Below are 238,913 nucleotides of genomic sequence, written 5' to 3'. Positions count from 1 at the left end.
AAGTCGATGGTCTTATCAGTGATGTTCAGACTGTCGGGGAAAGTTCGGCAAAGTCCTGTACTTCCTCATTACCCACATCATCCGCGCTCAAAATGGCTGATATCTTATCTCATCGTTGAGGCTAAAAAATCAGGACAAATTCAAGACATCACCGTGTGCCGTCTCCAATATTTGGACATTTAACCCCATATCACACACATCGCCATTCGGTGAATGTAATTTATTGCACATGTTCCAAATGTCCGATCAGTTTATAAGGCTAGCAAGAAGGGTGCCTGCTGTCATCCTCCATGTCGTGTGAGAAATCCGTTCCAGTGTATCATGCGAGATATTTTGAATGGCATTATTGTCATCTACTTGCTTAACTGGCTAACATGTTTGTCTATGGGTAGGGCTGCAAAGTTAATAGCATGCAAATATGCATTTCCCGTTTGTTTGAGAAAGTCTTCCTCTTTGAACAGCGACATTTCACACAGGCTTGCTGGCTGACTGTCTGGCTGGTAGACGCTGAATGAAATCTGAGCTTTCTGCATGACGGCAAACAAATGCATACAGTACCACCAGCGGAGCAGAACATGAGGGTATGAATAAGATACCGTTGTGTGTCAATGACTGCATGTCTCCTCTTATCTCAGCGGAAGTGCCATTTCCACACACTTGATAGCTCAGTCAACCATGGGAACCAAAAGAAAAGGGCAGTCAACTCAAGTCAAGTCACAAATGAAGAACACACCGGGTTCTTCATTTGTGAAAACATTGCAATGAATACATTTGCAATAAAGGCTAGGTCAGATCAAAGTGGGCAGATGAGCAAATGTGATTTTTTAAAAAAAGTAACATTTGAATCAATGAAAAGTGTAGGGTACCCGGAGCTGACACTTGCGGGACACCAAAAATAATCAGGTTCACTTTGTTTAGTTGCCTTTATTACCGTTATGTACATAGTAGAGGACAGTTCTGTCAAAATTTATGGCCAGGCAGAGATTCCTTTGCATTGACATTTTATTTTTTAGATAATTTAAAAATCAAAAGAAATGAATCGGCTTACTTTTCTGTTAGTGTACCAACTCGGTGTAAGAAGAGAGACAACGGAAGGTTGGCATGTCGAGTTGTTGTGTAACTGTCAAAATAAGGTACTATCACGTCTTCCCTATTCACTCAAGGCGCTACCATTCGAAGAAATGTTCTGTCAAAGCCTGTATACAGATGAGGCAGCTAGCCATATACACCGAAAAAAAACGTTTTTTAGTTAATTTGATGCAAAGATGAAGAGAAAAAGTCGAGAGCGAGATTGAAAGACTATATCTGTTTATTGTACGGTTACACTGACTTTCAAGCGCTTTGAATGCCACCGTTGACCTATCTACAGATCATGTTTTAAACCCCTTCGTAAGAGTCCCCTTATTGTCAAGCGTTAATCTCCTCACAAAATAAAAAGTACAGAAGAAACAATATAACAATACAGCGAAGCGGAAGGAAAGGAGGGGGGGGAAAAAAAAACATCAAATTACAAAACAAAGCCAGTCTATTATTTCATTCTTTCACACCACCGTTTTGCCGTCCACGCTATTGTACTAAAGAAGGGAAGGGTGGTGTTGGCCAGGAAACATATATCAATGATGCTGAAACCTACAACCCCGAGGTCACCACTCAAGGCCATTTATTATTCAAACTTGAATTCACCCACAGGGGGAGAATAAGCGCCTTTCGGACACACACACACACACACACACACACAACCAAGCGAGTCCCCAAAAGATAGATAAAAGAGAATGGGCTCCATCTCTCGTATACATACACACTCGCACTGAGATCTGAAAAGAGGAAAGCCATGAAAAATGGATGAGAGACGAAATCCACTTCACCTCCCCAGTGGTGGCTGGCAACCCCCTCCCCCCCCCCACACACACACAGGAAAAACTGTAGGTGCACAGCACACTTTGATAGATATTACTGCTATAGAATTACAGTTGCGAATTTTCTTTTGTATGTTTGAATTGAACATGTTTTTGGTGAGTGCTGTGAAACAGGCATTCACACTTGGGCTGTAATGTGTAAAAAAAAAAAAAAAAACGAAAAAAAACAGCAACATTATTTTACTGCGTTGTGAGATAGCAGCTCCATCGCTCAACAAATAGAAATTCAATCGAAGGCACAAGCACTTTTAGGAATCACCTGTTTCACTTTGTACATGCACCGTTTAGTCCTTCGTGAAAAAACAGTTACACAAGCTTACGGATTTTTTGGGGGTTTTTTTTGCTCAAATTGGTTTTGTGATGACAGATTGCTTCATAGTTAAACCCTTTAAGTGCTGTCGATTATGTGTCTGTTGGGATTGTTTGTGGTCGCGTTTGAACTGTTAGCGTTGAGCGAGCTCGCTGCTAATCGACGGTTGTGACAAACCTGCCTGGGGTAGCAGTTTACCACAAGCTGCATTTGTCTTGAATGCATCACTGCAAATTTGATTTTTTTATTTTTTATTGGGAAAAACAATTGCCGTGCAAGCCACATTTGAGGAGCGAGAGTTTGCACCTGCACAAGTAACTGCTCCAAAAAAGCCACAGTCTCGTTATACTTCAACGAAAGAGCTAAGTATGTACTGTACTTCCATTTTTGTTTGTTTGTTTGTTTGTTTACAGTATTGCCACTTCAGTAATGGCCGGACTGTCCGCTTCTAACAGCAAACTTGGCAAAAGTGAATGTCATTTTTGTGCTGTGTTTCTGTGTTTCCTTGACTCCCCGTTTGTTTGCAGGCTACTTCCTGGTTCACAGACAATGTTGGAAAGATGGGACGTGCTATTGGGCTTCTGCAGGGGTGGCTTAAATGTGAAGGTGACTCATTCGGTAAACAAACAAAACAAAACACACACACACACACACAAAAATCCTGTTTGTGGACATTGATTTAAATCCACCCCAACATACGTGGCTTCATTGGCCCGTGTGCCATCACTCTACAAAGCTAAACGGAAATCAGCGTTTTTGTCTTTCGATGTTTGCCGCTCACTGCGAATTGCTCAAAATGACTGCTCTGAAAATGGATTTCTCCAGATTGCTGCGTTGGAATGCTGGCTCAAAGATATTTCAGGCGGTCCTGGCACACGCCGTTTTGAGGTTATGAACAGTATGCAGCAAACTAGTTTACGCAGTGACATGAGAATATGTCATCATGCGGCAAAAGAAGGCACGCTCACTTACCACAGAATTGCTTTTTTCTTTTCATTGAATATTTTTTTTTCCTTTTCATGGTGTAAAAGTGTTTTTCTACAAATATTTACGATTATAACTATGCATTTTGGCATGCTGCGACTTATGGCCACTTTTAGAATCAGTATTGTAATAACAATAGCGTGGCTGTCATTGCCGTGAAGCCACCCTATCACCGACTTTACCGCACTATGTGTGAGCTATCGATGGACCAACCGGGATAAGATAAGATAAGAAACCCTTTATTAGTCTCGCAATGGAGAAATTCCCAATTCACAGCAGCAAAGTTATGAAAGGAAGACGTAGAACAACAAAATATGGGAGCTGCTGGAAAGGCAGCCACTCTCGCGGCGCCATTTTGAAGTCAAAATAACAAAAAAAAACACAACACAACACATAGGACACAGGCAGTCGTGCAATTTTCACCAATTTTCTGCATACACTTTGTTGTCTGAAGCAGTTCTAGATGAAAGAGGAGAGGATCAAAGTGTCCTTTCACCAGTGGATCAGAGGTGAAAATGTGCACACGTCTGCTACAAGCTAAGTTTTGAAAGCAAACACGAAGCTGTAGCATCCACTGACGAAAAGAGATTAGTTCACTTCTCCTGTCCCACGTAATCCGCTTCAAACTCCAAGCCGCGACTCCCGTTCCAAATCCGCATCGCCGCTCCGTGCTAACGCTCCTTTCTTCTCATCGTCGGCTCCTCAAGCCTTACATCCATCCAGCCGCAGACCGTTCAACAGCACCGATCTCTCCGCTGAACAAAGCGGGGCTGTGAAAAATGCTGCCCATTACAGGCGCAAGACACAAGCGCCCTGGGACTGTCCAACAACGACAGTCAAATGGCGCCAACAATCCTCCCAGTCAAAAACAGTGCTGGTATAGCCATGATACCTTTCAGGGTTAGCATTAGTGTACGTGCTGCCACCGCGGCATTGAAGGGACTCCCTTGAGTGCACTACAACAATCCCCCAATGCATGTTTCAAAACGGGCCTTTCAAAACCGGATGAATGGCCGTATAGCAAATAAATGAAAAGCGATCTGTCCATGACATGTTTCAGTGGGAGCCATGAAAGGCACACCCACATTGTTCCTTCCACACTCAAAGCCAGGTGTGACACAACTTAAGGCACTCCAGTGCACTTGTGGCTGTGTGTGAAACGTTCCAGTCAAAGCGGCTGCAGCAGGTCAGCCTATCGGCTGCCTCCTTCAAAGGCCTATCGGACCGTCTGGCAGCCAGCCAGTGGGGATGGGACACTGCTTTGGGGCAGGGATGGTCCGGGAAGGGGGGGGGGGGGGGGTCTCACATCACCTATGTAGCGTGTCAGTTTTTCAGTAAACTTTAACTGGGAATGACAAGTACAACAGTTCCCTGAGCCCTGACCAGCGGTGATGTCATTTTCAGTTTGACAGCAAGTGGCAAAGTGGCCGATTCCTGAGATAGCTCAAAACATGTATGCATACATTTTTCTGCATAATGGGTATTCCACAATATTGTTGCCATACTACTTTGGAGGGAAACGGAAAATTCAAAGGTATACGCATAGATTACTTTTTTTTTTTTTTTTAGGAATCTATATGCGAGCTCAATCCCATGCAAAATCCCTTGAGTTACCCCCCTTCTCAAATCACCGTTCGCCATCTGTCATCACTTCATGGGTCGCCTCACCTGTCCATGCTTTCAAGGCAATGCAAATGTCCTAAAATCAAAATATGGATAAAAGTATGGATACTATAAAACAAGAGGTTGATTTGAATGTGCTGCAAATTGCATCGTGACACAGATAGGGGGGATGTGAGCTAAATGTGTGTTGCTCCTTTAGGTCACATTCTCAGGCTTGAAAGCGGTTGAGTGCAAACGGTAGAGGGCGCTCTAAAACTGATGCAATCCAGGCTTGGTTTTGAGGGGAGGACCTCTGTAAATTGGGGCTGCTTCACTTTTGATAACAAGTCTTAAATAACAGAAACATTTTGAACGAGCCAAACAACACGTTTGTACCGGTAATTATTTCTCATCTTAATAATAATAATAATAATAACCAGGCATTCATAAAGATAGTTGGAATATTTTTTTCATATATATTTTAGGCATTATGCCAAAGCTGTATTTTGGTTGGGGGTGGAGTGGTCATTCTAGAAATTTATAATGAAAAAAAATGAGAAGAAACAAACAGCCATAGCAACATGTCTCCTGTAATGTCATCTCAAAGAAAATCATTTATTGTCAAACAACAATCATCAATGAAAGAAAGGCAGTTTAGCGGCTCTCAAATGGATTTTAGCCGCTCTCCAAGCTAACTCTTCAAGACTTAATAATTCAAACAGAAAAGCAATCTTAAAAAATAGATTGCGGGATCTTTTTTTTCAATTGAAAATTGTGCGATATCATTCAACACGAAACATTTTTTTAAATAAAACTGGGATATCTTGTAACATTCCAATTTTGTTACTTTTTTTTTTTTACTAACATTCAACATTTTGACTTTTTCATGTCATGCTTTTAATGGTGATGCTTTAGTGCAGTGCAACGTGCAGCAAACTGCTATTCGTCCCTGGTCAATTTTTGGGACACAGTTTGAATATCGACCCATGCCCACTGCCTTTTTCAGGTTCAAAATTGTCATTATATGCCACACTTCCTAATAGACGTATGTCAAAATGCCACTTTAGATATGGTCAAAATACCTGCAAAATATGTGCTCTTCAGAGATTTTATTTCTCATGATACTTTCTCAATGCGTGTACAGTATAAAGGAGTGGTAGCAGGCTGCCTGTTGCACATCCCTGATAGAGACCAAAAAAAAAAACATTTCACATTCACACATGCACTTAAGGACAAATGTTGGTCTTACATTGAACCTAATATGCATGTTTTTGAAATTTAGGAGGAAATCAGAGGCCTCGAAGAAAGATCCACACAAGCACGGGGAGAACATTCAAACTCCTCAGAGGCAGGCCAGAGCATGCAGGTGCTATAGATACCATCTAAAAAATAAAAAAAAGAAGCGAAGACATCTCTTTATTAGTGTATATAACATACTATGTGTGCATTGACAGTATGAAAGGGTTAAATTATTCCTCTTTTTTTTAGTTTATATATGACACCATGCACTTCTCAAACACTACTTAGATCCAACAATAAATACTCGAGATGAAACACTTGTTTTTGTGCTCAGGAGGCTTAATGGGAAGCTCTTAAAAATTCAAGTTTTTAGGGGGGGGGGGGGGGGGGGGAAGAGTAGGATTGGTGGGCGGTTGGTATGGTGGGGGCGATAGGTGGGGGTCTGCGGGGGGCGGTTATTCCCCACTAATGTCCGCCCACTAATCCGGTTGGCTGTCAGGCTCCCCCGTGGCCAAGCGCTGAGAGGTTGACGCAGCTGTCACTCAAAGCCGACGTCCTCTCCTCGGGCTCGTGGCTCTGACAGGCGTCTCAGTCAGTTCGCCTTGTGGAGACAGCTCAGACGGAGGGGAACCGAGACCACTCGTGTGAATGTTGTGCGTGGACCATCACCAGCGCGCTGAAGCCTACCCGCCCCGTGCACACGCGTGATCCGCCCGGCGCGGTGTGACCGAGTCACGCCTTTGTGTTTTTTTTTTTTGTTTGTTAGTTTTTTTTTTTTGAGCGGGCGGGCGGGGGGTTGATTTTTTTTCTTAATTTGTATTTTTTTTTAAGGGGCTTGTTTTTGTTATTGTTGTTGCATGTCAGGAGGGTCGGAGCTGCTGGTCGCGCCGGCTCTGCGGCTATTTGTCTGCGCTCTCCGAGCCCCCTCCCTCCTCCTATGGGACTCTAATTAATCGGAGGCATGTGGACTCGCACCAGGATTAGACATCGCTTCCTAATAGTGTGCCTGCTGTTGACGTTATGGGCCAAGGTAAGACGCTTCTCCGCTTCGTTTGGAACAATAAAAGATCCATTTTAGCCTCGACGCACGCACAGCGACGCACGGCACGCTTTTAATCACCCTTGTTCAAAAGTTGGTGTACGAGGGCCTGATTTGGAGATTCTTTGCATCACGTTTAATCGATAATTCAATTACGTAGACGTCATTAGCGGCGCCTCAAAATCACGCCGCCTCTACGGGACTCGCGTAGCAGGGATTAATGACTTGTTCGCCTTAACCCCTTCCCGACCTTTTATCGCCATCAATTAACGCCCGCGGTTGGTTTTGTTGATGTTCGGGGCCCAAGCGGCTTGTCAATTGCACCAATTGGCCGCTGCAGCAAACCAATTTGCACCACGAACCCCAAAACGCTCCCGCCCCACTTTTGATTTTTTTTTTTTTTTTTTTGCCATGCCTCATCATGGAGGATGCACAAGCGCCCCCCCCCCCACACACACACACACGCGCGCGTGATGACCACTTGCACAATATCAGGATAATGATCGGTGGTCATGATGTTGCAGCTGGGCGCATTTACAGTTAAATATTTACAATTTGGTTGAGGGAAAAAAAATCATTCGGTTATGCATTGTAATTGCACGTTTCATTTTGACATCGATGTCTATGTTTAGATGCAGAGCAAATCGGGAAAATTTTGATTTTTACGGGCCGGTCGAACCGCCTGATGTCCGCCCGCCCCCATCGCCGATTAACTTTCGTAGTGTGACGTCCGCCGTACTACCCCCCCCCCCCCCCCCAACGATTACAAGTAGGCGCGTGACGGACGTTCTTGTCTATTTTGTGGTTGGAATTTAAGGTGTTTTGTAAGTGCACTCAACCAAACGGAGGAGCGCGATGTTTTTTTTTTTTAAAACACATTTTAACTGTGATGTAACTCATCAACGCTGCATTCACGTTGCAGGCCCAAATGCCCCATTCCGATTTAATTCTGATTTCAGATTTTTCTAAAATATATTCTGTAAATCAAACGAACCACGCCCTCATGCTTGAATACAATTTAAAGATAGATGTTTGGTTTTTTTTCATTTATGTGCAGAATTGTGTCATTTGATCTCTGCAGTGTAAAGCTTCAAGCAGTTAAAATACAAATTTTCAGTGTGTGCAGTTGTGCATCACTGCAAACTACAAACACAATAAAGCAATTGCTCGCTCGACTGTGTCAATTCAAAGGCAGCATTATCGTCTGCCTTTTTGAGTGTTAGCTCTCATGTAATTGTGGGCATTTCTGAAACGTTGTTTCCAGGCGTCCCAGTCAACAGGCTATTTCGAGCTGCAGCTGATCTCGGTCGAGAATGTGAACGGCGAGTTGGCGAGCGGGGAGTGTTGCGACGGCTCCAGGAGCTCCCATGAGGATCTGCGCTGTGTGGAGGATGAGTGTGACACTTACTTCAAGGTGTGCCTCAAGGAGTATCAGGTGGACATCACCACTGGGGGGGCCTGCACCTTTGGAGCTGGATCTACGCAAGTTCTCGGTGGAAATATGTTGAACTTTCAGAGCGCAAAGAACAAAATCGACGACGCTGGCAAGATTGTCATCCCGTTCCAATTCGCATGGCCGGTAAGTCATCTATTTAGCTCCAGTTCAGCCTGCAGGTTAACATGTCTACTTCCTGTCTGGAAAGATGATTCACGATATGGAATGCTTCAAGTTCGTGTCCTTGAATTCGTACTGTCAGCGCGCCAGCATTCTTGCACACCGCTACAGCGGCAATTATGAAAGATGAAAGTTAATAGTTAACGTGTCATTGAAGAAAACTGGCTTTGCAGTGGCAAGCTTCGTGCTCGGAGCAAATGAATGTAGTTTTTCTCATCGACGCGATTCAAATTCTTTCGGCAGTCTTGCATACCATAAAGCCGGCTATGAGTTTTTTAATAATATCAGCGACCCCGCACATGATGAGGGGGAAGAAAAAATAAATAAATCACGTGTGCTTTTATCGCGTGGTGAACTTGAGAAGACACCGCACATAGCCATGTCTCATTTGAGTCTCCTCTCCAAAACTTGAGCTCTGTTGTAGTACCAAGACTAACCTGTGAGGGGCAGCTTTGTGCCACGAATTATCCAAACTGCGGAAAAATAAAACCCGAACAAAGTAGTAGTAGTATTTGTTATAGCGGGAGTTGTCGTATTAATCGCGGAAGAAGAAATAGTAGTAGCTTGGTTAGCCGTTACCTGCTAGCAATATTGCAGTTGCCAGTTCTCACGACATGAAGTAAGCGAGCGTTTGATGACTTTGGTTGGGAGGGGCAAAAAATGTTCAGGTGCAGCCGTATTGATATGCGTGTCAATCACTTTAGATGACTGTTGTGTTTTGCTTTTTTGGGGGGCGAGCATCAAAAGCGCTCTTCTAGCATGCGCGATTATTTTTGTGAAATGCCTTCCAAGAATCCTGTTGCGGGCACGGCGCTCGGTAATGTCGCCTGGGCTGTCGCATGCAGAGTGGCCCTGAGAGACTGTCTGAGGTTTGGCTTGATTCCAGTGTGCCACTAAGCACCTGCCAAGGCCAACCCGGGCTAATTGGACGGGGGCTGGCGCGTGCTTTAATGTGCAGACCCTGAAGAAGACGCTGGTGCGGCGAATGGCTGCGCTGATATTTTTACCCTTTCCTTTTGAGCTGGCTTGACTTGGTTTGTGTTGAACCGCTTTTATGATTCCTCTGCGCACAGCATAGCATTTCGCAAACAATTGGAGAATAGCCGGTGTCCTACATTGTGGTTGTCTCACACGGTGCCTTTCGAAGTCTGCGTCTTGAGCAACTTCCTGCTGGAGTCTGCTGCGGTCTTCTGTCCTCAAAGCTTTCATGGGCCTCGAGATGATAATATGCTGCGAGTGGGGCTTTGGTTTGGAGTTTCCCCCTCGTGCATCCCACCGCTTCCCCCCCTGCTGTGGGTGCCAGGTGGCCCCTCCAAGGCAATTAAGCGTGTCCCACTATTGAAGGTTGGTCGATGATGATTTGGGCGGGCGAATGAGGTGTGCGTGCTTTAATTATCCCAGTCTGACTTCCCCACTTTTTGTGGCTATCGGGGGACGATGAATGACGATCTATGAAGCTACGCGGGTAGATGTTAGGACTTTTCTTGATGTTTTAATGTCTTTTGTGTTAATAAATCTGCTTTGGTTGGAAAGTACAAGCTATTGGCACATTTGGTTCCTTGGGAATTCATTTATTATTCATATTTTGGACTTGGGACGTGTCAGTCTAAGATTTTTTTCGTGAAGATGAATCAATCAATTAGCTTACACAATTACTGGCAGAATATTGACGGGTTGATTGCAGTTTCCAAACCGAAAATGGCAACAAAACCTGTTTAAACATACTCTGGTGCCAAGTGGATATATTTTACAGTGAACAAACGATAAAACTCCAACGGTTGTTTTGATTTGAGGCAGCGCCTGACACCTCAAGTCAGAGGGGACGAGGTTTATTCTTGGTTTGATCTGTGAAGTGGTCCTGGCTGATAGCGCTGCACTGTTCCACTGGCAGATGTCACAACAAGCCCGGGAGGGTCGTTCTTGCGATGCGGCGTTGTCACTTTGCACGCCGTGGAAACAAAGATGCAGTGTACCATCGGCCGTGTCATCTGGCTAACAGCCCGTTTCACACATTGGACGGCCGGCTTCTCCTTGTGACATCATCAGGCTTTAAAAAAACAAAAAAACATTTCAAATGATGCCATCTTACAGATGCACTTATTTATTTAGAAATGCATTTTATTCTCCTGATTCTGCCAACCAATGGCGTGCCGCTTGTCTTTTGGTACCATCACAACCAGGAATAGATATACTTTACTCTAATTTTGAATGATGCGCGTGCCTTCAGCTGTGGAAGTAAATCCCCAAATGTTAAGGAAACGCCCCTATAGATAACACAATCATTTTCACTTGTGGAGGCAGCACTTCTTAAACTTCTATTAGTGTGAGGATTCTGCTATCTGGCACTCATCCAGTCAACACCTCGCCACACTCAAACACCCCCTTTCCCGCTCCCGCTGCGTCGACAACCTCACTAAGCAATCGACTATGTGCCGTTTATCAGGAGCTAATGTTAACTCGTGCCAATCTGCTCAGCCAACAAAACTCAATGCAGCTCTGCTTACCCTTTGGCTATTACATGACAGCATTTCAGACATTGTCGTCCGGCTGATGCTTTTAAGTGGCACCACTAGCTGCCAAGTTGGAGCCATGAAAAAAAAAAAAAACGTTTCCATTACAGGTTCCAAAACTGCCTGGCCTTGCACCGCCTCGGCCTTGCTTAGCCTGGCCTCTGCCTGGCCGCTGTTTGCTTCTCCTTTACAAACAGGCACCAATCAAATTGGGTGGGATTGGGCTTGGGTCAATTGTTCTGTGCAGTTTCCACTCGCTCACAATATGCGGGGTTCTGCCGTAAGATTTCGCGAGTGGCGAGTCTGGTCTCTGGTTTTGCGGCGTGCTGTATGATGTGGTGAAGTGGCAAATTACAGACTGTCAAATGCACAGAAGCTTTCACACGGACAAGAATTCGTTTCCGGGTTTGAGACGGCAGGAGACAGCTCGCCGCCGCCAAGACACCAAGACCTATGTTGTGTTTTACAGCAATGCTTTACCATATTTACAATTTAAAATGCGCCGATGGCACTGCGAAAATTTGCGGAGTACAACTGGTACATTGGAAAGCGCCTTAGGTGTGCGGGTGATTATTATGCAAGTTAGATGAATTACGACTTTGCAATTCAGCAAAATTCACAACTGCTTTCTTACAGTCACATTTTCACAAGTAGTTACGCAACCATTTGTATACGCAACTCAACGTAATTTTATTTTCACTACGTTGCTCTTTAAAGCTGTCAAAATAATTAAGTAGCCCCACCTTACAGAGTCTGGACGTGACATACCTGCTAACGTCAGCCTGCAGTAGGGCATCTCATCTTGCATTTCTGTGAAGAGCTTCTTGTTCCGTGTTGAGGTACCATCGCTTTGTTCCACTGTCGTGACCATCATGACGCTTTCACTAATAGCCGATTGGACTCGGATTCCGTCATGTTTTGGAACGTCTCCGGTTGTTCTCCAGTTCTTCCTTCTTTTATTGCCAGTAAAAAGACATGTGCTGAAGGCCCCCGAAGCTTGTGGTTTGGAATTTATTGGGGAAAAGCCATTTGTTTCAAACGTGTTTTCATATTTACTAGAGAGCAGAGGTTAATTTGTGACATTTGTTTCAGTTGTTTTATAATCATAACGCTAATTTTATTATTTGTTTTAAACTTAGTGTCTTCTGCCCCTTCGGCGCTGTTCAATCAGCCCAATTGGTGTGGCTTGTATTGATGATCGTTTGGGGGCATGCATGATTGAACCCTCTGAATTCTGCCTAGCAACAAGTGGTCCGCCAAATGTTTGGTATGACGGCCTGCTAAAATGGATTGCATCCATTTCCCATAACACTTGCACATGTTCTAGTCGAAAGTGAGATATGGAGCCTTTTGCTTGTGTGTTCCTTCATGCTTGTTTGAAGTCAATTTCAACCTAGGATGCCTTTGTGGTTTCGCCATCTCTCCCTCAGAAGTTGAGATTTTCCTTTGAACGTCAAATTTGTTGTAGGGGAGGAATTCATGTTCGTAAAACTTTCAATTTTTTTTTCTTTCACTGCGGCTGTCTGTGTTGATTTTGTGTTATAGGGCTGACAATGACGGGGTGGATTTTTTTGGCGGATTTCATGAACAACATATTGGACTTTTGCTTAGCAACTTTATTCAGTGCAGATGTATCTTCTTTTTTTTCCTTCACAACAAAAAAAGACAATGCTTGCATGAAATATTGTCACTGACAACATCAGAGGATTTTTTAAAGGGGCAGTTACCCATGACAGCAATTTTAGGGACATGTGCAAACCTGTTTTATGTGATTATTAAAATAAAATACACATAAAATTCACTCATTTTATTAAATAACATGCCATTGGAAAGTGGGAACAAAAGGAACTACATGAAAGCTTTTAGACATGGTATGGATTTTACGCTTTTGTGTAGATTGTCAATCAAGCAGCCGGTCGCTCGGCCAACGGGATGTTCATGCCGCATTTGGGCTGTCTGCATCCTCACTTTAAAGAACCTTCTGGATGTGGAGCTTACTTTTCATCTTGCTTTTTTTTTTTTTTTAACCTGGATGAAAATTTGGATTCACGAACGTGACCGTGTCAGAAGAGGAATCGGCCGACGTGTATTAAAACCATGTGCTAATCTGCACAGACCTGTGCGAGGCTGCCTTTACTGGAGACGACCCAAACTATTTGAATGGGTTTGGCTCCCTCCTCGAGCCACGTGTCCGTCAAATGCATGCGGCGTGCACTTTCAAGCAGATGCAGTCAAGTGCAGCCAGCCGTGCGTGTGGTTTTTAAAGTGGGATCTGTGGAAAACGCAGAGTAAACTTTTGACTACTTGCTGAAATTCGGCTGTCAATGTTAGACGCCTCTTAACTGTTTGTGATTCACACGCACACAAAGTATCTTCTGGCCTTTCACCTGATCAAATCTGCAGCCACCATGAAATGGTGGGTCCGATCGTTGGGCGTTTTAGTTTTTTTTTTTTTTTTACAACACGCTGTGTTGTTGTATTCCTCACTTTAGTGAGCTGGAAAGCTTCCTCTCGCAAGCATTATGCATCGCACCTCGTTGAACATTGCGCAGAAGTTGGACAAAAGCCGCAGTAGTGCTTTCAGTTTAACGCTTGGAGTACTGAAAGTCACCTCCGCTTTCTTCCGTGCTGGCCTATTAAGCGCATAGATGAACACGCCGACGGAGGCGGCGCGGAGGTGGCCGTGGTTCAACCACACCTGACGCAGCGCTTGTCAAAAGCTGTTGCTAGGAGACGGCTACATAGGCCTGCCGGTAAACAATTATCTTTGCTCGCTGTGGTGTCTGCAACACACTCCTCCCATCCTCCTTTTTGGTCCAAGGGCTATTGTGTGCAAAGTAACTCACCTTTTATTTAAGTTTCTTTTGATTTGATACGAGCACTGTCGAATGGAAGTGAATTAAACTCCCTTCACAATAAGCAGTAGTTATTGAACAACATATCCAAAAACACGCTCCAAGAGTGTATAATGCCACTCCCAGTTGAAGTTAAAAGTCAAACCAAACATCAAACAAATAGAATGACACGTTCGTATGCATTTTAAAACAACCACATAACTTCACTAAAGGAAACTCCGCTTAGCTTAATGCTAACAAAAACGGATCTTAGTGTTGATGGTGGCGGTTTTAGAACCTTTTAAGCAATGGAAAATTGATCACAAACGGTGGAACGACATATGTAGACGGATATTAGACAATGCATATTGGCCCTATTCTTTATCCTCTGCAATGCTTCGATCTGTTTCGTCACGTCCTTGCTACGCTCCATTGCTCTGGACCGGCCAAGTATTTCAAGTCCTCCACACTTTGCGTCTCTCTTTTCCCTGTCGCATTCATCCTCCCCCACGTGCCTCACTCACGCACATCGTCGTACGTCTAATGTTTGATTCTTCTACTCTTCCGAGGCATAAAACCTTACCTTTGCTCACAAATTCTCACTCCTGTCCCGAGTCTAGCATCTCTACTCTTTCCCTCAACTCCACTTTTACTCCTTGATAGTCATGACAACTCTGCACAGTTTGCACCATTCCTCGGGCATCTTCTTACCCTCAAAATTCTCATAAACACCCTGGTCAAAAACTCCATCGTTGATAGTGTAGGCTTGGAACATAAATTTGGCCTTTTGAGTTCAATGACTGTTGTGCGTATTCATATCAATTGTGACCAATGCATCCATCACCAGTCGAGGCTTTTCATTAAATGTCAGCATCTAATTATAAATCAATTCATGGAAGTGCCCCCCACCCCTGTGTCCGCATGCTCTAGAGCAGCTATTCCAAAATAAAATGGTTGTTAACTATCCAGAAGCATCGTCGTATGGAAATCCAACCTGCCCAGGTCGCTGCCCGACCGCCACTCGGGTTGCCTTTGTTTTGAATGTGTAAACCACCATTCAAAGTGGTTATGAGCTGTCATGGAAACTTGTACAACAGAAATAAACTTCCTAAGCTGGGTGGGTGGGGCTTACCCGCCAGGGCAAGTCTACAGTATGCTTTTTGTGAGGCTGCTGGCTGCCTTTTGTGGAGCTATTAAAGCAGCATTGTGGCGGCGCTGCAAGGGTCGTGACATGCGACGTTCTACAAGGTGTGCTGTGTGAGCTCCGGCTTCTTCTTCTCTGCATGTCAACGTTGCGCCAAACCCGCCGTCTGTAAATCGGTTTCCCCTACATTTCGTTGTCACCGTGACCAATTGGTTTACACATTCTCAATGCGTTTGCGCGGCCACTTGGTAACTGGTGTACAGGTGCCACGGGCTCCTTGTGGAGGTAATGAATGCGTGTCATTACATGGGCAGTTAACTCGTCACTGTACTGCTGAACCCGTTTGAAATGCTAATGGCTCTTGAATGGAAGTGGTGCGGCATTACGCTCAAGCCAACTGCCCCCCCACCACGTTACTATGCCTCATGAATTAGCTTGGTAATGTTTGCGAAGCATGCCCATCGCTGTGGCAACTCTTCAATGCCTTCAGGCAAATGAGCCACCTACGAGGGGGGGGGAGTCATGGTCCAATAGCCAGAAACGCACGCACAAAAGCTAATGTGACCATATTTTATTTACGACTCCACGTGCTACTCCAGAATCATGCAATCTTAATTTAAAAACGGTCGGCGTCGAGTAAACGCATCGAAAGGTACGGCGGTTTTTAGGTCTGTTTTACTTTGGAGAAAATTTCTTGTTTAAAAAAAATATGAAATAAAATACAGAACGTCAGCTAAGCGTTGGTCGTGTGCCGTTTGCTCTTCATGTTGCATCGTCCTTGATCCCGCTGGCTAATTAGCGCCAGAGTGTGTTGAATTGGAAGTGCATGGCTAATGACCCTGTTGGCATCATAGCAGCCTGCTCAATGGGCCGTGCGTATTAGCGTGCGTGCGTGCGTGTGCACGCGCACAGCCGGTGTACGCTCGCCAGCCAAATGCCTTGCCTTCACTCTAACCTCTCTTGGCACTCTTGCAAGCAACCTGTGACCGCAAATGCCATTCATTTTCTAGCATTATGTAAAGGAAGGGAATTCTTCAGTCATGCCTCTCCCATTTTGGGTTTTCTTTCGTGGCTTTTCGTCACTCATCTGATATAAAGCGTGCTCGCTTATGCTTGAAGTTATATGGAAATGGCTAATGAAGGCCACTCATTTGCTACGTTGATTCCCCAAAATGAGACCGGTAGAGTGAAGGCTGTCGTTTCCGTACCGATGTTGTCATTAGCGAGAGGCAGAAAGAGACCAAATATTAAATATCGTCATCTTAAGTATGACTAAATCTAGTTGCCATCAGTTAATCTTCATTGTATTCATTCATTCATCTTCCGAGCCGCTTGATCCTCACTAGGGTCGCGGGGGGTGCCGGAGCCTATCCCAGCTGTCTTCGGGCAGTAGGCGGGGGACACCCTGGATTGGTTGCCAGCCAATCGCAGGGCACACAGAGACGAACAACCATCCACGCTCACATTCACACCTAGGGACAATTTAGAGTGTTCAATCAGCCTGCTACGCATGTTTTTGGAATGTGGGAGGAAACCGGAGCACCCGGAGAAAACCCACGCAGGCCCGGGGAGAACATGCAAACTCTACACAGGGAGGCCGGAGCTGGAATCGAACCCGGTACCTCTGCACTGTGAAGCCGACGTGCTAACCAATTAATCTTAATTAACTTAATTCTAAAATAAAGATGCACCGCAGCCCATGACCATAACGTCACAAGACTGACACCTCCCCCGCCCCCACATTTATTTATTTTTTTGACACCACTGTTTCAATTATGCCAAAGAACTGCGGCGTTTTCTCTTCATTTGGAGCGAGCCGCAGAGAAGTGGCCAAGGGGTAGCGCAAAAAAAAAGAAACCCGCTGGTCTTTGGATCCAGCAGAGATGGGGATGGCGCCTCGCCCTCGCCGGGATGGTGGTGTAGACTCAGCCCTAGTAAAACTAAAAGCTGGGATTGACATCACAGATTAATGAAGATTACACACAGCGATTACTGGCCACGGGATGAATCGTGATGACCTCATGTCCCATCAGAAGGCAATAAATCAGGAGATGTCAGTGACGCCGCATGGACGAGCTGCAACGTTGCCCGTTGGAGTTACCTTGAAACCAAATATGACGGGTTCAGATTCTTATCTTTTTTTTTTTGGATCACCGAATGAGGACGTGTAAGGCAGGTACTGACATCCTGCGATCCTAAAAGCAAAAATCCCCAACGCAAAATTTCCCCGGGAGCCACAAACGAGTCAATCAAGTGGGCTGATCCTCATGGCAGACGCGCTCCCACTGACAACGAACTGTTGGCCGACTGGGATTTCGCATGGGATTAAACACCAGGCCTGGATCTCACATTCTTAGTATTCTTCGAATGCAAACACGCACATCGCCCCACATGCAGAGCGCTGACCCCTCTTTAGAAAAAGGAGTGCGCAGACCCCCACGCTTAGTGACCCCCAACCTGCCCCGGCCGGCTTCCACTTCCCACTGCTGCCCCCCCGGCCTCCGTTTCCCGGCACCTTTTTTATTCAAAGCGTAAAATGACTGTGCAGCAGTGAAGGCTCCCACCCACCGACTCATCCACGAGTCATCTGGCGAAGGAAATTTACACCTGCGACCCCCCCCCCCCCCCCCACCCCTGTCGACATCCAAGACCATTTAGAAAAACCAAGTGAATCGGGAAACAATGACCTTGCATACAGGACACCGAAACACCTATCCCCCCCACCCCCACCCCCCAAAATGCTCCTTCTTCACTTGAAAATTAGGATTTCTCCTCGTAAATCCTCTAATCCATTAGGAGTAGGGCGGGCGAGGGTTTTTGCAAGATTGAACTGACAGAAGCTTGTTGGTTCTCCCAGATTGAAGTATTTCACTTGAAGATTCGAACGGCGAAAACCAATCCTTGGAGGTGAATAACGTTAGTTTTGCAATCTGTTGGCCAGAGGATTAGCGTACGTGCAAGCAATTGCTCGCCTTTTTGACTCCATCCGACTAATCTCGCCCGGCTCGCTGGTGCAAATGCTGATTGCTAATTGTCCTCGAGCTGACCGTGTCTCCGCATGGACAATGGTTGAGATTGGGATGGGGTGGGGGTGGGGGGGGTGAGTTACGGTATTGGAACAAGGGTCTTTGTTCAGCAACGCCTCTCCTCCCCCACTCCGCCCCCCCCCCCTTTATCTGCCCATCATCTATCTTGTTCCGAGCATTTGGGCAGCTGTCACTTAATCCAGCTAATCACAGAGCGGGATGGTCTGTGGGAAACCAGACAAGTCACACGGAGCGTGTTGATTGTTTATCCGGGCATTTACGACATGAGGCGGGCTTGTAAAAAGAAGTGTCGCAGAAGGTGCGTCGGTGCAGATGGGACACCTGCTCGTCAGTCTTTGATCGAAGGGATTTCCCACCCGACGAGTCACGGATCGCGCAATTGGCCGCTCACGGTGCCTCTTGTACGCATTGGCATACGGGCGCACCCACCCGCATGCTCAGACGAGCCCGTTCTATTGAGGTTGGGGGAGGGGGCCGGCGGGGGGGGAGTAGGTGGAAAGGTCAGAAGCCGAGCTACATGTCGTGGGATGATCCACGTTCATGTCAAATAATCCATCGTCGAGGCCGCATCTGTTGTGCGTCTGCGCTCGCGTCGATTTCTGCACTCGTGTTCGTAGACATGCGGTACACCCGAAACCCCCGCCGCCTCTTCAATGCTGAAATCTGGCAAAGCTTCAATCCCCCCCCCCCCGAAGCAGGATCAAAAATCAAGGCGCCTCCAAACAGGCCCTCTCCACCTTCAACTGCCATATTCTCTTTTCTCCCGTCCACTCTAGCGTCTCCACAATAACACTCCCTCCCCTTCCTCCCGCCAGCGCCCATTGCCAGACAAGCCAACTTAATCCTGCAGCCCAGCAGCAACCGGCCTACCAGCTTGTTGGTCCCCCCCCCCCCCAACCCCCCCAGGATCAACAATAGACACACACACACTCTTGACAGGTTACCCACCACAATTTCTTTCCCGCTTCATTTGAGTGATGGCAAATTCTAACACCGGTATGATCCCCCCCGCCCCCAACCCACACCCCAACCGCCCCCTCCAAACTCTTCTTGGGTCGAATGTCCCATCAGTGACATTACAGTAGAGGTCACATTGTGGCTACTACAACTGTCTCCAATGGTGACGTAACGAATGCTATTTAGGTCAGCTGGTTGCCTAGCAGTGTGCCCTGCAGCACACCGGCTAGATTACGCTTATGGAGTGTGCATGTGCCCACGCGAGCACGGCACCATTGACAGCGGGCAGAATTTTCTGCATTTTGCTCCGTCACCGCAAACGTCATAGTTGCCTAGTAACTTTACCTCATGTCAACATAGTCCCGAGAGAAGGAAAATAAGCAACAAACTCGCTAGCCGAGGCGAATGCCCGCCTGCTAAATGTTCAATTAGACAGCTGACGCTTTACGCTGAGGTACATGACAACCCCCCCGCCCCCGCACCCCTCATGTTTTCTATTTGACTACATTAGCATGTCTGTTATATTTATTTCTTAATCGCAGCTTGTGCAGAAGAAACCTTTTTTAACACTCGCATGACCTCATTAGGCTTCCTCTCATTCAGCGCATCTTACGTGACATTACAAACACGCCGGGAGTGTTGATATTAAATCCATTGCATGATGTGTTAAGAGCAAAGCATAACTGAAAGCGGGTAATCCCATTAGCTGCTTATTTACTGTACCGAAGTGTCTGATGAGCAAGGACAAAGCCGGCCGGTATGAATTTGGCGCTCGTACTGTAGCTAATATTGGCAAAGTGACCTTCTGATTGGACCTCGTATTTGGTGAGAGGAAGTTTCCTCTTGGAAGCATGGGTGCTTACGCGTCTTTTCAACCCCTGCTTTTTGATGGCCTCGATGGGGAATGAAAGTCAACGGATCGGATAAATCGACTTGGGTTTTTGACTCTTGTTTTCACTTTGCAAGGGAGTTGATTTTATTTATTGATGTATTATTGTTGTTATTTTATTTTTTTGTCAGTCATGGAAATATACTCCAATGTCCGTACTGGCAATACATTGTACGGTTATTGGTAAGCTGAGCTTTTCTGGGGGGCAAAAAAAAAAAAAAGGAAGCTTCCTCTGTACACAATAGAAGACACGGGATATACGGTCTTGTATGTCGTCATGACACCATATGTATTGTTGCGAAATCTTTTCAAGATTGTGAGCGGATGCGAGTCATAAAAGTCAATTAATGCTTAACAATAACATGAGCCGTTTTGGAAAATGACTTCTATTTCTGGAACTCCAAAATCTCTTTTTTTGCTCTGTTATAAACATGATGGCAGGATCAACGAACTCTAATGCTGTCTTTTTTTTTTTTCTTTTCTTTCTTCAGCGAACATATACCTTACTCGTTGAGGCCTGGGATTGGGACAACACCACCCGCAACAGTAAGTGAACCCGATATCACGCTGCCAATGCCTCCATGATGAGTTGACAAGGTTTGGACGAGAGATCGGAAGGTGTTTTGGCAGGATAAGCTGGATTTTATTTAATTTTTTTAATTATTCCTGATTGCCTTTACCACATTTTTGTGTAGAAAATGGGATATATTATATTAGTCTCCGAAGACACCCTCTATACAATACAAGCAACTATGTCGGCCGTCAGTGCTTGAGCAGCTGTATCCTGTTTTCTTTCGGAAATGTCCGTTGTGGCCCGACTCCTGTACATCCCCTTTTTCCCGTCCTAGCAGTAGCCCGGTCAGGGAGGAATCTTTTGAGGACTATAAATGTTGCGTGCACCCTTGATCCTTTGTTCATTTTTTCACCAGTCTCAAATATCTTTGTGTGTGCATGTATGGATGCATTTCCATACCGCGCTGTCTGTCCTCTTTCGTCTGCCCGATTGGTAAAAAAAAAGGCCGTCGCATCCTGTTTAGTCCGTGACATCAAACGCACTTGCGGATGCAGACAATGGAGAAGAAATAGAAGTTGACATCATCGCTCCGATTAGCCGCTTTCCTTACTCCGGTTTCTTAAGAGGAGGTCGCCGGGAAATGCGTTCAGCGGAAGCGATTCTGGGGCCGTTTAAGCGACGATGTTGGGGAATCAAATATTCAATACGGTATTATTTTTGAACATTCGCGTATTGCACAGTAAATGGGAGCATGAAAACATTTCCGGGGTATTGGAAGTCCCGTCACGTCAGTGCTTTGAATATACATTTTTACATGTCGAGGAGCTTTTCAGTAATTTTTGCGGACGCTTACACATTTCCTCAAAGATGCAATTCTCGGTCTTGTCATGCTAAATGTTATAATCGAGCTTTGTCGCTTAGCTTGCGCCGTGGTGTGTGTGTGTGTGGCCTTGCGTCACTTGACGCGTGTCAGCTGACTGGAATGCTCGTGTCATGAGTTAAGAAGTCGAGATCTACGACCGCATATTCCTTCTTGATGTCTTTTTAAAGGGGGGGGGGGGCTCTGCTTGTGGTATCGACAAATCACCATAAACGTGTTCTTGTAGCTTTTGGAATGGAGGGCAAATTGTCAAATTCATAATAATGATGATGAGGAGGAGGTTATGTCACAACTTTTGTGAAAACTACCGTTTGGAGAAATTCATCAAAACCAAATGGGCCGCACGCTCGCTTTGGAATGACTCTCCGGTTGAACATTTTTTTTTGACATATTTCGCTCTAACTCCATTCTCAGTCCTTGTAATGAATCCCCCCCCCCCCCCCCCCCCCCCCCGCTTTACTTGCGTTTGGGTTCTAGTGCCACCTGCGGCATACTTAACTTTTTCCAAGACCGGTGTAGCCATTTTAGTCGAATGATCCAAAAGTCGCAAGCGTGGACATACTCTCCGTTCGTGAGACATCGGGGGAGAATCCTGGCCTGAGTCAGCATCCGCCTCCTGTCTTGTCCTACGTAAGGGCCCGCCACTATGTCAGTGAGATTCCACTCTTCCAGCATCACATCCTCCCTCCCGCTTGCCTCTCTTCCCCAAAGGCGCCCCCCGCCCCCCCCTCCACACACCCCCTGCGTCCTCAGGAAAGGCAGTCGGCTGTTTTCCTTGTGTTTATCGAGCAGGAAGTGGAGCGGACTGGGCGGCCGGGCCTGGGTGTTTAGACACCGAGGTAGCTGAGCCCGCTTGGGCCCGGGGGCCCATTGTTCTCTATCTGGCAACTGCCGGGTGTTCTATTTGTTATTGTTGCTTAATTCTGTCTGACATTGTGTCAGACCCCGGCAGAGGAAAGTGTGTGTGTGTGTGTGAGTGCTTGCTGACTTCAGAAATGACTCAAGTGCAGTCCAACCCGAGAGCTATGCAGGAAAGGAAATCACAGGCCCCCCCCCCCACTTCCACGGAGATTGTTGACCAACCGCAATCACACTCTGATGAATTATTTTCTTGTGGCGACTGTGCGCTATCACGAGACCCACCGTGAGACTAACTTGAACACGGTGAACTGATAGCATCTTCGGGGGGGGGGGGAAGCAATCATGCCCAATAGAATATTATAATTGCGCAAAGTTTAGAAAATCGGTTTAGTTCGTTGCACTGGTGGTCTCAAATGTATCTGGACATACTTCGCAAAAGCATAACTTAAAATTTTTTTTTTTGCACTTGACGAAGGTAAACTAGTTATTTTTATTTATTTTTTTCCTTCAACCTTCATTTCAGATGACGACGAGCACCTGATCGAGCGCAGCGCTCACACGGGCATGGCCAACCCCGGCGACCCCTGGAAGACCGTCCCCTACGACGGGCCCGTGGCTCGCATCGTCTACCGCATCCGTGTGCGCTGCGACGACAACTACTACGGCAACAAGTGCAATAAACTGTGCGTCCCTCGCAACGACTACTTTGGCCACTATCGCTGCGAGCAGTCCGGCGCTCAGGTTTGCCTGGATGGCTGGATGGGTCCCAACTGTAAGATAGGTGAGCTACCGGCCGGCGAGCGTGACAAAAGAACAGGGGGGGGGGGGGGGGGGACCTGTACCTCGTAGCAATGTTCCCCAGACCTGTTGTGACAGATTTCGTTCGTGTTGTTTAATCCCGGTTTGGCAAAGCTATCGTGAAAAAAAACTTGACAGCTATTAATCTAACCCGGCGGCTGTTGGACTTGCGATTAGCAGAGCGAATGTATTTCGGCCGAATTCACGTCCACGCACGCAACTTGGTTCCTCGAGACCAAAAGAAGCGCATTTTGACCGTTGATTTCGGCTTAAAGGGGGACGCACGAGTTACTTTGAAAAAAATATATAATTTTTATCCCAATACTCGATTGTTCCGATCGAATTTTCAGTAGGCGGCAGCCATTTTGTTTGCTGTACGAATTGGAGATGCCACAACAAAATGAATATCGATTTATTTGATTGATTGATTGATTTCCCACGTTAAAGAAAATAATGAAAAGTTGAGTTTTTCTGTAAACGTTTGTAGGATAGTTTCCAAAATGGTCAAGCAAACCATAAAGCGCTGCGTTATTCACAGCCGTATATTCGATCTGCGTTAGTAGGGGGCCTTCTTTGCCCGTTCTTCTTCAATTAAATAGTATGGAATTCATAAAGGATTTTACATACTTTGGCAATAATTTCCAGCGCCACCTTGAAATTCCCACTGCCTCGATGGCTTGGTTTGTTTTTTCAGCCAAGTTGTTGTTGTTGTTGTAGTACAGGCAGGCTATAAAATGTTGCCCCCCCCTTAACCTCTAACCCTGCCCAAGGAAACATTAATCATGTCCTGTTGCACTCGCTTCAGACGACCAACAAGCCTCTTTCTACCCACTTGCCCTTCGATATGATTCCCTTTCTGTACTCCGTGCTGTAAATTCACTTTTTTTTAAATAAAACATTCATCTTCTTTTTTTAACTTTGGTCGATTTTCTCTTTTTGCTCCCTCTCTTTAGCAATCTGCAAGCAAGGTTGTAATCTGCTTCATGGTGGTTGCTCCGTTCCAGGGGAATGCAGGTAAGACGAGAGGATTGACGTCAGCTCACGCTCGTCTTTGGATTTATTTTCATTTTGTGGTCGCTGAAACGTTACGCATCGTCTTGAACACGACATCGTGTACCAAACTTGTACCAAACCGGCCCGCTCTCGATTCCTCCTTTCGCTCTCCCCAAAGTTGCGTTGTCATCACCAAAACGGCAACCTGCACTGGCTAAGGTGACGCCAAACTAATCGCGAAGGGATCATTCCGAACGGTCACCCACAGCCATGCCTTCCTTTCTTGTTCCTTTTCTTCCTTTCAGGCGTCTCCATCTCAGTTTAGCTCATGCAATGCCTTGCCTGACGCGTTATATTTTTAGGCTGCCCAAATCCCACACAGAATACCAAGCATCTCATAGTGTTTTTTTTTTTTTTTTTCCCCTCCACCACTCGAGCCCAAGACGGGGGTTGTCAGTGTAAACGTGCCGGGAATCGCCACATCCTCTCTTCAGCTTGCAATGTGCTTTTCTTTTTAAGGGCAAGGGTCAGCAGACCTAAAAATACAAATTGAAAAGTTGTAGAACGCGACGGAGAGGGGGTTGGGGCGGGGGGGGGGGGGGTTGTTGGCATAATAACGAGCGCATGTATTTGGAACTTGGTGCCCCTCACGTCGTCCTATTAAATCAACACCTGCTTTGGTGTTATTCTTAGATGAAACGATTATTAAGAGGAGGCTTGACCTGACTGTCTCCTCACTCCAGTTAGCGGGCGGAAAAGAGGAGCGAGGCATCTTCTTCTCCTTGAAATGTCAGGTCCCAGCAGACGGGGGGGGGGAAAAGTGATACGAGTGGAGGAGCCGCAGTAAAGATTCTTCCTGCTCTGGCACGAATTTAATGAAGCCTCGGGTCACAGAAAGCGTGCAATCAATCCCTTGTGATCTCGCTTTTATTCTTTTGATTTCATCCATTTTGGAGGCTTTCCCCATTTGCTTTTTTTTTTTTTTTTTGCCAGAGGGCTTTGGTTGGTGCTCCATACGTGGCTGCGATAAATCGAATCTTTCTAACAAATGAGCTTGTTCTGACGGATTCGACAAAGGCTCGCCGTGCCCTAAGAATTCATTCATTCATTCATTCATCTTCCTAACCGCTTGATCCTCATTAGGGTCGCGGGGGGTACTGGGGCCTATCCCAGCTGTCTCCGGGCAGGAGGCGGGGGACACCCTGAATCGGTTGCCAGCCAATCGCAGGGCACACAGAAACGAACAACTATCCGCACTCGCACTCACACCGAGGGACAATTTAGTGTGTTCAATCAGCCTGCCATGCATGTTTTTTGGAATGTGGGAGGAAACCGGAGCACCCGGAGTAAACCCACGCAGGCCTGGGGAGAACATGCAAACTCCACACAGGGAGGCCGGAGCTGGAATCGAACCCGGTACATCTGCACTGTGAAGCCGACGTGCTAACCACTGGACCGACGGATCGACACCGCCTGTAAAAAGCTGGCCTATTTCTGCCTTTATTTCAACGTCGCTCCGGCACGGCACGGCGGACAAAGTCAAGTTTGCAACGTTCCACCTCCGGAGGAAATACCAAAGCCGTAAAACCCCGACGAAATTCCCCGCCGTTATGTTTGAAAACAATTGTTGCCGTCCGGGAAGTATTTAGACGGCGCGCCAGATCTCGTATCGCATGACAGTGAGACCTTAATTTAGGAGATTAATTTGTTCCACACTCAATCTGCTCGTATTTTATTTCACTATTCCCAATTGGAATCAGGCCCTTAATCCTTTGTAGCGCCCGAATGATAAAAAATAGCCTCGCGTGTTATAAAACGCAAATCGTAATAAATGGACTGTATATATCAAGTGTTGTGCGTGCGCCTTTTAGAGGCCTGGCCAAGTTAGTGACATCAGTAGTTTGAAGTCCAATTGACGCCAACTTGGGGGGGGGGGTGAACATCGAGGCAGACGTTTTTGCGTTTTGTCTCTTTGGCCCTTTCGATAAAAGGCTGCGAAAGTGCAACGGCGCTGTGACACTTTACGGGAGAGGAAGCGTGTGTGAAGCTCGCTTGCAAGTCAAAAGCAACAAATCTGCTTGTAACTTCCAAAAAAACTCATAAATTCGGGCAAAACACAACTCCGAGCGCATCTCCTCGGCAAAGTTATTGACACGTTGCCGTCAGACCCCCCCACCGAGCCATTAAAATAGAGTGGAGCAAAGCATGTCGCGTATTCTTAGACAACCCCCGCCGCCCCCCTCCTCCCCCAAGAGACGTTCAAAGACCTTGTTTCTCACATTGGCGGCGGTGCCGTCTGCAGGAGCAGCGGCCCAAAATAGAAAGCCAATTGACAAGACAGCTGGCTCGACGACACCGCAGCCTCGGAATAGCCCGGGTGTTGTCATGAAGCGGCAGGCGCGTGCGCGGCCTCTGTAAACACACGGCCGTCTCCAGACGCTCTCAGAAGCCGCCGCACACCGTCATCTTCGGGCTGCAGACCCCCTCTGACCCCCCCCCACCACCACCAGCAGAGTCCAAACAGGAGCCTGCTGGATGTATTCTTAACCCCTCCTGCCCCGGAATGTCACTTACCTCTAAGATTAGTCAGGATGGGTTGACTCGAGCAAGACATGATACAATAACGTTCATTCATTCATTCATCTTCCAAGCCGCTCGATCCTCACTAGGGGTCGCGGGGGGTGCTGGAGCCTATCCCAGCTGTCTCCGGGCAGTAGGCGGGGGACACCCTGAATCGGTTGCCAGCCAATCGCAGGGCACACAGAGACGAACAACCATTCGCACTCACACTCACACCTAGGGACAATTTAGAGCGTCCAATCAGCCTGCCATGCATATTTTTGGAATGTGGGAGGAAACTGGAGCACCCGGAGAAAACCCACGCAGAACATGCAAACTCCGCACAGGGAGGCCGGAGCTGGAATCGAACCCGGTACCTCTGCACTGTGAAGCCCACGTGCTAACCACTGGACTACCGGGCCGCCCTACAATAACGTTTACAAGTGTTTCAAATGCTGGTCTTTTGGGATCATTGATTCATTTTTTTTAATAGAATGAATTGAGGGGGGGTCCATTATTTGTGGTAATTTGCCGCGTCCCAAACCACAGAAGAATGAATGGATGTCTTGGTAACGACCAGCAGAGCACCGGTTTGATTCGCTCCCCAACTCGTTTACTGCCCGCATTGGCTGCACAATAAACGAGAAGTGAATATTGCGCTCTTGCTTGTGCCAAATAATGGCGCAATGTTGCCCAGACAGGTGAAGTGGAAGCATCATGTGCTGGCATCTCCCCACCACTCGGCGTAGCTTATAGAATCCACATTTTCACCCGACTGCTTTCAAGCACCGACATGTTCGTATTTCTCAACACAAATATTTTACGCCGGGGTTTTTTATTTTTGTTCTGGTTGACTCGCACATTTCAACAGGATGCGGGGTGTGATTTTTGTGTGTGTGTGTGTGTTGTACAAGGATTTAATTGTTAAATGTTCCGGAAATGATGGAATATCATCTTTTTCAAGTTGTGGTATTGAAATGTCAACTTTTATGTTGTGACGTCGTCTTATTTTCCGTGCAAAGGTGTAAATACGGCTGGCAGGGTCAGTTCTGCGATGAGTGCACCGTGTTCCCCGGCTGCGTCCACGGCACTTGCAACATCCCCTGGCAGTGCAGCTGCGAGAGGAACTGGGGTGGCCTGTTGTGCGATAAAGGTACGCCAAAGGGTTTTTTTTTTTTTTTTGTCGCCGCCTCTCACGCAAATTGGCACGCTGCCCTCCTGCAGGTACCCTCAAGCTATGTGTTCTCTTCAAGAAATAGTTTAGCAACACGACATATATTTGATCATCCTCTGATCTGCCGTTCGCTTTTAGTTTGCCTTCGAGACACGCTGGATCACTATTTAGCAGCGAGGAACTCGACTTGATGTGCGTCACGTTGCCTTTGTCGGGTCACGGATGTCTTTGGCCGGAAAACGGCAGCTGTATAGTTTTACTGCTAGTGTGATTTGAGCAGATAATTGATCCCCACGCATCCTCCTCGTCACTTGAGTGCACTTTGGAGGATGAGAGTAGGTCCGAAGATCCCCCCCCCAGCGGAGACAAATCGTCCCTGTTCATTTATTTAGCAGCTTTTGGTGTGTGTGACCTGCCCTTTAGGCTAAGACCGTTTCACAAGGATCAAATGGGTGAAGTCGACGGGGTTTGTGAGTAAGGAAAAAAAAAACAAAAAGCACAAAGGAACAAGCCGAGCTGAGGGTATAATTTCTCTGAAATAATTGCGTTGCCACGGCTGATGAATAATTAACAAGAGACGAGCACATCCTGTGAACACCGCAAGCCCCGACGTCGAGCACTTGAGGAAAACACTCAGTGCTTCCCGTCAAAATGACAGCCGGTGCTCTATACTGAGCGACGACTCCGACAAGCTTCCAGGGAACTCCTGCGGATGAATATTGGCAGCCAATTAGCAAAGTTGAGGATACACTGGAAACCGATAGCGCTTGTCATTTTTCTGGAGAAAAAAGTCTCTCTGTCTCTCAGCTCCAAATAAGCATCCGCATGTCCGTATCTCCGTGATGACATCCCGCGTTCCTCAATGTTTATCCTTGAGCCACCTTGAAATTGTCCGTTTGCTACGTTGACGTGTCTGATGGCGTCGTTGTGCACTCCAGATCTCAATTACTGCGGTCGGCACCAGCCGTGCGTCAACGGGGGCACGTGCATGAACACCGAGCCCGACGAGTACTACTGCGCGTGTCCACAAGGCTACTCGGGCAAGACGTGTCAGATCGGTGAGTGTTTACGTTCGGTAAGGACGGCCACTCCACTGAACCTTTTTCTTTGTCCAAGTGGAGTTATGGTCCGAGGAAAGTAGATGAAACGCTATTTTACTTTGAAAGACTTCGACTCCACTAACGCTTTTTCATTATTGGGTGTGCTGCCGTCAGCTGAGCACGCCTGTGTGTCCGGTCCTTGTGCAAACGGGGGTACATGCCATGAGGGTTCCTCGGGCTTCGAGTGCCAGTGTCCACCAGGGTGGGAAGGACCAACCTGTGCAAAATGTGAGTTTCCGCACGTCTGTGTGTGTGCGCGTGTTTGTACACACACACAACAAAGAATTAGACATTGCATATGTGGCGTCTGTGCAAATGATTCTTTCGCACTCTAAAATCGAAGAGTTGCCTTTGAATGCCGAGAAAAGCCATCACCATATTTGGAATTGCTTCTAAAATGCCGGTAATTTGATAGCTATTGAAGAGAAAATAATGGGCCCATCTTAGATGCACATGAATTTTTATTGATTAAAAAAAAAAAAATCCATTGATCTCATTTTTGTCACCGAATCGTGATTTAAATTAAACATCGCGTCGACCATTTCAACCGACGATAACCACAATAATTAATACCTCTCTGATAGCTTCTACCAAAACGGGAATACTCTGTTGTATGCATGCGCTCAGATTCGGACAACTGCGCTTCCAACCCGTGTGCCCGCGGTGGAACCTGCATCGACCGGGAAGATGGCTTTGAGTGCGTGTGCCCACCTGAGTGGGAGGGAAAGACGTGCCAGATTGGTGAGTATCATGCTTTTCCAGAAGGAGTGTATAAAAAAAAATAAATAAAATAAAAAAATAAATCCATATCCTCTTAAAATGCCTGAAGAATTATGACCCCCTCCCCAAAAGATAATAATATTGTCCATTTTCTGGGAAGATGGCAGCTGCCCTCTTTTTATTTTTATTTTTTCTCCAAGCAGACATGACAGGCGTAAGGCCAGGAAATTTACAACTGGTAAATAAAGTCGAGTGTGTGTGCGCGCTCGAGGGTGGGGGGGGGGGGGGGGGGGGGGGGGGGCAGGGGGGGGGAGGGGTGAAGGCCTGGAAAAATGATCCCGAGAGACCGTCTCAATTTACCAGCTTAGATCTCGGTTTACAAACGGCAATCGGCTTCCAGTCTTACCTGGGCGTTGAGTGTGCGTGCGTGCGTGCGAATGTGTTCGGGGGGGGGTAGGGTTTCACGGAAAAGACAGGTGTGCGTGCATGCGTGCGCGTGTGTGTGGGTTGCTTGAGTGCAGAAAGACCCCCTGTGGACTACACCCCCCCCCCCCCCCCCTTTCGATATTTGAGCAGCAGGGCTTTGTTGGAACACTTTAGATGTCCGTGGGGGTGGTGGCCGTTTGTTATGTGCATCTCATTTGAGCGCAAGGAACGTTTTTGGAAATGCATTCTCAACAAAGCCAAAGGGGGGGTTTTACTCCATTTCAACACGAAAAGCAACTTTGACAATCAACGGCTATCAAAATGTTTTTTTGTGGTTGCCACTTGTCTTGCTTCGGTCCCCATTTATGGACGCCGAGTCCTTTTACTTCCTGCTTTCACAGATGCTAATGAGTGTGCAAGAAAGCCGTGTGCGAACGCTAAATCTTGCAAAAATTTGATTGGTGGATATCACTGCAACTGTTTTCGCGGATGGTCCGGACAAAACTGTGACATCAGTCAGTATTTTCACTTCTTTGAAATGTTTGTCCCCTCCAGTCTCTCGAGCAGTAGTTCCTTCTTTGAGCTGCCGCTCCTAAAAGAAAGAAAAAAAAAATGTTTACATTTTTTAAAGCCTTCACTCACCTTCTGGACTCACAACATAGGTGTAGTTTAAGGCTTACTCATTCAGTCACATGCGGTAACTTGTTCCTTTCTTGTCTTGGCAATCAAGCGCTCGCTCGTGTGTGCCCTCACAAAACCAGTCGCATGCCCACTGTGGATTCAGTGCATGAACAGATCCTCGGCTTCACTCGTACCTTTTCGCAAACTCGGCCTCGCCTCGAAACATTCCGCGCGCCATTTTGCAACCTACGCTAATATCTGCTATTTTGCTTTTCAGACATGAGCAGCTGCCACGGTCAATGCCTGAATGGAGCGACGTGCAAGGTTTGTCACTTTCCATCTCAAAACGTCTCCAATGTGACGGAAAGCGCTTCGGATGACGCCGTCTTCTTCTTTTCGGTCTTCATTAGGACAGCCCACGCGGTTACCATTGCCAGTGCCCGCCGGGCTTTGTGGGCTCTCGCTGTGAAATCCAACGGAATAAATGTGACGGCAGACCCTGTCAGAATGGAGGCCAATGCCACGCCGTGTTAGGTGGCTTTGTGTGCCAGTGCCCGATGGACTTTGCGGGACAACTGTGCGAGGTAAGCCGCATCGCGCGGTAGATTTCGATTTGAGCCGCTCGCCCAACTTTCTGACAAATTCTATCTTTGCGCTAATTTAATAGGAAATTGCACAAGACGCGCTCTGGGATTTATGTCGCCCTTCAATTAGTTTGGATTTCTAAGCTCCTCTTCCCATCGGGAATAATTGAGTTAATTTGTGTCCGGGGTCACATAAGATTCGTTCTCAAAATGACTACTGCACATCGACGGTGACCAAAACAAGAGTCGTCTACAGTACGGCCACCTGTCCTGCTCGTACTGGCTATCGCATGATGTCTCTATCTGCTGGCCGTAATCGTTTTATATTTAGTGTGCGTTTTGAAGCCAATGTAGGTTAGCTGTGAGGAAACTGATTCTGTTCTGCTTCTCTTGGGGCCTGAATGGAGGACATTGCTGGTCAGGAGCCAATCCTGATTTAGCTTCTCCACTATATACACCAACCTTGCTGAATGAGGTGGCGCTGGGTTGCTGCCCGCTTACTACTAAACACCCGCCCGTGTCTGCCGCCGTGCTGCCTACATGCCCGCTTTAAAAAAAAAAATTAAAAAATGTGTTGCTTTTTTGAGCAGCACATTTACATACTTATTTCCATTACCAAGGCTCATAAAAATACGACTACCGTGACTTCATTTTTTTTTTTTTTTGCCTGAAAATGGTTTGCTCGTGGTACTAATTAGAAAACGTGACTAATCATAATTACGTGGCTCTCATAATAAGCATGCAACGATACCAATACCGGATCTGATGCAAAGAAATTTCCCTCCCCAATCTAAGTCAATGCTCCGAAAACCACTAAAATGTCTCCTGGCTTTGACCACACACACATCCAAATAGTAAAGAAAATTGGTACGTGCACATGACACTTGGGTTAAAATAAACTACGTGTGACCACAGACTTCACCCACTCTGCTGACCCGCTCAAACTCTCCTGCTCAGCACCTTAAATGGCAACGGGTGCAGCCCGGCGTTTATGCACAGTAGTGATGTTTACAAAAACTTGGAGGTTTTCCCTGCAACCTCTGTATTGGAGTGTGTTAGAAAAAAGAAAAAAAAAGCCAAACATGCCACCTTGGTCACGAGTAAGGTGGGCCTTTTGCTCATTTATCTTGACTTTCTTCCCCGGCCCTGTCAATGTATCGCCCAAATGTGTCCGCGAGCAACATCTTCATCGTCTCCTCTTCAAGCTTTTTTGGCGTAGACTAATTTAGCATGTCAGTGATGTTCAAAACAAAAGGGTGAATCTTCTCCATGAGATTAGGCAAAGTTTCGGAGGCTTACTCTGCAACGTTTATCTTGGTAAGGGGAGGCTGGCATAAGCAAAGCGAAGCAGCTCACCTGCCAAACAAATCAGTTTTGTCAGCTCTTGGGATTGATGCATGAAAATCTTGGCTTTATCTTGAAACCGTCTCGACCGTCTCTTTTTCAGATGCGGATCTCATCCCCTTCGGATGCCTGCGATCCAAACCCATGTGAGAACCAGGCCAAGTGCCACAGTATGGTCCAAGACTTCTACTGCGCATGTCCCGACGGCTTTGAGGGTAAAACCTGCGAGCGACCCAAGGTGGACTGCAAAAGCACCCCTTGTCAAGGTGACCATAAAACTCCTCCCCCTTTTACCATCTCCGATTGTATAAATGACAAATAGAGGAAGTTGCCGTACCGTTTCTGTTCTTTATTTGCTCGCAGTTATCGACAGCTGCACTGTTGCCATAGCGACCAACGACTCGGCAGAAGTGCGGCGCATCTCCTCTAACGTCTGCGGACCTCGAGGGCGCTGTGTGAGCGGGCTGGACGGCAACTTCACTTGCATCTGTGAACCGGGGTTCAGCGGCATCTACTGTCATGAAAGTATGTGCAGAGCCCTTCGCTAGAATGGCACTCGGATGCGATGTCTCTTGCCCGTGTCTGAATTTGCTTCGCTTTGAAATACGGTAAAACCTCTGACTCCTTTCCATGTTCCAGACATAAACGACTGCCTCAGAAGCCCATGTAGAAACGGGGGCACCTGCATTGACGGCATCAATACGTTTCAGTGCTTCTGTCCTGACGGCTGGGAGGGAGAACTCTGCGACCGCAGTAAGTTCCCAACATGCCCTCGGGTCGCATATTGCAGGTGCTAAATTTCATGTTCACTCGAACGGATTACGTGTGCTGTTGGTGGGCATGTCACAGGTGATATTCTAATATTTTACCGAGATCGTAGTGAACACGACAGTGCTCGTTGACTCATACTAACCGATTGCACTGTATCAGTTGTCACAGTGAAATGACGCTAATGTGATGACAATGCAGTTTTGTCATATGGCATGACTCCTTCTTGTGACTTGCATTCAATCGGCCGCTAGAATCTCAACCGCATTCATTCTCCGTTCCCAGAATTCGTACTTAATAGATAGTTTCCACTTTTTTTTTGCATGAGCAATGTGACAAAATGATCAAAGTTGTTCTCCGCGGCATTCCTCAGATGTCAACGAGTGCGGCCACAACCCGTGTAAGAATGGCGGCCGCTGCGTCGACCTGGTGAACGACTTCTACTGCGAGTGTGCCGACAACTGGAAGGGCAAGACCTGCCATTCGCGTGAGTAATGAGTTTTTCCGCACTTTTCGCTGGCCCCAAGTCCACCACGTCGGTCAGCTTTTCTATCCGTTTGCTGTTGAAGGATGTGTGACGTGAGTGTGTGTGTGTGTGTGTGTGTGTTTGTGGACAGGCGAAAGCCAATGTGACGCCACCACATGCAGTAATGGAGGCACGTGCTATGACCACGGGGACACCTTCCGCTGTGCCTGCCCACCCGGCTGGGGAGGAAACACATGCAACACAGGTGGGGACGCCTTTGGAACGTTTTGGCTTCCGTCGGGATGCTTGAAATTCGCAGTGGCTGTGACATGGACTCTGTGTACTTTTTACACTAAAATCCGAAGATTTTCCTCCTCCGCACGTAGAAAAAGCAAAACTGGAAACACTGTGGAGTGCGTTGGAAAGGGAAACCGTTTTGGATTCTTGTCGTACTTTGTATGTTGTCGCTAAAAGCCACCGGTTGTTTGCTGTGTTTATTTCAAGTTGACATCTCTTGCTAATTAACCCCACCTAACTAGTAGACGGAGCTTCTTTTCAATTTAGGTTGTGCACACATAGCCTGTTGGTGCGAGGCTTTTAGCAGTCAACACTGAAAAGGGTCAACATCGGTCGACAACATTTTGAAATAATCCTGTAACCCACATTTAGTGGATGGTCTGCCACGAAAGCACTCGTGGCACCAGATCTGTGGCGGAATAATGAACTGTACCGAGATTGTACTAAATCGTGAAGCTGTTTTAAACGACCGGTTGCAAATTGTCTTTGAGCGAACATCCAGCTGCGTTTTTAATGTTTTCCCTAAATCCAAGTTGCGACTTTATATTGTGTAGATGTGTACTGGAGACATGCTTTCAAGTGGTTTCAGAATGAAGGCTTATTAATTTAAGACATATTTAAGCACAGTGAATTATTCAGGGATCGTTAAAAAAAAAAAAAAGAAAGAAAGAAAAGGCCTCCACATTTTCCTTTTTCATAAACAATTTTTGACCCGAATCTTTTGACAGCCAAGAACAGCACATGCGCCTCAAGTCCTTGCTTGAATGGTGGAACCTGCGTGGGAGGAGTCGACACCTTTACTTGCATCTGCAAAGATGGCTGGGAAGGACCCACCTGCGGCCAAAGTAGGCATTTTTTTTTTTGTTTTTCCGCGATTTGTACTTTTTGTTAAATCACAATAAACCCTAAAATCTTTGAAGTCTCCCCGTCTTTGCCAATGTCATAAAAAAAAATCGTAATAAAGACAAATTAGCTGCCATGGATGTAACAATGCAACGCTCAAAGTCTTTTGTGCTCCTTCAACAGATATAAACGACTGCAACCCTCATCCATGGTATGTATCGTTTCCTGCCTCGCACACTCCTGTGGTGTCGTCAAAGCTACCCCGCCCATCCTCCCCTCCATTTATCCCAGCCTCCCTCCTCTCAGCACTTCACACAGGCTTCGCAAGGCTGTAAGGGGGGGTGCAGGGACTCCCTAAAAGGAGCGGAAGGTGTCCTCAAATCAAGCCTCAAAGGGCCATCTCACAAGCGGAGAGCTTTGGGAATTGAATAGGGACAGGGAGAGGTGGAGTAATACCAACTACCCCGTGGTGAATGCAGGTGGGGGGTGGGAAAGCAGTGGAGGAGGTGGTGCACATGTCCCTTTTCTTTCTGTGCGACCTGGAGGGGGTGTGGGGCCGGGGGGTGCTGGGCTGGGCTTTGAGGAGGAATGGAAGAGTGGCATGATGAGAGTAGAGGCAAGGGAGGGGACTGGACACGCCTATTAGCATCTGAAAGGTGGAAGCTTGTATTGATGAGTTGAATTGAGCTTTGTAACCCCCCCCCCAAACACCACGCGCGCACACACACACGCGCACACACGACTGATGTGCTTTGTTGCAAATGGAAAGGATGTGGATTTTGTACCCTCTCATCTAATCATCATTTATTGCCTGCCCTCCTTTCAGTTACAACGGAGGCATCTGCGTGGACGGAGTCAACTGGTTCAGATGCGAGTGCGCCCCCGGGTTTGCCGGGCCTGACTGCAGAATCAGTAAGCACCGACGTGCGGTTTATCTCATTAGAAAGCGCAGTCATCAGTGCAGTTCAAACAGAACTATTGTGGGCTCGCATCATCACCAAAATCCAAGCCCCGGATGGCGCCCTCTCGGCATGTCCTTTTGTTCCGAAATGCCTCCGGGGGTCAAAGGTCACCCCTCCTCTATATTCACACAGTCACACAAATGCCCACATAAGACAAATTAACCAGTGACCCTGAAATTCTTCTTCTATCCCCCTTTGTTATGGCCAGAAAGCGTCCCACCTTTTCTGTCCAGCTTGAATTTGAGATTTCTCACTCCGACTGTTTGTGTGGCGTCTCAAATGACAATGGGCCGAAGTTCTCTGTGACCGCGGGAAACGGGCAAGATGATGTTGTTTCGCACACACTTTTACGTTGAGTTTATTGTACCTCTGGCTAAAGTTTTCATTGCTTTGTGCTGAAAGTCAATTTGCTTTGCGGGGAGTATGAAAAAAAAAAATCGTTATATTTTGTGGCCTAATCTTTGGCTGCCATTCTTTGTTCCACAGATATCAACGAGTGCCAGTCTTCACCGTGTGCCTACGGCGCAACGTGTGTGGATGAGATCAACGGTTTTCGCTGCGTTTGTCCACTCGGTAGAACAGGAGTCCGATGTCAAGAATGTAAATACCCCCCCCCCCCCCCCCCCCATTTTTAACACATTTGCATCTATATTGACTTGGTATCCCTCATTCATGCATACGGGATGTTCATTGTGGCTATTTCATGTGTGTGTGTGTGTCAAGTCATAGGTATCGGGGCGTCATGCCACTACGCCGGGCTTCAGTTTCCTCACGGCAGCCGATGGGAGGAGGAGTGTAACAGCTGCTACTGTGGCAACGGCAAAGTGGACTGCACAAAGGTGACTTTTTTTTTTCAGAGCATATTCCGCATCTGTCAATCCACAAGTCAAGTTGGCACTTGTAAATCATGTCGGCAAGTCTTACTGGAAGTTAAGAAGCTCTATGCGGCGTGTCGGTTTTATTCTCATCCATATACAGCATGCAGGAGAACTGAGCAGAATGTCCTCCGCACCTTTTTGTCCCCCCCCAACCCCCCCGCAGGTTCAGTGTGGTCGACGGCCCTGCCGCCTGCCGGTCTCGGGCCAGGACGCCAGCAGTCAGTCCTGCCCTGCCGGACGTGAATGCGAAGCGCACGGATACCTGACGTGTTTTTCAGCTCCTTGTCATCAGTGGGGGGTTTGCTCCCAAGCGCTCACACAAACAAGCACCAAATGTCAGCCAAACAGCGGGCACCTGGACAACAACTGTGGCCGCATCACACTGGTTTTCGACAAAGACAAAGTCCCGCCGGTGAGTCGCATCTTCGCGGGCTCTTCATGATTTCTTGAGATGGAATTCCCCTTTTTTGTATTATTGCCCGTCACTGTGATTGGATTTTTGCTCTCAGGGAACAACGGTGGAGAACATCTGCTTTGAGCTGAGGTATCTTCCGGCCACCCGAACTTTGGCAAAGGACCACAACCTCCACCTGCTGTGCGACCTGTCTCACTCCAGTCAGGACGCCGTGGAAGTGGCCATAGTAAGTCAATGAATCCTAATCGCTGATAACCATGTAAGGTGTTTTTAAGTCTTCTCCGTCTTACTATGCTATATCTCTAAAATCAAAATTTCAGCACGCCTCCAGGACTGTGTCCTTTTCCTTGTTTATCTTCCCGAGCCAATGACCTTTAAAGGAGACGTATCGTGCTCCTTATTTCCGAATTTAAAACGGTTTTCAGGTGCCCCGAGGAACTTGTCTTGTGGGTCAGCGCTACCCAAAGATAAACAATTTCAATAGATTTAAAACGCACGGGAAGAAATAAAGTATGCGTAGCTTTTGTTGCTATGACAACAAAGAGAGGGGAGGAAAAAAAACCACACAACAGCATTTTCACTTGTGAAGGCAGCACTTCATTCACTTCACCGGTCAAAATGTCCATTCGATGCTTGCAAGAAAGAAATTCAAATTTCCTGACGTCGCTTTAATCACAGCAATGATATTCTACGCTCAGTATCTCAATTCAATTGTCCCTGCGTTTAGGCATAAAGGCCACTTTTAAGTCTACGGAGCTAAAAACGATGCCGCAAACAGGAGGTTATTAGTTGGAAACTGGAGGAGTGAAAAAGTATCCCGACTCCCCCAGCCTGTCTGGATTCAACAGCTGCGAACGAGTCACTGCGCTCACCAGATACACCAGCCCCCCCAAGCCTGCTCCTTTTTGGCTCAGTCCCGACCGCTACTGGGAGCTGTGTTGTCGACCTCCGCCCCGTAGACCGCAATGTTATCGCCCCACTGTTGTTTTTATTTCACCACGCTATGCACGTCTGCCTGACACCTCAATATGTTCTTATCACGACTAACAAAAGGTCTTGTCTGACTCGGTTGGTAGTCTTTCCAGCCCGAGGATCTCGCAGACAACAGCCTAATACAGGAGACGGCCAACGCCGTAGTGAGCGCCTTGTCCAAGAGAAACAGCAGCGGCATCATGTTGGCCGTCATTGACGTCAAAGTGGAAACGCAACGGGTCGCATCCCGTTCATTGGGTGAGTACCGACCACGAATGGCTTTAAAGGGCACCTTTATTTATCAAAACTTTTCCGTAAAAGGCGTTATTCAACCGTCACGTTTGACTCTGTCATTTCCCTTGGCTGAACCATCTGTCACCTGTCCGCGCCGACAGATTACCTGGTACCTCTGCTCTGCGTTCTCTTTGGTTTGCTCTGCCTCTTCTGCATCATCGTTTGCGTTTGGTGGACTCGCAAACGGAGAAAAGAGCGCGAAAGGAACGCGCGCTCGCCGGCCGTCGACGGCGTCAACAACCATTGGGACCCACTTCGGCGGGTGGCGGGACATCAGCAGCAGCAGCAGCAGCTGCTGAAGGAGAGCAACAGGGAGGCCGAGCAGGAGCGCAAAAAGCTCATGGGGCCCTCCTATCGGACGTGTGATGAAGAGGAGGAGGAGGGCGAGGAGGAGACGGAAGGCGAGCTCGAGCTGGAGGAAGAGCCGCGCGGAGCCGAGGCGGGGAAGCAGCCGGTTTATAAGTACTCAAAGAGCGCAGTGCACTCGAGTGGGGGGCTGATCTGCACCACGCACAGTTCAAGTTCGCCCCTAAAGGCGCCCCACCGGACCCCAGGCTACAGCCCCAAAGACAACCGCTGGAAAAATGTCAGCGCCGTCATGACTGGCCAGAAAGACGTCAGAGACCATTGTGTATAAGACATTTCAACAATAGACTCGCTAAGTGGAAGTGAGGAGCTGCGAGTCAGCCCCCCTGCCCCCTCCCCTCTTTTTTTTCTTTTTTTTTGGGGGGGGGGACTGACTACCTTTGGGAAGAAGAAGGCTTTTGTATTACAATAAGCCATTATTTGCTTTGTGATCATCGTATTTGTCACCGCCACCTGACATTGTGGACATGTCCCCCCCCCCGACCCCCCCATTAATGATCTGCCGTACTGAAAGCTTTTCAGGAGGTAATAGAAGCCTCCTGCAATTTCTGTTTGTAAAAACAATTTTACCATTTAAGAAACAAAGAATTTAGGGAAAGTAGAGGGGGGGGGCGGATCTGTATAATTTGCTTATTTTTACAGACTGTTACGTCTGCAGGCGTCCATGATGGGGTGGGGACCGATCTAAATTTCAAAGGCCCGGAAGGGTTTGATTGGGTTGTTGCCGTCGTAACGACGGAGGAAAATCCCTCCCTCGGTTTTACCCTCGTACCTGAGGCCATCACACGCCAGCCTTACCAAATCACTCGGCTTGTGGGAGGGAAGGAGGCGGGGGGGGGGGGGGGGGGGGCAGAAACCCCAGTGCCTACTATGTGGCCTTTGACTAACTTTGTCCTGTCTCTCAATTGTCTTGGCCCGAAAGCTCCGTTTTGAGGATTTCTTTTGCAGTATTTGAGTTGGTAGCAAGTGCCTTTCTGCGAGCCCGCTTCAGGCTCCCCAAGTCGCGCTGCCCAGTTTGACCTTCTTGTTTCTCAATCGCAAAATGTCGACGTGTGCATTGAACGAGTTCCCTTTCCACAGCAACGCCATTCAAGGTATTTTGATCCAAACAGAAATGATAACTCTGTACATATTGTGTAAATACAAAAAAAAAAAAAAGGAGTCGCTGTGTATATTTGAAATAAGTAACTTAAGACAAGTCACACATTTTTATTATTATTGTTATTATGGTTAATATTATTTTTATTATTATTTTTTTTTTTTTTTACAACGCCATTCCTTTTATTTATGCCAGTCAAAATCGGCAGGTTTTATGTCATTTCCAGAGTCACACCGTAAAGAACCTTTACAATGAGGTACCAGTGATGAAGGACTTTTTGAAGGGGTTAAAAATGGCTTGTTGCAGGGAACTTTGCTTTTGACGTGACCTTTTCGTCCTGATTTTTAGTTTGCTAACTTAAACCGGTTGATGCGTTGCTCATACGTGGCGAATAATGATGAATGTCAGGCCAAATCATTGCAGTTTGTCATCTCGGTATGTCCCAACCTGTGCTGTATTTTGCTTGGTCAAATGACTCGTGTTAATTTATTCCAGCTCGCGATTTAAGAGTGATTATTTTATTGTAATTTTTTTCTTTTTTTGGTTTTTGTTTTGTTCTGTCAGGATTTGGCCCAACATGGCAGCCTTAAAGTGGTTTACCGGCGCAACACGAACCATTTCTAAGCCCATCATAAACCCTTTTTTTTTGTTTTTTTGTTTCAGGTGCCTTAATGTATTGAGTGATGCATAATTTGTGTAATCTGTTGTCATCATTTTATGTTTTTCTTTTCACAAGTAACTCTTTGAAACATTGTGTGTTGTATTGTGGCGTGTTTTCTTCGCCTTTGTAAAGTGCTTTCCTGGTCTCACTTTTCTTTCATGGAGATTTCTGGCTAATATTGAAAAGAAGAATTGAAAAGGAAGAAAGAGGGGGTTAACAAAAAAAAAAACAATTCTATCCACGATGGCTCTTTTTAAGTGTCCTGAGTGTGGATAGCAGTAGGTCAAATGTGGACAAACCCGCATTATCTTCATGTTTTGGTTTCAAGGCTTTAATGAAGGGAACAATGTTTGCATATGCTATCTTGCAAGTGTGTTTGTTTCAGTTACCAACTCAGTCCAAAAATGGCTCATATAATGTAAGACCATCATGCTTTCTGTTATTGGGACACAGCAAAAATAAAGAATTAAAACGGCATCACTGCTGGTGTAAAAACTGTGTAAAAGCTTTTGTTTTTTTTAACATATATACACAGTACTTGGATTTTTTTTTCCTCCTATCATTTTGTACAAAGGTAAAGATTTTCATTCTTTCCATGTGCAGTTCTTAAAGCCATTTTATGATGACGCTTTTCTGCAGACTAAACAAATTTAGGCGGCATGGTGGACGGCCGGTTGGCACATCGGCCTCACAGTGCAGAGGCGCACGGTTCGATTCCGGGCTCATGGCTTTCCTGTGTGGAGTTTGCATGTTCTCCCTGTGCCCCCCCCCCCCCGTGGGTTTTCTCCAGGTACTCCGGTTTCCTCCCACATTCCAAAAACATGCGTGAAAGCTTGATGGAACACTCGAACTTATGATTGTGAGCACAAATGGTTGTTTGTTTATGTTTGCTTCGCCATCAGTTGGCATTCAGTTCAGGGTACCCCACCCCGATTGACCGAGTAATATTACAGTTCCCCGAAAGCAGGTTATCCACAGTTGCCACGGCAACACCCAAGTCACTCTTCCCATCGGTATCATCCGCATGATTTTGAAACAATGAGTGCATATTTCTGCCATTGAGTGTAAACTGAGATCATACGCTTGTAAGCATTCGCTTGTTATTTCCATTTCACGATGGCTCCGATCAGCAGAATTTGATCCACTTTGTGAAAGGCCATCAGACATGTTGGTTCACATAAAACCAGCCAAGTAGGCTGGAACCTCACTTGCGCATTCGGAAGAATAGATTTAATTCGTTCAGTACACTACATTATGCAAACTGGAATTAACTGGCTGTCTAGTTTAGATTGAGCACACCCTAAAATACTCCATCAATCAGCCCAAGGGCAGAATTGATCCCCAAGCAAGACCAGGCCGATTTCCTGATCATCGCAGATGGGTCGTTTCTGAACCCCCGTCGTAAATATCTGACCCCTGTGCTTTAAACGCACCTTCCAATTCTCTCCATTCACAAGAGAAGTTCTGCTTTCCATTTTATTTGATGCGAGATACGTTGAACAGCCCGTCTCTGTATTCCTCCTCGCCCACGTCCGTGTGGGCTGACTGGGCCGGATCAATCGATTCGAAATCGCTCAGCAGGCTCTCGAGCGCTCCGAGTACACCAATAGAACCTCATCTCCTGTTCTGGGCCCATCCGGCCTGCGCCAATGGGGAGGCTGAGGTGATCTTCCCGGTCACATGAAGATGTGAATGTTTCATGAGTAATATTATGATGCCGAGCAGGGGGGGGCGGGACACTTTTCCCTCCCACGCTAATGGGATCTTGCCTGGCCGTTCGGTAAGATCTAATCGATTTAGACAGAGGATGATGGTGATGGAAATGCAGAGTATGCATGTCGATGTTCAAAACCGTTTAATACATCATTCTGTTTTTATTAACGGTCCAAGGGATATAAAATCATATTTTCATATGTCCTGTCACAGTAAAACCTTCAGTTACTCGGCATCGGCACAAAAAAAACAAACAAACATAAAATCTTGTTAACTTGCCGTCCTTTCCTGAAACAAAGCAGTTCGAACTCTTGCGCATCCTGCGTGCATCGATACGCCACCACTCATCCCAGAGTGCATCGGTAAACTGAAACCAGACTTGAGAGGTAGCCAAGGACTCTGTGTACAGCGACTAAACACTTGTTTTTTTCAAAGCAGAAAACACAAGACATATGTGATTTTTTTTTTTCCGTCAAACAAGAAAAATGACCACGCGTATTGTTTTGCTTTTAATCGATATTGTAACGGCTGTAACCTCGTCTGGGTAGTCGTCACCGGATATTGCATTTGTGTACTGCCTCATGCCACGACCTGCAGTTTGGACATTTCAGGAAAACTTTGCATCCACTGAATCATTTTTGCTGTTGCGCTGCTGTTTGTTGTGACGTGCCGACTTTTAAATACATCGGCCACGGGAGTCATTTCATAGTCGCATGTCAGATTTTGTTGTACTGACAGCAAAAAGGGCAGAGGGCAAGTAAACTGTGAATTTGCAACCACTTTGTACCCTCAGCCTGCAAGTCCATGAACACACACACACACACACATTTTTGTGTATGTATGTATCTATATACAGTATATATATCTTATATATGAACTCCTGCTTTGCATGCTTTCTCCCCCAGACCAAATTCTCCCGATTTATCATTCAACTGACCAGACCAACGCACACGGATACGTGCATGACTCCACATGATGTTTGTTGCTATGTACGCTGCGGATGCCTGTTTGTGCTAGCTCAAATGTCAGTGTGCAGTGCAACCCAATCCTCTGTACGGTGATATGTGCAAGGTCAATTTGCGCCTCCTGCGCTTGACGAACGTTGCAGAGCGTAAAAAGTTGCTTCAGCGATCGGTACATGCTAATTTTCATTCATGAATGTCACATAAAAACATCAAATGTGATGTATTAAAATATCTGCGCTGTTAAAATCAGTTTCTGATGTTTGTTTGCTTTGCCGTCCCCACAAACTGGCTGATGATCATAGTCACTGTTTTACAATATGGCCGACATATTATTTCTGTCAAGCAAAATAGTTTTGAAGTTTATTTGAAGCTTGCACATTGTTGTCCTCCTCAGACTTTAATTCAATTCTTCATGAATGAAATGTTCATTTCTTCTCAGTAACTGTCCGCAGCGTCATTCCTGCTCCTACATACCTTTGCGTAAACATCTGTCAGGCCTACAAATTTGTAAAAAAACAGCCTCCCACACTCGCCTCACCCCTGTTTGAAAGGAAGCACTGACTCACTGCGTTCATTGTGAATTATGATATAAAAGAGGAATGATTTTGCAACATCACACATTCCTGTGTTGGTTGGGACATGTCACAGAAATATGTTGTGCTACGTGAGCAATTACAATATGGTTTGACTCCTAATCACCAAATAAGCCACGCTAATGCTTGCCGCAGCTTTACTGACCGGAAAGGTTGGGTGGGGGTGGGGGGGGGGGGGGCTGGCTGGCTATGTCCCCAGGAAGCACTTTTACCCTCAATTTAAGGTTAATGTGGTTACCGGAGCATACAAATGAATAATTGCTCAGTTTGCTATTTTAATTGCAGCACTTATTTGTGTTTAATAACATAGCAGTATGCCACATAATACAAAAAGCCAGTAAGCCTCGACGTCAAATCCTTTCTCTCTCGGCCCATCAAGTTCAAGCATTCCAGGTATAATATCCGGCCGGAGAAATCAGCCCGCGATACTTTAAAGTAGCATTTAGTAGGCCGTCTTGACAAGCTTCTTCAAAATTCACTCAAAACAAAAGGTCTATTTTTTGTGGCTCCACTTATTAAATAACAATCAGATGCTTGTCATACCGTCTCCAACATCCTACCAAATTACATCAATTACTGAATACGACATTGTGTCGACGTGTCTCCTGTCCGTTATTTCAAATAAGGTGGCGAGACAGAGCGGGGAAGGAAAGAAGACACCCAATAAATCGGTATCCCATTCGACCCTTTTATCAGTTGGCCCAATTTGACACTTGACAGGATTGACCTTCCAAAAGCGACGGGGTCAACTCCATCTGTGCTCTCTCAATTCAAATTGCAACAAATGAAGGGAGAGGGTAATGGAAAAACACCGCGATGGAGCACCATTAAGGTGATTGATAGCATTTGTCCACGTCGGCCATTTTGGGGTCAAATGTACGACCTTGAAAGGCGCATTCGAGACTGTTTTGTCTTTATTTCACACTGTCTATATCATATTAATATTTAGACTTGTTTTGTCTCCTGTAAGAGCTATAAATCAAAGTTGTGTGATGCACATGATGAAGAGTTTGAGTTTGGAAGATGGGGAAACTAATTTTTTTCAAGATGTTGGCCGGCAAAGTTAAACTTGACTCGAATGTCAAAACCGCTCTTTGGTAAATGTGCGTTTTCTATATTCAAGAGTGTGTCCCTTGATTAGAGATTTTGACAATAAGCCTACCTGCGGTTGATGTATGTCTGAAGTGGAGGCTGTGTTATAGGGCCTAGCATTAGCACGAAAGGCTCATGACATTGATGGCTGTGATTGGATGTGATGTTCTGCCTGGCAAAGAGCCAAATGGGACAGCCGACTTAACACAAAAATGGCTTTTTCATCCTACACTCATGTGACTATCCTGCCTCCCAGGCAAACCGTCGGTCTGCTTCATGGATTGAAGTGGGAGGGGCACTAAGACTCAAGGGTCAGTCCTTGAACCCCTTTTGTTCCTGTCTGTATAAGTTACCTTCATCAAGTCTATGCAGATGACACACAGCTATTTTTATCAATGTCCCCAAATGGCAGCAGTTCAATTAACGTGTTGTGTCACTTTCTGAAGTAAATTAGCGACCGGATGAAGCAGAGTTTCCCTTGGGCATTTAAAAGGAATTTAAATTGCCAGTAATTTTAAAAAGTGACTTCTTATTTCTTTACTTTGTTTTTAAATGACTTTGAATCTTTTGTTTGAAAATGTGGATCAATGTTGTCGAGGTACATTCTTTTAGTAACCACATATTATTTCTTTGCTTTGACTTGGAATGTTTTTAGGCGTTTGTTTGTCAATGTATTTAGGTGTTGCGCTTTTTTTTTTTTTGTATGTGTGAGGCTTTGTGTGTGAAATGTGCGATATAAATAAAACTGCCTTGCCCTCGCCTAAGCCAAGAGTTTGTCGCTGTTGACGTAGATAGCACAGTGGATCTGGATATATAAAGTGTAACTCAAGCCAATATGAGCTTATCAGCTCCTCACTTTATAATGGAGTGGAGGTGTAATAAAAGCAATGGATGTACTCGGCTGGATTCGCCTCGTGTTAATTTACGACTATTACAAGCCTATGAATCGCACCTTTGCTTCAATGTTTGCGCCTTTGCTTCAATGCTTCACATGGGTATTAATTACAAGACCAGTAAAGTCAATTGTAACCGTTGGCGTCTCGACTTTGTTAATTCCACCAGCACTGTGCTCCATTTCTAAGCGGCGTCTATCACTTGGAGCTCCACAAAGCTCTATCCCGGAGCATCGGCCGTTCAATCTAGAATCGCTTCCACTCAGGCGTATTACACACTGCTATAATTTCTCCATTGCGAGACTAATAAAGGTTTTCTTAATCTTAATCATAATCTTATTGTGCTCCGTTAATTCAATCACATTTTAGATTATGGGTGGCCATGAAACAACGGAAAGTAGACCGTTTTTGTTTCTGCGGTTCTGATCATCGCAGTCGGTCAAGTTTTCCAAAGCAATGACGCTGTCTCCTGTATCATGTCGTATTCCCCATTATTATATTTCAGGTGCACCTTGCCAAACCGTTTTCCATAAAACCACTCAATAAACAAAGAAAGGTTGATAAGATTAGATCCAACCCCCCTCCTAAACCCAACCGTCCAATTAAGTTCCTGTTCCCATCCGGACAGTGAAGTGCAGTGGCTGACGATTCCGAGTCAAAAACGACATTTAAGCAGGCGGCCTCGTCACACTGCAACCTCGTCTGACAGGGAAATTGGATCTGGACTTAAGAAGGGGGGGGGGGGTGTAATGTGGTTAAACGATAAAGGCACGGAGCTCAGGCTGACTGATGCCACGAGGCCGCTCATTATGGGGGGGATATCCATGCTTTTGTGTTTGCATGTGGGTCTCATGTGCGTCCGTGTTTGCGTGTCTCATTGCGGATAATACATTTAGGTCTGCGGCTATTCGGACAGTGACGGTTTGCCTTTTCAACCCAACGTAATGAAATTAAACAATTTCTACGTTAAAGGGCTCAACATGCTTCGATGGTCTATTAAATGATGGTATTTTATTTTCCTTCTCTGTACTTTTTCACCTCTGAGCGTTCTGATCACGGCTTATCATGGCTTCCTCGCTCCTAGCGATCGTATTCCAGATATTTTTGCAGATGTTGTGTACCACGACGAGCGTATGTGTTTGTGTTTCTCCGAAAACAATCTTAATAGCTTCTCGCCAAGGTCAGCGCCTTGACTGTGCTATGTGTGGAATGAGCAAAGTCTTTGCGGTGCTCTGCCTTCAGACGACTCCAGAGAGTCGCGCTCATTGTGTGGCAGTCGAAGGGGGAACAAAGACATTTCCACTGGAGGAACTTTAGGTTCCTGTTGATAAGAGGGCAGCATTCTGAGCGCGACCGTGTTTACATGCGAGTGTGCAGTGAGGGCCTACAGAGCAACGCGGGCTCGCACTTTCCAGACAACAAGTGATGACTGTACTGTATAAATAGTTACCCTTGGAGAAGCATCAAAGGGAAGGAGAAAATTCCAGCCCAAGATCAAGATTCCCAGTCCGAATTAAAATGATGTATGCGCGCTGTTTACTTTCAACATGTCCTTTAGGTTTTATCTACCGCATTATGCAATATATGTCGAACACATTTGTCACCTACAAACATTAAGATGCGTAATATTGTACAATACGTGAACATATTTAGCTGATGGCTTCAAACCAAGTTCTGCTTCAGAACTGGAACTTTCTTTGTATCCACTAATCAGGCCAGCCAGTATCTGGGAATGACTTTATATCGTCTCTCACGTCCTATTAAGGTGTCTGAACTCTGTTGTGACATTCCCACACTGCCCGCTGCCTTTCCTGCCAACTGATCAGCCGCTAAATGCAATAATACAGATAAGACAACACTGCATTTACACCGTCCATTCACTTTTCCTTTTATGTTCCTTTCTTCCCACGGCCAGCCGTGGGACTTTTCGAACTGTGCGGACAGGTTGGATTGTTGACTAAAACTGCACTATAGAGTATATACCAGGCATATCCAAAGTCCGGCCCGGGGGCCAAATCCGGCCCGCGGTCGAATTTCATCCGGCCCTCGGCCCCTGTCATAAAATCAGTGCCGTCTGGCCCGCAGGTTGGGCGCAATGGAACACGTGTTGCATTGACTGAGGTCTCGTAGACTGGTGAGTGATGTTTCATAGAGTACTGCTTCCCTCTAGTGGCTAAATGAGTAATAGCATTCACTAAATGAGTAATAGCATTTAGACACTAGAGGGCATCCCTTACGAGTTAACAAGACATCACTCCGTGTTTATATTGACTGATATGTCATATTTCAAATGATCCTTGCAGTTGTGGATATGTGTATTGCTTGTTCATTTCCCTGTTGTTCGAGTCAAAGGTTTTGTGACTATTGAAAAGTCAGGGTGATACATTTTATGTTTCAAATCAATCAATTTGCACTCAGGAGACTTCTGTTTAAGAAAAAGTCAAGTGAATAAGCAGTTGCATGTGATATACCTGTTTCAAATGAACCAAAAGAAATTCTTAAGATTGTTGAAATTAAAATAAAAATGGAAATGTGAAACAGACTGGCTTACTAAAATTTCTTGAACAATATTGTTGTTCAATGTAAAGAATGTCAGCCAAGGTCGGCCCCCCGACATTTTACCACATAAAATCTGGCCCCCTTGGCAAAAAGTTTGGACACCCCTGGTATATACAGTAATTTGCCCCCTTTACAAACAAAAAGGAAAGAGAGTTGAAGGATAGGATTTTGGGGAGGAATGAAATCTCATTTGCTCTGATGCGCTGTAATGACAAACGAGTTTTCACACTTCTTCAGCGCTTGCTCGAAAGTGTCACGGGCGCCGACTTTGCCGACTGCCTCACTTTAAAAGCAAAGTGTGAACGGAAACCAACACGACTTGGGTGACACCGAAGCCGCAGCTGACACCTGATAAAGGATTTAAACGCAGCATGGACACCAGCAGGCGCGGAGCCAAAGATAAATCCACGGCGGCGCATTCACAAGCATGTGTGGAAAGGGGAGAGACTCGTGTCTTCCAGTTTCAACGGGGCCTATCGGAGACTTCCTGTGCCGCTCATCTAGCTGGCTGCGTCGGTTTTACTCTCTGTGATGCATACAGTGACTACGTGAAAACCCCGTTAATTAGTTCTAGATCAACGCTGAGCATTCTTGTTTGCTTTTCCACTTTTTTTTTTTAGTCTGTGATGGCCAGATTGAACAAAAGTCCTGTTTGTTCATTTATTTGTGAGCAGACCACTTCCTCACTAAGATGGTGGATGAAGATTAGACTGTTTTGATATTGAGGGTTCTATTGTGACTGAAAAAGATTGAATAAAATCTTCAAAGAAAGAAAATAAATAGCGTAGCACTGGGGCGGCGAGGGGGGCGGGGGTTGGTCTTTGGTCGTGTGGTGTGTTTAATTACAAACAGGCTATTTCTGAGAGATTGAGAATCACGCAAGATGTTAATGTTAGATGATTTGGCGTTTGTGTTGTCTGGGGATGGGAATAGGTCCATTGGGACTTAAAAAAAGAGAATAGAAATTCCTTTGACAAAAGAGAAGACATTGTGGCTATCAGGCTATGTTCTGGTTATTGGAGATGGATCTAAGATTAGTTGCGGTTAGACAGATGGGACTAAGCCGTTTACGATCTCATGGTGGGCCTTTACAATTTTGGAGGGCCTTCTTCAGCCAATTTGGTGAAAATGTTTTATCCTGCTACCCCCGTTAAAAAAAAAAAAAAAAAAAAAAACACAGCAACATCATTGACTGAGGTAATATTCACAGGTTTTATACTGTACTCCTAAACTCAGTGGCTATTTTATCCCTTGCCTATTGATTTTTTTTCCCTCCTCACTCGGAATCAATCCGACTGCTGCACCGAATAACCCGAACATGTATAGGCAGATGGGGGACACGCTTTCTAGTACAAACGACAAAAAAGAGGGATGAAGTACAGGAAAATATGTTCATATAGAGTACAGACATGCGTTTTGGGTCGTGGGATTGAGACAATGCTTTGCCATTTATGTTGTAGTACCAAGATCGATCTGTGAGAGGCAGCATCACGCCACAGTATATCCATACCGTTGGATGAATGAATACCAAAGAACAAGAAAAAGTAACCTGTATTGTGATCTGTCAAGTAGAGTGCACATTTCTGCCACGGCTAAACGAGTCTAAAAATCAAGACATGTTTGCTTGCTAAATTGCGTGCATGTAGTGTTGCGCCATCAAGTGCATCTCATTGGCCTCGTTGCAGGTGGACTGTGATGACCAAAAGTGAAAACGAATGATTGCATCTGCACCTCGTTCTTCTTGGTACGTGCCACCCCTTCACGAGGTAAGGTCATTATGAAATTATGACGAGGTTTCCTAGACATGAAAAACAAAAAACATCTTAGAACTAAAATGGTAGTAACATTCCCGACCGTGATTTAAGATAAGTCGATTTCTGCAGAGAAAAAAATGTTTTAAGATAAGATAAGATAAGATAAGATATCTATTAATGATTTTCAATTATGCGACAGATTCCTCTTGTTTTGGCTTTGAATGTGGAAATGTGCTCTTTACAGGGGAGGATCTATTTTTGTGGGATCCAGGGCTGTGGACCACCCCAAAATGCTAAAAAAAATGGAAAAGAAGCCAGAGTACACAGAGAAAACTGCTCCACGCTTGATGACCTGTCTCGAGATTGAACTCTGACACAGTCCCGCTAAGCACCGAGTTACTCTCAATCAGGGTAAGTACAACTACACAATTAAAAAATAATCTCTTCCTCATTATCAGGGATCTGCTAATGTATCCTTACATCTTCAACATTCAAAAGCAGATTTAGTTCACTTGCATACATCTTATTCTATGCTACACTTGATAATGCTGCCCCCTACTGTTGGAATATAACCCTAACGTGTTCAGTGGTAGGGTCGCTGGTCAAGAAATTTGGACGGGGGTTTTGGGGAGAAAATGGGGAAGAAAAAAAATCAAAGTACAATGAAATGAGCTCTGTTCTCTAAATCTAACTGCGTGCTTGCGCAAGTATATGCTCAACGCTAACATAAAACACGCTCATTAGAGTGATTGCATATGACGTGGGCTGCAGGATGACTTAATGATTAGCATGTTCTATATACTTTATATATATTTTTTAAAGTACAGGGTTCAACATTCTAGGTTTTTATTCTGGCGCACAAAGGGAACTTTTTCTTTTTTTGGGATGCGCCGCTATAAATCAAGCCATTGAGAGTGCAACACAACGTCATTGATTGTGATGTCTTGGGCTCCAGGCACGCTAGCGACATGAGCATCACACATTCGTGACCTCTCCGGAGCAGAACCTTTTAGGGTACTATCGCGGTAACTGTCAAATGAAGCATGACCACAAGTTAACCGTTAACTAGCACTCATGTACGTTTGTTTGCGTTCTTGATTCATATACATCTGGTCAAAGGTGTGACCGAAAGAATTCTTCTAAATCTAAGCTATTTTGTTTTCCCGTTGAATGAACAATTCGATTAAGTTGTGCGCCTGCAGTTCAGACTCCGATGAGTATGAGCTCGCACATGCACAAAGTCGAAGTCACAGCGGGCTTGTCTTTCGGCCAAATGTGTCATCCCACTGAGCGCGAGTTGTAATCACAACAGGCAGGTGGTAAAAGCTGCAAGTCACACAGTTCGCACAGGAGGATTTATGGCCCAGCTGGTGTCAGGCTCACACTGCGAAGCAACGCGCACTCCCCCTCACTCAATGACGGCAAATAAAGTATAAAACATGCGGGAGCAGATATCAGCTTGCGCAAGATTATGGCTGTTGCCAAAGTTAAAAATTGGACGAATGGATGGAACAAATATCAGAATTATACAAAGGGCATACAGAAATAATAATTAACTGTCATTATTTCAATCAACCATTGACTGTCGGTGCTGGACAGACCCGGGGCGCTTGTGTTTTTTGCGCCTGTAACGGGCAGCATTTTTCACAACCCCGTTTTGATCAGCGGAGATGTAGGCGTTGGTGCGGCTGGATGGATGGCTGCTGAAGTTGAGGATGAGGAGAGAGGAGCGTTGGCGCAGAGCGCCGATGCGTATTTGGAACCGAGAGTCGCCGCTTGGAATTGAAATGGAGCTCAGCTCAAAGTCAACAGCTTCTTGTTGACTTTGAAACTTAGCTTGTAGCCGACGTGTGCACATTTTGAGCATGACGTCTCTGATCCACTGGTTAAAGGACACTTTGATTCTCTCCCCTTTCATCTCAAACTGCTTCAAACAACAAAGCGTGTGACGGAAAAGTGGTTAGGACTGCACGACTGTCCGTGTTTTGTTATTTTATGTGTTGTGTTTATTTATTTTAGTTTAGGTTACCCGGTAACTGTTTTGTTAAGCGCTTTGTTGCAGCTGCCGCTGTTTGTGAAAGCGCTATATAAATCGGCATGTATTGTATTGTATTGTGCGCCTTTATGGCGATTCATTAACTTTAAATTGAAAGCGTCTCACCTCCACTTATTGGAGCTAATGAGTGTGGAAACAAAACATGGCTGCTGTAAGTGATCCATGAAATAATGGTGGTGCACATGAGGACTAAAATGGAGGGAGACAAACGGCAGCAGATGGGAGAGCAATCGACTAGGAGGGAGGTGTGGGGGGGGGTCTCATTTTGGGAAAGGGGAGTGTGGTGGGTGATGGAGTGCTGTCCTTTCCATCAGTCTCATTAGTTAATCATATTGTCAGAGATCCCATTAGTGTCTTACAGTTCACTGAACTCCTCCCTTTGTATCAACATCTATTCAGGGCTTGTGTGTGTGTGTGTGTGTGTGTACACTAATTGTGCATGTTTTGTCATTGAAAATGTATAAGGATTGGCACAGTTTTATGTACAAATTCATTTTTATTTACTTGTTCAGCGTTAGGGTCTGGTCACTACTGCCCGAAGACAGCTGGAATCGACTCCATCACGCCTGCGACCCTTGTGAGGGTAAGTGGATCAGAAAATGGATGGATGGATCTTAAGCGTTACCAATTTCTTGCATGTGAATCATCATCAGTAATTTTGACTGGCAGCTTCCACAATATTGAATTTCATTTGCGCTACCGCAGTGGTTGTCAATCTTTTTGCACTGATTACCACTTCAAAATAAAACCTAGCTCTCCAAAATGACAAACATTAAAATACAGTCTCACATATGTATCAAAAACTGATTTTTCGTCCCAAAAAGTAAATTTTTCATATTGCCATCAGATAACCAATTAAAAATTATTTTGAAATATTACAAGTTAATAATTTTTGTCCCGGTAAAGCCAGGGCCTGGACAGAACGATTGATGGAGGGATGTTTGGGTGGATGGAGCTTTTTAACGTCAGAGGCGGCGGCAGGTTGGTGTAAGGGAGGAGGTCGACCACGAGAGGGCACTGTAACACTAGTTGTGCTTCTCCTGCTCACCACATTCTTTTTTTGTCTTTTTTTTCTCCTACCCGCAAAATGATTGAAACCTTTGCTGCTCATTTCAAGCACAGAAAAGAGTTTTTATGGCAGCGCACCACGGGACGTCAGGGGTGAACCGTCTTTAGGAATTATTTATTTTTTGGTCCGGTATTTATCACAAAGCCACAGTGTACTTAAGAAAATTAATAAATCATACTGCAACTTAAAATGTTCCGTTTATTTCCTCCTTTTGATGGAAGAGAATTTTGCTTATAAACGATTAAAAACATGCTTGTCCTCGTGAGCGATGAGGGCGAGCGGGAGGCGAATCCCAGCTAATTCATTTGCAAGGTACATTTAAAGTACTCACGCTCACAGCTACGGACTATTTTGCACCTTTGTAAAACTAACTTTCATGTTTTTGGATTACAGAAGACGAAAACCAACACATGCCTCCTCCACACAGGAAACGTTGAAGTCAAAAGTCAAACTGAACCTCACCAAACTAGGCCCATTGTGCTATATATAAAGCACTTGAAAATGAATAAAGATATGTCTAATCAATAATTCTCCTGTCGAGTCTGATTGAATACCAAATTGTAAATAAAAATGATAAAAGCATTCTAGGCACAAAACGATTCTCACAAGACTGAGAACAATAAAACAAAAAGTTTATAGCCGAGAAGCCCGCCTGGCTGTTTTCTTCTTGGGTCTTTGTAATTTATCTTGACGCGCATCATGTTGTGTGTTCGTTTATGACGCATAGTCTCGCGCTAATCTGCGTCTGAAACTCAACTGTGACCAGTGTACTTTAAATCTGCCAATTCGCGTCAAAACAAAACGTCGTAAACACGCCTCGGGTCTCCTCGCTGACTGCGTGATTCATTTGCAAACGCGCTCGGCCAAGCCATGAAATGGCTTTTAAGTTTGGTCAGGAAAAAACACAATCGCTCGATTTGATGAATTCCCCATGCAGAAAACCGACAGATTTTTTGTGGCTGCGGAACATTATACGTTATCTTTCTGCTTTGATTGCATTTCAACGGTTCTCTGTCCGTCTCGACGGGGCTCGAACTGTTCCAGATGGTTGCAAACATACCTTGACGACTTCTTTTCACCAAACAACGCCAAACTGACATTGCGTGGCGGCCTGCCTCGATCCGTCAATAGAGTCGTTGTTATTGCCGAGAAGGGGTAAAATATAAAAGTACAGTATTTGGCAGCAGTCTGCTACATCTGCACATCATCCTTGTCTTGCTCTTCTTGGGGGTCGACTTGTAAACTTCTACAAGCATTTAGGGAAGCAATACTTGATTTTCAATTCCACCCCATCCCAACACTTCTTCAAACTATGAAATATAAGTATTTTAAGCGCTCCTAACCGCCCAAACATAAGGATTCAAAACAAAAATGGAACAATCTTGTGAGGAATGTGTATGATGAGCTAATATTAGCCTCGCCTCTTGCTATTAGTCTTCTATTTCCTTGTCCTATGTGGAGTCTCTCACATTTCAAAAGATATCCAGAAATCAGTTTGTGTGTATAGTACTCCACTTTTGAGATAGTGGGCCTGACTTTTCAGTGGAGCCCCCCAACCCCCCCCCCCGTTCCCTCCACTCCCCTTGTATGTGAGCAGTTGGACTGGATGATGTAGGTTTGTCTAAGGTGATTCTAAACAAAGCCTACATTCATTCATCCTCACTAGGATCGCGGGGGGTGCTGGAGCCTATCCCAGCTGTCTCCGGGCAGTAGGCGGGGGACACCCTGAATCGGTTGCCAGCCAATCGCAGGGCACACAGAGACCAACAACCATTCGCACTCACACTCACACCTAGGGACAATTTAGAGTGTTCAATCAGCTGGCCACGCATGTTTTTGGAATGTGGGAGGAAACCGGAGCACCCGGAGAAAACCCACGCAGACCCGGGGAGAACATGCAAACTCCACACAGGGAGGCCGGAGCTGGAATCGAACCCGGTACCTCTGCACTGTGAAGCCCACGTGCTAACCACTGGACTACCGGGCCGCCAAAGCCTACATATAAACTACAAATATTATAAATTTTAAAAGTGGGTGGTGTCCACCCCTTGGAAGGACGCACGAAAACAATTTCCCCAAGGGGAAATTTTGGGATGAATGACAGATGCGGAGGAATGTGTGTTTTCTGTGGAATCGATGAATTTGATTTATTCTCATTGGCCCGATTGTAAGAATGCGCCATAAAACTCGAAACCCACTAAAATAACACTCTTGAACATGTGAATTAAATAGAGCTGCATAATATTTCTCAGAAATTAAATGTGGAATAATTGTGTGGGCTGTGCGGTTATATGCATTTTTTTTTTTAACAGTCTGGATGGTTTTAATTGCTGTTCAGTGGAGCTGCATTACTCCCACATCACAACGTGTACCAAACGAGTATGTGAGGCACGCCGCTCTGCGGCAGTAAATAATCTCTTTCGTCTTCTGCAGGAAACCAGCAGCAGAAATGACATGCAAATCTCTGCAGTTTCTCTCTCTCTCTCTCTCTCGACCTCTCCCACACACTCCATGTGAACCTTTCCCATCTATGTGATCCCAATGCTGGCCAATGATTAAAAGCTTGGGACACGAAAATTGGACACTGAGCTCTCCAACTCAAATTTCACAAACTGGACTTGTGACACCAGGGCGCACGTGCACATTTAATTTGTGTGCGTTTGTTCATCCATTCATTCATGCTCGTTCTCCGACCCGCTTATCTTTGCGGGGCCTGCTGGAGCCTCTCCCAACACGGCAGCCATGTTGGTGTGTTTACAGTGCTAATTCTAGCTTAGAATTAGCCTGGTGAGTGAAGGTTCGGTGTGATGGGTGAAGGGGATTTGTTAATTCATTCATTCATTCATCTTCCGTACCGCTTGATCCTCACTAGGGTCGCGGGGGGTGCTGGAGCCCATCCCAGCCGTCTCCGGGCAGTAGGCGGGGGACACCCTGAATCGGTTGCCAGCCAATCGCAGGGCACACATAGACGAACAACCATCCACGCTCACACTCACACTTAGGGACAATTCAGAGTGTTCAATCAGCCTGCCACGCATGTTTTTGGAATGTGGGAGGAAACCGGAGCACCCGGAGAAAACCCACGCAGGCCCGGGGAGAACATGCAAACTCCACACAGGGAGGCCGGAGCTGGAATCGAACCCGGTACCTCTGCACTGTGAAGCCCACGTGCTAACCACTGGACTCTACCGGGCCGCGGGATTTGTTAATTGAGGCTAAAAAAGTGCCCCCCCACCCCCCCCCCCCCCGTCTGGTATATGAACATCAGCTAACTTAAAATCCATCCTGAAACTCAAAGGGAGACAATGCGATGATTTTTTTTTCGAAATAGTGTCATCACCGTACACCAAGCCCTCTGATCTTCATCAGGACATGCGCTGCGAAATTAAAATACTTTTTATACTTTACAAAAGGTGATAAAAAAGCAGGGCAAAACGCTTTATCGCTAATCTGCTATCGACATCATGAGAGCACCTGCGACAAAGTAGACTCGCATGCCAACACCGCCAGATGTCTCGTGTAATTGCCCGCCTTGACTAATGAAGTTAACGTAATCTGACTGAGCGCACTCTCGCAATGACACGCTTCATTGTCTTTTCTGTCCTCTATAAAATAAATCTTACAATAGCGGTCGCGTAAATCTCGTGCAGAATAGAATGCTCATCCAAACAGGACGGGGGGGGGAAAAAAATATAAAGTCATTCCTGGCTTTTGGCCTCTGTAAAGAAATCAACAGAATCTGAAACCTTCCACAGTTTATGGATACATTGTTTTTTTAATGATGTGGAAAAGGGCACATTTAGAGAGCACAAAAAGAAAGAGAGAGGAAAAAAAATATAACAGATAGTCACGATCCAGCTGAATAAGTGTAGAGACATAAATCTCCGGATCACAGTCTGGTCTGGCCTTGACTCGTGTGATCAAAAGAATTCTTCCCTCTGTCTTTTTTTTTCTTCTTTCCTTTTTAGCTTCCGCAGACTTGTTAGTAAAAAGCTAACCGGGCTCATTCAAGCGTGTTCTTTTGATTGCACCGAACGATGCCACAATGTATTGTGATGTGAGTTGACTTTTTTTTTTTTTTAAATACAGTGCGCTCCATCAACCATATCTCAGTGTTAAAAAAACAAAAAAACATCTCCAGGTGCCATCATCGTACTGATAGCACCGCTACGCCATCAGGGAATGTGCGCTACTTCCCTTGCTCTTAGCTATGGCAACCTATGTTGGTTATGACAAGTATAAATACAATCCGCAATGTTGAAATGCGCCGCTTTGAACACCGTCATTCGACTTTTTCCTTTTTTTTTTTCTGTCAGCCTGCGCTATCTTTTACACGTGTCATCATTTTTTTACCGCCTTTGTTTCTTGGGCTTTTGGGCTCTGACCTTCCTGTAGAGAGCTCGTTCTGCAGGCACGCCGGCTTCCTCCCACATTCCAAAAATATGCTTGTCCGATTCACTGAAGACTCTAAAAAGGTCTGAATGTGAGCGTGAAGAAGGGTTTTGTTTGTTTGTATGTGCCCTGCGCTTGTTCTGTTTGGGGGGTTGCACAAACCGCCAAGAATAGATTGTTTGGAATGACCTTTCACGAGATCTAAAATTGTGTTTTTTGATAGGTTTAGTCCATGGGAGCAGCTGGAACTGTTCTCGAGTCGCTGGCTCAAGATAAGCCTCCAAGTCAACGATCGTGGCATCGAATAAGTTAAACGAACAGGGACAAGTTAGGTTGCAGTGTGCGAAATTTGAGATTTTGCGAGAGATCAGTTGCTGACTGACCCCCCTCTGATTTATGAGGGTTATTTTTCAAACTCTGCTCAGCGCAGGCATTCGGTGCTGTCAGAAAGTATTTGCCCTCTTCTCAATTTCTTTCTTTCCCGCTCCACTTGAATGTTTAAGAACAAATGTAGAGCATGTCCTCAGCACGAGACCATTTTCAAGTTTCTCTTGCGTACTTTGTTTTGCTCTCCCAATTGTTACCAGGCACATTTAAACCCAAGGCTGCTCCTTGGCCGGCAGAGGCCCCAATGAACTGTTTGACTCGCCATCCAGCCAGTGTAGCCAATATAAGCTGCACAGGTAAGTGGAAAGCAGGAAGAGTTTTTTTTTCATCTAGTTTAAATTTAGTTTTTTTTTGGGGGGGGGGGTCCTGAAAATGCTTTTTTTTTGAGGGGTTGTAATATTAGTTTTCACCGCAATATATTCAAGGATGGCAAGTGAAACGTTTTCCCACATTGTGAGAGTCCAGCGACCCAAAAAGCAAAGGCCGTGCCCCCCCCCGGGCGTCACCTCGTGTGCCAGATCGCCGAAATATGAGCAATAACTTCCCACTCTCACTTCTACAAAGCTGGCAGCATGTGATGCCGCCCTGTCCCATGCCTCAAAGGTCAGCGTGAACCTCTGACCTTGGCTTGACCTTGCCAGCCTTGGGGTCAAGCAGTTTTGATTCCTGCTTTTGACGCAAACCGTTTTTGGAAAACATCCCACTTTTCTTTGCTGATGGGACGGTGGAAAGACTCCGATGGAATTGGAAACGTAAGGGTGAGTCAACTCGTCAAGTGTTTACAAACCGAGTTTATGTTACACTTTCGGAATCGGCGCTGCCAAACAGTGGAGGACAATTCTTTGGGATGATGAATTTGAAAGGAGGGTATAACCATCTGTGTTCCTCTTACTGATGACTCCATCTCTCTCTATGGGCACGTAGGACTTCTCCTTTCTTTCTGCCAGCTGTTTCCGCCCGAAAAGAAAAACACCCCACTCCAAAAAATTGTGATTTAAATAACCATCCACAACAACACTGTCAATATGATTGCGTTATCATAGCAATCGCGCAAGACTCCAAACTTGCAACAGAAGAAATGTTGTTGCGCTTCCAGGCCGTATGCAGAAATGAATTACATTTAGAAATCAAATCACGGCAATATCACACTCTATTAAATACACGGTGGTGGTTGTTGTTGTTTTTTTTTTTTTTATCTGACAGGAAAAAAAAGGACAAGGTCACATTTATTGGACTAATTATTGAGTTAGTCAATCATTGATGGAAGCATCCCCCCATATTGCCCTCTTCACCATGTTTTAGACCAGCAATGATCAAAAAGCCATTTTCTGTTCCGCTGAATACCCAAGGCGGCCCGGTAGTCCAGTGGTTAGCATGTCGGCTTCACAGTGCAGAGGTACCGGGTTCGATTCCAGCTCCGGCCTCCCCGTGTGGAGTTTGCATGTTCTCCCCGGGCCTGCGTGGGTTTTCTCCGGGTGCTCCGGTTTCCTCCCACATTCCAAAAACATGCGTGGCAGGCTGATTGGACGCTCTAAATTGTCCCTAAGTGTGAGTGTGAGCGTGGATGGTTGTTCGTCTATGTGTGCCCTGCGATTGGCTGGCAACCGATTCAGGGTGTCCCCCGCCTACTGCCCGAAGACAGCTGGGATAGGCTCCAGCACCCCCCGCGACCCTAGTGAGGATCAAGCGGCTCGGAAGATGAATGAATGAATATAATATACACTTCAATTTAAAATGAAAGTAAATTTTCGGGCATGCGTGACAGTTTGTGCCGAACAAGTCTCCATGCAGAATTATTGCCTTTAATCATTTGACGGCGATTATTTTATAACGATGCAAAAGGAAGATACACAAGATGTACAATCGGCCTTATCACTGCTATAAAATGTTGCTTCCAGTGTACAGCGGTCAGCACATTATAGAAAGAGGGAGTCGGGGAATTTCTAAATAAAACAAAGTAAGAGCAGAGTTATTATTTGGAGGAAAAAAAATGTCTTTGGGTCAAAGAACAACTGCAGATACAAATTTGGTATCGCAAAGCCAGTTGTTAATATCCTAGCTTTGGCGGCGTGAAAAAAAAAAATCAGCCATCAAAACCAGTGAACCAGATGATGGATGTGAAAGCTGCAGCTGGAGTGACTTATAGCACATTTTGCACTTGGCAGCTTGTTGCGTGCGTGTGTTCGCGTTTGTGTGTGTGTGCGTGTGTGTGTGTGTGTCCGAACGTAAAGACGGGAGTCCATTACCTTCCCGCGTCAGATGAGCTTCTGAAGCCGCGACGGCTTGAGCAACCACAAAAAACGTAATCACCCAAATTGGCTTTTGAGAGGTAGAGAAATGAGTGCATCGTAATTTGGAAAGATTATCTTCGCAGGTGAGGTGCGAGGTGGTGGTCCGTGTTCGGGAGGGAAAATTACAAGGATGAAAATGACAATTTAGACACACATCCTGACTTGTGGCAGTGAGCAAGTGTCGAGAAGGGAACTGAAGCCGGAGAGAGTATTACTACAGTTCAGAAAGGATCCATTTTGTCGACATCTGAAATGATTCTTAATTTCCCTGCGTTTTTTTTCTCGTTTTCTTTCCATTAAAAAAAAAGTTTGCTGGTTGTATCAAAGCATGCCAAATAACAATCGGAGCTGTTCAATTCATAGATCGGCGCTAAGACGATGACTGCGTTAATCTGTTTTTTTAAATGCCACGTTGTTTTCTTGCAGTCTCTGGCTTTTGTTGGCAATTTCCCTTCCACGCACAGAGCTCAGGAGTTGAGCGGAAAGTAGCAGCGGCCGCACCTCCGCCAAGCTTGTTTGTTCATTCGGGCTGAGTCATCAGAAGGTGTGATTCCATCCCAAAATTGCATGTGAATGAACCGATGCTCATCGTTTGGCTGAAACCTCACTCAAAGAAATAAATCACGGGCGAATACAGCAGATCACAACAGCTCATAGAAAATCAAAAATACCACGCATGGTAGGGATGTCAAAGAAATCTGAGCGGACGCTGATGAATCGTTTTGTGGCCTTGCTCACGACAACTCAGCAGGACTCAAAAAGGGAAGGTGGATGAGGTTGCGTTGTATTTTTGTACATTTTTTTATTTTTATTTTTTGCATTGGAAAGAATCTCTGACAAACAGCGCTTTAATATCATTTAGACCACTTGGGACTTCTTGTATTCCTCCATTGTGCAATTCTGTTCAATCTGGGACTGCTCGCAAGTCCACTGCAGAGAATATATGCACAAACAACCACTTTAAATCGACCTAACATGTTTTTTTTTGTGTTTTTTTTTTGGAATGTGGGAGGAAACCGGCGCATCCGGGACAACCCACGCAAGCGCAGGGGACGACATGCAAACTGCACATAGGAACAACATACCTCAGAACTGTAAGTCGGCCGTGTTAACCACCACTCCACCATGCCCCCGGTTTTAAATCACCAATGATTCATAATCCTGTTTAGCATTTTAACGGTGGCTTTTCAGTCACTCTGCATGCACTCTGTGCACATCACTCATGATACCCGCCAGGAAGGATTACCATGTTGATGGCAACACACAGTACCTGGCAAGTCGACTTCATTTTCTTATTATGTAAATATCCAGCCTTCCATTTTCTGTCGCACTTGTCCCCACGAGGGTCATGGGTGAGCCGGAGCCCATCTCAGCTGATACGATTGAGAAAGAGGTCAATCCGAGTGCACGCGTATTGACAGACGGAGCACATTTACACACGCATGGAAAATTTGGGGTCTTCAGTTTACTCAACATGCATGTTGGAGGCTTGGGGAAAATATGCACCCAGGAGGCCAGAGCTGAGTTTAAAAATCATGAATTTCAGAACTGTGCAGCATTTCAAGCTGACCACGAGTTTGCCATATCAATTTGACTTTTTATTTAGTTTTTCTGCCAAAATTTTCAAAACCAGCGACACAGATTGGATTCTATGATTCAAATTTAGGAAGAAATACAGGCTGGAACTCCCAGCATGCCGTGCGGCATTGTGTAAATAGTTGCTAAGAATTACGTTTTCATTGTTAATGTCTGATGTTATTTCCCAGTAGTAGTAGTAACAGACTTGTGTTCATCCACCCCTTTTTATCAAATTATTGCTCACTCACTGTGGATTTATGTGCTCGCACTTGATTTACAGCTACGCCTGTATTTTTAACTAAAAATCTATGCATTCTCAAGTGGTGGTGTGGGGGGGGGGGCAGAGTGCGGTCATTATGAAAGTGGGGAGACGCGACCCAGATGTCAACCCTGTCATCTGCGCCCATATTCAAAACAAAGAATAAATATCATTTTGATAAGCAGTGCAAAGTGTATAAAGAAGACTCACTGCGTTTTTAGTAGCAGGGTTTTTAAATTTACTTTTAAAATCTCTGGACTGAAAAATAAATTAAATTACAGGGGTTTGCTTGGCAGTTTTGGGATTTTTTTCCCCCCCTTGATGACAAATTCGTCATGGCCTCTTGGCAAAAATGAGGAAGTCGCTTTATTTTGGAGGGATGAACCGGATCTTGCTTAACTGACTGTGGTGCTTTTGACCAGGTTCCAGTTGCCCCCCCTGGTTCGGAGCTGGTTCACCAGTTGCTCGTTTTGAACGCAATCTTTCAAGGAACACCGTGCAGTTGTCACTTTATCCCACACTTGAGTGTGACGAGATATCGCCAAGTGACTTGTCGTGGTGACGCAGAGCCACGACAACTTTGTGCGGCTGCGCATCTGGCATTTAAGGTGAGTGTTGTTGTTTTAGGATTATTATTATTAATGTACATTGTTGTTCTTGCCTCTACGGGCACCACGCGTGGAGGGAGGTTTCGCTTAAAGTCCCAAGAATCTACACTCGCTACATGTCAAACATTTTCTGCTGAAGCAACAAGTGGAAGGCCCCGATCTGCGTGCGTTGCTTTATCCGATGACACTTGAACGCCACTGAATTCACGAGTGGGTTAAACAGGTGACTGATAACAGTCGTGCAAGAGATCGCTAGTCTCGTTCTGACTTTACAGTAATGGTACTTTATTTTTTTATAACCTTAATAATACTGTACTCTGAGCGCAAGGAGTGCCTTTAGATTAACTTTTTTTTTTTAGCGCACACGTGGTTCTGCTCGAGTGTAATAACACCTTATGACGGCGTGTTGGGGTCATTAAATTTAAACAAGAGCATTTCAACAAGCGCTTTGCACCGCGTGTAAATAACAGTATCGCTATAACTCACTCGCTCGCATTTTTGGTTCTGAGTTGTGAACTGTAGCGATGCCGCTTTTCAATTCATTGATTCCCCGTTGTTGTTTTTGCAAAACAATGATTGACTGATGAATGCTGCTTTCTGCGAATGTGCCACTAAGTTTTGTTTTATGTAGATAGCGTTGTCATAGTCACTTAGTCCGCAGCGATGTTGTTTATGGCTATAGCTTGTAAATACAATTGTTTGATGGTTCGTTGCAACAGTTCTGCAAGATTAAAAGCATTCCTCTTAATTAGGGGCTGATACGAATGTAAATTCGACTTCTTAGCACTCTCGAAACTACTAGTTCGCTGCACTTGGATGATCCCAAATTGTATAGCATCGGCGGCGGCACTCTGGGAGTACAACAAATCACAGCTGCAATCAAATAGAAAGCGACCTTCTCTAATGAACAAACTCTGAAATGTGTATTGCTTGGAATAAAACATCTATTGTCATCATCATAGCACCCTCAGATTAAATACTTCACTGGCCTATAGCTTGCTGGACCAGTCAGGATTCTTTTTGTGAACATTACAGTTGGGAGATACGTGCACTTTGTCCAAACTGTGCCGTGACAAGTTTTGTTGTTTGGTTAGCACACACACGGTGTGTTCATTTCTTACCTTTGTAACCTTTGATCGAGATTTTGTTGCTAACCGAAAGCATATTTACGGCTGTGGGTTTTTAATGCAACAGATTTAAACTAAACTAAACTGGTGTCAGACTGTGGCCGTTAATACCCCCCCCCCCCCATCTGTTTTTCAAAAACAAACAATACCGAGTTGGACTAGGTAACAAATAAGGGTTGAATCCCAGTCATGCTCTGCTTTACTTTCTGTCTGGTTTGACAATGGGGGTAGCTATTTTCTTGATTAAAATTCCCGGCGATTGACTCCCACTGGCTGGCACGGACCACCTGCCACTCCTTACCAGAGGAAGGTGCAGCTTCTCGGTGCACAGCCGTTTCATATCCGCGATATTAAGGAGGCGGGGAGGTTTTATTTGGGAGGGATGGATGGGAAACGGCATCGGCCTTGAGCGTTTGTGTTCAAAGCGTGGATGTTTCTTTAATGGCTGGGAAAAGTTGTGTCATTTATAGTTGGACTTTACTTGGCGCTGAGCTTTTTGTGTGCAGGGTGGGAGTGTGCAGGTCTGTAAAATATTTGCAAATGTAATTAGTGGCGATCAAACTTGATTTATTATTTCATGGGGGGAAAAAAAACAAGTTTTGAATGAATCTCGTGGAGATGGGAGTGCATAGGTGGCGCTTTGCGTGGTGCGGCTTTCGCCGTTTTTGCTTTTTAACATTTACCATTACCCGCCGATAAACACTGTAGTACAAACAAAACACACACACACACACACAATGCATGTTTGACAAGAGGGGAGGCAGCTTTCAAGTCAAGGTCAAAGCTTCCAGCGAGGGCGGGTCAACCCTCCACATCTGCGTTTACCCCCAAATGGCAGTTTAAGACGCGCAGACCCTGCCGTATTTTTTGTTGTTGTTGTTTTTTTTTTATACATTTTTCTTTATTTTGCTGTTTTCCGAGTGTGACTCATCTGTTTTAGTAGTCACTTAGTTGGATACAGACTTAAGTTTATAGGAAACTTAATGGAAGAAGACAGTAAGCTTTTTGCGCACAGTAGAGTCAGTGCGAGTGAAAAGCCTCGGTGTTGAATTACGACGCCTCTTGAATCGTACCCAAACTAAACTAACCAAACTAGTGAGCAGCGAGTCGGCGTCGTTAAACTTCAAAGCGAGCGGGGCCTCCCCGTTGTCTTTTGGGTTGATTCCTGACTTTAGAAGTCTGGCAAGGCTTGATCAAACCCCCAATGTGACCGAGGTAAAATTGAACTCCCCCGACGGCGCAGTTGACCTTCTGTCTGTCCGTTGACCATCATCGGATCATTTCCCGAAACTCTGATCGGGCAATTTTGTCCGAGCGACTGAAAAACGCTGTCGTGAATCCTGAACAATAACTCGTGATGGCTGAGCATTCTTGCCTCAGTCTTGCGCGGTATGCCAACGTCGGCATACGCTCGCCAGCATTCACCCGAGCCGGCCAGCATTTATGATTTCACTCATGCACGGCAGGGGTTTAGTTGTCGCAACTTTGAATAAGTGTTCTTGACTACTAATCAGTGATCGCATCACAGGGTCGCTGTGTTCTGGGAACGTCGTCTTGTTTAATTCCAACGTCAATGTATAATAGATTCCGACCGTTCGCCAGATGACGCTACCGACATGGCGTGAAGTTGGACTGGATAAATCACTCACTCTTTTAGTGCATGGTTAACCCTCACTCGCGTCCGAACAAACGGACAATAAATAATAGCCATGCCAAAAAGGAGCCAAGAATGTTCTCCAACTGTGAGTGAAGATGAGACGGCTGGCACCCAGGAATGATTAACTCCGCTGGGTGCGCTGTATCAGATGTTGTAAAAGCAAAGCAACACATGTGTGTGTGTGTGTGTGTGTGTGTGTGTGTGTGTTGCCTATTGATCTAACGGGCGTCTGCAAAAAGTGCATTTGTTATCATATTTCCCGTTCTGGCTAACATTTCCTACACGTTGCAAATATGCAAAATAGTCGGCAAATGAGATTTAGAGCAGAAATGGCACAGCGGGGGCGGCCCGGTAAGTCCAGTGGTTAGCACGTCGGCTTCACAGTACAGAGGTACCGGGTTCGATTCCAGCTCCGGGTTCCCTGTGTGGAGTTTGCATGTTCTCCCCGGGCCTGCGTGGGTTTTCTCCGGGTGCTCCGGTTTCCTCCCACATTCCAAAAACATGCGTGGCAGGCTGATTGAACACTCTAAATTGTCCCTAGGTGTGAGTGTGAGCGTGGATGGTTGTTCGTCTATTTGTGCCCTGCGATTGGCTGGCAACCGATTCAGGGTGTCCCCCGCCTACTGCCCGAAGACAGCTGGGATAGGCTCCAGCACCCCCCGCGACCCTAGTGAGGATCAAGCGGCTTGGAAGTTGAATGAATGAATGAATGGCACAGCGGGTGGCCATGATGATGACGACCACGATGATGATGATGGTTATTATTATTCTATTTTTACCTTTAACAACTGCAAGAAGGAGAGATACCGACGCTCGTTCCTACCGACTGCTGTCAGGCTGATGAATAAAAAATAACAATCATAATAATAATAATAATTAAATGATGTGAAGGAAAATTGTAAATAGTACTGCGATTTATCCATTTGTGTTCATATTGTATTTAATTGAAAGATTGCATGTGGCTATGAAATGGATTTGAGTTTTGAAGACAAAAAAAAGTTCTGTTGCCAAAGCATTTTAAATAGAAAAAGGCAAAAATGACAACTTTTATATATATTAGCGGGATTAATAAGACTTAATACTAAAATTCCATCGGCTCACAGGCTTTTGTTTGTAATCGTAATGAGAGAAACGAACTAGTAGTTGGCATTGTTTTTGTTTTGTAGGTTTTTTGTTGTTGTTTTGTTGTAACATGTATTGGCTGGCCACCATTCCAGGCTTACTCATCACCCTAATGACGAGAAAAAATAGATGAGAGAAAAAATAAAACACTAAAAAGATTTTCACCTCCAAGAATATTTTCCCTCGGCTGTGCACGAAGAACAGCAAAAGTTTAGGCGTTACTTTGCATGTTTATTGTGTTTTTTGGGGAAAAAAAACAATTGATTTCCATGAGAAGTTCGAAGGGAGGCTAAGGAGGGACCCTATTAAATTTCTCCTGGAGACTGTAACTTTTTTTTTTTTTTTAATGAGAGAACTCAAAGTGTATTTAATGTTAAATGGAACAGGGCTTTATTGTCTTATTCACCGTTTAAAAAAAAAAAAAACAAAGTGCTTACACTTAGGAATCCCCTTTTCTTACTTTCAAGTTCCTCCCCTCACAAAAGCTCGAAATCGGATCTAGCAAAGAAACACTCGATGTACGAAGGAAAAGTTCGCCGAGCTGGAGTGGGCTTCAACAAATAAGCTGCAGTTTTGTATGTACTCGATTGTCAACAGTATTAAGCCATTAAGAAATGTTAGCATTTAGCGTCGGCGAGTGAGAGACATATCCGAAAGGTCAACTCTGCAGTGACCTCATCATGATGTGCCACCATTGCGCTCTCATGAATTTTTTTGTTGTTTTTTTGTCTTTCAGGGATGTCCCGTCTGCCTCAGTGAATCCCCATGGCCGTTCCAACCACTCAACATTGCCCTTTCATTGGCGTAGCCCAGACACCCCTTCTCTTAATTCCGGGATATTTTGGAATATTCACCCGAGCTTCTCGACATCTTGGTTGTGCATAGGACACATCCGAACACTGGAAGTTGACAGTTAAGTCACGGGACAATTCGAGCTCAGTGGTCATAACGGTGTCCGCTGCCGGTGCTTAAGGGGCTCGGCATTCTTCCGGTGGGAAAGTGTTCGTCTCGCATCCAACGCCGTGCCATCCTACATGGACGATGTCGGACGGCCGGCCTTAGAGCGACATCCTTGCGCTAGCGATGGCCACAGACAAGGCTCAGCCCCTCCTTCAGCTCCAGGAGGTGGACTCCAGTCGAGTGGGCTGTCGCATCCTCTCCCCCATCCACAGCGCCTCCTCCCCGGGTCTGTCCCTCGAAAGCAGCCAGCCCATCTGTATCCCCTCCCCTTACACCGACCTCAGCCATGACTTTGCCACCATCCCTTTCTACAGTCCAACTATCTTCTACACTGGGCCGGGACTTTCGGACTGCTCGCCTGTGCACCAGTCCCTAAGGCCCTCTTTATTCTGGGCCGGCCAGGGCCACATGGGCCCGCCCGGACCGCTGCATCCCTCCCAGGCACGCCCTCAGCAGAGTCAGCCTATCCAAAGTCCGTGGGCGGAGCTGTCACCGGGGGGCTGCGAGTTGACTGCCAGGTAGGACCTTGCGTCACTTAAAAAAAAAAAATTGGGGCGGGGGGCTATTGCCCTTTCCTGCTGCTGTTAAAGCGCTTTGAGCACTCCCGTAGCTTTTTTCCTCATCGGACCGGGACTCAGGTTTTCGCAAGAACGAAACCGGGAGCTTCCTGTGGCATAGATACAAGTACCGGTACATGAACAAAGATGCATTGTTTGTGGTAGACGCATCATTTTCGCTCCAATTGACTGAGATGAGATCATTTGTGGCTCAGACCTTCTTGTTCATCGCACCGTTTTGGAGCGAGAAAATATTTAGACTTTTGATCATTGATTGAAGGTAGTAACCGTTCGAAAGTGGTTGAGATAGCCGGATTCCAAGGTCCAATCTGCAGATGCGCTTTGTCAGCTCTGGAAACATCCCAATGTTTCAATCAATCGGAACCGGAGCAAGAACGGAATCCAATCCGAAAATCCGGACACCATTTGGGTCACAATCCTCACCCTTAAGATGATTGAATTGCGTTTGAGTACAAATTGGAACCCGATTAATGTTGAAGCACAGACAATCAGGTCGTGCGCTTCAGGTCATGCGTTTCAACTTTTTTTTTATGGGGGTCATAGGTCGACACGTTTCTTATCATCATCGCTTCCTGTCACAATTTGCCACCAATCTTTAAGAGATTTGCACCATGCCAAAACACGGACACGTGAATTGCATGTCCAGGGTCAGTTCTCTGCTGGTCTCTCCAATTTCAGTCTGTGTGCTTCAACTTTCTTGCGCCGTATCAGACCGGGAAGAATATCCGTTTTGAACGCTGATCTGGATTTAAGATGCGAGGGTCCAAAGTCAAATCCGCCGCATGTTCACGGCTCGATTCTGCTGTTTGTTTTGTGTCACTGGATCGCATCTGAGCTTGTGCCTTATCGATTTTCATGCGGTCAAAAGTCAAATCAATAGCGCACGTTACTGGTTGACACTTTCAACCAAATGAACACACACACACACACACACACACGCGTGCGCCTGTCTAGTGTACACCACCATAAACCTTGACTGACGCACGTGTTTGTTAGCAAGCGCAGGCGCTCCCAGGAGAGCGAGGAGCTGGTGGTGTCATCGGGTGGGAAAGCAGACCTCCACTTCTGTGCCGTTTGCCAGGATTACGCCTCTGGCTACCATTATGGCGTCTGGTCTTGTGAAGGCTGTAAGGCCTTCTTCAAGAGGAGCATTCAAGGTGAGGCAAACGGAAACGTCTCTTAGTCAATGTCGTATCGTGATTTTTATTTTATTTTTATTTTTTACGTTTTGTGAATTTGCCCTGGGATTTGAGTTCCTCTTCCAGAGTCTGCAAGGACGGTGTTGCTTTGAATGATCTTGACTCCTGTCATCTTTGATTCAGGCCACAATGACTACATCTGCCCGGCGACCAATCAGTGCACCATAGACAAGAACCGTCGCAAGAGCTGCCAGGCGTGCCGCCTGCGCAAATGCTACGAAGCTGGCATGACCAAATGCGGTGAGCCGCCCTTCAAAGTCCTCTACGGGGTGGTCTTTGGTTTACAACATGTGATGTGAGGTTCCGAGGTTTCAAATGGCACGCGGTGAACTTGCTTCAGTGAACCGCATCGCTGCTTTATTAAATAAGTTTTTGTTGCAGCTCTGAAAAAAGGAGTGCTGTGGTGTTGTTTTTTTTTGAAAACGCACACTTTATTAATGGGTTTCACAGTCTTAACAAATGCAGGTACGTCTTTGTCCGTCTCAAGGAAATGCCAAAATACATTTCATAGGGGGGGGCTATAGAATTTATTTTGAGATTTCCTCGCTTGACTTTCTGTTTTGATGCTTTTACAATTTTCGTAGTTTCATTGAAGGAATCGTCAATTTACGTTTTTCAGAGGCGGTCATTGAACGGCTCTCGACTCGAGTCGAGTGGATGGAGTGCAGCTCCATCTAGTGGATGCATTGTAGGTTGCGTCTTATAATCCAGTGAATATGAATAAAATTACAAAATAAGCCATTCATTGAAGGTGCGCCTTTTAGTGCGGAGAATACGGTAATTAAAAAAATAATAATAATAATAAAATGAGATTTTTAAAGAGTCCTCCCACATGCTATCAACACTTTTAAACACTCACAAAAATATACCTTTTCAAATATTCCTTATCGCCTGTATGCACGTTTTTCAAATTGCACCGGACTAGATAAAAAACCTTATAAAACTGTAGACAAAAAAAAAAAAAAAGAAAACATTGTGCAATAATCTGTCTAACCACAATATGGTCATATTTCACCGTGCTGTCGTGAAGAGTCTGCTAGGCTAATGAGTGTCCACAGCATATCGCTAACCGATCACTCCCTTTACGATCATCGCCATTCTTTCTTCTCCTGCATTATTTTTTTCCCCCGCCCCCATCTTGTGTCCGTCGGCTCAGGCATGCGCAAGGAGCGCGGAAACTACCGGAACCAGCAGAGGCGGCGAGTGAGTTTGTCCTCACACAGCAAGACTCACGGAGCCAAGGCGTTAACCGAACCGGCGGCTGTTTCCGAGCTCCACCCGCCCGCGTTGACCCCGGAGCAGATCATCCAGCAAATAATGGAGGCGGAGCCGCCTGAAATCTACCTGATGAAGGATATGAGGAGGCCGCTCACCGAAGCCAACGTGATGATGTCTCTGACCAACCTCGCTGATAAGGAGCTGGTTCACATGATCAGCTGGGCCAAGAAGATCCCAGGTATGCGTTAAGGGTTATAGGTCACAGTCATGATGGAAAATTGATCATTTGCTTTCCTCATCGGGTATAGCGCTGCCTTCCTAGTCCAGGTGTGCAAAAAAAAAAAAAATACCACTCCAATGATCATTGTTGTCATTTACTGTTGTTTTCTATTTTCTTTTGCGGCGTTCTCTTTTGTCTATCCCGTCTGAAAGTCCAACCGCCTTTCCGATAAATAAGCACCTGAGGAAGGATATCAAACTCTTCTTTTGGCCAGAAAAAACTCTTCCAAGATTTAAAAAAAAAAAGGCATACTGATCCACCGTGGTGCTTGACTAAGCAAAAAAAAAAAAGCAAAGATGTTTGACAAGGGCGGCCCGGTAGTCCAGTGGTTAGCACGTCGGCTTCACAGTGCAGAGGTACCGGGTTCGATTCCAGCTCCGGCCTCCCTGTGTGGAGTTTGCATGTTCTCCCCGGGCCTGCGTGGGTTTTCTCCGGGTGCTCCGGTTTCCTCCCACATTCCAAAAACATGCGTGGCAGGCTGATTGAACACTCTAAATTGTCCCTAGGTGTGAGTGAGTGCGAATGGTTGTTCGTTTCTGTGTGCCCTGCGATTGGCTGGCAACCGATTCAGGGTGTCCCCCGCCTACTGCCCGGAGACGGCTGGGATAGGCTCCAGCACCCCCCGTGAGCCTAGTGAGGATCAAGCGGCTCGGAAGATGAATGAATGAATGAATGTTTGACATGTCAGCGCTAAGCATTGTACACATCCCCACCCTGTGACCTCTTCAGGGTTTGTGGAGCTCAGTCTTCTGGACCAGGTGCACATGTTGGAGTGCTGTTGGCTGGAGGTGCTCATGATAGGACTGATGTGGAGGTCGGTCAACCACCCGGGGAAACTCATTTTCTCTCCTGACCTCAGTCTGAGCAGGTACTCCATCTTATCCCGACTTCACGTTGCGGTCTCACAAAGAATGCATTGAAAGAATAGGTTCAGATTCTAACCTTTATCACTGAAGAGGTTGTGGGGTGGGGGGGGGGGGGGGAGACATAAAAAATGTTGATGATGCGGTACGTCTTGACATGTTGCTCTAATCCCATTCCCTTGATATGACATTAACGCAAATGCTCGACTTGCTCTGCATTCAATCGACTATCCTCCTTTCGGTTATCCGTGGAACTTTTCTGTCCCGAAGAGGAAATAACGACGGTTGTATTTGTGTGGCAGGGAAGAGGGCAGCTGCGTCCAGGGCTTCGTGGAGATCTTTGACATGCTCGTAGCCGCCACATCCAGGGTGAGAGAACTCAAGCTGCAGAGGGAGGAGTTTGTCTGCCTCAAGGCCATGATCCTCCTTAACTCCAGTGAGTCAACACAAAGACAGACACACACACACACACACACACACACTGCCGCCGCTGCTGCATGTGTGTCCAGCCGTACCCTTGCCTAACGTTGTTGCGTATGATGTGGTCCAGTTACAACAGGACACTGCATTTGTGGCAATGCTGTGCTGGACTGGCTCTCGCACAACTCGCACAGTTGAATGGGGTTCGTGTATTTTGGGGGGGGGGGGGGAGACAGCTTTCATCATGTCTCATCATTTGTATAATAACCGTGAGTCAGAAAATAAAATGAATTCGTGTTACCGGAGCTGTGCAGAGCACACGTCGCACTATCTCCCTCCCCACTGCCCCCCCCCCCCCAAAAAAAATCTGATTTAATGAATAGCTCTGGACCAATTTCAATGGCTTTTTCCGTTACTCCTTTGACAGAGCTTTTGGAGGATCAACCGAGCACATGAACAATGTCGGTCTTCATGGAGCTGATTATAAAAAAAAAAAAAAAAAAGTTCTGGGTTAAAATGTGCGCATAGAATATACTGAGATAAAATGAAATCTTATTATAAAGAAGGGCCTGAAGATTTTTACAGGAGCCACGGGGAGCTTCTTCCATCGGGAGTGTTCGCATTTGCTCTACGGTGGCTTAGTCTTTCAGACAATTGCTTGAAAGTGGCTTTGGATCTTTGCCCAGCTGATCGTGTCATGGGCTGGGGGAAACTGGGGGCAGTGTAAAAGTGCAGCAGCAGTGCAGCGCCGCTCGCTCGGAGCCACGTTTTCAGAAATAGGCACATAAAAGATCCACGCGGTATGTTTAATTTTACCCTCGATGACTTGGAAGGCGAGCCAGTGACCCGACTATTTGTATACAAACGATAAAAAGTCAATTTTTAATCGCATGAAATCCAGCGCTTGCAACAGAGACATTTATAGAACTTCTGAATGAAAAAGAGTTTTCGGCAAAGGCTTTTTTTATGGAAAACAATCTATCAAAAAGTCACATTTTATGAGATTCGTGGTTTCAACATCTTATTTTACAGGCCCAGAGAAGTCATTAAACGGGCCGTTTTCACTTGCAGTTACTGTTGAATGTGCTTCAGTTGCTGCTCGTGTAGACTTTCAAGGGGGGGGGGGGGGGAACTCCAGTTCCTTCCAGGTTGTGAATGATCATTAAAATTCTTTGACATGAATATTCTTTGATCAAAAGTGCGAAACATTTTGCACCATTATCCCTCGACTTTAGTGTTTGGAGCTGAAAACGCTCAAGTTCTCGCTCTACGTGAGTCGAAAGCTACTGGCTGGCTGCCTGAAGACCCTCTGATGTATTTAGCCGCTGAAAGGACGAAAGTGTTCCCGCCGGAACCGATGGAGACCAAAAACAGATGTCGGGCTTTGAAAGAATCTCAATGCGGACGTCAAATTATGCTGCGATTTGAACCCCGCAGAGAAGACGGTCTTTAGTTAACCTTCAGTACCCGGGGTTCAAATCAGGTGAGAAAGGAAGTCTGCTATTTTCTCTCGGCCAAATAGAAAGGGAGACTTTTGTATGGTCTTTTTAAGAAATACCACACTTTGTTTTGAACGACGTGCTAAACATAGTAATTTTGAATGACGGCAGGAAAAAAAAAAAACCCAAACAAGGTTGTGATTTTCTTTTCAGTGCGCTCTTAGTTGCGTTTGTCATCGGCTGCTCTTTTCGGTGTTCCGAGGGCTCGATTCAATTTCGTAAGATGTCTGGCTTTTGCTGTTCAAGTTGACACGAGTTCTTGTTGCTTATCAGCACTCCGGTGATCAAGGTCAAATAGTGCATATCCCTTTTCGTTGCTCTATATTTAAACCAGCGGTCCTCAAATCTTATCAGTGATGTTGTGGCGGACTCCAGACGTCACCTGTGCGAGCGTGAACATTACATGTGGCCCCAGCAGCTTTGTCATACCTTTCGGAATTGATCTTGCAAATGGACAAAGCATCCATTCAGAAAGATCCTTCCCCTCACGCGTGGCTTTTTTGTTTTTCGTTTCCAGACATGTGCCTCACCTCTTCTGAGGGCAGCGATGAGCTGCAGAGCCGCTCCAAGCTGCTGCGCCTTCTCGACGCCGTGACCGACGCCCTCGTGTGGGCCATCGCCAAAACGGGCCTGACGTTCCGCCAGCAGTACACCCGCTTGGCCCACTTACTCATGCTGCTCTCGCATATCCGACACGTCAGGTGAGGGATTCGACATCCGAGATGTACTGTAGTTGTAGTCGTACAGGTGCTTGCCCTTATAAATATATCCCGATACTACAACACCGATACCACTTCAAGAGCAAGAATATACATCTTGCCGATAATAATAAATCATAATTTTGTTCTTTCTCCTTCCATGCGCAGCAACAAGGGCATGGATCATCTCCACTGCATGAAAATGAAGAACATGGTGCCTTTGTATGACTTGCTGCTGGAGATGTTGGATGCCCACATCATGCACAGCTCCCGGCTACCCAGCAGGGCTCCGCAGCAGGAGTCCTCAGAGAAGCAGGATGTTCCTGCCAAGCACGAGGATTCCACCAGCGCCTCCTCGGATAGCTGCACGACCAGAGGTGATGCCCCGTAGCCATCCAGTCACGTCTTGGCTTTGAAACGCATTCACATGCCATGATTTCTAACACTTTGCCTAAAAGTTGGTTCGAGTAAAGAAGTAAAAAATAAATAAAATAAAAAGACTGTGATGAGATGTTTTGAAATTCAGTCATTTGAATGTAGAAGCTCATGATTTTCTTTGCACAACAATTTCACATCTTTCAAAAATGTTAACTCGTGCAGTACTGTATTCATTGCCTTACCGCATCAAGGCCTATAAGTACCACCCGTAACTCAGTTAGGTGGCAACTGGCTCAATTGTAAAAAGATAATCGAATTTCAGCAATGGAAAAGAGACGAAAACAACTTGCTGTTTACTTAACTCACATTTGTGTACCAAATTGGTCCATGCCGGTGATCTCTCTCTCTCTCTCTGAGATACTTTTTATTCTGAGCCGCCTCCTGAGTTAGCCTGATTGATCTTTGCTGTTGCTGTGCTCTTTCGTGTTTATAGCTAACCACTAGCGCCCTCTCGACGTTGAAAACTTTACCTGAAGGTAGTGCCTTAAATCCTACTATTTGGATAAAGGGAATAAAAGGGCACCGGAAATCTCCAACATTTGCCTTAGCTAATAATTCAGGCCAGTTTACAAACTAGATGATCAATTTCTATGTTCACAAAAAAAAAAAGTATGGGACCAGATACACAAACTAGAGGAAATGACGATGATGTATTTATTTATTTTAAAATTACGCCTGCCTGTGTCCTGAGCCCAAGACAAGATTGACAGAATCCACAAAATGTGCTTGCGCAACATTCAATTGGTTGCGGTTAAAATGGCACATCAAAAGAACAGGCAGGATTAACGCACGTTAAAACATTATTTCTTTGGGGTCGTATAAAAGTGTGGATGGAGATTCCCGACCAAAGCCAGTATTCAAAGTGCCTGTCGGATTGTCCTAATAGCCAGCAGAGGGCGTCCTCATTAATCGCAGCATACATAGGGTCTCAATTATGACTCATTCAATGGCATAGGTAGACATTGTCTGGCCGAAGATATCCGTCCTATTGGCCGCGGCAGGAGTTTTAAATGCAATACAGCAAGGGGAGCCAGACTAGTTTTACCGGCAGTTGAAAGGATGCCAAACGGGAGCCTACCGTTCAAGGTCAACACTGGTGTACCAAGTGAGGCACGGTAGCAGACAGCTCAACCGGTCAACAAAACCACCAATTTCCCCAAAGTGGGACAAACAAAGGGTATCTTATCTTAATTTCCATCAAAACTTTAATTCAGATTGACAATACTTTTTTCAGTTTGTCACTGTCCAACAAAAAGGGTAAAAAAATGTGTACTTTTGTTTTGAGTAGAGGAAAAAAAATGGAGGTTATGTTAAAAAAGTGTGTGTCTGGGGAGGGGGGGTTGTTTGATTTTTTTTTTTTTTGTTGGTCAGGTTTATAACCACAATTGTATTTCTGGCAAAGTTGCACTTACCTGTTAAAATTTTGATTGAGGGGGGGGGGAAAACTATTTTTGTATCCTCTTGTAGCTTTTGCTATTTGTATGCTTTGTTAAAATAATGAAATGTTCACTGAATGTTTTGTGAAAGAGAAAGGGGGAAGAGAAAAAAAAAATCAAGGTTGCAAATATGTACCAGTTCAGCCTGTCTGCTTTGTGCTATTTTAGCATGAATTTTCACCACGTCATATTTGGTGTTCGCTTACTTAACCGCCATGCTTCAATAAGTAACATTTTAAAGTGAAAAGACAGCCGGCCAACGTGTTAATCATGAAATCATCTCGCAAAACACTCTTTGTTGTACAGTACCAATAGCTGTGTGAAGAAGGGGGTTCTTTGCACGATCATCGCCTTATTTGACGTAAAATAAGCGACAGGTGACACAGATACTGGTCATGTTATTGATGTTCAGAAATGTAAACTTGGAATGCACATGAGTACACTTAGACAATAAATGATTGTGTCATTGGCAAAACATGATTTCATTGTAAGCCTCTGAACGTGTTATCAGTGTTTGCTTCCACAGGCAGAAAAATGGTCTGAATGATGCCACGCAGACTCAACAGTAGGTACACCGACTTGCACAGTATGACACCACCTGAATTTCCCCCACAAAAGATTGCGAATGAGGTGCGAGGTTAGCAGGGCGGCCTGGTGATTAACTGCTTCGCGCGTCACTCTCACAACGCAGAGGTGTAGGGTTCGATTCTGGCTCTGGCCTCCCTATATGTGGGTTCAGCTTAATTGAACACCCAAACCTTTCACGTGCCAAACAGTTTGGTGCTTTCTGGTAGAGTAGCAACAAAGTCAGTTGTAGCAAAATAGCCTCCGTGGTCTAATGGTTAGTGTAGTGGGACACTCTGCGACTTTGGGTGGTGGCAGCGTGAGATCAGCTTTTCGAGCCGACAAAAACCGACCATGTATGATGGGAAAGGGGTTTTTAGCACGAATAAAACGACATAGTGTATAGTAAGGTGTTTTTAGCTGAAAAAAAATGACCATGTATAGTAAGGCGTTTTTTGCCGAAAAAAACGACCATGTATAGTAAGGCGTTTTTTGCCGAAAAAAACGACCATGTATAGTAAGGCGTTTTTTGCTGAAAAAAACGACCATGTATAGTAAGGCGTTTTTAGCCCGAAAAAAACAACCATGTATATAGTAAGGCGTTTTTAGGCCGAAAAAAATGACCATGTATAGTAAGGCGTTTTTAGCCTGAAAAAAACGACCATGTATAGTAAGGCGTTTTTAGGCCGAAAAAAACAACCATGTATAGTAAGGCGTTTTTAGGCCGAAAAAAAGGACCATGTATAGTAAGGCGTTTTTAGCCCGAAAAAAAACGACCATGTATAGTAAGGCGTTTTTTGCCGAAAAAAACGACCATGTATAGTAAGGCGTTTTTAGCCCGAAAAAAACAACCATGTATATAGTAAGGCGTTTTTAGGCCGAAAAAAACGACCATGTATAGTAAGGCGTTTTTAGCCTGAAAAAAACGACCATGTATAGTAAGGCGTTTTTAGGCCGAAAAAAACAACCATGTATAGTAAGGCATTTTTAGGCCGAAAAAAAGGACCATGTATAGTAAGGCGTTTTTAGCCCGAAAAAAACGACCATGTATAGTAAGGCGTTTTTTGCCGAAAAAAACGACATAGTATAGTAAGCCGTTTTTAGGCCGAAAAAAAGGACCATGTATAGTAAGGCGTTTTTAGCCCGAAAAAAACGACCATGTATAGTAAGGCGTTTTTTGCCGAAAAAAAACGACATAGTATAGTAAGCCGTTTTTAGGCCGAAAAAAAGGACCATGTATAGTAAGGCGTTTTTAGCCCGAAAAAAATGACCATGTATAGTAAGGCGTTTTTAGCGTGAAAAAAACGACCATGTATAGTAAGGCGTTTTTAGCGTGAAAAACAAACGACCATGTATAGTAAGGCGTTTTTAGCGTGAAAAAAACGACCATGTATAGTAAGGCGTTTTTAGCCCGAAAAAAACGACCGTGTATAGTAAGGCGTTTTTTGCCGAAAAAAACGACCATGTATAGTAAGGCGTTTTTTGCCGAAAAAAACGACATAGTATAGTAAGCCGTTTTTAGCTGAAAAAAAGGACCATGTATAGTAAGGCGTTTTTAGCCGGAAAAAAACGACCATGTATAGTAAGGCGTTTTTAGCCGGAAAAAAAACGACGATGTAAGGCGTTTTTAGCCGGAAAAAAAAAATATATATATAGTAAGGCGTTTTTGGCCAGAAAAAAGCTAGCTCTGCCCTTTTTGCGGGCACCGGTAGTGTAGAGGTCTACATGCTGGCTTTCTGTCCAAGCATCTCCGGTTCAAACCCCACTCAGTCACGTGTGAAAATACTGCCCATCTTTTCCTGGCAACCCTCGAAAGGGCATGTCAAATACGCCTATAGTGCAGGACAGTTAACTGTCACTGGTAGTGTAGAGGTATGCATGCTGGTGTTTGGTCCAGGACATCCCGGTTCAAACCCTGTTCGGTTATGTGTGAAAATACAACTCGTGGTTACTTTTTCCTGGACACCCTCAAAAGTGCATGTCAAATACGCCTACAGTGCAGGACAAGTCACCGTCACTGCTAGTGTAGAGGTATACACACCGGCTTTCCGCCCAGGCAGTGCTTGTTCAAACCCCGTCCAGTGACAGCATAAATGGCCTAAAGTGATGCAAAGTATAGTAGGTGTTTTTAGCCCGAAAAAATGGGCCATTTATTTTCGGGCTGAAAACGCCTTAGTATACTATGTCATTTTTAGCTCCATAATAACGACCATGTATAGTAAGGTGTTTTTAGTCCGAAAAAAACGACCATGTATAGTAAGGCGTTTTTAGGCCGAAAAAAATGACCATGTATAGTAAGCCGTTTTAGGCCGAAAAAAACGACCATGTATAGTAAGGCGTTTTTAGCCCGAAAAAAAACAACCATGTATATAGTAAGGCGTTTTTAGGCCGAAAAAAACGACCATGTATAGTAAGGCGTTTTTAGCCTGAAAAAAACGACCATGTATAGTAAGGCGTTTTTAGGCCGAAAAAAACGACCATGTATAGTAAGGCGTTTTTAGCGTGAAAAAAACGACCATGTATAGTAAGGCGTTTTTAGCCCGAAAAAAACAACCATGTATATAGTAAGGCGTTTTTAGGCCGAAAAAAACGACCATGTATAGTAAGGCGTTTTTAGCCTGAAAAAAACGACCATGTATAGTAAGGCGTTTTTAGGCCGAAAAAAACGACCATGTATAGTAAGGCGTTTTTAGCGTGAAAAAAACGACCATGTATAGTAAGGCGTTTTTAGCCCGAAAAAAACAACCATGTATATAGTAAGGCGTTTTTAGGCCGAAAAAAACGACCATGTATAGTAAGGCGTTTTTAGCCTGAAAAAAACGACCATGTATAGTAAGGCGTTTTTAGGCCGAAAAAAACGACCATGTATAGTAAGGCGTTTTTAGCGTGAAAAAAACGACCATGTATAGTAAGGCGTTTTTAGCCTGAAAAAAACGACCATGTATAGTAAGGCGTTTTTAGGCCGAAAAAAACGACCATGTATAGTAAGGCGTTTTTAGCCTGAAAAAAACGACCATGTATAGTAAGGCGTTTTTAGGCCGAAAAAAACGACCATGTATAGTAAGGCGTTTTTAGCGTGAAAAAAACGACCATGTATAGTAAGGCGTTTTTAGCCTGAAAAAAACGACCATGTATAGTAAGGCGTTTTTAGGCCGAAAAAAACGGCCATGCATAGTAAGGCGTTTTTAGCGTGAAAAAAACGACCATGTATAGTTAGGCGTTTTTAGCCTGAAAAAAACGACCATGTATAGTAAGGCGTTTTTAGGCCGAAAAAAACGACTATGTATAGTAAGGCGTTTTTAGGCCGAAAAAAACGACCATGTATAGTAAGGCGTTTTTAGCCCAAAAAAAACGACCATGTAATGACATGGGGAAATGACAAAAAACTGCATACATACATATTCGGCTAAAAACGCCTTACTATACTATGTCTTTTTTTTTTCACCTAAAAACGCTTTACCATACTATGTAGTTTTTTTCGGCTAAAAACGCCTTACTATACATGGTCGTTTTTTTCAGGCTAAAAACGCCTAACTATACATGGTCGTTTTTTTCAGGCTAAAAACGCCTTACTATACATAGTCGTTTTTTTCGGCCTAAAAACGCCTTACTATACATGGTCGTTTTTTTCAGGCTAAAAACGCCTAACTATACATGGTCGTTTTTTTCACGCTAAAAACGCCTTACTATACATGGCCGTTTTTTTCGGCCTAAAAACGCCTTACTATACATGGTCGTTTTTTTCAGGCTAAAAACGCCTTACTATACATGGTCGTTTTTTTTACGCTAAAAACGCCTTACTATACATGGTCGTTTTTTTCGGCCTAAAAACGCCTTACTATACATAGTCGTTTTTTTCGGCCTAAAAACGCCTTACTATACATGGTCGTTTTTTTCACGCTAAAAACGCCTTACTATACATGGCCGTTTTTTTTCGGCCTAAAAACGCCTTACTATACATGGTCGTTTTTTTCGGCCTAAAAACGCCTTACTATACATGGTCGTTTTTTTCAGGCTAAAAACGCCTAACTATACATGGTCGTTTTTTTCAGGCTAAAAACGCCTTACTATACATAGTCGTTTTTTTCGGCCTAAAAACGCCTTACTATACATGGTCGTTTTTTTCAGGCTAAAAACGCCTAACTATACATGGTCGTTTTTTTCACGCTAAAAACGCCTTACTATACATGGCCGTTTTTTTCGGCCTAAAAACGCCTTACTATACATGGTCGTTTTTTTCAGGCTAAAAACGCCTTACTATACATGGTCGTTTTTTTCACGCTAAAAACGCCTTACTATACATGGTCGTTTTTTTCGGCCTAAAAACGCCTTACTATACATAGTCGTTTTTTTTCGGCCTAAAAACGCCTTACTATACATGGTCGTTTTTTTCAGGCTAAAAACGCCTAACTATACATGGTCGTTTTTTTCACGCTAAAAACGCCTTACTATACATGGCCGTTTTTTTCGGCCTAAAAACGCCTTACTATACATGGTCGTTTTTTTCACGCTAAAAACGCCTTACTATACATGGTCGTTTTTTTCAGGCTAAAAACGCCTTACTATACATGGTCGTTTTTTTCGGCCTAAAAACGCCTTACTATATACATGGTTGTTTTTTTCGGGCTAAAAACGCCTTACTATACATGGTCGTTTTTTTCACGCTAAAAACGCCTTACTATACATGGTCGTTTTTTTCGGCCTAAAAACGCCTTACTATACATGGTCGTTTTTTTCAGGCTAAAAACGCCTTACTATACATGGTCGTTTTTTTCACGCTAAAAACGCCTTACTATACATGGTCGTTTTTTTCGGCCTAAAAACGCCTTACTATACATGGTCGTTTTTTTCAGGCTAAAAACGCCTTACTATACATGGTCGTTTTTTTCGGCCTAAAAACGCCTTACTATATACATGGTTGTTTTTTTCGGGCTAAAAACGCCTTACTATACATGGTCGTTTTTTTCACGCTAAAAACGCCTTACTATACATGGTCGTTTTTTTCGGCCTAAAAACGCCTTACTATACATGGTCGTTTTTTTCAGGCTAAAAACGCCTTACTATACATGGTCGTTTTTTTCGGCCTAAAAACGCCTTACTATACATGGTCGTTTTTTTCAGGCTAAAAACGCCTTACTATACATGGTCGTTTTTTTCGGCCTAAAAACGCCTTACTATATACATGGTTGTTTTTTTCGGGCTAAAAACGCCTTACTATACATGGTCGTTTTTTTCGGCCTAAAACGGCTTACTATACATGGTCATTTTTTTCGGCCTAAAAACGCCTTACTATACATGGTCGTTTTTTTCGGACTAAAAACGCCTTACTATACATGGTCGTTATTATGGAGCTAAAAATGACATAGTATACTAAGGCGTTTTCAGCCCGAAAATAAATGGCCCATTTTTTCGGGCTAAAAACACCTACTATACTTTGCATCACTTTAGGCCATTTATGCTGTCACTGGACGGGGTTTGAACAAGCACTGCCTGGGCGGAAAGCCGGTGTGTATACCTCTACACTAGCAGTGACGGTGACTTGTCCTGCACTGTAGGCGTATTTGACATGCACTTTTGAGGGTGTCCAGGAAAAAGTAACCACGAGTTGTATTTTCACACATAACTGAACAGGGTTTGAACCGGGATGTCCTGGACCAAACACCAGCATGCATACCTCTACACTACCAGTGACAGTTAACTGTCCTGCACTATAGGCGTATTTGACATGCCCTTTCGAGGGTTGCCAGGAAAAAAGATGGGCAGTATTTTCACACGTGACTGAGTGGGGTTTGAACCAGAGATGCTTGGACAGAAAGCCAGCATGTAGACCTCTACACTACCGGTGCCCGCAAAAAGGGCAGAGCTAGCTTTTTTCTGGCCAAAAACGCCTTACTATATATATATATTTTTTTTCCGGCTAAAAACGCCTTACATCGTCGTTTTTTTTCCGGCTAAAAACGCCTTACTATACATGGTCGTTTTTTTCCGGCTAAAAACGCCTTACTATACATGGTCCTTTTTTTCAGCTAAAAACGGCTTACTATACTATGTCGTTTTTTTCGGCAAAAAACGCCTTACTATACATGGTCGTTTTTTTCGGGCTAAAAACGCCTTACTATACATGGTCGTTTTTTTCACGCTAAAAACGCCTTACTATACATGGTCGTTTGTTTTTCACGCTAAAAACGCCTTACTATACATGGTCGTTTTTTTCGGGCTAAAAACGCCTTACTATACATGGTCATTTTTTTCGGGCTAAAAACGCCTTACTATACATGGTCCTTTTTTTCGGCCTAAAAACGGCTTACTATACTATGTCGTTTTTTTTCGGCAAAAAACGCCTTACTATACATGGTCGTTTTTTTCGGGCTAAAAACGCCTTACTATACATGGTCCTTTTTTTCGGCCTAAAAACGGCTTACTATACTATGTCGTTTTTTTCGGCAAAAAACGCCTTACTATACATGGTCGTTTTTTTTTCGGGCTAAAAACGCCTTACTATACATGGTCCTTTTTTTCGGCCTAAAAACGGCTTACTATACTATGTCGTTTTTTTTCGGCAAAAAACGCCTTACTATACATGGTCGTTTTTTTCGGGCTAAAAACGCCTTACTATACATGGTCCTTTTTTTCGGCCTAAAAACGGCTTACTATACTATGTCGTTTTTTTCGGCAAAAAACGCCTTACTATACATGGTCGTTTTTTTCGGGCTAAAAACGCCTTACTATACATGGTCCTTTTTTTCGGCCTAAAAACGCCTTACTATACTATGTCGTGATCATCGTCAGAACTAATCGGAGATGGGGGAAAAAGCAGAGCGGGTGCCAGGTCCTGCATATTCCGACAAAACTATGAATTGGAAGGGTGGGGGAAATGACATACACAAATGAAATGAACACCGCATGAAAATTATGGACATTTAAGAACATAATTTTACAACTTTTTATAATGATTTTTATGAACATTATGGACCCGTACGAACCCTGTTGAAAGCACTTCATGGTAACTGTCACAAAAATGACCAGTGCTCGGAAAAAAAGGGAATTGTATTTATTCCTTCTCGTCTTAAACCCCCCGCACCTGTGCTCAAGTCTGACTCAAGTGGGCGGGGGTCCGTTAGTGTAATGTAACATGGGATGAAAAGAGCGAGCAAAGTTGTTGGCAACAGTGCAACTCGAGTCTCTCTCCGACCTGGGAACCAAACAAGGAAGGAGCAGCAAGAACAGCAGGAGGAGGTGAAATGGGACGGCAGCCCACAGGACCCGACAGAAGAAGGAGCGCGGTGGGGATGAGTCTCTCCTCCCTCTGGGTGGCACACACACGCACAGACAAAATATACTCAAACATTCTTTTCTATGTCCATTGTGCATTCAAACCTCTCTTCTTCATATTGAGTAAATACTTTTGAGTGGAAGGAGACTCCTTTGTTTGGGTGATGTGCTGAGATGAATCCAATGGGACATTTTGACCTTTGTAGGTGTTGCAGTCCTGCATTTGAAAAGATAAAGAATGTATTACGTGTCAGATTTGGGAAGAAATAACCATTTTGATATCCATCTCGGAGAGGTCAAAATAAAGCAATCAAACTGCGTCTTTACTAGACGTTGATGCAGGATGTTCAGGTCCTCGCTCACGTCCTTCATGAGTAACTTCAATTTGGTGGCCGTCACGTGGAGCTTCTCCTGGGCCTCGTGGCTCCCCTCGCCCCCGTCCTCTGGCTGGAGTTGAGACCACAGGGTGTGGAGCGAAGCCTGCTGGCTCCGCCTCTCCAAGAGCTCCTCCAGCAGGGCCTGAACAGACGCAAGGGTTCAACCACAGCTGACCAAAATTGAGGCCGCCTGAAGCTGAACTATGCTGTGCTCGACTGTGCGCTGTTGTACTGTGTACTGTTGTAGTTCTACAACGGGACGCCATGTTCATCCCCCATTTTTATCCTTTGACTCTCTTGTACAGTATTTTAATATCACGTGGGGTTTTTTTTCCCTGTGTTCCACTCCTTCAAGGGCGGCATCCTGCCCAAAATAAATACAACGGCCCCCAAATTTGTTTTTATGGTCAGAAGCAGAATCCAAACTAACAATCTACCGCACGTCGGTGGAATGCAAATTTCCATTCACCGTTCTTAACCCAATTTCACAATTTTATGACCTTCACAAAGTCCAATCTTTCGGCTTCCCAAATTTGAGCAGCCACTCACTGCACTTATTACAAAATCAGCTGAATGCACACCGAGCTTACAGTGAGGGAGCGATGCTGCCGTCTCAGAATTTGAAGAGGTGTCTCCGGATCCCTGACGTCGACCGCGTCGCGTTTCTTCTCGGCGCGCGCCAGCCACAGCAGCAGGGAATGGAGGCTCTCATCAAACTCCTGTACGGTAGACGGCTTGAAGTTAGCGCTTCCAAGGAGGGCGTGTTCTCAGACACGTCTGTTGGTTTGTTTTTCTCTCTTTTGCATAATACCCTGGGGATCCACCCAAATAACTAACAAATAACATTGTGTTCAAAGTGGCACTGAGAATACACTTCACACACATCCGAATCATCAAAAAGGCCCACGAAATTAAAATTAAAATTAGATCTTCACTGAACTGTAATTTCAATTTCTTCTAACCTGGCAGCACATCAGAGTCCTTCTCAAACTGGTTTCCCACTGGTGAAGAAGTGTTGAAGCTCGGCTCCAGGCTTGGTTCAAATCGACGAGCTTCTCCTGCTGCTCCGGGACTTGCAGAGCGCGCAGGTTGACTGACAGCATGATAGGCTTGTAGTGTGTAAACATCTCCTTCATCTCCTGAAAAGGGATATGCATGCAAAATCATATTCAAGAATCGCCATTGCTCAAATTTATGATTGCCTTCACAGTCGAGTGTGTCAAAAATATCGCATTGACCGACCGCCATTGTTGGTTGGGAGTTCGGAGCAGGAATATATTTATCATTTAGCCGGCCCTACAAGCCGGTGCAAACTGTAGGCCAGTCTCCATACCGTGACAGAGGAGCGCATATTATGGATTGCAGAAGCCAGTGCGCTCCAGAATGCGCTCGGACAAACAAAACCCAAAGATGGCAAATTAACAATTCAACATTAGCGCAGGTCCGTATTTTTCATGATGCTGTGCTTGTGATTATTTTGTTGCGGGCCTGCCCGTTACCTTCATCTCTTTCGCTCTGGTTGCCATGTCAACAATCCTGTTGCTTGGATGCGACTGCTGGAGGCGGTCCAGTTCCGGATGAATGTTGTCCAACCAGGAAATGACCTCATCGAGGTCAGATGTGACATTGGGCGGATCCTGGGGGTCGGCGTCTTGCTCGTTCCCGGACTGAGCCTGCAGTAGTTCCCAGCGTTCAATCACCCCTGGGAGAGCAAACGCATCAGCTGAGGCGAGCCTCTCGTGCAAGCAAACTCTCAACACATGCGTAAATCTTCCTTTTCTAAGCGCTGCTCACCAGACTGTTTGCCTGAGCCACCTGAGTTTGTCAAACTGATCTCTGGCTGCTCCAAATCATCACCATCATCCAGGATCAGACGAGCTCTTTTCATGTCCTCAATTTTGTCACTGCACTGGGACATTTGATGCGACTGGAGATGAAATGATACACAATAAGTGCAATTGGGCATCGGCGGTTGTCCTGAGACCTCCGTCCACAGCCTATTCGGTTTCCGTCAGTGCTCTTAGATCTGGTGGGATGGTATTTGTGCAACGTACATGGACTAGCTTGACCGGCGTGCTGGTGAGGGCGTGTTGAACGTTGTGGTCGCCGGCGTCAGGTTCTTCTTCATCTGCCGGTGATGTCCAGATTGGAGACTCGCAGGCAGCCATCAACCTGTCCGACACTGACACACAATAACTTATAAGGGGAGGGGTGGGGGGGGGGGATACATTTGTAGTCTTATGTCCGATCGGACTGAACGCTCATCAAACAAATGCAGTGAGGAAATCCCAAAATAAATTCTTTAACCCCCCCCCCCCCTCTTACAGAATTTATTTAGTGATTTCCTTGCTTGATTTTCTGTTTTGATGCATTATTTTAAATTTTCGTAGTTTCATTGAAGGAATCGTTAATTTACGTTTTTCGGAGGCGGTCATTGAACGCCTCTCGAGTTGAACGGAAGAAGAGAAGGCACGGAGACGGACAAAGACGTACCTGTGCAGGTAATTGTTGAGACCGTGAAAACCAATTAAGTGTTGGTTTTTAAAAAAACAACCGAACAAAGAGTTGAGTAAATGCGCTTTCTACCTGACAAAGCACTGAAGTAAATTCCCTCTTCCTCGTCATCCTCGTGGGATGATGAGCCGCCAACATCCCCGGTGTGGTCCCACTCTAACGGCAGCGAGTCGACGCTCACCGGCGTCTCCCGCCCCGACTGCTCCAGCGGAAAGGCCAGCAAGTGGGAGGGTGTGGCCGGCAGGCTTCCTTGACCCCGCCCGAGCCAGGGCCGTCCGATCAGCTCCAAGCTGGACTCCATGAACACGTCTTCCGTCAACACCTGCGTCCAAAATCGATTTCTACAGTTCCCGTGATGCCGTCCGACAACCTAACCTTTGTCATCCCAAAGATGAAATACGACACAATTTTGCAACTGACAAAAATGGGGCTCACCGGCGGCTGGCTGAGACGTTGGTGGAAGCGAACCAGTCGGCTGAAAACCTCCTGACAGTAGGAATGAAGCTCCTCCAGTTCTTCTTCTATCAACGCGGCATCCTGCGGTGAACTCTTCTGGATGAGACTTTCCCCAAACACGATCAGCCCATCAATGCGCTCCGTGTTGAGGATGATCTCCTTCTGGAAACTCTGCACGAGCAAAGACCAACGAAAAATGTTGCAACCGAGACACCTTCGCATGAAACGTTTTCATAGGCAAGTCAAATCCTTTCAGGAATTTGCGCCAAAGCAAGTCCAAAGCCCTAAAACTAGTCAACTAGTCTAACTTGATACAAGTATGACCAGAGTCCTCCATCACGTGATGAGCCTAAAACAACTCTTTTGAAATGATTTCCTCCCAAAACGGCATTTAGCATGGCTGGTCCATCCACGGAACTCACACTAAGCCGTTGTATCTTGTGATGAACGTCGCTCTCAGAAAAGTGCTCCACGTTGGTCAGCTGCAGATCCAGTTCCGTCAGCCACACCAACATGCTTTCCCGAGTGCCTTCAAATTCTTCTCGCTGACTGGTAAAATGCTGCGAGAAGGAGAGCGGAAGAGGAAAGATCGGATGAAGAATCGACTCATCTTCAGACTTTGGCCATCAGCTTTGGTCTGGACCCGTACCTTCAGTCTGCGGAGGACGGCAGCCACCCGCCGGTGCAGAACGTACCAGCGCCGGTTGCCCTCGTGGACCATGGCTTTCTGCTGGCCGGCGCGGTCCGTACGGTTCTCGCGGGCCAGTCGGCGGTACTGGTTGTTGATGAGTTCTAACTGGGTCAGCCTCTCATGCAACTGCCTTTGGAACCTCTGAAAGGTATTGTACTGTTATGCAATGATGACGTTTTGCCCGAAACTGTTCATTCTAACGAGACCCAATTGGAAACGTTGCGTCAAACACACGAGTCCCCCTCCTCAACTTGCCTCAAACTTCTTCAGCTCCTCCTTGGCAACGGCGTAAGGAACGTCTCCCGAGTTGGGGTTGGCGGCGGTCTTCTCCGCCATCTTAAGCCAATTCTCAAACTGCGAATAGTCCTCCAGGAACTTGCACCACAGTCTCCATGTTTCCTCAATCCTACATTGGATTCAAATAGCAGACAAAATTGAATGTCCAGATGGAACACTCGCTATCAATAGGAGCTCCTTTTCCTTCAGAGTGACGTATTTATGGATTTTTTTTTCTTCCCAAAATTATTAAAACATTTTTTTTGTCGGTTTCTCCACTGACTGATTCAAAGGTGCTCCATTTGAGTTCCCACCTGAGTCGCCTGTCGAGAGACATGGCGCAGATGGTCCTCCAGCGCTGGTCCAGGCTACGACTGGTTTCCTGCAGGGAGTCACATTCCGCCTCAGCGGTGCCGGCGGCGTCTTCGTCCCTCAGCAAAAGATCGCACAGGTTGAGGACCGAGGTGACGCCTTCCGTATGCTGCTCGATGTCCCGTTGCAGCTCCTTGAATAAAGCACATCGGCGGCAGACGTTTGCTTCAGGCCAACCGAAGCGCATTAGAAAGACCTCGACGGCCGCGTGGGACAACCCCTTCCAAAATCAAACAATGGCGTGATCTCAATTTATGATTAATCTAAAAGATGGGCAAAGAATATGATGGGTGTGTGTGTGTGTGTGTGTGTGTACCTGCTGCTCAGCCAGCCTTCTCTGTATCTCCTGGTGATGACAAACACTGTAGGTAATGGGCCTGGACAGTTCGGCCTCCACGCGTGAAAGCCACGATCGGAGGTTGCTCATGTTTTTGTCCAGTTGTTGCACTCTCAACAGAGTCTCCTTCAACTTTGTCACTCTAAACACACACATGCACGAAACTTCCGAGTTTCCAGCTGCGTTGAATGCAAAATGTAATTGCTCCGATTTTACTGTGAGAAAAGAGATGGGAATAGAGAAAACTCCGCAAAATGGGATTCCAAGAAAAAGAGTTTATTTTTAAGGGCTCAAGACTCATACGAATACAGCAGATAATGGATCATCTAACCTGGAATTTTAATGAGATTTTAAATTGTTGTTGCAATTAGATTTAATTTTCCTTATTTAGTTTCCTCGAAAGATTGCTCACACAAGGAAAAAAAAGGGCAAAAATAAGTTTGAAGTATTTTATGCTCCAGCCATGGGATCCTACAACCTTTTTTTTTTTCTTCAAAAAAAAGGTAAACATTTCAAGCAAGGAGGGATTTAAAAAAAAATAGCTGAAAAGGTCTTTCTAGTTAATTCTCAGGTGTTTATCATGAGATCCCCCACAGTCTCCATGGCAACAGACCCCCTGCCTGCTGTCATGGTAACGCTTGGGACAATAGAAGCTCTTCCCTTGCGACTTTTAAAAGCCTGAAGTGTGTCCCATTGGCGAGTTGAAGTTAATTCCACCCCCCATTTGATCCTCTCCCTCCTGCTGAGGACCATCGAGGCCGGTCAGTGTGGAGATGGGGATGCTCTCAGTGCAAATAATGAATTTTAAAAATTAAAATAAATCAAGCCTGAACGGTTCTGGACTCAAGGAGGAAACCTTTACTGCAAATGGGCTCCACTTGTATAATGTTTAACTTCAATAAATACGGATCGCTATGGATAGATGAGTGCACATCTTTTCAGTCCTCCCTCCCCCCACCCCTCCACAAACACATCATAGAGTTGACATAATTTGGCATTTAAACTCATTCAGGAGTCGGTTAAACAAAGATCAGACCACACACTACCTGGAGGTGACATTTCAGGCTTAAAAACGGCATAGTCGCTGTAAATCCCCCTCCGCAGTCCACTAAATTGTTTCCTGCGCTCACTTGCCCTATCTAACTTTAGACAGCTCAACAAAAGCCAGAAGCTTAATGCGGGAGCTGAACAAAGACACACACAAAAAAACGGTCAGGGCTCCATCGGAGAAAGACAAGAGCAGAATGCGTGACAGGGGGTGGGGGGGGGCCTGCAGGATCAAGTAAGGATACTTGGGTAGTGGACAAAAGTTTAACAGGAGGGCTTGAGCTGAGAGCTACTTGTTGAAAACAACGTTGCGTTAATGTACGCGCACTAGATAGCTAGCTAAGTAGATAAAAAAGCCTCAAATATCAGTACAAATTTTGCAGCATCCCATTGATTTAATTATCCAAGGATGAAATCAATTCAAACGCATTGAACGCGTATCAGTTTCAGAGCTGGCACTATTTGGACAGTGGAGTCAGTGTTTCCAATCACGGTACCGATATTTTACCCTCTCTGTGTTGAACGACGTGTGAAATGTCAACAAATTGACATCGAGCATCTTAAGAGACAAGGAGTATTTCTGGTTGGTTGTCGTCCATTTACAAGCCACCGAGTTCCTGATTGGCTAGAAAAGAGCTCACGAGACAATGCCAAGGAATGTTTGGGCGACTTTCAGTTCCAAACAATGCGTCACTGTTGCCGTCCATATTTTGGCAAGGGTGTCCCCCCTAGAATGCTCTCGTGGAATGGTGCTTTCGGGATCAACTGACATAATTGATGCCGACAGACCACTCCCCTTTTCCTACCGCACCCCTCCCGCCACCCCCCCCGACGGAGCAGAGGTGGAGGAGGGTAGTCGGTCAGGACATGAGGACATATGGCTGTGTCTAAGATTCGAGCAAAGTTTGTTTTGTTTTCTTCTCGTTGGCCGAGTGTGGAGAGCAATCGGGGGATTCAAGCAGCTGCTCCTGCACAACAATGTCTTGCGGGGGTCTCCTTTATGATTAGGGGGCGGGGCTTAACCTGCTTTGTGAACATTAGAAGTCATGGATTCCTGACAGCTGGAAAGCAGAGCGAGCAACAGCAGGTGGATAGGCTCAATTTAGAGCAATCGGGCCTATTAGGCAGTTTTTTTTGGCCTTATTGAAATTTAGCCAGTTCTGGGAGGCGGTGCTGACCCAGCGAAATGAGCCATTAGGATTTTTGCGCCATCGGAGTCATGCTATAGTGAACGTTGTCTGCACAGATTCAGGTTGTGTACTCACCTGGCCTCGATGTGGCTGAAGAGGTTGTGCCATCTCTGGTTAACCTCTTGCAGGGAAGCACGCACTTGGGTCTGCTTGGCCTCATCGCTGGCTAAAAGCAGCTGCTCTCCGAGGTGCTTCAAGTGGCTTTTATTCTCACTGAACAAATTGATTTCCTCCATGCAATCCTAAAAATACGCAACATTTAAAAAAAAAAAAATAGTTTTTCCAAATCGCATTCGGTATGAACACACAAATTTATGTGCGATTGAAATCCAATCACATTATCGAAAGATTGAACATGACATGCACCATGATCAACGTTAATGGCATATTTGACCTCGTTTGCCCTTACAAGTGATTATGCGTTGGCAAAGCAACATTTTCTTTCATGAAAATAGCTTCTCGAAGGGGGCGTAGTAACCAAAAGACAGTTTAGCAAATAACAGAACCACAACTCTCCAAGTGTGCCAATTCCTTTCTCTCACCGTATCAAAGGTGACAGAACCTTCAACTTCCGAACTAATTATTTTGATGCGTACGCCTCGCGATGAGACACCAAGGTACAAAAAAGGCTCTGTTGCGTCTCTCCCAATTACCTTTTTCAGCTTTTCCACCATTTCTTCGATGCTGAGATCCGCGCCGTGACACACCTTGCTCTCCATCTGGGTGAGCCAATCGCAGACCTCTTTGTTTTTCTCATTGAAGATGGTCCAGGCGTTGAGGCGGTCAGCAATTTCCTGCTTGCGCGAGGACACCTGAGGAAGTGAAACGTGAGGCTCGCAGTGCACGCGGCACACACAGAGCTCAGAAAACACGTTGCTGTCAAATGTTTCAGGGGTAAAGGTCACACCTGCAGCGGTTTTACACCACCCGAACAAATGTTGCCCAACTTTGAAAGCGATTACATGGTAGAAGCATCGCGGTAACGCAGCTCAAAAATGGCGCGCAAATGATGAGAGGTGATGTCACCCAAGCAAAATGTCAAACCGATAACTTGACTCCGGGACTATCGATCACACTGATGGCGTGACAACAATCCCAACATGCTACGAAACGATGCCCCGTAGAATAGGGATGACATCATTGTAAAGCAAATTGAATTTTTTTTTTCTTTTGTGCGGCGATGCCACGACATCATTGCTGCGTCATTGCTTTTGTGTCTCTGATCTTTGATCTGTTTGCATACGCTATTTTGGAGTCACCACTTGGTCCCCCCCCCCCCCACCCCCTAGAAAAATGCAAGAAATGTCCGATTATGAAGGCACATTTTGATTTTTGATGGAGGCGACATCTGTTGCTCAACAGCGATATCGGTCAGTTTGATTAAAATGCTTGTGTTCCATTCCACGTGAATCATTTCATCATCAGTGGAATGGGGGAGGGGGAATCTTCACAGTCTGGCTGATGAACAAGGTCCATTTTCCTCATGACAGCTGAAGGCCACGTCAACGTTGCATTGCAAAGCGGAGGTCAAAAGCATTTTTTTGTTTGTTTTATTTTTAAAGGGACTACATGTTATCGTTAGGGGGCATTTATTTGGTTCAAACAAGCCGCGGTTGTGTTTTATCGCACAATTTGTGGCTCTCCTGGACCCTTGACTACTAAGGAGGCATTCAGAGCCGCTGTCAGCCCTGCGAGGGGTCGATTCTTTCCAGTGACAACAATGGACGCTGCCCCCTGAATCACTTGAGCCCAGCCGGGCCATCTGGTTGTCGTAGCCACCCCCCCCCCCCCCTGACATGCAACCTGCAAAGTCGATCGCGGGGACTTGTAAGGCTCTGAAGCGAGCTGCCCGGAGCATGTTCAAATTCAATGCCGATTGCAGAAATGTAATGAGATTGCCGCAGCGCCAACCTCATTCAAAGCGAGCTCGTCTTGAATTGCGGAAGTAAGACGGTAAACAAGTCCTTCAGATCTTTTGAAGACAAAACTTGGAACGGCGCGGATGGCCCACTACACCGTTTGGAGGTCTCGAGAGCGCCAATCAGGAAAAAAAAACCCTGATAATTGGACAGCGTGTCCTGCTGCCGCTGTATCTGTGAATCCCGCTAGCGGTTGCCAAGGTGCGGCAGGTGACGGCATCCATTTTCAAGTGGAGAGCCAATTAGTGCCAGCGTAAATCATCGCGCAAGGATCTTTGATTGTGGACGGGCTGACATAACGGTGGCTTTTTCAAGAACAAGAGCGTGTTTGTGTTTGAGCCAAAAAGATTTAAATGTAGGAATTTGACCCCCGTGTTCAGACTGAAGGAGAGCAAGTTTCACCAAGGTTGCACGCACAGAATTAGAGACGCGCCACGTGACGAGTCGGCGAGCAGGCCGAGCTCGTTAAATGCTGAAAGCCGCGGTAAAAGTTTTGGATGGGACTGAAAAAATGGTCAGCGTTTTTATTGTTGAAAGTTTCCCGGCAACCGTTTTAGAAAAAACAAACAAACGTTTAAACTTTTATGCTAACCGGGGAATACATCAAATTGCCAGGCGGCTTTTTGAATGAACCACAAAAAAGTGGGCACTTTAATACTGAGAGGTGCCAGGGAAAAATAAAAAGATAGGAGAGGCTTTCATTTTGATGCCGAAATCTGTCAGTCAACGGACTGGGCAGAAAAGTCGTCAAAAGTTTTCAGCCAACTAATTTTCAAAGATGTGATTGGACCAGGTGACTCAGAACTTTTTAGTTGCCGTCAGGACTAAAATCCTTCGACCTGGATCGAAACGGACAAGTGGACGAGCTGCAAAGAACAAAAAGTTGTTCTCCCTTCACACACATGAGCACTTATCACCCAAATGAGGGTGTGAGGGACACCCCCTGGAATCAACTTTGCCCTCCTCCCGGACCAACACGACGGCGTGACGCTCATGTTTACCGTCGCCGTGCGTCCTCACCTTGGCGCAGAGTTCATCCCACTGGATATGAAGTTGCTCCAGCTGCTGTTCCAGCAGAGCGGAATCGGCCGCCGCCACGTACTGGGACAGGTCGGTTTTCATGGAGGCCACGTCTTTCAATCCACCGGCGAGATGTTGCAAAGAGAGGTCCGTCTTCTGCATCGCACAAAGGCGACGGACAGGAGACACACACACACACACGGGTAAAAAGGGTCACCCGGCCATAAACGAGCTGTGTCCGCGCATTTTCTGGCTCCTGTTCGCTCCGGCCGTTCGGATTAAAAGGATGGGACAGGGGGGAGGGGGGGTAAAGGGGGTTGGGGGCTAAAAGGGGGAGGGGAGCAAAGCCATGAGGGCATTTAATAATGGAAAGGGGGGTAAACTCAAATGAGCTCGAATGAGAAGTATAATGGGAGGGAGCCTGAGGAGAGGGGAGGGGGGGGGACTTTGCAGCTGTATACCACCACTTAGCACTTTTAAAAAATTATTCTCAATCATAATTCAAGTTAAGAATAAGTTTGAGTTCAATTTTCATTTTCGTCACTCCTGCAGCCCTTTTCGGTGAAACTCAACTATTAAGACGGAAAGCGTTTGCAGTCGTCCGATCCCACGTCAAATGTTTTGCTCAACTGTAAATCATGTGAATGGAAACGTACAATCTATTTTTCCACAAACGAATGGCGCCATTGCGCTATAATCACCCGAATGAGCGCTTCCACAAACGCATCCGTCGCCGCGGGCAGCGGCCTCTTCAGCTGGCTTCTCAGCTCATCCACTTCACACATTCTGGCCTTTATCTCGTCCTGACACCGCGACCAGTTCTAAGAGAAGCACAAGTGGAGTGAAAGCAACGCCTAGAGGAGTCCGAATACAAATTAGGATAGATTTGAGCTGTACTTTGATCCCTGTTGGCAGGAGCTTTGTGCTAGGACTCACGCCATGCCCGAGTGTGAAGAGTGCTCGTGTGCGTGCGTTTATGGTGGGATCAGGGTCTGGATATGGGTCAGGCAAAGCTGACCCCGCCTCCCCCCATCCCCTCTCCTACCACATCAACACTGTCACCCTCACTCGTTACAGGACGCGGATTCTGTCAATCCAGAGCTCGGGCTGAATTACCTGAACAGTCGTGCTGACCACTGTTCTCCTTTTTTGGACCAGTGAGTTAGCGTGTTTCCAGGCCCCTTCTATGGCCTGAATTTCCAACTCGAGTCGAGTCCGACTGTCCGAGTCTGACGTCGTCTCACACAAAAGTCGACCCGCCTCCAAAGTCTCCGTGAGCACGGATGAGTGACGCTGCAGAGCTTCATTCAGACACTGGAGAAGATTTAGAGAGACATGTTGAATGGTGACACTAAATAATCACCAAAGAGCTTCATTGGGAAAACAGCGCTTTACAAAAATCTGTGCAGTGGTGATAAGATCTCACTTTCAAACAAACATACCTGGCACTGGTCTGCAAGTTGCGGCGATTTTAAAGGTAATAGAGTTTGTGAAGGGTGAGCAGGGGACAGCAGGCTTTCCACACTTCTCAGCGTCTTGCCCAGAAGCTTCATGCCACGTTTATAGATCCTCCACTGATGGATCTGTTCGCCAGTCGCGGCCCGGTGCTGGCCGGCCAGCGACAAAGACCTGAACCACTTCCCTCGCAGATGGAGCGCTTGTGTCAGGAGCTCAGATCTGTGGCAGAAGCAAAAAGTTTCATTTGGTACCAAGGCCCACAAAAAAAAAACATCTAATGTAGCCCAATTGTTGAGTTGTATGATTGAAAAAAAAATTATCAGGGTTTTACAATCAATAGCTCGACGTGATGACTTTTCTCGTTAAAAAGGAACCCATAAAACACGAATAAAACAGCCGAAAACAACACGGGTGTCAGTCATAGTTCCTTTGACCAATTGCCAAATCAGCATAACATCAGTCGCATTTTACGACCGTTAACAGCCTTTGGCACTTCCCCCAAGCAGAGGAGAAACAAACTTTCCTTTCGACCTCACTGATAATCCTTGGGCTGTCCAAGTATCAAGAGACCACAACCAGAATTTATGGAAGGATCAAGGAGAGGGACATTTCGCTCTTCCAAGGCCGGAAACATCTGCAAATTACTACATTTTGTCGCATTGGCGAGTATCCAGTGTATTATACCCAACAAGTGAAAAAGCAAATGCATCTGGTAACTGCAGAATACTTCATTTCATTTTATTGACGACGGTGTCTGACCCCACAAAACGCTAGCTTCTCTGGCATGTACCGACCTCAAATTGAGGAAGCCTATGTCATATAATTAGGACTCAAAGTACTTTGCATATGCTTTAGGTCATTATTAATGTTGCTTTCACAAAGCTATCATGACCGTTGCCCCTAAAATTCGAATTTTGCTTCACAGAGGCAGGGGTTTTCGTATCCATGAAAGGTACATATAGGTTTCTGGAGCAACATTCGCCGTCATCCAAGTAACATCTTATTCAAGGACATTCCTACACTTACTTCAGCAAGACTGCCAAGCCATATTCTGCACGTCTAACGGCATCATAGTAAAAGCATGCAAGTACTCGACTGGGATGCCAGCAGTCCAAACCCGTCTCCCGTCGAAAATGTGTCTGACAAAGTACAGCAACTAAAGTTGCACATCGAACAAGAAGGGGAAAGATGCTGCACCCGCAAAACTTCAACCAATACATCATTGGAGGAGGGAGACGTGTGAAACAGGCTGGGTAGGGTCTTGAGGACCAGACTTGGGCACCGCTGCACTAGAATATTGGCGGACCAGCCCGGAAACATTTTGTGATAGCTGATCAAGTAAGTAAAGATAATTCCTTGCTGCTTTATTTGTTGTGGAGCCCTCAAGAGGAAAACAACAAAAGTGAGAAAGCGTTCCATGCTTACCGGTAAGCTTCTTATCTGATCAAACACTAAAAGTATCATTTAAAAAAAAAAAAAAACAACTTAAATGTTCTGTCACTTACTTTTCGTCTGATTTTTGTTTTTCCATGGACTTGATTGCATTACACAGAAGATCTCGGAGAAGCTCTTGTCCAGTAATCATTTCAATCTGACGCCTCTTCATGGATGGGAGACAACACAGTAATGACAAAGCTATTACGGTTCATGATTATGTAGGTTACAAACGACCGAGTCTCTTTGGGATACGGCAGAATTGTCTGCCGCACGGCGACGATTTCAGATCCAGAGTGAATGAGATTTCCATCAAGAAAGTTCATCTAGAAAACGCACGTGCCAAAATTCACTGACGGCTTTCACTTTTTCGATTGAGACTTTTGCAGATTGAGAGCTGCAAGAATGAAACTGGCATCTTGGCAAACCATTATTATTATTTTTTTTTTGATAAAATGATCACAAGTTTCATTTTTATAATGCATTTTTGCCAAAATGCCTCTAATGGCCATGAGGTGAATGATATGATGATTCTGTCAATCAAGCCAAGGGGCCTCGTGAATCTTGTGCACCAACTCGCTTGTGCAAGCGTCCACACGTGTTGATGATCTTTCGTCACCACTCTCGATGATTTCATGCAGAGACTTACTTCTTGAGGTTTGTTTTGTTTCTGCTGCACACGAACAAAAATGTCCCCCTCGCGGGCAATAATGACATCAAGTAACGACGTACCTGATGGACAGCAAGTATCTCTTGGAGGTTGAAGCCACTTGGGGGTTCCGACTCCAGCTCCTCCAGGATGAACGTGAGCTCCTGACACTTCTGATGAAAGTCTTGGGACCGCTGATGTTCACGCTGAAGAGTTCTGACAAAACGGCATTCACACACACGGGAAAAGGAACACACTTTTGCATTGACAGCTATTTTAGAGCATGAAATTGGGCTCGCTCACTTCTCTCACCTGTACAAAAAACACATGCGATTCACACCGCGGCTCCATTTTTCGCCGAGCGCGTGCAGCGCGTCTTTTTCCGGCTTGGCGAGGGTCACGTAGCCGCTCAATTCGCTGATATCAACCAGTGACGGAAGCAGTTCGATAAGTTTCAACAGCTCCTGCTATTCAGCCAAGTAAGAAAGCAAGGTTTGAAGAACCGATTGGGGGGGGGGGGGGGCTCTCGGCACGTACTCAAACCAACCTTCACAATGTCTTTGTCATTCGTGTTCGATTTCTCTCCATGCAGTATGTTTTGCGTCTGCTGCTCAAGGGCTTCCAGCTGCGTGCAAAATAGTTTGTAGTCGTCTAAATCTTCCTGCCAAAAGAAACGGGCCAGAGTGAGCGCATGTGTGGCACAGTCATGAGGTTCCGTGTTGAAACCCTTTGTTGCTTTTCTACGTCAGTTCACCCAACTTCCGACGGGCACCGTCGCTCCGCCGACAATACCTGAAGGCTTTTCTTTGTGTCGGACATGGCCTGGTTCAGCAGGAGGCCCTCAAGCGACAGTCCCGCGATCTCAGATTGGACCAAATTTTGGACGCGTGGTTTGAGACGTCCACGGAGAGGCTTCGACGAGGCCAGCACATCCGTCGCACTCTTTTGCAGGTCCTCGGCAAAATTCTGTAATTTCTTTGCGTTGATAAAACAAGTTAAACAGGAAGAGGACTATCAACAGTAGTAGGTGTGGGGGGTGGGGGGGGGGGTTAAAAACCTTGCTGACACCGGTGACCGGGGCACATTTGTTTAGAGTACCTTTAATAGCATAACCGACAATGCATTTTGAAAATAAATCCTTGCACGTTGCCGAATTCATTCCGTGAAAAATTGAAAACACTGAAGCATTAAAAGCTGGGCCCAAAGTGCAACATTTGAAGGGGGATGTGGAAAACGTGAAAGTTTGGAGCCCACGTCCCCATGTCCCTTTTCCAAAACAAGCTCTAAATAATAAATAAATAATCCAGCTTGCGTGTTAAAAAAGGAACATTTCGGGCTCTCCGATGAGTTGGACAAATGAACGTGAACTGCGTGAACTCACCTCTGCCGAGTGAACCGCGACCTGCGGCTCCCGTCGAGGCGAAAAGGAGGACAACTGATGCCGAAGGTGTTCCAGCTGAAGGGAGCCCTTATCAAAGGTACGATTATACTGCTGCCAGAGGGTTCGGGTCTCGTCAGTCTTCTGGCGTTCCGTTTCCAGATTTTCCAACATGTCCTCCCACCTGGAACAAACAAAGTAACTTTGGATTTATAACTTGAAAGTAAACTCCAATGTCCTGCACATATGAGGAGGGGAGGGGGGTGGGGGGAAGCTTGATAGCCTTTTGTGAAGGAAATAAAAGTGCAGAAGAGTCAGCAAAAGAATTTAAAACTTAAAATAAAAGTCACATTAATAGTGGTTAGCACGTCGGCTTCACAGTGCAGAGGTACCGGGTTCGATTCCAGCTCTGGCCTCCCTGTGTGGAGTTTGCATGTTCTCCTGTGTGGGTTTTCTCCGGGTGCTCCGGTTTCCTCCCACATTCCAAAAACATGCATGGCAGGCTGATTGGACGCTCTAAATTGTCCCTAGGTGTGAGTGTGGGCGTGGATAGTTGTTCGTCTCTGTGTGCCCTGCGATTGGCTGGCAACCGATTCAGGGTGTCCCCCGCCTACTGCCTGAAGACGGCTGGGATAGGCTCCAGCACCCCCCGCGACCCTAGTGAGGATCAAGCGGTTCGGAAAATGGATGGATGGATATATTTTGTTGGATGAATGGAAGGGATAGGATGAATACGTCCACGCTATACAGACCGCTTCTGCGCTTTCTCTATTCGATCATCGAGTGAGCGGCTTGTTGCAGGGTCGAGTGTCTTCAAAAGAATCGCAAGAGATTTGTCGACGTCGACCCAGAGCTTCTCCCCTTGTCTGCACATCTCCTGCAGTTGCTGCGCACAGGAAATATCTTTTGTCTCATTTGGGATTTTACACATCAAGAAAAATGACTGCGAGTCACGTGACACGTGTACAAAAGGCCCTTTTGGTGCTCACCTGCAGTAGCTCCAAATAACTTTCCTTCTGCTTCGGTGAAAACAAAAGTGCTCCGTAAATCTGCACGGTACAGTGTACCCTGCCGGTGAGCAGGGAAACCTCCCGCAGATTTCTCTCCAGACAAGCCCATTCCTGGACGGTTTGCTCTAAAATTGGCTCCAAAAGCCGCATCTGAGAGTCAGCACACAACAAAATTAGTGTTTTCTTTTCCGCCTGGAATTAATATATTTCTATTCTTCATATCAATCAAATTGTATTTTCTCAAGGCCGTGTTTTGGAAGTGCAACCATCAGTTCGGTGAACAATGACTCAGTGGGATTAATAGCGCCATTATGAATGAGGCAACGGTCCTTTGTTATTGTTATTTTCCTGCTCTTGTGGAAATGCTTTGGTGAAGTCACATTAAATGTTATGACTTCATTTATTCTTGTTGTCTATAATTGATGTTGTGAACTCGTCCGCTTCGCTTCATTAGGGTCACTTGAGTGTAATCGAGGAAAGAAGACGGCTAGTTTAGGCTACAAAAAGGACATTTTTTTTTTGTTCGACTCTAACGTCATTGACATTTTCTCATTCTGTGTTTCTCCCAACTTTTCCGAACACCTCAAAATGTATCATTAACATTGATGTTCCCTTTCTACCTGCTGAAGGAGATCCTCACAAGCCAGACCGACAGCCTCAGCCTGCTCACAAAAAACGACATCACACCGATGCTCCTTTTCAACAAGCACACGCGTGGATTTCACCCCCTGCAAAGCTGCGGCCACTTCCTTTATTCTTACGAGAACAGCCTGGAAGACAGGGTGGGGGGGTGGGGGGGGGGGGATATCCAAGACTATCAGATCAGATTAAAAGAGTGGCGCAAATAACCTGTAACTTGCATCCTGTCTGCATACCCCCCACTCCTGCAGAACCTTTTGAGCTTGCGTTTGACCGGTTGGATGTTTCCACCGATTAAAGTGCTTTTTCTGCTGCTCAACGGCCCGACGGAGACGCTGCAACTGTCTCTCTCTGGCAGCACAAGCGTAATGGAGCTCTTGATCTCCATGAATCTGCACAAGAAACACAGTATGCAAAGTCGGGCAACAAATATTAAAATATTGAATACGGTAAATCGTAGAAAGACTTTAAAATTATTTTTATTGGTTTTTAAAAACATGGATGACATAAACATGGCCATGATGCCTGAAAGAATCCTTCCCGGAAATCTAGGGAAGGCGTGGCAGGGAGCCTTAAACTTGTAGTTTAAATTTGCATCTGTTTGTTGAGGCCTGCAACCTTTCTGACATACCATGTAAGATCCATTCAAATATTTTAAAGACACTTTCACGTACAGAGCAGTTTCATGGCAAGTTACTTACAGTACAATATAAAGACCCAACACGTTCATTGATGCACAGTAAATAAATATGTAGGAGGAGAAGAAGCGTCCAGAAACAAACAAAAAAGAAAAAGCGACCTGGTTCTCCAGCGTCCCCTGCAGGTGAAGCCAATGTTGCCTGAGGGCACCGAGTTGCTCCGCGTACATTGTTCTCTCTGCAAGACGAGCCTGAACATCCACTTCCATCCCCTGCGGGCGAGTTTGGGACAGAAATTCCAGAAGAGGCTGCCCCTTGACTAAAGACATCCTTAACGCCTAGAGGGAGAAAAAAAATATAGATATAAAATTTTGAGTCCAGTCATGCATGCAACATTTGATGACGCTAGCACACAGTAGTATCTTTAAAGATGGAGCTTTCTTTGAATGCTTCATCACAGAAAGTCTGCATCTCTACATCTAGTTGCTGGAAATTAACCTGATGATGGGACAGTGATTTGAATGCATTCTGAGCTCGACCGGCTGAAAACAGACGTGGATGTGGGGCAAGACAGGTTGGGCGTACCAGGAAGCGCTGCAGGCTTCTCCTGATCCCAGCGGCGTCTGTGACCTCGCGGATTTTTTCTCTCGCCTGCTCCAGATGAACCTCCAAGTTCTTGAGCCAATCCTCCAAGTCAGACAGCAGCGTCATCGGTGGCCATATCTGGAGCAGCTCCTGATTACACAAGCGGCAGCAATTGATGTAGTAAAATTGTCTCATCCTCTGGAATAAACCGATAAAGGTAATCAAGTGTTGAAAAACTGGGTTTGTAGTCATTGGTGATGAATGGGCGTGAGAAATTAAAGGCGTCCTCCCTTCTTGATTTGTATTCTCAGTCGCGGCACGACTGGGCTGGGCGGAATCACCAAAATCCTCATTATGTTTGATAAACGGCCACCTTTGAAATCTTATTTCAATGATGCGCTGTAAAAGAGACTCGCCGATGCCACACGAGTGGAAAATCTAAATATCCGGTTGATTTATTGTATAGAAATGTGAACAACGTGTTCACGTGCAGTCATTTGTACCTTTTGCAGCCGGTCTTGTGCACTGGTCAGGTCAGAGGTGAGCTTGCACCAGGTCATCTCCAGCTTTGTGAGGCTCCCTCTCAGGCCAGGACATTCCGTTTCCCTCAGACGGAGCAGTCGAGCGGCTTCTCCGGAGGCGGATTCCTTGCGAGCAGACATGGTCTCCATCTCTATAGAGAAGTCCTGCAGGAGGAGTTTAACCTCAGTCAGAAAATTCTCATTTTAAATGGATTTAAATGAATTTTGATCCCACACTACATTGGGAATAATGTTGCCGTTTGGACCTACGTACTCTCTGCTCTAGATCAAAACATCTTAATCCCCATTTTCATGCCCACCACAAGTCTAGCGTTAACTTCAGTCTCATTTTTCTCTCTTTTCTCTCTATTTTCATAGATGGACGCAGCTAGAAAGGGGACGTTTGCGCTGTTGTGGGAGTGACCACTGGAAGTTGCTCCAGTCATTCCCTTTAAACTCCGCACAGGAGAGGCACTCACGGCTCCGCCTGCATTTCAATCAAATCCAACAAGATCGCGTTCCAAAACCTGCGCCACGACTTGGACCCCTTTTTATCTAGTCTAAAGTCTAGTTTCTGCCACAAAACTGCCACGTGAGTCAGCGGCGTGTCACAGAAAACACCCAGGGAGACGTCTGATAAATTCTCCAAATACCAAAACGAAGGTGCGCCCGTTTTTATACTCTACTTCTACTTGGAATTCTAATTCCAAAACTATAGTCACAAATGACAGATCTCCAGATGATTTCTGAGTTACTAGCAACTAGCCAGACCTCAGTTGAAGTACTTGATATCGATCAGTCTTACCAACAACCTGATCAGACCCTTGCGAACACTCTCCTGGCTGACGTGAGAGGCATCAGTGAGTTCTGAGCAAATTGTCAGGCGTTCGTTGGCATCACGGAGCCATTTACTGACGAGGGAAAAGTCTGTCTGGAATCTGTGGGGAGGACAAATGTAACACACACACACACACACACACACACACACACACACACACACAGACATCTCAGTTAGTGAAGCAGAACATGAGTCTTCTCTTCTCAGTGGGAGGAGAGGACAAGGGCTTCGGTCCAATACTGATAACAGAACTTTCTTTTAGCAATATCATGCGTGTTCCAGATGAATCCACTCGATACAGTATTCGTAAACAACAAAGAAAAGCAAATGAGAAACCGCCAACCCGGTCGAAATGATGGGATCGTTTAGAGATGAAAAGTATGGCATGCTCCCACAAGGATGACGTGATCTCACGCCGTCAGTTTGAGATTTTCTTTCGCTTCCAGACAGAACACGTCAGCGGCGTGACCTAGTGTTGCGACGTCCGTCTCGGGTGATCGGGGTTTGAATCCCCATCGGAACTCCGTGTGTGGAGGGCATCTTTTCCTCTCCAACGTTGGCTTGACTCGATGTACACTAATTACATTGTAATAAAGTAGTTCACTTATTTACATTCTATTTTTTCCACAGGGCTGAAATGGATTAATGCCATTTCAATTCATTTCACTGGAGATTATTAATTTGATAGACAAGGAAATAGAAAAAACAAAACACATTTCATTGTACGCTACCGTATACCTGGCCCAGCCGTCGCACGCGTCACTGTAGCGCCGAAGCTCTCGTTCCACGCGGCTGCTGATGCTTCTCCATCGCAGCTCCAGAGCACCCCCTGTCTGTACGGCCGAAGGCGCAAATAAAGGATCCGTCTGCAGCTCACATCTCTGATCCACGAGCTGGCCCAGGAGAGCCCGGTTCGCTTCCAATTGGACCAAAGTTTGCTGTGCGAAAAAGAGAATCAACAGTGCTCTTCGCCAGCAGCTTCAATCCCAGCATTCAAATAGACACCAAGGCCAAGCTTTAACACGGTCGTATGATCATAAAACTGCAGGAGTCCTGGGCAGCAGTGGAAGGGAATTGTAATTACAAAATGAACCGGTAAGTGTCGCTAATCACCGGTCAGTGTTTTTCGGCTTACCTGACAGGCACGTCGACGGCGTTCTATGTGGGACTCCTCATTATCCTCCGCCTGCGCCGCTTCCGCACCGCCGATGCGGACTTCAAGCTCGTCCAGCAGTCTTCCCAGTCGACCGCAATTATCCTCCCAGCGGTTGCACTCCTGCAGTAGGGCCAACCAGAGACATTTCGTCCGGGATTGCATACATAAAACGGATGATAGCGGGGGAGATGTGGTCAAAAGACATCGCATTGAATTCAAAGACATCCCTGGGTAAGCCAACTTTGAACTTCGTCTCCCCAAATGCACAAAATGAACCAAGATTTTTCAAAATGTAGAGCACTTTTGTATGCCGTCTATCGTTTGGGGAACAACACAGACCAGGATTCTCCACTGAGATGCCACCTCCTGTTGTAGCAACTCCTGGATCAAAGCTCTGCCCCGAACTTCCAGCTGTGCTTGCTCATCCTCCTGAGCCCGCAGCACATCTGGCCTTCCATGGAATAGATGTTGCATAAAATTCAGCTGAGCTCCGAGAACATGAGCGAACTTCTGGATGAAATCAAACGAAAAAAGAAAAAAAAAAGTCAATATAACTTCATTAGCCAACATTTCCAAAATGAGATGAAAGAGACGAGGACCTGGTCTCTACGGAGACGAACGTGTAGTTGGCGAACGTTTTGAACGGGTCTCGCCGGCCCCTCGGCTACGCATCCTTCACCGAGATCCAGTAGGCTACGCATTCCGTGCAGTAAGGACTGGATCGCTTTCTGTATCAGGGCTTTTTCCCCTGAACTCTCTCTCACATGTCTGCCCAGCACACACTGCTGACAGACAAAGATGACTTTTATTTGATTTTGAACGGATAGGCCTCCATGAATCACAAATTGTTTTTCTGCTAGCAGTTGCACCATCATCACCAAATCTATTCCAAGATTTTTAAATGAATTATAAAACCTTGCCAAAAAAATCATTACCTGCAGAATGGAAGTTTCCTTTTGATTTGGGAATATTTCACGATGACTCGGCTGTATCTCCTCCATGAAACATAACTGGTTGGAGAAGAGCTCCTGAGTGGAAAGTGTTTATATTGCATAACCTGTCTATATATTAATTTCAAGCAGCAAGTGTGGGATAATATGAAATATGAACTACAATATCACAAAAATTGAAAAACGTCATTGGATCAGCATGGAACGTACACAAATAAATATCAGAATTTTCAAGTACAGTATTTCACCGACTTTCAACGAGTGGCCCATAGAGGATTTAACGTCATACAGTACGAGGCATTTGGTAATCTCTCCAAATGTCAATCCCAACTCATTTAAGCATTTTAAGAAGACGACCGGGAAGCACATCCTAAAAATCTTCAATTTCGGCTGCACCCAGTTGCCAATTATCTGTTAAAAGTCACGAGCACTCATAAGGTATCCAACCGCGAAGCATTTTGTACCTGATGCTGGCTTTTAAGACCCAGAGAGTCGACGGAGAGTTCGTTGAAAGAGGCGATGACTAACTGGGCAGCTTTCAGACATTTCTGCAGGCACGTTAAACAGCTCCGTTCGTCGTCTTGAAGCACGGGACTGATCTTTGACTCGACGTCATGCAGCAGGCCGGCCAGACTCGCCAGCTCCATTGATACGAACTTCACAGAAATGAAAGATGGAGACCATCAGGGCCGCTCGTCGGTGAGACCCAAGAAATCATTCCGACGGATGATGTGATTCACTTCATGCTGTAGTGACTCAAGCTGGGTCTCTTCACCCCCATCACTGCATTGTTGGGGAGTCGACGGAAGGTCGGTCAAATCGTCCACGCATTGAAGAACTGTGTGTGCCGCCGAATATAACTCGCCCTTCGTGGCGGGATCATCCGCAGAGCTCACCTAAGAAACAACACATGGCCATTTTTGACAAACGAATGCAAATGCGCTACCCCCCCCCCCCCCCCCTCAAAGTACAGGAACAGATCTATTGAGAGAGATATTTTATGTACAGTATATAGTAAAGACATTCGAAAATGTTGCTGGTCATGGACATACGATTTTACTCAGCATGGTGATGGATTCATTTGCATGCTGAAGAACAGCTGAAGCCGACAGCAATTTTCCTTCCGGGACCTAAACAGAAACAGATGATAGATTTGATACATATCTATATATCAGATGATTATTTCCATTGCATGGCGGGCTCCCTTTAATAAAACAAAGCAATTGGGATGCATTTTGTGTTTTGTTCACTTGCTCACCGTTGCAACCTTGCCATCGCCAATCGACTTCCGATGCTCCTCCTGAAGTTTTTGTAGGCTATTCACTTTCTGGGCGATTTGATTGTGAAGCAGGCGCCACTGTTGCTGGTCTGTGTGAACTCCGCTGCACCGGGTCAATCTTGTATGGAGATGATGGATCGATGTTGATTTCAACATTTTGGAACGTTCATAACATTTTAAAGGAGATTTTACATGACGGACATTGCAGAAGGCTTGGCGTGGTGTTGATCTTTTCCCTCTTTGCAATCCCTGATGACGCGTCCACTTGGCTCCTTTAATTCACAGGATGAAATTGAGAAAAATGAAATGTGAAGGTTCATCCAGCAAAAACAAAATAAATTTTAGTGGCTTACTTGAATTGGATGCGTAGCCACGGACTCCCCTGTGGCTGCGGCCTGATTGGAGAGTACGTTGATGGGGGGGCCGCATAGGTCAACATTTGGAAGTGCAGAAAGGTCATCTGTGATTACGGCGGCAGAAACGGTGGAAGAGATCACAGACTCGGGTGCCACAATTTGGATCCCGAGGACTTCATCACCAGCAGCTTCAGTGTTCAGTCGTGTTGGTGATCTTGTGAATCCACTTGGAGCATCTTCTTGATCAAACGTCTTGGAATCCAGGCCGGACGACTCAAAATTATTTGAGCTCTCAGCTTCAAAAACTGGTTCACAAAATTGGGCGGACACAAAGGCCAAAGCCTGAAAAAAAAAAAAAAAAAAAACAAATTAAAATCAAAGTTGATTTCTTAAGTCAGTTAAAGGCACATTCAAGATATGTTAGGATCTGCTAGTTATGAAGTATAATACAAACTACGTCAGAGCAGTATGACATCAACACTGCCTTCACAATGAACGGATGAACTTACCTTGGCGTCAGACCGTGCCTCCGGATCTATGAAGTCATCGCTTCGCACCCCTGGAGTACACAACGTGTCCTCTGGGTCCTAACACACGAACGTGTCAGTCGTCAATGCAAAGGCTCCACGTGCATATGCAGACTCATTTATGTCGTGTGTGTGTGTTGAGAAGTGACCCGTTTAAAGCAGCTGCTTGTGGCGACGCCCTCTCTCGCAGTCTGACCATATCAACAATGTACTATAGAAAGCATCTGTTCAAGGTCTACCTCGGGAATACTGCACGTTAGTGTGTCCGAGGATGATGAGTGACAGCTCTCGTCTTCATCCACATCATCTTCTGAATTGGACTCCTCGAAAGCCTCCTGGTTTAAAGTGAGAAGGACAAAACATTTAATACAGTTGCAGGTGAACGCCAAGGATCGCATGGATTCCTCACCATCATCACGGATAATGATTAGGCCCAAATATTTTAGATTTTCATAAAACTTTTAGCATGAGAAGGTGTGGAATTTCGTGCTGGTCCAATTTAGGGATGATTGGTCTTGGCCAGAGGTCGGTGCTCCATCGAGTGTCACGGGGCCAATTATTTCCAGCGCTAAATTCCACAATCCAGTGTTTGGTTTCCATGCAGCGTCGGTGCTTTTTTTTACCTCCAGAAGAACGCCTCGTTGCTGGGTGAGATGTTCTAAGTCTGTCAGCACCTGCAGGAGCGCTTTGATTCCAGAGAACACCACTAGAGTCTCCTTTGTTTCCTGTGGGAGGCGTAAATCTCCTCTGCAGCTCTCCATGTCCTCTAATGTCTTCTGCATTGAGTGGACATTGTCCAGGATCACCTTCGCGGTCCAAGTGGAAAAAAAAAAAGTGATGTGGAAAGTGGGGGTGCGACGTGGGTGGGGAGGGGGTTGTTGGAGGAGAAAAACAAAACAAAACTACGTCATTCTAAGTCTATTAAGCACACAAGATGATGTCATTTTATTCATCGCTGTGGGTTACACCATACCGGACCTCCTCTTATTTAATTGCCTCTGTCCATATCTAATTCTAATATAAATTTCACTTCACCTGTTGGTTGTGAAAATGCTCTTTCGGCGTCACGTTGGAATTGTCTAAAGAGGACAAAATGGTTGTGATTTTTGGGACATTCGCCTCTAAGGTCTTTAACTCCTCTTCCAAGGCCTCCACGACCTGGAAAAGGTGACGGCAAAAAATTCAGTGCTCGGGTGGCCGGTATGGGCATTGGAAAGCAAGTTGAGCAGATTAACTCCTGAAAGTCACATGCACGACCGATATGGGGTTTATAAACGTGACATAATAGACCTCAACAGCCTGCTTGTGCTGCTCCATTGGCTCGAGAATGCTTTTTTGCATCTGTTCAACCTGTCGCTCGGTGCCGTCCATCCTCCCCTCCTGCGCACTGAGATCGCACACGGCAGAAATCTCGGCGAGCACTGGCCGGAAATTCTTCAGCGTGTTCCTGATTCTCGCCGAGTCATCCATGACCAGCTACGAGTGTAGAAGACAACAAATCACGGTGTAGAGAATCATATTGAAAAAGGCGCGTTTGTTAAGTTGTAAAGCTCGCATGTTCCATTTTGGCATGCGGGGGCGGAGCAAAGAGAGGAACGTTTGCGATATGAATGCTTGTCGGTACGAACCTGCAAGGTGTTGGCATGATTCTGGAGGCCTTTGGATGTCGGCAAAGAGCAGGGACTGCTCAGCCATGCCTGGGCCTCGTCAAACCAACAAGTGGCGCCGCACAGGAGGTCTTCGAACTCTTGAAGAGAGGCCGGGATCTAGACCACAAACGAAGCAAAATTCTATGAGGAAATCTACTTCCTCCAAACCGATCCAACCCTTTTGGGTTGTGGGTCACTAGGGCCGATATCACCGTGAGAGCTCTTTACTAAGTCTGTCCAGAAGACGGGAAGTTCTTGTATATCCCGATTACTCTGTCCAAAAAAACGGCACGTGCCGAACCTTGCTCAGGAAAGCGGTGCGATGCTCAGCCGTCTGCACGGCATCTTGGTAAAGCTGCAACGGCCGCGTCAGCTGGTCCATAAACAGCTGAGCTTGCTCCGATTGTTCCTCCACCAGCTCCTGCACCTCGCTCTCCAGGAGCATCAAGCGACCGTGACACGAGTCCAATTCGTCCCACACGTGCTTGGAAAAAAAAAACACAGGGACATTTGATTGACAGGTCAAGGTTCGCCCAGTGAGCCAAACGCGTGACGCTCACTCACTGACTTACCTTGAGAGCACGTTGGGCCTCGGCGACAGTGGAGCTCTTTTGCCCCAGAGATGATTTCACTTGGTCCAGGTCAGAGATCAACTCTGTCACTTGGCAAGCCAGTTTTTGAACGGACGCGCTCTGCTCTAACTGCAGAAAAGGCCAGATGGAAATGGACACACACACACACACACACTTTGAATTTGCTTCGCGAATCATGACACGAGTGAGGATGTTCTTCATTGTGAAGCGAGACCTTTCTTTCAGCTTCCTCCACAGACTCCTGAAGAGTTTGCATTCGCTGGCTAATATCAGCTGGAATCTCAGCATATCGCTCCAGCACGCCGTCCTGGATACCTTTTAGGTTAACTTTCTGATTGGACAGATCCTTTGTGAGCTCCTTTCAGAGTGAAGATGGTGAAAATGGAGGCCAGGACAGAGGAATAAAAATCAATAAAAAGAGAGAAAATGGTGGTGCACATTGAATTCATACAAGCAATTTTTTGTCAAATAATCGATTATTTTCGCTTCTCGTGTGGTAAAATAATCAAAATACTTATAAGGACACAGTGCTGTCTATAAAAAAAAAAAAAATCACCTGGTGTTTTGCTGAACCCATTTCGTTGCCCAGCAAGGGAAGAATAGTGCACATGCTCTTCTCCAGCTGTCCAATCCTCTCTTCAAACTGCTTCCTTTCCCTTGCCTCAATCTGGGTAGCGGCAATCACATGGAGATTCCTTTCCTCCAAACTGTAGAGAACATGGTTTGTTTTTTTCCCCCCCCATACGTCTGCTCTGAAAATAATATCAAGATGTTCTGTACCGAACTAACCGTTTGACGTTTTCTCGAATGTTCACAAGGCTTTCACCAAAAGTCCCTGGCAGACTGCAGGGATCCTTGGAAGTAGTCAAGCTCAAGACATGCTCCAGGCGGTGCTCCAGGGAAGCCAAAGTTTGTCTTTCTCGTTCTAGACCAACCTGCTGCAGCTCTGCCTGGGCCAGAAGCTTCTGGAGGTCATCTTGTGTGAACACGAGAGCGGAGGAGTCAGGAACCTCGGCCTGGAGTCTCGACAATGAGCTGCGGCACAGTTCCACCTAAAGACGAATATTTATCAAATTCCCACAAAGGTTGAATGTCATCGCTTTCACCGATGCCGAGTATTTGCATGCTAGATTTTGCGAGACTTACACTAGCTGTGATGTCCTCCCATTCCTCCAGTCTCTGATCTGCTTGTGCCATGAGCAGACCAACACGGCACCGCAATGAAACCCAGCGCCTCCAGAGGGCGCAGAGCTCTCCATCCTTTCCAATGCCACATCCCTGCACGGGACATCTTTCTCGGAGGTCCTCAATTTTCATAGCGAGGTCGCAGATCCCCTCCATCAAGTGCTTTAATGGCGAGAACAAAGAAAGATTCTTGGTGGCGTCTTGAAGCATCTGGTGTCCAAGCTTGGGTTCGAAACGGCGTTCACGTTCCAACTCATGCACAAGGTGCAACCGGAGCGGTGCCGCGACTGGCTTACGGTGCCTACCTTACAACGTTTGTGTTGCGCCAGACATTTTTCGTAGGACGTCACTTCTTGCGCCGCGCACGCCGAAAGCTTTGCTTCGAAATCAAGAAGACACCGCCGCATGTCTTGGTGACAAACCCTGTGGCTTTGTTGTCGAAGTGCACATCTGAAACACAGTTTTTGAACACGCCTTGAAAAAAAAACAGGAAAACAAAAGGCCTAATAACCGAGCCAGTACCTCTGCAAGGACTCCAGTCTGAGCTGAGCCTGAGCCTCAAGAACGGCCCTTCCCACTAACAATTGACTCAAGATGCCAATGTGCAGGTCTCGAGTTTCCGAGCAGGAAAGGCAGACTTGCTGAGGCACCAGTTCAACAAGATGCTGGATATGGGCAACAAATCCTTCTTCGAGAGCTTCGATGGCCTGTTGCGTCTGAGTCTGTTCCTCCGTACAGTCAAGGAAGCCGCCGGGAGCCGATAAAAACGTGATCTCAGCGTGGTGAAGAAAGTTGATGGCTCCCTGAGCGGCCCACTGGTAATCTTTCAAGGATTCTCGGGTCTTGGATAAACGCTCCTGTTGAAGACAAATTCCAGAAAGATCTGTTGAGAAAACCTGAAAGCTCAAATATGGTGGCGAAAACCAGAGAGGTCACACGACTTGAAATTTCCGATTGCGTTACTTATCGGAAACTTCCGATCTGATCATTTTGCAGCTCGAGCTGGTCGCGTTGGACCTTCAAGGTTGCTCCGCGTTCGCGTTCTGTCGACTCACCATCTGTAAATGACATTCCTGCATGGTGGAATCACCCAGTAAATGCAAATCACTGCAGCTCTCGAAGTCAATTTCCTCTTTCCGAGCCAGCGCACGCAACAGGCGCATCGCAGACTCCATGTTTCTCCACATCACCCATCGCCTTTGCAGGGCGACATCCACGGCGCCCTCATCGGGACCGACCGGCTCCGCACCCCGCAGCTCTCGTGCCGTTCTTCGGAAGAATTCCGTCAAGGCGGGAAGCTCGGAGCAAAAGCGCAGGCCCAGAAGAAGCTCGCCCTCTAAATGCTTCATCTCATCCGTGGCGGCCTGCTCCGAAGAAGCAAACGCCGCTACGGCGCCGCTAATGCTCCGCCTCTCCAAATCCACCTCCGTCGGGCGCATCTCCGGAGCGATCACCTCCAGTTGCTCCGCCGCTTCTTGACAGCGCGTCTTCATCAGCGGAAGGTCGACCAAGAGCGCCTGGCAACGTTTGAACCTCTCGCCCAAACTTAACGTTCCGTCTTTGGCCTGCCGGAGTTGCTCTTGGGACACGTCCCTTGAATCCTCCATTTGCTTCTTCAGTTGCAGATATTTGTCTTGCTCAAAAGCGTGAAAACTCAGAACCTTGCACCTGTCTTGCAGTTCCGCGACGGTGCAGAGCAGAGCGCTGCGCTCGCACTCCTGGCAGTGTTGAATCTCTTGCACTTGACACTGATGTTCCATGAGCATGTGCTTCGCCAGCGCAATGCTTAAAACGCTTTCCTGCGTCATGGGGAAATGATGTTGGTCCAAACAAGCGGAGATGTTCTTTAAGCTACGCTCGATGGTAGACAGCTCCTCGCCGGAAGATGTATGCTCATGAATCAGCTCCTCCAAATGCCAGCTGGTCGCACTCTCTTGTGCCAGCAAGCCATGAAATTGCGTCCAGATGGCCGAGAGCCTGTTGACAAGGTACCGGCTCTCTCCGGGGCTCAGACCTTCTGCTATGACCTGGCACCTTTTCTCCAAAGAATCCACCAGATTTAGTTGACGCTGGATATCCTCGGCGAGCCCTCGGTGATGCTTTCGCTTGCTCTCAAGCGAGCCGAGGTCAACTCTCGAAAGGTTCTCCGCGTAAGCACGGGTGTCTCTGTTGGCGTTTGTTTCGAGGAGCCACGCGTCAATGCCGTCGAGGCGATCGAACAATTCCTCCCTCTCCTGGAGATTGTTCATCATGGCGTCAAGAACATCCTCCAAGTTTTCAGTGAGCGCTTCGTACAGCTTTTCGACGACTTCCGACCCTCGGGCGTAGTCCTCATTGTCGGCGTCAGCGGTTTCCCGCCTCGTTTCTTGCCGTTGCATCTCGGACCTTCTGATGACGATATCCGTCTGATATTTCCTCATTTTCTCAATCTGAATTCGAGCTTCTTCGGGGAAAAGAGACATTTTTTTGCCAGCGCTGATGTGGTATTCCATCCGTTTTGCCCACGTGATGCATTCTTGGAACTGCTCGTTAGCATCAGCGTCAAGTACGGAGGGGTCGGCCTGGTTTTTGGTAGTCCCCAGTAAGGTCCTCAATTCTTCGAGGGCACGTTTCACGCCGTCCTTCTCGTTCTGACCTATACCAGTTTGGAAAAGAGCATCCGAGAAAGATTTTAGATCCACATGCAGCCGGTGACACGTTTTGAGGTCTTCGCTCAAACCAAAAAGTTCGAACGTGGTTTCGGCGCCATGACATTTGCCGCGGGACTCCGCCGCTTCCTGAACCGCTTCAATCTTGTCTTTAAGCCGTTGAGCCTCTTTCATCAGGGCGGACGATTGACGGGATGAATTCGCCGCCTGGCACAGGGCTCTCTTGATACTCCCGCTCAAAAGTCTCCACTCATCTTGCACATCTCCAAGCTGAGCGAGGAGAGCGCCCGAGCTTTCGGCATCGCTCAAGTGGACGGCCAACCGGCTGCTCGAGGCACGGAGCCCATGCCACATTTCTTCCTTTTCTTTCAAGGTTTGCAGCAAGGAGCGGAGTTTTTCAGCTTGGAGAGCACTGCTTCCCAAGCCGCCTCTTTAAGAAAAGAAAGCAAAATGATATCAAAAAGACGCATACGTTAACAAGACGGAGTTGGCAAGAGTTAGCCTTCAAACGCGGCGACGCTAAAACTTGACTTAGTCGTACAATCGCTAGAGAAGCATAAAATCAAATCACAAGTTCCAACATCCCTGCATGGATGGCATCTTTTTTTTTTTTTTTCATTACTCACATGTTATTCTTCTCTGTTTCGACTTGACGCAGGAAAGCTTTGATTGTCTCGAGCCGTTTGCGATACTCTTTGGCTTCCCCCAGCTGGGCCGTTTTGACTTGCACTGTGGCCGAGGCGTCCATCAGCGCAGACGTCCACTGGGCTTGCAGTCTTTTCAAGACATTTGGAGCATAAGGTTGAGAAGAACTGCTACTTTTCATCAGAGCAACTTGGTCCAGCACACGTTGCTTGTAAGCCTGCAGTCGCCAGAATGAAAAGACTTTCAAAATTTTGCCATTGGGGGCATCCAATACCGAGATGAATAGCGTAAATGCGTAAAAAAATGACTCCGTACCTCCGCCTTCTCCAGTTGTCTGGCCATAGCGGCGACATCCAGCTGGGCTGGCAGATATCGGCAAGCCAGCACATTTTGGACTGCTCTGATCAATCTGATCTCCGCCTCACTTGGTGAAGACCGAAGGTACCAGTTTAAATCCAAGCGCGTCGTCCTCTACAACATAAATGTCAATGAAACTTGCAACATAACGAAGGAGTAAGAAACTGAATGAAAATGAGACAAGTTGAGAAAATAGGGTCAGGTTATTCAAGAGTACTCACATTTATAATGTCGTTTCTTTCCACCACGTCTTGGATCTCGGACAAAAGGCCCTGCAGCATGGTGGGGCCGCGTTTGGACCTGGGATGTCCCGGGGATTCGCAAGTGCCCTCCTGGTCAAATGGCGACTTTTCCAACCTCACATCAGAGGACTTCTCTAATCCGACCTAAGCGATGCACATAAAAGCACGGGCAGGGTCACCCCCACCCCTCATTAAAAAAAAGGCTAATTCTGTTCCTGTTTGGACTCGGATAACAGCGCTTCCTGTTCACGTTTGCGTGTTGACAGTAACCAGGCGAGTCAGTACAGCGAAGGCAAGAATTTGCAAAGTGTGGAACAGCACGCCTCGGGGTTGGGGACGGAAGATTACGTGCTTGTCAATTAAACGAGAAGGCAGCACGAGCTTGCACCTCACACGGCAACCTGGCTGCATATGAATGTAAAAAAAATCAAAGCGTTTTTTTTTTTTCAATACACGCGGCAAAAGCTCCAGTTTACGCAGAGAGTTGAGAGGCCATGTTGAGATATTTCGACATGACTGCTTAATGGTGTACCCTTTCAAAATGCAAAGCCACAGACTGACAGAAGACAAAATTTTTTTTTAAAACTTACTTTTGCCGTTCCCTGGGCCTCCAAAGATACTTCAGCCATGGAAGAATCACTGCATCTTTTGGGGATCAAATATTTATAGCGGTGTGTTTGCCCCCCAGGGTGACTGCAATCTGTAATCTCTTGTTTGCCATGCGGAAATGGCTTTTTGGCATCTGAAAGTCAATCAGCACGATTAAAATGTCCAATGAAGACATGCAATGTGCCCCCCCCCCCTCCACCCCCGAGACGCCTTGATTTGCTGAGATTGTTGATTTGCAGTCGATTTTGACTTACGGCTTTTAATGTTTCCATTTGGTGACGGTTTTCGCTGCACAATTGTGAGCACACCGTCATTCTCGCGCTCTGCTCCCTCACAAGACAGAGCGCCATTCGAACCTCCTTCCCCGGCTTCATCGAGCCTCTCCATGGCAGTCATAAAGATGGTCTTTGGCGTTCCTCCAGCCTTCAGGGATTTCTCTTTATCTTCAAGGTTTCCGGGTAGTTTGCTAGTCTTGCCTTATTTGACCTTTCTGAGGATGGACATTTCGTTGGGAAATTTTTGTTGCTGATGTCATCTGCTGGCCCGAGACACTGCAAGACGTTGCGGGTTTTTTTTTTTTTTTAACTCTTCTGAGGGCCTCGTAGCTTTAGATTGGGAAATATCAGGACGCGGGAAAAACAAGATGACGGTCGAGGGGTTAAGTCAGAAAATGTATCTCAAGGGGAATAACAACTGACATGACTTTAGAATGTAAATACTGTTCATAAATACATTAAAATATACCACTCAAGGTACAGAAAGGGCATGACAAAACAAAGCATTTTCACTCTCTGCTTTTAGGTTTACTTTGCGTAACCAAAACACTCGGACTTCCTCTCGGATGCGTAAAGTATTTTTGCGTTCATGGTTCAGGAATGGATGATTTTTTTGTTTCAACACATTACATGCAATCAGTACAAAATTGGCTCTCGTTTGGTGCCATTACTTGGCCCGGTTGGGATGGTTGTGCTTGAACTGTTTGGCTCCTAAATTGTAGCTGGCTGAAGACCTGCTTCAGCCCATCAGTCATGTTGTCAACGCAGTTCTGTTTCTCTCGTTGATAAATGGACCTTTAGTTTACAGCTAGAACAAAGTGAAGGGGGGGGGGGGGGGGCAGAACAACTGAAGTTTAGATGCGATCCCACTAAATTCTGTTGAGAACCGGATGCTACGGATCGGGACTTTGCGGTACCTGTCAAGGTTGTCATGTCATGAAGCGATGTTGATATCTGCTGGAAGCATTCGTTTTGAGACTCTGCAGTTCCTTTCAGTGCAGATACTCCAGAGGTCAGGCCCTTCAATTTGCATCACGATACTGAGAAAAGAAAATCCTCTATTATTGCTCTTTGAGTGATTATTCTGATGCACCGATTTCTTCAAACAGAACGCAAATTATGTAGTGTGGTAACGTTGAACGGGGCAGACAGAAGTCACATGTCCACTTCCTACTCGCATTGCATCCTTAATGTCACGGTTTGCATGCACAAGAACAACGTCCTAAACACAAAAAGAGTCCAAAGTAGCAAATAAAAACCATGGCCGAAGTAAAAAAAAAGTAACAGACACAGTAACGAAAACCATGACGGAGACAAACGATGACCTGACACAAAGCCGCCGGGCAGCAAGTGACAACTAATTACAGTACACAGTTTGGGACAGGTGTGCAGCTGCAGGCAGATACCCTCCAGTGCCCCCTATTGGTCACAAAACAGATCCACGACACCCAAATTGTGCCGTATAAGGTGGACGTCGGCTTCTAGCGCCATCGAGTGCTTTTGCAGTGGACTTGGATCCTGGTGGAGCCCAGACTCGCCTTCACATGTGCTGCTGCCGTCGGCGACATTGAATTTGGAAAGTTCCACAAGCGCTTGTTGCTCAAGACTGCTGGAGCAAAAAGAAGGACCGCCGAGTGATGCACAACAAGACGATTGTGATGGTCCTAGAGATTTCAAACGTTGCTCGGAGCTGGCAATTTCAGAACTTGCAAATGAAAATCACACCACAAGTGTTGTGAGAGCATGTTTTTTTTGGTGATGTCCGCTGCATGCACCACATACAAAATTGACGGGGAGAAATTGGTACCTTGTGCTGACTCCAAGCGAAAAACACAAATTATGCTTTTAATTTGTTTTTACTCGGCTCAATTTTCTATCCGCCGCAGCTTCACCTCTAGTTGTCATAGTAACGCATCGTTGTAGCAGACAGGGTGAGCGGGAGGGTGGGGGGCTCCATTCAAGACTAACTTGTCTCCATGTTTTTCCATCTCTGTTGCTTTGCCGTATTTAGTTTTCTGAATGTCAAATTGGCATTCTTAGCTATTGTCCTTATCCAACAAAAAATAAATATTAGTCCTTGACAATTATAATTTTTTTAAAAATGGGAATCAAAATAAAGGAAAAAAAACATTTGTATGTCACTCATAACATTTACCTGAAAGAAAATGCAGCGACTTTAAACAGGCATTTAAACTTCAAATCCATGTATCACGAAGACTGAAATTCAGACCCACTACCGCAGGTAGTCTGAGCTTTAATGAGACTATTTGGCTGGCACAAGGCTGTTGTGATTTTGGCACAGCAGTGCCACAGGTTATTGGTCTTCACGTACCGCCTGGCAGTGAGCTCAGATACTCCTGATTGGAAAACACTGCATATGATTAGAATGCTGCCATCAGGTCTGCATAGTGTCGAGTGCCATTTTCTGAGTTTCAGTCTGCTTCAGCTCACTCACCTCAGAAAAGGTCGAACAGTCTGCAGGGCCGCCTTCCGCCCTCTGCTTTGTTTTCTGACTGGAGTCTTATATTTCCTGTTTCAGGTCGTCTCCTTCGAACGCTTGCTGGCTGACGTGATGGATTTGTTCTTAAAATTGTCCTCTGACCTTGAATCTATCGGTGAAACTGAGTTTTCAAACAAACGAACAACACCGCGTGCGGTTTACGAAACACACCTCCACAGCAGATCGGGCTTGTCCAAAATGATTAAAAGCAACAAACGGACACTCCTTAGTGAGCAAGTGGAAACAAATAAGGGAAAAATAGAAACAAGAGAGCCGTGTGAACACACCCATACGTGACACAATAACACGCTAATCAAGCTTGCCCCAGTCACCTCCTTGACGGTGCTTCGCGTCTCTTCAAAGCCTCCACCTGTTATGTTGCTTTGAAAGTTGTGGTGTTCTATTTTTGCCAGGATTTCTCTGATGAACTGAGCTGTAAAAGTGACAAAAGCTAAATGATAGGCTCATTTCTCATTCTGTGGGACCCCCCACCCTAAAAAACAATGCATAGACAGTACCAAAATGTGATTATATATTTTAGTTGCCGTGCAATTACTATGTAGTGCATACTGTGTACCTGCAATACCTGCAATACCGGATTAAATATTGCTGGTGTATTTCCAAATTTCTCTTTCATACTCTCTTTGCGGCAATGCAAATATTATTCCAAATGCTCACACGCTTTCTATAGCCTCCAACAACACACATGCAGGATGAATGCAAGTGTGAACATGTTGAAATAAAGACTTGGGCGTTTTCACACACAGACACACACACACACACACACTTTTCGTGGCCGGGCAGAAGCACAACTTCACGAAACAAGTAAAACTTGCGACACTGCACACCTTTTTCAACCAACCATTATTAGCGTTTATGAGAATGTGACTAGTTAAGAGTTACTTGAATGGAGTTGAAATTCACTATTTAAAGAGATCAAATTTGGTTATCCTCCATCCTTCCACTACAAAATCACCTTGGTATTCAAATAACCCGTTTTGAACTACTGTACTGCACATGACCAATTGCCAAGATGTCCGTTTGCAGCGGAGGGAAAGACTATTCATCAATATGAATCAATGTAATCGAATTCTGTCATACAGGTAGGCAATTGTGGGTGGAGCCGTTGTGCTACTCAATGAGTCATAGTCTGACTATGTGAATGATCACTCTTTTCAAACATAGACAAACATATCACGAATAATAATTTAGAAAAATTAATAGCATTCGTGGGTAGACTAGCTATGAAAAGAAATGAAAAGAAAATACACACATTCGGGCATTATTTTGTAGCTCTGAGCAAAACGGTTAAGTGTAAGTGGGTAAAATGTCCGCTAGGTGACGCACTGCAAACAAACTCAAGAGGTAAACTGCGTCATTTTGAGTCGAAGAAGCTTTACCACCACGACTTTGACGTCAGGAGACTGGTGCTAGCTTGACCTTCCTTCTGCTCCGTGACAAACAGAAAGGTGCTCTGTCAATATTGAACTCATGCATTGCGTTGGTGATTAACATTTTTATGAAGTGGAAAGCTTTGTTTTTGTCATGAAATACGTGTTATATTCATCGGCGTGATTAGTTAGCTCGTCTTGTTAGCCTACAGCTAGTATCGCTAGTTTAGCTTCAGAGAACAGATGTGAAGTCAGTGAGACGTTAAATTGATCATCGTCATCTTGCACAAGAAAAAAACCTGGCCACTAACAAATGACAAATCGACTTCAAATAAATGTAAAGCATTCTTAGCGTTACATTTTGTTTACTGAGTTAATACAATTGACGGTCAAATAGCATTGTGATCAAATGCTCTATAACTGAAGACGTTACATACGTTTCTGTTGTTGCTTCCTTCTGCAGATGGCTGGACGCATGTTTGCAAACTGGTGGGCCAAAATGAGTCCTTACTACACCAAAGCCTATCAAGAAATGTGGGTCGGTGTTGGCATCATGACGTACCTCTACTACAAAATCTCCTATGGAGGCAAGTCAAGATTTTGCCGTTGGGGCAAACTTGCATTCCAAACTAAGTGTGGGAAAATGTCTTGCTGGCTGTGCAAGTTACTTTCATGTATTGGGAGGAGTACATACATAGAAATGCAATTTTACATGCATACATGATGTAGAAAATAACCCTAGAAATGTAATGAAATCGACCTAAAGAAGCTTTGCAGTCATCGAAGAGGCCTGGGGTGTCAAAACTCTGATCCTCGAGGGCCACTTCGCTGCATGTCTTCCATCTCTTCCTGGTGCAACACACCTGATTCAAATGAGCAGGGTTGTGATCACGTTCCTGCAGAGCTGATTATCATGCCCTTGCAGACCGGAGTGTGACACCCCTGAAATATACAATTTTTAATCAGAAGTATGTCATTGTGCTGTTGCATCTTACGAGTGTGAATTAGTGACAAACTTTTCATTTTCTTTCATTTTAGGCAAGAAAGCAGTGAAGGACAGTAAGTATGCAAACGTCTGAAAATGTGATTGTTGTGGTTTATTTTGGTGAATAATCTGCAATTTGAAAATTCATTTAATTAAATTATTTTATAAACGGACATTTTGGGATCTTTTCTCAAGTACTGTGCAGTTACATGAATTCTCCTCTAGATGCCAGTGTCACAAAAGCCAATTATTTTGGTGCAATTTTCTGAAGTATTTTTTTCATGGACTAATTCAATTTGCATTTCTTTTTGCAGAGCCAGCACATTAGGGTTTTCCACTTCTGACCAACCCCTCCTGCTGTAAAGTTGCCCCCATTCACATTGGACATCTTGTTAATATGGATCTAATAAAGTTGTCAGTGAACAAACGTCTTTGGTTTTGTTTTCATGAGTGGTATTTCCCCTCTGCTTGTAAAGGTTGTACAGACACTACAGAAAATAAGTTAAAGGCAATTCAGTTTTTGTCTTCAGGCAACAAGACCTGAAGACAAAAATAATCTGACATTGAGTTAGTCCTCCTTGGCGGTATTTCACACTGTACTGCAGCAGTTTTGACACATCGGTGAATCGTCATTTGCATTAAGAACGGTGCTTGCACGATTTGTCGCAATGGTAAATTTAATTTTGTATGTCCAAAGTACAACGTGCGTCTGTGAGAACTTGTGAATAGTAATACTCGTACTGGTTTGACAAAAAGTAGTTAGATGGCAGGTCCGGGAAGTCAGACAAAACATTCCAGAAATTACAGTACTCCAAAAACAAAAACTTTACTATCTGCGAGCATTAATAACTAACAGAGAAGCAAGAATGATTTGTGGTGAATGTGTTGTGACCGCCTGATGAGCACCATCTTAAAAAAATGTATTATGTTAGTTTTCTCGTGGGATTTAAATTGGGCTTTGCTACTTAAATCACTTTGCTACTGAAGCATGTGAGTGGGGGAGGTGGAAAAAGGTCTCTGGCGCCCTCCCTAAGCTCGCGCACACAGTCCGCAGCTCTTTTTCTCCCACATTCAAACATGGCGAAACTCTTGACGACCAGACCGTCACCTCCATCCTCCTCACCTTCATCCAAACAACCGCCGCCGAGATCTGAACCCTCCTCCTCGTCGTCTCCGGCACAGTGATGACCCGGGAGGATGGAGAAGTTGTCGGCGAGCCTGTCGGAGATCTCCTGGAGCCCGCTCGCGCTGCCGTTGGACGCGGTGGTCAGCAAGTTCCGTCTGCCCACTCTGGTCCGCCTGGCCCACGGTAAGAGAATTTACAGTCACGCAGGTGCTACTTCGTTCAGGAAACATCACTTTTAGGTTGCGAGTGCTGTCACTTTGACAATTGCCCGCCGTTAAGGTAACAGAAAGAAACACAATTCAAGTGTTGCAATGAGGAAAACGAAATCAGAAATACTAAAAGACTACAGTGTTTACACGTGATGTTGACTTTGGAAAAACTACGCAGATAAAGCGTAAAGTTTAACAATCTAAGGGTTTAATTGCGGCAAGTCAGCGTAAATATTTCGTGTTTCCGGTGAAGACTACAAAATAAAACGCTCTTTCAACTGTATTTTAGACGGATCGTATTTTAAAAATGTTCCTTATTTGTGTCATACTTAACATACAGCCATTTCAATACGGATAGTGAAAATATGTGTCAAGAAGGACCTCTTTTTTTCAAACGTGTAATACATTTACGTCTCACGTCATTCATTTTTGCTACTTTGACGTGGTGACAAAGTCAGCGTTCTTTGCTTCGGTAGAGTTAATCCTAAACCAGCGGTTTGTGCGAGGAGACGTATAAAAGTCGTTTGTACGTTTCTTGTAATATGCTCTGCTCGTTTCCAAAGTGAATGTGTCGCCCTACACCTCGGTGGGCTTGACTTTGGGAACGAGCGGTGTGGGTGTTCTGCCCAAGTTGTTCTGGTCCAGAGCTTCTCCGGAAAAGCCACAAAGTGTCTGTTGTGCTGCTGAAGTGCCGCTCAATTCTTTTCATATGTAAATGATGCAACGTGTCGGCGGATGCACTGAATACTAAAGATCCGCCAAGGGGAAAGTCTCCAGCTTTGCGTCGTCGAGAAAACCGCGCGTCTCATCCGTGTCACGCTCCATCGAAATGTACGACTGCTTGCATTTGCGGCGCGCTCCCGCGACGCTGGCTGCTTGTTTCCCCAGCTAAACAGCGCAAATGATATTCAATCATATTCAGATGAACATGCGCTGTTTCCATTTCACATTTATCACCATGCAGATGGTGGTGGTGGGGGGTGGGCTTTTTTTTTGGGGGGGGGGGGGGGGGGGTTATGCCACGTTTAACCCATCCATGCTTTTGGATGTGTGTGTGTGTGTTTCTCAGGCGAATGTGTTGAGGGTCTGTCAGAGGATGACGTGGTTCTGCTCCACTCCTGCCGTCAGTGGACCACAGTGACCGCTCATAGTTTAGAAGAAGGCCATTACGTCATCGGGCCCAAGATTGACATCCCTCTACAATACCAAGGTGAGAGGATACTGTGTTCTCTCACACACACGCAGACTTGACTTTGTGTTGATGTAATTGGTGAGAACGGTCAATTTACAGTCTTATGCATACTGTACATTGACTGCTTTACATTGTAGTAAAGAGCCATTTCTTCACCCCCCCCCGAACATACAAGTATAAAAGGTGATGGGTGTACTCACTTTTGTGAGAGCCTGTCTTCCAGACAATCTGTCGTCATGCCACAACAAATCAACACTGGTAGTTGCCCCTCTCTCCTGTTCATTGACTGCAAATGCTGGATGTGGGTTGGGTCTGCTCAGTATGACCTCACCGAAGCTCAACCCCGCCATCCCGTTCTTGAGACTGCCGGACCAGTCGTTTTATTCACTGTGTAACTGGAGCTTTATGCCTCCTCTTCATTGCTTCCTCGACTGATGGAGGAGCGCTGATGTCACCTCACACCACTCCCGCCTCCCTGGCTCCTTTTTGAAGAAAAATGAGAGAACATTTGGGGTCAAGTGAAGGAAGTACGATGAGATGAACACTTGACAGGGTTGATTTACAGATAAAGGACCGAGCCAAGGATACAAGGCGGCGGAATCGAGATTTGCTCGTTTCAAAGAAATGTTTTGCGCATTTTTTTTTTGTAAAACTAAAGAGATGACATGAAGTTGAGTGTCAACAAGTAGAGTTCAAATTGTTTTATTGTGGGAGGTGGGAAAGTACTTTTTTGCTGATTAGCAAGATATATCTTCCAAGTACAGTACAGAATGTGTGATGTAAATGATGCTTTTCTTTTTTATATATATATAAATTGAGAGTTTACTTGTACAGCATTTTCATCCACATATTTAATATTAGTCATAAATGTATGATTATTGAAAGCAAAATGCGCTTCAAACATGAATGTAGCCGCATGATTACTTTTTGACTCACTTCCAAATATGGCAGGTAATTGCCAGGCTGAATCACAAGCCACTGGCAGTGATGAGCTAATGTCTGTGTGATGACTTCATCCAGGAAGTCCAAATATGCTTAGGAGGAGAGCAATATAGGTCCCCCCCCCCCCTCTCTGGGGATACACAACAGGATGCTCCTCTCGCTCTCTCTTGCCCCCTCTCTCTTGCTTCCTTCTCAAGTGATGACTGAGCTGGAGAGGACAGAAAAGCTGAATGATCCCCATGACATGAATGGGCCTCAAAGCCGCTCGACAGCCAGTCCGGCTGAAAATATGGATTTACGGGATGTATCGGCATGCACGCACGCACGCACACATGCCATTGATGAGCAACAGCCACAACGGGCCCGCAACATGAACGAAACAGACAAATACAAGAGTGTGAGAAAAGGAAATCAACGCCTACCTTAGTAGGGACCTGACGAGGAGGCGCAGGACGTACTTTTGCAGGAACATCGTGATCGTAGGTCATTCCCATCCTTTGCCAGGGACATCTGTGAATTGCAGATGAAACAAAATTTGAATGATTAAAAAGAAGACATATCACAACAGCTCTGATCAAAAAAAATTTTAAAAACTGGTCGCTGCTTAGGGTGCAGTGTACGCTAACACAAGAAAATATCGAAGATCCGAGGCCAGTATTTGTAAGAGACTTGCATGCATCGTAGTCAAATCGTTTGGCTTTCATTTGCGCCTTTATTTCCAGCCAGCATCCTATTTTGAACAAGTTCTGGACTTGTGGAATTGCCTGTTGTCACATCGAACCCATGTCCAGTTCCTTGACTGTCATCCAGCGAGCGAGGGGTTGTTGGGGTGCAACATTTGCTGGTATTGTTCTGTCTTGTCTGATTCCGGGAGCTGTTTGGCTGGAGATTGTGGGGGTGAATGCAGGGAAGAATGAAGGAGGGACTTACTGGCAAATAAGATGCTGGAGTTTGGTATTCTGCGCTGGCTTTCAGACAAAAAAATAAATCTCTATCTCCCCCACCTCATAGGGCAAGAAATACAGGGACCACTCAGGGTTCTCGGGATTCAGGAGAACATCCACCCAGGATTCGGATTAACCTGTACTTGAACGAGTCAGACCGCAATAGCATCTTAAACTGTTCTTTCGGGGTCGCTTGGGGCCAATTGAATTGAACTCGAAAAGGAGCACCCATCAAACAAAAACAAACAGCGTTACTAGTCTGCAACGCTGCCTGCTTCCCATCACCGAGTGGGAAAGATTTACGGGCGAAGGAGGGGACGAGGAAGTGAAAGAAAAGGCAGCGGGTTGTGTGTGCGTGAGTGTGTAGGTGTCTCCATGGTGATGTGTCTCTGCTCAGCGTGAGAATGGGGGTCCTTTGCCGGTTGCCATGACGACCCCGTCGACTGTTGATTGGCTCGAGAGCCGGTGCCAGGTCAGAGGTCACCGAGGTGTCTTTGTGCTCCCGTCATCCGGAACTGTGTGCGCAGCAGATGTGTTTTTGTCAGACGAAAAAGAATGCTGGCAGTCAAAAGGAACACAAAAATACTTTCTTACCTTCGTTTCCAATCGACTCTTTTGTACCCTTGATCTCCTTAATCCTGTTCGTCAATAATAGCGGCGTGGAAATGGCCCCGACCCTTCTTTTACTCTCTCTGTCGCTCTCGTCTCTCCGCAGGAAAGTTCAAATTGTTGGATGAAGACAGAGACATCAGGGATCCCGTCCAGTATTTCTGCAGCGTGGAGGAGGTCGCCGGAGTGTTCCCCGACCGAGTCTTTGTCATGGAAACAATCACTTTCAGCATCAAGGTTCATGCCTCGTTGCCCCTCTTGAGGAATGCGCAGACTTTAACTACACTTTCGACATGATGGCCACTCACTGACCAAAACATTTGCTCTGCACGCACAACTAGACTTGAATGGCGTTCAGTCGAGCGCTTGATGTCGTGCACGTGTGCATTTGCGCAGGTGGTTTCGGGGGAGTTCAGCGAGGACAGCGAGCCCTACAGCTTCACTCTGCAGGCTGGAGATGAGCTGTCGCTCATGGGGAAGGCCGAGCTTCTATGCGCCACGCCGACCAAGGAAAAGACCGGGCTGAGCGCACTGTTGAGGCGCCTGGGAAAGACTCCCCGAAGTAAGAAGGGACGCACCGAAGCATTCGGTCACCGCCGGTGTTATGGAAGAACGTTCCGTTCCATTGACTTTGACTTCAGCGTACCTGCCCAAAATGGCGACGCACGGGGCAATTATTAGGACGCTTGCGCACATACCCCAGTTAAATTGCAGATTGCTATCGACTGAGTTGGGCGGCCTGGTAGTCCAGTGGTTAGCACGTGGGCTTCACAGTGCAGAGGTACCGGGTTCGATTCCAGCTCCGGCCTCCCTGTGTGGAGTTTGCATGTTCTCCCCAGGCCTGCGTGGGTTTTCTCCGGGTGCTCCGGTTTCCTCCCACATTCCAAAAACATGCGTGGCAGGCTGATTGAACACTCCAAATTGTCCCTAGCTGTGAACGTGAGCGTGGATGGTTGTTCATCTCTGTGTGCCCTGCGATTGGCTGGCAACCGATTCAGGGTGTCCCCCGCCTACTGCCCGGAGACGGCTGGGATGGGCTCCAGCACCCCCCGCGACCCTAGTGAGGATCGAGCGGTACGGAAGATGAATGAATGAATATCGACTGAGTTCTCTTTTCTTTTGCGGATAGGTAAAACTCCCTGCCTGGTGTGTATGAACCATCGCACCAATCAGAGCCTCAGCTTGCCTTTTGCCTGCCGCGGACGCTTTTGCACACGCTCCCCTTTGGAGCAAGGCATGCTGGGGGGAGAGCACACGGTGCGCAGCATCATCGAGCGGGTGCGCCTCCCCGTCAACGTGTCGGTGCCGTCGCGGCCGCCGCAAAACCCCTACGACCGCCACGCGGTACGAGAAGGCCACCGCTTCAAGCTGCTCAACATCGTCAGCAAGACGGTGGTGCTCTGCATGGTCCTTCGGCGACAGGAAGTGTCGCCCTCCCACTTCCTGCTGCTACGCTGCATGCCCCGGTTCAACGTGGCCGACGCCTGCGCGCACGCGGCGGCCGTGGAGAGCCTGCTTTTGCGCTACGCCTTCGACCCCGACGCCTACTCTCGAGCTGTGAGGGAAACCCGTCCCGAGTTGGAGTGTATGACAGAGGAGTGCGTGAGCCCGCGACGATCGCGCACGTGTGTGTCGGCGCAGGACTCGTTGGCGCCGGCCCTGCAACGGCTGTCAATGTGCAACTATGGGGGCGGGGTCTCGGACAGCCTATCGGAGCGCTGCGGGGACTCTCTCGGGGTCCGGCTTGGGGAGGGACCAGGCGAGGAGAGGGAGTATGTGACACCTGAGTGGACCGAGGCTGAAATGAGGACCGCTGAGGAGATACCTTACGAGGAACTTTGGACCAGTCAGAATGCGGACGGCCTTGGAAAGGAACCAAACCTCATTTCTTTCCATTCCTCCTCCTCAATGGATGGGTCGCTGGGCACCGTGGTGACAACAGTGACCGCTCCTCCGCCGGTACCGCCAAAATCTGATGCTGTGAGTTCCTCCCCAACACGTGCTTCAGTTTGAAGCAGCATCCGCTTCTGAAGAGTGAGGATGCGGCTCGTGAATTATTAGCAATTTTAAACCTCACTTACACGAACAAAACACTCCCGGACAGCTTGCCGTATGCGCAAAACACATCAATGGCCACGCGGAGTGTTATTTCTCGATGCTCGTCAGGGTTAGAATAGTTTCATTACAGTTCCTTTCTATTTGGGGGGAAATGCATTGGTGTCGTGCCATTTTTATTAGTTTTAGTATTAGTTTTACTTAATATATGTCTAGTGAAAGATTTTTAAAAAAGCTAAAAGGTCACTAAGTATTATGCAATAAAGTAAACGGCAATACCAAAATGATGCAGGATAAGACTTGACAAAGCCAAAAACGAAAGACACGTTTGCCGTGATACTTTGATTAAGGTAAGATGTTGTTTGTTAGTTAACTCGAGCACAGTGACTCCCTTGTTTATCCACTTGAGACTTGTATTCTTTGATTTCAATTGCCCACTTTCAATCATGGCCCCCCGACAACAGAATTGTAAATGTCGTGTGGGAGCCGCCGTCTGTATTATTAGCCTGACTCACACTGTGTTACTCATTGCCTGAAATTTAGTCTGGCGAGCTTTGCGTGCAGACGTGTGTGTGTGTGTGGATCAAGCATAGTTAAGAATTTTGTCGAAAGTGTAAAGGGCACACAAGTTTGACATTTACCAACCAGAACACCAGGCAACAGTACACTCACTTCACTCTCTCACTCACACACACACACACTCTCACTGCGCCTGTTGTGGTTCTCACTTCTCTGTGCGTGTATGTGTGTGTAGGTGAGAGAGGAGTGTCGCTACTTGATTGCTCCTCCAGTCCCTCCTCGTGGCTCTAAAGTGGGCTCCATCCCCAGCTCGGCTCCCAGCCCTCCTGTCCCCCCTCGCTTCACCAAGGCCTCCACTTGCTCCAGACCTCATCTTTCCTTCTACTCCTCAGGACTGCAGGACAGGTACAGTTACCGGTACCTTCCTTTTGGAATTACTGTAGACTGTTTCAATCAGTGGGAACAAATCATCATCATCATCCTCATCCTCATCATCAGTCCTGTTTATTCCTTAAGTATGTCATGGGAAAGTCCTTGGAAAACTACCTCCAAATCCAAGAATCAGTTCTTGGATTCATGCAGACTGACACCCGGCGCTTATGTGAGTTTTCTCTGTTGGGTTGCAGCTGCTCGCCCTCTCCAGATACTTCCCTGTACTGTTACCCTTGTTCCTGGACCGACTGTCCCGCGCCCAACCCCACCAATCCGGAGCCAGTCTCGACCATCCCCACTGACAATGCAACCAACCCTCAGACGGCACAGGCCACCTGGGCCGAGCCGTGGATGGACTGCTTCAGCGCCGGGCCTCGACTGAGACCTCAGCCGCCGCAAAGTCGCTTTGCGCCTTTCGGTGCTTTGAACCCTTTCAACCGCCAGTCGCCTTGCCCATCGCCTGAACTGGCGGACAGTCCGGAATCTTCCAGAGGCGCGGAGGGAGGCGGGACAAGTACAGGCGCGAACGAAGGCTCGGCTGCACCCGCCGACTCGACCTGGCGCCCCCCAGCCGACTTGTCCGCGCTGTCATTGGAGGAAGTGTCGGCATGTCTGCGCTTCATCGGCCTGTCGGAGGCCGCGGTGGCCATATTCCAGAGGGAGCGAATCGACGGCAGCCTCTTAGTTCAACTGACCGAGGACATCCTGTCGCATGACTTTCACCTGAGCCGACTCCACGTCACGAAGATCACCCAATTCATACAAGGGTGGAGGCCCAAGATCTAACACCCACACCAATTCCCTGTCGACCAATCCAAATCACTGCAACAAGTGTGACATCATATGGTTATCAGTTAGGTATGAATAACCCTCCACAATAAAAACATAGAAATTGCACATCAACCTGAACCAAACTATATGACTTGGTGCAAGCGGGGTGAAAATGTGCCTTCTTAGTCATCGTAAATGTGCCTTCTACTATGACCAAGTGAGACTTGAATGAAACCTCGCCCACCAACTCTGCAGCAGACACATCATTGGCTGTGGCATGCAGACCCGTTTCCTCTCGGAATCCCTCATTGGAACTGGTTTACTCACAAATGGCAATGATATACGTAAGATAGATTATTTTTTTATGTCTTTGGCACAGCTTCGGTCAAATATGCACAATGTCAGAAGATGCCAAATGACGTAGACACACATGCGGGCAGTGCATAAAGAATGTGTAAAAAGTTACATGGTACATTGGATCCTTTCATATGCAATGCTGGTGACAAATAAAGTTATCTTGACCCACAGTAGAGGATCATGACGCCATTCAAGTGGCCAAAAGTAATTTACAGCCTCCCTTTTCAGACAATTAGAATCCTTCAAAATAGTTTTGAGGTTTTGTGCCCATCTATTGAAAGATAATTAGAAGCAATCTACAATTCATAAAATCAATACATTTGCAGTATTCTCTGATGGGTGACATTTTTTTCCCGGGGGAGGGGGGGGCAATGTAGCTTTTTTTTTTTTTTTTAACATTCCCTCTTTGGATAAAACACACTGTTCTGTTTGTAGTCGTGTGTGAATGTTCACTGCCTCAAAAATAGAATTTCTAAAATGTACCTCAGATCACCTTTCAAACGCTTCATGTACGTAGTCATGTAAACAATGAATTAAATCATGCTTGGTTACAATGCATGTCCACGTTCAGATTTCATTTTGGAACACACTTTGAATAGGTGTTATTTTATGATTACTGACAATTGTGGGGGAATTTTATGCAGTTCAGTTTTGTCTTCCTGCTTCAAGTGAATTCTCTCTTATATAATTGCGCTAGTCACGGTTCAGTTTCATTTGGAATAGAAAAAATACAAATACTTCAAGAACAAAAAGTGCCCACGTTTTTTTTAATTCAGCACCTGTCTTTTGTTACTTGAACATTCTCGAACTGCAACTACAGGGCGGTCAAATGTACAAACTTCTCCATGATTACATCAACTATCATGATTAGAGAATGGATTCAGTCCAAGAGATGCTTATTAAAACTGACTCACATTTACGACCAAGGATGATGGGATCAATTATGGAACTTCTTGCTCGAGTCTTTAGCGTGGTCAAGTAAGAGCTGGCAAGGTGTGAACTGGTTTCCGTACACTTCCTCAAAACGCTTCATGGTGCCAACTAGACGCTCTGCGCCAAGTGAGTCCACAAACCTGAACGGACCTTAATGCACACCGCAGCAAAGAGGAGCCATCAGTATTGATTTTTAATTGGTTCGATACAAGCAAACCGGTCAATTGTAGACCGAGTGAGAGGGGATGTCCTAACCCTCCGGTTGAAACTCATTTCTTTGGATAATGACGTGAATCTGTTTGTGCAACTTACCACCCAGGCAGGGAGGAAAGCCAAGTCCAAACACAGCCCCGATGTCTCCCTCTACTGGATTTGTCAGGATTCCTTCCTGAAGACACAACACGGCCTCGTTCACAAAGCGAGACACGAGCCGGTACTGGATGTCAGAGTCCGAAGAACTGCAACAAACAAACAAACAAACAAGGCGACTTTTGGAGACCTTAAACTGAGAGCCGCGACGACATAGCAAACGCGAACCACAGCCTTACACGGAGGGAGGGGCACTGAGTTTGTATCTTTTGAGAATTGCTTCAGCATCGGAATTCACACTCTTGTCTTTTTTTCCTTTGCCATAGATGAAACAGCCCTTTCCCGACTTACGACCTAAAATAAAAACACTGTGAGCACACAAAAAGACAGCGATAAAGCATTGTCATGTTCTCATTGCGCTTTTTAAAGCCCCTTTCTAATTGGTTTTGCATTAAAGTAGGACGTCGAGCCACACTGTATTGAAAAATGCGAGCAAAATTTTGAGTATTTGCGGGGAAACCTTTGTAATATTCTGAGCAATGAGGACGGACAGATGGAAAGGTCACCTTTGAAGCCTTTCTCTACCATGGTCTTCAGAACCTCCACATTTCCACCTCCAAAGCGAGAACCAAAAGCTTTGCCAAGATCCTACAATCAAATACATCCAGTACATCATTCCCAGAAGGAGGTAAGATACCAACTCTTTTCTGGGCGTTATAAGTGTGAACGTCCCTGGAGAGCAGAGTGTTCAAATGACACGACTCTGGCATTTAACATCTCGTGCAGATGAATGTACCTCAGCCACATGAGCTGCCACGTCAATACCAACTTCATCAGCGAGCGTCGCCGCGCCGACTGGAAAACCAAAGCTGGTTGTCAAGTTGTCGAGCTTCTTCGGATCTACGCCCTCCTGCGGTACACAGTTGAGTGGCTAATTTTAGTATATAACGAGGATAACGTGCCCATGTGTCCATTTGTTTATGATGGGGTTGCCGAATCTGTAAAAAAAACCTTCGGTTACCTGAAGCACCCTGACAGCTTCAGCCAGCATGGGAGCCAAGCAGCGAGTGGTGTAAAAACCAGGACCATCCTGTATTCCAGAAAAGACACACAGACACGCTTAAACCAAGAGTTTTACAAATGCTATTTATGCTGTTGAAAACTACAGGAATATCCCACCCATGGGGGGGGAACACAAGTATACTACGGCTCGGTTTAGAGAGGATAATCTGCTCTTACCCCGACAACAATGACGATCTTGCCCTGTCTGAGGCCCACACTCACAGCTGAAGCCAGCGTGTCCTTGGACGTTTTATCTGTGGTGATGATCTCCAGCAGCTGCATCTTGTCCACTGGTGAGAAGTAGTGCATGCCAATCACCTGCGCATCACATCATCGCTTTAAGTGTTGGCAGCAGAACTACAGACACACAGCTCACACACAAAAAAAAATGTTTTTAAGAAATAATACAACAACACCTCAGATTATTTTGAAGAGCTTCTGATGTAAATACCATTGGACATGTGTAAAAATTTACCGGTCGATCTACGTCCCAACCCTCACCTATGGTCACGAGCTATGGGTCGTGACCGAAAGAACGAGATCCCGGATACAAGCGGCTGAAATGAGTTTTCTCCGCAGGGTGTCCGGGCTCTCCCTTAGAGATAAGGTGAGAAGTTCAGTCATCCGGGAGGGGCTCAGAGTCCAGCCGCTTCTCCTCCACATCGAGAGGAGCCAGATGAGGTGGCTTGGGCATCTGATTCGGATGCCTCCTGAGCGCCTCCCTGGTGTGGTGTTCCGGTCATGTCCCACCGGGAGGAGACCCCGAGGAAGACCCAGGACACGCTGGAGAGACTATGTCACCCAGCTTGCCTGGGAACGACTCGGGATCCCCCGGGGAGAGCTGGACGAAGTAGCTAGGGAGAGGGAAGTCTGGGCTTCCCTGCTAAAGCTGTTGCCCCCGCGACCCGGCCCCGGATAAGCGGTAGATAATGGATGGATGGATGGATGGATGTGTAAAAATGGAAAAGTACAGTTTGGACAATGCACCCTTCCAATCTGAGAAGGTTGAAAGCGCCTCGGTCCAAAATATGTGTCGGGTCATGCTAAAAGTTTCATTGAATGTGACACAAATCGTTTGAATGCCGTGTTTGTCTGTGATGACAGAAAATGTCTTCTCACCTTTTCGGGCCGTTTGCTTGAAGCAGCAATATCCTTAATGGGCAGTGCTGAAGTGTTGGATGCAAACACGCAGTGAGGAGGGATCACCTGTGCACAGATGTGAGAAAACTAGCAGGGAGAAATGTGACACGGAGGAGTGGTGTGATCAGGATTTACTTACTGCTTCCATCTCCTGGAGGACTTTGTGTTTCACGTTGATATCCTCAAACACGGCCTCGATCACCATGTCGGCGGACGAGAAGCCCGTGAGGTCTAACTGGGCGGAGAGGTTGGACAGCGTAGCGTCGCGCTCAAAAGAGGACAGTGCCTTCTTCTTTACCTTCGTGTTGAGACTGACGATAACATACCGAGGTGAGTAAAGGGTATTAGGATGGGAATGTCCAACGATTTGCATATATTACCTGTTGTAGACCTGTTCTTCTCCTCGGCTGATGCCTTCCACTGTGGCGTCCTTCAGTATGGTGTTGAGTCCTTTGTCGATGGATACCTGAGCAATACCCGCACCCATTAGCCCTGCACCCAGGATTGCAAGAGTCCTGGAAGACAGAGCAGAAGGCCAGTTGTCAGCGGGACATCATCTCATGAACGCCACCAGATGCCGTAGATGGCTAGATCTGCAAAGCTGGATCAAATATGCAGGATGGCTCTTACTTGACTTCCCTTTCCGGGTTCCCATATCGGTTCTTCTTACAAGTCACTTGACCGTGATAAAGGCCGATCAAAGCTTTGGACTCTGACGTCACAGCCAGTTTGCCAAAGTTCTGTGCGAGAGCCAAAAGTAGAAGAGAAGAGTTCAGAATACATTCTGAACAGGTTCTCAAGCTCTTTATGGTCTTCCTTCAGAAACCAGGCGCCTCTCCGGTGGAAACATTGTGAATCTCTCTCTCTCTTTCCCCAGGGAAGCAGACACTCAATTTATATTTAAGAGGACGTGCCTTTTTGATACATTTATATTTAGGACTGACTGTTATGGGCCTAAACTGCTCAGGGACGTCCCATGATGCAATCAGCTCCTCTCTTTCCATCTCTCCATTCGGATAGATTTCAACAACACAACTGCATCTTCTCCCGACTGCAGTATTTTACTTTTTCCTCCATTCTTCTCGAAATGTAGTGGCTTTATTTCTAATTCTATACGAAATCATATCTAACACCTCATTGCTTTGCCCCAAAAAATATCATTTGTAAAACAATAAAAACAATAAACACACCTCAGCTTCCGCCTGATAGCCTGCTTCTCTTCCCTGCTCCACTCCAGTCTTGATTGACTACTCGTATGTAGAGTGACACACACGGAGTCGTTAAATCCTGTCTTTGAATTCTACTCACATTCTGCACTGAGGACCTCAATGATTTTGACTGGCGCAGGGTAGAGTCCTTTAGTCTGTTTCTGAACCTTCTCGCTGACAGTCCGGTAGATTTTCTTCTTGACAGGGCCGAGACCCATCACCGTGTCCTGTAGCTCTAGACACCCACACAAAGTTCATGTGCACGGAGACCATTGCGCTATTTATCGCCGCCACCCCACAATGAATTCGGTGAACGGTCTCAACAGTGAGCCGATTCAGTTTGGCTGAATAACAGTAAGCAAAGCGCTGTAATGTTCCAGAGAGATTTGGGCGACCGCGACATCACTTACTTTGCATGACACTTTTCTCTTTTGAAAGGGGAACCGTCTGATTGGCGATACCTTTGGCCACGCCTACTGCCACTTCCTCCAAGTACTCAATCGTCCTCTCCTCTGCCGGCTTCAAACCAGGACCTGGAGTGGTTGGACACAGTCCGTCCAGTGTCATTACATCGAAAGGGAGAGGTATCATTTCAGTACCTGGATACAGCAAACTCTTGACATAAGCATGATTAAGTTGTAATGGAAAAGAACATGATGCAGAAAGGTGCAGGGACATGAATGGAATAAAGGCGACTCCTAAATACGCGGGACGGAAAGTTGGCATTCATGACTGTTGATTTTTCCAGCATGGCAATAAAATGTACATGTTGAAAAAAAATGTCATGCCGAGCACATACCCAGAGGGTCCACAAGCTGGTGCACTAGGCCCATTTTCTTCGCTTTATCAGCACGGATATTCCTGCCTGTCAGCATCATGTCAAATGCTCCAGGGAGACCCACCTACACGCACGCATGCACGCACACAAAGACATATTTCATGTACTGTTAACTAAAATGCCCCTTGAGAGGCTTGACCTTAAAATACTGGAGTGTAATTAGTTCTCCACTAGCACTACAGTGCGGCAGAGCTTATGAGCCTTTCATAATAACCGATTAACATGAGTGTGTGTTTGTATACCATTTGCGGTAGTCTCTGGGTACCGCCCGCTCCAGGCAGCAGTCCAAGCAAGACCTCTGGTGTGCCCAGTATTGTTTTCCGACTTTTGGTAGCGATTCGATACTGACAGGATATGGCAAACTATGCAGAGGTCACAAAAAGGAGGATTTAGAGGGTTCACTTTGAACATAGATTTCCAATTTATTGTTTATTCTAATCTATTTTAGACATATGAGCGCGCGCACACACATACACACGCAAACACGCACCTCGAGGCCTCCACCCAAACAGGAGCCATTGATGGCGGCAACAATGGGGATGGGGGATTTCTCAATCCTTTCAAACATCTTCTGACCTTCCCGAGAGAGACGGGTAACCTCCTCCCGACTCTTGCAGGCCTGGATCATACTGAGAAGAAAGGAAAGGACACATGCCGTGGAATCCATGAAGACAAATGCCTTTAAAATCTTTTTCTTTTTTCGATTTTGCATCCAAGGAAGACAACCAATGCATAACAGTGGACAGAAGGTTGTTTTTATGCAATAGGCCCGGCTACAAAACTACCATTAGCTAAAACTGAATGTGCAATCCAGATACATTACTTTGCATTAGTGTCGGTGCACATGCACGGTGACTGAGATTTGTAGTTTGGAAAGTACAAAACGTGCATCTTACTTGATGTCTGCCCCAGCAATAAAGCAGCCAGGCTTGCTGGAGATAAGAACAGCACTTTTCACAGCTCCGTTCGACCAGATCTCACTCATCACTTCTGTCAGCTCAGACTGCATCTGCACAGACAGTGTGTTCACCTGCACAAACACATGAATAATCATGTCGTTTACAGAACCTCACCACAAAGATGAGTCGGGGAAAAAAAAAAGAAGACTGTCACAATCCCTGTGCCGTGTGTCTCATTCGTAAACAGACTCGCCTTGGATGCTGGATCATTCAGTCTGATAACCGCAACATCATCCTTGAGCTCGTAGCTGACGTGTATCCGTGCTTGATGGAGAAAACAGTAAAATAGGAGATGGTCAGATATATGTCTATACATTTTGCATTGTTAGTATCTTCAACACCTGTCCCATGAGAATGTAAGAGTCACAAATTCTGAACAATGTCCTTGCGCAAGGACAAAACCTGATAGCTACCTGCCAGCGAGGAGGACACAGAGATGCACCGTCTTCCATAGCCTATTAAACAAGAGACAGATTATGAAATTTAATCTACATTTCCCATATATTGTGTCACCGGCAAACCACACCAATGCATACATTTAACAATACAGACTCTAATCATACTGTGTTGTGTTGTTTTTTTTCACAGTCTTGTAAATCAAACTTCTGTATATTGTGCTTCTCATCGACTACCACTTTGTCCTTTCACAGCCTACAGTTCGAGGTTTTTTCGTATGAGATTGTGTTTGGCTTTCTGACGTCAATATCTTTCCCATTATTGCAAATCAATATTGGCTCCAATTAATCATCCCTGAAAAAAAAACATATACCAAACCATACATGCCAATAACTACTATAGATGTATTTACTTCGTTTTTTTATGCCTCTAATTGTAAACTCTTATTTTGATTTGTGTTTTGTTTTAATTGCAATTACAATAATCACAATTATGTTGACAGCCGAGTAGACGGTAAAATAAGAATTCCTTTGTACTGAACTGTACAGGTGAAAGCATGTTTCCCTGCTGTTCACAATAATCCTAAAAAACACTTTGAACCTTGTTTGTGATATTTCAAGCATTTCTTGTGGGGGAATAAATCGTCAAATCAAAGCACACACAATATGAACTGTACACGTATATGTGCAGGTACGTTTGTAAAAGAGTTTTAGCCACTATAGCACCACCATGCGTAATCTCTAATTATTGTTACTCTGATCTCGGCGAAGGTTTACCTCAGCTCCCTCAATGAAACTTTAAATTCAGGGATGGTCAGCATTTTAAGCAGTAGATTATTATGTGTGTTTGTGTCACGTACCTGGCAAGAGGAAGAACTTTCTGGTAGGAAACCTAGAGAATGAGCTGGCAAAAAGAGTAGCAGCCATGTCTTCTTGTGGAAACTGAGAAAAGACTTTCGAACTGAAGAGGGCGCAAGAGATATTGGAGAGTCAAGTGTCTTTTGGACTATGAGTTGCCAAAAAAATCGCCATGCTATAAATATTCCATAGTCAAAACAATCATTACTAATTTTAGGGTAAATAATATTTGTTTTGTATGTGAAATGTTAATATTTGCAGTATAAATCCTGAAAAATTATATAAGGTCAATATTATCATTTCGAACCATTATTTTGTTCTGGCAAATCTTTGGTCAGCTAAAAACCTTGGGTCCTAGAAACTGAAAGGGGGTTTGTAGTCATCTGTGCTGTGCGCGGCTAAGCCTTTGACAGGGAGGGTAGCGTTCAAGCAATACACATTTGAAGTACTGTACAGGTAAAAACGTTGCCTCATTTTAATTAAAATAACCGATTTTACAAATTATTTCAAGCATGCTGTGATCGTACAAAAATAATTTGAAAAAAATAAAAGGAAACTTGGCGACGAAAGAATGCAGCGCCGCCAGGAAGCTAACAGTCCCATGCTCAACACATTGCTGTCGCACAAAACGAAATGTTTCAATTGCGTGTTTGTAGATATTCGGTTAAAATAAAGGTAGATGCACAATCAACCTTGAAATTACTTTTGAGCCCATTTTGGTCTTGACGCTCTCCAGTTAGCAAATCTAGGTGAAGGGTCATAGACGGGGTGAGGCGGGTTGGGTTGACTGAGTGACCGTCAATTAAATGTCATTTTAAACGACATAAGGATTGCTTTGCTATCTGCGCCGGCATTTAAACCGTTCGATCTTTCCAATAGATTAAACTTCATTTGTTACCTAGTAGTAAGGCGTTCTGGTGTGGAACCAGTCCAATGGAACATCACACAAACAAACAAACAAACAAACTTTGTTTTGCAGAACGTTATGGCTTCCATGCTCTTGAAGTCGATGCGGAGCTCCCCTGTCAGCTCCTCTTGGGCTGTGCAGTATGGTAAGCCATCAACATCTGGTCTAATTGCTTAAGTCTTCCAAAAACTGTACATCACATAGGGTGACCCAAATGGAGGGTCTATTTCAAGCCCTGCTGTGCCTATTTTAATTCAAACTATTTAAATCATAAGTGCTGATTTTGCGGAATGTCTTTTGTGTTTCAGCCGCACGATCCCTTAGCATGACGACTCAGCTACAGGCTCAAGGTGCAGACCCCCACTGTTTGCGTGAACATAATCATGAGGCTAATGACTATCAGAGTGTTAATCTGCAGTTGTTTATGTTCCAGCTCAGACAAAAACCAAGAAGACACTGACCCGTCCTGGCGTAAAGAACATAGTACTAGTCGAAGGAGTACGAACCCCCTTCCTAATGTCTGGAACTACGTATGTATTTGTTTAGTGTCCTCTTCATCTGCACATGCTTTTTCAGGGAAGCTTATCCATTTTAACAATTAAAATGCGATATAGGTTGACAGTTTTAATGAGAAAGCTGACCTCAGTAGCTTAATGTTGATTTTGCTTTGTTTATAGCTATGCTGACCTGATGCCCCATGACTTGGCCAGAGCAGCTCTACAGTAAGTGTGTGTCCATTTTCCATCGCTAATCCTATTATTCACGCTAATATTTTTTTGCCTTCCTTTTTTTTATGTAGAGGTCTCCTGCACAAAACAAGCCTGCCTAAAGATGCTGTGGACTACATCATTTATGGAACCGTCATTCAGGAGGTTAAGACAAGCAATGTTGCAAGAGAGGTATTTTAAACACTCAATTTTAACTTCAAATATGTAAAGTAGTGCACCGGGATTGGTGATGAGCGTCATGCTTCACTGTGTTTCTCAGGCGGCGCTGGGTGCAGGCTTCTCCGACAGGATCCCTGCTCACACAGTCACCATGGCCTGCATCTCCTCCAACCAGGCCATGACGTCAGGTATAGCAGAGCCTCTATGACCTACAGTGTCATTGTGAGGTTTTTTCACGGGTGCTTAAAGTCTTAACAAGTATCATCATGTTTTGGATAGGATAGTTGCAACGTGCCAATACTAGTATTTCTTTGCACAACAAGCAAGATTTGATTTTTGCTTATTGAAATGTGGTCCTGCCTGATTTCTGTTTCTCCCCCCCCTTAATAGCGGTAGGCCTAATTGCTGCCGGACAGTGTGATGCCATAGTGGCAGGTGGAGTCGAGTTCATGTCGGACGTTCCTATCCGTCACAGCCGCAAGATGAGGAAGACGATGCTGTCGCTCAACAAGGCAAAGACCCTCGGCCAGAGGCTCAGTTTGATCGGCAGCATCCGTCTGGCGCACCTCTCGCCAGAAGTATGTATTTCAGTTTACAACTTATGTATTCAGTTGTAAACATATCAAATGTCTGCAGCGTTGCCAAAAATCACATCCATAAATGATGACGCACCTTTTTCCTTCACGTACCTGAAGCTGCCCGCCGTTGCCGAGTTCTCCACAGCCGAAACAATGGGCCACAGTGCTGATCGCCTGGCCGCTGCGTTTGGCGTTTCCAGAGTGGAGCAGGATGACTTTGCTCTGCGATCACACACATTTGCCAAAAAAGCTCAGGATGCAGGTTTGCTTGAGGATGTCATCTCCTTTAAAGTGCCAGGTAAATATTTCACATGTGTATTTTAGAATTAACCTCACTAGATATGAAAGACCGGTGTGCAATGAACCCGCGCCTCTTTGTGGTTTATTTATTACTTTTTTTGCTAAAAAAAAAAACCCTCGCCTATTAACTTTTTAGGTCGTGATATTGTTTCCAAGGACAACGGCATTCGTCCATCCTCCAAGGAGCAGATGGCCAAACTGAAACCAGCCTTTGTGAAGCCTCACGGCACCGTCACCGCCGCCAATTCCTCCTTTTTGGTCGGGCAGCATTTACAGCTTCTCTGCTTCTTGTTTGTTTTCCCTTACCAACCTGTGTTATACTTGTTGATGCTTTCAGACTGACGGTGCCTCTGCTGTGCTCATCATGTCCGAAGAGAAAGCTTTGGCAATGGGCTACAAGCCGAAAGCCTACCTGAGGTAACGACACAGCTGACATTTCACCCCAAATAACACTTGATTGATGATTCTTTCTATTCCTCATGACAGAGATTTTGTCTTCGTGTCTCAGGACCCCAAAGATCAGCTACTCCTGGGGTGAGCATCTCCTAGGTTCCTTTTTTTTCTCAAATATATTTCTGTTTATAAGTATTCCCTTCCTGAAACCAGATTTTCTGTGACGATTCTATTATCTAACTCTTTCAGGCCAACGTACGCGACACCCAAAGCCTTAGAACGTGCTGGCTTGACCATGAATGACATTGATGTGTTTGAGTTCCACGAGGCTTTTGCAGTAAGTTATCGCAAGCCGTTTGGGAAAAGGTTACGCAAGAGTTGTGTGCCGAGTACGGCTCATGTTTTGCCTATCTGTGCTTTCCAGGGTCAGATTATGGCAAATCTGAAGGCTATGGACTCTGATTGGTTTGCCCAGACGTACATGGGAAGAAAATCAAAGGTAAATGTAATTTAAAAAAAAAAACGTCTGAATCTGTCACTATCCATTTACTTACTGCAATCTCCACGAAATTCCTGAAAGGTGGGTACTCCCCCAATGGAGAAGTTCAATAACTGGGGAGGCTCTCTGTCCTTGGGTCATCCCTTCGGTGCCACCGGTTGCAGACTGGTAACCACGGTCGCACACAGACTGCAGAAAGAAGGAGGACAGTATGGACTTGTGGCAGCATGTGCTGCCGGAGGACTGGTTAGTCACTTTCATAAACCTGACTTTTTTTTTTTGTATTTATTTTTCTCCTGACACGCGTCTGTTTTTCAGGGTCACGCCATGGTGATTGAAGCATACCCCCAGTAAAAGCATGTAAATTACAGTCACGAACCAACAGCATCAGACTCCTCACTAGAGCAAACACACACTCTCGCCTGCATTTTACTTCCGAGCCCAAGTGTATAGATTTGCACCGCTTTGCCTTGAATAGATGGGAGTCAATCTCAAGTGGGTGTGATTGCGTAAAATGGCGAGAAATGTTGCCTTTTGTTTTTTTGGGAATGGGAGACGCATCATGTCAGCACTTTGAGCTCAATGTACCATGAACAAAGTTAAGGCCTTCAGAAGAACTAAAATGATGCCGTTTGTACATGTTAGAATGTATTTTTTTTCCTTATAAACTGTTGAAATTAAAGGTTGTGAGGACACAATGCTCATTTTGTTTTAGGTTTTTTTTTTGGGTAAATTTTACAGCTATACATTAGACGACAAAATAATAGTACCCATACATTTAACATCACGGATTGGAAATGATTATTAGGTTCAGGAGCAATTTTTTTCACGTGTGTCTCGAAATAAACTAAAACTGCAAAAACAGAATTTTGTATTTCCTATGGTTTTCTCAGCGATATTAACATTGATTTGTTGAACTGGAATATTCGTGTGTCATAAATATGCAAAGATTCCAGAAATCAGTAAAGGGGACAAATACTTTTTCACGGCACTGCATAACATCAATCGTGGAATATGAACATGTGATCAAGTAAATCCTTAATTAAAAAAATGGATTACGCCACTTCCCAAACTACAATACAGAGCACACATGCCTTGCCACTTTGCTGCTAATGATGATGGCCATGTTTTATTCAGCGGGAAGCTATCTATGGCAAATAAAAGAAACACATCAGCAAACAAAATTTGGGGGTGTTTTTTTTTCCCCACCTCCCAAAATCGGAATTTAGAATTGCCTTTTTTTTTTAGGGGGGGGGGGGGTTGCACGTAGGCCCCTGCATCAAGGTGTGTCAGCACAGCAATATTAATTGATGGTGAATAAGGCTGTCTGCCTCTTGACTACATGACTGATGTTAATGAGCGTGAATATGGAAATGCAAGGGCGTGAATGGCAGTTGACTTGAAAAGTTGACTTTATAGAGAAGATATTTGGGGAGGGTGGGGGGTGAAGGACTTTATAGAGAAGATATTTGTCGGGGAGGGGGGGTGAGTATCACCCGCTCAAGTGTTTGTCTAATACACCTCGTATCGCTGCATTTATATCAATTTTTTTTACCTCACCCGCCAGGGAGCCTGCTCAACGCACAGACAGCTCGTGTTGGAGGAGACTTGTTAACATAACTTCAGTCAGACACTTGCGTTTAAAATGTATTTAAAGATTTAATTCTTGCAGTTGAAGCCGCGCTTGACTCGAGAGTCGATTATGCAGCCGCGCCTGTCACCGGCTGCAGGCGCGGGGAATAAAACCAATGTTTTAGCGCTAAGGCAAAACGCTGCTCAAATGTAAATAGCGGGGAGAGAGACAGGTGAGGTTTTGTGTTTTTAAAGCTTCAAAAAAAAAAAAGTGCCTCAGCCCTGCGAGACACCCAAGACACGCAGACACACGTCGACATGGCGGGCCGCCTCCCTCCCTCTACGGGCCTTTGATCACGCACAACCTTTTATGGGGGTTGACTGGCGGAGGCATCCGCTGCTGTCACTACAAATCTGCGCGTCTGGCTCGGCGAGCGCGCAAGGGAGGATGCGGGGATTGGTGCGGGACGAACAGAGAGAGGAGTGGGACGTGGAAGGAGGGGGCGGCGGGTGGAGTCTGAGCTCTTTCATGTCGTCCTCTGCGGCGCACGCGCACACCTGCTCAAGTGTGTTGGGGAGGGGGTGGGGGGGCGCGTGCACACCTGCTCGGCGCGCTAAGCTTGGAGTGTCGCTTGACACGGCGTGCCCGCGCATACTTTGATAAGCAGGGGCATAGAGTTGCTTGGGGGCCGATGACAAACATGGCCATGGAGTCATGGGGCCCTCCACATGATGCATTTGGTCAAGTAATTCAAATAAAACGTGTTCTGGGCAGCAGCGGTTTTCGCTTGGGAACTCTCCCATGGATGCCATTTTTTTGTCTGTATGTTCGAGTCGTGAAACACTGACCTGAACTGAGGCCAGCAAGGTATGGAGTTCTTTGGGTGTTGTTCTAGGTTCTTTTGCCCCCGCCTGGATGAGTCGTCATCACACTCTTGGATTCATTTTAGCTGATCGACGACTCCTGGGAATGCAAAAATGTAAACAAACAAAAGGTTAAAATGCTGCTCACAATGACCTTTTGCTAGCAATACAATGTCAACAATTCCAAACATGACCTAGCAGCATTTACACAAATGTGTTGTTTTTTAGGCCTTTGAACGCTTCGAGTGGAATTTTGTCATTCTCAGTATCAAACACACAAATACACACTATTTGGTGGGCGCTCGCTAAGTGTACACAAGTGGATGCTGCAGTTTTGAGGGGAGCGAGTAGGCTAGTTTAAGAGGGGCACTAATTGGCTGGCCAGCACAACTGTCCATACGTATCTGTGTGTGTGTGTGTGTGTGTGTGTGTGTGTCTGGAGTTCATCATGCTCTCATAACGGGCAGTTAGACTCGTAGGCCGAGCCCAATCTCCTGTCGAGATTGTAAATGTTATTGATCCGTGCTGGATGGAGACACTGCTTGCGCACACACTCTTATGTCATTAGGAGCTATACACACCTCCTCATTAACAGTCCGAGCTCATACACTCACACTAAATATCTACACTTGTTGGCAGGCATTTTGCACATACTGACCCAATGTGTGAAGGGTCATAAAGGGTGCGTGTAGCATATTGTGTTATGTACACATGCTGTGTGTCGTTGGATCTGGCCGTGCACAACGAAGGTATGAGCATTAAGGTGTATATTTGTGTGTACCACGTGTGTTTGTGTTGTGTGTACGGCAAGTGTCAGAGTCTGTCAGCCGCTGCGGCTCGTGTCAGGGCGAGAGGCGAGACATTAACAACTTCTGTCATTCTGCTGACAAAATGGTGGCAGAAGATTTCCCATGGTGCCCTGATGACTGCTGGCGTTTGTCAACAAGCCCTGTCACCGCCATGGTGGTGGTGGCGGGGGGAGGGGGGGGGGGGGGGTTATGTGGGGGAGGTTGGTGACAGGCCCCGGACCTGTTCCCATGAGCACTGTGGAGAGAGGAGTATGGTTGTGTATATTTGAAGGTGTGCATGTGTGTCAGTGTGTGTTATAAGTGGGTGGGTGGGGGAAGGGGGGGGGGCGTATGGTGTAAGGGACAGGTTGTCTCTCTGCAGCTTTCATACCGAGACTGCAAGGAAACCAAAATGAGCTGTCACTGCAATTCCCAGGATGCTTTGCTGTTTAGCATAGAAGCAACAGCAGCTATGAAAACTGAGTGTGTGTGTGTGTGTGAGGGGGGGGGCTAAACTGATAAGCTAGTGCAGTCTATCCCTCACACACACACACACGCACACACATACACAAACTGGGATAATTAAGCAGAGCAGAAGCTCCCCCTGACGCGAGGCAGTCCTCATCTGCATTTTGGCCTCCGGCGTGCAGTTAGGAGCAATGGCTGATGGAGGGAGTGAGAGAGAGAGAGAGAGAAAGAGAGAGAGAGAGAGAAGGGGTAAGGAGCCAATTAGCCAGCTGGATAGATGAGTGACTGACAGCGCTCTTGACAGCGCACACTGACATGCTGCTACTTTGCTACTATTCACACACATTCATACACACTCACACACATACGGCTAGTCCTGCTTCTTCTCACCTGCAACCTGCTAAGCTCACCCCCCTGCCACGGGGTCCAAATGTCACATGACCTTGCCCAATGAGGTCATCCACTGTACTTTGCATCCCACATCGTGAGAGTTGAACACAAAAGGGGTCAAAGGTTATACATCCATCCATCCATTTTCTGAACCGCTTGATCCTCACTAGGGTCGCGGTGGGTGCTGGAGCCTATCCCAGCCGTCTTCGGGCAGTAGGCGGGGGGGACACCCTGAATCGGTTGCCAGCCAATCGCAGGGCACACAGAGACGAACAACCATCCACGCTCACAATCACACCTTGGGACAATTTAGAGCGTCCAATCAGCCTGCCATGCATGTTTTTGGAATGTGGGAGGAAACCGGAGCACCCGGAGAAAACCCACGCAGGCCCGGGGAGAACATGCAAACTCCACACAGGGAGGCCGGAGCTGGAATCGAACCCGGTACCTCTGCACTGTGAAGCCGACGTGCTAACCACTGGACTACCGGGCCGCCCAAGGTTATACATCTCATCATTTAGTGAGGAACAAAGACAAAGGGTGTGTAGTTTTATTTTTATTTTACTCCCTGCACATAAAAGGTTTGGGGGAAACTGATGCTCATTTAGCTTGAAAATAACGGCACAAATTTTGTAGGCCGCCCCTGGATTTTTTGTTTTAATGACCTTTTTTCAGAGCAGTAAGTTGTAAAGACACAGTTGGCAAGATTCGCACTGAGAATGCGAAATTAATTTCCCTGAAATTGAGTTGACTCGTGGCCATAGGAAGAGCCTAATTCTATTAATATAATTTTTTTTGTGAACCTTGGACAATTGTGTGCTAACAGTTTGGACTTACACAGTAGTTTGGAATAAAAATAAATATTGACAAATACAAGTGTAGAAGTATATTAGATTTATTATTGTTGGCAAACAGAACACAAACCATCATTATGTGCTTTTATTTTATATATATGTTGGAAATATCAAAATAACTGGAAAGAAACTGGTCACTTTGAGTATATATCCTTAAAATTTAATAAAAAGATTTTAAAAAGTTCTTTAAAAATAACATACAATTACTGAAGTTCACACAAACTCTCTCCTTCTCGTCATCTTTATGACAAACTTTGGAGGTTTGGGCTCATTTGAAATATCAACCTCATACTGAGGAGGGAGAACCCCGGCGCTGTATGACGGGGCGATATGCAGGCGGCCATCTGCATCCTCTGTTGTTGTGAACATGGGACCACCCAGACGCTCCCACAGCTTCTGTTTTATGCGGCGTCCCTCTGCAAGCCTGTATGTTCTAGCCCGGCCATTATTGCGCCTGTAACAGTAAAAATAACAACATTAATAAACAATACCTCGGAACAGCGAACAACATGCTGACGTTTTTAAGCCAAACAAACCTGAATTCGCCATCCACGATTTCGTGATAGATGCGCTGGTGTTCCGCCACTGAGAGTTTGTGGATGCTCAGTGGTGCAGATGGAGAGGAGATGGGGGTCTGTGAGATGCGAGGCAGAACTGATGCCACAGGGAGGTCATCATGTGAGATGGCAGAGAGAGGAACCGGTAACTCTTCCTCTGTCACTTGTTCAACAAGTGGGATGACTGAGCGAGGGATTAGAACCTCTGCCTCTTTTGGTAGGCTGACAGGTGGGATGACTGAGTGAGAAATGGGTAGCGCTGCCTCGGTTGGTAGGTGAGCAGGTGGGATGGTCAAACTAGGAGTGTGGACCACAGCTGCCTCTGGCAGGGTCTCAGAAGACCTCTTCCTCTTCCTCTTCAGGGGTGCTTTGGATGTCTGGACTGGCTGCAAATTCAACACGTTCAATTAATTGACAATTTCTGGTCAAAAACTCTAAAAAATATGGGAACCCGTGGTTTCGGGTCAGTAAACACTGAATCTCCAACGAATGTACGCTCCCAAGGATAAATATGGGTTCACAATACAATAGAAAAAAATATAACTTACCTTGTTCTGCGTGCAACAGCTACACTTGATGAAGGGATATTTTATTCTTGCGCCACCTGGTGCCAAAGCAAAACTACTGTAAATATATTGGGCCTGATCTTGCAGGACTCCGTGTAAGGAATGCTGGAAATAAAAAAACACACACACGTTTTCAGAGAACGGCGAACGGCTACAACAATTACTTTTAACAGTCACATAAATACCCCTCACCAACTATCTATCCAGTCAGCCATTTTCTAATCCTTAAGGTATATAATAAATTGTTTAGGGTGATGGGGGGGGGGATTGGAGTCTGACACAGACATTGTCAATTATTTTATGCTTACTTAATTTATTATTCTACTCATAAGTTTAGAAACACACATTAGCATCATCCTGAAATGTCTTCTGCAGGCCTTTTATTTGGCATCTACTGTATGTAGAAAAGGCCACCGATGTGAGTTACTTTAACGTGCAAAGCCCCCCCCCCAAAATAAGACACGCATACCGTACAGTATATTTGTTATGTAGCAAGTTTTTGTGCGCGTTGGCAGAGATGCTAGCAAAGCATTACTTGAGGAGAAATGATCGGTTTTACAGAATGTGAAATATTCAAGCGAATTGTTCAAAACTCACCGTTGACATCATGGCAAGATGCGGACTTGTTGAGCGTAGTAGGTATGAGGTCGACATCTTCATCACCGTGAAAAAAAAAGTATATCTTCGCTGGAGAAAAGTTTCGCGTCTTAACTCTGCAGTTACTTTTTTTTTAAATCCCACTAAATAATGCACCTTCGACCCGGTGACGTCACGAGTACGTCACCCAGGTCAAATTTGCACGGGTCCGCATTTTATACGCAGCTTTTTTTTATTTGCAATTTGCATAACTTATGCAAGATAATACACTGATAAGTACAAGATCATATTTGTTTTTTAATATGATAACAGGACGCAGTTTAAAAACAACAACAACGATGAGTGCATTCATTTTTAACGGCTAACCGTCAAGCTGAACGTTCATCAAAGAGCTGAAATCGAAAGTGCTTCCTGGTGCTGATCTACATATTAAAAATAAATAAACATATGCTATTTAACCTTGTTAAATTGAACCTTTATTTTTTTTCTTTAGTTTAGGCTATTGGTGAGCACAAATACCATGAAAAGTCATTTTAAGATGTTACAGGAATGCAGCCTGGTAAATGTATGTTTAAATGCTCCAGTACATTATTTTTGAATGAAAAAGTACTACAAATGTGCAAATCATTCACTAAAGAAACTATAAATCATCCATAAATGGGAATGGGAATAGTTGCATTCATCCATCTTTCAGCTCACTCCTGACCCTAATGATGACAGATAGTATAGAAAATGGATGCACGGGTGTTATTAGAAATGGTACTTTGAGTTACTTTTGACTGCTGTTTTTAAAAACTTGTCCATTGCAGGATCAGGGCCACAATGCCAGCAGAAGGTCATGTTCATCAAGTGTCCTCGTTGTAGTTTTACTATTACAGAGTAAAGTGTATTTTCCAGAAGTAATTTACATCTGCTCAACTTTCAGACCTCCAAAAGCTCCCGTTTTACACACAAACACAGTTCCTGAATCAGAACTATTTGTTGAGGTTATTTTATGTTCTTCAGGTTGACATTTATGATTAAATACAGAATGATGTTTGATTTTAATGTCTGTCCAATTTCTATGAAAGAATAATAATAGCATATATATATATATGGTCCCCTGAACCCAAAAGTTTGAAAGTTCCTGTGCTCAACTGACTTCACAAGACGTCGTAAACAGTGCTAAGTTGCGCCTTTTGTTGCCCCTTAACACCAACTTCAACTCTCTGTTGTTGTATAAATGTTGGTTGGAAGAACAAAATGAGTATTGATGGATAGGTAGTAAAAAAGAAGCAAAACAAATGGGGATTGAGGGCAAAGCAGGTGATGGAGGGGAGGGGGTGATGGACGGAGGGGCTGCCGAATGATGTCTAGAGAGGTGGTGGTGTGTGTTTTAGACGCAGGGATGGAAAGAGTAAATCCTTTTCTTCATCATTACCTCCTCTCTGCCACTGCCCTCACCTTAATTAGTCTCAGAGCAGCTCGCCCGGCCAGAAATCTGCCTCATCCCTCCATCCTCTTCAAAACCTCTCCATCAACCCCTATCCTTTTAACCGCCATCTCTTTCTTCCTCAGCTCTCTCATTTTTTTTCCTCCTCCAGCGATTCACACTCTTCCTCTTCTGTCTCTTGCCTTGCGCTTCATCTTTGTCTCGGTGGAAATTGACTGAAATACCAAACCCCGTAACCCCACAATATCAACAGCTGTGCAGCTCTATACGCACGCAGCAAAAAGAATAAACAGTTGGTAAACACACACACACAAACGCGCACACGCACACACACACACACACACCATGAGAGAAATACGTGGCTGCTCCAGGCTTGGTAGCTATAAATACAGGGGGTAGTGATGAGGAGAAAACTCTGTTAAAAAGTTAAGTGGGGAAAAGAGCGGCACTGTGAGATTGACATCCCGACGTCTCAGCTCTCTAGAGGCTAAATTACGAGATCTAGGTGCCACACATGGTGCACGCAGGTGTGTGTGTGTGTGTGTGTATTACGTCTATCTCCATAGGCCTCTGCTCCTCCGCAGTAAGCCACTGGGAGCCCATCCAGTGTCACTGTTTTCTCCTCACGAGCTGAATACTGATGGCCGCTGGGACATGAATACGATTGGAGAGACTGCAGCATTGCAGTCCAGCAAATTCCTCGACTATATATTGTACGCTATTTATTGATTGACGAAAAAGGAGGGAGATGAACGTGCAATTGCAATTCCAGTCCCTTATTTCAAATAGCCAATTTCCTTATCTTTATTCTCTGCGGCCAACATGTTTATAAAATTACACAAAATGAGGATTTCTATATACTCATACACTTTTTACAGGTGCTTACACAATGAAGCTGAGCATTACTGTATCTTTACCTATTAGATTAGGTGTCGATGTACTTGAAAGTGACTTGAAAATATAGTATGTCAATATTTTTTGACACGAAAGCACAGCCTGACAGCAAATAAACTCTGTGCAGCTTTCGCCAGACTGGTGAATTATTTCATGTAAGACGCTGTAGGTAGCGAGCTCAATTGTAGCTCTCTTGACAATTTGGAGCCTCGGTTTTGGAGGTGGTCAACCCAACTTGGTGCTATTCTTCAAAATGCAACAATTACAACAACAACAACCAAAAAAAAAAGCCTCTCCCGTGAGACTACAGAATGAAGATCCAAATCGTCAGTTCAAGATAAAGCCTGCAGGGGGTGCTGTGTACATGGAAGTAGCTCTGCCTATGACCTCCGGTCATGCTGCCGCAAGCCTGATGGAGAACGAACGCGGCCTCTCGTTTGAGCCACTAGGTGGCATTCAGACTCAACGCAAAGCAAAGAAGGTTTTCATCCGAATTGTTTCGTGGACATGACCTTGACATTTCGATATTGTGTGACATTGATCAAGACGTATTCAAAGCAGCCGCAGTGGTGGAGAGAATTTCAGGTCAATGACAGGTTTTATTTGTCAGGATTTAAACTCAAGTGACAAGAGATTCTTTTTTTTTTGTCAGGCAAACTATCTGAGAGAATGGTTTATGTTTTTGCTTTTATGAGTTTATTCATGATTGAAATTTGGGTCCGTAACAACAAAACCCCAACAACAACAAAAATAGTTGCATATCGTGAAGCTTAAAGTAAGAAAAAAATCAAAATTATTTTTCGCACAAATTGTATGATGATCATGTGTTTGTAAGTGTGCCCTTATCTAGATAAAAATGGGCAATTAAAATGAGTCTATTATATAAATGTACATAAATGCAAATTGGAGAATGCAGCCTTTGGCTACTCACACACATATACATTTGCACACACACACACACACACACGTGCAGAAGGAGACGCTGAGTATTCAGCCCATTCTTGCGTAAATCACTTGGCCTGGGGGCTCTCTTAACCCTTCCTCTTTGTGAGTGACTGTGTGTGTCTGTTAGATGTTGCCTTGAAAGCGCTAATGCCGGTGGACACTGCTCCTGATTGCTGTGATGCTGCCACTGCACATCAGCCAGCAATGTTTCTATACGAGATATCCCAATCCAGAATCCCAACCCTCGCTTTGCGCTAAAATACAAGCGCTTCATTTAGTACACTGACTGACAAGACTGAGTTAGGGCCGGTAGTCGAGTGGTTAGCACGTCGGCTTCACAGTGCAGAGGTACCGGGTTCGATTCCAGCTCCGGCCTCCCTGTGTGGAGTTTGCATGTTCTCCCCGGGCCTGTGTGGGTTTTCTCCGGGTGCTCCGGTTTCCTCCCACATTCCAAAAACATGCGTGGCAGGCTAATTGAACACTCTAAATTGTCCTTAGATGTGAGTGTGATTGCGTATGGTTGTTCGTTTCTGTGTGCCCTGCGATTGGCTGGCAACCGATTCAGGGTGTCCCCCGCCTACTGCCCGAAGACAGCTGGGATAGGCTCCAGCACCTCCCGCGACCCTAGTGAGGATCAAGCGGCTCGGAAGATGAATGAATGAATGATGAAAAAGACTGAGTTAGGGTTACGATTGTTGAAGCCCTTTGGGGTGATGTCGAAGTGTGTAGCATAACGTGGAGAGACGTTTCGAGAGGTGTACGAATCCATTTACACTACTGTCAACGACAATCACAAAAATCAAAATGGTGCACTAGCAATACATTTCTGTACAAGCAGTTCATTAAGCATTGTCTTTGTAAAAAGTAATATTTTAAAAATGACAAACAAAAAAAAGTGGTAAGAACAGATGATAGCAGGCACAACAATCCTGTCCTGGTTTTTGGTGGCAAAAGACTTCCCGTCGGGAGTGCAAAAAGTTCTTGGCAGTACACCCGCGCACCAACATAACACACACACTGAGCAAGTTGTCTTGGGCTTGCTGAACCCCTGTAATGCTCCTATTAGCAGCTTCAGTTAAAATGGCATTTCATCAGGCAGCTGACAAGTGAATTATCCACCCCATTTTCCTCTCTTTTGCCTCCCTCCTTCTCTTTCTCTCTCTTTCTCTCTCCCCCCTCTGTCTGTCTGCCTTGGTCTCCCACTCTCCCCCCGGCTCAGTGACAGTAGCCTTAGGCCTGAGATAAAGAGGAGGCGCGCGACGCTCGGCTCTCTCACACACACTCGGCAGAACTGAAGTGACATCCTGTCAAAACAATAGTTTACTACAACAGGAACTTGTGTGTTCTGTCACACGGAGGCTCGACTCAACTTTGGGACGTATAGATATCGCTTTGCAAATTGATGCCCTCATTCCTCCCCCATTGCTTACTTTGCACACGTGTGGGCTGGTGTTTCATTCGGGGAAGTACAAATGCGTGGTTGCGTCCGCAAGGCGAGATATTCTGGGCTACAACCTCCAAATATAGAAAAACTCAGAGGACAGTTTAGATGCTGCTCAACACAAGAGCCTCTGTTGTGCTCCGCGGAGAAATTGCCACGGCTGACAAATCTCTTCCCCGAGCCGCTCCGGCAAACGGTTGCGCTGCCGCGTGCATGAAAGGAAGCGCTTCTCTTAGAAATACGGCTCACGAGAGACGATGGCGATTGCCGCGTGTAGAAGTGAGACGCCGGCTGGTGACTTGCTACCGTTTGGCCTTGTGAACCTTACACGGAGGCGATAAAAAAGTCACGGCTTTCTCATTGAGAGATGCAATAGTCCCTCAGACAGCGGCAACGCTGTCATGCGCCCGAGAGATCTTTATGACAATAGACACATCTTGCAGAGCTGACATGGTATCTGTACAGCTGCTAGTTTACAGGAAGTTTATCCTCAGTAAAATGTCAGCATTGACCTGCAAAGAACTGGGCATTGGAACCAAAGCAACAATCTGACGTCCACTGACAAGAAGAGAGCGTGCTACACTGGAGGCAGGAAATATAAAGTTAGAAAGTGTGGATAGATTTTTCGAATGGTTATATATTCCTGGTGGGACAAACCATAACAATACAAAGAAAGACACAGAGATCTACCTGTCACTCAGTGACGTTTGAACTTGCACATGACCTTTGACCCCACAACAAGAAAACGCGAGAGGAAGCGGGAATGACGTGGCGGTCAGATGGCAAAAGCACACGTATTCACACAAAATAAACCCCACAAAGAATCGCCCCCCCCCCCACACACACACACACATGGACAGACAGGAACAGACAGAGAGACGGACACATGGGTCCATATATAATATATTCGTGTGTGTGTGTGTACACGCAGGCCTGCATCCGATGTGTGTGTATGTGAGGAATGTGTTTTGTGTGTTACTTGTGTGTTACGTGTGTGTGTGTGTGTGTGTGTGTGTGTGTGTGTGTGCTACCTGGCCAGCAGTGGTAACAGGCTCTGAGGCCTTTAATGGGATTTAGCCCGAGGCTGTTTTATTAAGATGTCGGCTTTCCCTGCTGCCTCCGCAGCTGACACCATTCCCCACTGATACCCCACCCCACCCCAACCCCACCACCACCACCACCACCAGCGCCAACCGTCCACCCCCAACCCCGCCGCTTACCAGCCTCCAAGCACCAGCCACCCCCCACCCAGCCTTCACCCCGCGCAAATCCCCTCAACCCCTCATGTCCAAACCCCTCCCTCCCTGCACCGATGCCCCCTCATCCACACGCTGCTATAGCACATAATGACCCCGCCATCGCCAAATACCTCACCACCCCGTCCCGCTTTATTCCTGGGCCACTGCTTTGTGATAACCAAGATTAAAAAAAAAAAAAAGATACAAAAATAGTATCGGCATATGATGTAAGATTTGTATCATTGCGATTCATACAAAAATATCATAAATACATATCATGTAATTGGAATGTCAAACAGAAAGAGAAACCAGAATTGCAAAAGAACCAGGCAGCACTCTATAGCCGATCAACTAGAAGGAAAAATATTTTGTACTTTATCATCTCTTGGCATCACTTAAAACTATCTTTCTGTATAGATAGATAGATAGATAGATAGATAGATAGATAGATAGATAGATAGATAGATAGATAGATAGATAGATAGATAGATAGATAGATAGATAGATAGATAGATAGATAGATAGATAGATAGATAGATAGATAGATAGATAGATAGATAGATAGATAGATAGATAGATAGATAGATAGATAGATAGATAGATAGATAGATAGATAGATAGATAGATAGATAGATAGATAGATAGATGCAAATATACGTTAAAAAAAAGAAGTGCCAATCATTTTACGTTTTCTGGCATTTTAACGATGCTCAACTCTCACACAGAAACCTCCCCTGGCCAAGTGGTTCCTTTAGTCTTCAATGTACTTTGATTTATTTTCTTCATCTCCGCACCACATTGACATTGGTGATTTCGTCTTCCATTCTGCCGCTTTTGCCACTATTCCTCTTGAAAGACTTTGCCCCGATCGTTGCTTCTTAAACAGAGCCCACAGCGGTGACTCTGGACCTCTAGGCACTTCCCCTCACTGTTGCCACCCCCCCAGGTACTCACTTCCTGTGCCCCACACCCGTCAGCACCCACCTTAAGGTAGCACAGCCCCGCGGGCACTGGTGCAACTCTAAGAACGATAGCAGTGAGGACGAAGCTTGGCTTTCTACACGTTCTCCTCCATGTGTGTGTGTTGCCATTAGCACAAATAATGATGATGAAGAAGTTGCGTAACCTTTAAAATCACTCAACTTGCGTTTTGTGCGTCAAGCATTTCTGTCTCACGATGGTTTGTTTGCTTGGAGGGAGTTTTGCTGCACGGGGAAGTTTGGGGGGGGGTGTTTTTTGCAGCTTAACTTGCCTGTTTTAGTGCTGTGTCTTGTGCTCACGAGTGTGTGTGTGTGTGTGTGTGTGTTTTTCTCCTGTCCTTGTCTTGAGTGCCTTTGCTGTTTTTCCCTGGCAGGCTGTTCTGATTGGCTGGCCCTGGGGAAAGGAGATATCATGTTTAGCCCCAAACCAACATCCATCCCTCATCCACCGCCACAACGATTGTGTGTTTGTCTGTGTACGTGTGCGAAAGAGAGCGAGAGAGTTAGAGAGCGAGTGAAATAGCACAAGAGAGAGTCAGAGGGAGGTCTGCGCGTTCAGGCGATCAGACACTATGCTCTTTCTGCTAAAGTGCTTCTCGTCTACTTGGCCAAGGCTGATGAGGTATGACATCACAGCACTTTGTTTTATCTTTAAAAGATGAGCAGGGAGTCCTTCACTTCCCCTTAATGAGGCAGAGGTGCCCACATACTATACTCGTGTGTGTGTGTGTGTGTGTGTGTGTGTGCGTGTGTGTGTGTGTCCATGCTGCCCACCCTCCAACAAGAAATCTTGTGGCGTGCAAACAGCGTGCATAGGGTTGGGCGCGCTTTTGGTTTTCTGCACACTCTCGCTAGCACCCATTTTACCCATAACCCCTGGCGTTTCCTGTCCTGAAGCCATGTCAAACCTCATTGGCTACCGCATCAATAACAGCGCTCTCACTCAGATCTCAGCGCCGCAACCTACGGCGGGGCATATCGCTTTACAGGGCTTTGAATGTTTTCTTTTTGAAAAATGTTCATCTTTTCTTGTGGCTATTGGGGCCACGTTTGTTTTGGTTAGCGCTGTCGAGTAAAAGCGGTGGGGTCACTCGGTCAACTAAAACGCGCCATGATTTTTGTCAGAATATAGCGAGTATGAGCCATTTTTGGAAACATATTCATATGCATTCCCATTGCCATGTGTTGGACGCGGACCTGATATTGTGAGAGACAAAAACACCGCGTGAAAACACGTGTCAAACAAAATTCACACGCCACAGTGGTCAATAAAAGATAGCAAAACCTGCAATGATTAATCCAAGATTAGCTACAGATGTGTACTCCAAACAACTCTTGCTCCTAATCCTCATGGGAAGCTTCTCGATGTGTGCGCCATGTTGCCAGACGTGACAGTAGCTGGTTTACGCGGCTGTGTTGTGAGATTAACTGGCGTTAGCCATCATTAGCCTGCGCGAACCGACGCAGGAACAGACAGCAATTAACCCGCTAATCCGGCTAATCCACTAATGGAGCTAATCGGACTGGATAGTTTTTTTTTTTTCTTCAATAGGGTCCTCCCTGCTTGTACACACAAACACAGACGCACATAACGTGCATTCATGCACACAATTGCAGCTTGTAAACACGTTGACAGTTAAAGATTTTCTAACAGACATTCATAGTCAATCGTGACTACGTTCAGTGCGTGCACCACAAAAGATATGAATGGATGAATTTGATGTTCCTGAACATCTATTGACATTCCAGTACCGATGGCTCTATTATGCATTGACCAATGAAGCTACAAACCATTATGAAGAAGGAAATTACCTTTATGAAGTTTTTGTTTTAGTTATTGTAAAATTAAATGTTGTTTTCGGGACATTGGCCTTTGATTGGTTTGGGAAACTAATTTTCAAAAATATGAATTTCTTTATGCAAGATTGTAATTTTTTCTTTTCTTTGCCTCTCTTTGATTTTCTCCACTCTGTATGTCCTCTGTTTCAATGTTATAACTTGGGGAGCCGTTGCAGAAGCAAAAAGTGACACTCTAAGAGTTTGTTTTAAGAGCGATTGTGCCTTCAAACGCTGACCTTGGCTATTCATCACTTAATGATGCTAGCTGGCCTAGTGATAGCATTGGCTCTCAAAGTGTGTGTGTGTGCGTGTGCGTGTGTGAAAGAGAGAGCGAGAACCAGTATGTAAGTGCATGCAAGGGAGCATGTGAAAGTATCATAATCAGAGTTGCTAATGCTAATGAGCTAGCTCTTTGAAGAGACTGGCCCAGCGAGGGCCCCACTTCTGCTAGCTCATTAGCTGACCTGAGGAGTGTCTGATTAAAGTCCTTTTGATGAAAATTTCACGGATTTTCCCCCCCCCCCAAAGGAAATACTTTTTTGTGAAGTGAGAAATATTGCAGGAGTCTTTTATTTTTTTATTTCAGTGTGAGGTTGAGGTTGATGGAGAAAGTGCGAGGTCGCTTATTAAGACGGCATCAAAGAACTCTCTGTAAAGTGCTGGATGAGATTGATTTGCTATTTTGATTGGCGATGAAATATACAAATATATTTAATGGGAGGAGAGGGTGGCAGAATGTTTCCTTTCATTCTTCAAACCCCCACGTGTCATTTCTGTCTCAATTTCTCGTGTTCACATACACCAAGTAATGAGCGCAACCCGCCTCAGTGGAAGTCAACATCTGCTTTGCTGTGGTGGAAGAGTGGCACCTTACATGAGAGGCATGGTGGGTAAATTAGTCTTCAGGAGAAACGAATAGGATAGGTCGTGCTGAAACACCCACACTCAAGTACACAGAGTGAGCTCTTTTCACTGAAGACTGCATTCAAGTGAGAAAATGTCACATCTTTATGCAAAGGAAAAGACGTTTGTTGCATAACGTGACAATAAAGGAGCGCAGCCCTTGTTGCATTGACCAAAGGAATTTGTTTGAAATAATCCTGTTGCGTCCTTCCTGTGGATTCAAAACTGTGAAGGGAAACAATTTTATCACATTCAGCACTTGTTGACTCAGTACAGCGGGAATGACGGAAATAACGGAAACTTGTTGCGTTATGATAAAAATGTGAAACATGGCCCACCCTATTAATGGTGCGGCTGATTACCGTAGCCAATTATGGTTCTGCAAATATGGGCCAAAATAATCGATCAATGTTTGCCGAATACAGTTATGTACTCTAGCCATTGACAGCAGTTGTATATTCATTCATTCATTCATCTTCCGAGCCGCTTGATCCTCACTAGGGTGGCGGGGGGCGCTGGAGCCTATCCCAGCTGTCTTCGGGCAGTAGGCGGGGGACACCCTGAATCGGTTGCCAGCCAATCGCAGGGCACACAGAGACGAACAACCATTCGCACTCACACTCACACCTAGGGACAATTTAGAGTGTTCCATCAGCCTGCCACGCATGTTTTTGGAATGTGGGAGGAAACCGGAGCACCCGGAGAAAACCCACGCAGGCCCGGGGAGAACATGCAAACTCCACACAGGGAGGCCGGAGCTGGAATCGAACCCGTTACCTCTGCACTGTGAAGCCCACGTGCTAACCACTGGACTACCGGGCCGCCGCAGTTGTATATATTATTGATCAAATTGTTTCCTTTCCGAGGTGTTCTGAAAGAATATTATATTCCCCTTTTTTTTAAGGGTACAAGACTGTGTCGAAAACAGAAGTGACTTTTTGTGAACTTTTCAAGACGTGCGGGTGCACTGAAATGCAGCCAATGTGTGTGCGTGTCTGCGTGAGTGACTTGTACTGTAGTAGTTTAGGCAGGCAGAGCTGGATCTCTCATAGTAAATTTGGACAGACTGGAGTCTGCAAGGCAGTTCAAAGACAGCAGGCCCACAGGCAACAAGCAACACATCCTGGTGTGTGTGTGTGTGTGATTGAACAAGGATGTTTGGTCTGCGTGTGTAGATGAGCATGTTGTGGTTTTGCCACGTACGTTTTGCCTTGATGGTGCAGAAACTACATGTAATCTGCTTTTATTTCAAAATATCGAGTCCCTTGCTTAACACACACGCAATCACACACGTACTAAATTAGCATGAGCACACCGTTCTCGACACACCCTCATCAGCTGTCCTGGGTCGTGACCCTGCTGCAAGTTACCGCACACATGCTACTAACAAAGAAACACCAAAAGAATTCATGATAAAAATATATCCCGGCTAATTGCGTGGCTGCAATTAATGAGCTATCCTTTGTAGAGTTTGTGGGAAAGATGCAAAGGGAAATTATTCATGTCATGTTTGCATATATGAATATGCAAAAGATAATCAGCCACTCCTAGGAGGGACCCAAAAATGCCCCCCTCCCACACACACACACCTCTGGCAAACTCCTTTTGGAAAGTACTGTTTTGTCAAAACTTGATTCATAAATGATGTGGAGGCTGACATCTGTTCGTTGCTGACACACGAGCCAGTGTCGGTGTGTGTGCGGGTGCCATTCACGAAATGTTAAGCGCTTTCTTTCGGTTAAGCCATGCAGCCCGGTGGATTATGTCAGCCATTGCAGCCAGCTCAGTGTCGAAACTGCAGAGTTTTCCATGGGTGATATGACCCTTTCCTGAAGATGTCCTTCACGTGATATGATTATTCACTTTTAGATTTTACTAAATGTACTGACCTGACAATACAAAAAAAACGTTTGTCGATTTGTAGTTTTCGCCATTGCTTAAAAGTCAATTACAGTACACAACTATAGGGGGAGTTGTTTTGGGGCACTCATATCCAATGAACTGTTGTCTTTTAGGGCCACTTTTGATCCATTGAGAAAAAAATTGCTCAACATGGCATCAGACTGAAAAACAATTTAAAATGCAGAAAAAAAATGTCTGCGTGTGTGCTTCACATGACAGACCGCGTGCATGTGTGTGTGTGTGTGCGTGTCTGTCGGAGACGACGGACTACGCATTTTACATCTCCTGGCCGCATTGATTCGTTCAGTTTGCTGAGGGAGAAAAGCAGCTAATTGAATAGATGAATAAAATAAGTCTGAATAATAAATGAATGTTTTGTTCTGGTGCCTCTTTGCAAGGGAAAGCAATTAGCTCTCAGGTGGGTTGAACTGTGCGTGTGTGTGTGTCTCATTAGCTTCCTAGAATTACCATACACGGTACATACATACCATACAGAGTGATCAATGCTATCGATGAGTTGCCCAATGCTGAACACAGAATACTTTGATTCTCAATGAGAAGTAGGTGTGCTGATGAAACACAAAACACACACTACACACACACACACACACACACACACACACACACACACACACACCCACAACCACTTATTAATGTAGTTTATCATGCTGCTCCATCCTAAACTCAACCATCACACCTAGATTATTGACAATAGCCCTTATCCGAAATCGGAGTGCTCTCGGAGCATCTCCTTTCACACTGCACAAAGAAGCAGATCACACACATGCAGGTAGGCAAGGAGACGTTCAGCGTGAAAGAGGCAAGTGGGATGGCGCCTTGCTCTAGGACACCTGGAGAATAACCAGAAAGTAGACCAATATCTCTCCAATAGCTTGGTGTCACTTTGTCCTTATTGATAAGCTGCTGCCACCCAAAATTGAAAAAAATAAAATAAAATAAAATCCTACATCGCCTGACAAGTGAACTATTGAACGAAATAAAAAGCTGCACTTTGGACCCCAACGATCCAATAAAAGTGCATGAAATCATTCATGACAGAATTGTCACATTCATATTAAAGCTTTCACGCCTTCAGGCAAGCTAAACATTTGAATGTGTCCATATGGACTTGGATTTCATGTATTTCATGGCGCATTTGCACTCGTCTCTTCCACTACGTGATCCTTGGGCTCCAAGCTTAGACTCCGCCCACTCACGGCCTGCTGTTCATCAATTAGACATAACTCCACACACCTCAGTGACCATGACTTTTTGCCCACTGCGCACGTGCGCGCGCAGACATGCCCGACTAGCCATTGTAATAGAGGGGCTTCATCCCAAGTGGCACTGATTAACTTTTCATACATGCCCTTGGGGTGAAACACTTAAGGGTAAACCAGATTCTTCCAGCAGAATTAAAGGAGTGAACAGTCTGACTTTTTGCCCCTTATAGCCCGACATATGTCATCTCTCTAGACTGGGATGGAAAAATCAAAACACAAGGTGTTTGTTTAAATTTGGCTGCGTCGATATAGTCTTTGGAATTAATCGAACCAAGAATCCGCTAACCAAGAATCTCCAGTTTTTTTGTTGTTGTTTTTTTTTTTTGGTGCGCAGTCAATCACTGGGCACAAATAGATGAAGAATCCTTCTCAGATGCATTCACAACTAACGACAATTGTATTGGCGCGCCGAGCAATCAATGTCCAAATCAATATTCATCTAATAACATGAGAAAAGCATCAAAAGCTTCTCATAAAATGTCGTCCTCGCCAAAGATGATGAATATTACATGTGTTAGCGTTTTCAGATTTGCTAAACCGAAAAAAAAAATGGTGTGGCCTTGACTCAATATCATTTCGTCAAGTGATTGCACCAAATAAAATCCTCTGGTTCCAGATACTGTACATTTCTGAATTTGATTTAAAAACAAATCTGGATGATTTTATGTAGTGCAACCACCGGATGGAATAAAATAATTCAGCTCATTAAATTATTATTATTTTTTGTCAGTGAAGGATTTGATTTGAACCCTTTACCTCCGAACTGTCAAAAAACAGATGTCTAACCACTATTTTACCATGCTGACGGATTTAGTCGAATCTAATTGAAGTCCGCCGAGTGTTATTCTGTCAGGGAACAAAAGTTTTGCGCAATTTGTTAATGACAGCCAAACAATTTCAATGATTAAAAAAAAATAAAACAAGAGATGCGCTCCTTAGGATTGAACAAGAGAGACATTTCACCCGTTAGAGCTCGTCACCAAGAATCTGACGGTGGCGTGTTGAAGGTTGACAAGGTCGGCTTTCGGGGGTCCGTGCGGCTGTTACACATCTGTCAGTTGTGGGAGAGCCCCCCCGCGCATATTTCGGGATCCAGTCAGACATCCGAGACTGACGGCTGCAGACACACGAGTGCAACCTCACATCAGTCAAATGCTGCTTGATGGTGACGATAAAAAACATCCCAGCTGTCCAAACTGAGCAAAGGCTCGTCGATGTTTTGTGTCACATGCCACCCAGTTTACAATTGAAATTTCTTCTCGTCGTGTTATTGGTTTAAATTGCAGTTTAAATAGCAGAAAATGTGTCAAATGGCATCGGCATAAACAGTTAAGAGTTATCCAAATACACGACAGTCTAGAGTTTAAAAAAATGTTCTGATGTGATTGATTGCTGTTATTGATTGCTGGTAATCATTCATTAATTCATTCATTCATTCATTCATTCATTCATTCATTCATTCATTCATTCATTCATTCATTCATTCATCTTCCGAGCCGCTTGATCCTCACTAGGGTCGCGGGGGGTGCTGGAGCCTATCCCAGCTGTCTTCGGGCAGTAGGCGGGGGACACCCTGAATCGGTTGCTAGCCAATCACAGGGCACACAGAGACGAACAACCATCCACGCTCACACTCACACCTAGGGACAATTTAGAGTGTTCAATCAGCCTGCCACGCATGTTTTTGGAATGTGGGAGGAAACCGGAGCACCCGGAGAAAACCCACGCAGGCCCGGGGAGAACATGCAAACTCCAAACAGGGAGGCCGGAGCTGGAATCGAACCCGGTACCTCTGCACTGTGAAGCCCACGTGCTAACCACTGGACTACCGGGCCGCCCTTGCTGGTAATCATTTGATTGTATTCTGTTCATCTATTGCCGACTGTTCTGCCGTTTGCACGTGTCCCATCGATTCAAGCTACATGCTGTGCATCTCCGCAGATTCCTGGAACGGACTTCGAAAGTTGTGAAAAAGTTCCTTTTTAAAACTCATCTAATGTCTCGGCAGCACCCCCTCGCCTCGGTCGTCAACGGAAACCACGGAACCGGCCAATGGGAGCCAAGCAGAGAGAGAACGCCAGGACAGAATGCGGCCTGGCAGCTTTAAGCAGCTGACGCAGAGTCGGGGTGACACACACTTACGAACCAACGCCGGGATGGGAATGCGGACACGCACGCAAGTGCATGCGCACGCTGGCGAAATGCACAAAAAGACACCGGCACGGGAACACACGTACACAAACGGTGACACAGACACATAGTGACAGGGCCTCTACTCTGGCTGGGAGTGGCAGATCTCAAGCCCCCCAGGCTAGAATGCAGTTACTGAGGTTTGGAGAAAAAAAAAATGCAGACTATCCCACCCCCATCCGCCCACCCCTCCATCCCACCTTCCAGCCCCCACATACACCGCTCTCACCCATTACTCCTCTTTGACTCCCTCAATCCAGCCCACCCGCCCCTCCCGTTGCACCTTTCCTCGCAAACCCCGCCCTGTCAAAGTTAAATGTGTGGTGCATGGCCTCTGTCAGGAAAATGCTAAATGGCTGAAGCTTTCTGCCTCTGAGGCTGCATGTGTCTGGTGTCAACTGTAGTTTTGTAGCGGGTGTGCGCATATGCGTGCATGTCTGTTACGTGTGCGTACAAGGAGCTGGTTGGGGCCCCGAGGCCAACGTCCCCATCGCTCGCTGGAGGGGAGTCAATAATCATTAGTTTTCCAGGGGAGAGGTGCTCAGAGCGTAAACCGTTGAGCTATTTCTACCCCTCATGTCCGATTGCCCGTGGCCCAGGATCATTTGTCGGTGTGCTTTTATGGCTATGTGTGTATTTTTTTCCAGACAATAGTTCTGACTTTGCACAAATAAGCGCCTCGGTTGAAAAAAATTAATAAAAATGCTAATGTGACGCACTTTATCTTGGTGTAAATATTCATTCATTCATTCATTCATTCATTCATCTACCGAGCCGCTTGATCCTCACTAGGGTCGCGGGGGGGTGCTGGAGCCTATCCCAGCTGTCTTCGGGCAGTAGGCGGGGGACACCCTGAATCGGTCGCCAGCCAATCGCAGGGCACACAGAAACGAACAACCACTCGCACTCACACTCACACCTCGGGACAATTTAGAGTGTTCAATCAGCCTGCCACGCATATTTTTGGAATGTGGGAGGAAACCGGAGCACCCGGAGAAAACCCACGCAGGCCCGGGGAGAACATGCAAACTCCACACAGGGAGGCCGGAGCTGGAATCGAACCCGGTACCTCTGCACTGTGAAGCCGACGCGCTAACCACTGGCCTACCGGGCCGCCCTGGTGTAAATATTTTACACCAATATCCACCATGAAAACACAGTCGTGTTTGTCAAAGTTAAATACAACTGAACTGAAAATGTACTGTACCGTATTAAAAAAAGGGAATTCGTTTGATGTTGTGGCACAATATGGACGAATAGTCGTGTCGCTATCGGACTGCTTTATCGTTAGCCTCCTTACGCCGCACGGTGCGATTGCATCGTGTTGGCATTTAGCAGCAGGTTAGCGCCCCGCGCATGCCTCTATTACTCACAATACTTCCTCGTGGCAGCCTCAAGGCTCCCTGGCTCCGCACCCCCAGGCTACTGTTACGTCCAAACCTCAGTAAACTAGCCGCTGGAAAACTACCGATTTGCAACAAAGGGGGGCTTATTTGAGAACAGACTCCGCGGGCTACTGATTGTTTTTTTACCTGTGAGGAGTCCCGGGATGCCGATCGAGAATGGTACGTCACCTCGATCGCGTCTCCTGTCAGGACTCGGCTCGCGATATTGCGCCTGAGAGACTTACGACATGTTTGTAAAATAAATTCACATTTAATTCAAGAGCACTTCTTTTAAGTCCGTGATTATACATTTGCTCAGTGGGTGGGTTTGTTTGACCACAGGCGAAAAGACGCATGCGTTTTCCTCGGTGACGCCGCAATGCAAATTTCAAAATAAAATCAGGAAACATCCCGCGTGATCTACCGCAACCTTCATGATCCTCAGGTGAAGGCAGTCCTGTTGTTGATTTGGCTGGACCGAAGGTTTATTTGAGCAGCACAGACAAGCTAGCTTATCACATCAAAATGTGACTTTTCAGGGCGGGGGGCGGGGGGGTGTAATCCTGTTTGGATAATTACTGAGCTCTGTGTGCGACTTGCGGGTGGGCCCCGGTGTGAGTTGTGTGTAAGTGTCCATGAGAGTATAAGGCTGATAAGTCCAGGTTTTAATGTGGTGCGGCCGACATAGCCTCGGGTCATGCAACAGGCCTATTGTGGGAGGCGGAGAGAGAGAGAGAGAGAGAGAGAGAGAGCGGCAACGAACGAGAGAGGACCAAGTGTGTGTCTGTGTGTGGTAAGAGTGTGTGTCGGCGTGTATGTTAATGTGTCTAATTAAAAGCGTAGGGGATCATGCTCCGGCACTGAGCTCTAGCAGCCGCTTGACGCAGATATGACCTCGGGCCATGGTCTGTCTCTCTTTCTCCCACACACACACACACACACACACACACACAGACACACACAAAAGTTATAGTGCAAACCGCAACACATGCACGTCAGTTGGGCCACACGTACAAGAAAGAGGAAGCCGGATGCACGTGGGAACACACACACACTCTTTTGTATTCATCCCCGACGTTCTCCCGCATCTTCCGTTTTCACGAGTGTGAACGCTGAGTGGGAAGTGTGGAGGATTAACTGGGAATAGTTGTTGGAAGCGATGAAATATTGAGTTGAGACGTTGAGTTGTCATGTCCGGAAAGCTGCGACTGTCAGCATGTGAGATCTGATGCCGTAGCCACGTGAGATTTCGCTAAGGGTGAGTACGGATTAAGAAAAGATACGAGTGACCCGGTTTATACGTTTTTCAAGACAGGACATTAGCGCACTTCTGCTGTGTTTCAAAAGGACCAAATCTGACGACCAAAGTGATGGCTCAGTGTACGAGTGTGTAGAAGCAACTTATACTATACATGTGTGTGTGTGTGAGTGTGTGTGTGTGCGACAGCAAAAAAGTGCCACTTCACCCACATTAATAGATTGATTGACGGATAAACAGGTTGCGCGAGGGGAGCTGGAGCGCAATCGAGTTTCCATCCCAAGTAAGCAGAGCTGTTTTTAGTGTCGTTTGAGCGTTATCGAATGCTCCAAATCAGTTTGCGGCACATCTTAATTGAAATCCTATAGACAACTTAGAGGTGATTCACTCCGGCTTTCGGTGTGATAAGCTCCCGTCAAAGAAACAAATCTTGTTGGAATTACACTCTCAAAACAGGTGGGCTAAAAATCATCATAAGTGGGTCAAAAACTTTTCATATTCGTGCAAACAAATGACCTTTTTGACCCCAATGGGGTTATTTTTTTTGACCCAGCCGTTTTTAGAACCTATGAAGGACTACGCCATAGTTACATCTTTGTTGTCACTGGTAACCATAGCAACACATGGAAACGTCCAATTTGGATTTTGTGGGTGAGAACACAAGTGTGTGTGTGTGTGGCCTCATGAAAAGGCGGGTAATTTCACGCATGGCCTGGCGGTTGCCTTTCAGCTTTAGCCTGGAGTGTAGCAGAAACTCCTTAACTGTTCAATGACTTTAGCTTGAGGCAAGGTCCGCTCACACACGCGCATGCATACTCGCAACCCATACGCTCACACACGCTCGCACACACACACACACAAAATTACATCCGTGTAGTGTTGCTCCAGCTACCCGGCTACTTGCGTTACTGAAAGGTGGACCGAAAGGAGTTGTTTGATGCCGGAAGGGATCTCTGCTTTGTCTGTTTGATAAAGCTGCGACGTCCATCTCCTTCAAAGAGCGGCATGCTGATCTGATGCCAAGTGAGTGTGTTGAGGGATTTGACGATCACGCCGCCCAGGGCACTCAACAAAAACACAGAAGATGATGATGCACGTGTTGCGAAGGAAAGAGAGAGACTTGACTGTTGACGTTCAAATTAGGAGTGAACGCAAGAGTCTAATCACTGAAAAAGAATATATATATTATATACACACACACATACACACGTGTGCGCGCGCGAGCACACAATTGATAGATTTGATAGACACAATTGATAGATTGACTATCAATTAAGTCACCTGCGATCAGTCCCATCACGCCGCAAACGCCCATTTCTGACTGTGACTCTTCAATGTTACTGTCCACTTGGATACAAGATGTAGCGGTGCACAGACCAACGACATCCAGCAGATGGCGCAGCACCTAAAGGACTTGGATGGAATAGTATGACCTTTTCTATCATGATTTCACTCAGACTGCGTTTCGGATTATTCTGCCTTAACAGTGGTCTGCACTTTGAGTTTTGTTAATGAGCAATATCTTAAAATGACGTGAAAAATTCCCTGGCAGGCGTAACGCTGTGTATGTTCACGTTAAATCCAAGAGTCGAAACTGCTTCCTGTACTTGTCAAGCTGCGCCACACCGGATAAGCTAGTGAGTCTGACGGCGAGCCCAACGCTACTTATCAAGAGAAAGACGAGCCCACCTGATCTCCGGGGATTACAACATAAGGCGTGCAGGTGTGTGTGTGTGTGTGTGTGTATAAATTCAAGCCATGGCTGTCTTAAGACCGTTCGTATATTAGAGTGCAATGCAAAAAGTCTCTCGAGTTTCACACCTTACTCCCTCAAACACACACCTGCCTAATGAGAGAGGGAAGGAAAACAGACATCCCCCCCCAGCCCTCGCACACCCCATCGCTGACGTATTGACATGCATGGCGTGGATCTACTGTACGTGTGTGTACGTGCGCAAGAGCTGGAGTTTGTGCAGCGCTAGGATTGCTGGGTTAGAGGATAATTGCCAAACCATTGGGACCTGAGCTCTGCCCGGCCTGTCAAAGCAGGCGTGACAAAACCTCCAATCAAGCTTGCAGCCAGCAGAGAGAAAAGAGAGGCAACAGGAATGAAAGAGAGAAAGAGAGACGGCGGGAGAGGGAAAAGTCTTTTTTTTTCCATCCCACTTTGAGAAAATGATCATCCTTGCTGAAGTCCATGCATTATGTCAAATGGATGTTGCACTGTTACGTGTGTTTATCTATCAATGTCAATATTTGGTGGATAAGGAATGAGAAGCAAAACCGAACGAGCGGGAATACGCCGGCACATTCCCCAATTGCCTGTGGTAGTGACTGAGTCGTGCGGTTATTACTGTAGCGCCGCCAGGCTGATGGTTTAGGGCTAGCCACAGCTCTCAATCTCATGCATACGCAATCATGCACGGGTACACGCATGCGGATTGTGTGCGCGTGGATGTGCGTATGTGTGTGCGTGGACAGTATACGCTCACGCGGGTTGCGAGTGTCACCCATTCCCGAGGGGATGCGGACGGCGGTTTGCCTGACAGCCGGATTTCTTTCCAAAGTGCTGCAGGGGAAACCTAGGCAGGCAGAGATTGAATGGTGAGCACGGTGATAAAGATTTGGAGCAGCAGAGTCATTTTCACTTTTGGGACGAGGTGCCCACTATTACTGTAACTAACAAAGTAAGTCGGATCGGCAATCACAACACATTAGTTGTCTACATTAGTTGGCTGTGTTCACTCCCACAACGGCGCAAATGCCCTGTAAGTATTTCCCAGTGAATCTAACAAAGGTTTTCTGGGATCAGTTCAATCAAAACTAAGCACCAATAACTTTGTTTTGTCTCACGGTGGACAGCGCCGGTATTGCTACCGACGTGTCTGGAGATTTGATGCATCTCCCGCAAGACACTGCACACCGTCACGATTGGGTTCTTCTGGGATCGGAACTTGATGACAGTGTCATCAAGTGCGATATTGCTCCGAGAAACCAGCCGACACACATGTATGGAGTACATCCACCTGGGACGGTGTTCACAAGGTGTCTGTGCTGTGGGGTTACCAGGGTTGAATACAGAGTGGAGGAGCCGCACTGGGGAATAAGCTGTCAGATGAAACGCCGAGGAAACTACTGAGAGACGCGCAAGAGAAAGAGTGCGGGAGAGGGCCCGTGAGAGTCTTTGCACATGCGTGTTCCGTGTGCATGAATTGGAGTTGCGTCCACTTTTTTTCTTTGTACTGTGTCGATGCATTTTTCAATGCGTGTGTTCAGTGCTGTGCCAATATGAATACTGCATTTACAAGCACAGATATACAATATTGTATATGTCTGAGTGAGTGTCTACTGCTCACACACACTTCTTCCAGAAGAACAGTACACTTTTGGCGACTTTGATTCCGAAAATGTAATCTCGGATCTTCAGGCGCAATCTTGTCTAGCCCGATATCGGTCAATCCACTTCCTGTTTTCTATTCACCATTTGCACACACATTCACAAAAGAACCAGTCGTGGTGGTTCTGTTCAATAAACTGCACATTTGGAGGCTTCCTGTTGTTTTGGGAACTTTCCTGATGTCGAACGCAATGTTTTTTATTTTGCATCGTCTCATTAAAAAAAATAAATCAATACAAATCCTTAAAAGCTAGCATGTTGAGCACCGCGGCGTCAGAGCGCGTGAATTTGCCGGCACACAAAAACGTGAAATGGGAAAATCAGCGCGCAAGTGGCAAGTGGCTGAGAAAATGCGCGCATGTGGTCCCTCAGGTAAAACAGAAGGAACATGCGCTCGTATCTGAGCCAACATCCTGAAATTGTTCCTGTTGATAAATTGATATCATGAAATATAGATGCAGAGCGTTTCATTCCCGACGCAGCAGGCCCGGAGCGCCAAATGGCGGTGCTTTGAATCCAAGGCTGGAAATTTCCCCCAAATCATCAAATCTGACAACAAAGGAAAACTCAAATGGACTGCCTTAATGAGTTAAACACACACCCCCTACGCGCGCTCACGCCCACGCACTTACACACGCTCTTGATCTCTTTTAAACAGCTTCCTTATCCGTCCGCCTCGCACCGACACACACACAACGCTTGTCGTACGATCAGTGAGCATCAAACGCCGACTCATTTAAATATTCATATGAGGTGTTAGAAGATGGCCGACTCTGGCGCTCTCTGCAGGTGTATTAAAAATTCCTCCCGTCTCCCCACCGCACCGAGTTGGAGGTTTTTTTTTTTCCCCCTTCAGACAAAGTTTCTCGAAGTTTCTATAAATTAATAAGAGTGTGTTCGCTGTGAAGCCGGCCACTTTGAACCGAGCGTATTGATCTTGCAGGTGAGTCGACCGCGCTGGATCCTGACTTCAAACGGAATCTGGCATTCCTGGCGGGGAGGCGGACTCGGCCCCCGAACAATACGCGTACTGACTTTCTGGATGATTGGGCCAATCTGGGGCTGGAGTGGACGTGAGGGTCACGTTTGGTGTAAATGGTGTGATTGAGGTGTTGGAATAATCAAGGTGAAGCTGTCAAAGAATGGAGTTGCATTTTTTTGGGGGGGGGCGGGATAATTTTTTGCAGATTGTGTGTTTAAAGAAGATATTCAATGACCCCACTGCATTAAAACTTCCTATTGAGAAGGCTATAACTAATACGTTTTTTCCTTCATTAATTTCTGTCCATGTGTTTAAGACTCCAAATATTAAATAATTCAAATATGTAAAAGTGAGTCATGCTGAATGTGTATATTTTCTCGTAGCTCAAATTTGAGTTTCTTCGTTTTGAGCCAGGTACACATTTGCATATGTGTCCTGTTAAGAGGTCAAAATTTGAATACTCCCCCCCCCCCCCCATTCCCTTTCTGATGAAAGTCAGCAAATGTCCAAAATTGTATGTTAATAAAATATTATGCTGATTGATTATTCTATGGGGTGGGGTGGGGTGGTGGGACTATTAAGAGAGAGATATTCCCTTCCGAGGCGGCCCGGTAGTCCAGTGGTTAGCACGTCGGCTTCACAGTCAGAGGTACCGGGTTCGATTCCAGCTCCGGCCCTCCCTGTGTGGAGTTTGCATGTTCTCCCCGGGCCTGTGTGGGTTTTCTCCGGGTGCTCCGGTTTCCTCCCACATTCCAAAAATATGAGTGGCAGGCTGATTGAACGCTCTAAATTGTCCCTAAGTGTGAGTGTGAGTGTGAGTGCGAATGGTTGTTCGTTTCTTCTGTGTGCCCTGCGATTGGCTGGCAACCGATTTAGGGTGTCCCCCGCCTACTGCCCGGAGACTGCTGGGATAGGCTCCAGCACCCCCCGTGACCCTAGTGAGGATCAAGCGGTATGGAAAATGAATGAATGAATGAATGAATATTCCCTTCCTGGAAAATAGCCAAAAATTGTAAATGTCACTTTACAAGAACTCATATCTTCGGAACTGACAAGCGTAAGTTTACTTTGATGTTTTTTTTATTTTCCAGGTGTCATATTTGTTCACCGCATACAAAAGACAAACGTATGAAGCTGGCAAAGCGCGCAATTAAAAAGTTCAGGACGCCTTCTAAAGCACAGCGATGTGCATTGTGTCACAGCTCAGGTTGTCTGCGTGCGCGCGACCGAGTGAGCGAGCGAGTGAGCCAGAAGCGCCGTAAGTGCTGATTAGCGATTAGCAGCTCTGGAGGCTGACGGCAAAGCTGATCAGTATTTCCTTTGTGTGGGAGCTTTAGGGAACAAATCCCAACATTAACCCGGCTCTCATCTGCGTGGCAGAGTGCTAGCAGCAGCCTGCCAGCCATAGGCCGTACATCCATCTACAACCTGCAGCTAAAGTACGAGAATCCCGCTTTGATGGCGCCTCCTTGTTGCCTCGTTTCAAATCAAAACCGCACGTAATCATTACAGCGCGTCGAACGCTCTGCTCCCCACAACAATTCTGATGGGCTGTGACACGTCGCCTTTAATCAGGAGTCAAATGTTTGTCACACGCCGCTTGACAAAAAAATGACATTTAAGTCGTACCCCTTGAGGGACAAGTGAGAGATTTCTATAGTTAAAAAAAAAGAAGAAAAAAACGGTTCTCGCTACGTAACAGTAACTGGAGCAAAAATATTTCTTTTTAAGCGTTGACGTGTGTCTCTCACAAGACACCGCGGGAGTAGCGACACATAATTGCTCCCGTTTTTAACTCATTGAAGAAATACATAACACACAAGTGACAGTGACACTGCTTTCGTCAAGGTCACCGTCAGCCATCTTTGTGGTTAGACAGACAGTCACCATCGGAGCTTGCGAGTCGATTCAATTACGGAAAGAATAAATTGCCTTTTTAGTAGTGTGGTGCAGAACGACATAACATTTAGAACCGAGAACTCAGATCAATGTTCTTTCCTGGGCGTCATGAGGGTCACACGGCTGAGGTGCGCCAACGGTGCGCGACGGTTTTGATGGCAACGCATGTCAGTCATCGCACTAAGGCCCGCCCACTTGGCCAGTACCGGGGCGAACTAGTCGAGCTGCTGTCAGTCGCTCATCATTCAGTCCTTTTCATGTTTGCCTTTTTTGTTGTGTGCGTGTGTCCACGCGTGCGCGCGCACACACACACACACACACACACACACACATTAAAGAGCTTCCTTCAGCTCACAGCATCCAACAAGCCTTGTGTTGCCTGTCAGGAGACCGACATCAAACGGGCATAGCTGTGGGCATGAGAAGCCTGGAGACCAGCGAGGGCCCGAGGAGGCAAGTGTGGCCTGCAGGGGCAGCCGGTCCGCCCGGTGGTCACGGTGAGTCTTCAGAACGAGGAGGGGCGTTTGGGGGGGGGGGGGGAGAATATGCAGGGTCTCGGCTGGAGCTAAAATGTGATGCCGAGTATATGGCAGGGGGGTCAAGAAAGAAGCCGAAGGTGGTCCCGCACAGCACCATGGGTTGAAGAGCGAGGTGAGGGTCCGCAACAGAAAGATGAAGGTGGTCCTTGAGATTGAGATGCAGCTGTGGAGAACGTTGGAGGTGGATGGAAAAGAAGAAGCAATCCGAAGGAATCCGAAAGCCAGGATGAAAAAGCCTTTCTAGTAAAGTTCGTCTGAACTCTGCAGACGTCACCGAGACGCTCCTAAATGCTCCGGTGGTCCTCCGCGGCATGTTTATGCACGATGTGCTTTCTTGTGTCTCTATCCAGCAAACAGACCGCCGGTTCGTCACCTTTAGGTGTCCTTCAAGAGACTTTGTCTCAATCTTAATTGGCTGCGGGCCGGCAGGAGGCCATGATGGGAGGCGGGCAGGGGAGCAGAAGGAGGTGGGCAAGAGAACACAGGACCGCTGCTGTTGCCTCTGAGGCACACGTCGGCTTGCGCACTCTCATCAGCCATCAGAGCCTTCTTCTGAGCTGTCCGTCATTTTGACGGACAGCTGCGGGCGGATACTGGATGGAGGAGAGCGTTTTGAAGAAGGTGACTGATGCAGCATGTTTGCACTGTGTGTGTGTGTGAGAACAGAGTCAGTTTTGTTCCGTCAAGTGGTTGCACGAAATAGAATCACATGGATCCGGATACGTCTTCGTCCACTTTAAAAAATCGGGGAATGTGATATATAATATAATGGCTTGATTGTACTTTCTCAATTTAATTTTCATTCCGTTTTTTTTTGTTTTTTTTTTGTTTTACCATCTGGATCGCGATGGATCGACTAACGATGCTGCAATTACTGAGAAAGTGTGCGCGCATGTGTCGGATCAGTATTCTAATGAGGGCAGACAAAAGAAGTCTGTAGCTCAGAGACAATTGGGCAGAGAGGTGCTGAGCATCAGAGAAAGAGAGCCGAGAGGGGACGGCGCTAGTTGCGGGGGGGTTGCAGAGGGTTCAGGCTGGTGGCAGTCAGCGCCTAAGGCAGGGTTTTGGGGTCAGACCCCAACCCACCAACCCTCCAGACAACCACACTGCCCCACTGCCCCACAGGCCTCAAGAGAGGGACACTAGGACCATGCTGGCCATGGGAGGGGCACTCAATTAGGACAGCTTTCAACGTTTGCGCGCCATGCTCCCAAATGGAGCGCCACCTGATACCTGCACCACACACACCTTTATCCTCTACTCAAGACACTCACACAGAGCCGAATGACATTGTTGAGTTACAACTTTTGATGATATATGTATAATCAATACATATAATAATGATAAATGTTGTGTCCATTTTGTGAGACAGGAACTAGCCCCCACAAGAAGTACCATCAGTTGAATTCCAAAAGCAGTGCGCCGTTGTGGGATGGAACCTAGCCGAGTCCCAGCGTGTTGTCGCGGCACCCCCCCCCCCCGCCCCCCCTCCCTCAGAGGCGGTCGCATTGCACGCACTCATTGACATCACAGAAACAGAAATAAGCTCGCCGATAGCCGCGCTTAACATTGACAGGTAAATTGCAAGATCTCCCCTTGCGGATGATGTCGTCGGCTGCCCATGTGACGTGGGTAATTCAAGGCCTTTTGTCCACGTGTGAAAACAACCCCTGCATCAGAAATATCATAGATTCACTTCTGTTTAAAATAAGTTGAACCATTTGGTTTTCTGCACATTTGAACAATTTCATCACTGTTGCCCTTGCAGTTTGTTTAATTAGCAACCCTTATGCCACATCATCTCCTCTTTTACAACATTCTGCGCAATATCACATCACACCAATAGCAATCAAGGTGCGTCCTGATCTATGTGGGAATATTTTTCGAGATGAGCACCTTGCATTCCTGACTGAGGCGCCACAGCTCAGTCGTTTTAAGTTTCACCATTTTGTGCGATTAATTAGTTCTTCTGGGGGTCAAGTGGTTTCATGTCAATTCAGTCGCGGGTGCACGTCAAGCTGCCATGTGTGCACCTGTTTCCTTCTCTCGGCAGCTGCCAACTGGGCCTGCCAAATGACTATTGATCCCGACGCATACACGCACACACGCACACACATTGAGCGTTGAGGTGTTTTATTTGTATTCCCTAATTAAGTTTGGCTGAGATAGCTTGCAATCGTAGCAAAGTTCAGCAGGGCTTATGATTAATTTGTTGTTTGCCGCCTCTGAGACGGCAAAATTGTATACGGACAGCTGTATTAAACCATTTGACGTTTGGATACTCAACTTGCCAGAATTAAATATATTGTAGACTCGCACAAGCACAAAAACACGCCGCGACGGCTGCATCCGGGGTTGAACTCACTCCCTAACATTATTTTTTTTGTATGTTTGTTTTTTTTTTAATGACCACATTATACAAAAAATATCTGCACATCATTCAGTGACGAAAAAGAAGTGGCGAGGTGGCAATGGAAATCATTTCCTCCCGTGTCATGACTAGTGTTCCCTGACCAAAGGCCCCACCCCGAAGGTCAAAGGTTAATTGAGGTCACATACGAGTCACTCTCAGAGTCCAACCATTCCAGAGTTTGCTCAGGAAAAAATAAAATTTCTGATGAAACTTACGCGAATGTGCGGTACTGGTGGACCCATACGCCCCCACAAAGAGCCTGTGAATTAAGATGCAAAGCATGTTGGGATGCCAAGGAACACTCTCCGAGGAGAAAGCTAAATTAGAGATTGTCAGGCAGGACACACACACACACACAAGCAAGGCAAACAACGCGGCGCGTTTTAAAACTCATCTGCAAACTGATTCTGTCAGGGAGACTTAGTGACGTGCGGTTGCTTTCTACAGCTTTCCTCCATAACGGCGCCGGGCGGGATCAGCGTTGCGATGCCCACAGGGGAGAAGGCGAGGCGGCCGGCTCTAAATAGAGCCTTCCTCTGTTAAATATTAACACTCAGCCTGCCTTTGACAGAGAGCAGGCCGCCATGTCGCCTTCCATCTCCACCCAGAGAAGATGCAACATCGCATTGCACTCAAGCATATACACCCGCACACCCACGCAGACACACACTTGGGCAAGACGCAAGGCTACGAACACCCCACGTGAAAACAAAGTAAGTTATGTACGTGCTTTGAAAAGCTGAGGGTTCATCTTTCCCAATGATCTTATTGTCCGGAGCCATAAAATTTAGCCTTCAAAAAACAAAACAAAAAAATCCCTTGAAACTGTTTATTTTTCTCTTTCAACCTTTTCAATGTTTCTATTCCAAGACACCCGGCCGAGTAATAATCATAACACAATAGTCCTTGAAATGAGCTGCCAAACTGTCACATGACTGTGAACTCTTTTTAAATAACGGCATTAAAAAAAGATCTCGGAGCAGATTCCCTGCAGGAAATGCTAATGCAAGGACGCGCAAACGGTGTGTTTGGCTTGGCCTTGGATGAAGCAGGCCGATTGCCCGCATGCGTGTGCGGGTTTAGTCGTGAATTCGCGGCCACACGTGATCATCTCTGTTGATAACAACAAGAGCAAGCATCGACGTATTTGACGAGCGAAAGCAAAGCGCTGTGTGCAATATGTTACTTCACGTCAAAACCTTTTGAACACGTTGCGGTTTTCATGTCCCGGAACAAACAAAGCGCTGAAGTGGCAGTAAAATACCGGAAAGTCATTATGTGCCATGATCGGTTGAAGAAATAGTCCCATTCACCAGCACCATTGATGGACTTAATGTCTCGTCTTCCCTCTGTGAAAATACTGCTTAAAAAAAAAATAAAAATACATGAATTATACACATATAAATAAAACATGATTTCAAACTGGGGAATAACAGTGAGAAAAGTGTCTCTCGAAACGAGCGAGCAGGAAGTGGTTGTTTGGCTTTCGAAATCCATTTCTCACTTTGCTGAAGCACTTGGCAGGTTTTGTGGTGATGTCACAAACCCCCCCCCCCCCCCCCCACCTCACCGCACATCCTTCTCGACCCACCGCATCTGCCTTACTTATCTTAGCCGGCCCTCACTGGTTGCTTTTTTAAACCCATTGCGGTGTATCATAATCAAGTTTTTAAAAAAAAGTTCATGACAATGAAGCAAGTTGATATTATTGCATCATCAGGTAGTGTGCCATAAATGGCACGCATATAAACGTATGTTGGCATTTTCTATCCCGCATGTCCTCATTATGGTCATTAAGGAGTTGGTTCCAGACCAGTGACGTAGCACAAATGGAACCCAATTAATACAAATGGAAAATGGCAGTCGCAACACTAATATGATTAAAGTTTACTCCAGGACATGATGTTGTAATTAGCGCACAGTCAGGAGTAAATTACAATTCGGGACTGTAGGGGGAGCCTCGGAGCACTGAAAAGACAACGATTCCTGACCGCCAAAGGTTAATTCATTCCCTTACCAGACTGAACCTCCTGCCTGCATTGGGCTTTTTGTGACTGGCGGTGATGATGGAGTCATTAATAGTTCATCAGAGATGCACCGGTGCAACCAGAGTGGAAGGGAGAATTGCCTTTGTCAGTGGCTCCGGGCATCGGAAATCATGGAGGAGGCAGAAGCGGAGGGAAAGGCAAAGTGATAGACATAGACCAACCCGGAGAAACCGACAAGGCGGGCGTGGGGCGGGAAATCTTCTCTTACTAATGAACCGTCACTTCCCAACTTGTGTCCCTTCCTAACCAGGCCTCATTATGAGAACCCACAACTAAGTCACACACCCGCACATACACGCAAGTTTGCTTTTGACGGGCACATCCTGTTGCAGTGCAAGGCAAGCGTGGGAAAGTCTGCCCCACTGTACTTGTCACATCAGATCTACAGCGCAGCGGCCGAGAGCATATGCATGTGTTGTGTGTGTGTCTGTGTGCGTATTTAGGAGGGGGTCTAGGTCTGGGGCTGTGCCTGAGGGCCTCGCCGGCTCTACAAAAGACTCCACTCAACTCCGGTTAGTCGCTCTCACTAGCATATCAACGCTGACGGATTGCACACGGGCGCAAATACACGCCTTGCCTCAAAAAGAAGAATCTCTGTGATTAAATGTGTGTCCCCCCACCCCCAACCCCCTGCCCCTCGACCAATAAAAACACCCGCTTTGGTGTGGACAGGAGAGTGACAACATCAGATGGCGTCAAGTGCTTGTCTGAGTTGTCATGTGTTGCTTTGTGCTCACGCATACGCGAGGAAGAGGTAATGAAGGTGCGCAACCGTGCGTGTGTGTGTGTGTGTGTGTGTGTGTGTGTGTGTGTGTGTGTGCGCGCACAGTGCGTGCTATCACTCTCTTGCTAGGGGTGACAGGTTGTTTGGGGACTAATGCAGCGCGACGGAACTGAATGTGGCCTCGAGCAAAGCAGCTGCCTGCAGCCAGTCCTCATCTGAGCTGTCAAACACACACTCACACACGCAGGAACCCATTCCAATGGTGAGAGTTTAAGATCCACACACACACACACACACACACCTCTAAACACACTCATGAGCATTATAACCCCCGTCGCCCCGACTTTTCTGCTCGTGTGGCTTGCAGACGGCAATGCCTCCGCAGTGGACATGACATGTGACTGTAGCTTAACTTTTTACAGTCTTCTTTTTGTTTCGCTTAATGAAGTCCTCATTTGTACCTGGAAATATGGCCGATCTGATTTAACATCACACGGCAGCTGACGACTCTCTGTGAAGTGTTGTAAAATGCTGCGGGAGCCGTGCGGTATTGTGGCACCTCAAGATTGAAAGTTTGACTGCTTTTTTTTTTTTTTGGGAGACTGTAATGAGTAGAAAATAGTCCGGTTGCATACAAGAGAAAGGTTCGTGGCGTGATCAATATCGCAACAGGGGCATAGTCCTTTTTAATTTGAATTCTGATGAGTTTTTAGTTGATTTTAAAGCAGATTTTCCTGATTTTGAAAACTCCTAATTTAGTTTTTGTATTAGTTTTATTTTTTTTAATCAATGGAATCATTGTCAAGTGAAAGACCACACGATTCTTATCCATGACATTTGATGATGTGTGTAATTCATGGGGGAACCACTTTATGGTGCCCGATGGTTTAACTACCCTCATGTTTACATCAGAGCTGGGGTGGTTACCATGGCAATGGAGTGGCCCTCTTAACTGATGCACTCAGGAATAATGCATTGTTGAACATTGCCTCAGGCTAGGCATACACACACACACACACACACACACACATACACACACACACACACACTAATCCTTAACATCTGCTGTAGCGAACGTGTAAAACTGTGTGTGTGTGTGTGTGTGTGTCTGGCTTTCTCACTGTAAACTCATTGATAATCAGTTAAGGTGGGCTCTATCAAGTTCACTGGCAGTCTTCTGCCATACACTATACTCCGTGTGTGTGTGAGTGTGTGTGTTTTGTGAGGGTGATGGAAAGAAAGGCAGATGAAATTGAGGACTGAATTGCCTACCACACTACTAGTGCTCCCTCTAGCGGCTGGGGACCATTATTTTTTCTCACTCACTTTCCCCCACACACAAACACAGGTACGCACAATAATTAATTTCTCCTGAGACAAATTAGCTACACCGTGAAGAAGAACAGGAGCAGTTTCCTGCTTGTTTTGGAAATAATCTAGATATTGGATTACGCAGGGCCTGGACACATCTTGTTGGGAATTAATCATCCACTGGCACAGTATCAGAATCAATTCGGTGTGATAATTGCGGCAAAAATTAAATTGTCGGTAGCCTCCATGGACAGAAGTGATACCATTAGTAAGTCCCAACTTGCCTGATTGGAGCTCAAGTGTATGTAGAAATGAGGCTCGTCATCCAGGGTATGAAACAAAAGCGAGCAATAAAAAGGAAGATCGTGTGTCATGAGATGCTTCCAAAGTCTAATTGGGTTGCAAAGTTGCAAAGTCTGCAGCGCAAACGGCAGAGCAAAATTAAAAAAAAAAAAAAGCAAAACTGATGAAACTGACAAGCTTGAATTAGACTCCCGCACCAAAGGTGGTTAACAGTTGCCTTCAGATATGAACGCGTGCCGCATTTAGGCGAGGCTTCGCTTTCTTTGTTTGCAGCCTCCCAGAATCGACGCAACTTATTTGCTCTCGTGCGCCGCGCATTTACTCTGCCATTATTAGCTTGCTCCTTTCATGCAATGAACCTTGTTTCAATTTGAATGTGAATTTGAATTTTAGAGGATAAACGAGGGGGGGGGGGAGAGTAAGGGGGGGGCAGGATTGAGAGAAAGTGGGGAGAGAAGGCGAGAGAGTGAGGTTGTCAGTTGGCTGTCTGTGTTTAATGGAGGTCCCTGGTGTCACCCTCAGGCTCCTTCACTTCACAATTAATGGAGGATCTCTCTGGGGAAAGATGTGCTTCTCAATAACACCGACACACACACACACACACACATTCACACTTGGCAATAAACCTTCTGGTTTAGCTGAACTCTGCACTGTAGCATGTAGCGCCACGTGAGCCCCACCACTGCGTTAGAGCCCTGGACCCGCAGCACCAGTTGTCGGTTTGTCTTCAGCAACCCTAAACTGCTTGTAGCACTACCACCGGACGCATGGTTCCACGCACACACACGCACTTGCGTTGACACACGGGTTCTAAAAGCAGGGGCGAGGGGTGGGGGTGGGTTTTGAAATGCGATGGAGATGAGAGGAGGTAAGAAGGATTGGAAGGAAGGAGCGAAATGCTTTTCCCTCAGAACTCAGGCTTGATTATATCTCTGCTCTGATCTGTCCGCTTTGGTTTTTCTCTCAGCTCACGATGTGTGTGTGTGTGTGTGCGTGTGTGTGTGCGTGCGTGCATACATCAAGTCATATACACAACAAAGCGTACTTTCATGTCAAAACGCAAGATGTTGTCGGGACTATAACTAATTCGCCACAATTACACAATCGTTAATTTCAACAAACAAGACATTAGAAATATTTTTGTCGTAACCAATAACGTCCATAAATGTCTTTGCTGTTGTTTTTTTCAGAACATCAAGCAAGAATCTACAGAAACCGTGTTTTGCTATGCGCGTATCAATCGGCAGAACATGCTTTTTTTGTGTATGCTTCTGCTTTTTTGTATGCTTTTTTTGTAAAAAGCTAAAATTCACCCCCCCCCCTCCCTAAAGAAAACATTGCCAGTTTTTATTATGATGGCATTTTAAGATTAGAACAGAATATAGTCTGTGGCTTGATCAACGACTTCAGTTTCACTGGCGTTGAATGGCTGATTTGTTTTCAATTGCTTTGACTTGAGAGCACAAACTTGAGATGCGACTTCACATTGGCATACAGTACAATATATCCAAATGTTGTTTGATTATCTTATCATTTTATATTTGACAAAGCATAATGTCATTAAAGTCCCATTTTTCTCATTAAAAAACAGGTCACAAACATGCTTTGCTGTTCCCCCCCCCCCCCCCCCCACGGTGGCTGGAGCAGATTAAGGGCATTTCTATTCACTTCAATAGGGAAAGATGATTTGAGATACAAATCTTGCATTTTTTTTTTTCATGCTCAAGGAAGGTAATTACATTTGGACTGGCCACCAGCCAATCACAGAGCACAGACAGTAGAGACAAATCATCAATCGTTCTCGCACTCCCATTTAGGGATAATTTAGAGTCTTTAATGAAGCTCACATGCACGTTTTTGCAATACAATTGGAAGAAAACGCACACAAAGATGCGGAGAATATCGAAACTCCGCACAGGTAGGCGGAGCAAAGACGGCCACACAGGAACCCCCAGAATTGAGCCAGACATGCTAACCACCGGTTCAACGATGCCACTTTTGATTTGAATCGGGACGTGCTCAAAATAATGATCGCGTTTATATGAATAAAGTTGACTCCGGCGGCCCCTCCCACCGTGGACATACAGCAACCTCCGATTGGATCGTGCTTCCTTCACCTGCATGCAGACACTTTCTTCTCTGCATATTCATCAAACCAGTCATAAATATTGATGGGCTGGAACCGGGCGCAGCGGTTGCCCAGTTGGCTGCGGGGCATTGTGGGAAATTAGCCGCATCACTAATTGTGATCCGCTGCCCCTTGAGCATGTCAATCAAACTCAGGAAGTATACTTTTGGGGGCACCTGTAGCTCCGAATATGTATGCATGAAGCGGCGGGAGGAGATAGAGGGAGAGGAGAAGAGCGAGCGCGCCGGTGTGTGCGGGCGCATCCGGGGCCGCAAGACCACACCGTTGCCATGGTAACCTCTACCATCGGAGCGCATGAGGCTCGGGCCTGTGATCGCGGAGAGTGATGGAGTGAGGCTGCATGAGAAATGAAATGAGCTCCATATCTCGCCGTGCATCGGTCGCTGAGTAGAAATCCGCCGACTTTTTGGACAATGGCGATCGCGGCGCTGTTGATATGTTTGCCGACAATTCCGTGCGAAGCAGTTGAACCTTGCATGTACTATCTTTGGCTAATGTCGTTGTACACCAATGATGTAAAACCCTGAAGAATAGCCGTGGTTCACTTCCATATGATCCATATTTAAGGCCCCTTGCCTACCAAATATTAAAGAAATATCCATCCAGCCGTTATGCAAACTCGCGTGATTTATATGAAGCTGTGAATGAATTTGATGGCTTTCGTCTTTATGGTTGGATAAGAAGTGCACTGTGGTGGGCCACCAGCGTTTGCGCCGTCAATAAAAATGGCCTTTCCTATCCATCCTTCCAATTTCAAAATATTTGCCGACATCAGACCAGAATGCAGCAATTTTGCTCCAGTATATTTTTTTCCATGTATTTCATTTTTTTGATGCACGTCTGCTGTGGCTTTCTGTAGTTTAAGCAAAGACATGTTAAAATATACATACATTTAAATATGCATGTAATATCCCATTTGCATGCATATCAAAAGCTATGACCGAGGAGATCTTTACATATTTTATACACTGTGCATAGCTGTATCCCTTTTTCGAACTTCTCGGCTTCTCATGTGATGACTTGGGTCTTGCGTACAAAAATCAGACGTGGACTTGCGCCGAGGCGCTTGAAAACAGCAAAACATCTCGCAAAGATGTTCCAAAAAGCGCCGCCATCTTGCATTTCCATTTCTTGATGTGACGCTCTTTGACATATATCAGAGCATCCGCCGTTATTTCGCCAGGTTTATCCCCCCCACCCCACCCCAACCCCTCCAACAGCGCATTGATGAATTGCACATCGCGCCGTTTGGAAATGCAAGACACAGCGGCCTATTGCAGGTGAGTGAAGTCATTAATATTTCCTCTGTATCAATATCACTAGTGGAAGAGTGTGTGCAAAAAGTGGATGTGTGTCGAATGTGTGCTTTAGATTGACAGGTGGATGATCTCAGTGAGTAGGGCACCCCGGGATCGACTGCATAATCAGGGAGACAAAGGAGCAGAGGAAGAGATGAAGAGAGAGAGAGAGAAAGTGCCTGTGTGTGTGTGTGTGTGTGTAAATGTGTCTGCGCGTGAGTGTGTGTGTGAAGGGGGATGAGAGAAGCACAGAATAGTAAAATTCCCACAGGGTTGAAGGGGTTGTGTGCTCTCGTCTCTGTTTATTTCCCTGCATCCGTTTGAAATGGTTTGGGTGTATGTGTGTGCGTACTAACTCCGGGCTTGTGCCAGTGTGTGTGTATGTGTGTGTGTTTACTCGCTCCTGTATGCAAACCAGCAGTGTGTGTGTGTTTGGCAGGCGTTTGACGGTTTGCAGCAGTAAATGGGTTCCTTGTGAGAACGGCAAAGGTTCCACATCAGGAGACTTCCCGGGTAATTACAACGGAAGCAGGCAAGTCAAAAAGCGCGCTCGACAATACGAGGCCTCCTCCACTCAACTGCCACCTTCTACCTCTCCATGTTGCCGTGCGCCGCGGCGTGCCAGGCTTGTAATGTGGCGGTTTGGCTTGCCGCAAAGCAGTGGGTCTGTGATCTCCGGTGAGCCGGTTACACGCACGAGCAGATATTCGCAGAGGTCGCTACAGAGTAAACAGAGGCGCAATGTGGCGGCGCAATGACTTCACCAAAGTGAATAAATACACTTGTGCTCGCGTGCGCTGGCGTGTATGCGGTCATGCTTTTATCAGAACAGGACAGTGTTCGGATTATCCGCTGAACTCTCCGCGTGTGAGAACCGCGCTCACCACGTCATCACTGTGCAACGGTTTGTTTAAAACCTGCCGTTCATTTGCACTTTAGCAGCTAAACCAGACCTGGCAAAAGTACTGAATTTGGATGTTACTACGCATAACTTAAAAAAAAACACACACACACACAAAAAGCCAAGAAAGAAACGACACATGCAAAGGTAGTGCCTTGAATAGATCTCCAGGGAGGTGAAGTAAGAGGACGTCGAACATTATATCATACATGACAAAAGCAGCTGGAACAGAAGTTTGGACGTGTCGTTAACTTGTCGTTACAAAGGGAAGTCTGGCAAGAAAATCAACTGTATGCATGATCTTAATAGCAAGTTATGCATTTGCAGTATTGCTTCTATCGGGCTTTAAAAGCATCTATAAGGACAAAGTGGTAAAATCCACTTACTCCTATAAGCTTTTCTTTATCAGACTCTTGCTTCGTCTTGCTAATTCAATCTACACAATACACATTACCACTCACAACATGCAAACAGCTAGGCGTTAAAAGATTACAGAGATTACCCAGGAATTACACAATTGAAGCTCTTGAACCTGCTCAGAGCCTACTTGGATGTGTGTGTGTGTGTGTTTTGTCTTTTGCTCTGACAGAGCCGCAGGTTACCCTCCCTCAAGGCCGCACTACCAAATTGGCGCCCTCTGCTGGCTGAGATATGAACAGCAGAAAGAAGGGAAATACCTCTCAGACTGAATTGAAAAGTCAACAATTAAATTTTAAAAAAGCTCACAAAATCAATTCAAGGCCGATTGTGCGCAAAATTCGGTTGATAACTCATACATATGTTTATGTCTAGTAAAATTGGATTTCATAAGGATGGATACTGAGAGAACCACAACTGAAGCATGAAGCAAGTAATGAAGGACCCCGGTACACCAAAATTAACATTTTAATCGATTTCGTTCGTGTCATACTGAAACTGAAGGCAACACACCTTTTATTTTGAAGTATTCAACTCAACAGGGTATACATTATGTCTGCATCACTTGTAATTAAAATAAGATTAGCAGCGCCATATGTTTCAATTTATGGCATCGCAGGGTGAGGACTCCCGAAATAAATCAATAAAGCAAAACTGAGCTTTTACCAAAACTGGCTAGCAATGATTCACTTGATCGTCGTGCCACAATATTACCACGAGAAGTAAAATCAACTTCATGTCAAGTGAAATGTCCGCATTGTAATCTGAATTCTTCTCGTCATTTGACGGCTTCTCGTCCGCACGCAGCTAGAATGTATTCATTTAAAGAGAAATAAATGCTATCTGAGGAGGAAAAGCGAATGAAAACATTTCCTCGCTGCTCTTCATTTCAAAATAAAAGTTAATGGGAAATTTTGGAGCGACTTTTGGCTTCCGTGTGATCTTAGCCAGCACTTGAGAGAACTCTGGCGAAGAGAAGTTAATGGGCATCGATCCACACGCAAACACGCACAGACGCACGCGCACCAGGCCCACTGAGCCAACAGCTGCTGAAGTTAAGTTTCGAGATCAATTTTGGAGCATCGGTTGTTGCTTGGTGGTTTTGGACGTCTATTTTGAAAAATATACATATTGTGTGGAAGAGCCGTGATTGATTGCTTGGATGGAGATTTTACCGAGCGCGAAATCTGAATCAAATAGGAGGGACTTTTTTTTTGGAGAGGGGGGGGGGGAAACTATAATAATAATGATTATTATAATACTTGTTATTAAAACGAAGGATTATGCATCTCCATTATGGTTGGTGAGTGGCTGTCCGTTGGTGGCAGATTGGCCTTCGCTGTACTATATTTCAGCAGCAGATGACACGTGTCTGCCCTCAATGAACCTCTCAATTGACTTCAGGACTAATTAGGCACACAAAGAACAATTAAACGCACTAATTGGCAACACAAACCACCATTGATACCCCAACGAACGTCTTGTTGAATTTGTCTTTTTTTTTTAAATACTAATCAGTAGTCATTTAGTCACTATTTCGTATTAGTTTGACTCGCCGTTGTGTTTTATTCATGTTTATTTTAATCCAAAAGAACGCAGAACTCAAGAGAGATTAATTTTTTTTTTTAAAAAGAGTCAATAAAGATTTTTTTTTTGTCTCTATTGGTCAATCTGTTTCTCCCTGACTGTCCATTTGTGAGCGACCACCTGTTTCCTGCCTCCTCACCTCACGCACTGCATCCATGCATGCATGGGCAAAAATTAATTTGCAGCAAAACAAGGAGCTGACGCCCCCCACCCTCCCCTTTTTTTTTACCCTCCACAAACTGACAAATAAATCCGCACAATTAGCAGATCCATATTAGCATATTAACCTGTGCTTCCAGTCCGCGGCGCATCCTTTATCTAGGTCAGACACCATTTCTCTTAATTGCTTTTTCTTTCTTTTGGGGAGGACAAACATCTTCTGGGCCGTTTGTTTATGCGGCGCACGCTATGATTACACCAGTCGTTATTTGGCTGCAAAAGATTCGAGTCCGCATGCACAAAACTCTAGCAGGGCCGACATAACGGACGCCCGTAGCCATATGAGCTGCCAGTGATTAAAATGGAAACAGACTCGAAGAAAACAAGACTGGCGCATGCGCGCGGGGCCTAATAGACGCAACGTCTCCAGTTTGCTCTTCATTTATGGAGCGTTAATGAATTAACGCAACGCGTCTTTATTCGTTCACAATGAGATGAGATTCGATTCAACGAGCTGCATTCCTTTTCCAAACAATCTATATCACACTATAAGAGCAGTAACTAATATTTTGAAACAATGCCAGATGATCTATCAAACTCAATATAATGCAGTCCCATTCAGAAGCATCAGTGAAATATTTATTGCTTGTGGAGGGCGATCAGTCATAAATCGTTACCGCATGAAAGGAGCCGCTGAAGCGACTGCAATTTCCACTTGCTGACACTTTAAGTCAAATCACTATGGAGAGACGTGTGGGGTTGTTGTTTTTTTGTTTTGTTTGTTTAATCTTTAGTCAACGCGCTTCCTTTTTGCTCATTGATTTGATGACCGTCACGTCATTCAGTTTGTCTTCGTGTCATATTAGTTGCAAATTCACACGTCATCCCCCGCTTGTATTGTTTTCTCACACTTGCTCTAAAAATATATCAACACACCTCGCAGCTTCCTGCAGAAAAGTAGTTGGACTGATCTAAATTCTCGCCCGTGGGCTTGAGTGCGTTTTGGGCCTTTCCTTAGCCTCATCTGGCGGCAGATGGACTGGCTCCTGTCCGGAGATCAGTGCGCATCTGCTGCATGAGGCGCTTCCAGACCCCGCTACATATACAGCGGGGCCACTATAGACACCTTTAAACACTTTGTACCTCGTGTGTTCTAAAAGATAGCCTCATCTTTGAATTCGATCAGTTTGAATGCGTAAAAAAAAAGACGCCTTCTCATTCGGCGCATTTGGATGATGAAGATGTCGCTCGAAGAACTTTATTTTTTTTTCACGTGTCGAACTTTCTCTGACGCGGATCATTTCCGGTTTCCGTTTCGCCCGCGAGTCCGAGAAAATGAAGTGCTAGAAAGCAAAATGAAAGATCATACGTCATTATATCAGACGGGGGCATCTTAAGAGCATCACCTTGCTGTACCGCTCGCTCTTTTTGCCTGGTGTAGCCAGCCCCCCCGCCCCCTCACGCCACACTTCTCTGTCATTCATCCATCCCTTTCATCCTTCCATGCACCTGGACCCTTCCAAGTCCTCCCCGTTAGGGTTTGCATATACCTGCCAGGATGCGACAAACGGCTGCCGAGGTTTGACGCTGACCCTGCAGGGGCAACCAGGCACGCACATCCACAAAAACAAAAGCGAGTAGTTGATTTAAATATTCAAGGCCTTGAGGTACTTTTTAAGGGAGGCTATTGGAGGCCCGTTCTGCTTGAAAGGGTTGCTGATTCAGACGAAAATCTTTAAAAAAAAAAAAAAGAGAGAATAGGGTCCACTTCAGTGACGTAACAGGAAATAGTACATTACCAGAAGCCCATTCTGGAGAAAAATGAGATCAAATCCATCTATATATATATTTTTTTAATTTTGTTGATGTGAAATCATTAATATTCAATTGTTACCGTTTATCATTATGACAACGATGAGGACAGTGCGAGAGGCGTGCAGGCAGGAACAGATGGGAGGGTTAAATAGTTGCTTAATTAAAGTGCAGAGTCAATGGTGGCGTCTGGGCGTCAGCAGTCTGCACTTCTAATAATATCACACGAAGAGTGGCTTTGCTTACAGCTGACTGGCTATAAAAAAAGAAAAAAAAAACACCCAAGACTGATTGGAACTTATCTCCACTCTGCTCTGTGTCCATTCGTTGTGAATGGTAAAGAATGTGACAGTTGTAGTCAGACGGCGCATGTTCCTCCCCTCCCATCTCTTGCACATTTGCTTGTGCTCGTCTGCAGGCTGTGGCCGGGAGCTTTACCTTCCCCCGTTCACGTTTTTGTATCGCCGTTTCTTCCTGGGCTGCCCAAGGGCAACGACTCGAGCTATAGGTGGTATTTGTACTGCTGAAACGGGCTGCAGATATCACACGGGTGCACCGCTATCTCACATTGGCCTCTTTATTCGAGGAAGCCGACACTGTGTTCGGCTGATTTTCAACATCGTCAATGATGACGAGGTAAAAAAGTCAATGAAACGTCTCGTCTGCGCTTCTCTATTCTCATATCCTTGCAAGAGCAGCGCGCACGGGTGAGTAAAATCACGAGGGTAGAGCCAGAAAGAGGATTTATTGCAAATAAAATAAAATAAAATAAAAAAATCCCATAATAGGCAAGTCATTTTTTTTACATTCGGATATAAAGCAATCCTATTTTTGTAATCGAATTTTGGAGAAACATGAGCATTAGTCGTCTTTTCCACAATGACAAAAGCACAATGAGCATTCCATTTCCACAAAAAATAAAAGTAAAACATCTCAGGGAAATAATCACCGACTCCAAAAGCACAGGCGGTTAAAAAAATGGCATGACAATTAAAAACGCAACAGTCGAAACAATGTTGGAAATGAAAACACTAGATCGCAGCCTTTTTTAAAAAAATGCCAAAAGTGCATTTGCAATCATTTGTGTTCTCGAAAAAAATCGACGAGCGTGCCTACGGAACGTGCATAAAACGCAGTCCCATTGTTTGGAAATCCGTATTTAAATGAAAAGAAACCTCTAAATACATATTGCCAAACATGCAAAAAAAAATGATAAGAAAAGCAGCTCCTTATCAAATGGTCCATCCAACCTCTCCACATAGACGAAAATATTCGATATCATGCTTGAAAGTAAACTTACATTTTTGGTCGAAAATCCGCACGCGTTTGTAAAAATAAAAGAAGGCTTAAAGGTGGTACGATTAAAAGAAGAGGGAGAAGAAACAACACGGTGAAAGCGAGCAGAGGACCATGCACAAATAAGTCAAAAAGGGAAAAGTCCGCATTAAAAAAAAAAACGGAGGAAAATGTTGAAAGCAGTTCTCGCTTCCTTATCAAGGCGCAGATACAATATTTATTCCTGGTCTCCTGGGATGCTTCACTGCGTCTATTGTCCTCCCATTCCTGTGCTGATGCTTAATTTTCAAAACTTGGATATTACCAAGGGACCTACGACATCAGCCGAGAAATACCCTGCAAGTACAAAATCCGTGAGCCAGCCCCGTCCGTGCAGAGGGGAGACGCTCGCCTTGCACCAGCTTTTTTTTTCCTGCCCTTATTACCCACACACGGCGCGCGAGGGGAGACTTTTCAATTGCTCGCACATTTGGGGGATTTTAACGCTTTTTCGCCGCCGTCGGAGAGGAGAGGGGAGGAAAGCAACGAGTACTTTGGAGAAAAAAACACAATGTCAGCGACCTTCCCGGGGCTTGTCCACGACGCAGAGGTAAAACGCTTCATTCGTTTGTTTTTTTTTTTTACTCGCAAATGTGTGAAACTAAAGCGGAGGATTAAATAGCCCCAGAAGATAGTTCGATATTTAAATTCGTCAATTTGCAAACGGGAAAGCCAAGCGATAAAGTTGTTTCGGGACCAGGTCAAAATGAGGAGTGGCGCCAGAAAATAGGTTGGATGTGGAGGATGGAGTGATTTGTGTATTTAGCCATTGTGAGCAACTGGGAACGGCATGAAATTAGAATAGATAATGGATCGATATTTGCACGAGTTTTAAAACGCGGCGAGAAACTTGCACCCAAAAAAAAAAGGAAGCAAAAAAATAAATAAATGAAGGCTCCTTGCGATAGCGGAGCGTTAGTTTCCCTCCCGGGCGTGTGGAAGTGGCATTTCCTTCAGGTGGAGCAAAGGGGGGGGGGGATCGCACTTCGAGAGTTGTGCTTTTTCGGAATGTTTTTTTTTCTTTTTTTCCTGCAAGCGAGTGTGAGGAGACGGCGGCTGATGCTAAATGACACGGTTCCCACAGCCCGCTCGGCTCTCTTCTCCCGCAGATACGTCACGACGGATCAAACAGCTACCGGCTCATGCAGCTCGGTTGCCTGGAGTCCGTGGCCAACTCGTCGGTCGCCTACTCCTCCTCCTCCCCGCTCACCTACCCGGCGCCGGCGGGCACGGAGTTCGCCTCTCCTTATTTCTCCGCCAACCACCAGTACACTCCCCTGCACCACCAGTCCTTCCACTATGAGTTCCAGCACTCGCACCCGGCCGTGGCCCCGGAGGCCTATGGGCTCAACTCGCTCCACTCGGGTCAGTACTACCAACAGATCCACCACGGGGAACCGGCAGACTTCATCAACCTGCATAACGCGCGCTCGGCGCTCAAGTCGTCGTGTCTGGACGAGCAGCAACGGCGAGAGCTGGGCTGCCTCGACGCTTACCGGCGACACGACCTGTCGCTCATGACGTCACACGGCTCCCAGGCCTACGGCGTCGGCATGCACCATCCGGACCAGAGACTGCTGCCTGCTGCCGGCCTGGGCCTTCCGACGACCGCAGACGACCTGCAGGTACACGCTTGGCCTCCATATGTGACCCCCCCCCCCTCTCCCAATTTGAAAAAAATCGAATTGACTGCAACTAACGTGCTAGATAGTCAAGTCATATAGAGCACTGTAGAACCCCCCCCCCTAAAAAAAACGTAATGGCGACCCACCAAACACAAATGTAACAAAAATCAGCTAAACAGGTTAATTAGGTTCCTTCGGCCAACATAAGTGCATATAATCGTGGTGCTCGCCATTATACATAGCTGGCATGGATAGAAGATCAATGGTATTTGCAGGAAATATTCTGATCGGCTTTTATGACACGCTGTTGGGAATTACAGGTAGCAAAGAGCAGTTCAGTTGTATTGTCTTGTGCAGACCACGGTTGCCTAATCTATGGTACAGTCTACCTATATGGTCAAATGCAGATAGTTTATATCTTTATTTAAAATCTCACATGATCGTTGAGGTCAAGCCCTCTTTTACAGCCATGTGTCAAGAGGACATATGGCAATGGGAAGAAAAATCACATCTAATCTTGTACAGTCAAGAGTAGCCAAATGTAATCTAGTTAGAATTGAGTGTGGAGGAGTCTAATTTGTAGAATTTAGTATAGTAGCCTAGCCTAGCATGGAACAATATAGCATAGTCTAGTGCTGTAGCGTTTACTTTAGTATGACATTGTGCAGTCTAGTATAGTACATATCCTAGTATATGTAGTCTAGTATAGGCACAGTGTTAAATTAATCCAATATATTATAAATTACATATCGGATTGGTTTTATACAGACAAATATTGTGTAGTTCACACTCATAAAATAGTTTGGTTTTCCCATCATGTAGTATCAAGTGTACACATATACAGTACAGGGATCAAAGACAATGTAATGTGTCTGGCACTGCAATCAATCCAAACCTCTAGTCAAGAATAACCTCTCTGTAGTCTGGAATAGTCTAGATGTGTAGGCCACGTACAGCATAGGGAAGGGGTGAAATTACGACCCGCGTAGTTCCGAGTGCATAAAATGTACTCATGTAGTCTATTGAGTAGTGTAGTAGAGTAGTCTATCGTCAATAGTCGAGTACAGTCCAGTCTAGTACGGTTCACCCCCCCCCCCCACCCCCTCCCCATCCTAGCCCTGTGCCCCACTGGCCTACTATTGGCACCAGCCCCCACCTCCACCGCAACCATAATTCCCCAAATATGAGTGGGAAGGAGGGCGCCAGATGTCTGCCAGTCTGCTGACTGTGCCGGGGCCCTTCAGTTCTTTGCAAGCCAGTGAGCAAGTCTGTAGAGGAAAGGCAATAATGCTTGCATATCATCTCCAGATCATTTTGCTTGCCAGCAAGTGAGGAGGGGAAGCCGAACCGAACGTGACCGTACAACAAGTAAATGTCAAGTCTGCACGGGGCCGCGCCTCTGAAAGCCAGGCGTCTGTTTTTTTTCTTTTTTTTCCAAAGGTTAATTGACTGGCAGTCTATACAATCCTCGTCAAATCCGCCCTTTATTTTACCACGCGCACACGTGACACAGACTTTACATAATTCTTTTGGATGTAAAGTAGTAGTCAAGATGAAAATTGTGTGTGCGTGTGTGCGTGTGTGTGTGTGTGTGTCCGGCTAGCTGTTGAGGCAAAGAAAGGCTGCTAGTTTCTCTATTCTGCGGTCAAGGGCGGATTAAGGGATCGAGGTTGAGGACACAATACCCTGCTCGAGCACCATAAAGCACCGTAGTTTATCCAATTACGGACTTAACGTCAATCAACTTTGTTACTTATGCAGCAACATCTGATCTGATTTCAACAAGCTTCGAGTTAAACACCTCGCCAAATAATGTCGGCCGTGTTAAGTGTGTTCATCAATTTCGGAATTTGAATTCCGGAATGTATTTTGAATTTTTTTTTTTAAACTAAAGATGGAAATATCATTGAGTCTTCGTTGGGTTGTTATTTAAATGTGGTATGTTCCCATCAGAATTTATGGGAATTTTTTCTCTGTGTGTGTGTATACTGTATAGCTATATCTATATAATAATAAAATATCATAATAATAATAAAATATGTATCTTATATTTTTACATTTGCAGCAGCATTTAAAAATATTTCGGATTGGTATGACATATTTTTGTGACATATTTCGGTATCTTTTCAAATTGCTCCCCGTTTTTCTTCCTTTGTTGAAAACCAAAAGCTTATATTGACTGAGATGGCATAAAACCAGCGCCGTTTTACTTCTCTATCGGGTGGGGGGTGGTGGGGGGGGGGGGGATAAAGAAGAAAGAAAGCAAAGGTTCCGTGAACCGGAGCTGGCACAAGGCGTGAACGGAACAGATGCGCCTATGGTTCCGTCGAGCCCACTGTCATCTTTTGAGCGCCTTAAAGAGATTTTCATGCTGAACAAAAGCAAGTGCCACACCTTTCCCCCCGCCACAAAGCTAATTCATGCAAGACCTCTGCGTTTTGTATATTGATTTTATAATCACTTTAGCCTCGCAACGGAAGAAAAAGAAACAGAAGCAGGAGCCGGTTATATGTATAGCCTTTGTAGCCCCTTCCAAAAGACGAACGACAACAAGCTCGCTTTTCCCCACTTTATTATAATCGGCGGAGGCCTGGGGGGGGGGGGGGGGGGGATATTAAGTGTTTCGGAATAAAAAGAGCGTGTTCTTCTTTCTCGATGACACCGTTGATAGTGCTGATTTGGACTAAAATGGCGGCACTCACGCATGCAAATGTCAACCAGCAAAGCTACAACAGGTTGGAGATGCAGATATATATATTTTTAAATTACTAATATTCTATTTATTGTAATTATATAAAGCTAAAATCACCTCGCTGATTACAGTGCGCCAATGAGCACACAAGTCTACTTTACAATACATGATGCAGGATGCACATTTGTATAGCCGTTGCTCATTTCAACGGCAAGTCATTTCATAGCCAACTTTAATCGGGATAATATTCGGATGCAATTAGTCTGAAATTACAATTTTCTCTCATTCGCTGTAATGTGTAATTGCATTTCTACACTGATTGTCTCCGATTTTTAGTGCCCAATAGTGGAGCTAATTTTGGACTGTGTCCCCTTGCCCTAAAGATGAAAAAAAAAGAAACCTCCGGCAACATATTATGCTACATTTAAAAACGTTATGACAAATGGTAAATAGTGAAATTACAGATGCATCAAAATGGACGGGGAAACGTTTGAAAAAAATATTTTTTTCATGGCATTGTATGGCTTTGGCGCATGTGTTGTTGCTAAAGTGCGCACGCACGCACGCAGTCCACCTGTTGTCCCCGAGCTAAGGCAACAACAAAGCGGGCAAAAGTGATTTTTGAGCATCTCGCTCGTGCTAATGAGCGCCTGTCTCCACAGGGCTCCGTGGAAGCGCAGTGTGGGCTCGTGCTCAACGGACAAGGGGGCGTCATCCGCAGAGGTAAACCCCACTTCCACTTCTCTGTTCTGTTGCATTGTTATCTACCCCGGGCCGTGAACACTCACGTTCTGACACGACAAGACCAGACAAGAGAGCAGCCAGACAAAACACGCCGGAACACCCCGTTCGCGTGCTGTCAGCGTGTTGCACACATCACTTGTAAGCGCGCGGATACACGCTGCTTCCCATTTCCGGTTTTGAAATCACTTACTCCACACCTTCTTGCACGATGAGGCCCTTTATGTCATGTGTGGGTCGCATATTTATCTATGCCGCCAATGTGCAGAGCGCGTGGCAGAATATAGATTTTGTGATGTCATTTACGACAATCTTAAAATACCCCAATGCTTTGTAAATTAAAAAAAAAAGTCACATCACTCGCTATATAAAACTTGCATTATGACCTAATGAGAGCCAATTCAAAACAGTTAAATTTTCAAGGACAGTAATGTTGTTTTTCCTATTGACAAAATTAAACGTGTTCATTTAAAAATGTTTGTTATAGCGGTTGCGTGATTCCGTAATAAAAATATGATTATTCAGCTTGAGGCTCCTGGAAATGATTTATATACTGCTCTCGTCTTGCATCAAATCAGATTTGAAGTTGAAACTAATCAATGCATCAGAGGGGTTTATTTTGGTTGTTGTTTTTTTAATCCGAAGCAAATGCACAATTTGACTTAGGTTGCATAAGATTGAGTTGTTTGTAATTATACAGATGTGATGTTTTCCACTGAATCGAATTTATCACAGAAAAGTTCATTTTGTCTGCACGTGTGGGGGGGTTAAACAGTCCAGTGGTTTGGTTTGGTTTCCTTTTTAAAACATAAAAGGTGTGTGTGTGTGCGCGCGCGCGTGTGTCTGCCAGGGAGAGAGTCAACCCGTTGTGCTTTTCCAAACGGAGAGGAAAGCTCCGTGTCTCCAGTTTAATTTTTCAGCAGGCCTTCTTAGGTGTTGGATGGGGGCTTTTCTTTCGGATTGACGCGGGAATCCCTCCGCTATCACATTCGGTTAATGGTGCGCAATATTTGGCCCTGAGCTCAGCCGCCGCAACCATCACAACCAATAATCTTTGCTTTAGCTCGCACTCCTGTATCGATAGCTTCTCTCGCCTCGGGCGCACGCTTTGATATGCTAATGAGGAGCGGGGCCCCGGATTCAGCCGAGATCATATTAATGTTGTTCTTTCTGACTGCGGCTTTGCAGGCATGAATATTCACATAACTCGCCCCCCCCCCCACACCCCCACACCCTTCAGAAGAAAACCAGTCAAGAAAGGCGCCCGCTTTTCTGAAGAGTCGTTTGCGCTTTTATGCACCCTGCGAGCGCCACTTCCGGTTCCGAGTATGACGTCACAAGGCGCGCGCTCTCACTTTGCGCGCCGTCAAGCAAGTCGCGCCGGCTTGTTAGAAGCTGTAAACATTGTTGTTAAACTATGAGAAGAATGACATTTGGCCCGTGTTCTTTTTCTTTAATTTTCAGGCAAACTGGTTTTAAAACAGGCGCTTGATTCCGCGTGTGATCCCGCCCGCCGCTCGCGCCGCAGCCCGAGGCTACTCTCCGTTGCTTAAATACCGTTATCGCCTCTGGGCCCGCACGCTCCACTCGCTGCACTAGCAGCAATAGCTCGTTTCGATTGCCCTTGGCAACATAAAATACAAACTACTTTGTATCAAAACATTTTTCGGGGGATTAATACGATGTGAACCCGAGGCTTTCAGAGGCGCGCGCACCTGTCAGGGCGCGTGAATCTGACAGACGGGTCACATATTGGTAAAGAGGAATCGGACAAGCCGGTGCGCAGCCGCAGTCGGGGTCGTCGCTGTCCAGGTTGCTGAAATAAAAGGACCGCTGTGTGTTTTGACAAACCTCAGCTGTCTTCCCGCGGCAAGGAAAGTAACGCGGTCTGGTGCATTTGTGCTGATGGTGAATAATACATTTTCAGAGATAAAATGTAGGTTAGAAAGCCTTAGTTGGTGGCCAAATGTGTCCATGTTGCCCCCCCCCCCAAAAAAAAAACAACAACAAAAGACTGGCTTGGGCATCTTCGCCTGCAGCCTTGTTCCGTTTGGCCCAAATGGGCATCTTTTCCTCCGTTTCCATCACATCACGGCCGGATAACAAAAGCGACCCCCCCCCCCCCCCCACTGTTGGATTTGATAATGAGGCAGATGAATAATAAAATAATAGAATCTAGCCCACAGTAGATCAGACGGCGACCTTGCGTTTCAGCTGCTTGGCACGTTAGTTTAAGTGAAAAGTTTATTAATAATGGGCCTCCTCAGCTCGAGCAGTCAATATTTTCCAGGAGGAAATCAATGAGACTCATTCAGATGCAGTTAACAATGCGTCAGAGCCTTGGCGAGAATGATTTATTCACGCTTTTGCAGGCACAACTTGGTCGACTCGGTGGTGGCTGCAAGGTGATAAAATGAGGCTTTTGTTTGGATTGGCTGCGACGTACAAATATTCGCTTCAAGCTCAACCACATCATGCAATGAAAACTCCAGAGCCTTTATTTACACGATGAGAAGTGGGCGAGAGACTGCATGGATGAGAAAAAGGGGAAGATATTCGCTACGCGTCGAGAACAATCCTTTTCTCTCGCAAACGATTCAATAGCAAATTCATCGAGTCTTGCATTTTTGATGCGACGGTTAATTTGAATATTACACGCGGCACTTAGTGTACTGTATGTTTTTCGATGCGTCACAATGAAACCAAATACCTTATTTTTTTTTTCTCTAAACAGACTGAAGCGATATTTTACTTTTCAACTATTGCATGATTACCTTTCAGATACGTAACTGCGAATAATTAGCCCATTTACCAAGAAAAGCACCTTTATAATTACCACTTTCTTATCCTGCATTGTTTTTGATGAGCAGTGAAACTAAATCACTTCTGCTTCCTGTCACAGTCCTAAAAAAAAAAAAAAAAAAAAGGTTTTGTGGTATTTTGGCTCTAACAAATTGTCTTGCTTTTTTCCGTGCAGGGGGAACTTGTGTGGTGAATCCGACAGATCTATTCTGCTCAGTACCAGGTCGACTGTCACTACTCAGCTCCACCTCCAAGTACAAAGTCACCATCGCAGAGGTGAAACGAAGACTGTCACCACCGGAATGCCTCAACGCTTCTCTTCTGGGTGGAATACTGCGCAGGTTCGTATTAAACAAAAAAAAAAAGACAAATGTGGCAGCCGTATGACTTTTCGGGGGAGGACTCGGCACATCACTTATAGGTACACTTGCACTGAAGCTCATGAGAATGAGACAATAACAATAAATGCATGTCAGTAAGACTCGATGAGGTTTGACACCAGCATTGACGCTGTCAGTCAAAAATGAACGCCGACGACTTCTAGTTTCTGCTCTTACTAATACACCGGTTGTTGAAAACAGGATCGGGTCTATAATTTTCCACAACCAAAGTATGGCGCAGGCTAAAGTTTCTGGCTCCACATTTCCTGGACCTACATCTCCTTTCCAGACACGTACGCCGCTGACCCATTGCGCTTCAATCATGTCGAGTTTTAGCAGCCGGAGTAATTGCGGGAGATTGCGGAGCGCTTTCTAAAAATGTTAATCCATCTGATGAACAATGGAGAGCGCTACACGAGTCTTTGTAGAGCTCAGATAAAAAAGAGAGGATATGCCTTCGGAGCCGCGTCCGCAAAGACTATCGGTGAGTCGGAGCCAAAGCATGCAAAGGATTAGACGAACCGGAGGGTCGGCGGCTGTGTTATTGATAAGGTAGAGAGACGGATGGGCAAAGATGGAGAGAGAATTACAAGAGTGGTCAAATAAGGTAACTCAAAGATCAGAAAGAAAAACTACGACAAGAATCGTAAACGTTCAGTCTGCAGAAAGTAAAACGAGATCAATCGGGACACGATCATGAAAACGACATGCATCGAAAATAGTATAAATTCAACCTAAAGAAGAAATGCGCGGACTCGAATCCGAGAAACTCGAGGGGAATTACAACCTGAAAGCGCATTAAATATGCAAATGCGCTTGATTAAAGCAGCGATGGTTCTCTACAAGCTGACACGTATTTAATTTATTCGGGCTTTCATTTACTGGAAGGGTGTTGTCATCATCATCATCATCATCATCATCATCAAATGAAATCTCGTCTATATATCTCGCTTTGTGTGGACCGGACCCTTTCCAGCACAGGGAAATTGTATTTTGGAACAATTCCCAAGAAACAGGAGAGCCCAAATATTCTGACGCGAGATTTGCCGACTGTTCCGCAGAGCCAAGTCAAAGAACGGCGGGCGATGTCTCCGGGAGAAATTAGACCGCCTCGGCCTCAACCTGCCGGCGGGTCGGAGGAAAGCTGCCAATGTCACACTGCTCACCTCCCTGGTCGAGGGTGAGTTACTTTTCAATATAAAATACCGTTTTTTTGGTTTTTGTTTGTTTTGTTTCCATCCTTCCCTTTTTTTTTTGTTGTTTTTTGGTCCGCCATCCCTCTCAACAGTCTGATGTGTGTTTGCAGGGGAAGCGCTCCACCTGGCAAGAGACTTTGGCTACACCTGCGAGACAGAATTTCCCAGCAAGGCGGTGGGCGAACATTTAGCCCGACAGCACAACGAGTCGAAAGAAAACAGCGCACGAAAGAAAATGGTTTTGGCCACAAAGTGAGAAGACACGCACGCGACGTACAAAAACGATTCCTTGAACACCGTTTTCTGCTTTCAAGTTGCTCCACGGTCATTTTTTAACTCTGACTGCGGTCATGAACATCACTCCCGTTGATCTTATTTCAAAATCAAGATTTTGGAGATTTGTGAATAAGCCATCGTTGTTAATAACCACCCCAACACCTCCCCCTCAATAAAACCATAAGAGTAGCATCTTTGCTAATAGCGATCCTGAATTAATTCCTTTTCTTTGTGTTAGACAAATCTGTAAGGAGTTCCAGGACTTGTTGAGTCAAGATCGTTCTCCTTTGGGCTCTTCCAGACCGACACCCATCCTGGATCTGGACATCCAGAGACACCTGACACATTTCAGGTAACCTTGGCGTGAAAATTTAAATTCAAGCATCAACCAGAGCAAACTACTGTCGTGCTTGTTTGGTCTCCCACAGAGCCACTTGGCATTTCCAAATGTGGCAGCGCTGCAATTTGTTACAGGGGAAGAGTAGTGTGAAGGGGGTGGGGGGGGGGGGGCACCAGTGGTCTCTTAGCAGAAAGGTCATGTATGGTGTTAGCCTCCAGAGAAAGTTTTAGCAAAGTCCAACTAACTACACAGCGCTGCCAGCAAGGGACGTAGCACGACTGAACTCAAATGTTAGCATAGCATTCAGCTGCTTGAAGATGCTGAACGGATCCCTTGCGAGAATTTAAAAAAAACAAAAAAATTCATATAATTGAATACATTTCTTGTCCTGAGAGTGCCAAGCCTAAAAAAAAACCCCGGAGACGGTTACTTTTTGAACCATTCTTACACATGCCTTTGTCTTTTCTTCTTCCCCAACAGCCTAATCACACACGGTTTTGGTACGCCGGCTGTTTGCGCCGCTCTCAGCACTTTCCAAACGGTCCTGAGTGAGATGCTCAACTACCTGGACAAAAACTCGAGCGGCAAAACGAGCGCCACGGCCGACCAACTGATTAACAGCGGCTCGGAAAAGTCGCAGCTCCGCAAAGCAGCCGAGCCCCAGAGCAAAGACGGGAAAACTGAAAAGACCGAGTAGTCCCACCCGCCTGGCCACCCCCCCCCCCCTCCCCCGTGCCTTGGAGCCGTGTGTGTGTGTGTGTGTGTGTGTTTATTCTAATGATGTATTTATTTGCTGATATTTTCATTTTTGGAATTAGGATGCACATGGACATTCTAACATCAGTGAGACATGGTAGGCAGGGTTGCTAATTGCACAATGCACACACACACACACTACACAAAGACAAGAAAGGATTTGAGGCCAATTGAATGTGCTACAACAATATCAAACCGCAAGAATTTACTTTCAACGGGTTCATCTCACACAAGGGGTCAGCACCCCTTTTTGAAAGCGAGAACTCCTTGGCGGGTCCTGATGATTGAGAAAGGGCTACCAGTCTGATACACATTTGTGAAAGAATAAATCTTGCTTATCTTAGCTTATAGTACGTGAACACACCGGTCAACGTCAAGCGCGGTGCACTGCACGGCAACCGTCCTCATTTCAGGACGAGGCTACTTTCACACCACAACGGCGCAAAATACCCAATCGGTGCCGCGGCAACTAATGTGTTTACCATGTGAACGGATGAGAATAGTCGACTGTTTTTACACGCGAGCCTGATATGATGCGACGGTCCGTTCTCATGAAATGAACATTTAAATTACACGGAATTCGTCACGCTACACGATATGATTTGGTTGAGAATCTTTGAAACCATAGCGACATCTGAGGTGTCTGCAATGTTTGCGGATTTACGCTCGTCATCTTTTTAAGAGTTTTAACTTGGCGAGTTTCCGAACGCAAATTCTTACTGAATTCTTGTGAGAACACATTGGAATGTTACAACCTGAGCTCGAGGCTACGCCGCGACGTGCGTTTGTGTGTGAATATGTATGTTTTACGGGTGGGGTTTTTGAGGGAGGGGGGGGGGCGGGGGGAGGGTTTGTAAAGTGTGAGATGGGTCCAAGTCAGCCATTTTGTAACAGTGACTCAGCAATTACTATTTCCTGTGCATGTCCATGTCTATCTTTGTACACTCTCCGAAAAACGCCGGTTTAGCCAACGCAAGCGCTCCGACTCGCCCATGAACATTTGTAAAGATATACAGTCTATAAATATTTAAATTACTTTTCTTGTAGGACTTTGACGATATATATGTTCAACTTACATTTGAAAAAAATGCTGGTGTTCAATAAATACAAGTTACGACGTGTTCTATTATTTACTTGGGCCTCGGTGTGTGCTACTTGCAAACAGACGCTGGCGCGCACATTGGCAACCGCGGTTCGACGTATAAATTAACCGTCAGAGTTCAAAGGGAACACCTTTCACTCATTCATGCTAGTTTACAATGCCGACATTAGCTTTCTTCTCCGTGACGCGAGGTGAGGCGCCGCCATGTTAAAAAAAAAGCCACTTTTGTTTGCATGTTTGTTTTCAGGCTGAGTGACTTTTGTCAACTTAACTGCTTCAATACATTTCAAGACAACAAAGTGATGACACCGAGAGCAGAGCAGCTGACTGCCGGCATCTCCACCCCAACCTCTGTAGATTGTGTTTACTTGTTAATATTCCCGTCATTTAAAAAGGAGGTCACGCTCACGACGTGGCATTAAAATACAAACATCAGTCACGTTCGCGGAGACGTCCGCGCCAGTTTGTCACTTTCGCTCAATCTCGCCAAGTTTCGGGTGGGTTGGAGATCTATCGGTTGAAGACGGCGATACGTGAAGGAAAGGTGCGCCGTGGGTGTACAATTGGCATACGGCAACAGGTTGGCTGCTATTGTTGGATTGCGCATTGCGACCGATATGACAGGAAGGATTACGCGGAAAACAGCAACTGACTTTTCAATACTTCAAGGACAATTTGAGGAAAATGGCATGTGTCATGGAACATTTGCCAGAGTAAAGGGTGCTGCAAACAAACACACACACACACACACACACACACACACACGCCTATATATAGCCGTAAGTGAGTTTGCACAACACATTTACAAGTCTGATTGTATGAGTTCACTTCAAGGCACTTATTAGCGTTTTAAAGTTACTTCCTTTCATTATTGTAATGCACTCATTACTTCCTATTTTATAGTTAACGTGTTAACATTTTGTTGACATTTTAAACCAAATGATCAAATGAATATTTGATGATTAAAAAAAAAAAACGCAGTTGGAAGTATGTTTATCATTTTTTAAAAATCTTGTTATAGAAATAATAATGAGCGCATTTGTTCACCTTTCCCTTTGTTTTCTTTGTTGCTGTTTGGCTATGACAGGAAGGTACAGAAGAGCTCATCTTCATAGCTTGCGGGGTTTTCCTCATTAGATCACCTTGTTCCCAATATCTGATTTTCAAAACAAAACAAAAAACCTCTTGATGCTGGGATTCTCACCCAGTCAGTCAAAATGTGTATTTTCTTCCCCATATTTTGCAGCCTTTAATCATTAAATCTAACGGTACACTTGCAATGATCATTTAAGATAGGATTTTAAAGGCATGAACCCGTTTTTTGTCATACTTTCTGCCTCACTTTAATGCATTTTGCTTTGTATGCCTTTAGGCATCTGTGGACAGCTTGACAGACATATGGATGTACTGTAAGCCCATAGAGGTGGTCTGAGCTTCTCAGTGCAGCAGTGTTACGAGTATTACATCGCAGGAGATAAGTAATCTATGCCTGTGAGTATTGCTGTACAAATTTATAAAATAACAGTCCCTGAAATTCTGTCAATACATTTACTTTAAAAATGAATCAGGATGAATGCATTTCACGACTCGTTCGTAAAATAAAATCAGTGATTGCAGCAAAATGCACTTTATCACATAATCCAGTTGTCTTTTGACTTATATCGTTTGTTTCCATTGTTGTTTAAGACGTGATAAGCAACGATAACTCGAGCAAAATTCAGACGACGTTTCCAGCGTCTGGCTGCTTGCTCGTGTGGTGTTTTTCTGCCATCTAGTGGCCAAGTTAAGTACAGCAAAACATCGGTTTAATTTGCACTCGGTCGCTACTGTATAATCCAATACTATGATCGTAGTTACAACAAAATGCCAGCACAGGTGCAAACAAAACCTCCTTAAACGTACCTCCAGTTGAGGTTAAAATAAATACAAATGTAGCCAACGGGGTGTGAATGTAACAAAAATGCCCACGAGTTGTATTATTGTGACATGTGTGCATATGTTAAGTATGCTGATACATCGGGTATCAAAGCCCTTCAGGATAGCACCACAAAAATGCCTCCAGACCTCCAGACTGTCAGGACATCTGTCATTGCTAACAGTCATATGGGCCTTCTTTGTGCGTGTGCACGTCTGACAGAAAGCCAGACAAAGACGGATGAATCTTTGGCAGCAGGTCATTTCAGAGATGGTGACAACAGCCTTGCTTCTAAAACATTCATGTGGAAAGGATGCCTTGGTTGTTTTTTTTTCTTGCATTAAATATCAAAAGCTAACTAGTAATTCCAGCCAAGTCCTAGCCCCACATATAAAGTAAGTCTTTTACAGTGAGGCAAGCACGCGTATTTTAAATCAGTGATTCGCAAAAACTGCACCGCGAGAGATCATCAAGTGTACAACAAAAATGTGTCTGTTCAACTAGCTATGCCGGTGACGCTTCGTGGTAATTAAATACTCCTCCACTAGATGGCAGAAGGCACCCCATTAACATATGTATCAACTGTGTGTGACATTTTTTTTTGTTTGGGTTGTGTGTCATAAGACTCCCCCCCCCCCCCCTAGTTTTGACTCAATAAAGTGTAACTGCGTATGTTTAAGTCAGATCAAGCCTTCAAAGCGCAATTTAACAACGAACAAGCTAAGGCACATTACACAGAATAAAACAAAAACAGTGCATTGTTCAAGAACGGATCCTAACACTTGGCGAGATTATGCAGCTTTAAACTATAAACACCACATCAAATGCAACATTTTGCATATATAATTTTGAATATATTCAGACGGATAAGTGAATGAACCTTTGGACAAGAAGAAGAATCCTAAATGTTAGAAGACCGGGGAAATACAAGTCACTCGATACAAAGGGTTGCATGACTATTGTTGTACCAATAGATGGCGCAGCTCATACACGTTTAAGACGAGGGCGTTGGATTGAAAGGTGAATACTGTGAAATTGGGGGTGGGGTCTGGGGAGCAGGGTGTTGAAAGTGTTCAAATATTTTCTCATGACTAATCAAGGTGCCTATTGAGTGGATTTCACCCCCAACTCCTTCTTTCCACCACATCAAATAATAATCATTTGTTTCAGTTAATCAAGTTGTTCAGAATAAGGAGTTCTAAGAGTCAAGGGTCATGTGAGATACAAAAAAAAAAATCATATTTAGACCCTATGCATCCTAAAAGCAATAGTTAATTTATAATTTAAACGAATCTATCCAGGAATGCTCATGTAAAAAAAAATTAAGACTCAGCTCGCGACAGGCACTAAACCTCAGCGACATCTTTTGTCCTTCGTCCGTGCGATTAATTTATTGTCTCATACATAAAAGAAAGACACTAAGACCTATCGTTAAATGGTAAGCATTGATATTTATAGATTTAGAAAATTGGATGGGGGCATGAGTTGGGGTGTTTTAGAGGTGAAAGTGGGGGTGACTGACATTATAGTCAAAGGGGCCTTCTCTTTATTCTGCTCTGATGGCGAACATCATTCATTCATTCATTCATTCATTTTGTCTTCGTTTATGCTCACGGATGAGCCGGAGTCTATGCCAGCGGACTTTGTGCGAGAGGCAGGGCACATGCAGTATACAAACAACGATTTACACATTGCCAGTTTAGTGTCGCCAATGAACTCAACGTGTACACTTTTCAAGAAAAGCAATGAAAGCACAGGAAACACAGGAATATTTGAACCCAGAATTTCAGAAATGCGAGCCAGGCATTGAGTACATTTCTCAAGCGGACCGGGTTTAGAATTTCAATGCACCAAAAGAGACATAATGGAAACAAGTTGTTTGTATGGGGGGGGGGGTGAACTCACCTGTACAGAAGAAACCTTTAGAGCCAAGAGTCTGTATGGAGCAGCCATTTGCCATCAACTCTATAATGAGATTAAAAAGATGCTTAGTTTTATTTCTACATCCTACAGCTTTGCAGCACCTCCAAATTAAACAACAACAAAAAATATAAACGACCAAAATATCATGACTCAATATAATTGGAGGCTAGGATCCTTGAGGAAGAAGAGGGCACTGTTAATCCAACACTTGGTTGTCAATAACATTGCCCGTATAAGGGGACAGCAGGTGAACATCTTCAAAAAAAAAAAAGGGTTCACAGAACATGAAAAATGCTGACCTATGAGGAATGCGGATGAGAGCGCGAAGGAGTTTGAATAAATCGGAGGAATGAATAAAGCTATATCAGCCTGTGGGAAGAGTCAATGCATTTCTGGAAAGCCGCATCTAATAACTATACACTTAAGTATAAAACGAAATAAATGCAGACAATGCTGTGCCAAGGCGTCCCTATGACACCGTTTTTGCAATAAATATAATAATGATAGATATTGGTGGGGACTAGTTGTCATTTTCAATGAGCAAAATGGGCGGAGCCCACCAGTTGCCTCATGTTTTAATTAATTTCCTCTCACCAATGTCCACCAAGAACCGCTACCGCCCCCTACTGGCAGACAAATGACCTCAACAGCAATCTATGGCTCAGTGGCTCAGCAAAAGTAAAATATCTTTTTCGTTTATATCACTTTATGCATTACATAAAATGATTGCATCAAAGAACAAAAATTTACAATTGAATGAGGTAAGCGTAGTCGTCCACTTTTGTGCTAATTAACAAGAGTATGAAAAACAAACTATTTTACTGCGCACTGAAAACAGAATTTATCACATCACATTCCACACATTGAAATACTCGTCGAATCATCATCATCTTTCACACACGGTAGAAATCAGTCTAAATTGTTTTGGCGCTTCTTCAAATTTCATGAACAGTGAGATTTCCGCTTGAAAATGTACCATCCTTGTATTGTAGCCCATATATGTATGGACATAAATGATGCACATTCCTAATACACACACATACACCCATACACACAGATAGTTAATCTCCAGTGTTTTGGAAAGATCATTTTTATAGTTTTTGTGTTGACGCTCAAGTCTGAGAATCTTTTCGGGATTTTCTTTATGAACAAGGAAGTGGTGGAGGGAGCAGAAGGGAGGGAGAGGGGGCAGGAGGAGGGGGGGGGGGAGAGAGGCAGAGACTGAGGGATGTGACATCTCTTCCTCTCTCGCATTCGGGTTACGGACAACGGAGAAGCAGCGACCATGCTGTGGAAACTAGTTGAGAATGTCAAGTATGAAGATATTTATGAGGTAAAGTCACCATCTTTGCTTCTCCTATTTGGCTGGAATGGGATTACCAGGCATGCTTGAAATGGATACGTGTGTCGTTTGACCGGCAGGTGTTTTCCAAGTGGTGCAACCTTTATATAGGCCTTACTAGATTCGAGTTGTGAACGTGAACGGGAACCACCTAGGGTAAAATGTGTTATTTTGTATGCCGTGCTTGTGGATGAGATGCATGCTTTATAATTGATTTGCAACATATGGTCAGAGAAATGGTGGAAAAAAATATATTTCTAGAAAAATACTTTTTTTTTAAATACAATATAGGGGTGCTGATGGAATGTAATGATTTTAAAGCCAAAGGCACTAAGTGACACTAGTTACCACAGTGGACAGTTGATCATGTTCACAGGTTACAGGGTGCATGAAAGGGTTAATGTTGTAAATTGGCTACAATATACAACTTCAAAAGTTACCCTAAAACGCTCATTCAGGCGTGAGATGTATGTAAATCATCTTGGCTTTTCTCCCAGAATTATAATAGAAGAAAATAGCCGAGCTGCTGCAGACAGGGGCGTGAAGAAAAAAATAATAATAAAAAATGGGCCCCTTGGCCAAGCCCAGTGGGAGAGCCTTGTCTCGTGCCGCACATGGCCTCTCTCCCACGGCCACCGCAGTTTAAGGGAGCGCCTAATGTCATTAACCAAGCACTACGCGGAGGGCATTGTGGAGTCTAATGCGCCTTTTGACTCGTGACACGGTTCACACGAGCCCCCCACGCGCCAAGAGTTTCTTCTGGATCGTTCTACAGAGCTGATTTCCGTTTGTTCAAATAATCTTGGAGGGGGTTTCTTATATCTGGTGACCTATGAGCGAAGTATGTGATGGAGATTTACAATGCGGTGTTTTTTTGTCATATTAGTCTGCAGTTTACTATTGCAAGTGAATCCCAATTTATTGCGGTTTGGCGTTCGCTCCCATATTAAAAAGCCTTTTGGTTTAAATTGGTTTTTACATTGTTTAAAATAGAAAATACAAATAATTTTGTTGGAAAACTTTTGGTATTATTCTAAACCCTGCGATTATATTTGAAGGCATCCAGCACCAACAACAGAAGATAAAACTCCTAGAGTAGCCAAAGAAGGTGGCGAACCATATTTTCGCCGTTCGTACCATCTTGGAATAATCACAGCACACAGTTCAAATCTCAAGTCGTCTTTTAATAAGTTGGAATGTGTTTACACGTGTGAGTAGTCACACTATTTTAATAAATGCATGGGATCTCTATATCGCGAATTTTCTCCCTTTTTAGTGCGAAATTGACCTCCGTGAAAAACGGGGGCAGGGGCGTGTATTCTATACCGATTAAAACCATACCTGCGTGTCTCAGAACGTCACGCATGGTGGCGCAAGATGCTTCACTCGTGGCGATGCGTCGCCACTGGCCTCCCGTGTGCGCATTAATACAGTTTTCGTGCGAATCTCAGTCGTGAATAACAATTACACGGGAGAGGTAAGCAGGTGGGGGCGGGGGGGGGGCTCACACACGCGGGGGGAAGAGGGAGGGAGAGAGTGTGGTGAGAGAGAGAGAGAGAGAGAGAGAGAGGGGGAGAGAGAGCGAGAAAGAGAGAGATCTGCCCCTGGAGGTGCTTGGAGCAGCATATGCCCGGGCAGCTCTTGTGGACTAAAAAATTGGCGTTTCGGCTGGTTTGGTTGTTTTTGTGAGGCTGACAGCGGTTTTCCAGATGTTAGTTCATTCTTACTGCACTGCGGTGAGTTTTCACTCATGGTTATCATTTGTGGTGAATTGGTCTTCAGGTTCTTTTTTTTTTTCCGTCTTTTGGTGAGTTTCTAATTTTCTGTGCTCCCTCAAGGACCGCCATGACGGTGTCTCGAGTCACAGCTCGCGCCTGTCCCAGCTGGGTTCGGTATCCCACGCGGGGCCCTACTCCAGCGCGCCTCCCCTCTCCCACGCGCCCTCGTCGGACTTCCAGCCTCCCTACTTCCCACCGCCGTACCAGCCGCTCGCCCACTACCAGAGCCAGGACCCGTATTCCCACGTGAGCGACCCGTACTCCCTGAACTCTCTGCACCAGAGCCAACAGGGCGTATGGGGGTCGCGCCAGCGGCAGGACGCCGCCGGAGAGCGGATGGACAGCTCCTCTTTGCTGGCCCAGCCTCGGGCCTCGCTGCAGCAGCTGCCTGGGCTGGACCCGCGGCGGGACTACGGTGGGGTGAGGCGGCCCGACGTGCTGCTGCACGCCGCTCATCCGGGACTGGAGCCCGGGATGGCCGACGGATTGTTGCACGGACTGCACGGCATGGAGGATGTGCAGGTGAGTCGGAGGTCAGGAAACGAATTTTTCAACGCATGTGAGAGATATTCAACTTTTTTTTTTCCCTTGCTTGCATTTTTTATTTTTACTTTTTTTTTAATGCAACGATCATTCACGTCTTTGGAGGGCGGTTGGAATAAATATACTACTCTGTCAGACAACGAATTTCCTCAAATAAAAGAGTAGAGGACATTTAAAGCATACAAAAACTATGACAGAGATTGTACACATTTTATTTATAATAATTGAAGTGTATAATATGATTCTTATTTTTTGAGCGGGATCAGGGGTCAGTGAATGAGGTGCTCCCCCAGAGTTGACCTCTGAAAAAAAATGCAGCTGTGGTCTGACCCAAAAGGGCCTAAGGCTGAGAATGGGGCCGCAACAAGATAAGCACCATCTCTCTCTCTCTCTGGGCTGTAAAAATAAACAAATTGAATCAGAAGATTGCTTTTGATCTCACCCAACCAAATTGAATCGTTGTGATTTAAAATGTAGCGTCCTTGAATTGCATTGTTTTACAAAATAAACTGGGGAATTACGTACTGGACATGCAATGGACAGGAATAAATAAATAGCGGATTAATTCACTTCAATTAATTATAGCACTGACTTGTTTCTATTTTTCTCATTTTTTCTTTTGTTTTTGGGATGTCACCCGGTGCGATGTTCATATTCAGCATGTTCATTGTCGACCTGTAATTTATTGCCAAGCATGCAAAGTATTTCTGTTTTTGTTCTTGATGTGATGTCTGGGCGTTGTACTAAATTAAATTCACTTAACCCCCACTATAGCTTTAATTGCGTGTGACATTTCCGTGGGCTGTTGCAGTGTGAACTGTCAGTGCGAGAAAATCAGCTTATAACGATGGCTTGTATCTGTCTTGGTATTGACAGACTATTGACGACACCAACGGAACCAACATACTGGATCAATCCGTTATTAAGAAAGGTAAACTGCATGTCGATACCGTGTGCAATGCAAATGATGGATATTGTCGCCTTTAAAATGATTACTGATACTTTGCATTGCTGAATCTATTTAGGTGGCTTAAATGATTGGGTCGCATGACGGTGACTTAATCTAACTTGAAATATAGTAAATGCACAGCTTTGACAGAAATATAGGATATTTTTGGTGGGGAGGGCAGGGGTGGAATAAGCACTGGTGTGAACATCACTCGCCCTTTTTAGTTATTGACAATTATCCAATACAGAGCTGATTTCCGTTTAATGTAATGAATAATGAATATAATGTAAAGTATTGCAAATGGAGCATCCCGATCTGGCATGACCGAGTCTAAAATGTCATATTTTGAAACCGCGTACCTAATGAGGTGACCGGTGCGTGTTTTTTTTCCCTTATTGTCGTTCACGCGGCGATGGCGAGGGAGCAAAATGATTCGGACATCGTTTTATTCAAGGGGAGTTCCACTGGTTAAAAAAAAAAAAAAGACTGGCCGTTGTTCCTGCTCAGTGGCTTCAGGATGGGGAGGCTGTAAAGCGGGATAACGACCCCCCTTGTTCCCCCCCCCCCCCCCCCGCCCCCGCATAGCGCCGCTGACAGGCTGCCACGCATGCGGGCAAGCCGCTGATGATGTGCAATGATTCAGTCGCGGGATGTTGAGTGACTGAGCTCCCCGCGGGGCATTTAAACCGCTGATGTAATAAATGGCACCGCTCACGGAGATCTCGTGAGCTCGTTTAGAGCTAATCTGCTGTATTATCCCCCGTGGAGCTATCAAAAAAATAATAATCACATTGGCCCGGTGCATGCATGCATGCGTGCGTGCGCGCGCGCGTGCGTGCGCCTGCTTGGCTGCAGCGGCATTTTGACCGCCGAGTGCGAGATTTAACATAAATGGAAACAAGACGAGTGTGTTACTCAATGGCCATGCAAAAGGTGGGAGGGAGTTTCACGCGCCTGGATCAGCAATCGATAACGCGATGATGTCTACCAGAACTTTGTAGTCCATTTCAGGAGAACCTCGTGAACGCGCCTGTTTAGACAAGATAACCAAATTAGTTTCATGATGACCAAAACACACTCACTGGCCTCGGCATTAAATGCAATCATATTATATCGGATACTGAGAGAATATTTTTGGCTGCTCAATGTAATTAAAGCAGCTGATCAAAAATCAGAAACGGCCTTTACTTGCAGTGTTACCAAGAAACAAAGGAAAATCTTATGGGCTGTAAATAATTTTTTTTTTTACACACGGGAAAAAATGCCAGGAAATGAGGGACAGCCTATTAAATGATATCAAAATACAATGTTGCGTTATCATCGATGAAAACCGTTTTTAGCTCCTTTATTAGATGCCATGTATATATCAAATTGCCCGTCGACTAATGATAAAAAATAAATAAAATGAAAAAAAAATCTCCCTCTTTTAGTCCCCATGCCACCCAAAAACATCGGTTCGTTGATGCTCGGCAAGGACGGCCTGATCGGTGGAGTCAGCGTCAACATCAACGAACTGTTCTGTTCGGTACCGGGTCGGCTGTCCCTTCTCAGCTCCACCTCCAAATACAAAGTGACCGTCGGGGAGGTGCAGAGGAGACTTTCCCCGCCCGAGTGCCTCAACGCATCCTTATTGGGGGGCGTGTTGCGAAGGTACGCACACACACACACCGATGCACCTCTATGCAAATCTCTGGAGGCACTTTGTAACACCCACACACAATTCAAAATCACTTGAAGCATCCCTCGTGGCATGCTCTCAAAGAAATTCATTGCGCGCGCATGCTGTGTATCCAAATGTTTACATTCTCGTCCTCTACATTTTGACAGAGCAAAGTCCAAAAACGGTGGGAAATGCCTGCGGGAAAAACTCGAGAAGATTGGGCTGAATTTACCTGCTGGGAGACGCAAGGCTGCAAATGTCACGTTACTCACGTCACTAGTTGAAGGTGATTATGAGAAGCGTTATTTTAAACCCCCCACCCCCAACCCCACCCCCCACGCCACCCAGAGGGCGTGGCAACGCAGGCACCGGTTTCAGCTACCTTCAAATGCTGTGTGTTGAGAGAGGAGGGCGGATTGCGATGCAAAATGAATTTGATTCAGCGATTCAAGCAGCAATAATGGCAATCACTTTAAATGAGAATAAATCACATTTTCTAATTTTTTTTGGTAAATCGAACAAACCATATTAACTAGTACGTTTAAATCGTGCAGGGGAAAAAAAAAATCACACCATACTTAAGGTTAATTGTGCTGAAAAGTAGCCTCCCTCTTCAGTGCATCCAATTTGTTGGATTGAACAGCAATTTGTTACAAACTAATAAGAAGCAAACACGACAAGTCTCGGCTTTCATTTTTTTTTTTTTGCACTCGAATGTTGGATGTTGCCCCTGTGTGCAGGCGAGGCCGTGCACCTTGCCCGAGACTTCGGCTACATCTGCGAGACCGAGTTCCCCACCAAAGCCGTGAGCGAGTACCTCAACCGGCAGCACGCGGATCCCAACGAGCTGCACACGCGGAAAAACATGCTGCTGGCCACCAAGTGAGTTTGATGGAGCGTTTGATTGGATTCTCCACTCGTTGTCTTTTATGGCCGCAACTGCCGTTTGCCTCGCATTTTTTTTTTACACACGTCACGGCAGCGTATTCCGAACCTATTGTAATTTCAAAAACCTGCAATTTTTTTCCCCCTCTATGTGTTAGCAACTATTTTCACGTCAATAAATAATTAATATTTAGATATTTATTTATAGTCTAAAGCAGCGGGTGCCCCCTCACTTGTCTGTCCCTGCACATTGTTGCCGTTTCATTTGAATGACATAACTGCACCTATTGTGGGGGTGGGGGGAATAGCACATTCGTCCTCTCCAAATGGGGGGGGGGGGGCATTTCTGGTGGAAGGAATTAGTGAGAAATTAAAGCCTGCCTTCATTTTCCAGGGGCCCTCGTTGGTCCTCCTGTTAAAGGATGGCCTGAGGGAGCATGAGCCTGCTGCAAGACAATATTTTTATATATGCCTGCCCCGTTCTGGCGCAGTGAGCATGGCAATGACATTTGGATATGCGATTTTTATTCACGGGTTGATATAGTTTAACCCGGAATAAAATATAATGTTTGATGTTCGAAAATATCACCGGTTAATGCAAGAGTTCGGCATTAAACTTCATTGGCTACCTGAAAATATAGCTCTAATATTAACATTTTTTTTTTTATTTCTGGAAAATGTCAGCGCAAGATGAGCATTCTCCAGACTTTTAAGTGTCATTAAAAAAAGATTCATTTACAAGAAAGCTTTTAGCATAACGTTGGACAATTTGATGAGACCAGAAGAGCTCACGGGGATTTGAAAATACAACTTCAGTTGCTGCGAATGCATATTTTGACCCATGCTTGTCTTCGAGGCAATCCATTGTACTGTTCTCCGTGTCAAATTATAATTATCGATTTGAGGGCTGCTATACAGTGGAAATGAATTCGGGGGTTTTCGCAAATGAGTTGCAATTGCGGTGTCAAAAAAGCTGTTAGATAGCAAATACAATTAATCCAAACTATCTTTTGAAAATCTTGCAACATTGTTGTAAGAACAGAATTGGGGGCAAATATTCAGAGCACAAAGGGGTTTAGAATGAAGATATTTCAAGATCTGAAAAAAAATGAGGTCAAGTTAAATTAGTCTACGGAAAAGAAATGGTTTGTCATCTAATTGCGGTGCAATATTTGCTCGTAAATTCCAATATCAGTTTGGTGCTCAGTATGGCTGATGTGTTCTCCGGTGGATGTTTGATGCTCAGATGTGAACCTGCTCCACTGCTGTGTCGGTGGCGCCTCTTGAAAAATTCATTATTTATCAGTCAAGTGTTTCAAGTCATCAGAAAACAACAGCGAGGGCCCTAAAGTGTAGCCCGAGGTGGAGACTTCTTCTCTCTACTCAACTAACCCCAGCTGGGCTCGGCCTGCACCGCCTGTCACTCATTTGCTGCAGCAATGCCCTTAGGCCTGCCTCTATACTGTGTGTGTATGTGGGGGTGGGGGCTGGGGGGTGCTCTGAGAAGCCAGAGGTCCCTTGAATCTAAATTGGGCACAACTCCCAATGAAAAATGAGGTGTTTAAATTTAACAAGGTTCCCAAAATGAGATGTTAAACACCTATTGCCCCTCACATGAAGGCCTAATATTCCTTTGTGTGTGTGTGTGTGTGTGCAAGTTGAAGTTGTTTCAAAGGTGATTGAATGTATTGAAATTTTTATTTTATTTTTTCAAATTTGTGCTAACATTGCTAAGAAAATTGCAACAAGAGCATGAATGATGATAAATTAAATCAGTTCAAAATACCCAAAACAAGGGGCGGAGCTAAAGGGTGGGGTAAATCCAGTTCTCGTCACTCTGTGGCTACACCTAGCGGGGGCGGCGGTGAAACGAAATTATTTTGTATTAACTGCATATTTAAAGAATAAATGTGTAATTTGTCTCAGTGCAAATTTTAAAAAAGAGAACTTATACTACGTTAATAAACACTACACAGGAAATGGCAAAATATTTTCAAATCCAAAGCAAACGGCTAAATTTATACATGAAATAAAGCGCAGGCGATGTCACGTCAACATAACGGTAGGAGTGAAAGAATACGTAGCACGTCAAGGTTTTGTGCAGCAAATCAGCGCAAACTGAAAGAAAAACAGACATGCATTTGAAGTCTTCCTGCCACAGTGTCCAATTGCTCAACAATGATCCTGCGCAGCTTCCCAAACACAAATAACGCTCATGAGACAGACACCCCGTTTGTAGCATTGTCTGGTTTTACCGGTTCATGAGCAAACTGCTTTTCATCTCCACTTTGTGATATGATTTCAAGGTTGTTGTTTGTTTTTGTTTTTTTGCAATAACATCCACAGAACTTAATTCAACCGTTGACTTTCTTCTTATTGTACAACATTTTTAGTATTTTCAGTACTTTTACATTTGTTGATTCTGAGGGCTGGATACAGAAATTTGACGGATGGTATTCTTTGTGTTTTTTTTTAAACATGCTAAAATCGACCAAGCGATTCAGTAATGCTGATAGTTAATTTTTTTTACCCAGATTTTGGGATGGTCACGGCACACTCGTATAAAGCAAATGAGTGGTGTGATTGGCTATGATTAAAGTCAGCTGTGACCACCCCCACAACAGTGCAGCCTTCCCTCTCTCAGAGGTGCCTACCTGTGCATATCTGGTCTCACTCGTTGATGAAAATAGATCATCTTTAAAGGGGAGAGCTCCTGATTCCGATTATCATGTGAGGCTACGCTAGCTGAAGTAGCATCAATGGCAAAAAGGTCTTTCCTCTCCCGACACATGATCGCTTCTCTTCCCTCCAGGCAATTGTGTAAGGAGTTCACAGACCTGCTGGCCCAGGACAGGACTCCCTTGGGCAACTCAAGGCCCACGCCCATCCTGGAGCCCGGCATCCAGAGCTGCCTCTCTCACTTTTCCTTCATCACGCACGGCTTCGGATCACCCGCCATCTGCGCTGCGCTCACAGCCCTCCAAAACTACCTCACCGAGGCCCTCAAAGGACTGGACAAGATGTTCCTCAACAACCCTCCCAACCGGCACGGGGACAACAAGTCTGGCGAGAAAGAGGAAAAGCAGCGGAAATGAACCAGACGTGACGTTATTACTTGCAGCTTTACGCCACTGAGACTGAAGTGCGCGCACGTACACACACACACACACACACACACACATCCAGCCTGCGTGAGGAAGGAAGAGGAGGAAAGGAGTTCAGAGACATAGAGGGACTGTTCATCTGCGTTACGTTCTTTCACTCCCCCGAGGACATTCTGGCTGCGGTTACATCCATTTTACTCCTCGTGCCAGCATCCTGACCGCAACGCTGTGTGCAGCAGCAGCAGACTTTGTGTGTGTGTGTGTGTGTGTGTGTGTGTGTGCGCGCGCGCTTGTGTTTGTCTTCACGCAACAAAAAGCATCGTGAGTATGAAGATGGGTCATGAGCTATCTATCTGTAAAACAGATTTGTCTGGTAACTTCACACGAAATAGAAGCGGGTGAGGGGGGGGTGGGGTTGGCGGGGGTAATTTATGCGTGTACATATTTATTTATATTAATTTAAATGGTTGATTTTGTAAATAGGTGCCAGCTATTTTGGAGGAGGCCTATTTATCTGTGATTTGATCTTTGTGCGTCACCAGCCGGTGTGGGGTGGGGGGTGGGGAGTGAGGGCTCGTCCAGTGTTTTTCTGTTTCTTCTAGAGCTGTTGTCATGGTGCTGATGATGGGTAGACATGCTTTGAATTGTCCTGTGCTTTCATTTCTATCACACTGATAATAAACCATGCGTTTTATTATGAGAGCTATGCTGCCGGCACCCTTCCTTCACAAAAACGCCGCACTTGGAAATGTATCCTCATATACGGAAAGCAAATGTCCTCAACGGTGGGAGGAGAGGACAGAGGGGGATAGATGGAGAAGGGGTGACTTTTTAATCAAATGAGAGATGGTTCTGAAATCCTGCTTCTGTGAAAAATGAAATTCCGAATTTGACCAAATGTTTTACTTTAAAAAAAAAAATACAGCTCTAAAATACAAAAATATGAACCTCAGGGGTTTATCCAACAGCGTGTATGATTTTTTTTCTGACTTCCTGAATGCTTACTGTTAAATTTAACCAACCTACAAAAAAAGGAACTCTCAGCTTCCTGATCAGTCGACGTAAACCATGAAATGGACTTTTTCTTTTTCAGCATTTCAAGCAAATCCATTTTTATTACTCATACTGCAGTTCAGATGTCCAACACACCAATTTTTTCTGACTAAAGCGTGATGTAATAACATCCCCCTCCAAAATAGCATTTGATCCAGAATGAGAAAAGTGCTCCAAATTACACCCGAATTCCTCGGTCACAGATGACCCCGACTCACCCACTTGGTTATGATTCTGTATCATGGCCACATACCAGGAAATGTGAAAGTTCAACCAAACTAGAGGGCCAAATAAGCTGGTCAGTTCACGGAAAACTGTTGCCTGCATTTTCACCTCAGTTGAAACCATAACACACATCAAACCTGTCATCTGCATCCCAAAAAAATATTTACATCATTCGTGCACAATCATTAATTGGGCACGAACTGCGATACTGAACCATGAATGCACTTTATGCATTTGAACCTTGCCGACTATGTTTATAGCAACCCTTTTTTTCCCCAACATGGGTTTTTTGTGTGTGTGTGTGTGTGTGAACAATATCACTTTTAACTAAAACAATACCAATACTGCTACTGGTAATAATAGATCGGATACTGAGATTTCATCATGCAAGGAGGCTGCAATGTATTCCACAGCATGCACACAGCAGGATGGATTCCAGCGAGATAATTGGCTGCATTCTAGAGGCCTCTCACTCGCATGTGCGCCAGGGAACAGGAATTGTGCCTTGGGGGGGGACGGGGGGGGGGGGCGCTCTGTGTTGGCTATCTCGCACTGTACTAATGATGAGAGAGCACGTGAGGCGCTGGGTCGAGCAGACACACACAGAAAGAGAGAAATTCCAAAAATCAACTTTATTAGGCCTTTCCTCCCCAAAACAGTGCAGGGTGGTAATGGCCTAATAAACTACCTTAAAAAAACATGAGAGCAAAAGCGGGAAAGGAGAGATGGAAATGGAGAGAGTGATAGAGGCAGCCCGGGGCTGAGCGTGACCACTGGAGTGGAACGTCGCGTGACGCAGGTGCAGAGTTCAGAACCCTCACGTCCGCGAGCGATTCCCGTTCAACAAAAGAAAAAGCTATTGAGGATCAGCGGCTATACACAACAAAGACAGGTTGGCTGGCAGCGGCAACAATCATGCTTGGGACCAGAGCATCGCGTTGGGATAAAAATTCATTCTCAATGGCATTTGGCACCGAGACAATGGATTTGTGGCTTTCAAAAGTTGACAACCTTTGAACATTTTCCACAAACGTAAAATCATTATTTGGGGGGGGGAAGCCCCAAACTATTCCATTGACACTCTTGGCTGTACGTTTAGGACAAGTTGAATAGACGAATATATATTATTATTATATTATAACAGAAGAATAAACATATTCACTCTATTCACTTGAGGTGACTTAAGGGCCTTAATGGAGACTTCTTATTACTTTTTCTTTTCTGATTGATTAAAAAATGATTTAGTAGATATAAACACATAACGGGGTAGGACTAGATAAGTTTTTTTTACTTCATCCTACTCCCTTGAACATAATAACTGTGTTGAATGAAGACTGATTTCTTTCTTTTACTTTTTTATCTACCTTATTTTCTGTCAAATTATTACTGTATATGTTTTATGTTCAATAAACAAACCAAACCAAACTTCTGGCAATTGTTTTTATTTCAGGGCTGTCATAGTAAAGGGGGGCCGAATACTTTTGCATGCAACGCTTTCTTGAAAAAATAAAAAAAGTTAAAATAATGAATCAATTTGAGCTCCATAAATGAAAACTGTATGTAAAAGAAAGATTGAAATCTAGGTACTCAAAATATAAGGATGGTTTTAAATAACTGTTTTTTTTCCTATTACCCATCAAATATAAAAAGTAATTGTCGTTGCCGGATAAGCAGAAAACCCCAGTGGGCAATCTCTATTCTGTTGTCGTTTTCACCATGTTTTTATTTCTACTGATCTGATACGAGCTAAGCCAGCAAAAAAAGCGTGCACGTTCTATTGCCAGCTATATCAACACATGATCATGCTGAAAGATGACCGATATGTCTGATCAAGTTGTTTTCATGAAACGATCACAAAAGATGTCATTTTAATCATGAGACCGGTTCCTCGTTGACCCAGCTGTGAACAAAAAAAAAAACAACAACAACAAAAACACAGTCCAGTTTGCAAGTTACATCTTGCATCCTGAGTCGCCCTGTCGTTTTTGCCAGAAAGTCAGGAAGCGCGTTGCCATCAGCAAAGCCTTTCAGCACTCTTGTCACCCCGATGGGCTGTAAAAATGCTTATCCCACGCACACACACACACACACACGCACGCGGGTTATCCAGCATGCAGACTGCCGAGTGCAGGTCGGGAGTAATTCCTGCTCACAGCACTGTGCTGCAGGCAATGGAGGCGCTGGATATTTCATTATTCATTAATTTACTGTTTAACAAATCCTGTCATTACTGAGCTAGAGCTGAGTTCTTTCTCTCCCTCGAACACACACACACACACACACAGTGGTGGGTGTCAGGCGTTGCAAATGGGCCTGTTTGATCCTGGCCTTCTCAACAAATGTGTAGAGAGCCATGAATAATAAGAAACGCGGAGCTTTGCCGGAACGAGCAAGCGTGACACTACCTCACACACACAAAAAAAAAGCCCTTCAGCGTGCGGCAAAAAGTCCGCTGGGGCCTGCAATAGGCGCCCGAGGTTCTTTATATGAAAAGAACCAAAAAAAACAAAAAAACAGTTGGTATAAGGGTGATCGATATGAAAGCCAACGCACCCCCTCTGCCCCCCGTACGGCTCACGCGGAAGGTGAGAGCGACACTGGACCATTTCCTGTTTTGCATCAAAGGTTAGCTCAGCTGCTGCTTATTTTCTTCACGACTGACATTCATTAAAAACAACAAACAGCCCAAACAACATGCAATGTGGCTTTTTTGAGATTCCCGAACACAAAACCAAAGTGCATTTTTCTCAACAATTCTTATTTTTTTGTGTGTGTGTGCGGGAATTGCATTCCAATTAATCGGTTTTAACAATGAACCATTAATCATCTTGTTTGGAGAGGGGGGGAAAAAAAGGAAAATAAGGCGAGGGCTTCACAAAAAGCCCCCAGGCTGAGTGCCGGAACACTTTACATTGAAAAGTGCGAGTCAACTGTAAGAAAATAAAAGAAACTCCAGTTTGTCAACATGCTCAGGGGCTGAGACGTTGCTGGGACGTGGCACTCGAAAAAAGGTAACAAAGAGGAGGCGACGCCATTCGGACAACAAACAGCAACGTCATTTAATTACTTAATAGCTTGACATCTTGCCACCGAAAAGCCCCCCCCAAAAAACGGAAAAAGACTGACATCCCAATGAGGACCGAAGCACCGCGTATCTCAACGGAGCACAGCGGGACCTGTGGGTGGCCGCCGACTCCATGTCATTAACATGTGACATATGGAGAGCTGACGAGGAGCGGCTGGAGGTCGGCGATGCGCCTTCACGGCCGTTCTTGTGTCTGCGGGGGCCGCGGTGGGGCCCGCGGGGCAGCGGCGGGCCCGACCGAGTCGAGCGGCTAGTCGGCGTCGGCCGTTGAGACGCAACGTGCGGATCAGTATGCATGACGGACAATGCGCGTGGATGGTAGCTCAGGGCGAGGTGTGGGTGGTTGTTGTATTGGGAGGAGGAGGGCGAGGAGGGGGGGGGGGGCGGGCGGCGGGGGCTCGGAGGGATGCTGGCAGTCGGATTCCCTTTAGGACGGTTTGAAGATATTAAGTTGAAGTGACACAGTCGCTGCTGCTGCTGAGGCAAGACAGCTTCTCAAGGTCACACACAGGAGGACGCACAGTCCTATCGCCAAGCCACTCATGCTCATTTGGACACCGCAGCACACACGACAATCATACCGACGTAAAAAATTAAATGATGCTATTCGACCTCAAAAAGAACCAAAAATCGATATAAAAACGACATACACAATATGACCAATGACAGGTTCTGTTGACCTTTTGCATTTTTTTTAATGAAAGAAAGTCACATCACAAGAACGACGACAGATCGCTCCTCGTTCCAAATTAGCCAATAATGCAAAGCGACTATTGGAATACTTTTGACTGGGAACACATTTAGGTGTCACGCAGTGCAAAAGAAACCTAACGCCCCCCCGCCCCCGACACAAATGACGGTACTTAAAAATAACAACTAGGCCATCGCGGCAAGGCTGCGACCGTTAAGAGCAATCAAAACCGCTTTTCAGTTTACAGTCTTAGCATGAAAATGTTTGAAGCCGCGCTTAATTGATTGACCTCGTTAAATACCCCTGAAAGCCTGCTGGCGTTATGAATTGATTTACTTTCAAAAGAAACATTTGCACGCTTCCTCTTAATCCCTCCTTTTAAATAAACAGAGCGCTCGTGCACCGAGGCGTGTCGCTGGGGATGCCGGAGCAAACACAAGCGCTCTCTGGCCATTAGTTTATGTTTTAGGTTAACGAGTCGGATGTTGATTTGAAGGGAGAAACGCTTCCGCCAGGCTTTGGCTTGATTAGTTTCAGTAAATATCTTTCTTCTTGCCTTAATTATTGCCTACTTATGTCCGGGATTCAAACATTTGGAGCCAGGGAGGATAACGGAGCGTTGAATGTTAGCGCGTTGGCTAGAACAATCCGGAGACGACAAAACAAGAAAATGCAATTGCTGCTCACCGAATGCCAAATCGAATGCGTCGTGATTCATGAACGGGACATTTATTGTCGATTCATTACAATGCAATCTCGTGTCACTACATGAGAACATTTGAGGCGAGTTCATTCCGCAGTTGATTTATGAGCATAGAAAAGTTTGGGGAAACTTGCGCAACAGCTCAACGTTTCGATGCCGACGCTCGCATTCAACAAAGTCTGCGTCAGATCAATTTAACCTGGGAAACAAACAAACCAAAAAAAAAAAAAAAATCCCATCAGATGGCAGAATCGAGTTTCATCCTGGTGTGTCCTTCCGCACGATAATGTAAACGCGTGGCAAACAGGTAAAGGCGTGACCGTGGATTTGGCAACAACAACTGCGGCGAGATAAGAGCACTGGGGGGGGGGGGGGGCACGTCTGATCATTTGTTATCGAAGAAGATGATGAGGGGGGAGAAGAGACAGTGTATTATCTGCTGTGTTTCAGCTATAATAGGAATTCATCTTTGGCTCACAGACTGCGTGCAAAAAAATAAGAGAGAGAGAGAAATTGCCTCGGGGCAATGGAGGTCTCTGCTCGGTGTCTGAACAAAATGCCTAGTCTGATCGAGTGAGCAAGGCCATGAACCAACCATCTGCCCCTATAGCATCAAGCCCAGCCTCATAACACTTCTAATACTCTGTGTGTGTGTGTGTGTGTGTGTGTGTACTAAAGCTCGACAGAGATCCAGCCACCAGTCCACTTCAGTTTGAATGCACTAAAAAAAAATATATAAAACTGTCGTTTCTCCCAAGACAATTAGGGCATATTCGGTCACGGGATTAATTAAATGATCGCTCCGTGATAATAATGTCAAGTGAGGATCAGACTCACAACCGTGCGACCGGGCCATCAGTTTTTAATCTTTTTTTTGCAATGTTTTCAGTGTTTATGAAGACATTGCTGGAGACATTTTCAATAATCGGGCGCAAGATCCACTTTGGCTGAGTGTGAGACGAGGGGACAAAAGGGGGACACTGGTGTGGCCAAAGGGCTCTTCGGACAACGACGCCCCAACCGACAAATGTTCTTGATGTCAACCAAAGAGGACAAGGAGGAGGTTTTACCGTGACGCTCATCGCATCTGAAGCCTCCATCTGTACTGGTGTCTCCCCACCAGTCAAGTAGCCAAACGTACACACGCGCGCGTACGCAACAACACGTATGGCTCTAATTGATTCTGACAGTGCTCACATTCTGTTAGGCCCCCACAGTGTTTTTGCATGTCACTGACCATAACCAAAACGTACACTTCTCTTAAGGAGCTACACCACAGGACACGCGGGGGGGGCGGACACCCGAGGAATACCACAAGACAAGGGTGCAGGGGGGAAGGGTGTTCAAGGGAAGGAGAAAAGAGGCCCGCGGGTCCCGTCATCTCTTCGACACGACGGCAAAGTCGAACGCAGCGTAGCCGGTGGAAACAAAGTAAGTGGCCAGTCGGTCAAAATGGCCACGGTCCGGCGTGGATGCTTCTCCAAGTGTACGGAAATACGGCATCACGGTTGGATGGAACACCCAAACACGGGCAAAATTAAAATGATGATGTGGTCGTAGATGGCAGCAATGGAAACTACTGGGCTTCAATGAGAATCTTTTTTTTGTACGTGTACCATAAATTAAAGTTCAATTATTAACTATTAAATAATTTGTGACTTCAAAAAATATTCAAAAATTCAGCTAAACGCTTTTCTATGCTTTCCTTTCATTTTGATGAGAACATCGCCGCTGACGTATTTTAGCCTGCTCGAGTCTACTCTAAGTCTGTTAGCAAAAACAAGAGCAGCGCAACCCGGGAAAAATGCGACCGGTCTCTGCTGATGGCGCCGTAGCTCCGTTTACCGGCACTGTGGGCCGACCAGACTCAAACCTCCACTTGAAAAACGGGCTTTCGAGCGGACGACGCACTATTTTTAAGATTTAATTGAGGGGTCAATGGGCGGCCCGGTAGTCCAGTGGTTAGCACGTCGGCTTCACAGCGCAGAGGTACCGGGTTCGATTCCAGCTCCGGCGTCCCTGTGTGGAGTTTGTATGTTCTCCCCGGGCCTGCGCGGGTTTTCTCCGGGTGCTCCGGTTTCCTCCCACATTCCAAAAATATGCGTGGCAGGCTGATTGAACACTCTAAATTGTCCCTAGGTGTGAGTGTGAGCGCGGATGGTTGTTCGTTTCTGTGTGCCCTGCGATTGGCTGGCAACCGATTCAGGGTGTCCCCCGCCTACTGCCTGAAGACGGCTGGGATAGGCTCCAGCACCCCCCGCGACCCTAGTGAGGATCAAGCGGTACGGAAAATGAATGAATGAATGAATGAGGGGTCATTGCACATGATCAAGAAAGTTATCATTGGTGATGAGAAGACCCATCGATGAAAGATTCTACATTTACTATGCAGGCCACACTGACAGTTATTAAGTCCATGCTCGGGAATGAAAACAATGCCGAAGGGCATTTTTTTGGGACGTAGTGGAGGGGGGGGGGGTCCAAGTACAAAAACTGGTATGATTCAGAAGGTTGGATGAAATATATGAAACAAAGTCAGCCAAGAACTTGGCAACTCCAGCGCGTCGACAACTGAAAGACAATGGCGCTACTAATAGAGCGAAACATTTCCAGTGGCAACAATAGGTTACGCTTATGAGTCATTCCCGCACGCGCACGCACGCGCATGCCGAGCGCAAAGAACGGATTGGGCTTGATTGACAGCTCTGACCTCAATGTGCATATTTCTTCTATCCCTCAAGGCACCGGCACACCAGCACACACACACCCCAGCACAAACAAACACACCTTGCACGTGCCTGCTCAAATGCTCGCTGACAAAACTTTTTATATATGCCATGTATCAATTTACTCATGCCGGATATGCATACTTGTCACTCGTCTCGTTTAGTTGAGCTTGCGTCTGTTGATATGCAACATGTATGAACATGATTTAAGTGCCCGACACTCGAAGCTAAGGGTTCACAAATTTTTTTAGAGATTGATACGTTTATGTGATAGGTCACAATTATCGCAAAACCTTTTAATTGGTCCATAGCTAAGGTGGAGAGGGGGAAATTGATTCGGTATGTTTGCATTATCGGCCTGCTAGTCCCCCCCTAACTTGCTAGCCTGGGAGCTAGTGGGCTTGAAAATTGCCGGATGGCAGCAGTGACTGAATTTGTTCCCGTTCAGCAAAAACTTGAGAATATTCCAGCCTCGTTATCGTGAAAGCATATTTAATGTGAATGAATTGACTTGGCCATAAATATGTTACCTACCATGATGTTACTGTGGTGCAAATTGGTGATAAAAGACAAGCAAAATGGATGTGGTCTATTTGAAACTATTTGGGGGGGTTGTCCATTATAGTTTGACACACAAAACATACAAACAAGCAGATAACGAAGGCTGTTGTGGGGAAGGGGGTGTCGAAGTAAAAAGTGAGAGGAGGGCCTCACCATCTTCTCCATTAAGTTGGGCTGACAAATTCTCCCCGCTAATTTGCGTTTGCTTAATTAACTAATTACTGAGGATGTCTGAGGGCGAGGCTGTCTGTCAGCCTGTATCAGTAATTATTTTCACCGTTTTAATTAGACTCGCCCATTTCTACACTCAATTCCTTTATCCCCTCCGAGTTGCTCCATCCGGGGAGCTCGGCCTGACGTGACGACAGACGGGTGCTCTTAAAACTTTTGCGCCGAAGCTCCGAAATGATCTCACGTGAATAGTATCGAAAAGTTGCCATGCAAAGTGACAAAGAAAAAAAATCCATTGTCAAAATTGTCAACCTTTGGAAACGTAACACATGTGATGTGCAAATTAAAGCCACTCACAAAAACGAGACCATCATCATGTCAGCGTTTAACTTCCTCTTTCACTTTTTAAAATGTTGCCAGGTTGATAATGGCAACATCTCAGTCTATACTGTGCGCCTTCAGGGTTCCACTGTCAACGTGAAAATGTACACTACAGCAGACAATCAATACAAAAGTGTCTCAAGTTGTGGCAAAAAAAAAGTTATTAAAAGGAATGAAAGCCCATTGACCAAAACGCAGCACTGATTGGAAACATAACTCAGAGCAAAATCTCCAGGGCTGAAGTTTGAACACTGAACAGCGACACAGATATTTGCAACACAAGGAGAAGTTTGATCTTAATTAGCAGGACTTGCGCTAAAAATCACATTTGACACCCTGACGGTGATCAATAAGCCATTTGAAAAGAAATGGTCAAAGTTTTTACATTGAAAATGGAGCCCAGAAGAAGAAAAAGGAAAAAAACCTTCTTGACAAGCCCGTTCCCTATTTATATCAGTAGCAATTACCAGAAATGTCCCGTAAAACTCGTCTTTCGTACATTTTGTGCACGTGCGCCTTGCTTTTTTTTATTATTATTTTTTTTTTTATGGCTTAAATTTTTCATGCCGGGAAGAAGATGCCTGGTCAGCAGTTTTGCGCCGGGTCAGAGCGAGGCGGAAAGAGCGCAGGCTGTAAACAGTAAGCAGATCTCTGGCAAAGCGGCCGAACAGCAGATTTCATCCCATGAAGCCAACTTTAGAAAACGGGCAGAACTAATGAGGACGCCCAACAAACACACACATCCATAAAACAGGCACACCATCCGCACACACACACACACACACACACAGTGTCTGAGCATTTGGAGGCCCCGGGGCCCCGGGGCCAGAGCAGCCCAGATACCTGATGGGAGCAGGGACATCAAAGCTGCAGGATTAAAGAGAGGAGAGGAGAGAGTGCCGCAGGCAGGAAATGCTAACTTATTATCCGCTTCCCAGCTAATCCTGTTATCTACAGAATATAGCTGTGTTTAACCCCCCTACACACCTCCCCCTGACAACACACACATATGGCATACACACACATACAGAATGCAGTGTTTTTTTTTTGGGAGGGGGGGGCGGGGTTCAACAGTCTCCCAGAGCGCCCTCTGGTACCACTTGGAACCCCCTAAAAACCATCTGCTTGTGAATCTTTGTTCAGAATAATGTAAACGTCGGCGGCGGAGTATCTTTGACCATAAGTTAACCCAACAGCTTAGTTCTTTAGTGCGCGTCAGTTTTCACAGGTGACGTAACAAGCCCTCGGGCAGACATACCGGGGGGGGCCTGTAGATCACGATTGCCTCAGGCCCAGAGAGGAGCCGAGGCCCTTTTCATTTGTTTTCCCCAACCGTCGACACCGCGCTTTGAACAACAAAAACTACAACAAGTGAGAGTGGTGTGGTTCACATACGGGATATAACTTTTGGACTGCTGGAACAGGATCAATTCACACTCAACAATCGAAGTTTCGGCAGCTATGGAAATTGAATTTGATCGAAACGTGGCCTGAGATAAGCCACCTCAAAATAAAAGTGCAGTTTAGGTTTACGACAACAAGGCGGAGAAGCATAGCATCGATACGGTCAACCGAGGGTGCGATACCAAGAGGAGTTGAAGTGGTCACTGTTGCTGCAGTCACCTTGAAGAGGAACTTCACGGTAGTTACTTCAATGATTAGTTTGTTTTTAATTTATTAAATTATATAAATTATTAATTTATTAATGATAAATTATTAATTTATTAAGTAATTTACTTACAGATTACTTAGTTACTTTCATAATTCCGTTCAGCAGAGGCCAACAACTGCGTAATTTTTTTTTAAATATTTCAATGGAAGTTCTTTTTTTTTCAGTAATATTTAAGAATGTTTTTTTTTAATCGTAAAACATAGACAAACTTTCTGATTTTTTTAGATATCATGTCCCATTATATATATGTGTGTGTATTTTATTTGTTGTTTTGATCACATTCTAAATTTTAAGACTTATTAATGTCGAGATTATACCCAAACATTGAAATAGTTCTTTACACCCACAACATGTGTTCAGCCGTTGACCTTCACCCACGTCGATACAAAATGTCATAACATGCTGTACAGCCGTATGATTTCTTTGACAGAGCCCGAGTTGGAATATTTTAGGCCAAAAATGCAGTTTGTAAGGTTACAGTCACTTTGACCTGTGACCTTAAATTCTAATCGGTTCATGTTTCAGTCCAATCGAATTTGAGAGGCGGATACAATAAAATTCCCTTCTGGTAGATATTCATAAGAATATGGTAGAATGCGTGACCTTGACGTTTCACCTTTGACCACTAAAATCTATTTAGTTCATCAGCGGGTCACAAGGGTGAGTTTGTGTCAAATTTGGGCAAAAACACCTTCAGGTGGTGCGAAGATATGCATGCACTCGAATGGGACGGACAGGCAGACGAATGGCTCGACAACCCGATAACGCGAGCGCCTGCGGCCTCTGATCTGTACAGAGGCGCTAAAGTGCAGGAAGCTGAAAGAAGAGGAAAGTCGGACCATATAATGTTTATATGAATGGGGCACTGTTAAAAAAAAAATACACTCCGCTAATGCATGTTGATGAAGTGAAATTGTCATTAGGCTAATCAGCGCTAAACTAATTGGGAGTCATGGACCCTCCTATCTACTAATTCTAACCCTAAAACCCAGCCCATATCTGCGAGCGAAGAGCGGAAGAACTGGTGAGGGGAAGGGAAAAAAAAGTAGAAAACGAGAGTGAGGTAAAGAGAGGAAGAGAGAGATGGAGCCTAATTAAGAGTGCTGGGATTTATGCAAATGAGACTGTGCTGATATGGTAATCAGAGCCTGCAGGGCCGTAACAGGCTGTGTGTGTGTGTGTGTGTGTGTGTGTGTGTGTGTATCTAAGAGGCTGACAGCTGGCTGTGAGGAAGGTCAGAGCCAATCAGGCTCTTACTCTAATGCTCACTGCCCTCTGGCCACTCAGCCATCTCTCTCGCTTGTGTGCTCTTCTTCTTCACTCTCCCTCTCTCGCTCTCTTTTTGCGGGTGTCTCTCTGCCCAGCGCTATCCGCCGAGCTCGCTTGTCTTTCAGAATGCATCTTGATTGCACACGCTCTCTCTCAAACCTGCATTTGGTGGCCACGGCACATTTGAAGAGAAATACTTCCGTGTTCGTTTTTGTATCGACGCCGTGTCTCGAGTGACATGGCAGGTTTGCGTCAATATCATGCTTAGCATCCCGCATGTGGTCTTTTTAATGATGTATTAGCGACATCTTAGCAGGATGATGCTAGTTGCAGATATCTTGTCTTTTTTTTTTTTTTTACAGTAGGGTTGTGAATGTTCATTCATTCATTCATCTTCCGTACCGCTTGATCCTCACTAGGGTCGCGGGGGGTGCTGGAGCCTATCCCAGCTGTCTTCGGGCAGTAGGCGGGGGACACCCTGAATCGGTTGCCAGCCAATCGCAGGGCACACAGAGACGAAGCACCCAGAGAAAACCCACGCAGGCCCGGGGAGAACATGCAAACTCCACACAGGGAGGCCGGAGCTGGAATCGAACCCGGTACCTCTGCACTGTGAAGCCGACGTGCTAACCACTGGACTACCGGGCCGCCCCGGTTGTGAATGTAATCGTGCAATTCCAAACACATTTCTTCCCTCAAAGCTTGACGACAGACTATCACTTTTGACTGGAATTTTTCAAACTCCTCTTCGGTTTTAATTTGTGGACCTCACAAGAGGATATTTTCCACTGCGGTTTTGGATAATTATACACACACACACACACACACACACACACACACATACAGATCCCAGGGCCATGTGGTCATATCAACACATCTGAATGTAATCCAGTTAACGCAGTGTCCCAAATGACTAAATTAATCAGAGAAATACTATCGGGCTCATCTCTTTGCACTGCTTTGATGTGCGCACACAAACACACACACACACGCACGCACACGCACACTCGAGTAGAACAGTGATGGAGCTGAGAAATGACTTTACCTTCTCACATAATAAGACCCCAATCCCACGGAGGGGGCCTGTGAGATACTAGCGATGCTCCGACAGCCCCAAGGCCTCGGAAACACACAAACACACACATACACACTTGCGAGTGCAACAGATCAAAAAGATGCATAGTTTCGGGGCTACAGATAGACGGTACAAAAAGAAAGCATCGCACAAAAGAAGAATCAATCCCTGTTTTCCGTCCAAATGACGCCTTTCTTAATTGGTGACTTGACTTTGTAGGTACAACAAAAGTGATTGCGCTGCTCCCCCCCCTCTTATCTTGATGGTGGAAGTTAAAGCAACAGCACAAAAGGTGCCGCCATTCACAACGTCAAAGAGAGAATTTCACATTTTTCTTTAATAACGGCTGATAGGATGAGCGAATGCGTCGAGTTGGGTGGGGGAAGTTGAAGACGGGATGACGAGTCAAGTTTCTCTTAGAATCAAGTGGCGTCGTACACTGCTCAAGGCCATCTTTAAAAAAAAAAAAGTTTTGCATGTAGTTTTCAGGCTGGTGATCTAAGGTCGTAAATTCAGATTCACTGTCGACATGAAATGCGATGGAAGCTCTCAAACCCAAGTCTTAGAACTCAACTCTAAAAACTTTTGGGAAAATCCCGAGACTGAAAAGGCAGTTAAGTAGTACACTCGGTGCGTACGTTCAAAGTAGTAATACTCCAGCACAACCACACAAAGAATTACTCACCATCAAAATGAAGCAGGTGTTGTTTTCTTGACACCCATTTTCAACAACCGCACATGCACTCTACTATGTTGAGATGCAAGTGTGCGATTGGCTTTATAAAGCCATTATTTTTAATTATTATTTTTGTTGTATTTTTTCTTATCTTATTTGATGTTGTTTTTAACATTGCATTCGTGATTTTAACTGCTTGTTGTAAGGTGTCCTTGAATTTCTAGAAAGGCGCCCACAAATAAAATGTATTATTATTATTATTATTATTATAAAGGAAACGAGAGGAGCTACTTCGATTGGCCATGATCAAAGTTGGCCGTGATCACTCCCACAGCAGCGCAAACCTCCTCTCAGATCTGCCGGTCTGATTTGTAATCTGCTGTCATTCAATTAAAGCAGCTTTAATTTAGCACTGACTGTATATTCCCATCAAGGAAATGTAGTTTTTTAAAAAAATATACGGCGCTGCACGTCTTGAATGTTGGCTGTCCTCCTCTACACGTCGACACCAAAGCTAAACTATTGAATGACAGTTGTCGCCGCAGGCTATTAGCATTGTAGCCCGGTCCAAAAATCTCCCCGACCGGTTTGCGTTGATTAAAAAAGGCGCACAATAGCAAAACTTGGTGGCTTTGAGCGAAACTGCTACTCATAGGCTGGAACCGGCATTAAAATAATGAAAGCAATAAAGGCAACAACAATTTCAAAACCTTTGGAAAACATTTCATAAACCATCAGGAGCCAATTAGAGGAGCCGGCGCAGGCTCGCCTGCACTTTGTGCACGGGCGTGTGTGTGTTGGGTAGCAGAGCGTTGCAGCGCCCGGCCCGGTTGTGCCCCGCAGGCCCGACCTTCTAATCATTATCTGTCTGTCTTATTACGCTCCAAACCGGGCCACTCTTAAATAAAATATGCAAAGGTTTCTTAAATGATGACCCGAGGCTGCGCGCGCCGCCGCTGCTCTACATGCTGTTAATCTGAGAAATGCAAATTCCCTTCGTCTCACACTCGCCTTTATTAACTTTTTTTGAATTTAAAATTCCGCGAACAATGAGTTCTGTCAGCTTCTGAAATTATATTTTCTCTGCTCTTTTTATGTGCGCACGGAAGCGAGTTTAGAGCATGAAATTACCAGGGGAAATATGAGTGGTTTCATCTCACCCGCACAATTTAATTGGCTGCTTTGCAATTATTAGTTTTTGCTGCTAAACTTTTTTTTTTCCCACCCCTTCCCCTTTATTGTTGCCGTTTCCTTAAAATGGCAGCTCACAACACATTTGTATTGTTTTTTTTTTCCCCCGTTTGTGTGCGGGGAGGCGTTTCCGTCTGGCGAACTGTTCCCCGGCCTGGAAGTCACGCCGTGCTGCAGAAATACAAACAGTGTGTGTTTGCCGTGTTCACTGCTGATGTCATTGTATGCAGAAGACACATTTCATGAATATTTGCCATTAGCGCTGTGGAACTTGCAGATGCTCTTTTGTACACTGCCAACCTGGAGGAATATTTTTTCTTTTGAAGAGGTGGGGGTAGTGGGGGGGGGGGGACGCTCGCTGCACTGAGTTATCCTGAGGTGTGCTGACATCACGGTACAGAAAACATTGGAATTTCTAACTTAACCTTTGACTTGACTCCATCTACCCTATTATGAGTCGGCATTTGTGCGACTGACCGTTTAGGCACACAATGTTCTGTCGTTATCACGTTGCTTCCATGGCAACAGATTCATCTGCGGGATGCCAACCTGGCAGATCACTGCCAGGGGAGCGAGACGCTGCGGGTGCATGATGAGCTGTTGTTGCCCCGCATAGTGACACGCACATAAACGCACAGGTTTATCTATCCGCTGATATTGTTGGTATTGAATAATTCAATGATTTTAGGGGGCGCAACCACAACAAATGACTTAATTATGCTAATACGGGCCGGAAACTCCGAGAGAGCCGAACGTTATGCGTCCGTGTATGTGTGTGTGTCAGCAGGATTGACAGCGGCCTACGGGCTCCAGCACTGAAACGCTGATCTGGAATTTCACATCCTTATCCCCGATGCCTCAGGACTCACACACACGCATGAGGGTTTTACACACACACACACACACACACCTACCTTACATTGACTCGTGATCATTTTCTGAAGACGCTAATGTGATGATTTAAAGTAATGCGTTGCTAGCATCACTGGTAGTATTGTTTCAAGAAATCCGATCCACATGCGTGTTCAAAGGCCATGACTGACCAGTACGGCTCATTAAGAGTTTGCAATTAAGCTACCACGTGTGATGGGAGCAAGACAGTTGGTGGAGAAAAGCCATCCAAACGCAGACTGACAAAACAGCTGTTGAAATGTCGCTCGCTTCTCAATCTGAGGTTTTCCACATCGCACATTGCTCTTGCTAAGAGACTGAACGCAGAGAATTCTGGCAACTGCAAAAGTTTTTTTGTTTTTCAGGCTCTGGCTAAACTTTTAATGAGACAACCGGCCAGCCCCAAAATATGAACCTAACAAGTCAAATATTTTGAAAAAAATAATAATAATAAGTCCACCTATTGAATACCAGGGGGATGCTTGTCGATGTGATAAGTTTGTTTACAAGTTAAACTTTGACTAGGATGAACAGTGCTGGTTGGGCAAGTCTACTGGATTTTTATTTTTTTATTTTTAATGAGAATATCAGCTTGGAAAATAAAAGCAGGGCAAAGAACCACCGAAAAAAGCAACTTGATCACCTCTTGGACATAATTTTTTCTCCTCCTTCCTCCCCCTTCTTCCCTCTCCTGTTGTGCAAACTAACAAGACTAAAAGGCAGACAGTCAACAGCCAGGGTCAAACGGTGAAAGTCTCCAAAGTTCATAAAAAATAAAATTTTTAAAAAGTGCAAGTAGGATGAGCTATTTTTAAGTGAATCATAAAAAAAACAGTTTATAACTGCAATGCCACTTGCAAAATGTCAAAATCTCAACTTTCAAACACCTTGCAGCTACGACGTAGACTGCGCAATACAGACAACACCGCATCTGACGACAGACATGAGAACACATTCTAATTTGATTGACAGGTAAAAGTCTAGAGAGGCGCGTTTAAAGACTATTCGCCGACAGGTGTCTCAATTTTTCACCATTTCGAAAGCTTGCGCGTTGTGTTCACTTCTTTTTGCACTTGAAAGGACATATGTTGAGTCAACGGTTTCATGATGGAATTTTTTTTTTCAATTTTCACTGCAGTAATCAGAAAGTTGTTTTTTTTTGAGCAAGTGAGAAAAAAATCCTCTATACTCTGCCCACTTTTAAATACAGTCTGCCTAAAAATCACTTTACACCTATCCCCTTATGTTTGGTGTCATCGCATATTTTTCTACATCTGAAGTTCAGCTCATAAAATGCATTTCCTACAGGAGAATAGCGACCCCGCGTTGATTAAAACACTATCTGTTTGTATTGTTCCCCGGTTGCCCTCATTAGTATTTACAGAGTATACACCACCAGCAAAGCCGAGACAGACACTCTATTTGATGGAGGCCATGAACATTTTTATGGAAAACAGCTGTATTGAATCTGTTCCAGGCCCTTTTTTCGAGCTCATGAATGCAATTTCCCATGCTGCACTGCTCCAGGCTCCTGGCACATCTCGGCGCGAGCACGCTCCCTTTCTCTCTTTGTGTCTCTCTTTATTGCCTTCACACACACCTTATTGCCATTCGCCAATTACCGACACGCGTTTTGGCAACAAACCTAGCATTAATTGAAACATTTAATTAGCATTAAAACCAGGAGTAATTAACAGCTTTTCTGCCTTGCTCTCTGAGCCGGGCTCAAATTCTATTAGGCGGCTTCCGACTTTGCTCGACTAACACTGAATTTTTGCAGAATCCACAGATGTGTATGTGTGTGTGTGTGTGTGTGTGTGTGTTCATGCACACTCTGGGCCCCAGGTAAGGAGCCTCCGTGAGGAGTCAAGCACCAAGGCCAGGCCTGCTGGGTGCCCAAGGGAGAAGAAGAAGAAAGACGTTTCAGGAGAGATGTGAAGATGAAGCGGGAGGTGGCGAGGGGGGGTGGGGGGGGGGGATTGAAAATAGAAGGGAAGGTTTGAAAGCCGGATAATAAGGTGGGCGGTAAAGGATGGACGGTGAGGGAGCAGAGAAAGAGTGACAGAGGGATTAAAAGCAAATGCAAAAGACGAGGTGGTTGGGGGTCAATGAAGCAGAGACGCAACACAGCTTGAAGACGAACAACCGTACATCCGCCGTGTGTTTGCACACGCCTGGTCTGTGCGTGTACGACTGTGTGAGGCCTACTTGGAGTAGAAGCAGGGGCCTGGATTAGCGGCGTTTGCCAGGGCTGGGGGGCAGGATTAGCAGGCTGAGCTGCTGTCTGATGCCGCTCTGCCACCACTAATGGCATTATTAATAGGCAGCTAAAAAATTCATTAAAAAATCCATTAAAAATAAATGTGTTTTACATAAGACTTTGCCCCAGGTACATGAGGGGGGGCGGTGAGGCAGGATGGAGAGAAAGGGGGACAGTAGACGCGGAATGGGGAGGGTGGGGATTGTTAGCTTTGAGGTCAGCTGAATATCAGAGCTCTGATATAGATGCAATAAACACACAAACACTTGTCTCACTCGGAAGATGTTCGACGGGTGGAAAATCGGCTTATTCACTCATTTCATCGATGCAAATTGAAAGAATCCACTTCGCACAAATCAACGTTTCCATTTGATCCATACTCTACCGCTTCACCCAGGGTTGGGCTTTAGCGGGGGAAGCCCAGACTTCCTTCTGCCCAGCTACTTCTTCCAGCTCTGCACGGGGGATCCCGAAGCGTTCCCAGGATAGCCGGGAGCTATCGTCTCTCCAGCGTGTCCTGGGTCGCTGGTGGGACATGCCCGTAACACCTCTCCGGGGAGGTGTCCAAGAAGCATTGTCACCAGATGCCCGGGCCACCTCATCTGACTCCTCTCGACGTGACAACCCGCCTCTGTTCTCGACCTACGTAATGTGTTTGGAAGTATCCATCTCGATGTACGTTTCACTTTTGAAAACATTTTAATCTCCTTGTGGTAGATTAATTAATTAATCTCCTTGTGGTAGATTAAAATGGGCTGGCTCAGAACAACCAAATCAGTCCTTATTTGAGCATCTCTCCTCAAAAAAAAAAAAAGAGGTTCCAAACACAATGTGGTTAACAGTTACCCTCTTTTTTTTCCTTCAACATTCTCATCTTTTTTTTTTTTTTGGCAGGCGAGACTCCAGACGGTGGTTGGAGATGTTCTGCGCGTGATGGTCATCTCCACTCCATCTCCTCTAAGCGGTCAGAAAACATTTCGGTATTTTCCTCGCAAGAGTAACTGATCGATCCAAAAACTGACTCGAATGCAAGCCGCATCCCCGGCTGGGTAAGAGGCCAGAAATTGGATTTTCCTGACAGCAAATAAACAATTTTTTTACTCGGCGCATGGATGTGAACTTCTCCAGAGTCAGACATCATCGACAATGGAGCGCCTCTTAGGCAGGTGGGGACGATTAAGAATATGTCAGCAGTTGGAATCAGAATCCATGCTGGGAGGTGGGGGGGGAAAAAAATGTTATTTGTCGGATTTGAAGGGGGGGGGGCGGCATAATGTGAAAAGCGGGAAAACGTAGTACCCGCTGTGCAGAGAGACAGAAGCACAAGTCAGCAACATTCCCACTCAACGCAAACATCAAACATCAGCCAACACACGCAACCAGACACTTTGATCTCGCCCGGCTCCGCAGGAAGCCGGCATCTTGAGAAAATTCTCCAAATGTAAATTAATTTACGCGAGGAAGGGCCCCCAAAGCGCTGCCGCGCATCCCAACAGCACGGAGGGTTGAACCCAAACTCTGCAGCTTAGACATTTCAACCCCGGTGAGTCAATCTAAACTTCGGGCACGCCACACACGCACATGTTCCGGCGAATACTCCAGTTAGGCCTCTGCTTACTCGGCGTTTCGAATCACTGGCCACTTGCGATATGTAAAGATTGAGGAGATCAATATTGTCAACAACAATCAACTTGAACAGCTTAGATGTAAATGACCAAAATCTATTCTTCCTGATATGGCTTATCTAAGTTTAAAGACGTTCAACATTCAACAATATCAATCCCACAGTTCAACTGGAAATATTTGAAAAATATATCATATGCAATGCGTCGCGAAAAGGTACATTTTCATGTCAGAAATGGGGGGGGGGGACATTTTTTTTTGCTCATATTAAGCTCAAGTATTTGACACACAAAATAGTAATTATGATCCAAATAAGGTGTGACCCATTCTGCATACAAAATATTTGTCTTGGAGGACGCGTGACTAAAACAACAATTAAATGATTAACTCCACATGGAGTTAAGATGTTCTAAAGTCCAGATACAAAAAAAAAAAACAAAAAAACCTCCAAGCACAGCCAAAACTTAAAATGTCCCAGACCCACGTGGGGAAATCACATGTACCTTTTACTATAGATGAAACCAACAAAGACAATCCCGAATTGGAAAAGCTACATTTGTCCAAACACAACACCACTTCTGTAAAAAAAAAAAAAAAAAAAAGCATCATACCTGCACTGAAGCACGGTGGTGGTAACATCATACTTGGGGGCTGTTTTTCTTCACCTTGACCCTCGGACTTAAACTTCAGCTCGGAAAGGATGAAAAATTTCATAAATCCATCGGTGCTATAGCGCAAAATATTTACGCCTTCTGCTTCCGGCAAAAAGGAATGTCAACAAAAGCCTGACAAACTTCACCTGGGCTATTGTAGCTGGGAGTCTTCATCGACACTTCAAGTGGTGGCAGGTGTGCGCCGACTTCCTTCCAACAGGACTTTGAATGTGATTAGTTCAATTGGGTGAGGCCTTGTATACCGAACGCAACAGATTCTCTTTTCACTCATTGCCAAACACCCCCCCCCCACCCTTCACATTAAACTCCACACTGTCATTAAAACACACGTGATGTACAACAATACCAAAACCAATGCCGGCATCATCGTCAGTTCAGAATTTTTTTTATTTTCGTAATTATGAGGAGGCGGCCCGGTAGTCCAGTGGTTAGCACATGGGCTTCACAGTGCAGAGGTACCGGGTTCGATTCCAGCTCCGGCCTCCCTGTGTGGAGTTTGCATGTTCTCCCCGGGCCTGCGTGGGTTTTCTCCGGGTGCTCCGGTTTCCTCCCACATTCCAAAAACATGCGTGGCAGGCTGATTGAACGCTCTAAATTGTCCCTAGGTGTGAGTGTGAGTGCGAATGGTTGTTCGTTTCTGTGTGCCCTGCGATTGGCTGGCAACCGATTCAGGGTGTCCCCCGCCTACTGCCCGGAGACTGCTGGGATAGGCTTCAGCACCCCCCGCGACCCTAGTGAGGATCAAGCGGCTCGGAAGATGAATGAATGAATGAATGAATAATTATGAGGTAAAAGTAGAAGTGCTAAGGGGGGGGGGGGGGGGGGGGGGCCTCAGGTCACATCACGAGCGGCAATGGCGCTCGGCGAGCTGTCTAAACATCCTTCAGGTTACAGCCAAGCACGTTCGCGTCCTTCGGCCCGGTGACATGCTTGTCTTTGCCCCGTCGGTGTCCGGAATATATGAGAGCACAACTCTTTTTCCCCGGCCGTTCGCCTTCGCGCCGAGGAGACGCGGCGCATACGGCCCTTGTCCCTCCGACGTGCCTCGAGGTCCTATAATCTTTTTACAATGTGTTGAAACAGAGCAATAAATCTGTTAGCTTACAATCTAATTTCCCTGGCCTTTTCCGGGAATCCTCATAAACTTTTGGCGCCCCCATTAACAGCCCTATTGAATCAGAGTGCTTAATCCGCTTCCAGGTGAGGGGTCAGAAAATGAATGCTTTGATATCCATCAGACTGACGGGAGCAGAGAAAACTGGGGTGAGGGAGAGCGCTGCGGAAAAGGGCAGCGTCTCTTCCCCATAGGTCAATCGCAGCCGAGAGAGTCAGTCATCCGCTTTTTCCCTCGCCGCCGCTCTCATTTTCCATTTAATATGGACATCCAATTAATGTGACCGCGTCTGAGGCGGCTCGCATTCTCATGAATTATTGCCCATCATCCGCACTGTTATGGCCCCATGAGAGGAAAAGGAGAGGAGATGGAAGAAGGCGGAAAAGAAAGGGACGTGCGCGCAGTGCGTCCGCTTGGATGAAGACACTCGTCGATTAAGAAGAACGAAAGGAATGAAAAGTCTTTTAAATGAAAAGCCTGCGGAGAGAAGAAGGTTTAAATGTCGACTTTCGGCACAATACCGAAACTGACCTGCGGGTGGCGACATAGTGCTCCAAGACAAACAAGAAGAACGGTAGTAGAAGAAAAAGCACCCAACAGTTAGTTTCCACTTCTCTTTGTAATTTGTCGTGGTGGTGAATAACTTGTGAGGCACGTTGTCACAATCATGAAGATGACGATAAACGTTTGGACAGCCAAAGTACAACGATCAAGAGAGAACCAAAACGACGGCTTTGCATTTGAACTCTTTGAAGGATGACTTCGACAACTCCCGCTGGCTGCTGGGAAAACAACAAAAAACCAGCAATAATTGAGTTGCGTGTTCCAGGTGCTCTTTATGTAGCCGGGACCCAAATTCCCACGATCGTAATACGACGTCTCATCTCCATGGAGACAGGAGACCTCGTAATCGTAAACCGTGAGGTCAACGAAGCTTGGCTTAAGTGTACCTGGCGTGTGTATGTTCATCCGAGCAAACCGTATTACACCAAAGCGTGTGATATTAAAGCGAGACACCTTATTGTGGTCACAACACCGGGGATTTGTCATTGTCATTGTCCAATTAACACCGTGTGGGCCCACAGCCAAACACACAACCCAGTGGACCGACCCCGTGTGTGTGTGTGTGTGTGTGCGTGCGTATCTTTGCGGAAATGAAACAGGTTGGAGCTCTCCTTTATTGTCAGACAAAACACGTGACGGCTTTCATGCATGTGAGCCGTCACGTCAGTATTTTATTGCCGTTTTAGATTTTTGTAACAATTTTGGCTTATAAGTATATATTGTTTGGTTGCAATGCTTTTTTTTTTTTTTTTTTTGGACAGTATTGGTGGTTTCTGTAGTTGTGACGTGATGTATGAAGGGATGGATGAAATCGGGGAAGCAGTCACTGAAGGCCCACAAAAAAAAAAAAAAAGAGACTTTTCCCACATTCTCATACATTTTAAAGGACCGGGGAAATGTGCAATTCATTAAATCCTAATATCTGTGAAAAGCTCCGCAAATTCCCCCCCTGCTCTGCTCTTAATATGTTCTCCACCAATACAAAACTTATTGCAAAGGTCCAGGAAGTACTTCTATTCTGAGCCCTGTGAATCCTGACGTTAGAAGCTTTATTATTAAAAGTCTGAAACTTTTTGCATGCCTTTCGTCAGAAATGACGAGTCACGCCGATGTCAGGTCGCCGTCACGACCGACAAAGGGCAAAGATCTCTTCCAACGTCTGCAGCAGGAAGGCAACCCGGAGTCACTTCGACAGATTCTCAGGGTCCTTTTTATTTGATTTTAGAAAGTCCAGACAGGAAATAAATCCAAGGGGGGAGGGACAGTGGTATGGATTTCCTGCTGGATCCATGTCAGCAACTTGGTATGCTAGCACTGCTTTCAATTACACTCACTTAACT

At 45.5% G+C, this 238,913-nt stretch overlaps 10 protein-coding genes and 1 long non-coding RNA gene across 22 annotated transcripts; 7 read left to right on the top strand and 4 right to left on the bottom strand.

Annotated features, from left to right (window-relative positions):
* The first annotated feature begins 6,637 nt into the window (after positions 1-6,637).
* On the top strand, positions 6,638-41,176 carry jag2b (jagged canonical Notch ligand 2b). 2 transcript variants are annotated; one of them, XM_052053662.1, is made up of 26 exons: positions 6,638-7,081; positions 8,355-8,669; positions 20,578-20,632; positions 22,865-23,122; positions 24,093-24,153; positions 27,714-27,844; positions 28,804-28,923; positions 29,080-29,193; positions 29,593-29,706; positions 30,513-30,626; positions 31,010-31,056; positions 31,143-31,316; positions 32,764-32,926; positions 33,024-33,185; positions 33,300-33,413; positions 33,802-33,915; positions 34,046-34,159; positions 34,920-35,036; positions 35,218-35,245; positions 35,861-35,946; positions 36,483-36,596; positions 36,720-36,835; positions 37,038-37,286; positions 37,384-37,515; positions 38,366-38,519; positions 38,657-41,176. In XM_052053662.1, the coding sequence occupies exons 1-26, from the start codon at positions 7,013-7,015 to the stop codon at positions 39,190-39,192; spliced, it is 3,771 nt and encodes a 1,256-aa protein (XP_051909622.1). In that variant the 5' UTR covers positions 6,638-7,012; the 3' UTR covers positions 39,193-41,176. The 2 variants fall into 2 exon arrangements, with proteins under 2 accessions (XP_051909622.1, XP_051909623.1); XM_052053663.1 differs by lacking the exon at positions 30,513-30,626.
* A 21,521-nt stretch (positions 41,177-62,697) lies between these two features.
* On the top strand, positions 62,698-76,876 carry esr2a (estrogen receptor 2a). 3 transcript variants are annotated; one of them, XM_052052074.1, is made up of 10 exons: positions 62,698-62,890; positions 67,533-67,982; positions 68,071-68,274; positions 69,331-69,491; positions 69,657-69,773; positions 70,690-70,989; positions 71,761-71,899; positions 72,197-72,330; positions 74,331-74,514; positions 74,680-76,876. In XM_052052074.1, the coding sequence occupies exons 2-10, from the start codon at positions 67,831-67,833 to the stop codon at positions 74,900-74,902; spliced, it is 1,614 nt and encodes a 537-aa protein (XP_051908034.1). In that variant the 5' UTR covers positions 62,698-62,890; positions 67,533-67,830; the 3' UTR covers positions 74,903-76,876. The 3 variants fall into 3 exon arrangements, with proteins under 3 accessions (XP_051908034.1, XP_051908033.1, XP_051908032.1); XM_052052073.1 differs by having other exon boundaries at positions 67,533-68,274; positions 69,340-69,491; XM_052052072.1 differs by having other exon boundaries at positions 67,533-68,274.
* A 7,104-nt stretch (positions 76,877-83,980) lies between these two features.
* Positions 83,981-118,867, bottom strand: LOC127592635 (nesprin-2). Of its 5 annotated transcripts, none has more exons than XM_052053561.1 (69): positions 118,713-118,867; positions 118,497-118,650; positions 116,959-117,081; positions 116,021-116,849; positions 115,748-115,899; positions 115,137-115,301; positions 114,874-115,029; positions 114,540-114,775; positions 112,321-114,343; positions 111,788-112,122; positions 111,571-111,715; positions 111,227-111,427; positions 110,870-111,132; positions 110,637-110,787; positions 110,295-110,438; positions 110,060-110,188; positions 109,789-109,971; positions 109,467-109,604; positions 109,129-109,314; positions 108,874-108,996; positions 108,462-108,644; positions 108,078-108,173; positions 107,821-107,898; positions 107,309-107,653; positions 107,157-107,227; positions 106,935-107,073; positions 106,729-106,806; positions 106,417-106,572; positions 106,141-106,332; positions 105,662-105,754; positions 105,326-105,511; positions 105,066-105,236; positions 104,706-104,846; positions 104,309-104,508; positions 103,538-103,670; positions 102,715-102,897; positions 102,212-102,361; positions 101,788-101,964; positions 101,225-101,380; positions 100,970-101,119; positions 100,329-100,499; positions 100,092-100,225; positions 99,343-99,523; positions 98,754-98,936; positions 98,509-98,622; positions 98,274-98,428; positions 98,045-98,177; positions 97,384-97,478; positions 95,863-96,097; positions 95,537-95,734; positions 95,122-95,241; positions 94,421-94,576; positions 92,135-92,293; positions 91,557-91,723; positions 89,224-89,386; positions 88,850-89,040; positions 88,515-88,665; positions 88,218-88,400; positions 87,991-88,128; positions 87,548-87,739; positions 87,185-87,434; positions 86,653-86,780; positions 86,393-86,525; positions 86,098-86,300; positions 85,561-85,737; positions 85,189-85,317; positions 84,549-84,740; positions 84,353-84,438; positions 83,981-84,255 (listed from the first exon to the last, which is right to left on the bottom strand). In XM_052053561.1, exons 4-69 carry the CDS (start codon positions 116,160-116,162, stop codon positions 84,048-84,050), a joined length of 12,675 nt encoding a protein of 4,224 aa, XP_051909521.1. In that variant the 5' UTR covers positions 116,163-116,849; positions 116,959-117,081; positions 118,497-118,650; positions 118,713-118,867; the 3' UTR covers positions 83,981-84,047. The 5 variants fall into 5 exon arrangements, with proteins under 5 accessions (XP_051909521.1, XP_051909520.1, XP_051909519.1 ...); XM_052053560.1 differs by having other exon boundaries at positions 86,098-86,321; positions 98,274-98,425; XM_052053559.1 differs by having other exon boundaries at positions 86,098-86,321; positions 105,066-105,233.
* A 984-nt stretch (positions 118,868-119,851) lies between these two features.
* atp5mj (ATP synthase membrane subunit j) lies at positions 119,852-121,344 on the top strand. 2 transcript variants are annotated; one of them, XM_052053567.1, is made up of 4 exons: positions 119,852-120,010; positions 120,396-120,519; positions 120,971-120,991; positions 121,232-121,344. In XM_052053567.1, exons 2-4 carry the CDS (start codon positions 120,396-120,398, stop codon positions 121,243-121,245), a joined length of 159 nt encoding a protein of 52 aa, XP_051909527.1. In that variant the 5' UTR covers positions 119,852-120,010; the 3' UTR covers positions 121,246-121,344. The 2 variants fall into 2 exon arrangements, with proteins under 2 accessions (XP_051909527.1, XP_051909526.1); XM_052053566.1 differs by lacking the exons at positions 120,971-120,991; positions 121,232-121,344 and having other exon boundaries at positions 120,396-120,955.
* A 733-nt stretch (positions 121,345-122,077) lies between these two features.
* On the top strand, positions 122,078-129,848 carry gareml (GRB2 associated, regulator of MAPK1-like). The gene is made up of 7 exons (XM_052053564.1): positions 122,078-122,226; positions 123,322-123,462; positions 126,046-126,176; positions 126,336-126,501; positions 127,069-127,919; positions 128,749-128,918; positions 129,140-129,848. The coding sequence occupies exons 1-7, from the start codon at positions 122,115-122,117 to the stop codon at positions 129,729-129,731; spliced, it is 2,163 nt and encodes a 720-aa protein (XP_051909524.1). The 5' UTR covers positions 122,078-122,114; the 3' UTR covers positions 129,732-129,848.
* A 137-nt stretch (positions 129,849-129,985) lies between these two features.
* On the bottom strand, positions 129,986-138,024 carry hadhaa (hydroxyacyl-CoA dehydrogenase trifunctional multienzyme complex subunit alpha a). Of its 2 annotated transcripts, XM_052053562.1 has the most exons (21): positions 137,778-137,908; positions 136,936-136,977; positions 136,710-136,786; positions 136,460-136,587; positions 136,054-136,192; positions 135,806-135,925; positions 135,525-135,627; positions 135,136-135,258; positions 134,842-134,960; positions 134,708-134,764; positions 134,148-134,257; positions 133,898-134,032; positions 133,657-133,828; positions 133,497-133,583; positions 132,555-132,695; positions 132,337-132,405; positions 132,112-132,225; positions 131,882-131,963; positions 131,555-131,669; positions 131,319-131,464; positions 129,986-131,156 (listed from the first exon to the last, which is right to left on the bottom strand). In XM_052053562.1, the coding sequence occupies exons 1-21, from the start codon at positions 137,842-137,844 to the stop codon at positions 131,011-131,013; spliced, it is 2,292 nt and encodes a 763-aa protein (XP_051909522.1). In that variant the 5' UTR covers positions 137,845-137,908; the 3' UTR covers positions 129,986-131,010. The 2 variants fall into 2 exon arrangements, with proteins under 2 accessions (XP_051909522.1, XP_051909523.1); XM_052053563.1 differs by lacking the exons at positions 129,986-131,156; positions 131,319-131,464 and having other exon boundaries at positions 131,555-131,683; positions 137,778-138,024.
* Positions 138,025-138,118: 94 nt separating this feature from the next.
* Positions 138,119-142,037, top strand: hadhb (hydroxyacyl-CoA dehydrogenase trifunctional multienzyme complex subunit beta). The gene is made up of 16 exons (XM_052053565.1): positions 138,119-138,231; positions 138,755-138,827; positions 138,991-139,032; positions 139,116-139,212; positions 139,360-139,404; positions 139,482-139,581; positions 139,670-139,757; positions 139,960-140,147; positions 140,265-140,445; positions 140,584-140,705; positions 140,785-140,864; positions 140,934-140,981; positions 141,090-141,177; positions 141,265-141,339; positions 141,421-141,585; positions 141,658-142,037. The coding sequence occupies exons 2-16, from the start codon at positions 138,761-138,763 to the stop codon at positions 141,691-141,693; spliced, it is 1,422 nt and encodes a 473-aa protein (XP_051909525.1). The 5' UTR covers positions 138,119-138,231; positions 138,755-138,760; the 3' UTR covers positions 141,694-142,037.
* Positions 142,038-146,487: 4,450 nt separating this feature from the next.
* On the bottom strand, positions 146,488-148,122 carry LOC127591835 (uncharacterized). The gene is made up of 4 exons (XM_052052070.1): positions 147,996-148,122; positions 147,381-147,503; positions 146,812-147,218; positions 146,488-146,729 (listed from the first exon to the last, which is right to left on the bottom strand). The coding sequence occupies exons 1-4, from the start codon at positions 148,056-148,058 to the stop codon at positions 146,489-146,491; spliced, it is 834 nt and encodes a 277-aa protein (XP_051908030.1). The 5' UTR covers positions 148,059-148,122; the 3' UTR covers position 146,488.
* Positions 148,123-155,196: 7,074 nt separating this feature from the next.
* Positions 155,197-214,851, bottom strand: LOC127592022 (uncharacterized). Of its 2 annotated transcripts, none has more exons than XR_007960048.1 (3): positions 214,702-214,851; positions 204,690-204,749; positions 155,197-155,319 (listed from the first exon to the last, which is right to left on the bottom strand). It is a non-coding gene; the product is annotated as an uncharacterized LOC127592022 (long non-coding RNA). The 2 variants fall into 2 exon arrangements; XR_007960047.1 differs by lacking the exon at positions 155,197-155,319 and adding an exon at positions 161,824-161,969.
* On the top strand, positions 188,352-200,900 carry tfap2d (transcription factor AP-2 delta (activating enhancer binding protein 2 delta)). Its single transcript, XM_052052340.1, has 8 exons — positions 188,352-189,509; positions 190,069-190,584; positions 193,939-193,999; positions 196,995-197,160; positions 198,261-198,379; positions 198,506-198,647; positions 198,910-199,023; positions 199,492-200,900. The coding sequence occupies exons 1-8, from the start codon at positions 189,471-189,473 to the stop codon at positions 199,706-199,708; spliced, it is 1,374 nt and encodes a 457-aa protein (XP_051908300.1). The 5' UTR covers positions 188,352-189,470; the 3' UTR covers positions 199,709-200,900.
* On the top strand, positions 205,915-215,670 carry tfap2b (transcription factor AP-2 beta). 2 transcript variants are annotated; one of them, XM_052052341.1, is made up of 7 exons: positions 205,915-206,040; positions 207,888-208,349; positions 209,247-209,301; positions 210,750-210,969; positions 211,147-211,265; positions 211,720-211,861; positions 214,677-215,670. In XM_052052341.1, exons 1-7 carry the CDS (start codon positions 205,993-205,995, stop codon positions 214,957-214,959), a joined length of 1,329 nt encoding a protein of 442 aa, XP_051908301.1. In that variant the 5' UTR covers positions 205,915-205,992; the 3' UTR covers positions 214,960-215,670. The 2 variants fall into 2 exon arrangements, with proteins under 2 accessions (XP_051908301.1, XP_051908302.1); XM_052052342.1 differs by lacking the exon at positions 205,915-206,040 and adding an exon at positions 207,620-207,785.
* Positions 215,671-238,913: the final 23,243 nt, after the last annotated feature.

The sequence above is a fragment of the Hippocampus zosterae genome, chromosome 19, assembly GCF_025434085.1.
Source record: "Hippocampus zosterae strain Florida chromosome 19, ASM2543408v3, whole genome shotgun sequence".
In the NCBI taxonomy this organism is placed as follows: domain Eukaryota; kingdom Metazoa; phylum Chordata; class Actinopteri; order Syngnathiformes; family Syngnathidae; genus Hippocampus; species Hippocampus zosterae.
The sequence above is the reverse complement of the archived record's forward strand: the minus strand, read 5'-3'. Positions and strand labels throughout refer to the sequence as shown.

Bases quoted from the DNA above. Each gene is read 5' to 3' on its own strand.
- esr2a (XM_052052072.1), top strand. From the start codon at position 67,880: ATGGCCACAGACAAGGCTCAGCCCCTCCTTCAGCTCCAGGAGGTGGAC. The intron at 69,774-70,689 runs GTGAGCCGCCCT...CCGTCGGCTCAG, and splicing joins AGCTGGCATGACCAAATGCG to GCATGCGCAAGGAGCGCGGA. The intron at 74,515-74,679 runs GTGAGGGATTCG...TTCCATGCGCAG, and splicing joins TCGCATATCCGACACGTCAG to CAACAAGGGCATGGATCATC.
- tfap2b (XM_052052341.1), top strand. From the start codon at position 205,993: ATGCTGTGGAAACTAGTTGAGAATGTCAAGTATGAAGATATTTATGAG. The intron at 206,041-207,887 runs GTAAAGTCACCA...TGCTCCCTCAAG, and splicing joins AGTATGAAGATATTTATGAG to GACCGCCATGACGGTGTCTC. The intron at 209,302-210,749 runs GTAAACTGCATG...TCCCTCTTTTAG, and splicing joins TCAATCCGTTATTAAGAAAG to TCCCCATGCCACCCAAAAAC.
- hadhb (XM_052053565.1), top strand. From the start codon at position 138,761: ATGGCTTCCATGCTCTTGAAGTCGATGCGGAGCTCCCCTGTCAGCTCC. The intron at 139,582-139,669 runs GTATTTTAAACA...TGTGTTTCTCAG, and splicing joins CAAGCAATGTTGCAAGAGAG to GCGGCGCTGGGTGCAGGCTT. The intron at 141,586-141,657 runs GTTAGTCACTTT...TCTGTTTTTCAG, and splicing joins CATGTGCTGCCGGAGGACTG to GGTCACGCCATGGTGATTGA.
- gareml (XM_052053564.1), top strand. From the start codon at position 122,115: ATGGAGAAGTTGTCGGCGAGCCTGTCGGAGATCTCCTGGAGCCCGCTC. The intron at 122,227-123,321 runs GTAAGAGAATTT...TGTGTTTCTCAG, and splicing joins TCTGGTCCGCCTGGCCCACG to GCGAATGTGTTGAGGGTCTG. The intron at 126,177-126,335 runs GTTCATGCCTCG...GCATTTGCGCAG, and splicing joins CAATCACTTTCAGCATCAAG to GTGGTTTCGGGGGAGTTCAG.
- atp5mj (XM_052053566.1), top strand. From the start codon at position 120,396: ATGGCTGGACGCATGTTTGCAAACTGGTGGGCCAAAATGAGTCCTTAC.
- hadhaa (XM_052053562.1), bottom strand. From the start codon at position 137,844: ATGGCTGCTACTCTTTTTGCCAGCTCATTCTCTAGGTTTCCTACCAGA. The intron at 135,926-136,053 runs GTGCGTGTTTGC...ACCTCTGCATAG, and splicing joins GTTTGGGTGGAGGCCTCGAG to TTTGCCATATCCTGTCAGTA. The intron at 131,670-131,881 runs GTGACCTTTCCA...TTTTTATTTTAG, and splicing joins GGTAGAGAAAGGCTTCAAAG to GTCGTAAGTCGGGAAAGGGC.
- LOC127592635 (XM_052053557.1), bottom strand. From the start codon at position 116,162: ATGACTGCCATGGAGAGGCTCGATGAAGCCGGGGAAGGAGGTTCGAAT. The intron at 107,899-108,077 runs GTAGACCTTGAA...TTCGTGTGTTAG, and splicing joins TAACGTGCAGTATTCCCGAG to GACCCAGAGGACACGTTGTG. The intron at 91,724-92,134 runs GTAATTGGGAGA...GCGTATTTTTAG, and splicing joins TGGTGGAAAAGCTGAAAAAG to GATTGCATGGAGGAAATCAA.
- jag2b (XM_052053662.1), top strand. From the start codon at position 7,013: ATGTGGACTCGCACCAGGATTAGACATCGCTTCCTAATAGTGTGCCTG. The intron at 34,160-34,919 runs GTGGGGACGCCT...ATCTTTTGACAG, and splicing joins AGGAAACACATGCAACACAG to CCAAGAACAGCACATGCGCC. The intron at 37,516-38,365 runs GTAAGTCAATGA...CTCGGTTGGTAG, and splicing joins ACGCCGTGGAAGTGGCCATA to TCTTTCCAGCCCGAGGATCT.
- LOC127591835 (XM_052052070.1), bottom strand. From the start codon at position 148,058: ATGAAGATGTCGACCTCATACCTACTACGCTCAACAAGTCCGCATCTT. The intron at 147,504-147,995 runs GTGAGTTTTGAA...TTTTATTTCCAG, and splicing joins ATCTTGCCATGATGTCAACG to CATTCCTTACACGGAGTCCT. The intron at 146,730-146,811 runs GTTTGTTTGGCT...TTACTGTTACAG, and splicing joins ATCGTGGATGGCGAATTCAG to GCGCAATAATGGCCGGGCTA.
- tfap2d (XM_052052340.1), top strand. From the start codon at position 189,471: ATGTCAGCGACCTTCCCGGGGCTTGTCCACGACGCAGAG. The intron at 194,000-196,994 runs GTAAACCCCACT...TTTTCCGTGCAG, and splicing joins AGGGGGCGTCATCCGCAGAG to GGGGAACTTGTGTGGTGAAT. The intron at 198,648-198,909 runs GTGAGAAGACAC...TCTTTGTGTTAG, and splicing joins AAAATGGTTTTGGCCACAAA to ACAAATCTGTAAGGAGTTCC.